This window comes from Struthio camelus, chromosome 15, assembly GCF_040807025.1.
Source record: "Struthio camelus isolate bStrCam1 chromosome 15, bStrCam1.hap1, whole genome shotgun sequence".
NCBI classification, from domain to species: domain Eukaryota; kingdom Metazoa; phylum Chordata; class Aves; order Struthioniformes; family Struthionidae; genus Struthio; species Struthio camelus.
Genome location: NC_090956.1, coordinates 17,310,357 through 17,581,552, shown reverse-complemented (window position 1 = coordinate 17,581,552; position 271,196 = coordinate 17,310,357). Strand labels below are relative to the sequence as shown.

At 54.4% G+C, this 271,196-nt stretch overlaps 17 protein-coding genes across 36 annotated transcripts in view; 10 read left to right on the top strand and 7 right to left on the bottom strand.

Moving 5' to 3' along the window:
* Positions 1–2,911, top strand: part of RHBDL1 (rhomboid like 1) — a 4,154-nt gene extending 1,243 nt beyond the window's left edge. The window contains exons 2-8 of the mRNA XM_068908310.1: positions 1,077–1,235; positions 1,431–1,655; positions 1,736–1,884; positions 1,980–2,092; positions 2,178–2,278; positions 2,363–2,423; positions 2,507–2,911. Coding sequence (XP_068764411.1) covers positions 1,077–1,235; positions 1,431–1,655; positions 1,736–1,884; positions 1,980–2,092; positions 2,178–2,278; positions 2,363–2,423; positions 2,507–2,778 — 1,080 coding nt within the window. The 3' untranslated portion in view covers positions 2,779–2,911. The remainder of the gene's footprint in view (positions 1–1,076; positions 1,236–1,430; positions 1,656–1,735; positions 1,885–1,979; positions 2,093–2,177; positions 2,279–2,362; positions 2,424–2,506) is intronic.
* A 2,892-nt stretch (positions 2,912–5,803) lies between these two features.
* STUB1 (STIP1 homology and U-box containing protein 1) lies at positions 5,804–14,753 on the top strand. Its single transcript, XM_068908071.1, has 7 exons — positions 5,804–5,948; positions 9,390–9,588; positions 10,240–10,405; positions 10,922–11,012; positions 12,241–12,297; positions 12,824–12,940; positions 13,586–14,753. The coding sequence occupies exons 2-7, from the start codon at positions 9,447–9,449 to the stop codon at positions 13,709–13,711; spliced, it is 699 nt and encodes a 232-aa protein (XP_068764172.1). The 5' UTR covers positions 5,804–5,948; positions 9,390–9,446; the 3' UTR covers positions 13,712–14,753.
* A 920-nt stretch (positions 14,754–15,673) lies between these two features.
* On the bottom strand, positions 15,674–28,882 carry WDR24 (WD repeat domain 24). Of its 2 annotated transcripts, XM_068908069.1 has the most exons (18): positions 28,796–28,882; positions 25,892–26,875; positions 25,327–25,504; positions 23,996–24,671; positions 22,693–22,808; positions 21,389–21,510; positions 20,925–21,029; positions 20,466–20,803; positions 19,379–19,563; positions 18,776–19,122; positions 18,189–18,272; positions 17,737–17,785; positions 17,407–17,503; positions 17,205–17,273; positions 16,998–17,117; positions 16,811–16,878; positions 16,547–16,681; positions 15,674–16,079 (listed from the first exon to the last, which is right to left on the bottom strand). In XM_068908069.1, exons 2-10 carry the CDS (start codon positions 26,370–26,372, stop codon positions 18,954–18,956), a joined length of 2,370 nt encoding a protein of 789 aa, XP_068764170.1. In that variant the 5' UTR covers positions 26,373–26,875; positions 28,796–28,882; the 3' UTR covers positions 15,674–16,079; positions 16,547–16,681; positions 16,811–16,878; positions 16,998–17,117; positions 17,205–17,273; positions 17,407–17,503; positions 17,737–17,785; positions 18,189–18,272; positions 18,776–18,953. The 2 variants fall into 2 exon arrangements, with proteins under 2 accessions (XP_068764170.1, XP_068764171.1); XM_068908070.1 differs by lacking the exon at positions 17,737–17,785.
* JMJD8 (jumonji domain containing 8) lies at positions 15,999–18,431 on the bottom strand. Its single transcript, XM_068908979.1, has 8 exons — positions 18,349–18,431; positions 17,737–17,785; positions 17,407–17,503; positions 17,205–17,273; positions 16,998–17,117; positions 16,811–16,878; positions 16,547–16,681; positions 15,999–16,079 (listed from the first exon to the last, which is right to left on the bottom strand). The coding sequence occupies exons 1-8, from the start codon at positions 18,429–18,431 to the stop codon at positions 15,999–16,001; spliced, it is 702 nt and encodes a 233-aa protein (XP_068765080.1).
* A 2,405-nt stretch (positions 28,883–31,287) lies between the features above and the next one.
* FBXL16 (F-box and leucine rich repeat protein 16) lies at positions 31,288–48,424 on the bottom strand. Its single transcript, XM_068908068.1, has 6 exons — positions 47,976–48,424; positions 34,822–35,541; positions 32,889–33,397; positions 32,399–32,483; positions 31,899–31,962; positions 31,288–31,565 (listed from the first exon to the last, which is right to left on the bottom strand). The coding sequence occupies exons 2-6, from the start codon at positions 35,524–35,526 to the stop codon at positions 31,417–31,419; spliced, it is 1,512 nt and encodes a 503-aa protein (XP_068764169.1). The 5' UTR covers positions 35,527–35,541; positions 47,976–48,424; the 3' UTR covers positions 31,288–31,416.
* Positions 48,425–58,692: 10,268 nt separating this feature from the next.
* Positions 58,693–62,365, top strand: METRN (meteorin, glial cell differentiation regulator). The gene is made up of 4 exons (XM_068908376.1): positions 58,693–58,796; positions 60,593–61,020; positions 61,424–61,483; positions 61,986–62,365. Exons 1-4 carry the CDS (start codon positions 58,711–58,713, stop codon positions 62,282–62,284), a joined length of 873 nt encoding a protein of 290 aa, XP_068764477.1. The 5' UTR covers positions 58,693–58,710; the 3' UTR covers positions 62,285–62,365.
* Positions 62,366–67,632: 5,267 nt separating this feature from the next.
* Positions 67,633–71,403, top strand: ANTKMT (adenine nucleotide translocase lysine methyltransferase). Of its 2 annotated transcripts, XM_068909069.1 has the most exons (5): positions 67,633–67,819; positions 68,515–68,619; positions 69,053–69,193; positions 69,866–69,916; positions 70,869–71,403. In XM_068909069.1, the coding sequence occupies exons 1-5, from the start codon at positions 67,658–67,660 to the stop codon at positions 71,055–71,057; spliced, it is 648 nt and encodes a 215-aa protein (XP_068765170.1). In that variant the 5' UTR covers positions 67,633–67,657; the 3' UTR covers positions 71,058–71,403. The 2 variants fall into 2 exon arrangements, with proteins under 2 accessions (XP_068765170.1, XP_068765171.1); XM_068909070.1 differs by lacking the exon at positions 69,053–69,193 and having other exon boundaries at positions 67,634–67,819.
* Positions 71,404–71,738: 335 nt separating this feature from the next.
* CCDC78 (coiled-coil domain containing 78) lies at positions 71,739–89,127 on the bottom strand. Of its 2 annotated transcripts, none has more exons than XM_009680272.2 (16): positions 87,668–89,127; positions 86,837–87,029; positions 86,457–86,588; positions 85,860–85,946; positions 85,401–85,580; positions 81,754–81,927; positions 81,613–81,663; positions 80,557–80,645; positions 79,865–79,943; positions 79,212–79,337; positions 77,873–78,084; positions 77,060–77,234; positions 76,304–76,347; positions 74,555–74,621; positions 72,982–73,082; positions 71,739–72,203 (listed from the first exon to the last, which is right to left on the bottom strand). In XM_009680272.2, the coding sequence occupies exons 2-16, from the start codon at positions 86,912–86,914 to the stop codon at positions 72,077–72,079; spliced, it is 1,722 nt and encodes a 573-aa protein (XP_009678567.2). In that variant the 5' UTR covers positions 86,915–87,029; positions 87,668–89,127; the 3' UTR covers positions 71,739–72,076. The 2 variants fall into 2 exon arrangements, 1 of the variants encoding a protein (XP_009678567.2); XR_011134763.1 differs by lacking the exon at positions 87,668–89,127 and adding an exon at positions 73,982–74,128 and having other exon boundaries at positions 72,186–72,203; positions 86,837–87,221.
* Positions 89,128–90,898: 1,771 nt separating this feature from the next.
* On the top strand, positions 90,899–99,244 carry LOC138061114 (WW domain-binding protein 2-like). The gene is made up of 8 exons (XM_068908978.1): positions 90,899–90,904; positions 91,077–91,328; positions 92,116–92,236; positions 93,270–93,359; positions 95,280–95,366; positions 95,606–95,701; positions 97,203–97,284; positions 97,949–99,244. Exons 1-7 carry the CDS (start codon positions 90,899–90,901, stop codon positions 97,265–97,267), a joined length of 717 nt encoding a protein of 238 aa, XP_068765079.1. The 3' UTR covers positions 97,268–97,284; positions 97,949–99,244.
* A 494-nt stretch (positions 99,245–99,738) lies between these two features.
* On the top strand, positions 99,739–110,044 carry IGFALS (insulin like growth factor binding protein acid labile subunit). Its single transcript, XM_068909061.1, has 2 exons — positions 99,739–104,940; positions 107,025–110,044. Exons 1-2 carry the CDS (start codon positions 104,925–104,927, stop codon positions 108,833–108,835), a joined length of 1,827 nt encoding a protein of 608 aa, XP_068765162.1. The 5' UTR covers positions 99,739–104,924; the 3' UTR covers positions 108,836–110,044.
* Positions 110,045–111,699: 1,655 nt separating this feature from the next.
* NUBP2 (NUBP iron-sulfur cluster assembly factor 2, cytosolic) lies at positions 111,700–117,743 on the bottom strand. 2 transcript variants are annotated; one of them, XM_068909068.1, is made up of 7 exons: positions 117,631–117,743; positions 116,084–116,202; positions 115,157–115,355; positions 114,386–114,540; positions 113,702–113,812; positions 113,302–113,371; positions 111,700–112,686 (listed from the first exon to the last, which is right to left on the bottom strand). In XM_068909068.1, the coding sequence occupies exons 3-7, from the start codon at positions 115,308–115,310 to the stop codon at positions 112,541–112,543; spliced, it is 636 nt and encodes a 211-aa protein (XP_068765169.1). In that variant the 5' UTR covers positions 115,311–115,355; positions 116,084–116,202; positions 117,631–117,743; the 3' UTR covers positions 111,700–112,540. The 2 variants fall into 2 exon arrangements, with proteins under 2 accessions (XP_068765169.1, XP_068765168.1); XM_068909067.1 differs by having other exon boundaries at positions 117,546–117,667.
* On the top strand, positions 116,927–126,615 carry SPSB3 (splA/ryanodine receptor domain and SOCS box containing 3). Of its 5 annotated transcripts, none has more exons than XM_068909066.1 (7): positions 116,927–117,115; positions 119,443–119,591; positions 122,009–122,186; positions 123,212–123,399; positions 124,115–124,217; positions 125,124–125,249; positions 125,569–126,615. In XM_068909066.1, the coding sequence occupies exons 1-7, from the start codon at positions 117,067–117,069 to the stop codon at positions 125,910–125,912; spliced, it is 1,137 nt and encodes a 378-aa protein (XP_068765167.1). In that variant the 5' UTR covers positions 116,927–117,066; the 3' UTR covers positions 125,913–126,615. The 5 variants fall into 5 exon arrangements, with proteins under 5 accessions (XP_068765167.1, XP_068765164.1, XP_068765166.1 ...); XM_068909063.1 differs by lacking the exon at positions 116,927–117,115 and adding an exon at positions 117,857–118,057; XM_068909065.1 differs by lacking the exon at positions 116,927–117,115 and adding an exon at positions 117,915–118,015.
* A 2,343-nt stretch (positions 126,616–128,958) lies between these two features.
* EME2 (essential meiotic structure-specific endonuclease subunit 2) lies at positions 128,959–141,914 on the bottom strand. Its single transcript, XM_068908977.1, has 5 exons — positions 141,901–141,914; positions 140,789–140,814; positions 139,092–139,191; positions 129,854–130,043; positions 128,959–129,591 (listed from the first exon to the last, which is right to left on the bottom strand). The coding sequence occupies exons 1-5, from the start codon at positions 141,912–141,914 to the stop codon at positions 129,337–129,339; spliced, it is 585 nt and encodes a 194-aa protein (XP_068765078.1). The 3' UTR covers positions 128,959–129,336.
* NME3 (NME/NM23 nucleoside diphosphate kinase 3) lies at positions 132,584–137,023 on the top strand. 5 transcript variants are annotated; one of them, XR_011134618.1, is made up of 8 exons: positions 132,624–132,708; positions 132,796–132,929; positions 133,018–133,119; positions 133,447–133,559; positions 133,893–134,100; positions 134,180–134,446; positions 134,548–134,790; positions 136,739–137,023. XR_011134618.1 is itself a non-coding variant. In XM_068907877.1 (5 exons), exons 1-5 carry the CDS (start codon positions 132,663–132,665, stop codon positions 134,663–134,665), a joined length of 513 nt encoding a protein of 170 aa, XP_068763978.1. In that variant the 5' UTR covers positions 132,584–132,662; the 3' UTR covers positions 134,666–137,023. The 5 variants fall into 5 exon arrangements, 2 of the variants coding, with proteins under 2 accessions (XP_068763978.1, XP_068763979.1); XR_011134619.1 differs by lacking the exons at positions 133,893–134,100; positions 134,180–134,446; XR_011134620.1 differs by lacking the exon at positions 133,893–134,100 and having other exon boundaries at positions 134,308–134,446; positions 134,548–137,023.
* Positions 140,905–168,367, top strand: UBN1 (ubinuclein 1). Of its 7 annotated transcripts, XM_068908448.1 has the most exons (18): positions 140,905–141,089; positions 141,718–142,152; positions 143,624–143,710; positions 144,718–144,813; positions 145,100–145,234; positions 145,950–146,053; positions 147,779–148,217; positions 151,816–151,886; positions 153,229–153,358; positions 153,582–153,700; positions 154,250–154,378; positions 155,362–155,505; positions 158,487–158,537; positions 159,723–159,765; positions 160,119–161,348; positions 162,723–162,975; positions 163,292–163,381; positions 165,959–168,367. In XM_068908448.1, exons 2-18 carry the CDS (start codon positions 141,913–141,915, stop codon positions 166,009–166,011), a joined length of 3,414 nt encoding a protein of 1,137 aa, XP_068764549.1. In that variant the 5' UTR covers positions 140,905–141,089; positions 141,718–141,912; the 3' UTR covers positions 166,012–168,367. The 7 variants fall into 7 exon arrangements, with proteins under 7 accessions (XP_068764549.1, XP_068764553.1, XP_068764550.1 ...); XM_068908452.1 differs by lacking the exon at positions 155,362–155,505; XM_068908449.1 differs by lacking the exon at positions 158,487–158,537.
* Positions 168,368–169,289: 922 nt separating this feature from the next.
* PPL (periplakin) lies at positions 169,290–201,726 on the bottom strand. Its single transcript, XM_068908524.1, has 22 exons — positions 201,585–201,726; positions 189,148–189,247; positions 188,232–188,386; positions 187,541–187,661; positions 185,853–185,978; positions 185,473–185,514; positions 185,117–185,278; positions 184,499–184,606; positions 183,878–183,973; positions 182,600–182,722; positions 181,469–181,615; positions 180,452–180,603; positions 179,436–179,533; positions 178,764–178,921; positions 177,534–177,712; positions 177,304–177,442; positions 176,195–176,388; positions 175,418–175,568; positions 175,038–175,121; positions 174,436–174,552; positions 173,598–173,690; positions 169,290–172,894 (listed from the first exon to the last, which is right to left on the bottom strand). Exons 1-22 carry the CDS (start codon positions 201,644–201,646, stop codon positions 170,210–170,212), a joined length of 5,292 nt encoding a protein of 1,763 aa, XP_068764625.1. The 5' UTR covers positions 201,647–201,726; the 3' UTR covers positions 169,290–170,209.
* A 1,205-nt stretch (positions 201,727–202,931) lies between these two features.
* Positions 202,932–266,258, top strand: LOC104147557 (syntaxin-binding protein 4). 2 transcript variants are annotated; one of them, XM_068908204.1, is made up of 22 exons: positions 202,932–203,208; positions 226,327–226,400; positions 233,211–233,306; positions 234,090–234,159; positions 235,595–235,669; positions 243,713–243,798; positions 244,668–244,788; positions 248,017–248,158; positions 248,351–248,457; positions 248,877–249,030; positions 250,685–250,757; positions 253,879–253,976; positions 256,918–257,014; positions 258,133–258,260; positions 258,998–259,090; positions 259,629–259,694; positions 260,284–260,472; positions 261,060–261,176; positions 262,419–262,468; positions 263,350–263,480; positions 264,848–264,905; positions 265,722–266,258. In XM_068908204.1, the coding sequence occupies exons 2-22, from the start codon at positions 226,334–226,336 to the stop codon at positions 265,825–265,827; spliced, it is 2,124 nt and encodes a 707-aa protein (XP_068764305.1). In that variant the 5' UTR covers positions 202,932–203,208; positions 226,327–226,333; the 3' UTR covers positions 265,828–266,258. The 2 variants fall into 2 exon arrangements, with proteins under 2 accessions (XP_068764305.1, XP_009678582.1); XM_009680287.2 differs by lacking the exon at positions 202,932–203,208 and adding an exon at positions 223,407–223,710.
* The last annotated feature ends 4,938 nt before the right edge of the window (positions 266,259–271,196 follow it).

Below are 271,196 nucleotides of genomic sequence, written 5' to 3'. Positions count from 1 at the left end.
TGCCCTGTGGCGGGAGGCAGGCGCCGGGGCGCTGCCGCGTGCCGCCGGCCTGGCTGCCGCGGCGAGGCCGAGCCGCGGCCGTGCCCGGTGGCCGTCCCTCCGGCGCGTCCCTGGCTGCCCCAGCGGCTCGGCGGAGCCGGCCGGCAGCGGCGCCAGCTCCCCGGCTCCGGAGCTCGATCCGGCCTCTGCCGCGCCGCCCGGCCCGCTGCCCCCCTTTCTCCTCCCTCCCCGTGCGGGGGGCTTGGCGCTACCCCGTGGGGACCGGCACCCTCCGCGGGCAGGCTGAGAGCCGGCGCGTGCCTCCAGCCCTGGGCCGGGGCGCCGGGCGGCGGGACCCCCCCTGGGAACGACGTTCCTTGGCTCGGGCGGGAGGCGGGGAGCGGGTGCGCGAGTGAGTGTGAGTGCGAGTGTGAGTGCGAGCGCCCGTGTCCCGCAGCGCTGTCTGTCCTGCCCCTTCCACAAGGACATTGCCAGCCAGTTTCCTCTTCTGTGCCGTCCCCCGGAGAAGAAAGCACCGCGAACGGCAATATTGGCGGGCCAATTCGGCTACGGGCTGCAGAGCGGGCTGCAGGGACCCGGCCGGCCCGCGGCAGGGCCTCAACCGCGCTCTGACTTTCGGGGACCCGTCCCCGCGGGGCGCCGGGGTGGCGCGGGGCGCCCTGGTCGGCCGAGGGCGCCTGTCGCGGCCGTGCGCCCCGGCGGCAGGGCGAGGAGGCGGCCGGCGCGGCGCGTGTGTTCGGCTTCGTGGCTTCCTGGCTGGCAGGCTGCTCGGGTGGCGAAGTCAAGGAGCGGGAGACCGCTGGCTGCGCGGAGACGGGCAGAGCCGCCGCAGGGAGCGCCCGGCTCCCGGCGCGGGGCGCCCGGCGGGCTCCCCGCCAAGCTCGAGCCGGCTGTCGCTCCCCCGGCCGCGCAGCAGCCCCCCGCGCGCCCGGCGCCGTAGGCGCTCGGCCGAACGCGCCGCCGTGAGCCCGGCTGCCTGCAACGGGCAGGCTCGGCTGCCGCGGCGGCGGCGGCGCGGGGGCACCAGCGAGGCGACGGCGCCGCTGGGCCGTGCGGCCCTGTGCTCTGCTCCGCAGCTGGACCCCGAGAACACCGGCTTCGTCGGCGCCGAGACCTTCGCCAGCCTCGTGCACCGCCACGAGCTGCCCCTGGACCCCGCCAAGCTGGACATGCTGGTGGCGCTGGCGCAGGGCGACGGCGAGGGGCAGGTCTGCTACCAGGAGCTGGTGGATCTGGTCAGTCCCGGGGTGGCGCGGGCCGGGGCCGGGAGCAGGAGAGGGACCGGGGCGGGCGGGCGCCGGGCACCCCCCCGTGCCGGCCGGCCGGGCACGGGCGAAACGCGCCGGGCAGTGCCGGGAGCCGCGCGGCTCCCCGCGGTCCGGCGGGGCGCCCCGGCCGGGCGGTGGTGGGCCACGGCCCTCTCGCCGCAGATCAGCAGCAAGCGCTCGAGCAGCTTCAAGCGAGCCATCGCCAACGGGCAGCGGGCCCTGCCCCGGGACGTGCTGCTCGACCAGACCGGCCTGGGCTTCTACAAGCGCTTCGTGCGCTACGTGGCCTACGAGATCCTGCCCTGCGAGATGGACCGGCGCTGGTACTTCTACCAGCACCGCACTTGCCCCCCACCCGTCTTCATGGCCGCCGTGACGCTCACCCAGGTGCGCGGGGGGCCGGTGCCGCGGGCAGGCGGCCGGGGGGTCGGGACGGGGCGCTGACGGCTGCCCGGCGGCTCGCGCAGATCATCGTGTTCCTGTGCTACGGCGCCCGGCTGAACAAGTGGGTGCTGCAGACCTACCACCCCGAGTACATGAAGAGCCCCCTGGTCTACCACCCCGGGCACCGGGCCCGCGCCTGGCGCTTCCTCACCTACATGTTCATGCACGTGGGGTAAGGTGGGCCCGGCGGCGGCGGGGCGCCTCGGCCGGCGGGCGGGCGCCGGCGGCGGGGCGGCCGGCCCACCCGCGTCCTCCCCTGCGCGGCAGGCTGGAGCAGCTGGGCTTCAACGCCCTGCTGCAGCTCATGATCGGCGTGCCCCTGGAGATGGTGCACGGCGTCCTGCGCATCAGCTTCCTCTACCTGGCCGGCGTGCTGGCAGGTGGGTGCGCACCCCGTGGGGGGGGGGGTGCGGGGGACCCCCCCCCCCGCACCCCGGCCGCCCTGAGCGCCGCCGCTGCCCGCAGGCTCGCTGACCGTCTCCATCACGGACATGCGGGCGCCGCTGGTGGGCGGCTCCGGCGGCGTCTACGCGCTCTGCTCTGCCCACCTGGCCAACGTGGTCATGGTAAGTGGCCACCCGGCCCCGAAACCGGACCCCCCCCCCCCGCCGCCGCCGCCGCCCCCCGCCCACGCGCCCCTCTCCCCGCAGAACTGGGCAGGGATGCGCTGCCCCTACAAGCTGCTCCGCATGGTGCTGGCGCTGGTGTGCAGTAAGTAGCGGCCGGGGGGGGGGGGGCCGGGCGGCGCGGGGGGCCGCCGGCCGGGGGGGCTGAGCGGCGGCCGTGTCTTGCAGTGAGCTCGGAGGTGGGCCGGGCCGTGTGGCTGCGCTTCTCGCCGCCGCTGCCGGCCTCGGGCCCCCAGCCCAGCTTCATGGCCCACCTGGCGGGGGCCATCGTGGGCATCAGCATGGGGCTCACCATCCTGCGCAGCTACGAGGAGAGCCTGCGCGACCAGTGCGGCTGGTGGGTGGTGCTGCTCTCCTACGGCACCTTCCTCCTCTTCGCCGTCTTCTGGAACATCTTCGCCTACGACCTGCTGGGGGCACAGATCCCGCCGCCCCCCTAGCGCCCTGCCCGCCCCGCCGCTGCCCGTTGTTCCCTCTGCCTCTCGTTTTGTATCGGTGTCGCCCCCCCCCCCCCCCGACCCCGGGGCGGCGGGGGTCCCTGCAGGGCCGGGCAGCCCCCCAGCCCCGGCAGCCGCCGCCCCGCGCCGCCCACCCGCCCCGGCCCCGCTCGGGGCTCGGCCCCCGCCGGCCTCGCTACACCCCTTCCGAGGAGCCCTCCGCGGCCAGGGCAGCGGCGCCTTTACGTGGAGGACCGGTGCCAAAATAGGACTGATCTATTTTTCTATGCCCCCCCCCCCAAAAAAAAAAAAGAAAAAAGAAAAAGAAATATATATATAGAGAGAGAGAGAGGAAAGAGAGAGAAGGGGAGGAGAAAGAAGAAAGAACCAGCTGAGACCGGCCAAACTCGTTTCAGCAGTGAGCCCGGTGCCCGCCCCCCTCGGCCGTGGCCGGCCCCGCTCTGCCGCCCGGCGCCGCCGGGGCGCCCGCCGGAGCCCCCCGGCCCCCGACCCAACCGACCTTTTTGGAGTATAAATAAATATTTTGCACACCAGCGGCCCCCTCGGGCTCCGGCAGCGGCGGGGGGGGGAACGGGCGCTGGGATGCTCCGAGGGGTTTCGGGGGGGGGGGGTTGAGCCTGCTAATTCCATGTCAGCTGCTAATTAAATCAGTGCGTTGCTCATTAGTTGAGCGGGAGCGGGGCCGAGGAAGCAGGCCTGGTGCCCTCGGCCAGCTGTGGTCCGGGGGGCGGGGGGGGGGGGGAAGCCCCCCCCCCCAGCAGCCTGCGTGGGGCCTGAGCTGGGAAACGGGGAGGGGAGAGGGCAAATCCGGCCTGGGAGCAGATGACTAGGGCAGAAAAGTTTGGGGGGGGGGGGGGACGAGCCCAGCGCGCGGGAGGGCTCGCGGGGCGCCCGGTCCGGGCCCCCCCCCCCCCGAGCTGCTCCGGCACCGAGGGCAGCCCCCGCCGCCGGCCCCCCCGCCCCACTAACCCCCACCGCGCCCCCTCCCAGCACCCTGCCCTGTGCCCCCCACCCCATCCTGCCCCCCCCACCCACTGAGCCCCCCCATCCAGCCCCCACATACCCCCCCCCATCAGGCCCCAGGGTGCCCATCCAGCCCCACGCACCCCAATCTGGCCCCCCCTATCTCATACCCCCCCCATGCACCCACATCATCGTGCACCCCCACCCCCCCATGCACCCCATATCCCCATGCTCCCACACCTCACTGCAGCCTGCACCCCCCCACCCATGTATCCTGCACCCCATGCATCCTACCGCACCCCACTGCAGCCCCCCCATATACCCCACCCCCCCCCACTCCCAAAGCAGCCCACACTCTATTGCATCCACAGCCCCCGCACCCTGTACCCCCCCACCCCACTTTATGAACGCTGCACCCTCCACACCCCTCATGCACCCCATACCCCACTGCACCCCACACCTTGCACCCCTCTCTGCACCTACAACCCCATGCACCCCACTGCGCCTCCCCACAGCACCCATCTCCCCCACACCCTCCATGCACCCTGCACCCAGTGCACCCCATACCTCCCAGCACCCTCCTGACATCTTGCACCCCCCCCCGCTCTTGCACACTGCACCTCCTGCACACCCCCCCCTGCTCCTGCCTGTCCCCCTACCCACCCCAGCACCCCAAATCCCCCAGTACCCCTTTGCACCCCATATGCCGCCAGTACCCTCCCTGCACCTTGCACCCCCCCCTTGCACCCTCCAGCACCCCATGCACCCTACTGCCCCCTTGCACCCACGTCCGTGCACCCCACATCCCACCCCATGTACCCCAACCCCCCCATGCATCCCACACCCTGCTGCACCCACTGCAACATAACCCCCCCCATGCACCCTATCCCTTTCTGCCCTCGCTGCACCCCACAATCCCCCTGCACCCCACCTCCGCCTGCACCCCACAACCCCCCTGCCCTCACATGTACCCCCAACCCCCCATGCACCCCCCTGCACTCAACCCCCCCCGCCCTCACATGTACCCCCAAACCCATGTACCCCCACTGCACTCCACAACCCCCCCACCCTCACATGTACCCCCCCAAGCTCCCCATGCACCCCCCCCACCTCCCCCTGCACCCCACAACCCCCTGCCCTCCCATGCACCCCCGAAGCCCCCCACCTCCCCTTGCACTCCACAACCCCCCCATGCACCCCACCCCCTCCTGCACCACGCACCCCACCCCATACCCCCATGCACCCCCAATCCCCCCATGCACCCCCAACCCCCATGCACCCCCCCGCAGCCCACACCCCACTCCAAACCCCCCTGCACCCCCCAATCCCCATGCACCCCCCCGCAGCCCACACCCCACCCCAACCCCCCTGCACCCCCAACCCCCATGCACCCCCCCGCAGCCCACACCCCACTCCAACCCCCCCGCACCCCCCACCCCCTGCACCCCGCACCCTCCCGCAGCCCACACCCCACTCCAACCCCCCTGCACCCCCAACCCCCCTGCACCCCGCACCCCCCCGCAGCCCACACCCCACCCCAACCCCCCTGCACCCCCAACCCCCATGCACCCCCCCGCAGCCCACACCCCACCCCAACCCCCCCGCACACCCAACCCCCTGCACCCCGCACCCCCCCGCAGCGCACCCCTAACCCCATGCACCCCCCCGCAGCCCACCCCCCACCCCAACCCCCCCGCACCCCCCACCCCCTGCACCCCGCACCCCCCCGCAGCCCACCCCTCACCCCAACCCCCCCCCGCAGCCGGCGCGGCGGCAGCGCTGCCCCCCGCCGCCCCGCCCCCGGCGGCCCCGGCCCGGAAGCGCGGCGGGGGGGGGGCGGGGGGGCGGGGCGGCGGCGGCGCTGTCGCAGTGCGCGGCCAGGAGCGGAGCCGCCGGCCCGGCCCGGCCCGGCGCGGGGGGGCGGCGGCGGCGGCGGCGCCATGAAGGGGAAGGAGGAGAAGGAGGGCGGCGCGGCGGGCGCGGGGCCCGGCGGGGCGGCGGGGGCGGGCGCGGGGCCGCGGGGCGGCGGCGGGGGCGCGGGGGGCCCCGGCCCCGGCTCCGGCCCCGGCCCGGGCCCCGGCGGCAGCCCCGAGAAGAGCCACAGCGCGCAGGAGCACAAGGAGCAGGGCAACCGGCTCTTCGTGGGCCGCAAGTACCCCGAGGCCGCCGCCTGCTACGGCCGCGCCATCGTGAGTGGGGCCGGGGCCGGGGCCGGGGCCGGGGCCGGGGCTGGGGCCGGGGCTGGGGCCGGGGCTGCCACCGGACCGACCCTCCCCCAGGCCGCCTCCCTCCGTCCCCCATGTCCCCAGGCCGGGCCTGTCCCTGTCCCCCCCCAACCATGTCCCCACGCTGGGCCTGTCCCCCCTCTCCATGTCCCCAGGCCGGGCCTGTCCCTGTCCCCCACCCCCCAACCATGTCCCCGCCCTGTCCCTGTCCCCCTCTCCATGTCCCCAGGCCGGGCCTGTCCCTGTCCCCCCCCAACCATGTCCCCGCCCTGTCCCTGTCCCCCTCTCCATGTCCCCAGGCCAGGCCTGTCCCTGTCCCCCCCCAACCATGTCCCCAGGCCGGGCCTGTCCCCCCTCTCCATGTCCCCACGCCGGGCCTGTCCCTGTCCCCCCCCTCTCCATGTCCCCACGCCGGGCCTGTCCCCCCTCTCCATGTCCCCAGGCCGGGCCTGTCCCTGTCCCCCCCCAACCATGTCCCCACGCTGGGCCTGTCCCCCTCTCCATGTCCCCAGGCCGGGCCTGTCCCTGTCCCCCCCCAACCATGTCCCCATGCTGGGCCTGTCCCCCTCTCCATGTCCCCAGGCCGGGCCTGTCCCTGTCCCCCCCCAACCATGTCCCCACGCTGGGCCTGTCCCCCTCTCCATGTCCCCAGGCCGGGCCTGTCCCTGTCCCCCACCCCCCAACCATGTCCCCGCCCTGTCCCTGTCCCCCTCTCCATGTCCCCAGGCCGGGCCTGTCCCTGTCCCCCCCCAACCATGTCCCCGCCCTGTCCCTGTCCCCCTCTCCATGTCCCCAGGCCAGGCCTGTCCCTGTCCCCCCCCAACCATGTCCCCAGGCCGGGCCTGTCCCCCCTCTCCATGTCCCCACGCCGGGCCTGTCCCTGTCCCCCCCCTCTCCATGTCCCCACGCCGGGCCTGTCCCCCCTCTCCATGTCCCCAGGCCGGGCCTGTCCCTGTCCCCCCCCAACCATGTCCCCACGCTGGGCCTGTCCCCCTCTCCATGTCCCCAGGCCGGGCCTGTCCCTGTCCCCCCCCAACCATGTCCCCATGCTGGGCCTGTCCCCCTCTCCATGTCCCCAGGCCGGGCCTGTCCCTGTCCCCCCCCAACCATGTCCCCACGCTGGGCCTGTCCCCCTCTCCATGTCCCCAGGCCGGGCCTGTCCCTGTCCCCCACCCCCCAACCATGTCCCCGCCCTGTCCCTGTCCCCCTCTCCATGTCCCCAGGCCGGGCCTGTCCCTGTCCCCCCCCAACCATGTCCCCGCCCTGTCCCTGTCCCCCTCTCCATGTCCCCAGGCCAGGCCTGTCCCTGTCCCCCCCCAACCATGTCCCCAGGCCGGGCCTGTCCCCCCTCTCCATGTCCCCACGCCGGGCCTGTCCCTGTCCCCCCCCTCTCCATGTCCCCACGCCGGGCCTGTCCCCCCTCTCCATGTCCCCAGGCCGGGCCTGTCCCTGTCCCCCCCCAACCATGTCCCCACGCTGGGCCTGTCCCCCCTCTCCATGTCCCCAGGCCGGGCCTGTCCCTGTCCCCCACCCCCCAACCATGTCCCCGCCCTGTCCCTGTCCCCCTCTCCATGTCCCCAGGCCGGGCCTGTCCCTGTCCCCCCCCAACCATGTCCCCGCCCTGTCCCTGTCCCCCTCTCCATGTCCCCAGGCCAGGCCTGTCCCTGTCCCCCCCCAACCATGTCCCCATGCTGGGCCTGTCCCCCTCTCCATGTCCCCAGGCCGGGCCTGTCCCTGTCCCCCCCCAACCATGTCCCCACGCTGGGCCTGTCCCCCTCTCCATGTCCCCAGGCCGGGCCTGTCCCCCCCCAACTGTGTCCCCATGCTCGGCCTCCTCCCCCCACATCCCTAGGCCAAGCCTGTCCCTGTCCCCCCCCCACCCCAACCATGTCCCCATGCTGGGCCTAGCCTCTACCCCAAAGTGTCCCCAGGCCAGCCCCCCTGCTGCCATATCCCCAGGCTGAGCCTGTCCCTGTCCCCCCCCCCCAAATGTGTCCCCATACTGGGCCTGTCTCCTTCCTCCCATGTCCCCAGACCGGGCCTGTCCCCTCCCCATGTGTCCCCAGGCCAGGCCTGTCCCCCTGCCATGTGTCCCTAGGCCGAGCCTATGTCTCACCCCCCCCCCCCGCCCCATCCCCAGGCCAGGCCTGTCCTCCCCCAACCGTGTCCCCACGCTGGGTCTGCTCCCCCCACCATGTTCCCAGGCCGGGCCTTTCCCTGTTCCCCCCCACCCCAATGTCCCCAGGCTGGGCCTGTCCCCCCCCCCCCCCAAGTGTGTCCCCAAGCCAGACCTGTGGGGCCGGGGGAGGCTGGGCCGTGGTGGCAGCAGGCTGGTAGGGGAATGTGGGGCCTGGCTGGGTCCCCTCCGCCCTGTGTGTGTTGGGGGGGGGGCTGGGCGAGGGGCAGGCTGCCCCCGTGCCGTGGGGACCAGGCCCGGACCCCCGTGTGCCCAGCGCCACGGGGCAGCGGGTCGGGGCCCCGCCGGGGGGCTCGGCGGCCTGCGGGGAGCCAGAGAGCGCTGTGCGCGGCTGCGGGCCTGCTCCCGGCCCGCCCGGCTTTCGGGGCGCGCGCCCTGGGGGGGGGCGCTTCACCCCCGGCCCGGCCCGCGCTCCCCGGCGCCGTGGGGAGACGGCTTCGCCGAGCCGGTTTGGGGAGTCGTCCCAGCGCGCACGCCTTGCGTCGCCACCCCTCCCTGGCCGCCCCCGCCGGGCCGCTCGTCGGGGCGCCTGGCGAACGTGCCCTCCCGCGGCCGCGGCGCCGCGCGCTCATCCCGCCCCGAGCCGCGCCGGCCGTCCCCGTGCAGGAGCCTGCGGCCGATCCGTTGATTTTCCAAGCGCGGCCCTGGCTTCGCGAGCGGGTTTCGCTGGCACGCGGCAGCTTGGCTGTGGCCACGTGGTGGCCCTGAAGGGGCCGGGCGGGGAGGAGGCGGCTGGGGTGCCCGGGCGCAGCGGGGCGTTGGGCTGCCCGCCGGGCGAGGAGCTGGGGGCCTGGAGAAGCCCAAAGCACGCCTGCTGCTCCGGGGCTCTCGTAACAAAAGCGTCCCGTTCGGGCTGGAAAGCCCTTCCAGCTAGTCTGCGCGACCGCCGGGGCGGGAGGCCCCTCTGTGCCCTGCTGGGCCCCCGGGCCGAGCCTGCGTTGCGCCCCCCGGGCCTGGGCTCAGCAGCTTTCCCACGTGGAAAGCGGCTGGCACCAGTCTCCACCTCCGCGTCTAAAACCCGGCTTTATAAAGTAAAGGGGAAAGTGCAAAAACATGCAGCAGGTTATTCACTCGGCCTCTGCAAACTCTGGTGGCGCTTTGGCTGCCTCATGGGTAGCCACAGGGGCTGGAGCAGGAAAACGCAGCTCGGCGGCGCTAGGCTGGGGGAAGACTTGCTGCTTCCTCTTTAAGACGCCGTTTCCTTCCAGAACCGGAATCCCTTAGTGGCCGTGTACTACACCAACCGAGCCTTGTGTTACCTGAAGATGCAGCAGCACGATAAGGCGCTGGCCGACTGCAAGCGGGCCCTGGAGCTGGACAGCCAGTCCGTGAAAGCTCACTTCTTCCTGGGGCAGTGCCAGATGGAGATGGAGAATTACGATGAGGCCATTGCAAACCTGCAGAGAGGTGAGCGGCGGCGGCCTGCAGAAACGGTGCTGAGCTCTGACTGACGTGGAGAGGCCACCGAGACCTTGCCAGCTAGCAGGGTGATTCTGCGGGCTGCTGCCAGCCGTTGTTAGCTACCCGGGAGCGAGAGAGATGTTTCTCCCCTTAAAAATGCAGCTGCAAGGGATCTGCTGTCTACTTGCAGAATGGGTATCTGCATTTGGCTAGCAGAGGCAAAGGATAGGAAAGAAATTGGAGTTACGTGCAGTCACGTCACATTTCTCCTGGGAGGAGTGTCTGGAAGGCTAGCTGGGACGCAGGCAGGAGGGAGTTGTGTTCCCTTACCAGGTAATTAGATCTGCGTCTACGTTGCAGTCGTTGCCTTCTGGGCGGCCTAGAAACCCAAGCCCCGGCAGTGGCTGTTCGGTGGCGGCTGGTGCGGTCGTAGCCCGAGGACTGTGTGCGGCAGTGCCGCTCCGAGCAGCAGCATCCGGGCTGCCACTGCCACAAACAGGCAAAATGCTGCTGTGCCCTCTCTGCCCTTCCTCTGGGAAGAGGCCAGCAGCGGGCTGGCGAGGAGGAAGTTGGTGGTGGCTCTGTGTCGTGGGCCTGCACCTGCTCCCGCTTAGGCAAGCTTCCTCACCAGCTTTAAGAGGTCTCGTCTCTCCCCAGCCTACAACCTCGCCAAGGAGCAGCGGCTGAATTTCGGGGACGACATTCCCAGCGCGCTGCGCATTGCCAAGAAGAAGCGCTGGAACAGCATCGAGGAGAAGCGGATCAACCAGGAAAATGAGCTGCATTCCTACCTGACCAAGCTCATCATGGCAGAGAAGGAGAGGTAAGGCAGCAGGGGCGCCCCGCAGGCAGGACCTCGGAGGCCCCAACGGCTGGAGCCGTCCCGCGGGTCAGAGCGGCACAGCACAGGGCTGCAGTGAGCTGAATGCAGGCAGCGGGAGGCAGCGAGTCCATGAGGCCGTGGGCGCCGGCCTGTCCCCGGTTGCCCTGGGAGCCAGCTCCATCCTTGTGCAAGCCCCGCTCTGGCTTGTGGGCTATTATTTGGCTTCATATGTGGCTGAGCCCTAAGGTATGGAAAGAGGGGTGCCATGTGTATGTGCCTATCGTGGGTAATATGTGTATGAATTAGGGAGTGGGAGAAGAAATGAGGCCCTGTAAACACCTAGTGCCATGAAACTAAATCGATGGGGCTGTCCCAGGTCTGTGGACAGTGCCTCTGCCTTCCTAGAAAGCCGAGCCCGAGAGCTAGGTTAGCGAGAGCAGGGAAGAGATTCTTTCTTTCTGTTGTGGCGTTTCTTGCTCCTGATCTCTGCCGTGACTTCTCCCAACTCTGTCCTAGGGAGCTGGCTGAATACCGAAAGACTCAGCAAGAGGAAAGCGTGGATGACAGTCGGAGCCGAGCTCAGCTGGCCAACATCGAAGCCAAACACGTGAGTCGCATCGCCGCTCGCTGTGTGTGTGAGCCTCTGGAAAGGGCCTGGGCCTAAGCAGGGTGTCCCAAGCCGCAGGCTGGGGAAGCGTGCCAGTCCTTCCTCCTGTAGGAGGCACGGTGAGACCGGGAAGCGCTGCGGCAGCGTTTGTGGGGTGCTGCTTGGCCCTGGCCTGCTGCAGAGCCTCTTGCAGCCCCTTGGGCAGCCTTAGGAAAGGCCCGGCTGCAGCTACTGCCTCCACCAGTTACGGCTTAGGGATGAAATCCAGGGGCTGCGATTGCAATGGCAAAAGTCAAGAGACACCATTTCAATGTGCGCTCTTCCTGGCCGAGCGGAGGCAGACGGGACTTGGCTCTCCAGCCATAGCTTGACCTGGCAGCCCCGCGTAGCCGCACCGTGAGTTAGTGCTAGGGAAATCTGGGCTGTGCGCGGCTGGGGCCTGAGAGCGCGAGCTGTGCATGACGCTCTATCTACCTTACCTTGCTGGGCTGTCCCAGATAGAGCAGGGGTTTTTCAGCATTTGTTTTGTGGCTTGTCTCCTCAAAAGCCGGTTTGGCAGCACCATGAGCTGCTCTTGCTGGACTTTCACACCCTTTGTGTGTTCCTCCATGACAGGTGCCCCGGCACTGGCAGCCCTCGTCCATGTCCGGGGTGGCCTGGCAGCAGAGCGCGGCGTCTGCTTGTCAGCACGATTGTACTCAAACAGATGTTGTACCTGTTGTTCCCTTGGTGGCAGTGCAAGGCAAGCAGCTCCCGCCCTCTCAGCCATGTGTGTACAGCCATGTGCGGGTCTGCGTGGTGTCCCAGAGCAAGGGACTAATCCAAGGCTAAAAGTAGCCCTGCAAAGGCAGGTTATTTTTAAGCTGGATCATTTCTACCATCCAGTTCAGCTTAGAGCTGCACAAATGCTGGCGTGACTCGGCTGAGGGTTGTGAGTGCAGCTGGCAAGGTGTGCACTGCCAGCGCTGCTGACCCGAGGACCTGTGACCAAGTCTCCAGCGCACGCTGGCACTGGCTCTGCACGCTGCCTAATGAGGCCTGGCTGAAGGGCTGCACGCCCTGCGTGAAGGTGCTTCCGTGGAGCTGAGCTCTGGCACTCGCTAGGACGTGGAGCTCGGCGGCTTGCTGTGGGGCGCAGAGCATCCACGGGATGGGAAGCGTCAGGGATCTCTTACTTCCTGCAGAGTCTGCTGTGCTCTCCCCTCATCATAAAGGTTTTCTCTTTCAGGACAAGTACCTGGCAGACATGGACGAGCTGTTCTCTCAAGTGGATGAGAAGAGGAAGGTGAGAGTGTGCCTGCATACGTGTGCCTTGCTGTTCTGGCAGCAGGCTCCCAGTCTAGAGCCGCTCGCTTTAAATGTGATTTAATCCACAGTACCAAGGTGAAGCTGTGGTTTAAATCTTCACCCCCTTCTCTCCTCCACCTCCTTTGGAGACAGGCTCAGGTCCCCGGCTTGCAGGGAGTTTGGGGGGGGGTCCCTCTGAAACAGCTGCCTGTGCCAAGAGCAGCAGCTGAGCTGATGCTGGTGCCAGAGCTGGGGGAGGCTCACACATCCTGCATCAGTGGCAAAAGGAGAGGCTTTAATGCTGGCTGGAGGGGCCAGGAGGCCTTGGGATGCAGAGATGCGGAAACTAGCTCCTGGTGAGCAGCAGAGAGAGGAATTGTGTGCCAGAGGCAGCGAGTCCCCTTCCACGCTGTTGCTGCAGTTCTTCATCCACTTAAACCTTCACCAACTTCTCTCAGCAATTTTTGTTGGTTGCTGCATTCACCTGGCATCTCCTAACCCCAGCTCTGCTTGTCTCGAGCCAGAAGCGGGACATCCCAGACTACCTGTGCGGCAAGATCAGTTTTGAGCTGATGAGAGAGCCCTGCATCACGCCCAGCGGGATTACATATGACAGGAAGGATATAGAGGAACATCTCCAGGTACCACCGGGCTGGGGAGGGCGGGAGAGTCCCGGGCACAGGGCACTGACCTGCTCAGCTCTGCGCATGCTTCCTGGGACCTTTCTCATGGAGGAAGGCGTCACCGTCCTTCTCTGTCCTTCTTCTCCCGAGGTGGGGGGGGCTGCTGGCTATGCCAGGCCCAGCCCTGAGCATGAAGGTGTCTGTCTGCCCACGTGGCCTGATTTTGAGCAGTCAGAGCTCGAAAGCCTTCAGTGGCTTTGGTCCCAGTTACCTCCCAGTGCCGCTCCCTGCTGCAGCACCAGGGCAGCAAAGGCAGCAGCGTTCACACTGCAGGCCCTACCTGAAGCAGAGGGGGCTGCTGGCAGGTGTCCTCAGAGGGGAGGCCTGTGGCTCATGCCTCAACTCGCTGTCATCGTGTTGGGAGACATTTACAGCAGATTTGGGGGGAGGCGGGGGGGGGGAATCTCCTTCCATGCTGCTCTCTCCCTTCGCACTGCAGCAACAGAAACACTTTGGACTCGCGAGCGCAAGCACGCCTCTCTGTTGCGTTAGACCATCTTAACTGTGACGTAGGACTTGCGGCTGGCCTGTGCCCCAGCGGGGGGGGTGTGAGATTGCTGGCTATGTGGCGTAACCAGTTCACGCGCATCTCTTCCCTTGTAGCGCGTGGGTCATTTTGATCCTGTGACGCGGAGTCCTTTGACCCAGGACCAGCTGATCCCCAACCTTGCTATGAAGGAGGTGATAGATGCATTCATATCAGAAAATGGCTGGGTAGAAGATTATTGACAGCCAAGGGGGCGAAGTTGGCCCGCCTGGATTCTCCCTGCCACTCCAGCTGCGGCAGCACAGGCGTGCTCTGCTGCAGACTGCTCTCGCTGGGCTGGCACCATGCCTTACTCACTTTCTGTCTGTCCCCCTCCGCTCTGGGTGCCCAGAGACCCATTGGCAGTGCTGGGCTAGGGTACGCTGTCATCTCCCCTTCCCAAGGAACCGCAGCGGGCTGGACAGGCACGAAGGCTCCCCTGCTCCCTTCTCCACCGGGGTCCCCGAGGCAATGTGGGCAGGAGCAAGACGGCCTCGGCTGGGGCCTGAGGAAGGGGAGTGCTCAGCTCGGCAGGAACGCAGTGCTTGGAGGGAGGCCTGGCTGGCAGTTTGGAGAAGGAACAGCGTGGCTCCTTGCGGTGCCCCAAAAGATCTAACCGGCATCTTCATCGCCCAGAGAGAAGGGACCCTCCTCTGCTATGGCAGCTGACAATCTCCAAAGAACTGCCCTCGGCGTGAGCCCTGCTCTGGGGAGGTGCTGCAGCAAGAGCCCGGCTCTGTGACGGGTGAGGAGCTTGCTTGGACGAGCACTTGGTGCTCCCCGTACTGGTCTGGCCTCGTCCCCTCTCACTGTACATAGTTTGTTTCCTTCTCATTCCATCTCCTGTCTGTCCAGTAGTATCGTGTCTTACTGTTTCCTGTAAATAGGCACTTGCTGGGGAATGGGAGACAAACACTTTACAGACACTGACTTGCCTTTGGACTTTTTCTGGGAAGCCACTGTCCCTTGGCTGGAAGAGGTTGTCTTCACACTTCCCCTCTCCTTACAGCCTTGGGACTGTAGTTCCCCATGAACAAGCATCCAGGTTAAAGCTCCTATTCCTTTTAATTAAATCCCTTAAAAACAACAAAAAAAAAAGAGTCTGACTGAGGCTAAAGCATTTTGGTTGTTGGACGTTTCGCTGTGTGGTTGGCCTGTAGCCTGCCTGGCTTTTGAGCACTCTCTGGAAGTTTGCCAATGTCAATAAATAATTCAGCAATAAATGTGAAAATAGCTTAAATGTTTCATGATTGCAGCGATCTCTTACTATAAAAGGCGGGAAAAAGCAGGTCGACTTCCAGTTGTGCCAGGCCTGGACCCCTGCGGAGGTAACGCCTTCTGCTGTGTCCCTCGGGCAGGTCGGCAGGGGGTGGTATGTCCTGGCCTGCTTCCCATCGCTGGCATCTTTGTGGACTTGGATTTTGCTCTGATGCATTTGAGCTTTTTACATCCAGCCCTGGTACAACGTGATCCAGGCACCGCGGATCCCGAGACACTCTGGGCCAGGAATGTGCCTGGTCCATGGTGTAGGAGCCTCTTGGAGGGGCGCAGGCCCCAGGCCGTGCTCTGTCCTCAGTGAGGAGCAGAGTCGTAGCCCACATTGAAATGGGCCAGGCTGCCATGGCGTGGCCTCGCGGGATGGTTGTTGCAGCTGCTCTCTGAGGCTGCCACGGCAGAGCAGGGCCTGGCTGCCAGCCGAGCTAGCGGAAACCAGCAATAGTTGCTACTGGGGGCTCCAGTCTGCAGGGGAGGGCAGGGTAAGGGCGCTACAGCTACAGGTGCCAGCTCTCTGCCCACCCTTGGGCAGAGCATGGCTGCAAAGGGGGAAATAACGTTCTGGCTTGTGAAACAGTCCAGGCACCGGGCTCAGGCCCGGGTCCCTTCAGGGTCCCGGCTGACTTAGTATGACAATTCAAGCTCAAGGAGCAGGCTTTCCTACCGCACCCCGTGTGCAGTCCTGTGAGGAGCCTGCCTCTTCCGCAAAGCAGCTGGGCTCAGCAAAGGCGATTTAACTCTGGTATTGGGGCATAGAGCAAATGGCGGCAGCAGCTCGCGAGCCAAGACCCACCCTGCCCTCCCACTGGCTGCGTGGGCTGGGGATTACCACAGCTCCTGGCTCTTTTTCCTGAGCTTTGTTAGCCGGGATGTAGCAATACACGAGGAGCTATGCAGAAAATAAATTTTAATCCAAGGGAGAGGAAGGGGAACAGTAAAAACCAGAACTTCTTCAGGTACTTGGTCCCTACACCAGTATTTGAGCAGGAGGTTGCTGGCCCTGCCCTTCCCACACAGCTACAGGAGCCGGAGCTGCCAAGCCACCTCCACGTAGCTGATGGCTGCTCTGGTACAGGGCCCACGTCACAGTCACACTCACCACGTACAGGATGTGGCAAGGAAGAGGGCAGTGTGTCCTTGGGCACGGGGTTGGGCCCGGCTGCAGGAGGTGGCACCTGGCGGTGAGTCCCGGCAGGGCAGGCTGCGTTCCTGGCTCTACCCCAGAAAGGTGGAGATGAAGACGCTGGTGTCCAGGTTGAGCGTGGCGTGCCACCAGCGGTCTGGGAAATACAGGACCTGCGGGGAGAGAGCGGGTGGCTCCCACTGGCTCCTGCCCTCTCAGGGGCTGTGGGGTTCAGCAAGCACCAGAGAGAGGGAGCAATCCCACACTCCCCTCTGCACGTCTCTGAGCTCCATCAAGCCGTTTTCCCACTGGAGGCTGTTCAGTTTTCCCTGGTCCCAGGCTGGGCCGTGGGCCTCGCAGTGCCACGAGGGCAGCACGAGGGGGCCTCCTCTCTGCCAGGGCCATCGCTTCCCTCCCACGCAAGAAGCGGGGAGAGTAGGGCAGGAGAGCTGCACCCTGCATCCTCCTCGCAGCCCCAGGGTGCTGGGTGAACCCCGTGCGCCTCGCCAGCAGGAACAGAGGTACAAACCCGGCAGGGCGGAGAGGGGCTGGCTGCACCGCGGGCACCTCTCCCTGCTCGCCAGGCCCTCTGCGCTCCCTCCCCCAGTGCGGCTGGCTCAGGGCCGGGCGCAGGACTCACCTCCCCAGGGTGGATGGTACACTCCAGCGGCCGCTCTCCCGGCGGAAGAGTGGGATACGTGTGATGGAGCCAGGCCAGCGTTGTCTCGTTGGGGTGAAAGTGGGGTGTTTTATCCGGCGGGTACAGAAACCAGCGCTGAAAGACAGAGGGCGAACCTCAGCCACCGGAGACCAGGATGGGGCTGTTTCCCCTCCAGCCCCTCACTGAGGCCAACAACAGGAGTGAGCTGTTTTTTTCTCCCCCCCACCAGGGCTCAGTTCTCACCTTCCTGCCGAAGATCACCTCTGAGTAACCGGGGCCATGCCAGTGAAAGGGAACACCTGAGCCGGAGCCTACAGAGAGCGGGGAGAGAGGTGGTGCTGGGAGAACCCCTTTCGTCCCCCACAGGGCTGCCAGCGCCCGGAGGGTCCGGTGCCTCGTGCTGTTGTCCGTGGCCTGTCCCGGCACTGACCTGCAATCCCAAAGCTGTAGGCACCTCTGGTGCCGGGGATGCGGAAGGGAGGAGGCACGTACTTCTGGAAGAGCGGGCCCCACTCGGTGAAGTTGTTGTCCCCAAAGAAATAGAGGGTATCTGCAGGGGAAGGAGGCGAGCACGTCAAGCTGGCGAGGCCCTGGGTGCTGGCTGGAGGGAGCAGGTATGCGGGACCTCACTACCTACCGCTGCCCAGCGTGGCCAGGTCCTGGGGCTTCAGTAGATGTTCCACGTATTCCTGGAACGGCACATCCACTGCAAGGCAGGAGGAGAGCTGAGAAGGAAATACCTGTGCCCCACCCCCCCTACCCTCGGGGTTAACGCACCCTCGGGTGCTCCCTTTCCAGCGGGGAGCTGGGCCCCTGCGGTGCGACTACCCAGCCCTCACCTTTGCGGTAGGAGTAGGTGTTGGCCGTGCTGAGGCGCACCAGGCGGTCCCCGAAGGCGGCCAGCAGCTTCTCCTTGGTGCAGAGCGCCTGGAAGACCTGCGAGAGCAGGGTGGGCATTTGGGGGGGGGGGGGCAGGAGGGGACCAACCGGGATGGGGCAGGGACACTGCAACACCCCCCCCGCCCTGTCGCCCCGAGAGGCAGCGGCCAGGGCGGCACGGGTCTCAGGTCCCCACCGAGCACAGCCCACCCCAAAGCTCCTGCTGACCCAGCCCAGCCCCCCTGGGCCCCCGGCGCAGGGCACAGCCCCCGGCCCGGCCCAGCACTCACCGAGTTGTCGGTGGCCCCGCGGATGATGACGGGCTGGGAGAAGGCGAACCTGGGTGGCACAGGCAGAGCACACGGGGGTCTCCTCGATGGGGTCACCACCCCCCGGGACACACCAGGCTCCCACCTGCTGCCCCCCCCTCCCAGACACACCGGGGCCGCCGCCCCCCGCCCCCCCAGGACTCCCACCTCCCGCCCCCCCGGGGCCGCCAACCCCCCGACCTGGGGCTCCCACCCCCCACCCTCCCCGGGGCAACCGGGGCCTCCAACCCCCCCCCCGGACACACCGGGGCCGCTGACCCCCTCCCCACCCCCCCAGGGGCTCCCCCCTCCCGCCCCCCCCCCGGGGCACACCGGGACCGCCGACCCCCCCCACCTGGGGCTCCCACCTCCCGCCCCCCCCGGTGCACACCGGGGTCGCCGCCCCCCGCCCCCTCCCCCGGGGCCGCCCGTACCGCTGCAGGAAGCGGGGGAAGGTGAGGGAGGCGTCGGCCCGCTCCACGGTGCACCGCTCCTCCTCCGGCAGCGCGCCCGCCCCCCTGCAACGGAGCCTCCGCTCGGTACCGGGCGCCGGGCGCGGCCCAGCCCCGGCCCGCCCGCCCGCCGCGCCCTTACCAGCCGCCGCCCGGCGAGGCGGCGCAGCCCGCGGCCCAGGCCCAGGCCCAGGCCCAGGCCAGCGGCAGCCACCGCGCCGCCATGGGCGCCCCCGACCGGCACCGGCGCCGGCACCCCGCGCAGCGCCCGCCGCCGACTACGCCTCCCGGCAGGCACCGCGCGCAGCCACGCTGCTCACTGCCATTGGCTGCCGCACCGGACTACATTTCCCGACATGCCGCCTCTTAAAGGGACCACGACCCCCGCCGACGGGACGGGCAGCCAGACACGGCGCTGCTGCCCCGGGCAGCGCAACAGCCACGACGCAGGAGCTTGCTCTGCTCTGTTTTAATTCGGTACAAAACAAAACCCAGAGCCTGGTCCGGCTCCTCCAAGGAGCTCCCGCACTGGGGCTCAGGGCACAGAGGACTATTTACATGCTGCTCACAGAAATAAGTACAGCGATGCCGCTGTTCGGAAGGGCTCCAGGTGCTGGAGGATCTCCTGGAGCCAGGGCCGAGCAGTCGCCGCTCTCCCAGCCCAGCGTTGCCTCTGCCGGTCCAGGATCGCGGCCTGGCTGGCTCCCACCTTCCTCCCCGCCAGCCACGGGGCCGCGGCACGGCGGCTCAGGTGTACTCGCAGAGGTGGCCGCAGCCCGCCGGGCAGTGCGAGCTCGTCTCCAGCCACTTCATGATGTGCTGGAGGTGCCCGCCGTGACTGCAGCCCTGGCACCACACAAAGAGCCCCTTCACCACGTGGTGGCACACGGCACACATGCTGGCACACTGCCGACACCTGTCCGGAGAGGAGACGGGTGAGCGCACACAGGGAAACCCCGTGGGAAGGCAAAGGTGGGGGACACCCAAGGACACCCTCCAGGGGCACGACTGGCTCCGAGAGCCCCTCTGAGCAGCCCAGGCAGTGCAGAGCGTGCGCTTCCACCAGCTCAGAGGAACAAGGGACACGCCTGGGCTCTGCCCTTCACCTCGGTGGCTGGATGCTGTCCCCCCCGCCCCCGCCTGCCCAGCGCCTTGGGCACCACCACCTTCACCTGTCACAGATCCAGCCCCTGTTGCTCATGGGCCGCTTGCAGTTGCTGCAGTTGATGTGCAGGGTGGTGGAGGCCTGGTTGAGGCAGTTGATGGCACGGCACGTGCTCAGCTTGATCACCTCGTTGGAGATGTTCCAGAGCTGGAAGCGCTGCAGCAGGTCGATGTAGGACGTGTACCAGTGCTCCTGGGAACAGCACACAGCTGAGTTCCCTTTCCCCTGCTTCTGCCCAGGGATCCCAGCCCCAGGGTCAGCTCCCCAGAAGGCAAGATCCCTGCAGGGGAGGAACTGCTCTGCAGGGCTTGAGGGAGGCTCCTTCCCCAAAACAATGGGCCAGGCCACTTCTCCTGCCCCAGCTCTGCAGACACTACCAAGACACTACCTCCTGGGAGACCCTCAGGCCAGGCTCCACTATCCCAGCCAGGACAGCACACAACTCAGCCAGCCAGTTACCAGGGGTCCTGGTGGAGGAGCTGCCCTCCCAGGCTTAGAGATGCCCCAGCAAAGGCTGCAGAAGGGAGATGCCTGGGCCAGGCAGGACCCCATTTCATTTGGGTAAACCACCTCATAGTCACTCCAAGGCGCCCCATTGCATTGATGCTTCTTGTGGGGTTGCCACACCAGCCCTGAAAGGAGGATTCAGTTCACTCCTCAGCCTTGCTGTGACATGTGCTGAAAGGTGCTAGTTAACAGCAGCAGCAACTGCCACTCGCGCAAGGAGGAACCTGCCATGCGGCCTCAGCAAGGGAACTGCACATTTTTCCACAGGACTGCTAGATCGGCTGGGTCAGAGATGCTGGGAAAAGGAAAGAGGATGAAGCCTCAACTCTTTCTCTTGCCATGGCCCAGGTTAGAAACACATGTGCTCCTGCAACCTACGCTCCTGCAGCTCTTCAGACCTGCAGCGTGCAGCACAACGGCAGGCTACAACAGTTTCACCTATGGCAGGGACGCCTGCACCCATCCATACGGCCCTCCAGGAAGGGAAGTCCCAGGGAAGAAAAGGGGAGGAAGAGGCAGCGTAACCCACAATGCGGGCAGGAAGGGGGCAGCTGGGGTGGTTGTGTTGTCAGCTTCCCTGCGGGTACCTGGGTCTGCTCGTCGATCTCCTTGCGGATGCGGTCTCCCAGCACGATGAGCACCGACACAGCTGTCTGTACATCACCCTGCTCCGCGTAGAAGAGCAGCGTGTCCCGCACGATGGGGTTGAAGAAGTCTGAGGGCAGGCGGTTCTCGTAGAGCGAGTGGGAGATGGAGATGAGGGAGAAGGACTCCACAGGTGTCAGTGACACTGTCTCGGCTTCATTGCCGCTGACATGAGGGGAGTCGGCCTTGTCCTGCAAGTGGTCCAAGGCTGACGGGTTGTCCACGATTTCATGGCGCAGGGGGAAGGCTTCCTGGGGAAGGCTGTATTCTTGCTCTTCAGCTGTAAGGAGAAACACCCTTCCTATCAGCAGAGCTTGTGCCACGGACAGGGAAAGGCCAGGAGAAAGTCGAGCAACACAGTTGGGACAGGCAACACCTCTCAGCACCAGCAGTACACTCACCGTGAGGGTTCTCATGGTCCATCATGTACAGGTCATCCTCATCCCCTTCCACATCCCCCAGCAGATAGTCGGCGGGGACATCGCTGCCCTCCGTCTCCTCGTTATCTGCGAGCCCAGAGAAAGCAGTCAGTGCATCCGCGTAGGCCACCCAATCAGACACACGTCCCCTGTCCCATGTCCCAGTGCCTCGGGCTGTGTGTGAACCAGCCAGCTCCACAGCACGGTCGCATTCCCAGCACCCACTGCCACCACTGTGGCAGTCACAGGGGTAAGTTGTCCTTCTGCGGCCCCCAGCGCTCTGCACGTTTCACCAAGGCCAGACCTCTCCCACACCAAAGCCATCTGTGGCTGGGACTGTGCCATCAGGGATCAGCGGAGGATGGAGCAGCCACAGGACTCGGGCTTAGCCCCAAGAGGCTCCCCAACACGTGGAGCCTGGCCTGTGCCTGCCCCACAAAGGTTACCCTCGTTGTTGATCAAGGTGGAGGAGGAATCCATGAGCATATTTTCCGTGCGGCTCTCTCCTTTACTGCGATCCAGTCTCGACTCGCTGCCTAGCCCAGAGGGGATGTCTTTCAGGTTAAAGCTGGGAAAGAAGCCACTTGCTTAATTTAATAGTCACAGAAGTTTACAGCTTCCACGCTAGACAGCAAACAGCCTGGATATAGGTCTCCGGTCAATTTGAAAGCAGACATGATGATTTTCCTGAGAGCAAAAAAGCCAGTCCTCCCCACTCTGTTACTTAAAAAAAATATATATTGCAATTGTTACCACAGTCATTTCTCCAAGCCTGGCATCTCTCTGCACTCACCACAAAAGGCATCTGCAAAGATTTCCTTAGACAACTTTAGAGCTGAGCACAGACTCCTGAGCCATTTCTTAATATTCACATTCACCTTAGAAATTGGTAAACAGGGAGTTGCCTTTCTACAAGACGAATTGCTATGTGTTACGCATGCCTGCTCTCAAGCTGTACTGAGGTGGAAAGGAACTGAATGGAAATGAAGGAGAACTGCGCTCTTCAGTTTGCTGCTTGCAGTTTTGTAGTTATTGACAATGACCCGTCTGGAGCTTGGGAGCTGGCCTGATGGAAGTGTTTTCTTTGATGCTATTCAAGTTTATCCCAGTCATCTGGGAACCAGGCCCTACAAGGTTTGAGAACTAATTTGGAGTCCTCACTCATCAGTTTTATGTCATTCAAAAGAGGAAAAACAAGTTTTACTGCTTCATCAGCCCACAATGGGGCTCTCAATTCCAGTGAGCCACTTGTGAAGCTGAGCTGTCCTTTGAAAGGTAGCAGACCTCTCTCTGCACCAGCATTAGCTCTGCAGCAGCTCTAGCTCCAGCGGTCGGACAAGGGTTCTCCACCCCCAAACCATGGTCACAGTCACAGACCGCAACTCGCTACTTAAATGACTAAAATAGACCACAGCAGCCTCACATCTCATCACAGCCAGCTTAAAACTTCATTTCAAAGAGAAAACGGAGCATACTTGTGAATAGCCTGCACCCCCGGCTTGAAGCCGGGCTGACAACTCACTTCTTACACCCACATGGAAAACGGCAGTAATCAAACCATGCTGCCAACCAGCAAACCCGCGTGGCAGGGTATTCAGGCAGCTTGAGGGTCAGGGAGAACCATCCTTGCTCCAGGCACAGCAACTCCAGCCTGGGCAGGATGCTGTCTCTGCTCTGAATTCCCATTGCTGCAGCTGCCTAGCCATCACACGGCTCAGTTCGGCTCCTGGCACCCCAGGGCAGCCCTTACCTGTTCATGAGCGGCAGGGTGGTGCTGCCTTTCCCTATGCTGTGATTGAGGTTAGCAGAGGACACAGTGCCGAGGCTGGAATAGATGATTCGGAGCATTGTCCACGTTTGAGCCACCTATCCCAGAGGAGAGAGGAGTTAGACCCTCCTGCTAGCTGCAAGCTGAGGAGCAGAAGGATGCTGTGGGCTGAGCGCAGGCAAGAGACTGCTACGCCAAGTAAGGACCTTCTGTGGCTCTGCTCCCTCAGCCGAAACAGTGCTGTGGCTCTAGCCCACCCCAGATCTCCCATTGCACCCAGGGAGATAACCAGGTCTCCTGAAACCATGGAAGGTTTCAACAAATAGTCATTGTCACCTCCCCTGAAATAGGGCTTGATCCTGCAGGGAGCCAGGCAGCTTCTTTTTTTTTTTTTTTTCCCCCCTGATCAAGCTTTAAACACAGCTACACACCCCCATCTATCCTGCCCACCCCACGGGGATGGCTCAGTAAAGGCACGCAGACCCCACCACCGGAGCCTAGGCCAGGTTAAAAACAGGCCCACGCAGCCACACGCCTGGCTCCAAACTACCAGTGTATGCTGCTGAGCTGGGCACGCTCTCAGGGGTGTCAAATTTCCAGACACAGTGCCCACAGTAACCACAGTTATGCTTGTTGTAGGCAACAGCGTTACAGGTCTGGTGCCAGAGCTGAGGGAAACCTCACAGAGACAGCCGGAGGGCAAAGGAGAAGATGGATGGAGAAGAGAGGCTATAAGCCAGAGCCGAGCTCCCATCCAGCTAGGGTGGCAGGTCTCCTTCCGACAGCATCTGTCAACCTTGGGACTAGTCCAAACCTGTGGCAATAGTCTCCCTAGGTGCAAGGGACTAAAAGTAGAAGAGAAAGGAAATGAGTGTGGCAAAATCCATCTGAAGAAGGGGATGGGACTAGGGGAGGGCTGGAGGAGGCTGGCAGAAGCAGCAGGATCTCGAAGAATATGAGAAAAGACTCACTCTAGAGGAGAGAGGACAGCCAGTGGGAAGAGCTGGCAGTTCCCAGCATCGACCCAGCCCCTCTCCACAGATCTGCCCAGGGCAGAGGTACGGCCACTTCTCCGTCCCACAAACGAGACTCGCCTGGAGCAGGGCGAGGTCAGGGCAAGGGACTCACAAGTGACAATCCCCAATAGCAGGTCCCACCCTGCAGCATCCCTCTCCGTCCCCTGGGCACGGTGGGTGGAGAACAGGCACCCCACAAGGCACAGGTGGGATGGAAGGAGCTCAGCAGCCTGAGCGGTGTGACAGAGCCCTCCCCACCCCGCGCTTACCTGGTTGCGGTCTAGGCCCTTGGCCACCTTGGCGTTATGGTCACAGAGCTCGGCCAGGGGCCTGCCGGCCAGCGCATACTGCTTGGCTGTGTGGACAAACCAGTCCATGCTGCCGCTCTCCACGTCCGTCTCAAAGACGCTGAGGGCGCTCGAGGAGGAGATGTATTCAAACTGCTCTGTGGGGTCCAGCTTGCGCTTGAAAAAGATGGGGTGGCGCCGGTCCCCGATGTAGGGCTTGCGGTTGGAGTCAGAGGAGATAAGGCTCTCTTTGGCCGCAAAGGCCAGGTCTCCATAGAGACTGTAGCACAGCCCCTCGGGGTTGGCCCGGTCGATGGGCTGGCTGGCGTCCTTGAAGATGTGCTGGTACAGGGTGCTGTCCTTGGAGCCCGAGAGGAGGAAATAGGGGTCATGGAGGTGACGCCACACAATGCCCGTGGTGACGTCCTTGTGCTCCTCGAACATGGCGGATGGGATGAAGGGACGCCGCACGTCCCATACATAGATGTTGTGGTCCACCATCATGGAGCAGGTAGCGATGTGGTGCTTGCACTCCGGGCGCCACTTCACCCGGGCCACGGAGGCGATGGTCTGCACGCAGTAGATCTCCTTCGCCCGCGTGGTGTTCATGTCCCACACCTTCACCATCTTATCTCGGCCCCCTGTTGCCAGCCAGCCCCTGGGAGAAGGACGGAGAAAGATGGTGAGACACCAACCTGGGTTGGCCTGGGATGCGTGGCTGTTCACCCCTCCTTTCTGGCCCGAGCACAGAGAGGTGGATGGCACTCACAACCCAGGTGCAACCGCACGCCAAGACAGGCCGGCCAGCTGAGCCACGCTCCGTGTCAACGGGAGCTGGCCAGGTTGCAATCACATCCTCCCATGCACTACCCTAACGCCTCTACTCTCAAATAACCAGGCCAGGCAACACCCTTCCTCCCCATCCCAATTTAAGGGCCTATATCTTCAGAACAACACTCATCTGGAGGGCTCCCAGACACACCAGTTTCCCCCACCCAAGTCTTCTGCTTGTCAGCAATAGCAGAGATTAAAAAAGGCCAGTTTGAACACATTTCAGTGCCTCAACTTGTGAAGAATGACAGCACTGCCTAGCGGGGAGCAAGGAGCTGCAGCACTGGAGTAGTAATTGCTCCCACCTTCTTCCAGTAACAGCATAGCCCCTGACACAAGAGGCCAGGGTATCAGAGACCCTGCTTTCCCTTGGAACACACTAATGCTGTTTTTAGGGCCTCACTTGCCAGCTTCCCTAGTGCCAACCTCCCTCAAGGCCAAGGGGTTGGCCCGGCCGCCCAGCCACCCAGCCCAGCACAAACCTGTCCTCCGGGTGCCAGTCACAGCAGAAAACGGGCCCGTTGTGGGCCGTGAACATCCTCTCATAGCGGTCTGGCCGGCGAATGTCCCACAGCTGCACGTTCCCATTCTCAAAGGTGGCAGCAAAGGTGAAGTAGTCGCGGATGCTGAACTGCACATCTCGCACGCTCTCTGACTGGCCTGAGCAAGGAGAGAAATCAAGACCCGATGGGACAGAGCCCCAGCAAAGCCATTGCCTCACCGAACCAATGCTCAAATCCCCAGCAGTCCCATCCAGGTCCCAGCATCCCAGCTGGAAGAGATACGGGCAGTCCAGTGAGAAGGGGAAGCAGGCACTGATGGAATAGCCTACCGCCTCCCCACGCAGACCCAGTCCTGCCAAGCCCTACTCAGCTCACTGCCAAGCAGCAACCTCCAAAAGCAGCAATAAGACCCTCAGCTCCCTCCCTGCCTGCTCCAGACATTGTGTCTGGAGCAAACCTTCCTCCTGGACACTGGAAAAAACGCGAAGACCCTGATCTCTGCATCTCACCAGGGTAGAGGGTAAAGAGCAGGCTGATCTCTTACCAGAGAAGGTGCTGACAGAGTCCTTCTTGCGCAAGTCAAAGCATTTCATATAGCCATCCTGGGAGCCGCTGAGCAGCATGTACACCTCGGTGGGGTGGAAGCAGACCTTGTTGACGGTGCGCTTGTGCTCTGTGAACAGCTGGTCCTGTTTGTTGCGGGATGGCTTGCCCAGGTTCCAGGTGACAACCACACCGTTGGTGGCAGCCGTAGCCAGCAGGTTCTCGTCCATCTGGTGCCACACCACATCGGCACAGCTGAAGTTCAAGGAGGGCTTGCGGCCGACACGGAGGTTCAACTTCTCCACAAACTGGTCCTCCTCGATGGAGTAAATCTTGAAGATGTTGCGGCCAGCCACCACCACCTGGGCAGCGTCGCGGCACACGCTGATGGCATTGGCAGGGGCGTCCAGGTGGCAAAACATGGTCCGCCCCGTGATGGTGTTGCCCCCCAGGGCGGTGGTAACCCTGGCCATTTTCTCCATGGCCGTCCTTGGCACGGACTCCCCCCTCCACGAGCGGGCTCTGAGGCTCGTGTCTCCGCAGGCCGCATTCACGCTCACACGGCCGCCCTGCTCTGCCTCAGCCAGCGCTGGGAAGGGAAGGGCTCGGCTCCAGCGGCTCCCGACAGGCCCAGGTGGCTTTGTCTGCGGCTTTTCGTGACCGCATTGACTGGCTGTGAAGGTGGAGAGGCTAAAGCGGGGTGGAAAGAGATCCAGCCCCACGCTTGGCCTCTCTTTGTGCTGGTCTTTTGTAACTGCTTTTTGAGGAATTCCTGAAAGCCTTTTCAAGGTTTCCCGTTTCCTCCTCTATTCAAACACCTGGGAGATGTTCTGCTTATGAGAGCAGCTCTTGCTGATGCTATCGGGGACAGCCCGTCGCGGGAGGTCAACCACCGCGACGAGGACCAAGGTAAGCTGCGTCTCCAGCACCAAGAGGCCGGGTGCGGCGAGGCCACAGGCGTCTCTGCGGGACGCTCCCCAAATCCCTGCAAACCCCCAGGAGGGTTTCACTCTGCTTCTCTAGCAGATGGGTGCCCACAGCGGCCTGGGGGTGCCCGGGGGGGCCTCGGGGGCTGCCTGCAGCCCCGCACCCCTGGAGTCCGGCCGAGGCCCTGCCCTGATGCTGCCCCCCCAGTCCCACAGCCCTCCCCTCGCCCCCCAACCCCTGCCTGCCCCAGCCCCCCCTCAGCACCTCCCCAGCCTGCAGGCCCCCCAATAACCCACAAGCTCCCCCAGAACTCCTTTATACCCTACAGCCTCCCCACAGCCCCCTCCTGCTCCACAGCCTCCCCCAAGCCCCACAACTACTCATAGAGCCCTCTCCTGCCCCAGCCCCCCCCAGCGCCTCCCCAGCCCCACAGGCCCCCCAATACCCCCAGTCCCCCCCTGCAGAGCCCCCTCATACCCCCCAGCCCACTCCTGCCCCACAGCCACCCCCCGAGCCCCCCAGCTATCCACAGAGCCCCCTCCTGCCCCAGCCCCCCTCAGCGTCTCCCCAGCCCCGTAGGCCCTGCAATACCCACAGAGCCCCCTCATACCCTACAGCCCCCCCAAGGACCCCTCCTGCCCTACGGCCCCCCCTCAGCACCTCCCCAGCCTCCAGGCCCCCCAACACCCCCAGCCTCCCCCCCCAGAGCCCCCTCCCGCCCCACAGCACCCCCCCGCCGTCAGAGCCCCACAACCACCCACAGAGCCCCCTCCCACCCCACAGCACCCCCCGCCGTCAGAGCCCCACAACCACCCACAGAGCCCCCTCCCGCCCCACAGCACCCCCCGCTGTCAGAGCCCCACAACCACCCACAGAGCCCCCTCCCGCCCCACAGCACCCCCCCGCCGTCAGAGCCCCACAACCACCCACAGAGCCCCCTCCCGCCCCACAGCACCCCCCGCCGTCAGAGCCCCACAACCACCCACAGAGCCCCCTCCCGCCCCACAGCACCCCCCGCCGTCAGAGCCCCACAACCACCCACAGAGCCCCCTCCCGCCCCACAGCACCCCCCGCCGTCAGAGCCCCACAACCACCCACAGAGCCCCCTCCCGCCCCACAGCACCCCCCCGCCGTCAGAGCCCCACAACCACCCACAGAGCCCCCTCCCGCCCCACAGCACCCCCCCGCCGTCAGAGCCCCACAACCACCCACAGAGCCCCCTCCCGCCCCACAGCACCCCCCCGCCGTCAGAGCCCCACAACCACCCACAGAGCCCCCTCCCGCCCCACAGCACCCCCCCGCCGTCAGAGCCCCACAACCACCCACAGAGCCCCCTCCCGCCCCACAGCACCCCCCCGCCGTCAGAGCCCCACAACCACCCACAGAGCCCCCTCCCGCCCCACAGCACCCCCCCGCCGTCAGAGCCCCACAACCACCCACAGAGCCCCCTCCCGCCCCACAGCACCCCCCCGCCGTCAGAGCCCCACAACCACCCACAGAGCCCCCTCCCGCCCCACAGCACCCCCCGCCGTCAGAGCCCCACAACCACCCACAGAGCCCCCTCCCGCCCCACAGCACCCCCCGCCGTCAGAGCCCCACAACCACCCACAGAGCCCCCTCCCGCCCCACAGCACCCCCCGCCGTCAGAGCCCCACAACCACCCACAGAGCCCCCTCCCGCCCCACAGCACCCCCCGCCGTCAGAGCCCCACAACCACCCACAGAGCCCCCTCCCGCCCCACAGCACCCCCCGCCGTCAGAGCCCCACAACCACCCACAGAGCCCCCTCCCGCCCCACAGCACCCCCCCGCCGTCAGAGCCCCACAACCACCCACAGAGCCCCCTCCCGTCCCACAGCACCCCCCCGCCGTCAGAGCCCCACAACCACCCACAGAGCCCCCTCCCGCCCCACAGCACCCCCCCGCCGTCAGAGCCCCACAACCACCCACAGAGCCCCCTCCCGCCCCACAGCCCCTCACCGCCCGCAGCCGCCCCGCCGCCGGCAGCGCGCCCACAGGCCGCGCCGCCACGGAAGCTGCCCGCCTCGCCCCGCCCCCTTCCGCCGCGCCCCGCCCCCAGCGCAAGCCCTGCCCTAGAGTAAACCCCGCCCCTTCGAGCGCGCCCCGCCTGCCGAAGCGCCCCGCCCCCTGAAACACGCCCCGCCCCCCGGACACGCCCCGGCGCGGCGGGAGGGGGGGAGCGGGGTCCGCCGGGGAGCTGGGGCGCGCTGGGCGGGGGGGGGTCCGAGGCGCAGGGGTGCGCCGGGGGGTGCGCTGGGGTGGGGGGCGCTGCTTGGGGGACACAGCAGGGACCCTGCGGTGTGGGGTGTCCGAGGATATAGGGGGGCCCTGGTGGGGGTCAGGAGGCATGGGGGGGATCTGGAGGTGGGCTGGGACGTGGGGGTGCCGGGAAGTGGGGGGGCAGGGAGGGGAAACAGGGGTGCCCTGGCGTGTGAGGTGGGGGGCAGGACAGAGGGGTGCGCTGGGGGTGGGCAAGCCTGGGGGGGTCTGGAGGTGCAGGGAGTGGGGGGCACCCTGGAGGCTATGAGGTGCCCTGTGCGGGGGGGGGGGGTGCCCTGGCGTGAGGAGGTGCACTGGGGGGGGGGGGCGTAGGGGCCGGGCGGCGGCGGGGGTGCGTGGCGCTGGGGGGCGGCCCGGCCCCCCGCCGGCCCTCCTGGGGCGCAGGCTGGGGTCGCCCCCCCCCCCGATGGCTGGGACCGGCCGGGCCCCGGGAGCTGCAGCCCCCGCGGGGCGCGCCGCCCCTCCGGCCGGTGCCCCGCGCCCCCCGCGCCCCCCGCGCCCGAGCCGAAGACAGAGCGAGAGCGGACGCGGCGCTCGGTACAGCAGTTCGTTCCTGTTCGTTACAAAGGCAAAACAAACCCCGAGGGATCAGCCGCAAGCGGGTGTCCGGGCCGCCGCGGGGGCCCCGCTGCCCCGCCGGCTGCCGCGGCCCAGCTCCAGCCCGGCGCCGCCGGCTCCGGCCGCCCGGCCCGGCCCGGCCCCGCGGCCGGCCGCCGGCTGGGTTTTTGGAGGGGCCGCGACTTCAGGCGGGCGAGGAGGGGGGACGGAGGCGGGCTGCAGAGCCGGCAGCGCCCCGGCCCCGCTGGCGCCTGGCCGATGGCTTTAGAGGCTGGAAGAGCTACAGTGGCTTTGTGTCCTGAGGTGGCATCTCCTCCGCCTTCCCAGTCCCGCAGCCAAAGGGCTTCGGCTCGGCGTGCGGGGAGCCGGCCGCCTGCTGCGGCCCAGCGGGGGGCTGGCCAAGGACCCCCGGGCGCCCCAGCCGCCCCCGGCGAAGGCGAGCGGCGGCCCCATCGCGGCCGGCGCTGGTGCTCGCCCAACGGTGTTGGCGGTGCTCCCCCCCCTCCCCGGCAGATAAATCAGTGATAGCCGCCCCCCCCCGCCCCAAAGCAGCGGGAAAGGGAGAGGGGACGGCGCCGTGGCGGCGGGAGGGCAGCCGGCCCCCCGGAGCGGCGCGGCGCGGCGGCGGGAGGGCGGCGGGGCGCAGGGCTGCGCGTCGCCCGGGAGCGGCGAGGCCGGGCCGACGGCGTGCGGGAGGAGCTGCCGCTTGGCCCCCGCGGCCCCGGAGCCCACCTTACCACAAGACTGAAGCAAGCTAGCATGCGAAGGCAGCAGGCAGTCGGAGAGGAAAAGAAACAGCGTGTGAACAAAAGGAGAGGGCCGTCCGCCCTCAGGGCAGGGCGCAGGGCTGTCCGGGGGGGGGCGTCGGGGAGGCGGGCCGGGGGCTGTACAGCGCAAGGCGGGCGTCGGGTCGCTCGCTCCTTTCTCGCCTGCGGCTCCGGGCGTCCGGCTGTCGCGGCCGGTGCCCCAAGGCGCCGAGCCAGCCCCCGCGGGCGCTTTTGGGCGCAGGCCCCCTCCCCGCGTCCTCGCACAGCGGCGGTCGGCGCCGTCCGCCTCCGAGCCCGTCCTGCCGCCTCCCGCGGGAGGGACGGCGCCGCCGAAAACGGCTGCCCGCTGGCGGCATCCTTCCTCCTTCTCTCTCCGGCCCTGGGGAGTCGCGCCCCGCCGGCGCCCGCCCGTGCCGAGCTGCCCTCCAAGCCGGGAGCGCCCGGGCTCCGAGCGCGGGACGCCCGGCGCCCCGGCAAGAGCGGCAGGCGGAGCGCCCTCGTACCCCGCCGCTGCCAGCCCGCCCCGCGGTTGCCTCGCTTCTCGCTTGGCTCCGTCCGTTTGGGTTTTTGTCAGTTTGCTTGTCCGTTCGTCTGTTTGTAAGGGTTTTGCGGGACAGACCACGACGAAGACGACGAGAGGTGATCGAGACGTGGGGAATTTGCAGGCATCCTGGAGGGGCTGCGGCAAGGGGGGCGCAGCGTGGGCCAGGCGCGCTGTCCCCCGCCTCTTACTGGAGCGACGAGTCTCTCTCCGGGTGCCGGTGTCCAATGTGTCGACGTGAGGGACTTCTGGTTTGCTTTACACGTGGGTTGCTTAAATCGACAGCGTCTTTTGCATCTCTTCCCCCCCCCCCCCCAAACAGAAAGAAATCAACTCGGCAATGTCAGACGATGACGCGGCTTGGTTGGGTCAGTGCTGGATTGGGACTGGAGAAGACGGCTCCACGGACAGGCCAATCCTCGCAGCAAAGCGGCTTATTCGATCACCATGCAGCACGGCAGGTGCTGGGAGAAGTACTTGAAGAGCTCCGGGGTGGCGCCGGGGCAGTTGGTCAGCTCCAGCTCCTCCAGCTCCTGCAGCTGCACCAGCCCCGAGAGGCCCGTGGTGGTCAGCAAGGGGCAGCCTGGAAGCAGAAACCGCGGTGCCGTCGGTGGGGCCGACTGGGGCTGTGGGTGCCCAGCACCTCCAGTGCCCAGCCGTTGGGGGGCCTGGAGAGGAACAGGGGTGTTCACATGCCCGTCTCTGGTGGGAAACCCCTGGGAAGGGGAGGACCGCCACGCTGGGGGGGCCATGCAGCCAGGACCGGTGGCGCAGCATATCCCAGCTCTGTCGTAAGCCTGTCCCCAGGGGACTGTCCCCATCTCCATGTGGAGACTCTCCCCATCCTCCCACTTCCCCACTCCCCACACAGGGATCAGGGCGCCCAGGCCAAGAACAAATCATGCATGGGTCTCACCAGCAAGAGACAAGAGGCGCAAACTTCCCATGCTCAGGAGATGCTTCAGGCCAAAATCTTGCACCTAGGAAAGAAAAAGGAGTGGGATCCCGGCTCCCAGCATGACGCCAACCAGGAGGTGTTCGCCTCTTGCGAGCGCCTCCGCAGCAGCTGGGAGCTGAGCCTCGCTGGGGCCCAACCCTCGCTGGGAGCTGAGCTTTGCCGTCTCGCGGCAGGGGAGGAGGGCAGCCTGGAGCATAACGGCATGGGGAACCCCCATCCCTCCTCCGTTTCCCAGCACCAAACGGCTCCTGGTGCCAGGCAGGCTCTCCGGCCAGCCCAGCGGGCTCATGCAGCCCATCCCGGGAGGGTATGTGAAGAAGGTGGGTTGAGCCATGCCGTAGGAAGGAGATGTTCCTCTCCTGTGCCCCCCTTGCCGGTCAGGTGAAGGAGACACGTCTGCGGGCCCCCCGGCACAGGCAGCACGAGTGTCCTCATCCCTCCTGCGCCCCACCGCCTACCTGGCAGCACCAGCGCAGGTACAGGCTCCGCAGGGACGACATGGTGGACAGGTAGCTGAGGCCAGTGTCGGTGATCCGCACACACCTGCCGGGGAAAACGGCATCAGGGCTGGCCGTGGCCACCAAGCCGGGGGAACAGCACACCGCTGGGACCCGCAGGGAGCTGAGGAAGGGCAGTCCCCCCAAAAACAGGGACCTTCATCGAGGGGGTGGTGTGCTGCTGGCTGCCAGAGCATGGCTGGATCCTCGGCAGGGGAAGGGCAATGCCCCCCAGCAGCACTTTACACCCCTCGAGCCCTGCAGAGAGACCCACGTTCCAGGCTGGCCGTATCCCAGCCCCACAACCCATAGAAGGAGCTGTGGAGTCCTGGATCAGGCCGTGACCGTCTCACCACACACGTAGCTGTCCCCAGAACGCGGTGCCGGGGCACAAGGCAAGACCCTGGCCTTGCTCCCGCAGCCCTGCTCCCGCCCTGCCATGGCCCCTCACCTATCGAGCACCAGCTCCTCCAGCTTGTGCAGGTCGCAGGCGATGTACTCGAGGGCCATGTCCGTGATGCGAGGGCACCAGGACAGGTCGAGGCTGCGCAGCTTCCGTAGGTTCTCAGCCACCAGCTCCACGCCGTCGTCCGTCACCTTGGAGCAGCCCGAGAGGCTGAGGACACTCAGGTTGGGCAGGCTGTGCACCATGTTCACCACGCCGTGGTTGGTGATCTCCCAGCAGGAGTTGAGGCGGAGGGTGTGGGTGGTGTAGCCCTGCTTGGCAGTGAAGTAGGCCAGCGCTGTGTCCGTCACGTGGTAGGCCTGCAGGTTGAGCTCGGTGAGGTTGGGCAGGAGCTGGGAGATGGCCGCGATGGCGTCGTCAGCCACGTTGATGCAGTCACTGACGCTCAGCGCCGTGATGCGGGCGTTGAGGCTCGACCACAGCCCGGCCTCCGTGAAGTCGTTGCAGCCCGACAGCTCCAGTCGCACTACACCCTGCATCTGCTCCAGCATCACCTGGCGAGAGGCTTGCGGTCAGTGCAGGCAGCACCCCTTCTGCCCCAGCCCTCCTGCAGAGCTTCCCACACAAGTGCCAACACTCGCCCACACGCTGCCGTGCCAGCGGGGCTCAATGAGGTGCCTTCGCACCCCTGCGGTCTTGGTAAGGCTCTGAATTAACTCCCATGTCCCCCTGAGGCTCTTCCACCTGCCACCAGCCCTTTGCCCTTCCAGCCTTCTCCCACTCCCAGTGGCTCACAGTTCCCTGTGGCCCCATGAACATTGGAGTCGGACCACAGAGGTTCATCCTTTTCAGCCTCCTCACAGGGCCTTGTTTTGCCCCTGCTCCCAGCACCTCCGGAGCTGTCCCCAAGCTGATGGGACATGTCAGCATCAGCAGGGTGATGAAAGGGGGCATCTACAGAGGCCAGGGAGCTCCAGGGAGCAGCACCTGCTCTTCAGGTGCATGTTCCCTGCTCGGGGAGGACATGGCCCAGGCGGCATGGAAGAACATCCCCTCTGGAAAGGATCACATAAGAGAGGTGGAAAGATGTCCTGCACACCATGGCACCCAAGAGAAGGGACACAGACTGCGAGCCAGACCTGGCAGAGCTCCCCGAGTCTGTGGCTGAGAGCAGGGGCTCCCAGCACAACCTGGGATCTGCAGGATTCAGGCACCTGCCTGCTTTTTCTCAAGGCCTGAAGCAAGGCTGGATAAAGAAGAAGAAAAGGTGGGCATGCGGGATTAGTTACTGCAGTGCAGCTGATGAGTGGTAACTCACTGGACTGAAGTAATTTAATCACGCGTGATTGGGGTTCACATCCTCCATTTAGCTGGGCTTGGCTTTTATAAGTCTTTCACATCTGTTTCCATTAAGAGCTTTCGTTAACACAAGCGGTAGCTGTGTGTTCCCTCCCGTGGCAAATGCTGTGGCTGGGCTGGGCTGCGGCAGGACTGCACCAGCGAGGCCATCAGTCCCCCAGGCCTCGCAGGGAGGGCATTGCCATGCTGGGCAGGCACCAGAGAGGATTAAGGAGGAGGCAAAATAAAACCCCACCACAGATCTTCCCCCGGGCCAGGAGGGGACGTCTCTATGCCAAGGATGGAAGAATCCCTCCTGACTAGAGAAGACTGAACAGCGCTTGGACAGGATGCAGGGCCAAGTGGTGGGAAGGGATTGACGGCCGAGGAGGAAATGGTTGGCCTGGAGGGCGCTGCCGCTGGAGAAGGTGCTCCTAGGGAGTGGGATGAAGATAAAGAGCACTCCCGAGGGCAAGGGGTCCATGCCAGGCCCCAGCAGTGATACCAGTATCCCATCAGGGTGATTTGTGGGGGCTGCGAGGGACGGCAGTGCAGCTAGCCCAGTGGCTAACCCCTTCCCATGCGAGGAAGAGGCTGGAGTAGGACACACATCCCTCCTGCAAGTGCTGCGGACACCTACCTCCAGCCCCGCGTCCGTGATGGTAGACCTCTTAAGGCTCATGGACTTCACCCCCTTCTTGGATAGGGGGTAGTTGTCAATGAACTCACAAATGTCCAGGTCGGAGACGCCCACGAGGCAGAAGCCGTCGAAGCCCCGGACGGCAAAGCCCTGGAGGCTGACGAACTCCTTCTCGCCGCCGGGCAGAATGTTGTAGAGCTCTTTGGTGTGCAGGACGGGTGTGAGGCCCACCCAGAACTTGGGCTGGTACAGGACCCTCCGCCACACCTTGCACACCTGCGCCAGCACACACTTCTCGCAGGCCGAAAAGTACCAGAACAGGCGGTTGAGGATCTTCTCGTCCACCGCCAGCTGCCTCTCTGAGGGAGAGCCGGGCAGCCGCTCCGGGGAGGGCTGCTCCTTGCTGGGGCAGGCCTCGCTCGAGTTCAGTCCCACCAGAGAGGCGCTCGGAGGGGACGACACCCCAGCCAGAGTGGCCAAGGACAGGGGCGATGCCAGGCTGGGTATGGGCAGGTCGCTGTGGTTGGCTAAGGCCGGGCTGAGGATGGCAGGCACGGAGGAAGGCTGGCACAGGCGGTTTTTCACGGCGGGGGTCCCTTTGGTGATGCTGGCGGAGCCGAGTCCGTTGGGCTGCGTGGGGATCTTCACCAGTCCATTGCGGGGCAAACATGGGGGCTTGGTGTCGCCGTTTCTCTGGTTCGACATCTTCCACGGGTCTCTCTGCAACACAGGGGTGAGGGGTGAGGAGTGAGGGGCTGCCACGGGTGCCCAGCTCCCTTGCTGCCAGGAACCACAGAAGGGGGCAGGGAGAGGAGGCAGGGGCTAAGGGGGGATGTTGGCTCACTGACAGGAGCCGGGGGGAATGAGGCATCTGGCTCATCCCGACAGAGAGCCTGTGCAAGGAAGAAGGGAACCAAGGGTGGTGCCTTTTCTCTGTCACCTCCCAAAGCACCCTCTGAACCGCAGCTAGGACATTGGCAACCCTCCCACCTCCCTCTGCCACCATGGCCATCCTGCAGTCTCAGCAGGCACCGGGCGCTCAGCCGCAGGCAAGCAGGCACTGCCCTGAGAGCCGATGTGATGGATGCGTCAGGGCTGGCAGATTCAAAAGGCACCCGGTGGTGCTCAGGGCAGAGCTGGATGCTGCCTGGGCTGGGTGAATGGGCTGCCCTAGCTGGCAAGGCCTGGGGCAGAGCCAGGTGCTACAGCTGCCTTCACTCAGCTTTGGGGAGTTGGCTTTGTGGGCTCAGCACCCTCATGGGACGGCGGGGAGCAGGGACCACCCCTGCCAGGCCAGGGGTAGAGTTGGAGGAGACCTGGGTGGCACAGAGCTGTGAGAGGCCCGGATGCTGCATGTGACCAGTGTTGGGCTGGGCACAGCCCAGGGAACAGAGCAGTGTCCTCTGAGGGACTGCGTGGCCCAGGCACATGCAGTGCCCCAGCGGTGAGAAGAGTTTGTCCCCAGATGTTCCCCGCAGGCACATTAATCTATGAGCCGCGTTCTGCGTTGTGCATCGCTTCATTGCAGGTGCTTTGCAAGTGCGAGGATTGAATCCACGGATTCACATGTCCCTCACCCACCTCCCTGAGACAGGAGCTGGAGCGGCCCCATGAAGCACATGTTGGGGCTGTGATGGAGGACACAGGGACCCCTGCCAGCTGCCCTGGGACATCCCACCTCAAAAGCACCCCCCCCTAGAAATTCCCCACATCAGTCCTGGCCCCGCTCAGTAGGGGCAGATCCCAGGGTGACACACCGGAGGGGCTGCAGCACCCCTCAGGGCAAATCTGAGCAAAAAGAGCAGATCCACATCATCCCAGCAGCACAGGAAACCCCCCACAAAGGCCCAGATGGGGATGTGAGACCACTCTGCTCCCCCAGAAAGTCTAGCCTGGGTAGGGAGGGAGAAATAAAGTCCTATGTGAAGGAGGGATGGAGGAGGGAAGAAAGGAGGGAGGGAGGCAGGGAGGGAATGGGCACCCTCACAGCAGGGTGCGTAGGAAGAGCTGGTAGGCAGGGGAGAGGGAGAGGAAGAAAGGATGAAACAGAGCTGGTGCAGGCAGGGAGATGGGTGCCCGCATGTGCCAGCGGGGTGGTGGATGGCAGAGCCTATGCTGGCTGGGAGCTGAGTCTCCCAGCAGCCCGTGAGCCAGGCGGCACCACAGCAAACCAGGCCAATAAATATTTCAGCTGCAGTGAAGCAGGCTTTCAAACAGTCCCGCCGCACCCCGTGATGCATTATTAAACACATTTCCCTTTATAAATATGGATGTAAATAATTGATGGGGTCTCGGTCCCTCCTGCCCAAGCCGGTGCCTGTCCTGTGGCCCTGCTGGTGCCATGCCAAGTCCTCCCGGCACCCACAGCCCGTCTGCCTGGCAGCGCCCTGCTCCGGTGGGCTGCACCCCACAAACAAGCAGCTGGCGTGGAGCCATGCCCTGTGCAGATGCCAGGCTCCGCGGTGCCAGCTGGCTCCCCAGGAAGCACCGCTCGCCCAGCAGGGGCGGCTCTGCCCTGCCAGCAAACCTGCGGCTGCACTGTCCCAGTGCAGGCAGGTGGCTGGCAGGAAGCACTCGGCTGCCTGGGGAAGGCAGTTCTCACCAGCAAGGACTCTGCTCCCTGCTCACTCCGGTGGGCCCTGAGGCCAAGTGCCTCCTGGAGCCCCACTTCATCCCCTTTCCACCTGCTTGAGGCAGGCAATGGGGCCGAGATGAAGCGACTGCGGGTGGCGCAAGGCAGGGAAAGAATAGAGGGCCTGAGCAGCCCAGCTGGGCTCAGGGACTGGCAGGAGACAGAGACAACCTCCCCCAACACCCAAGGGATGGACGCTGTTCAGTGAGTGACTGTGTTTGGCTGGCACATCCATTCAGTGGTGGCTAATGGGACCTGAGGACACTCTCTGTTGCCAGCTCCCCCTGGACCCAAGATAAAAGCCAGGAGTGAAGCAAGGCAAATGTTTTAGCCACTTGATTTGAGATGGAGACAGTGGGGCCCTGATGGAGGGGAGCCTGGCAGAAGCAGAGGAGGAGCAGGCAGATGGCTGTAGTTGTGTTCCTGTGTCCCAGGGAAAGTGTCCTTGTTACGCTGAGGGCACTGATGGACCAGTGTTATGGCTGATGAACCAAGGACCTAGCACATGTGATGGTCATGGTATGGAAACAGTGGGCTTATGAGGATGATCTGTGTCCAGCGGACAGTGTCCTACTGAGCCTGCCTCCCAGGGCTGTGCCTCTGCATCCCTCCGCGCAGACCAAGGGCTGTGACTGGAAAGCAGAAACCAGGCAATCTCCCTTCTTGTCCCCTGCCTGACACATCTGACCATTGCTTTTACCCTCCCAATGCCCAGTGTGGCAGCCAACGCTCCCGGACCAACCAGGAGAGGAAACCACCTGAAATGAGCAGTGGAAGAGACCAGTAGTGCAGGCAGCTGAGCTGTGTGGTCCAATCCATGACTATAAACACCACAGGGTGCACACATATGCAGTATATCCCAGGGACTCACCACCCAGCACACCAGGGATGTGGGACTGGGGAGTGGTGGTAAGGCAATCAACACTGAGCTCTGGCCTCCTTCCAGGGATCTGGAGTAGTTTTCTGACCATTTAGTGAGCTGAACTGCCTCACTGGAGCCAGCAGCCAGAGGAGAAGTGCGAGGGAGGAGGCAAGGCTGTGCAGAAGGCAGTGAAGGGAAAGGAGATGGGGAAAGCAGGACAACAGCAGCAGTGGGCTGGTAAACCTGATCGCCTCTCCCGTGCTGCAAGCAGCAATGATATGGATGTGCCTGCAGACAGCCCAGTGGCATAACATCGGTGCCATCAGCACCTTGAGAGACCATCCTCCAGGGATGGGGCCAACCCTGTGCAGACAGTCTGCTGCCACTCCTCTCTCAGATCCAGCCTCTGCTGCCTACACTGCCCTACAGAGGATTTGGGGCTCTCGTGCTTGGACGTGTGTTAAGTTTGTTTGGAAGCAGGAGAAGAGGAGGGGAGAAAAAAGGAAGAAACTTAAAACCGAGCTTGGCAGCAATTAGGGAAGCAAACAGAACATGCACCAGGGTGTCTAACACAGCAATACAACACAAATCAAAACAGATAATTACCACACAGCACAGAAAGGCTGTTGCTCCAGCACAGAGCCCATGGTGAGAGCAATTCACCCCGCCGGCTGCCTGCTGGGGAGAGGCCAGGTGGTGGGAGAGGGGCAGCCCAGGGCCTCAAGACATGGGAGAGCAAGCAAGGAGTATGGAGGCTCCTGCAGGGGACAGTCACAGGAGGAGACAGATGCTAACAAGTCCTCAAACTGAAATTCAGCTAGTGGGAGGTGCTGGCAACAGTTACATCCTGCTCATACCTGGGTTCATCTTCAAGGCAGGGCTCAGAGGGATGAGAGACTTTCACAGTCCTGTCTTGGAAAGCTGAGTCAGGTCCCTCTGTCCCAGGCTAAGGCTGTTTGTCTGGCTCATAGAAAAACCATGAATGAGCTGAGAAGTCCCTCCACATGCATCTCCACATGCTTTTTGGTCACCCCAGAGCAGCAGGAGAGCAGAGATCCATCATTCCCTCTTGTCCCTATCATTTCACTGTTTGCAGATTGTGTGGCTGGACCAACAACAATACCATCAGAAGGAGTGTTTAACACTTCCTACAGCCATCCTTGTCCTGGGATCCCACAAGAAGGAGCCAGCTTTGGCAGTCCCTCATAGCAACCCCCCTCTACTCTCTGCAGGCCACACCTCACAGGGTTAGCATGGGGCGCCAGCTCCCAGTCCACAGTGGGAGAAAACCTGACAAAAGCAAAGGGCAAAGCCTTTCAGCCTCCTAAATTAATTCCAGGGTGCACACTTCACAGAAAATGTCATTGCCAAAGAAGTCACTCCATTCATGAGGTTTCTCTCACCCACAGTGACTGTCAATGGGGGTGGGGGCAGCTCTTGACTCAGGAAGTGAGGAGAAAGAAGAAGGTCAAAGAGCCTGTCACTACAAACATCACACGGGTAATGAAGATGTCAGGAAAAACAAGATGAAAGCCGTCAGGAAGATAGACCTGGTAGAGGCCATTGGCGAGTTTTACTGACTCAATGTGGCAGTAAAGGGCGATGAGAGACTCAAGAGATGAGCAATAACATCAGTCGCCCTGTTAATGCCGCCCCCGTACTGGCTGTTTGCTGGGGGCACCCCTGCCTGCAGGGAGTGAGATTTTCTGGGACAGACCGCCGTCCCACTGCACCTGGGCTCGGGGGTTAGCGGGGACCCCGGCCCTGCTCGCCTGCCAGCCGGGGCCCGCGGGGCCTGTTCAGTACCGCGGACAGCGGTCCGTTCAGCACCGCGGACAGCGGCCGCGCGGGGCGGGGCGGCGGCTGTTCAGCACCGCGGACAGCGGCCCCATCCGCACCACCAGGGAGACGGGCAGGGGCACTTGGCCTGTCCCGGGGCCGGGACTCGTCCTTGGGAGGCCCCGGAAAGGCCTCGAGGCAGGACCACCCTGCAAAAACACCCCTGAAAAATTGCTCCTGAGAGGCCCTTCCATTTGCCCCACTGGCCTCCTGTGGGGCCTGCTATTGCCTCACTGGCCTCCCGTGAAGCCTGTTATCGCACTGCCAGGAGCCAGGGCTGATGCAAAATTATTTCTGTAGAGTCATTGCTTCAGTGACACAGAGCTGCTAGGCAGCAAGCAGCCATTCTTCACAGTTTCCTGCACACACACACGTACACATACACATAAACATGCATGGACAGACAGACAGACACACACACACAAACATGTGCCCCATCAGGTATCTAGAAGCTGGCGGATGCACCTTGCATGAGCCTTAGCATTCATTTGCACATTTGTATGCACATATACACACACAAACACAGAGATGTGCGCATGAACACATGCACACACACATACATACAGGGTTGCATCAGCTGAATTCATTAGCCTATCTATTTTTACTAATGCAGCAAATCAAGTTGCTCTACAGGCGGGGAAAAAACATCCAATATGTAGTACTGTGGCAGAGCACACAAACGAAGCTCTTCTCCAGCAGTCCCCAGGGTAACAGATCCCCTGGACTCCTTCATCTGTAAGCTACTGATGGAACTAGCAGCACTGCAACACAGGCACTTGCTTTGGGTACCGAACCTGTCAGCCGAGGTGTATTGTACTAATAAAGATATCCCACTATAAGGAAGAAGATCATCTTCCCCATGCAGTGCTCAGCGGTATGCAAGATGCCTCCTGCTCTGATTGCATCAGGTCAGACCACTGTCTGTGCCATGTTTAGTCAGACTGGTGTACGATTGCCAAGCTCTGAGGCAAGGCTCACCCCTGAGTGCTTGGATCACCCCAGCAGTGCAGAGGAGCTGCAGAAGGCCCCGGAGAAGCAGCCTGCTCCCCTGGAGATGGAGGGGGCAGTGGGTGTGTTTTTAGGGGGAGAGAGCCTGCCTGTACACGTGCATGTGTGTGTGTGTGTGTGTGTGTGTGTGTGTGTGTACACGTGGATCAGCGCTCCCAGGCACAGTACTCACACACGTCAGGTGGGAGAGAGGCTTAGAGCACAGCTCCAGACTCAGCACCATATATTCCCCTGCTGCACAAGCCTGTAATCTGCGGTGGGGAAGAGCATCCCCTCCCATCTACTCTGCTTGGCCCCAGCAGCCTGCCATTGGTGTGATGGGAGCCACAAAACACCTTTCTAAGATTATTCTAAGAGCTCCTTGGAAGACAAGAGTGATCAGAGCAGCTCCCTTGCTCCTGTTTTCTCCTCAGCTGCTACAAAGAGGTCATCCCACCTTGCAGCAAAGAGATTCAGGTGGGATGGGGCAGGGAGGAGAAACAATTGATTTCAATCCCCTTCCTATTGCCTGTAGTTCCCAGCACTGCCCTGGGCTGGCTGGTGAATCCATCTCTGGGGCTTAGCCAGGCCAGAGGAAGAGCAGTGGCGCAGTCAGGAATAGGGGCTCCCCAGTACCGTTCTCACCACTAGGCTACACAACCTTTCTGGACAGCAGGCCCCGTAGAGCATGGGCCCCATGGCCAGAGCTACGTGGACCGTGCCCAGCCAAGCCTGGCAGAAGCTCAGCACTCAGGGAGCAGGGGAAAATGCTGATTTAGGTGAGAAAGGAAAGCTCTGCTCAGGTCTCTGTCAGCTAGGATTTCTGCTTAGCTTAAAGACAACTTATGGTCAGAGGCACCAGGGAATCACCCACTGCGAGTCCTTAGTGTAGAGGGGAAATGGTAGGGTAGAGTCCCTCTGGAGCAAGGGATAAGGGAGATCCTCAGCATCCCAGGCCAAAGGAAGGCAAAACTTCCCTGCAACAGGCAGTGGGGGGGTCACCTCTGGCTGCTGCGAGCCATCCCCTGGCAACCATGTTGTCACTTCAGCATGAGCCCACCCTGAGACAGGAGGTGATGCTGACCAGTCTCCATGCCAGCCTGTCCCCAGGCTCCAGGAGTGCTGCCATCTTGGGCCCGTGTTTCCTGGAGTAGCTCTTGAAACAGTGATTTTGCCCCAGGAGAGGAGATATGCCTGATCACACCTGGAGAGCTGAGCATGGCCTGGAAGCCTGTAGCTGCGTGATAATACAACAATGCTGAAAGAAAAGGAGACCTAGATCTCCTGAATGCTTCAACCCCTGAGCAGCCCTCCCTATCCCAGGCACGCCCATGGTCCCTGGCCCTCTCAGTCCTGCAAGGAGCCTCAGCATAGAGGATCTCTCAACCAAGAGGAGATTCTGGGATGGCCGTGAGAGCAGACAGAGCCACGCACAGACTCAGAACAGAGCCGAGTGCAACATGCTCATGGCTAACTTGGGACCATGTCCTGCAGCCTCCTCAGGCAGTACCAGCGCCCCCAGATCTCATTGCCATGGGGAGAGCACTCAGGTTTTGGTGTCTCTCAGCTAAGCTTTGCCCTGCTCCCTACCAGCCAAGGGGAGATGAAAGGGAGCAGCTCCTCTTGTACCAGCCTTCCCATGGCCTGACCTGCCCCTGCTACAAGCGCAGCCATGGCCTGCCCAGGCAGGGTGCAGGTTGGTCTCCAGGCACCAGTATAGCCTGGAACATTACAGACCACCCCATCGTCTGGGATGGGAGAAAGGAGCCCTGAGGCTTCCTCTGCCTCATGGTGCTCTTGCACAGGTCATCTGCACCCAAGAGGAGGCACCAGTCCTGCTCTGACAGAAAAGGATGCCACCTCCCTGGACACACTTTCCCCTTGGCCTGACCCCATCAAGCCATGCAGCCCCATATCCCCTCTCATCCAGCCAGTCCTTTCAGGGAGCAGTGGGTTTGTTGGACTCCATCTGGTCTCCCTCCAGCAGTGGCAAAGCTCTGATGTGTCCCCACAGGGCTCCAGGTCCTCAGGCCTTCCCATGACTGCTCCTGAGCACCTCCACTCCAGGACACTGGCTTGCTCCCTGGGTACAGCTGGTAAATGAGGCTTCCAGGGCCATTACGTCCTGCATCAAAGAGTTTCCTGCCTCCAGACATTGCAATGATTATATGAACAGTGTGGCCCTCCCTTTGCCTCAGGCCAGTGCGACAGCTCAGCCCGGCAGCTCTCCGTCCCACCAGCGCAGACCTGGAGTGAAGCCTTGAGTGGGCTCTGCCTTGGCCCCCGACAGGGACATCGCTCCACAGGGGCTGGTGTTGCAAAGGAACGGCTCCGTGAACCGAGTTGCCTGCCAGAAAAAACCAGCAGCTTTCCAGGACGTCCGTGCAGCAACACCCACTCAGACTGGTCATCTGCCTGACCCCAGCCCACTTCCTGGATTCGGTGTCTGAGAAGATCTGAGACACAGTCCCAAGGCCTGGGAGCAGGGCTGGACCATCCCAAGGCCCTTGCAGCTGGGCACTGTCAGTGCAGAGCCAGCTGGGAAGGCTGCCGTGGCCAGACATCTCCCTCGTGCTCGGACAGTCCCTGCCTCACCATCACCAGTGGCTGCCCCTCTCCTCTGCCACCCCAAGAGCACTCACGGCCCAGGACCGCAGGGCTGGCCCGGTGAGCAAGCAGCAGTCAGGGGGTTTCAGGCTCAGGGAACCAGGCTGAGGGCAAGAGGGATAAAAGTCTGTATAGCACAGGGGGCCTGGAAAGGGTGAGTAGGAGCTGTCTTGGGCACAAATGAGAAGTACTAGACAAGCAGGACACCAGGACGGCGAAACAGCATTCACAAAGAGCTTCAGCTGCGGGACTCCTTGCTGCAGGATGCTGTGGTTGCTAAACACTGACATAGGTTCAGAAAGCTCTTAGATACGTTCCTGGAAGGCAAACACTCTGAAAATTATTAATTACACAGAGGCCTCTGGCTCGGGAGTACACAAGCCACAGAGAGAAGGGGGCTGGGCAGCACTGGGGCAGGAGCAGTGCAGGCCTGGTGCTGGGGCCCGGTGCTGGAGCTCGTCTCTGGGCAGCCACCATCAGCGATGGATGCTTGGTCTATCCTGGCACGGCTTCTGGCTATGTCTCACCAACTGGTTGCTTAAACTGCTCATGGGACAGCTTCTCTGTGACCGCTCAGGCTCTGCAGCGTGGCTCGGTAGCTGCCCAGCTCTCCTAGGCGGAAGGAGCTGGGTCTGGGCAGGGGTTACAGCTCGGTCAGGGAGAAACCCTAGCAAAACGGCTTATTTCTTCCTGCTAACTTCCCTCAAACGCTGACCTGCTCCCCCTTTAACCACCTCCCCCTCCTCCGTGCCTCCCGGGCCCGGTGAGCCCCCGGCCGCCCGCGCCCTGGCCCTCGTGCTGGGTCAGCCGAGGATGTGGCGGAGGTGGGATGCTCCGGAGGGAGCTGCTCGCCCGCGCTCCCGGCTCTGCTCCTGGCTGAGCGCGCCGGGCCCACAGCCCACCCACAGCGCCGCAGCCCACCTCTCCCCCCACGGCAGGCAGCTCCCGGCACCCCCTTGCCCTCGCTCCTCGGGACTCTTTGGGTCCCGGGCCCCTGACGCAGAGCCACGGGGATGCGCTGTGCTCCCAGCCCCCACTCCTAGCTCTCTGTGCCTCAGTTTCCCTCCCAGCTAGTGGCTCTCCTCGTGCCAGACCCCACGGCCTTGCAGCCCCTGCAGGCTCGGCCTGCCCCGGGGCGTGCAGATGCGGGGCACGGTGCTGGCAGGTTCGGCGTGGGGATGGGGACGGGGGTGCCGTGCACAGACACACAGCGAGGGGGATGCCGGCAGAGCCCGAGCCCTGCTGCCTGGCTCTCGTGCTTGTCCTCAGCACCCACCGGCTTTGATCGCCGACCCAGGAGCTGCCGCCAAAGCTGACAGCTCCCCTTTCCCCTCCCTGAGCTCTGCCTAAGGCTGCGTGCCGCGTGCTGTGACCCACACGTGGCGGGGAGGAGGGCAGCTGCCCTCAGCCGGGAGAAGGGAAACTGAGGCACAGGCAAGGCAACACGGCTCTGCCGCAGAGCTGCCAGAATCTGAGCCAGGAATATTTTAAACCTCTGGAGCATTAATGTTGCTTCCAGCCCTCAAACCCAAAGCGGAGCGTCCTCCGAACCGGAGGCCCTGGGCTCCCCGGAGCCCCAGCGCGTGTGCCACCCCAGCGCCCGCCCGCTGGTGTCGAGGCCCGCGGGAGCCAGGCTCCCCTTCCCCAAGGTCCCTGCTCCCCACCAGGTCGGAGGCAAGGCTGGACCCTTTCCAGTTCAGCCGGGGGCTGCGGCCCCTCAGGGCTGCCGAGGGACCGTCCCTGCCCTCTGCCCGCGGGGCCGACCCACCCGCAGGGCGCAGGGGCCTCCTCGCCACGCCGCGACACGGCAAGGACGTGGGCTGCGGTGTGACACACACAGCACGAGCGGAGAGCGGTGCCGCGGGATGCCGAGAAACAGGCTGCGGCTCTGCCGCCCGCCCGGGCCGTGCCTGGCCGGGGCCGTCTCTGCTCACGCAAGAGGTGAAAAAGCAGCAGAGCTCAGCAGAGATCTGCTGCCTTGTCCTTCCCGGCTGGCTCCGGAGGAAGCGAGGGGCCAGAGCACGGCCGCATCCCCCCCAGCACAGGGAGCAAGGGGGTGATCCCGTCAGAGGGGACGGGGGTGCCCCCTCGCCCCGCTCCGCCATGCCCCCGGCTCACGCTCGTGCTGCCGCCAGCCCCAGGCCCGTGCAAGGACCCGCTCCGTCGCCGGGCACAGGATTTCCATGAGAAACGAGGTTTCTGAGCGCTGGGGAGAGACTCCGGCCTGCTGCATCCCTGCTGCGATGGAGCTGCTGGCAGGGAGAGAAAAACAGGCCCGGAGGATGGAAAAGGGATCGATGTGGGGGAAGCCAGCTCGGGGAAAAATAGATATCTAGCTCATTAAAAATGGATGCTGAAGCGAGTCCTCCCCACTCCAAAGCCGCCTCCCTCTCTCTTCCTGGTAGCCGGAGTGAAATCAGCACCGAGCTTCCCGAGGAGGGGAAATGCCAGCACGACGCAGCTCCCGTTCGGCGCCCGCCGAGCCGCTGCCGCCCGCTGAGGCGCTGCCGAGCCCCCGGGGCTGCCGGGGGGACGCTGCGGCTCCGAGCCCTGCAGCCCCACGCGCCGCCCGGCCGGCGGGCGTTGAGCGGCCCCTTTGCCAAGAGCAGGGCCGCGGGCGCCCTGTCGCCAAGACCTGCCACCCGCTGCACCCGCGTCCCATCGCCGCCGCTGCGCTGGGGCCGGGGGCCGGAGCTGGGCCGCTGTGGCCGGCTGGGCTGCGGCAGGGCCGAGCGAGCCCCCGCAGGCGCTGCCTGCCGGGGTCCCCGTCCCGGTGGGTGCCGCGCACCTGCGCATGGCCTGCTCCGAGCGCTTACCGGCGCGGCAGCGGGGACGCCTCGGCGCCCGCGGCTGGGCTGTGCCCGGCACCCCGGCAGCGGTTGCAGGGCCCTGGCTGCAGCTCCCGAGCCGGCAGCCCCCCTGCCTCAGTTTCCCCCCAGCTGAGAGGAAGCCGGCCGCAGGGCCCGGCCCAGCCCCCGGCCCCCAGCGAGGAGCCGGAGCTTGGCCTGCTGCGCCCGGGACTCGCCGGCCGTGCCGGCAGCCGGGGAGCCCCGCGAGTGCCGGTGGGCACCCAGGCCCTGTCCCTGTCCCACCGCCTGGCAGAAAGGCCCTTTTGTGGGCTCTCCCGTCTCCTGCTCAGCCTTGCCGGCAGCGCCTGCTACCAGCCAGCCAAATCACGGCCGCCCTTGGCCCCTCGCTAGCCCTCAGCACCCTCCCTGGCTGCCGCGGGGTCTCTGCTCTGTGCCCCAAGGCTGGCTATGGCGTCACATGCACGGAGCTGGGCACCGCGGGACCCATGCGGCCACCATCGTCCCCCTCTTCCCATCGCCGTCCTGGGCCTTTCCCCTCCTCCCCTCCCCTCGGCCCTGCGGAGGACCTGGGGGGTGCCGGGGGTGGGTCTCCCTGGTGGGCCCCCGACCCCTCCAGCTTGTGTCGCCCCGGAGCGGAGGGGAGCCGGGCCGCGGTGCCGGGGTGCCGGGGTGTCGGGGAGCAGCCTGCGTGGCCCGGGGGGTGCTGGGCCCCTGCCCCATCTCGCTTGGCTGCCCCAGCCCCCTGGTGCCGTCGGGGCCAACGTGGGGTCTGGGAGCGCTTTGGGGCTGGAGGCTGGAGGGGAGCAGGCGGCAGCCCGGCACCGGGGTTGCCCCAGAGACCCCGTCCCACAGTCGTGCCGATCCCGCGCTGCTGCCTGCGCCCCCCCGTCCCCTCCTCCCGGGCCCATGGCACCTGACAAGGCACGTTTCGAGGCTGGAGCGATGGGCGCCGCACTCACCCCTCGCCCCGGCAGCCCCCCGAGTGCCCTGGGGATGCGAGCCGAGGCAGCGGCACAAAAAGCATCCGCGGGGGCCGGCTGGAGGGGCCAGCACGCAGCCCCCTCAGTTCCGCCTCGCTTGGGTGTCCCGAGCCCCCCCGAGCCGGCCGGGGCCATAGGGCCGGCGGCGCCGCCGGGTCGCGGACGGATGCTGGGAGGCACCTGCCTGGGCCGGGCCGAGCCGCCCGAGCAGAGCGCGGCACGGCGCGGCAACCCGCGGGCACCTGGCCCTGCCGCCCGGCTCCGCTGCTGTTATATAACCCCAGCTCCATGATGCTGGGATCTTCGTCAAGGAGGGATATAATTACAGCCCGTTCCGTGGCCGGTGCCGCGGCCCGCGGAGGGATGGGCTGGAGCAGACATCCGTACGGGGGCTTTGTGTTGCAAAGGATTTCCAGGGAGAAACAAGCAGGTCTTACCTCCAGCGCCGCTCGCCTAGCTCATGCCATGCCTTGCGCGGGCAGCCGGTCCTTTCATGTGCAGAGAAGCATCAGGAGGAGAAATAGGAAAGGGGGAGGAGAGGAGGAGGAAAAAATCCCAGCTGAAGGCGAAGGGAAAGGAGCGCCGCGGCGTCCGCCCAGCCTCCAGCCCCGCTCGGCCGCAGCCGGGTCCCGCTGCCTGAGCCCCCGCAAAACAAAAAGAGCAGGGCGGAGGGGAGGCCGCCGCGGCCGGATCCGCGCCGGCGGGCCCCGGCGGCGAGGCGGCCGGGCTGGGGGCCGAACGGGGGCCCCCTCCTGCCGGCCTGCTCCGGGCAGCAGGGGATGAGGGCTGCGAGCTGTGCACACACACGCTGGCGCACACGCACAACACACACACACACACACACACACACACACACACACACACACGCATGCACACACAGGCGCGCGCACACACCCGCGCGCGCACACAGTGTCAGCACCCAACGCTGTTAAAGAGACACGGCCGTCGTTATCGATAACGCATGGCTGCTGGCTGCCGGGGGCCGCGGGCCGGGCCGGGAGCCGCCGGCGGGGTGAGACGCCAGCGGCGGCTCGGCCACGGCTCCTTCTCCCACAGGTGCGCGGCGGCAGCGGGGCGCCCAGCGGGAGCACCGAGGGGACGGGCACGCCTGGGAGGCCACCGAGGGCAGCGCCGGAGCCCGGAGACGCGGGAGCGCGGGGCCGGGGAACGCAGGGCGAGCTGGGGGAGTGGACGGACAGAGAGGTGGCCGCCAGCTGGGTGGGGAGGCGGAAGGAGAGGTGGGTGGGGGGATGGATAGATGGTTGGATGGTTGGATGGATGGATGATGGGCGTGCAGCCCTCCAGCTGCGAGGTGCAGTGGGGACAAGCTCTGGCACCCTGGGCTCCCCACACCCAGGGGTGCTGCGGGCGCATGGGTCAGCCACCTTCACCCAGGGAAGGGAGCTGCCCCAAGTGCCAGCCAGCTTCACCCCATGCAGTCCCCAGCTGGTGGCAGGACCCATGGCTGGGGTTGCTCCATGCCTGCCACAGCCACCCATGGGTCCTGGACCACCTCACCATTTACTCCTCTCTCGCCCAGCCCAGCACCCACTCAGCACCCCTTGTGTGGGGCCCAGCTCCACCAGTGTACCCAAACTGGAGGGAACTGGTTGGCAGATGCCTTCAGCCCCTCTCCCCTCGCCTTGCACAGCCCTATAGCAGCCAGCGGAGCCTGGCCTTCCCGGCTGCCCCCCGGCCGGCCGTGGGCCCTGGGGAGGCTGATGTAAGTGCCCGGACCCAGCCGCCTCGCTCCCTCCTCCATTATTTATAAGGCAGGTCGGGTTTCGCACTGGCAGCCTGGAGGGTGTTTCAGGGGGAGGAGATGGGCCGCAGGGCCGGAGCGAGCACGGCCGCAGGCATGGCCACATGCGTCCCAGCTCCCTGGGCACCGGTCAGCCAAGCCGGGCGGCTGCAAGGCACCGTGGACCGGCTTGGTCTCCTGCACCAACGCGGCCACGTACGCCCCGTCCCTGGGGACCTGCCTTCACAGCAGCCCGGCACTCAGGGCTCGACCTTCTTTGGGATAAATCAGCACTGCTCCGCTCCAAGGCCTGTGCTGGGCAAGAGAGGACACAGCCGAGCCGTGAGCACTTCAGCAGCAGGAAGGTCCTGGGCAGGACGTGGTGGCTGGAAAGGCTGCTTTGGCTCTCTGAGAGCAGCCCAGCTAAGTCACACATTGCCTCCACCTCCCAGCCTGGCTGGCTTGTCTGGCCTGGAGGAAAACCCTTGAGATGTGGCAGATAGCTCTGATGGAAGTCCTCCTTGCATGACAGTGGGGACAAGGGATCAACAGCCAAGGAACATCACCAGGGACAAGGGCACAGGGTCCAAAAATACATGAAAGAGGCTCCAGGTCTGCATGCACTGGAGCGGCCTCTGCTCCGGCCTCAGCTGAGTCAATGGAAATAGAAAAAGCCAAGAAACTTGAGGCCAAGAAAGCCCACTGGGAGCCAGGCTGACCTGGGAGGGATGGCAAGACGTCCCCAGGGCACCATGGCAGCTTGCAGGACCCCATCAGCCACCACACTTTGGCCAGTGGTACATCTCAAGGGGCCCAAGGAGGTGCATTGGGGAACGGACACTGACCCCTCCATGGATGCTCAGAGCCAAGTGCACAGAGGGCACCTGAAATGAGGAGGCCATTGGAGCAGCCAGACCCAGGAGCTGTCACTGTCCATCAGCCATGTCCGCAGTCGGGAGGTCTGCAGGGACCTAGCCTGTGGCTTGGGGGCACCCCACTTCCTGGCACCCCTGGCCAACGGGTGCTGCGGGAGCAGGACAGGGCTGAGCCCTGGTGTCTGTCTGTGCGAAGCCTGGGGCGCTGCACCACTGATCTTGGGGACAGGGCATGGAGCTGGGGGTCCCGGCAAAGCCAGCAGACCCACACCCAAATTCAGTAGGGCTGGAGGAGCCAGGCAGGCCTGCTACCACCCCAACAGTGCACGACTGTCCATGCCCCACTTGCAAAGAGCAGGCTGTAGCCGCTGGCTCCAGCATCAGGGAGGAATTGGGCTGGGCTGCAGGGGCTGCTGGTGTTTGGGGCCTCTGGGGGCAGATGGGACAGAACTGCGCTGCTGGGAGCATCTCCAGGCACCTCCGCTCCTATCCAGCACCAGGGTGCTGCCTCCAGCAGCGCAGGAGGCAGGACGGGCTCCCAGTGAGCATGGCACGGCTCGTCGCACTGTCGGCATCACCCGGGACTGCATCCAGGGTCTGCACACACCGTGGTGACAGCAGGAGTGAGCTCAGGCCGAGCCGGGTGCATGTGGGGGCCTTGCTCTGACTGCCCCAGCCCCGACCGTCCTAGCAGGTGACCTGGAAGTAGATCAGCCCCGGCAGAGCCCCCACTGCTGAAACGGGTGTTTCCCTCTTCTGCCAAGTGCCAGGTCCTGGTGCAGTTGCTGTTCACACTAAGTCCTGCTGACGCCAGGCTCCTGGGGCCTGCCAGGGTGTCCAGTGCCCTTGGGGACCCTTCGGTGCCGAGAAAGCTTGTAACCACCATGGAAGTCCCTAGGCAGAGACAAGATAGCCCCTCTCATCCCAGGGCCAGGCAAGGGATGGAGCTGGGCCCCTCTCATGCCAGGGAGAGCCCTGGCACAGGCCCCAAGACGCTCAGCAGTCATGAGCTGTGTGCTGGCCCTCTGGCCCCCTGGAGCTGCCCGTTCCTGTCCTCTCTGCGTTGGCCTGCGTTATTCTGACACAGCCCATGCACACGTCCAAGGTGGAAGGGAGGCAGCCTGGCTTAGGACATGGGGACACCCCAGATATGTGCTGTGCTCCACCTGGGCAGCCCACCTCTGTGGCACATTTGTGCTGGATCCAGTGCAGAAACGCTCCCCACTGCCAGCCCATTGCGCCTGGCCCCAGCTCGTACCAGCTCAGCTCCATGCTGGGCAAGTGCTGCCCCGGGGTGTCTGACTGCCCCAGGGTGTCCAGCTGCCCCGGGGTTTTCGACCACCTTGGGATGTGTAACTGCCCTGGGGTATCCAGCCGCTGCAGGGTGTCCAGCTGCCCCAGGGTGCCCAGCTGCCCCAGGGTATCTGACCACCCCGGGGTGTCCAACTGCCCTGGGGTGTCTGACCACCTAGGGTGTCCCTTGGGGTGACCACCTTGGGGTACCCCTGGGGTGCCTGATCATCCTGGGATGTCCAACTGTCCCCAGATGTCCAACCACCCTGGGGTGTCTATTTGCCCTGAGGTGTCTAGATGTCCTGGGGTATCTGACCATCCTGAGGTGTCCAACTGCCTCAGGGTATCTGGTTGCCCCAGGATATCCAGCTGCCCTGAGCTGTGCAGCCACCCTGGGGTACCTGACTGCTCTGGGATGTCTGACCACCTCGGGGATGTCCAACCATCCCAGCTCTGCCTGTAACTGCAGGAGACTCCGCTCCCTAGCCTATGCTGCAGCCAGATGGGGACCCCCATACCCTGTTGGTCCACAGGGCCCTGTCGCTCTCTGGGTGCCCTGGGAGCGGTGATGAGCCAGCACCCAACGTGCAGAGCCTGGCACCAGCAGGGACACTGGGGCTGAGGTGCTGTGGGGAGCTGGGCCACCCCGGCAAGCAGCTGAGAGCAGGAGAAACAGCTCCTTCAGAGGCTCATCTTTATGCAAACTCCCAGCATCTAATTGGCCTTCGTTAGGGCTCTCATCCCCGCAGTCACATGCCTGATGTGGGAAGAGGAGGAAGGGGTGCGTGGTGCGGTGAAGGCCTCCCTCCTCCTCCTCCTCCTCCTCCTTGTCCCCGCGGCAGGCTGCCACGTGGGCCGGGCCGGAGCAGCGCGGGGTCGGTCGGCTGGACCGCGGTGCCAAAGCCGGACTGCAGTGCAGGCAGCGGCGTCGCCGCGGCAACCGCCGTCGCCTAGCGATGGCTGTCTCCCGGTAACCGCCGTCGCCTAGCAATGGGGTATTTTTCACAGCTCTGGATGAGGAGTTGAAAGTTATTTTTAGCCGGGCTGCAAATCAATAGGCAGCTCCATTCTCCACCAGGGAGGATGCACGCGCAGGGGCTGCCGCGGAGGGCGGGTTGTTTTGGTGGCAGCGAGGGCTGGCAGTAGGAAGGGGGAGCCCGGCCTTCGAGCCTGCCTGGGGGCCAGCCCCACGATGCCCAGCACAGCCTTTCTGGCCCCCAGGGCTCAGCCCCCCCCATAAGCCTCGCAGGGCTCAGACACTTCCCCAAGGGTCAATCCTCCCCCTGGGCTCAGACCCCACCCAGAGTTGAGCCCCCTGGACCTCCCCATCCTGGACCTCAGCCCCCCAGATCTCTGTCCCTAGGTCTCATACTCCCCCCGCCATGGCTCCGTCCCCCTGGACACCCAGCCAGGGCTCAGACCCACCTAGGGTCCCCTCCTGAGGGCTTAGTCCCTCCCCAGGCCTCAGCCCCCCCAAACCAGCCCCATGGCTCAGTCACCCTGGGCCAAGACCCCAGGATTCAGACCACTCCCAGGGCTGAGCCCCTGGACCCCCACCACGGTTCAGCCCCCCCAGGGCTTGGATCCCCACCCAGGCTGAAACCCTCCCAAGGCTCAGCCCCCCAGGAGGACCAGACTGACGTCCATCCCCAACGAAGCGGGTGCAGGGAGCACCCGTGCAGCACCCAGGGCCTTGCCCAGCAGGGAGTGAGCAGCACCGAGCGGAGCAGCGTGCTTGCGGCAGCCCCGGCCAGCCGGGTCGCCCTGTGGCTGCAAGCAGCGAGGGTTGGCATCGGTCACCGCCCCAAGGCCAGGTGTCACAGCCCGGCCAGCTCCGCACCACTCGACCCCGTGCAGCGAGGCTGCAGCTCCCCACTGGGAAACTGCAGGGTTTAAACTGATGGGGCAGAGGCCAGGCAGCTCCTGGCACGTTGGCCGGACACTGGCGTGTGGCTGAGTCACTCGGGGCATGTGCTCCAGACAGCGTTAGCCACGGCACGGATCCTGCACACTGCCCTTCACCACCACACAAGCTTTGAAGCTGGGCAGCTCCAGTAGAGTGGGCAAGGGTAGGTCCTGGCCGTGGGGACCCTTACCCAGCCATGGGGACTTTCATCCAGCTGTAGGGACCCTCACCCAATCATGAGGTCCCTCATGTGCCTGTGGGGCCCCTCACCTGGCCGTGGGGCCGCTCTGTCTCCTGGAGGGAGGTCCAGTCCCCTCACCAGCCCCTGGAGGCAGAACGGCTGCAGAGATTCGCCGGTGTCTCGCAGGGTTGTGCCTGCCCGCAGGGTGCTAACCTGGGGCGCCGTGCGCTTGGATTTACGAGTTGAGGGTGCAGCTATGCGGGTGGCCTGTTGGGCACCCGGGTTTCTTGGGAAACAAGGGTCCAAAGTGTTTCTGTACTGTCTGAGTGCTGGAAGGGGGGCAGGGAGAAGCGCCCCGTCCCCAGCAGAGGCCGGGCCTGACGATCCCGGCTGCGGCAGGAGGTCGGGGATGCTGCTCAAACGGGCTCGGGGGCTCGGGAGCGAGGCTCGTTTGGGAGTTGAAGTGAGGCTTTTTGAGCTATTTTTTAAGCATGATGTGGGTGCCTGACGCAGCCTGAGCTCCTGCAGGCGTTCGCGGCTCGGCAGGAAAGCCTCCCCACGCAGCTGCAACGGGAGGAGAGCAAGCAGCAGGCTGCAGAGGGCCCGGGGAGCTGGACCTACTGAGGCAGTGCCCCCCAGGGCCCGACCCCAGCCCCAGCCCCTCCGAGGCAGCCCCCCAAGGTTGCACCCCAGCCCCAGCCCGTCTGAGGCAGCCCCCCGAGGTTGCACCCCAGCCCCAGCCCCCCCGAGGCAGCCCCCTGAGGTTGCACCCCAGCCCCAGCCCCTCCGAGGTGCACAGCCCCTCTGCCTAGGCAGTGGGAAACCTACCCCTTCCCCAGTGCTTGTTAAGGTTTTCTCCTGCCCCTGCCTCAGGGACCTGTCTGCTGCCCGACTGCAGCCTTTCCTGGCCCACGCCGCGGTGGAGGGGCGCAGACGCAGGCTCCGGCGCAGGCCCGCAGCCGGGCAGAGCGGACCCGGAGTGGGGCTAAGATGGGTGGACACCCGCAGGGGCCATGAGGCCTTTCCCCACACCCCACCACGGCCCCACTGGCTGTCCCCTCCTACAGGGTAGGGAACCATAGCGGTGCCATCCCTGCTCCAAAACGCAGTCCTGGTGAGGCGGACCCCAGCCGGCGGGGGGAGAGCTGATAAATCTCAGCCTCTCGGTCTCAGCAAGGCTGCGGGAGAGCTCCCCAGGGCTGCTCCAGCACCAGCCATTGCCGCCCGTGACGCCGCGCCGGCAGGGGCCCGAGACCGCCCGCAGGCTCCCAGCAGCCGCGGGGACCCTCTCGGCACGCCGGGGCGATGGGTGCCACAGCTCGGCGGCGAAGCCTCAGCACGCAGGTGGCCCACGGCAGGCGGAGCGGCGGGGGGGCTCGGGGCGTGCAGCCCCCGCGCACTTCCCGGAAGAGGAGAAGTCCCGCTGGGGATCCGCAGCCTGGCGGGAGAAGCGGCCGAAGCAGGCTGCAGCACCCTTGGGAGCGGGCTGCCAGCCCGGCCGGCCCGCAGTCACAAGAGGGCACTGCAAGCCCGCGGCGCCGGGCGCCTCCAGGGCATCCCAGCGCCCGCCCGGGGCTGGGGGCGCAGCGCCTGCTGACCGCGGTGCCGCGGGCACTGGCGAAGCGGCTGCCGCTCCGCAGAAGCGCTCGGGGCAGCGCGCTCGCCGGGCACCGAGTCGGGAGCTCAGCGCGGCCGGACCCACCCGGACCGTTCAGCAGGAGGGAAAAGCAAAGCAGGCCGGAGCCGGAGGAAGCGGCAGCCAGCGAGCCTGGCGCCCAGCCCGGGGGCTGCTGGCCGCGGCCAGGCTGCAGCCGCCGCTCCCCGGCCCCGGGCACAGGGAGCCCGCCGGCACTTGGGGGTTTTCTTCCCGGTGCACCGGCAGTGGGGCATGCTGGTGGGCTCCAGCGTCGCCCCCTCACTGCCGCCGCCAAGCCCCAGGGTGACGCACGGGTGTTCCCGAGCCGGCGGGGGGACACTGGGCCCTGCGCCGAGCCGGTCGCATCAGCTGCAGCCCCTGCTGCCCATCCCGTCCCCAGCAGCCGGCCCGGGGTGCAGGCCGCCCCCTGCACTGATGAAACACCCGGCCCCAGCCCCAGCCCCAGCCCCGGCCCCCAAGGGAGGAATGAAAGCCTCAGGCTGGCACGGACCAGTCCGTGCACCCCTCTGTGCCCCAGCACCCATCTGCTCCCTGCACCCCACACCCTCTGCTCCCCAGCACCCAGCCCCCTGCTGCCCCTCAGCCCCCCGCTGACCCTCCCCACATCGAGGAGGCCTGGCCCGGCCACCAGAGGTGCGGGAAGGCTGCGGTTGCAGCAAGGTGAAAGTGGTGACGGCTGTGATGGATGAGGCCTGAACCCAGCTCCCGGCTGGGGGCTGGGGCAGGCGAGGGGGCGACACGGCGTGGGCGCGCGGGGGCCTGGACGCGCGTGGCCCTGGCGCGGGAAGGTGTCCGGCGCGCGCCCACGTCCAGGGCCAGCGCAGGGGAGGACCGCAGCATGCCATCGGCACCATGGAAAGAAACGCCTGCCAGTCTTGCTTGAGATCAAAGGCATCCCGTGGCAGGGACGGGCGCCAGCGGGAGCGGGGCGCCCGGCTGCCCTCCCGCCCCCGGCCGCCCTGCCAAATTCGCACTCGTGTGCTTTTCTCTCCCTTTGGCAGAATAAGGCGAAAAGCCTTTCTGAAGGCAGAAGTGTCCCAGCGCAACCTGCGCCTGTCGCATCGGGATGCCCTGCTCGGCACAACGGACGCGACGCCCCAGGAGCCCCGGCGCCCACCACCCCCCGGCAGCGCCCTGGCGCGGGACTGGCTCCGCACAGAGCGACCGGGCGGCTACCAGGGCAGCCACGGTGCGGCAGCAGGGCCGTCCTCCCACGGGAGCCGAAACATGCCGAGGGAGCAGGACTGCGGGAGCGCGCAGAGGGGTGCCCGGCTCCATCTGGAGCTCCCGGCCAAAGTCCCTGGGGAGCACGTCGTTGCTGCCGGCTGCCCACGCGCAGCTCTTGCAGGAAGCGGCCCGGCCCACGCTGCGCTAGGCGCCGTGCAAGCCCAGGACGAGCCGATGCTCCCTCCCTGCAGAGAACCGGCAACCTCACGCCGAGACCTGGGCTGGCGGCTGCCAGACCCCCCAAGCCAGCAGCACCTTTGCCTTTCCTCCGGACGCCCCTGCGTTGGGGGCCAGCGTTCACCCCCGCGCCTGCCGCCCAGCCGCGGAGGCGATGGATGCTCAGCAGGGGCCAGCGGCACCCCGGCACCCGGTGGTGCCCAGCTGGGTTGACAAGCTGGCAAGGAGGTTTCGCACCCCGTTAAGGTGGAGCAAGGATGTTCACAGCCGGCACAGCGGTCAGGAGTGCCACACGCCCCGGCAGAGACACGTGGCCCTGCCGCGGCAGCCCGGCGCCCGCCCGCCTTGCCGGGGCACGGTGCTGCTCCGGGCGCTGCCGTGCAATGCAACGCCCCGCCGGCGGCCTGCCCTCCGCCGGCGCTGCCGCAGGTGCGCAGTGGCCCGGCGGCACGGAGCTTGCTTTCTCTGCTGAAGTAGCTTCGGGGCGGATCACAGAGCAGACCCGGCCCGGCAGGGCCGTGGCGGCAGCAGGGGCGCCTGCCGCGGAGCCAGCAGCGCGCTGAGAGCCGGGGCTGCCGCGGGGCCGGGAGCGGGGCAGGGCGCCCCGGCAAGCGAGGCGGCACCCTGCCCGTGCACCCCATGCCACGGCCGACAGCTCGGACCCGAGATGCCCGGCACACCCCAGCCTGGCCGTCCCCCCGCCCGCCGTGGCTAGACCGTAGCGTGCCGCAGGCCCCCGGCCCCTGGCCGCGCCACCTTAAACCGGGCTTGGACACGGGCTCGAGTAGGCGCCACGGCCCTCATTTTCCATGGATTCCAGCAGATTGACTTCTTTCAGTGTCATTTCATGGCCGGAGGGCTCTGAATCCCGCTCTGCCTCTGCCTCGGCGGCCCAGCCCCCTGCCCGTCCCCTCCTTCCTCGCTTTCTTTCTGCCGGCCAAATTTACAATCCCTCATTTCCATTCCGCTCCACCCTCTCTCGGGGGACTTTGTTCTCTCGCCTGTATCATTGCATCGCAATTGTTCGGTGTTTATTTCAAACATTTTGGCGGGCTGTCACTCGATGGAAACTTAATTAATTGCAGGGTTTGTGGTCCTGGCACAATGGTGTCTGCAGGGGAAAAAAATGAAATAATTAGGAGCAGCTTTGGGAAGGGGGGGAAAGCGGGGGGGGGGGGGGCTTGACTCTCCCGAAGATACAGCTCATCGCAGGGGCGCGGGGCGAGGCGGATGCGCTCCCTGCACCCGAGCCCGCTGCGCCGCCGCGGCCTCCGCAGGCCGAGCAGCCCCGGGCTGAGCCCCGGCGCTTCCCGGCGGTTATAAACGCTGCTGATAAATCACAGAAATTACATCGACAGGAGCTGCTGCTGCATCCGACCGTGCCCTGGAAGCGCAGCCTTGGCATTTACCCTTTGTCGGAGATGAGCGGTGACCGGGACAGGCGGACCCGGACCGGCCCGCTGCCGCTGGCGGGGCTCTCAGCCCTGTTACGCTGTGCTACAGCGGCTGTTTAGCCCTCGTGCCTGAGGCCGGCAACGTCGTTCAGCTCCGCTCTCCCGGATTATAACGGCGCCCCTGCGCGGGTGGGTGCGGGCAGCCCGGGCGGCAGGTACCCCTGGGCACGCAGCCGTCCGGGCTGCCCGCACCCGGGATGCGCCCGCTGCGCCGCGGCCTGCTGCCGGGGCACCCCGGGGCGCCCCTCCCGCCGGAGCACGCGGAACCGGGGCCGGGGGGGCTCGGGGGTGCCGGGCCGGGGGGGCGCGCACGGGGCCGGGGATGCGCGGAGGTCCCGGGGGTCCCGGCGCCGCCCCGCCCGCGGCCTCGCCCCCCCGCGGCGCCCGGGGCCGCTGGCCCCGCCCCGGCGCCGCTCGCCGCCGCCATTGGCCGAAAGTTTCGGGGCGCGGCGCGGATTGGCGGGGCCGGGCCCGCCCCGGGGCGGCGGGGCCGGTGCGCGGCGCCGCGCGGGCTGCGGGCATGGCCGGGGCCGCCGCCGCCGCCCTCCGCGCCCCCGGGCGCCGCCGCCGCCGCTGCCGCCGCGGGGCGCCCGGCCCGCCCTGCGCCGCCGCCGCCGCCGTCTGAGCGCCCGGTGCGGCGGGAGGCAGCGGAGCGGCGGCGATGTGGGCGCTGTGGGCGCTGTGCCTGGCCGGGCTGGGCGCGGCGCTCGGCAGCTACTCGGCGGATCAGTGCAGCTGGAGGGGCAGGTAGGCGCCGCGGGGCTCCCCGGTCCCGACCCGTGCCGCGCCGTGCCGCCGGCAGGTGCCCCCCGCCGGCCCCGCGCACGTCGGCCCCAGCCCCGGCCGCGCCGCCCCACGCCCGCTGCCGGTGCCCGGTCCCGCCGCGCCGGAGCTGAGCATCCCTCCGCCGCGGCCGCTGCGCGGTGCCCGGTGCCGCCCGCTGAGCCGGGGCCGCCACCGGCGCGGAGCCGGCGGAGCCTGGCGGCCCCGCGAGCAGGAGCCGGGCTGCCCGCGCCGCCCTCCCGCCGGCCCCGGCGTCCTTCCCCCGCCGCCCATCACCCTGCCCGCGGCCGCCAGGGCTTGCCCGGCCTCTTCCCGCTGCTCCGCGCTCCCTCGGTGCCGGCCGGGCGCTCCCGCGGCTCGGCGCTCGCCGGCGGGCGCCTGCCTCGGTTTCCCCACCGGTGCCAGGGCCGGGGAGCAGCCCCAGAGCGCCCGAGCCCCGCACGGCTCCCCGCTGCTTCCCTGCCTTTATCCGGAGCCTTCTCCGTGAGCCTCCCTTCATCTTCCTCCCTGCGCAGGTGAGCACAGCGGGCGCCCGGCCCGCCCGAGCCCCCCGCTACCCCGGCTGCGGGGCTGCCTCCGAAACGACGGCTGCTGGGATCTCCAGCTGGGAGGGGGGCTCAAGGGGCTCCAAAACCGTCCCAGCACCTCGAAACGCAGCCTCGCACGGGGCAGCGCCGCGGACAGGCGCTGAGCTCTGGAACAAAGAGCCCGGGCCCGCCAGGAGGGGCTGCGGCAGGGCCGAGGCAGGGGCCGCGCAGCCTCTCGCGCGGCCGGGGACAAAGCGGGCAGGCTGGGCCGGCCGCCGCCAGCGAGCTCGCGCAGCCCTCGCCTCCCCCTCGTGCAACAGGTAGGAGCAGACGGGGAAGCGAGGCAAAGCCCCGCTGCCGGTCAGGGGACAGCGCTGCCTTTGCCTGCGTGAGGCTGCGGAGGAAAGGGCCAGCACGGCGCGTACCCAGCTCTGCAAAAGCCTCCTGGCTCTGAGTTTCTCCGAAAAAGCTAGAAATGCAATTAAAAAAACAGCCAAGCCCTGAGTCTGGACACTGGTGCGTTTAGCACAAGCCTGGCGTAAACCACCTAACCCTCCCCAGCATCCCGCACGACCCGCTCGAGGTTTTTCTTTTTAAATCAGCCAAGGGGAAGGGGCAGGGGAAGAGGCCAAGAAATGACGCCAGGGCTGCACGGGCCTCGGCGGCGCAGGCTTCGGAGCTGTACCGGGCGCAAGGGAGAGCTGCGCAGCCGGCAGCCCTGGCTGAGCCTCTGCCCCGGCTGCCAGCAAGGTGCCGCGGCTCCAGCGACGCGAGCCTCCCCCCGGATCAGGAGATTGTACCCCAAATCAGAGGAGTGCGTTGGGACTGCGATCCTTTTCCTTTGAGCTCTCGACTCCCTCCCTCAGATGCCCCCCCGCGAGTCCCTGGGTTGTGGCCGGTCGGGTGCCAGCTCTTGTGCTGGTCAAAATCCCGCCGAGTTAGGGACGTCGTAACCGTGGGGAAAACGCCAGCGGGCAGCGTTTGCGAGAGAGGAACCGCGGGACCCCGGGCACGTGCCGAGCGGGGAGCCCCGGGGAAGGGCACCGGCGCAGGACCCCTGCGGCTCCCCGGGAGGGCGAGCGTCGGGCTGGCACCCGCGACGCGGGCGCCTGGGCACGGGCACCTGCTTCCGCGCGGCCCCGGGAGCGCGGCGGCGGCGGCCCCCCCCGGGGGGAGCGGGAGCCCCGCGGAGGCGCCCCGGGCTGACGCGGCCTCCTTGCTTGTCCCCCGCAGCGGCCTGTCGCAGGAGGCGGGCAGCGTGGAGCAGCTCTCGCTGCACTGCGCCGAGGGCTCGCTGGAATGGCTCTACCCGACCGGGGCGCTGCGCCTCAGCCTCTCGCCCCGGCTGCCCACGGCGGCCGCCGGCCACGGCAAGAGCCCCGGCCACGTCACCGCCTGCATCAAGCCCTCCAGCACCTTCCGGGGGGCTCAGATCTACCTGGAGAGGGACGGGCTGCTGGAGCTGCTGCTGGCGGAGGCGGACGCCTCCCTCCGGCCCCGCGTGCGCTGCTTCAGCTGGCTGCCGCGCGACAAGGTGGCCCTCTTCCTGCAGTCCACCCTGCACCCCGACATCAGCCGCCGCATCGCCGCCCTGCGCTACGAGCTGCGGGCCGACTGGCGCGCCCGCCTCGCTCTGCCCTCCGGCAGCCTCAGCGGCGAAGGTGAGCGCCCGCCGGCGGCGGCAGCCAGGGCTCAAAGAAGGGCTCCTGCGGCGCCGGGTGCCTCGCGCCGTCGTCGGCGTGCCTGGCCCCGGCGGCGAGCCCGGGCGCGTGGAGCGGGCTGGCGTGCCCAGGCGAGGGCTCCTCGGGGCCGGGAGCCGCCGCTGCCTGGCCTCGGCCGAGTCCCGTAGCCTCCTGGGGCCCAAGGTGTTTGAGCCCCTTCGTTTCGGCGGCCGGCTGAGGACCCTCAGCTCCCCACCTCCGAAAGGGGGTCAAAATTCCTGCCTCCTCGAGGGCCAGGGGCTGGCGAGGGGCCGCGACCCCTTGCCCGGAGCTGGGCCGCGAAGTCGGCCGCGGGGAGGAGGCGCTGGCGGCGCCCTGACCGCCCTGTGCTTGCCCGCTGCAGGCGCGTGCCGGCCGTGCAACGACACCGAGATCCTGATGGCCATTTGCACTAGTGACTTCGGTGAGTGCAGCCTCCTCGGAGGCCCCGTCTCCCTCTTCCGTCTCCATCCGCTCTGCGGGGTGGGGGGGGGGGCGGGCTCCGCGGAGACCCAGACCCCCGTCCCTGGGGACAGCGGGCCGCTCCGAGAGGCTGAGCCCGGCCCCGTCGTGCCCCGGCCCCTCGGAGAGCCGTGGTGCCCAGCGCCCCTCACGGCGGAGCCCGGCCCCGCGCTGGAAGGGGCGAACAGGGCCGGGTGCCGCAGCGGCGGCCGGGAAACCCTCGGCGCGTGGCCAAGCCCTGGGGGGGCCGTTGCCAGCTATCCCCGCGCGCTCCGTTAGCCGCTGAGCGGCGCAGGGAGGCTCGGGGTGGGCGGGGGTCCGCGGCCGCCCCGTCGCGGGGAAGCCGAACGCGGAGCCGGGCAGCTCCGCAGCTCCCTTTCGCCAAGGGCCGGGCGCGCCGGCGGGGTTGGGGGGGGGGGGCTGCCCTCACTCCCCCCCCCCCCGCCGCCCTCCTTCGCCCGCAGTGGTCCGCGGCAACATCCGGAGCGTCGCCAACGACGCCGAGCTGCAGGAGTCGGTGATCGGCGTGAGCGCGGCGCGCGTCCACCGGCAGAAGCTGCCGCTGTTCCAGGCGGCGGGCGGCAGCATGCGCACGCCGCTGCGCTGCGGCGTCAAGCCGGGCCCCGGCACCTTCCTCTTCACGGGCTGGCTGCACTTCGGCGAGGCCTGGCTCAGCTGCGCGCCCCGCTACAAGGACTTCCGGCGCATCTACGAGGGCGCGCGGCGCGCCCGCCAGAACCCCTGCGAGTTCCCCCTGGACTGAGGGCGCTGCCGGGAACGGCGCCGGCGGGCGGCGGGCGGGCGGGCGGCAAGGTGCCCGCAGGGCGCCGGGACGCCTCGGCCGCCCTGCGAAAACCTGCTCCGGCGGGAAGGGGTTTTCCGAGGCGCACCGGCGTTGCGCCCCGCGGGGCAGCAGGGGGTGGCACGCCCCCCCCCCCGCCGCCGCCGTCGTTGCCCCCCCAGGCGCGGGGCGGCCGCCGGCGGGGCAGCGGGCTGGGAACGGGCGCGGGGGGAAGCGCCGGGGTGGCCGGGAGGTGGATTTGCGACGTCGAAGGGTGGAGGGCGAGAGCGGGAGCGGGGCGGCAGCGCGCGTCTGCCGGCCGCGGGGACGGGGCCGGGGCTGGGGGCTGGGGCGGCTGCTCCCGCTCAGCCCTGGCCGAGGAAGAGGAGCGAGGCCGAAGGAGCGAGGCGGGAGGTGCAGAGGGCAGCTGGCGGCGGCGGCGAAGCGGAGGGGTTTCCGGCGTTGCCCGCCCTGGGGAGGCGGGGGGGCCGCAGAACCAAAGCGATGCGTTTCGGGGCGCTGGGCGCGGGGGCGAGCCGGCCGCGGGACAGAGGGTTTCAGTCCGGGTCCGCGCGGCGGCAGCACCCGCCGGCTTGGGGAGGGCTTGCTGACCACGGGGGGCGTCGTATGTGCACTAAAGTTATAACGATACCAAATTTGAGACCTTTTTTTTTTTTTTTTAATATAAACTAAACTGTATTTGTAAGGCGTGTTTTTTATTTTGTAGAAGAAATCCGTGCTGAGGGAGATGCTAATCTAAAGTGGGTGCCCAGGGCTACGCGGCCCCGCGGCCGGGCCCAGTCCCGCTGCCCCCCAGCGCTGCGTAGTGCCGGCGGCGTTTTTCCGTGGTGTAGAAGAAATGGTTGTATTTGCCTCTTGCGGGTTGCGAAACGTCCGTATTAAAGAAAGAAGAGCGTTTCTCGCGCCGCCCGTGTCCCTGCTTTGTGCCGGGGGTGGTACCTCGCTGGGCTTGCGGCTCCCGGGGGCGCCGCGGGGCCGCGCGGCTCCGCTCCCGGCCGAGGGGCTGTCAGGCCTAATTCCCGTCATCGCCCGCGAGCCACAAGGCCTCATTGTGCCAGGCTGTTCCAGGCGATTTTCCCAGCCGGGCCCGGCGCTCTGCCCTGGGCGCTCGCGCGGGGCCGGTCCCCGTCGCGCCTTTGGCCCCCTCCCGCTCTTAGTCCATGAATTCATCCCTTTCTCTCTCGCTTTCCACCTGCGTCGCCCCCGCCGGGTGGGGCCGAGGGGGATTCGCTTTGCCCAAAGCGGCCGCGGAGTCGGACACGGGGAGCCAGAAACCCTCCTGGCCTGGCGGGGAAGGGGCCCGGCCGGGTCTCACCCAAAAGCTGCTGCAAAGCGGTTCAGGCTGCAAACCGAGGACGCCGCACCAGACTCTCGGGAGGTCTGCAAGACGGGGGCGGCTTGCATCGCTGTTATGAAGGAGGGGAAAATTTGGGGTCCCTGGCGGGCCACTGGCATGCACCACTTATTTTCCCTTAATGCCTTCTTGATATTGTTTCAGCTATTAAAAAAGAAACCCACTTCTCCTAAGAGGGTAGCTCTAACGGCGAAATTACCAGGTAGTTCGTTCACCAGCTGACTATAACTTCTTTCTCGTGGTAACAAAATTATGTTTCCAAAGAAGGCTGCTGGCTTTGGCGCCTAAAGAAAAAAAAAAGTATACAATTATCTGTTTATGATGAGATCGTGCCTGTGAGCCTGATGAGCACGCGTTAGCCGCAGCGCGCGGTCGCCCCTGCGCCCGGCTCGGCGCGCCGCCGCCGAAGCTCCGATGGGTACCCTGGCGTCAGCGCGAAGAGCCGCGAGGGCGGAGGGGCAGCGAGCCAGGCAGCAAGACGGGAAAGAACGGGCAAAAGCGAGGAGGGGGCAAAACTGGCAATGGGAAACCGACAAATGAGGCGCAGACAAAGGGAATTACGCTACCCGCATAACCTTTCCTATACGCTGTAGATAAATGATGGTTTCTTTGACCCCACCTCAATCTAATGCATTCCTCTTGGCTACGGTACTGCATTTAACGCTCGGCACATCCGGTGGGTTTGGGGCCAGGAGAAGAATATGTTGTTTTTCTTCAAATATGTTTATTTGGCCAAATCAAATCATTGCGCCGCGGCGGAAAAGGCTGTTATTCTGCTCTTTCTCCGCCGCAGATTTTTTCGCGTTGTTTTCGGTGCCCTCTGCCCTCTGTCAGATTTGGTCTCCCGCCCCCGCTTCCCGCGGCTCGCTCCGGCGGCGGCTGGGACGCGGCCAAGGCAGTGGCGGGGCCGAAACGCCTCCCGCGAGAGCCTCCGGAGCGAGGGAGAGAAAGCGGAGCGAAGCAGGGACCGAGCCCGCCGGCTGCCTCAGTTTCCCCGGCTGCCCTGGGCCGGGGGGAAGAGCCGCCCCGGGCGGATGCTGCCCCACGGCCGGAGCCAACTTCATTATCAGCTGCGCGGCCCCTCTTGGCACGGAGCATCGCCCCACCGCTTTCGGGGCAAAATAAACCAGGACGAGAAAACGCCATCGAGCCGCAAACCCGGGCAGGCAGAGCGCGGGCCGAGCCGGCAGCGGCTCCAGGTGACGCAGCGCGCCAGCTTTTCCGGCCTGGTGCAGAAAGGCATCGCCTCCGCCCCGCCGCCCCCCCGGCCCGCACCCTCCAAGGCACGGCCTCGAGCCCCCAGACCGGCTCCCTCGCCGGAGGTGAGCCCCCGAGGCCGTCCCGGCAGCCCTCCCGCCGGGCCGTGCCTCAGTTTCCCTTGCTGGGGGCGAGAGTCGGCTCCCGTTCACCCCTCGGAGAGCGCTGCGGACCGATGCAACGAGAGCCCGGGCGGCAGGGTCTCCGGAGCTGCTGCGCCCCGGCCGGGCGAGGGGCTGCCGGCAGGACAGCGCCGCGCGGCCCCGGCCCCGGCCCCGCGCACAAAGGGCCGCCGTGAGCCGCTTCCCGCCATCCCCCCCCCCCAGCCCTTTTCTTCCCTCTCGCTGCCCCCCTCTTCCTTCCTCCGGCCCCTCCGCCGCCAGATAAAAGCCGCGACGTGGGAATGGCGGCCGGCACAAAAGCGGCCGGCACAAAGGCGGCCGGGCCGCGCCGAAGCCTGGCCGCGGCCCGCCGGGCCCCGCGCGCGCGGAGGGGGGGACCCGGCCCCCCGGCTGCCCCCCGGGGCGGGCAGCGGCGGCCGCCCCGCGCAGCCGCTCGCGCCGCCGACAGCTGGCGGGGAGCGAGCTTTCCCAGCGCATAGCGACAAATTCCTGGCATTCAGGGCTGCTTTGCAGCCGCCCCGGCCGCCCCGGCGAGGGAGGAGCGAGGAGCCGGCCCGGCCGAGGCGGATTAAAGGCGCTTTGGCACCGGCGGCGCCTCCCAACTGGTCGCCTCGCGTGGCCACCTGCCAGGCCTGGGCCGTGGACGCCGCCGGCTCGGCCCCCGCGGGCACGCGGGCTCGGGCCTCGTTGGGGATCGCTCCATTAATTGACGAGTTTCCCAGCGAGAGCGTCCCGGGCGGGTGTCCAGCCCCGGCCTTCCTGCGCGGCCCCCTCTCCGGCGGCCCCCTCCCCGCTCGCCCCTTCCCCCTCGCCGCGCCCCCTCCCCGCTTTCCCCCTCTCCCTGCTCCTATTTCCCCTGATTTTCTGCTCCCTCTCAGCCTAATTGGCTCCACCTGCCAGCGAGCACCAGGAAATCGGAGCAGCCCCCGCGGCCCCCCGCTCCGGCCGGGCCGCCAGCCGCCCCGGCTCCTGCCACGGCCCGGCCGAGGGCCCGGGCACCCTCGGAGCCGCGGGCCGGGGCGAGGGGGCGGCTGGCGGCCGAGCCCCGGGGGAGCTCGGCGAGTCCTGGCGCAACGGCGAAAGGGGGCCGGGGTGGGGGGGAGGCACCGGGCGCGCAAGGAAAGGCGAGCCGGTGCGCCCGCCGCTGTCGCGCGGGGCAGGGAAGCCGCCGGCCCTTTGTGTGCCCGCTGCCCTAATTGCTTCGTTATTGTCCCCAGCTTCGGTTGTTTGGTTTGGTTTTTGTTTTTGCTTTAATTGCGGGTGGGCAGCGGCTGGCGGCGGCGGCGGCGGGCGGATTCGCCGGCGGCCCCCTCCCCTCGCCCCGGCCCCCCGCCGCCTTCCCACACGCTGGAATTTTTCCCACCGCGGCCGCCTCCTCCTCGAGCCTGTTTTCATGAGGAGGAAGCGCTAAGCCGGGCTCTGAATGCGGCGCGGCGTGCACGACCGCAACAGGTGGTGCCGCTTCAGGGCAGCCCCCGGACACAAAGAGCCAGCGGGGAAGGAGGGAGAGATCCCCCGCGGCCCGCCGCCCCGCACCGCGCAGGCCGGGCCGGCGCGAAACCCCGCCGCGGGGCGAAGCCTCGCCTGTCCCCAGCGCAGCCCCCCGAGGCTCGGCGTCGGGGCCCGGTGTCAGGACCCAGTGTCGGGACCGGTGTTGGGGTCCGGTGTTGGGACCGGTGCCGGGTGTCATGGCCCAGTGTCAGAACTGGTTTTGGGACCAGGTCTTGGGTCCCGGTGTCGAGCCCAGCGTCGGGGCCGGTGTCAGGACCCGGTGTCAGGACCCGGTGTCAGGCCCAGTGACCCGGCCCAGGGTCGTGGCCTGGTGTCAGGACCCGGTGTCAGGACTGGTGTCGGGGCCTGGTGTTGGGATCGGTGCCGGGTGTCATGGCCCGGTGTTACGACTGGTGTGGGGACCAGGTGTTGGGTCCCGGTGTCGAGCTTGGTGTCGGGGCCCGGTGTTGGGATCCGGTGTCAGGACCGGTGTTGGGGTCTGGTGTTGGGCCTTGTGTTGCAGCCCGGTGTTGTGGCACAGTGTCGGGCCTGGTGTCAGGGCCAACACTGAGCTCGGCTTCAGGACCGGTGTTGGGACTGGTGTCACACCTGGTGTTGGGCCCGGTGTCGGGATCTGGTGCCAGGACCAGTGTCAAGGCCGGTGTCGGGCCCGGTGTTGCAGCCCACTGTCATGGCCTGCTGTCGGGGCCCAGTGTTGGGACGGTGCCGGGTGTTGTGGCCCGGTGTCGGGACCCGGTGTCAGGCCCGGTGCCGCAGCCGGGGATCCCCGGAGCCCCGTGTCCCCGGTGCCCGCCGTGCCTCCCTCCCGGGGCTCTGGGCACAGGGCGGGTCAGGCAAGGGATTCAACGGTGCCCAAAGCGGCGGGGCCGGCGGCGGCGGGGAGCCTGGGCCCCGGGCTGCCGCGGGGCGGCTCGGCTCGGCTCGGCTCGGCTCGGCTCGGCCCCTCACGGCCGCTGAGCCGGGTCGGGCCGGGCCGAGCGGCTAAGCGCGGCCCGGCTGGGCCCGCGCCTGGGCCTGCGCCCGGCCCCGCCCCTCCCCGCCCGCCGGCCCCGCCCCTCCCCGCCCGCCGGCCCCGCCCCGCGCGGCGCCATGGACGCCGAGGAGCTGGACGAGCTGGCGCGGCGGCTGCAGGGCCGGGCGCTGGGCGGCTGGGGGCTGCTCCAGCTGGCGGCCGGCACCGGCCTCGCCGCCTACGCCGTCTGGGCCGCCGTGCTCATGCCCGGCTTCCGCCGGGTGCCGCTGCGCCTCCAGGTACCGCCCCGGCCCTTCCCGCTCCCCCCGCCGGGGCCACCCCCACCCCTCTTCCCCTCCCGGGTGCTGACGGGGACCCCCGACCCCCCATCTCCTCCCCCCGGTGCTGATTCGGGCCCCCCCGACCCCCATCCCCTGGGTGCTGACGTGGACCCCCGACCCCCATCTCCTTGCTCCTCGGGTGCTGACGGGGACCCCCATCCCCTGACCCCCCCCCCTTTCCCCCATCTCCTCCCCCCCGACTGCTGACGGGGACCCCTGACCCCCCTTTCCCCCATCTCCTCCCCCCCAGGTGCTGACAGGAACCCCTGACCCCCCGTTCCCCCATCTCCTCCCCCCTGGGTGCTGATGGGGACCCCCATCCCCCCCCATCCCCCTATCCCCTCACCCCCCCAGGTGCTGATGCAGACCTCCGACCCCCCTGTCCCCCCATCTCCTCCCCCCCAGGTGCTGACAGGAACCCCTGACCCCCCGTTCCCCCATCCCCTCACTCCCCGTGTGCTGACGGGGACCCCCGACCCCCCCTGTCCCCCAAGTCCTGACAGGAATCCCCGTCCCCAGACCCCCTCCCCCCTCCTCTAATCCCCTCGGCCCCGGATGCTGACATGGAGCCCCGACCCCCTCGTCCCCCAGGTGCTGACGGGGTCCCCCTCATCGCCTGGGCGCTGACGGGGACCCCCTCTCCTCCCCCCCAGGTGCCCTACGTGCCGTCAAGCGCCCAGCAGGTGGCAAACGTGATGGCGCTGCTGGAGGGGCGCTCGGGGAAGACGGTGGACCTGGGCTCGGGCGACGGCAGGCTTGTAAGGGAGCACGGGCGCTCGGGGGGCTGTTAGCCGCTGCGCCGAGGCGAGGCACCTCCAGCGGCACCAGGGCAGCCTGGACGGGGGTCTGTGGGCCGAGCCCTGCTTGGCCCCGGAGCAGCACAGCTGCACGCAGCAGGAGGGTGCTGAGCTGCACCCTCCAGCGAGGGATCAGGCATCGCTCTACCAGGAGCGCTCCCGCTCCTTCCCGGCTTCGTAGTCGGGCAAAGCGTGCTACGCGCTGAGCCTCGCTGCCGGCTACGCTGGCCTGTGCTCGCTGGCCACTGCGCCCTCACCTCCCTGCCCGCTACGGCTGCTCCAGGACGGGCAGCGCAGTAGGTGCACCTGACGGAGCAAGTGGAAGCTGGCCAGCAACCCCGGCACCCTCAAGTAAACAAGAAAGTTCATTTTAGGTGCAACTCTCTTCCTCTAGGTAATAGAGGCCTATAAGCAAGGCCTGAGACCAGCCGTTGGCTATGAGCTCAACCCTTGGCTGCTGCGCCTCTCCAACTATCGGGCCTGGAAGGCTGGATATAACGGGAAGGTTTCCTTCCTGAAGCAAGATCTGTGGAAGGTAACAGGATGCTGGGCTGAGGGCAGAGCTCTCAACACGGCTCTGTGATCTATCTGACTGCTGAACACGTGCGCTGGTGCCTTAGCTAGGGCAGCACCAGAGGTTTGGCCTGCTCCTCCAAACAGGCGTAGTTGAAGGCTTCTGGCTCCTTTTCTAATCCACTCTGCTCCTGGGAGAGGTACACGGCAGCCTCCGCTCCAAGAGCAGCAGCCAGAGAAAAGCCACGCAGGGCATCCTCGCCAACGGCCCTGCTGTTTTAGCTCACACAATGCTCTTTCTCAGAGCAGCAAGGGGGCAGCTTTGAAGAGATGTCTTAATTATTGACTACTGCTGCTGACAGTCACTGAAATGCCAAAGATATGCTGTTAAAAAGCTAACTTCTTCAGATCAGATAACAGACTAGAGAAAGCGCCACCAGGAAGAGCAGGTCTAGGATCGTGAGACAGCGTCGAATGCAGGTTTTTTGACTGACATACTTCTTTCACAGCTGGTACCAGAGCATACCAGCACAGACCCCCTTCCCAGATGTCCTTTAGCGTCTTTGATTCCTTTGAGGTCTAGAACGTCACCTGCAAATTGTCTGACCACTCAAAGAGTTCAGAGTCCCTTGGCCTAGCCCAGCCCCGACTCTCTCTGTTGCTTCTTTCATTCCCCTCTTTCTTCTCTTTTAAGGTGAATCTTTCTGATTGCTACAATGTGACTGTGTTCCTGGCTCCCAGTGTGGTAAGTCCATCTCTGTGGAGCCTGCTATGAGATGCTTACAGTGAGAGTGGTACCCTCTTGTTCTGAGCAAGCTTCTTGGATGTTTCTTAGAAAAGACAGAATATCTGGAACACTGGCAAACGCTCTTTAAAAAATAAGGCCAAAAATAAAGAGGCCAGAGGTAAAGAGAAACACAAAATTGCACATGTTGAAATAAAAAGCCAAACTGGAGTGTGTTTTTAACAATGCAACCTGCTCCCACTGTAGCTGGTGGACGTGACCCTGTTCTGGGACTCTCTTCCACACATCATCCTGAAGCACCCTTGTGGGAGCACTGTCCCCATGTCCCCTGCGGTGCTTGTTATCTGGCACTCTTACTGGTCACTATGAGCACCTGATACAGTCAACACCGCAAAATCAGTCTTAGTGCCCCAAAATGCAAGCAAAGAAGCGAGTCTTACGGAGTGCTGAGAACTAGCAATACGTGTGGGCTTCACTGTGTGTAAGCAATTGCTCAGCATCACTTGAATTTGTTCCCAATCCCAACTATGTGTAGGGCTAGAACCAGCCGTGCGTGTTGGAACAGGCTTCAGGCAATGCTGTCTGCGTGGGACCCACCAGCCATGCTGAGCGCATGCAAAGAAACTGTTTTGTATTCCCTGGTGGCACTACCATAAGGAAGTCGCATGCGGCTGGGTCTCCAGGTGGAGACGCTCCAGGGAAACACATTTTATTGGGACGCTAAGTGACCTTTCAGAGAGAGTCCATCTCTGAATGCAGAACCACAAGCATTGGTGTTTCAGGCTTCCCGCATCACCAAAGCCGTTTCCCTTTGTCAAATTCATCCCCAGTAGTGGCCAGACAGCCTAGGAGAGAGCGTGTGGTACAGTGCTGTGCTATGCTGCAGAGTCACTGGAACTATGTGATTATTTTTTAAGGCCTTCTGGCTTTGGCTGTCTCTCTCTCTCCCCAGAAACCTCCCCTAGCTGCCAAGCTCCTTGCAGAACTGCCAGATGAGGCCCGAGTGGTGGCTGGACGCTTCCCCTTCCCATCCTGGACTCCAGCCAGCACCATTGGCGAGGGGCTGGATCAAGTCTGGGCCTATGACATGAAGGAGGTGCGGCAAGCAGCACAGACCAGTGCGGAGGGAAGCTCAGTCTAACGGGCAGCTCATTTAGAGCCTGGCCTTTTAAGGGTCACCAGCTAAGGGGCAGGGATCGGAGACGCTGTCTGAGCCTCTCCAAACCAGTGGTCTCAGCTCAGTGGCCCAAGATAGCAGTGAATGGGGGTGTGAGAGCAATGCTTTGCCAGACTCGCCTGGAGACTCGCAGGATCACAGGCCCTCCTTGTTTTCCAAAGTCTGGTCAGTTTAGGAGAATGAAGGAGGGAATCAAATCTAGAAATCCTAGAGTTACCACAGGCTTTAAGGGCTAAATCTTCAGTGCCTCTTTCTTTATGTTTGTTAGTTTATTTTTGATTAATTTTTCACAATAAATACTTGGACGGTTCTTTCTTTGAGACATTTGCTTTGCTGTTGAGCTGCAAGGTGATTCTAGAGCCGGTGTGCTCCCTGCTTCAAGCTTTGCTCCAAAGTCCCTTGGAAGAGGGCTCAGGATGGCGGGTGTCCAGCTCTCCACCGAACACAGAGAAATAACGTTCTCCCACCGTGAAAGAGCAGCTGATCCCCTTTGTCCAACCTCTTAGAGCTAAAGTGTAGCCTGAACCCTCCCTGGCCTCATCCTTCACAAACTCAGAAGGGGGCAGAGGCAGAAGCAGAGTTAGCACTTAGACTCAGAGCGCCTTGCTCTGGGTCTGACCTGGCAGAAATGTTATTGCACCATCCTAGCAGAAGGCAAGAGTGGGAACCTGTCACTGCAGTCACGCAGTAAAAAGCTGCCTGGGAAATGGCCCCGTGTCCCCAGTTGTGATGTGCTCAGGGAACATCAGAACCATTCCTACAGCTAAGGGGTCAGAGGATAGACAAGACACAGTTGTCTTGTCCCATTTTAGTACTGTTAATTTGAGACTGAGAACACCCACGTGGTTTCCTTCTCTGCATGTCCCAGCCCTCAGCCAAGGGATGAATACGTGCCTCAGCCAGTCCACAGAACTGAAAGCCCCTTCCTTTTAAACCCTGCTCTTTCTTCCAATTCTGCTGCTTCTCGGAGGCCTGGGGAAGGGCTATAGTTCATGGCTGACGGTCCTTTTGGATCTCTGCAGTGAGTGAGTATCAGTGGCCCCAGCGCTGAGTGCACGTGGTACCTCGCTGCCAACGAGTTTCCTTAACCGGAGAATCTCCTGCTTGTACCTGCAACAGGGAAGCAGCAACATCATTCCCCATGTGATCACGACCCTGAGTGATAGCTCACTCACAGGAGCAGTTCAAACACAGGCACCGTCAAGTTAACGCACACCAGCCAGCACCCGGGCACTGAGCCACACCGAGATCTGAGTCCTGACAGATACAAAACCACAGCTCATGCTCACGCGCTGCCCAGCAGAAATACCCTAGTAAACTTTGGGACATGCTGGATTCCTCCCAGTTTTCCCTAGGAAGAGGTGTTTATGAACTATGCCAGGTAACAGCACCAGCAACGAGCCCAGGAGTCTGACCCAGCTTTACTGCTGCGATGACTAGTGAGTTAGGCCAGGCACCTGGCTGGACCACTGCAATGACAGATTTGTTCTGGTTGTACTTGCCCTTCCTTGCCCTAGCAGCTGTTCTCCCCACTTTGGGGCATGATATGCCAGTGAGAGAGGACCTTAAATCAGGGCCTGCTGGAAGGCTTGGGATTTTAAGCCACCTCTTCTCTTCCTTAGCTTCCTTCAAAGGATGGGCTAACGGCAAAGGAGACACGTCCCTTGGCAGGCCAGATGCTGCCCCCTCTGCCATGCAGAAGGACGGATGGCGCCAGCTGCCCTCACAGCTGGATGTACTGTGTGACATGAGCTGTGCTGTGGGAAGGCAGCAGCGATGTCAGGTGCTGACACAGCAGTGGGCATGGCGGTGTCTCTGGCAATTAGCCCTGGAGATAAACTTGGAACACAAAGCAGAGAATATGTGAATGGGGATCCTTCCGTCTCACCTTGCAAGATGCTTATCGATGTATTCCTGCAGCTCTGACACCTGTTCCTCTGCCACGATTGCCCGAGTCAGCAGCTGGCTTCTCTCTGTCTCCAAATCCTCCTGGAGGGGTGAGAAAAGCATGGAGAAAACGGGGAGCTCTGTGAGATGGGAGTGCGGTGGCATGGCTCCTCTCCTGCCCAGCGATACCAAAAAAGAAGCTACCTCATCACCCAGCCCGGACACTGCTTGGCATTAAGCTACTGAACCAGCTAGAAAAGTGATGTGCTTAGAGAAAGGAGCCTGGTGATGATAGCCCAGCTTTCTGCAGGCATGGCCACCTCACGGCATTAGCCAGGTGGACCAAGTAACCACCAGACTGCAAGCAAGAGGGCTAATGCCACCCCAGGACCCATGGTAACCCCTGGCTGCCAAGCTGCTCTTCGCTCCCCTGGAGACCTCACAGGCAATCAGTAGACTGGTTTTCCTATTTGGCACTTGGACACAGAGAGCTTTCACACCTTTCAGCCAGCAGCTTGCTGCAAAGGGAAGTGACCTTCCCATTTAGATAACAACTGTTTGGTTTTCACACAGCGTTTCTGGGCAGTAAGTCACCATCTCACCTAATTGCACAATCCCTGTTTCGCTAAGAGGATCTGAGGAGCAGGTGGGGAAGCGGCTTGACAGAGGTTACCCCCAAGAGCCACAACTGAGCCAGGAGTAGGACTTGTTCCCACTGCAGCACTCCAACCACTCAGCCACATTGTCTCCCTCCTTTTGGCTTTATCTAAACTGTGTTTAACTTTACCCACGTAGAGAAGATGAGAACTTTTCCTCTGGTTGTTGTGGACAGAGGAAGCCATGGCATGGAAGCAGACTGTTAGCAGACTGTTAGCACATCTAGCTTTGCCTACAGCAGAAAGTTGTACCCCTGCTTCATTTCCAAAGCATTTCCCGCCCCCCCCCCCCAGCTTTTCTGTATGTGTATGGCAGTCAGCTGCGTCAAACATCCCAATACCTACCCCTCTCCTAAGCAGCCCTCATTGCTGCGCTTGCTGTCGGACAGCGATCCCCACCTCAGCCAAGCCTGCTCACAGCAAACCTCACCACAGTCTCATGGTTGCTAATGAAAAGAGCTCTCCCTGCTGCTCAGTCCCAGCTCTGGCCACCTATCAGCAGTACAAACATCCTTTTACTCAGGGAAAACCAGACTGGAAAGGTGATCTAGATTCAAACTAGACTTCTGTTGTTTCGACTAGGTTAAAAACAGATCCAATTCATTATACAGATACCTAAACGCTTGTGCTAAAAGAAGGAAGGAGGCAATATAGGCCAGGAAGGAGCAGCCATAAGGGCTAGTCTACTTCTTCTGGTAGCAGTGAAACTACAGTCTCAGCACACTACTGGCCATAGACCTGCTAGAGTCATCTGCTGCACTGAGTCCAAAGCCACAGCAAGACACTGTGGAAAGCCTCAAAGCCCCAGTCTAGAGCAGCACATTGGCCACAGAGAAGCACCTGGCTGGGGCAGCAAATCTTCACAACATGAACAAATGTTAAGTTTGTTTCAGACGAGCTGGGAAAGAAGATCTGTACCTGGGTGGTATGTGCAAACTCCCGGAGCTGCTTCCTGACCTCTGCCCAGCCCTCTTCATCCAGCTTCCTAGGAGAGAGAAGCAGATTTCGATCATGCACAGACATTCAAAGCCAGCTCATCTGCATGTCACGCAGCTCCTTATGGGGGCCGGACACACTCTTGTCCACCAGACCATAAAGCTCAGAGCTCAGAGCCTTTTCTATCCTGATGCCCCGAACGTCTTCAGGGCATGCAGTGCTGTCCCTATGCCCAGGAATGAGAGTCATAGCCCTTCTGCCAACCTGGAATTCCCACTGCGATGGCTGGATTTGTTCCAAGTTCACATCAACATGCATACATCAGAAATGACTCCATGCAGAAAGTGTCATTAACCTGACACTGCAGGATTGAACTTTATGGAAACAGAAAGCAGAGTACGATCAATGCCAAACACTGGCATTTTTTATGTTTCTCAGCACAAACCCGCTCATTCTGAGCACAGAGTGGGATAGGTGAGCTGTCTGTGCAGTCTAACCGTGGGAAAGTTCTTCCTATTCTGTCCTAGTTTGAATAAGCAAAATACAGGTCACATCTGATGTTCAGGGAATTTTGATTGTATGAACTGAGGAATGCATTGTGTTCAAGCTCTGCAGCCTATAGACTGGAGAATGGCTGTGCTGGGACTGCGAGAGTTCCCTCTGGTGGCTGCAATCGCCCAGCCCAAGTACTTGGAAAATCATGGCTGAAACTTCACGGAAGCAGAAGTTAAGAGAACAATAAACAGTGAAAAACACACCTCTGATAAAGAAGAGAATCACAGCAGGTGTTGTAGCTGAAGTACTGTGTTAATACCAGCCTTCATTCCTCTAGTTAGAGCAACAAGGTAACAGCAAGGGTAAAAAACATCAGGATACTGAAAACAAATGCAAGTGTGTGGAGTCTCTTGGCAGCTATAAAAACCTTAACAAGATACATCACTAGCATCCAGGTTCTGGTCTTGGTCTGTAGTGAGTCTGTCAAAATTAATGCATCTGCTCAGAGATTACAGTTATTGTTCGGCATGGAAAATGTGGCAGGGGCTGGTTAGCGCTCAAGCTTTTCTCTGAGATACTCCAGAGCCCAGTGGCTCAGGCACTAACTCCTCAGTGTTGGAATCCAGTTACCAAAATCTCGGAGGTTGTTTTTGCTAGGTTATCACATTTTAAAAGGCAGAAAGATCCCAGCTGAGATTTCTTACACTTTGTTCTCTCTCTCTCTCCATAACTATGGTGGGTAGAGTTTCAACAGAATAATGGAGCAGGGAGAAGGGACTGGTCAAAATGAGCAAATAAATGGTATGTCAGGAAATCAGGGAGGTATCGGTACAGTCTCATCTAAGTGTTCCAGCCCCAGCTTCTGCATTGGGAGGAAGGAGAAACAGGACCTTCCCAACTCGGTGTTGTTTCACTTGCCTTTCTCAGGTTGTGATCCTCCAAAGCACTCAGGCATATGCTTAGTTTCAGCTTTTAAAGAGATCAGTGGGACTAAAAACATGATTAAATCAAACATGTGCTTAAGAGCTTTCTTGGATCAAGGCCCAAATGACCAACTCATTTCACCACAGGAAATGCTGCATTGAGATGACAGCTGGCTTTTCCTCTCAGACGAGTCCCTATCAGCTCTCTTTCTCCCTATTTATTACCTTCTCCAAGTAATGTAGAAGACTTCTTGAACCATAGAGCAAGGAGCCTTCAGAATTACAAATATGCCAAGAAACAGGCAGGACTTACTGCTTGGGGGACAGCCCAGCGCCAGAGGTTTCTTTCGGTCTTTTCTGAAGGCAAAGGAAAAACAGTATTTTCTGTAAGCATCAAACCACTGCAATCTTGCCACAGTCCCTGTCACTTTGAAGAAAGCAGCACAACATATCCTAGCGCTCTTAATAGTCACTAGTGTCCTGACAAGGAAGTGATCTGCAGGACAATCTTAAGGTTTAGCGTCTCCCATCCTCTTCATTTTTAAACAAACGTATCTCATGCAAATCAAGAAACACACTTCCGCCTGGGCAGAATCACTGGAAGGACAGGGATCTGACTGGCATGTTTCTGAGTGTGGTCTCCTGGTCTGTTATTTATTCACGGCAAGGCAAAAACCTTCCAGAACAGCGAGCCTTGCCCTATCTTCCTGTTCTTTTACCAACGCGTGAGTCTACTGGCTTGGCAGCTCTCCCTTAACAGCTGCTACTGCTCAGCCCTCCGAGGGCTCAGTGACCCCAGCCTATGGGGCTGCCCAGACTCCTGGATCTAACATTAACTCACGTCTACACAGCAGAGGTGCAGCAGTGATGGGGCTGCTTGGACAACCTGTCTCTTCCCAGAATCAGAAAGTGAGCAAGCACTACCCATGTGTGCCACAGAGACATAGCAAACACTTAGGGAATGAGTAAGAAAGAGGAGAGATCAGGCTGAATCTATCTGCTTGGGAGATGCTCCCCCACTACCGATGCCTTTTCACTGCCACTGTAAAGCCAGCAGACCAGCCGCTACCTTCTCCTGCAATTCATGCAATTCCATCTCCAGTTTTGCTTTATCCTCCCGCAGCCGGTTTAACTCCTGGGTTGTGTTTGTCAGCAGCTCTGAGTCTGTGATGGAAAAGTGGAACTCAGCAGGGCCAGAGTCCATATCACTGCTGCCCAGGGCCTGGATCTGCTCTCGCTGCATCCTGTAACAAGCCAAAGGGGTCAGTCCCTAGTAGCTTTGGTTAAATAACAAAACTAAGTGCTGCTGCTGCTGCTGGAGGTACCATTTGCTTAGGACCTCCTGGCTTCTGACCAGGAAGAGCCAGCAAGGGATAAGTGGGAGAGCCCAGTAGCATGCACAATATTCTCAGGATGTTTCTGAGGGAAGCTTGTCCTAGAGCTATTTGTGGCTCTTATGCCACAAGCATTTCTTCTGCTTCCCACAGCGCAAGCTGCTGAGAGAACTGTGGAGCAGGGCTGAGAGCACTGCAGGGAAGGGAAGGGTTGTGAGGTAGGAGTTATTTGGGGTACCGCTGCATTTTCACACCATTCAGCATGGAATCAATCTCTCACCAAAAACTGTACATGGGAGAAACATGCACAGAGGAGCTCTGGCCTGTTCCCAGATGCACCTTGATCCCAGAGCAGAGGACCTCACTCCTGGCTTTTCAAGAGTACGAAGGTAAGCTCGGACTTCCAATCTTCTGCTCCACCTGCGAGACCGCTGTTTGCCTCCCTCTCAGCAATGGGGCTGGGTGCTAGTGCTGCAGAGCTCTTGTAGCCAGTCCTCAGCAATAGCTGAAGAGAAAGAGAGGGAGCCTGGTCCCTGGCTCAGGCCTACCTGTAAGCAATTAGCAGGTTTTCATGCTTCTTGACTAAGTTTTTCATGCGTTTCTTGTAGCCACGTGCTGCTCCAGCTAGCTGCTCTTCCCGAGACTTGTGCGAAGCCTTGATATCCTTCAGCATGCTGTCCACAAAGCGTTTCATGTGAGCATGATCAGCTGGGCCTCTGCTAGGCCCCTTCAGGTTGCTGGATTTGCTGTCCATGTAGTCCTTTAAACATAAAGAGAAGGAAATTGAGACCATCAAGTTGTTCCCTAAGACGTTTAACCCATTTCCCACAGGGAAGGTCCAGGAGTATTTGCGATAACAGCACATAGAATAGGGCATATCTTCCATTTCTGAAGTGCAGGAAAGGCTAATTAACTTCCTTCAGGCTCCTTCAAGGCAGAGAAGGCAGCTGTGCTACATCAGTGACCAGTCTAGGGAAATACAAGTCAGCCTTAGGAATTACCATCTCTAGTCCTTTATTCTTTCCACTGTGCCCTGCTCTCTTGTCCATTAGCTAGGAGATATTTCGACATTGCTCTGTTAGAAATGGAACTATTCTTACTAGCAAAAATTCCTTTGCTTAGTCTCCTGATCCATCATCACACTGCGTTCTCTGGTACTGTCCTTCTCCCTAAATAGCAGGCCTTGCCAAAAACTGCTTACTGCTACCTGGGGCGGATAGAGAGAGACCTCTTTCCAGCCACTGCTGAATATAATCGGGTATCAGGGCCTGAACCTGTCTGAAACTCTGGCTTTGCGCCGAGTCCTCAGCATGCTCTGTAGGCCCCACGGCACTCTGTCAAAGGTGCTTGTTCCTATAGTGAGGCCCAGGCACTCGCGTTACACGGTTCTGTAATCGATCACGGAGGCTGGCAAAGCTTCCTCCAGGGACAGAGTCACCATGGAGTCAGCACACCGAGGCGGTAACAAAGCCAGCAGTGGCATCGTCTGGCCCGCTGAGGGAAGTTGTCAGGGCAATGGAGATTAGAAGCCAACTGGAAGGCAGCCACAATAAATAAGAGGATCTTTCAATTCAAGTAATTTGAACAAGAAAGAAAGTCCCAGCAGCAACCTACAGCCCGTTTGGTGTGGCCATACAGCAAATCTGGGCTAGGAGCGGGGCTGGCATCTCCTCCCCCGGGGCTAAGCTGAAGGCACACCCAGGCCTCCCAGAGCCTGACTGAGAGACCCCTTCCAACTGCAAGCACAGCTTCCCAAGCCCCTCTGCTGCTCTGCTCTGCAGCCCAGAAAGGAGGGAAACAGCAGCAGCCCGCAAGAAGCAGGCAGCCCTGCACCAACGGGAGAGACGTCTCCAGGCAAGGAGAGCCCCTGGGGCCGGGGGTACCCACCGCCAAGTCCTTGATGTACTGTGTGAGCCGGAAGCGATACTCCTCGTTCAGCTCCTTCAGCCTGAGCTGGAGCCGGGAGTTCTCTGCCTCCACCTCTTGGAGCTGGCTCTGGGAGGTGAGCAGCACCTAGGCACAGAGGACACACTCACTGCAGCCCTCACCTGCCAGCCAAGCGGGGAGCACTAACAGCTTCAAGAAGAAAGAGAAGGGGACTTCATTTCCAGATACTCAATTCCACTAGAGCAGAGAGGTTAGGAAGGGCCTGGGTTTTCACAGGAGTCCTCTGGAAATGTTTACAGTCCATCTTCTTCTGCTACCCAGTCATTTGCAATTCTCCCCAAGTGATTTCACCAAGCCTTTCTTTTCACCATCAGTGAGCAAAATTCCTCCCACCAGCTGTGGCAAGGAGCATGTCCCACTGTGTACTCTGTACATCTAGAGGAGCAACCTGCATAGGGAGGAGCAGCTTGGTAGGACAATCTCTCTGGAGAGAGAGACTTATCGGAGTACCTCCAGGACTAGACATCCACTGCTATCTCCAGGAAATCACATGCATTGCACTTAGGTTCTCTACCACAGGAGGAGTGGATGAGAGCAGGGACAGTCCCAGAGCCTGGATTGGAGCCGGGGAGTGGAAGAGAGCCTGCCCTTACTGCTGACTGCTCCGCCAGTTTGTGCTGGGTGTCACGGATTGCTCTCTTCGCCTCCTGCAGCTCCTTCCCCATTGTGATCCTAAGCATACAGGAAGAAGGTGTGTTATGTTAAATCCCTGAACTGCTCTATAAGCCAGCACAGACAGCTTTGAGAAGACAATCACTACTGAATGACAGAAATATCTAAGCAGCAGCTGCCAGCCACCATCGGATACGTGCTAACCAGAGACCACAGAACTCTTGCAACTGAAGGTAAACGTCCTCCCCACTGAGAGGGCACTTCTGTACAGCCCCTGCTGGGTCAGCCTTTGCCATGACACTAACCCCATTCCAGCCTGTTTATGGAAGAAGAGCTGTAGAGATAAGGTCTAGGACTTGGGAGACTCAGGCTTCATCTCTGGGACACATTCCCCATGCATACCATTAAAGGCGGATCTCTCAAAGGTGCACAGGCCATTCAGATACCTAAACACTACTGACTTTTAAGCAGATCCCTAACTCTCTTGAGGTCCTTGAAAACATCAGTCTGCTTCCAAGCCTCATTTCTTCTAAGGATGAACAGTCATTTCCCACCCTCTACCTCCCCACCAAAGGGATGCTTCCTCCACTTGTGTTCACAAGGATCAGATTCTGCAGCAGAGCTCCATAAATGCCCAGCCAGACAACAGAAGGACATGTCCTCAAACGCTCACACTCTCTCCTCCAGCTTCTGCTGCTGCAAATCATAGGTTTTCTTCATCTTTTCAAGCTCCACTTTTATGTGATCTTGGTTTCCAAGCAACTGAGAGACAAATGAACAGGAAGGTGAGACAGATGGCCAAACTAAACAGAGGGATTCTTGAACAGGGGAAAAGTGAGGAGATCCTCCAACTGAGCAGAAGTCCAGTTGCTAAGTGAAATACAGGGGAAAGGAGGGGTTTAACTGGGAGTGATCAATACTCTGTAAGACACTAGAAGCAGTGTTTGATCTGGAGAGAGCACATGGTGCACAGGTGTCACTCCACCAAGGGAGATTCTCACTCTGGGAATCTTCTCAGAGATTCTCGCTTCTTCTTGGGAAGGAGGCTTCTTCCCAGGAGAAGCTGTGAGTAACTTGTGGTGGAACCCAAGCTGATATCACACAGACTGCACATGGGAACAAGGCAGGAAACATCTCTCTGCTCTCTTTTGGGTGCTTTATCACCACTATAGTTTTCAAATAATGGCACATTCCCCATATTCTGTGCTGCTCTCCAAGCAGCCTCAGAACCAGCCAGGATCACTGCTGTACCCTACCAAATACTTTACTGGAGCACCCCTCAAGACATTTGGCCAGGGTGTCTCCTGACACTGCAGCTCTGCTCACTCCCCCTATTCCTTGGTGCCCTCTTCCCCTATTTCCACTGATCCTATGATTCTTCTAGCTTGCAAGAAGAAAAAAAGCAAGTCTCCAAGCACTGCAGAGCCCCACCACCGGGCCTTCCTCCCTCTAAGCTGGACATTCTCTTTGCAGACATGGACGTGTTGCATTTTAGACTCCTGCCTCTATTCACCCAGTGGCACTGACTGAGGGAACTCTGTCTCAGCTTTTGTCTGCCCAAGAGCTGGCGTCATTTTAGTCTAATTTCTTCACTGCACAGCTTCGAAAAAGAAAATAAAGGCAACAGATCATCCAAAAAATTCAAGCTAGTACAAGGCGCTGCCTGCCACATTCTGAATAAATACCCGCCTCAGCCTCCCAAGGGATCCAGCAGCCCCCACACACTCACATTTCTCTCCAGCTTTCGCTGCTCGTGCTCAGGGGCAGCTACATCTTCTGGCTGTTTTTAATAAGAGACAGAAGGAGGCACCTATTAGATCCCTGTTCTCCAAAGAGCTCAGACCGGTGACAGGGGCAGAGAGATCCTTACCTTCACCTTTCGAGCAGAGAGACGGTGGACCATTGCACGCACTCTTTCCAGCTCAGCAGAGGATTCGTCGTCCCTGGCGTGGGAGTGGTAGCGGTTGTCCTGTGAATGGGGAAGGTTGCTCCTGGCATTGGCCAGGTTGAGCAGTTCTAAGCTGAGCTCTTCATTCTTCATGACCTGCCAGGTCAAGCAAGAAGGAAAGAGCTTCTGAAATCCTGCCCCTCCAGCTCCGCATGCTGTTTGTTCAGCACATACCCACTGCTCTTGGTGCGTACACAAAGCAGGCACTCACATCCCCTCCCGAAAGCAAGTTTTATTTTTAGTTCTCTCTCATATGTCCAAAGATATCAGTGGATTTTCTAATTCTCATGGAAATGCAGGACAGGTATCATTGCCAGGCATCAGCTATAGAATGCAGGATTATTCATTCACAGGTAACCCTACTGCCTTGGCCCGTCTTGCTCTCACACTCACATTCAGATACAGATCCTTGTGCCAGTGCACCCCAATGCCAGTCCAGTCCTGGGCACAGCTCTGCCAACACCTCTCTGTCCTGACCTACTGCCTCCCTCATTACTCTATTTCTGTACTCCTCACACAGCTTTCCGGCACTTTTGGGCATGTCTTTTCCTGAACAATGGCTTCGAACAGCGCCGGACTACATAATGTAACAGAGAATGGACAAATATCCATCCATCTAGGCTGACGCCACCCAGCTAATTCCAGTTTTGTTTGAATGCATACCTCCAGAAGCAGACAGCCCACAGTACCGGGCAGTGTAGGCAGCGAGATTCAAAGCAGTGCTGGTATGAAGTGACACATTTCCAAAAGATAAAGAGTATCTGAATGAGAAAGGCTCTGTTACAGGTGATCTGGAAGGAACACTGGGGGAATTCATGTCTCACGGGAGGGTTTCTATGTAGATAACAAAGCTTTGATGGGGTTTATGACTGGGGACAAGCTTGAGTAATTGTTACCATGGCAGTGAATCGGGAGGATGGGAGGCAGAGGTCATCTGAGTCATCCCTGTAGAGAGGAGCTTATCAAAAGATAGCACAGGGTGGGCTGAGGGAGTGAGAAGAGGAGAAAAGAGACTGACAAAGAGGTGAGATATACAGCTGTGAAAACTGACAGCTACGCAGAGACAGGCTGCTTGTTCTCTAACTGAAAACGATCCATCTGCAGCTGTCAGAGCTGACAATTTGATCAGAGGGGGTCACACAGGAGCAGAAGTACCAGCTTTTTTGGCTAGCAAAAGAAAGAGGCAGTCCCAGGTCTGTGATGGGCTTCTCTGCCTCCCATGTGCTCTAAACCCTGGCCCTCCTCCAGGGAAAACCCCTGCATGGAACTGGTTCATAGCCATTTGGGTTCCCTCGGATGGCCTCACTTTGCATCGCCCGATACAAACTGTGTAAGCCCGCTGAACAAAAGAGGAGGAGGAAATGGAGAGTTGAGAAAAGGTCAGAGTCTTGAAAAGGAAGAATTTACAGCAAGTTAGAAAACAGGCACAAAGTGACTGACTGGCATCTTATGGAAGGCACTTCCCCAGGGACAGGAAAGGCCAGCTCAGCCGGTCTCATTTGCCTTGGACAGACACAGAGCGATTTGTGAATCAGGACATACAATGGGGGTTGTAACAATTCAGAGACTCTAACTGTTCCCGTACAAGGGACCATGAATGAGCTTGCAGAGCTGCTTCTGTGCCAAGCAGCCATGACAACATATTGGCAAGGTCACAAGTAGCACTTGTAATTGGGAATGTGTAAAAGGTTCATTGTCTGCTAAGAAGAGCTCTGGGGAAGGGGAGGGGGCAGAACCGCAGGCTGCCATTGCCATTTCCTTTGGGAAAGTCCACACTGGGAAAATAATGAGCAAGAGGCCCATACTGCGACAAGTCCTAACCTGCCAAGTCGCAGTTTCTTTTGCTTCAGGCAGGGATATTCAGTAGTCAGAGCCAAGAAACTGGGGTAAAATCCTGATCCTACCAACTACCGCCAAGGATTTCACCTTTCGCTTCTGATCTCTGCTTCACCACTTTTTCAGGATGTTAGCCAGGCAAATAGCTTAATCCATGCGCTTCACTTTTCTCTCACAGAAAACAGGGAGGTTGATACAGACACTCTAGGATCCATATGAAAACGGTACACTGTTACCACTAACCCATTAAAATCATCATTTACAGATGTCAGCAAGCTGAAAATCCAATTTTTGACTAACATACTGCATCCCCTTGGGGACGAGAAGTAACTAAGATTACTAAACGCTGTGAAATCCCTGTGCGAAGCTGGCGGCACTGTGTCTCAGCAGCTCGCTGCACGCATCCTGCCTCGTGCTCCCGCAGGATAAGGTAAGGATGGGGGTGTGTGGGGGGGTTCACAACCCTGCAAGCAGCTGAGCTTGCCTCCTCCTAAGAAATTACCACCACTCAGCTTACAGGAGACAAATGACGGTCTGCGTGCGTGTGCTCTTCACGCATCCCAGCTGCAAGGTGTAACACATTAGCTGAGACCGGTTTTTCAATTTCTAACTGGAGCAGGCAAAGAGCACGTACATCATTTGGTGTCGCAGTCGCGCTAAGAGGGGTGACTTCACAGGAGTCACTAACTCATCTCCAACTGGATGTTCATGACCTCACATATTGCTCTAACTGATCCCTGCAGAAGGATGTTCACCATAAAAAGAGACTGGACAGGTAGCAGGGAGGCAAGGAGGGGCACGGACACACACGCTTGGTGTGGCTTTGTCAGCCACGGGGCGACGTTCAGCTGCAGCACTGCTTAAACCGGCGTACCTGGTCCCAGCCCCGCATCCTTCCATCACAGCCCTGCACAGGGCCAGCACAGCAGGCAGTGAGACTGCACAGTAAACCAGGCCATGAAGCCGATAAAGCTGAAATATCCACCAAGGAAAGGAGGGAAGAGTGTGTCAGTCCCCAAATCCATTTTGAAAAGGAAGTGAGCAAGAAGGTGGGGGAAGGAGGGAGGAGAGGAAGGTCTATTAAAATAGCTATTCATGCTAAAGAAATACATGAACTTGGGTCTGAAAGACGTTAGTTAATAATCACTACGCTAACAGTCACCAGGAAATTCACTACATTTTAAGGGACAATCAGTGATTTGCTTATGTTCTGTCTTTTTATAAATTAGTCAGCTTCAAAACTCTCAATCCCTTCTCGTCACCACATGCAGCGAGTGACTACAAAACAGTTCACATGCAGCCTAGGAAAACTATGCAGAAAAAAGGAAAACAAAGCACGCTGGAAGTCAAGAAGGACCTGAAATACATGCACTCCTAACAGACCTGCAGGGAACTCCTCATTACTGCCAGCGATGGGGATCCGGGATAATGTGAAAACAGCAAGACTCTGACAACAAGGTATCCAGAGCAGCATGTAACACAATCAGTGTGGACCTGGCCCTTTCTCTGAGCATGGGCTCAGCACCATCCCTGCTGGACCACAGCAGGTTCTGCAAGCCAGTGTGACACACTACTTGAAATCCTTGGGCCCAGAAAGCAAGAACAGCCATGTTCAAGCTAGGCTGTGTCCCAACTAATAAACCTTACTGGACCTGAGCTGGCTCTGCGACTTGGTTAACCAACCCAAAGACAATTAATTGAGTTGTCTGTAGATCCTCCATAGGCCGTCTCACCTCCTGGTCAAGTTCCTTGCCTAGTGCCAGATAATTGCTTTTCAAAATGATGTACTCATCTGCCAGCTCCTTCCGATTGGTCTCCACTGCGTGCAGACGTGCCTGCAAGGCATCCCGCTCCCCTGCGACTTTCTCACTGGAGACCTCCAGCTCCAGCACACGGTTCTCCAGGGACAGGATCTGCAGTGGGGAGGCAGCAGATTTAAGCTATGTGACAGGGACCAGCAGCAATTGCTAGGCACTTATTTGGTCAGACTGGTTCTTGCACACTACGACTCAAAGAGATGAATTTCACGTGAGTTTCATGGGCCCTGGGGCAATGGGGGAACTCACTCACTACTCTAGCTAAAGCTACAAGATCACTGCAAGCAACAAACAAAGCAAAGATGGACGTGTAACTAAACTGCAGTGCTGGGTAAAGGTATCTGACAGAGACGGGCTACTTTAACCTTCACATACCATATTTTTCAGTTCAAAGTTCTCTGTCTCATACTGCTCCCTCATTTTGTTTGTCTCAATCTGGAGATCCACAAGGTCTCTGGAAATCTAGGAGGGAGAGAGAAAGGACATTATAAAGACCATGGACTGCTTCTGAGGCCAACATACTGTTTCAACAGGTCACACAGGGAACTGAAACCCAGAGACACAAGTACTGAAAGGACCCACAGCTGCACCTTTTACCTGAACACTAGCAAAAGAGGAACACTGCAGAAAGCCGGGGACAGCTTCCGACAAGGCCGACTTTTGCCACTGAAGCACGATGCCCCTCAGACACACCAAATAAAAAGGCAAGTACAGAATCCTCAAAGAGGAAAAACTAAACAGAAACATCCCTGCGGTCCTGGTCTATGCCAGAAGGAAGAAGTGTGGGAAGCTGGCGAGACAGCTGTCAGTCCTACTAGTCGAAACACCTACAGGAGAGTCTGGGCTGTAGGGAACACACACCCCGTTGGAGAGAGGCACTGACATTTCTCACTAGATTTTCCACTGCAGAGCTATTGAGCTCATAAGGCTTCATAGCTCAGTTCTCTCCAGCTCCCTAAGTGCCTGTGTTACCTTCAGTTTTTCCTCTTCACTGAAGACCAGTCTGGCTGACAAATCTGTTTTGGAGCCAGCCAGCTTCCCCATCCTCTCCTGCATGTCTCCAAGCTTTGTGTACAGCCTCTCATCCCGATCTTGCAACTGCACCTAGAAACACAGAACAGCTCCAGCAGCTGGTGCCAGCAAGCACAGATCTTCTCTCCCTGCCTTGCTATTTTCCCATCACAGTGCGGAAGGTAAGAGCAGAGCACATCCAGTAACAAAATGCTGCTTTTCACAGCTTTAACAGATTGTAGATGAGGTTGTCAGCTCCCGTTTTCCCTCTGTAATTAGGATTTCATTCTCAGAGTGCTGGTTCACCGACCAGGGAAGGGGCTGCAGACCTTCATACTTACATTTTCATTAGCAAGATGCTGCGCTTGCTCTGTCAGAGCACTTATGCTCTCGTTCCCTGTAGCACTTCCAAAATCCATGTGTTTGTTGGCTCAGTGCTTGGAAGCCAGGATCTTTGCAGGATATTGGGCAGGCTGTGACCAAAGAGCAAAGGAAGGGTCTAAGGATCTCTGTGACAGCCAGCAACTTTTCCTTCTGGGAAAGGAACACAAGGAACGTTGCTATCAACTTTGGTTGCTAGAGGGTGCGGCATCCACCTTGATCTTAAGGAGGAGCAAATTATTATGCTCACCCCAGGCAATGTTAGAGGAAGAGAAGTGACACTTTTCAGGAGGCATCCATATTCCTAAAATAGCATATAGCAGATACTTTAAACAAGAAGCTTAACACCCCTAGTGAAGTAATATGCTTCCCCCCCCCCCCCACCCCGGGAAGCACTAATGCATTTATATTTTACATAGTCTACGCTTCAAATCCATGCTACAGGAATGGCCTCAGTCTCTGTTGCAGGGATCTTCAGAGAATTTCAGATCTGGATTTAAATTTCACAACTCAGGCCTCTCTCCCATGAACCAGACCAATGGGGCCAAGATTGTCCAGTAGCATCTAATATTGACTTGCTCTCATGCAATTTTATCCTCATCTCTACAGTACTTGTATCTCCTATGTCATCAAGGAAAGACAGTAACACAATTACGAAAGGCCAAATGAGCAACCCAAAGGGTATCAGCATCTTTGAGCTTCGACCAAGCTACAGCTGATGATAGGAAACTTAGCACTTAGCATCAGAGATGCTATACAGAAAAACAAGCAAGTTTTAAAACAAAACATACACTGAAGTGAATTCCTACAAAAGCTAGTTGCATGCCTCCCAGGACATATAAGGGAGTTATCTAAATCGAGCGGTGCCAGCAGTTTTCCAAGGAAGATCTGCTTCCCTTATGGCTCTATCAGTCATCGCCATAGCTGAACTTTGTCTCACTGCAGACTCAGAGGAATTTGTACCAGCTCGTTAGTCAATGCTCACTCACGGTTAGAGGCATGTTGAACTCTCATTAGCCCAGACAGTGCTGGTTTGTGCTGGTCTGTACAATGCTGCTGACACCAACTGGTGACTGTCTGCGCCTGAGCAGGATACTTCCCACGTGTGTACAAAACGGGAACTACTGAACAGAGCCTGTGTCATTAGCCCATGAGTGCTAGAGACAAAATGGATAATGCTGGGAAAACTTGGTGAACGACAATCATGGGGCAAAAGGGATGCCAGGTCTTATTCTCACGTCAGCCTGTTTTCTCTGCTGCTTCTGCTGAGCATATGAGTTTAGGTAAGAATCTGTCTCTTACAGAAAAAAAGCTTTGATGATACAATGTTCAAAAAGAAGGCAGCTTTGAATAACTCCTTAGTACCTGTTGAAGCCAAAACTACAGAAGAGGGAAAGAGGGGGCTATCCTGAGACAAGCTCTGCGCAGAGCAGAGCGTACAACACTTCGGGGTGGATTTCACAAACGGACATGGAAGAGAGATCTAGTGGCAGAGCTTTCGGGGGGCTCAGGGAAGGATGACTTAATGAAACAGGCGATTACATCTTATTTTTCTGCAGAACTTAATAGCCCTTAAGTAATTTTATTAAGGTAATGAAAGCGCTGATGAGAATTCGCAGTGTCTTCACACCCACTGCCTAGCAGGAAGCCAAATTCACACACCGCCCACAGGCACTGGGATATTCAGAGGTCTCCGGCGGGTGCCCTGGTGCGCTAATGAGACGCTCCGAAGCTCTGCTCCCCAGACACACGCTGTCTCATGCCTGTCCTCCGTCCCAGCCCTGCCCTCCCAGGACGGTCAGTCCCCGGCGCGGAGGGAGGCACAGGCGGACTGGCTCAGGCGCTGGTGCTCAAGGGACAACCCCTCCCCTGCTCCCACTGCTGGGCAGCTCGACAGACACCCGCTCGTCCGGGAGCAGCTCCTCCAGGTCCCGAGGAGCCCAGGGCATGAGGCCAAGCAGGACGCTCCGCAGGACGTCAGCAAAGTGAGCAACTCCACCGTGCTACAGCCTACGTGCGGGGGTGCTTGCGTGCACCTGGGTGTCTTTGATTTTGCTCTACGTCACAGAAACACAAGAACAATTTAAAACACTGGAAATGGCAGGTGTTAGGCAAACAGGACTATCAAATTCTTAGAACAACTGAGGTATTTTAATTGAGCTTCTAGTAACCCTATGAAACTTCCTCTGTAAGCTGGGAAACTCAATTCTTCTTACTTTCCCTGTAACTCACTTCTTTGCAGATGCATAACCTAGCAAATGCAATGCTGAGAAGCCACACGAGAACATATATAAGTTATGCAGCAAAACCACCATCGTGCCAGGTACTGCACCAACACCAGACAAAACAACAATCCCTTTTCTCTTGGTCCGGAAACACAAAGCACATCGTGTCCTGGCGTCTGCCACAAAGCGCAGATCAGGCGAGGATGACAATTCAGTACGTCATTGCAGCCAAAGGCCTCCATCACCCCTCACGGGCAAAAATAAAAACGTCTATTTCCCGTTAATCCCCCACTCAAGAGCTAAAGCGCCACTTCTGCGCCGAGTTTTTCTTTCACTCGTCCTTCTTCCCGTCGAGGACGCTTCCAGGCCGGCAGGAGCCACAACAGCCCCGTCCCGGCTGCGCCACGCGCAAACGGCCCCGGGGCTCCCGAGGCCCAGGCCGCCCGGCACGCCCAGCGCCCGAGGCGGCCGGGGGCGCCTCCGCCCCGGCACCAGCCGGGCCACAGCTCGCGCAGCCGACGGCGGCCGGCCCCGGCCCCGGCCCCCCGGCAGCGCGGCCGAACAAGGCCCCGCCGCCGCCTCAGCCCGAACGGGGCGCGGCCGCTTCCGGGCACCGGCCGGGGGGGGGGGGGGAGGAGACGACGGGGCGGCGCGAGGGACACGGGAGCGCGGGGCCGGGGCGGGAGGCGGCAGCGCCCCCTGCCGGGGGGAGGGCGCGCCGGGCCCTGCCCCGTGGGGACCCCCCAGCCTGGGCTCTGTGGGACCCTGGGGCTGGGCCCTGCCCCATGGGCTCTGTGGGACCCTGGGGCCGCGTCCTGCCCTATGGGGACCCCCCCCCAGCCTGGGCTCTGTGGGACCCTGGGGCTGGGCCCTGCCCCATGGGCTCTGTGGGACCCTGGGGCCGCGTCCAGCCCCATGGGCTCTGTGGGACCCTGGGGCCGCGTCCTGCCCTATGGGGACCCCCCCCCCAGCCTGGGCTCTGTGGGACCCTGGGGCTGGGCCCTGCCCCATGGGGACCCCCCAGCCTGGGCTCTGTGGGACCCTGGGGCTGGGCCCTGCCCCATGGGGACCCCCCAGCCTGGGCTCTGTGGGACCCTGGGGCTGGGCCCTGCCCCGTGGGGACCCCCCCAGCCTGGGCTCTGTGGGACCCTGGGGCTGGGCCCTGCCCCACGGGGACCCTCCAGCCTGGGCTCTGTAGGGTCCTGGGGCTGCGTTCTGCCCCATGGGAACCCCCTAGCCTGGGCTCTGTGGGACCCTGGGGCTGGGCCCTGCCCCATGGGGACCCCCTGCCCGGGGTCCTGTAAGGAACCCCCAGCCTGGGCTCTGTGGGGTCCCCATGGGAACCCCCAGCCTGGGGCCCCATAGGGAAACCACAGCCTGGGCTTTGTGGGCCCCTGGGGTCGGGCCCTGCCCCATGGGGACCCCCCACCTGGGGCTGTGTGGGTACCCCCCGCCCCAGGTTGGGGTACTGTGGGGCCAGCCCTGGGTCAAGCCTCGCTCCGTGGTTTCCCCCCCAGGCCCTGGGTGCCTTTTTTCACTTTTAACGCTTTTAAGTTAATTAAGACAATCCTGAGCCATCCTGAAGCAGCGTTGGCCGGGGCAGGGCTGCCGGCCCCACGCGAGGCTCCCGTGCCGGTGCCGCTGCTGCCGTCCTGCAGCGCCCGCGGGTGCCCGGCCGGGCCTTGCGTCCGGCCGCTGCGCGTGACCTCATGGCTGAGCTCACAGAGCACGGCCGCCGCGCGTGACCTCACGGTCACCCCGAGCACCCCGGGGTGCTGCCCGCCGCCAGGCCGCGGCATGGAGGTGACCCGCTACCAGTTCTCCAGGGCCAGCCGCGTCACGCAGGAAAGGTGCGCGGGGCCGGGGCGGCGCGGGGCGCCCGCCTGCCCGCCGCAGCCCTTCCCCGCGCCGGGCCGGGCCGTCGGGGCCTGCCGGCCCGTGGGGTCGCCGGCCCGCTCAGCGCGCTGACCGCCAGGCGCCGGGAAGCGCCACCGCCGGGCACGCGCCGCCGCGGGGCTGTTCCCAGCTCCTTGCGGATGGGCCTCGCTCTCGCACCGCCCGCGGAGCCCATCTTTTCCGGGTTCGGCCGCTGATCTCCCCCATCCGCCTGTGTCGCAGGGTTCTCGCTCACTTCAGTAACGTGCTGCTGGTGCTGGAGGGGACGACGGACTTCCCCGAGGAGCTGCAAGGGACGAAGAGGGGCCTGCTCTACCTGACGCAGTATAAGGTGAGGCTCGTGCGAAACCCACAGCAGCGTTGACGCTGGCAACCTCTCCACGTGTGCTGAAGTATCTCCCCGCTGCATCACCACCGCGGCTGTCCCTGGGGGAGGCTATCAGAAGAAACCAGCCTGTGGCCGGTGCTGAGGATGCTAAGTGGCCATTGCAGGAGCTGTCTGTAGTTGTTTACTAAAGCTTAGTGAATGTAGATATAAAAAAGAAAGTTTTGCAGCTGGATAGACAAGATAGGGATCTCACCAACTCTTCTCCCTTCTTGGCTGGCTGGGTTCCTGCCATTAAAGATAAGCCATTCCCCCAACTGGCAATACTAATCACCAGGGAGCAATGCAACAGCTCCCCTTTGCTCTCTTTTCTTCCCATCCCTACACCACAGAATGTATGGGAACGTGGGGCCCTCAGAGGGACAAGCTGCAAAGAGAAGGTCTCCTCCATCCTGATGAGAGCGTGGCCCGTGAGCAGGCAGAGCTCCTGCTGAAGGTCAGCGCGTGGTATCAGACAGCAGCTGTGGAATCACCATCCCCACCTCCCATTTTTTGATTTCTTTCAACGGTGACAGGGCAGTTTGAATCAGGGATCTAGTAGTCAGTGTGAGCCCTGGAGAAGGGAGCCAAGTGCAGCAGGAGGGCATGATAGTTGGTACCATCCTGAACTGTCTAACTGTGAGGGCACCACCTCCAGTGCTGTTGGCAAGTCCTCTGAGCATTGCCCTCTCCTTCCACAAGCAACCGTACTCACAACACGCATCCTGGAAGATTTCTTTTTCTGTTCCTCTAGATAATATTCCACCACAAGGCCAAGGGCTCTACCACTATTCGATTTCCACTTCAGCTGCTGGGCACCTGTGCGATCGGGGAGGAGCCAAACACCAAGCAGCAGCATATCAAAGGGACCATTAGTATGTGCTGAACCTCTTCACTCTCCGGCCAGACATTGCTGTGGGTCACTGTGTCTCAAAGTTGGCAGATGGTGTGGGTTGGCTTTTGTGACCCCAAAGAGTCCCCAGAAAAGGTGCTCTGACCCTGGGAAGGGCTCATTTACCTCAATCTGATGAAACTTTAAACAGGGAAAGGGGATTTGGATTATTCATCAGAAATAGGCAGGTGGGCCTCCGTTACACTTGCCTATTGCCTTCTTCTGTACGAACAGGGAGGCAAGGCTGGGTTAAATTACTGGGATATTCATACACTTTCAATGAAAATACACCCTCCCAAGTCCTTTGCTACAAATCCTTAAGCTACAGCTCATTCGGGGAGGGTTCCCTCAGCTGCCTAACCCCCAATAGATCATCAAAATCATCTGAAGAACATCTACCTCCACCCCCAATAGATCACTGAAAGTGGGATTCATTTTCCTAACTGCTGTGATAAATCCAGGTGGTTCCCAAGCTTCCTTCATAGTCAAGGAAGACAAAGAGCAGCTTCAGAGGGTGAGTCCTGGCTGTTAGGCAGGAATTTACTCATGCTCTGGAGAGGCATTTTCCTTCAGTGACTGTAAAGGAAGGACTGTAACTTAAGCTGAGACAACACGCAACTAGACATCTAACTGCAGTGAGGGGAACCTTTCAGCAGTAACTTGTTCCAAGGGTGAGCTGGACCCAGGGTCTTGTGCTCCCTGTCCTTCACTGGCTTGTTCCAGGCACGTCCATTCAGGCACATGACAGAAGAAGGCAAAGAAGCTAAGGATGTCCCCTTGCTCCATTGGCAATGTTAACTTGGGATAGGATGAGGTTTAATCGCTTCACAGGCGTTGGCTGGGTGTTGCACTCACACCTCTGGAATGACAGCCAGGGAGAAGCCAGGCAGGGAAGAGCATGGGAGCAGGCAAATCAACAGAGCAGAGAATAATAAAAGTGCAGTCTCTGGCATGAGGAAGGTGTGTGGTCCCTCCACTGACTCCAGCATATTCTCATTCCTGTCTCACCTGCTTAGCCTCCATCCGTGGAGCTTTAATCTTCAAATTCATCTTCTCCTATGGAGCTAGCGCCTGCCTGAGCCTGATCCAAGACCTGCGCTCATCAGGTGAGTTTCCTGATGACCAGACTGTTTCCTTCTGCTCTGTGTCATGTCAGACAGAAGTCAGCTATATAACTAACTTTAAACTATGTCTGACCACATAACTAGTGGCTACAGAGCTGGTTACAAAATACACTAGTAGGAAGCCTATATCCAGTTCTAAAGAGCTTTCAGGAAATGTGGAAAATACCTTTTCTCCCATTATATCTACCCTATTACACAGGCAATCCTGGGGAATCTGGGCGATGCCAAGAAGGCACCCTAATGCACAGGGGGGGCACACACTGCTTTGGGCCTGAGAAGGCAGAGCAGTCAGAGGGTGGAGGGAATAAAAGCACAGATATGTGCAGGGCAATCTGCCAGGCCCTGTGCCCCTGCCACTGGCATGGGGGCCTGGGGTAGGTTTGGCTGTGCTGATCCAGCGGCATCCTGGGCCCATAAGCAGACCCTCTGTGTTAGCTCTCTAAGGAAGACATCTCTTAGCATCAGTTAGACAGGGCAGCTATATCAGAGGGAGATAAGCCTCCTCGCTCTCATTCTTTGCATGACACAGCTGGGCCAGGCCCAGAGAAAGAGAAAACACCCAAGAGCTAACAAGGCACAAGCCAAGCTCAGCACCCATCTCCCCACAGTGCTGTGACTCAGCCGGACCCCTATGCGTGCCACGCACACCTGGAATTCCTCCTGCCTTCCCCACGCTCAGCTGCTGCCCCTATTCTACAGATAGGCTAAGGGCTGGGGAAGAGGTTGCTCTGAAGTTTTGCAGATCTTGTAATACAGAACTCTCCCCACACTTTTTTTGTTTCCCAAGCCCTGCTCGCAGGTTTTTTTCTGAGTGATGCTCACTTTTGGGACAGGTTCTCTCTGCTTTCCGTGTCCCCACAGGCTCCAACACTCCTGCTGAAGGGCTTCCCCATTCTACTCTGGGACCCAACTTTAGAAATTTTAGAAATTTCCCTTCTCTATCTCTGGTGGTAGCCCATGTCACTTTGAGAGTGAGTCATGTCCCAGGAAAGTCATTATCTGTCCTGGTAAAACCAGCCAAGCCAGTGGAGGTGACACAGTTTCCTGTGGGATGTGTAGGACACCAGCAAGGTAATTAACATTCCCAGGAGCAACTGAAACATCAGCCACATTTCTCAGCTCTCTGAACAAACGTGACATTTAACACTCTGTAATTACACCAATGGATGTACAAGGCAGATCTGACACTCGGAAATGGCAATTAGAAACTTTGCTAACAGCTGTTGAAACCTTTTGTTAAGCCTCCAATAGTAGGTCCCTATCTCAAGTAATGCAAGACTTTTCAAGTGAAAAATGATTTAGCATAATAGATAGGGGCTAGGATTAACAGAAGCGTGGGCAGACAGCAAATACCAGTGGGGCGGGGTGGAAGTAAGGAAGGTAAGATGTAAAGTACTTGGGAAAGCCCATTTAAACACGGAGGAATTTCTTAGCTCAAGGATTCATGGTAGTGGCAGCCAGACTAGACGGTCAGCAGCTGTATTGGCAGTTTGGCCTGCATGCCTGACGCAGACATGTTCTCTTAACAAACAAGCCCTCTTCCTGCTAGCAGCAGTTCCCGTCACTTCCCCAGCTTCTCTTGCCTTTTGTGTGGCAGCTTCAGGCAGGCTCATACGTGATTCCCAGGCCGCTTCCCAGTCTGAAAGTATTTGGGAAGGGAAATGTGAAATTCTGTAGTGAGTTGGGACCAGCAGAAAAGCCTCACGCTGGCCTGGGCCTAGCCCCTCTCCACCCAGCTCCTGCCATAGAGTGTGTCCCATTCCCTGCCTTCATCTCCACTGCGGCCTTGCTCCCCGCTCCAGGAGTCAGCTTAGTTCCTGCAGAGCACTTTGAGGTCCCCAGCTCCAGAACACCAGGGTCACTTGTACTAGCTTTTTCTTTTTTTCCTATTTGCTAAAACAGACACACTGCGAGAGGCTGTGAACCTGCAGCAATATCCGACTGCCTCCATCTTCAGCTATGCCCACCCGTCTGCACCCCGTGCTCAGCGTATGCTCCCAATCCTTGGTGCTTTTCTGAGGTGAAAGCCAGATGCCCAAAATGTTGATGCTCAACTCTTTTGGAAGAGGTTGGCAAAGGAGATGAGCAAAGCCTTCCTTTGGAGCTTGGATGAGTCAAGCTAAGGCTTCCTGCTGCCTCCAAAGGGCATTCCCACAGTGAGGAGTGGTTTGGAGGGGGGTGGCTGGGCTGTCCACACCTGGAGCAGTGAGAAGAGTCTCCCCTGGCAGGTCCCTTCAGCATGTTGCCATGCTGGCCACCGCCGTATCCTGGCCCACCAGAGGCACCTCCACCCTATTCTGAAGTGGACTCAGCCAGCCCAAGAGGTAAGTCGGAAGAAAGGCCCTGGGGACCTGCCTCTCCTCTTGCTTTTCACTTTGATGGGGGCAATACTTCTTTCCAGCAAGACCCAAGTCCAAGGCTAACAGCTAAACATGTCAGGGTCCCATCGTCCTGGAGCTCCAGGACTCGTTTTCGCCTGTTTCTAACCTGCTCTCAATTCTTATAGGTCATTGTAAGGGGCACGCAGGCAATGAAACTTTGCAAGAGTTTATAATTCAGTGTGTGGCTCGTTATTTGGAAGGCTTGACTCTGACTCTTTCTGCCCTCCGTGGTTCCCACAGAAGGGTCAGTCCCATCGACTGGAACCATCATAAATCCTGGCTCTCTTTGGACAGAAACTAAGGGGGTTCATAGCCCAGATATCCCATAATCACATGGCGCAAACTGTGTGAGCACAGTAACACGTTTTTGCATTTTTAGCTTAATGTAACCAGCACCAGCACCAGTTTCCCTGACAACAGGAGATGTTATTCTCCAGACATATAAAATATTTGGCAAGATTTTCTAAAAATACTTTCTACTTCAGCTGTAAAAACACCATCCATGTCACATTCCCCCTTCCCCCAAGACTTAGTACAGATTAGCGCTGTGCCTGTTCATAGCTGAAGACGACATACAGAAGTGTGATAGGAGTAGTTAGCTCTGAGTCATTCCTTAAGTGTTGACTTCTTTGTGGCAATTCTTTGGAGAGAGGATGGGGAACAGTGTTAGAAGACTAAGAAGTTGTGATTAGCTAATCTGTGGGTTTGGAGCACTTAATTATTCATCTTTCACTGGTGATGAATTACATTTTCTCAATGATTTGTGTGACAGAGCAGAGCGCCAGGGAGGAGGCCTGAACAGACAAATGTTTCTGTAGGGCCCTACTTTGATTTTGGGCCCAGTTTCCAGAGAATCACAACTCTTTGCCCTGGAAACAGATTCCTTCTTGGCTTCCCAAGAAGGGCCCCTCTTGGGGGGGAAATAGCTTCTCACAGCCACCAAGTCACTAGCATGGCTCTGAGGCTGGGAGAAGGATGACTCAGACCCTGTAGGGTGCCACGTTCAAATACCAGCAGAGGTTTTACCAGCAGGTCAGACAACACAGAGAGCCAACCCTGCCTCGGCCACCTCTAGTCTATGAAAGTGAAGGGCTGCAGATGCTGCACGCACTGGGCTCATGGTATCTTGGTCAGGAGGAGCCTGCAAGCAGGCAGAGCACAGGCTATCAATGCTCTGTCTATCAAGGCTAGCAGGGACCATGGATTCCTACACCCTGGGGAGAGGTGAAGCTCGTTCTGGAGACCAGACCTGTGCTGAACTTACCCCAAAGCAAGCCCAGAGGCCAGCTGGGCAAGAGAGCACAGGCAGGTCTGGGATCTGGCTCTTCGCACTGGCACCTTGCACATCTTCTCCAGGCGTGCACCCTCTCCCACTCCTCCGCATCACAGCGGGAAGCGGCCAAGGAAGGTGCGAGTGGTGACTCCTGTCTCTCTTGTTCACCAGGGAACCCGGTGCACTGTTGCTGCTGCCAGATCCTGAAGAGAGGACAGGAGGACAAACAGAACTGAGGACTCAGCGTGGAAATGTAGAGGCACCGACTCAGCCCCTGCTTTTCCCTCCCCAGCAGGACATTGATCTCGCTGGGAGCCCAGCTGCCCCCTCTCACACTGCCCTGCACATGGACAGCATTTAGCCAGCCTCCCTGGGAGACACCGTCTTGTTCCTGCAGTTACCTGGAGTACCGAATGCAGTGGTGGTCACACACCAGTTGTTACTGCACTGCGGTATCTCCCCAGTGGAGAGAGCTCTGTTGTTTCCCAGGAATACCGTGAACTGAGAGTTCAGAGCTCTTCCCAGCTTTTGGGACTGGCAAAACACTTCCCATCCCCGTTCTCAGCATGAGGACGTGTGCTCTTCTCTTCCCATACTGCGTCCACAGCCCATCTCAATTAATAGCAATTCTGTGGCGATTTCCATGCACTGAATGTAATTTCTCCCCTCTCTAGAGAAGGTTCATTTCAGGGGAAGATTTCCCATTTTTCTAGTCACGCAAATTTATTTTGCACGGGCATGTAAGAAGGTGGTTTCAGGAAGGCACCAATTTGGGCAGTGGCACCGGTGTCGCCGCGCAGCTAGCGCCCGCAGCAGGCACACTGCAGGCACCTGCGGGCTGACTCTCCCCGTGCCTGGACGAAGCAGGGTGGCTGATGCATTTTGTGAGTGACTTTCACCGTCCTTTCTCTTTCCAGGTCACAGGAAGCTGAAGCCACTAATATTTGTGGAATATTAAATCTAGACTGGTTACAGAGCTGTGATGGATTGGGTGTCTTCTCTCCCTGGCTGTTTTCCTCCAGTCATCTCCACTCTGCAATGAAAGAAAAGCCCGTACACAAAATCTTTCCCTGGCTCCCAGGGTGATTACGGGTGCAGAGGGAGATGGGACCAGGTGAAAGCTGCTTGTTGATGTTCTGTACTTTTGAGTGGTACAAGAGACACCCCTGGGAGTACTCCCCCAAATGGGAGCCAGGACAATCCTTGTGCATCGCATCAGCGTCCTGAGCTGTATCATCACGAGCGCAGCCAGCTGGGCGAGGGAAATGATCCTTCCCCTCTGTTCTGCACTTGTAGGACCACACCTGACGCTGTGTCCAGTCTGAGCTCCTCAGGACAAGATAGACAGTGACAAACTGGAGCAAATCCAACAGAGGCCCCCAAGATGGTGAGGGACCTGGAAAACATGATACATGGGCAGAGGCTGAGAGAACTGGGTTTGTTCACCCTGGAGAAGAGAAGGCTCGGGGGATCTTGCTGCTCTCTGCCGCTACCTCGTGGGAGGTGGCAGAGAAAGCAGAGCTGGACTCTTCTTGAAGGTGTGAAGTGTGAGGACAAGAGGCAGCAGGGACAGATTGGAACATGTGAAATTCCCATTAGATAAAAGCAAAAGAAAGTTACTGAAAGGGTGGTCAGACACTGGGAAAGGGACAGGGAATGTCCATCCACGGAGATGTTCAGATCGTCCCTGGACATGGCCCTGAGACACCTGGTATAGGTGGCTAGGCTTTGAGGTAGGATGGACCAGAGACCTCGGAGAGGTCCTGCCAACCTCTGTGATAGTGACAATCACTTGCTGGGAGAGCCAAGTGTTGGGACCTCACCAGCACTTACTTGTCTATGGCTGAGGTGTTTCAGAGCGGGAGCGATGGGTATGCGATGGGAGAAGCTTTCATGCCTGCAGCCAGTAACAAGCAGGATGTGCTTTCCCCTGAGCACCCCACTGCAGCACAGAGGAAGCGGCCAAGCAGCCCTTTGGGGAGGCGGCACAAGTCACCTGCTAGGCAGAGAGCAGGCCGGGGTGTCCTGCCGCGCTCCCTGCACACCAGCAAAAACACCTTCAAACCCACCGAGGGGACTTTCCCAGTAGGGCGAATCTGCTCGAACAGAGCCCCCCGTGCCCATCCTCTCCTCTCCGGCTTCCTCCGCTCGGGCAGTCTGAGCAGCTCGGGACGGAGCCGAGAGCGAGGGATGAGTCCAAATTCAGGTGACTGCCTGATGGCCAATCTTTAGCACTGTAAGGCACTTCTAGACCTGACAGCTGACAACCAGTATATTTAGAGAAAGGCCATAAAAAGCAACAGCAGGAGCTTGAGGTGTAACATCAAGCAGCCTTTCAGATCAGACATAGTCCTTTGGATGCGATTCCTTGCACAGATTTGACAATTAATGACAAATTACTCCCTAAAGCCATTCCAAGAGGTAGTTCTTGTGCTAGTCCTGGAGCCAGAAACGCTGTGTTCCCAAATTAGGCACAAGCTATGTAGTCCAGCTGTTCCTCACACCACACTCCTACCCTGCCTTATGGGACAGCATGGATGGCATAGGGAAATGATTCATAATTGTTGCTAGTTTAGCAGCCCTCATCTTCCCCCAGCAGCCCTCAGCTGGGACGCTGAGGATGGTGGTCTTGCTGGAAGAGGGGCTCCTCCTTTTCCCAGGCGGCTGTCTCTCACTAGCGACTCTGCACTACTAATAAATCTCAGCCGACTTTGAGCCAGCAGGCTAGAGCCGCTTCCCCCCTTGCTTGCGTGGCCTCGGGGTCCTCTTGGGGCGATCTGCTCCCCCAGGGCGCTGGAGGTGCCCGGGCCATGCTGGTGCTCGGGGAGGAAACAGCTGTGAGCAACCATGGGCGCAGGCTGGCTGCTGAGCAAAGCTAATGATTCATAGCAGTTTAAATAGGTTTAGAAGCTTTTTTATGATTTTGCTGCTCTTCCTAATACCATTACAGCCTTCTCCATGGCAACCGGTTGAGACAGCACAGACTTTGTTCCTGTCCTGGGAGATTAGCTAGGAGAGCTAAAACCACGAGCCGGGGTCGGCTGGGGAGCCGCGCCGGGGGGAGGTTTGCGCTGGCCGAGCTCGCGGCGCAGACGAAGGCATCACCTGCGGGCTCCAGAAGTAAAACCAGCCTGGCGGCCGGCCCGCTGCGGGACGGCCCTGCACACGCGGCAGGCGTGAAGACCCTGGAGCAGGACCGGCTCCCAGTTAACGCGAGGCCGAAAATAGAAATATTTGCCGGCGGGCAGCCGCGGCCCCTCCAGGCTGCTCTGAAGCTAACGGTGCACACTGACAACGGCCCCGCGACGCCGGAGACCTCCGTCTCCCCGTTAAAGCCAGGCTCCCGCCTCCCGCCGTCCTCCCCTGCCCAGGAAGAGATAAGCCAAGGGACTCCTGCGAGCCGGTCCCTCCTCCCAGAAGGGGCTCGTTTCACAGCTGAGGCTGCATCAGGCCGGGGAAGGCGGCTCGGCGCTGGCCGTGCCGGGGATTTCGCAAGGGCCAGGGCCGCGTTTGGCCGGGGGGAGGGATGCAAGCGCCCGCCCCAGGCGGCCGGGAGCCCCGAGGGCAGCCCGAGGCAGGCGCTTCCCCCAGGGCGGTTTCCCCCATAATCGAGACCGGGTCTGGGCTTACAGCCGTTAGGCCCAGTTCTGCGGGCGCTCACGTCTTCCTTTTCGCGCAGTTGGCTCTAGAGTTTAACCACCGGCCAAGCTGCCGCGCCGCAGCTTTGCAAGGAGATGGCTTATTTCTCGTGTGTGTTTTCCCTTGGCAGCTTGCTGGAGATTTTCACAGAAAAGGCCCGTTGTGTGCAGGGATAAACCTGCTCTGTAGATGTAGGCAGTTTTCTTTTAAAATTCAATTAGAGGTTTTGTGGGTTTTGGCCGGCAGGTCCTTGCTGGTTCAGCTCTTTTTAGCTTCCAAATTGATTACACCTTGTGTCAATATGTGCTTAGCGCCTATTAGTGGAGACGTTTGTCTCCATCTCTCATTTCTCCCTTCTGATCTATAATTTCCCAGAACAGAAGATTAAAATAGAGGGGGAGGAGAGCACCCATTCAGTCCAAAAAGAAACTGAAAAAAACATTTCTTATTTAGCTGAACTGCGGAAGTTTGATTGCATTGAGCAAAGAAATGCCGGATTCTCCTCCTCTCTCTCTAACACTTGCTCCCATGGGCTCGGGCCCTTTTTTTTTTTTCCCCAGCTAGAGCATTGTTTAAAGCTTCCGCCCAAGTTAGGTAACGAGGACCTGCGAAGTCCCCTGCGAAGTCACTGGAGGACAAGCCGCGGCTCCCGCGACGCCGGGGCGGTGGGATACGCAGCTGGGCGCGTGGGGCAAAGCCCTGCAAGCGGCAGGGGGCCGACCGCTGGCGATAGCTGGAGACGTGCCAGAACAGAGGACGCTGCGAACGTGTTAAGGAGGGTGCTGCGGAGGAAATCGCTTGACTAGGGGTACTCAGCAGGAGGAAGGCGCAGGCTGGACACGGGTGCGTTTGAGAGGCTTCAGCTCCCGCAGGAAGGGTGAGAGCAGCAGGGCGTTGAACCCCCTGCGCCCGCGGGAGCCGGGTGAGGGCCGCGAACGCCCGCAGGTGTGGCTGCAAACCTGAACTTTCCTGCTGGGTCACGAAGATCTCCGTTCAAAGCCACCCAGCTCACCAGCTCCAAGCCAGTTAGCCACCCTTAGGAGAGAGGCCGCGAATTACAGTAATTTAAGTGCACCAGGGCCCCAGCCCAGAGGAGCAGGGTCTCTCTCCCCTGTTACAGACACCCCAGAGCAGCACGCGTGCGACTGCCACTCTCTGGATCGAGGTGTCCTGGCCTGCAGGAAGGCGCCTGCCACGTCGGCTGGTACCGAGGACGGCATCGACTCCCAAACCTGAGCCCTGGAGGTGACCCCCCTTTGGCTTTGGTGACCCTACGCTCTCCTCCCTTGAATCATACTTGGGCTTTGCTCATTTTCTTTTACCCCAGTTGACCTTTAACAATAGCCATAAGCCCCAGCGCAGGAGCCATGCGGCCTGCAGCCGCCTTCACGAGCCGGGGGACAGCGGGAAGCCGCAGGAGGGGAAGGGCACAGAGGCAGCGGCAGGAGCATGGTCTCCCACGGCTTTCACAGCCCTCCGGCCACCACCGCTGGTTACCACCACAGCCCCCGCACGGGACGGAGCCTCAGGGCTGCGGAAATCCTGGACCGAGCCGGTGGAGACGGACGCTCTCGGCAGCAGCCTCGCTCGGTCGCGGTGCCTGCGAGGGCAGCAGGCTGCTCTTCACCATCTCAGGTCGGCAGGCAGGACCGCCAGCACCCACGTTGAGGCCCATCACCCTGCCGCCCTGGGCAGGCAGCAGCGCAGTCCTGCTCCTTGGCCCTGTTGTGCCTCCAGCCTCATTTTCTGCATTAACGAGGACTGATCCTGCAGAGACAAGGTAAATCTGGGCTAAAGAAGTGCTTTGGCATTGGTGGAGGATCCTGTCTCCTAAGTCTGAACCATGAAAGTAAATGGTGTCCAACACCAGCGCTGCTTCTGGTGCATCTTCAAGGAAAAACGTCATTGCAATATTCAGAAAGGGGATAGCAGCATTTTTTTCATGGCCTAATCAGGCAGCTACCACAAGGGCAGCAAACTACCACCTCCAACACAACCTCTGGCCAACTAGGCTCTTCTATCTGAGACAGAAGTGACCTTTTTTTTTTCCTGGAAACTGGTAAAAGTTTCTTCAGAAGCTGGGTTGGACAAGGGCTGGTGGGGAAATGACCTGGAATACAGAACGAGTTCATGAGCCTCCCCGAGCAGTTTTGAAGAGCTGCCAAATGACTCTGGCAGGAGACTGCAATCTTGCAGCTCCAAGTCGGCTCCTGAGGACCATCCATCAGCCCCACCTTACCCAGCTCCTTGCCTGGAGCCAAACCCTGCTGTGGCGTCTGAGGAGCAGAGAGCCCCAGAGACCTTCGCAGCCACGGTTGGTAGTGAGGGATGTCGTTAGTGACCACACAGCATGTGGACCTCTAGATCTGAAAGAGGACAAGCCCTTCTGAAAACGCGCACCCAGCCAAGCACAACTCTCCTTCCGCAGGGCCTGGCCACTAAACCTAGCAAAGGGTTTGGCAAAAAACGCAACGATCCAGCTTCTCCCTGGGAGCCGAGCTCCGGGCAAAGCTCCCGCCTTGGTCCCCTTCCTCTTCCTCTCCATCCTGCAAAGCAGAAAAGACGCTCCGAAGGACGAGGTCTGGTACGGTGACCCTCAGCGTCAGAAGACTGGTCCCGCATCTGCGTTCAACATGCTGCATGGCGATTCCTCAGCCTTGAGGCGGCGTAGGGCTGCAGCCCAGCGCCCCGTCGGGCCGGCAGCGTGGCTGGCCCTCGCGCACCAGCGCGGCCACACCACGGCCAGCCCCGGCACCGCGGCTCGCAGCAGGGACTGCGTTAGCCTGGAGGAGCTCTCCAGACTTCAGGGCATTCTAGCAGAATAAGCGTTAATTTTGCAGAAGACACTGAGTTATCTTTATTTGGGAGCCAAGCAGTAGTTTCGTAGCCCTCCTCTGAGTAGTCTTGCTGGCCCAGAGCTGCTGTGCACCATCACCTTGTGCTGCCAGTGACGTGTCTGGGAAATCGATGGCTGGCTTTATTCCTACCCAGATTTATACATGAGTTACTCTCTTCTTTCCTCTATTCTTGAGGCTTTCAGCGTCGCACAAAACTTTTCCCTGTTCTTTAACTCATCTCTTCCTTTCATCATCGAAAAACCTTGGATGTTTCATCTCCATCTCCCTGTAAGAGTAACCCTGACACCTCTAAGCTCCCTGTGCAATTCGGATGCTGCAGGCCCTGTAGTGCGTTTTCAGGCACAGACACAGCACAAGGATCCAGCCTCTTCCACTTCCTCCAGCAGCATCCCTGGCAGAGAGGTCTCGCCATGTAAAGCTGCTCTTTTCATAAAGTCGTAGCTGGTAGACCTGAGGGCGCCTTTGGGGAACCACGACGCGAATCCCTCCTCTTCCGGCTGGGAAGCCCCAGCAGCCTCCCAGCTCCTCGCCTCCGGCCGACCCTCCGCCTGGCTCCACGTGCTGATCCCAGCCTGGGTCCAGCTCCACCACGTCCCACGTGTGGCCCCTCGCCAGGACAGCCCAGACCCCACGGACCTGCAGCACTTCACCGTCAACCACTGGCTCAGCCCATGGCCAAAAAGTCCCAGGGCTTCAGACACACGGCCGAGCGGTGAGGCTCGAACCTCGTCCCCTGCACCCGGGGGGATGCCTTGAGCAGCCCCAGGTCTGTGCCCACCCCAGCTGCCCCGGCACTGCCCAGGCTTCACGGCAGCGGCCCTTCCCAGGAACTCGTCCTGCCGGCAGAAACCTCAGGGGAAGAGCGGCTGCCTCTGCTCGGGTGCCCTTCAGGAGGCCAGCGGCACGGCAAGGGGGCGGCCCGGCAAGGTTCCCCCTCTCTGGCTCGCTGCCGATCCAAAACCCATCTCCATGGCCAGTCTCCAGCGGCGCCACCTTCCCCCCAGGACCAGGTCTCAGCCCGTAGCCCGTCCTCCTGGACTAGCAAAGCTCACGCAGGCACCTCGTTTCGTCCCGCTCACGAGCAAAACTGAAGGCCATTAAAGGCTAGGAGAGAGAAGGAATTATTTTGTCTCCAGTCTGTGCTGTCGCTATATTTTCCGCAGCCGAGTGGCCGTGCCCGGAGCGGTCCCTGGAGCGGCGCGGCGCCGGCTCAGCCCGTAGCGGGGCGACGCGGCCCGTCCCGCGGCGAGCCCAGCAGCGGCAGGGTTAACGGCGGCCCGCGCAGGCGGCTGGACAGGCGTCAAGGTGGTTGCTCCATCCCGGCCCAGGGAGTGGGGGGGCCGGGGAGAGCCGGCGCGGCGGACACGGAGCGCTGCCGTCCCACCCGGCGGCCACCATGAGCACACGCAAAGGTAAGGCAGAGCGACCTTCCCCGCTGCTCCCGCGGCGCCGCACGGCTCCCTGCCGCCGGGTCGGCACAGACCCCCCACGGCAGGGACGGGCAGGGCAAAAGCTTGCTGGGGGAGAAGGTAAAACTCTCCTGGGACTTTGCAGTCAAGTTGCCGTTAACTTTTTCCTCCCCTTTTGTTTTTTTGCCCACCTTCACTGCTGAAAAACCATTTCAGGATCCCCCGCGCCTTCTCAGGCCCTTTACCGTCAGCGGAGCCACAACGCGGAGCGCGAGCCTCCGCGGAAGCTCAGGGCTGCGGGAAGGGGCCGGGGCCTTTGCCCCGAGCGCCCAGCCCGCGAGACGGGGCGGCCTCCGGGGTCTTCTCCGCTCTGGGAGAGATCAAGTTAATTTAGGGGGAAAGGAGGGAAGGGGAAAGGTGCATCTGCTGCTGGCGGAAAGAGAGAAGCTGCTGCTGAGATGCACACGGACAAACGTCCCGGCAGGGGCAGGGGACCCTCCTGGCAGGGGAGCTGGGACGTATTGGCACTGGGGTTACACAGGGTCCATGCACCAAAGAGTAAATAAAGAGGGGTCTGAGCTGTGGCAGAAATTCGGTGCAATCCCGCAAACGCATGGTCACGCACTTTCCAAAGGGCAGGTTGAGTCTCAAAGACGCGTGTTATTGCTTAGTGCACGGATATTAGATGGGAGTATCCAAACCCGACAGGATCTGGGGCCGCCCCAGCAGCGGGTGCTCCAGAAACACGGGCCGGGGCCCCCGGGGAAGAGCCGCTCGCAGGGCGGCCGCCGGCTGCGGGCGACTCGGGGAGCTCCCGTCCCGGCTCTGCCGCCGCAGCCAGGCATCTCTGCCCCCCGCGCCTTGGCGGAGCAAAGCGACGTGCGTCACGCCACGGCGGCGGGACGGGGACGGCAGGCGCTCCGGTCGCCGCGCTGGCGGGTCTTTTGCCCGGGCGGTGATTGAGTCACGGAGCTGGGCTACTCAGAGCTAATTAACCCGCAGCAACGATAAGTTCTTCCCGCTTCGCCGTGGTGATGAGTTCAGCGGCGTCTGCCCTAACTGGGCACAAAACGCTTGGGAGAAGGGGCGGGGGCAGCTCGCCCTCCGGCGGGCACAGCCGTCCGCGGGGCAAGCGGAGCCGAGGCACCGGCCCCGCAGCCCGCGCGCGAAACCAGGCACGCTCCCGAGCCCCCGATGGCTCTGACGGTGGCACGTGCCCCCTCTGAGGGAGCCCGCGGTCCCTGCCTTAGCACGAAACCACTGCTGTGAAAATAAAGCGCAGCGGCAGCCGCCGCCACGGCTGCTCCGCTTGCTCTGCTCAGAGCTCGGCTGCCCTTCCCGATGCCGGCAGCGGCCGCGGAGCCCTCTCAGGCTCGGCAGGTAGACGGAGAGAAATCACACCGCAGGGACAGAGAAGTCGGGGCTGAACTACACGGGAGAGAAAGCTTTTTACAACCCCACATGTGCCCCCGTCGCTGCATTAAGCTGCCCTCCCGCCGCTCTGCCTGGCGTCGCCCTGCTGCTGCTTTCCAAAGCGCGGCTGAGCACCCGGGGCCGCAGCGCTGCAGAGCACAAACCACAAGCCGGACACGAGGGGCCAAACTGGGAAGCTGCAGGACAGAGACGGGTGCGAAGCCAGAGCGTAAGTACTGGCGCAGAGCAGCGGGGAGCTGGATGCCACACCGAGAGCGTCCCGGCTGCGGCGTGAGGCAAGCCACTGCCCGCTGGCACCACGGCCAAACGTCACTGTCTTGCACGGGCTGTGCTCTCCTGCAGGGCAGGCCCACCTGGGCCTGCCAGCACCTCCAGCCACCCTCCCCAGGGACCGGCTGCTGCCCCGGGATCCCTTCTCCTCTGCCTGGGCAGACACAGTCAGCCAGGGAGCAGGGATCACTCCAGCCAGGCCACGTTCATGCCTGTTCAGCAGGTGGCTTTCCTAGGACACAAGAAGGCCAGGAGGACCCTCCTGACTCCACGTTGTCTCCTACGGCAGCCATCATCCTGCAAGTAAGAAACACCGTCCTCACCATTGCCACCTCGTGCCGTGCTTGCTCAGCTAATGCTTTCTATTCCCTTGCTCTCCACAGCAGCCATCGCTCTCCTGCTCCCCTTGGCCCTGTTGGCAGCTGCGTCGCAGCCGCCAGAAGGAGAAGCCCTGAAGGAGCAGCCGGGTGCAGAGCCCCTGCGATGCCCCAGTTTGTGCGCCTGCAGCTTCGATGACTACAGCGAGGAGCTCAACGTCTTCTGCAGCACGCGCAACCTCACCCATCTTCCAGAGGATGTCCCTGCCAATGCCAAAGCCCTCTGGCTGGATGGCAACAATTTCACCTTGCTGCCAGCCGCAGCGTTCAGAAACCTCTCCAGCCTGGACTTCCTCGATCTGCAGAGCAGCCAGCTGGCTGGTGTGGAGCAGCATGCCTTCCATGGGCTGAGGAGCCTCTACCACCTCCACCTGGAACGCAACCGGCTGAAGTACTTGGCACCCCATACTTTCCTTCACACCCAAAACCTTGTGTCCCTGAGCCTCAACAACAACTTCTTCAGCAAAGTGGAGGAAGGGCTGTTTGCTGGGCTCTCCAACCTGTGGTATCTGAACCTGGGCTGGAATTCACTCGTGGTCCTGCCCGACAAGGTTTTCCATGACTTACCTAACCTGAGGGAGCTGATCCTGGCTGGAAACAAGCTCCCCTACCTGCAGCACCAGCTCTTCTGCAGCCTTACCGAGCTGAAGGAGCTGGATCTGAGCGGGAACTCTCTCAAGGGAATCAAGATCAACATCTTCGTCAAGCTGCAGAAGCTGCAGAAGCTGTACTTGAACCACAACCAGATCAACGCCATCGCGCCCCGTGCGTTCATGGGCATGAAGTCCCTCCGGTGGCTAGATCTCTCCCACAACCGTCTTGTCTCACTGTTTGAGGACACCTTTTTGGGTCTCCTGAGCCTGCATGTCTTACGTTTATCCACCAATTCCATCACCAGCCTGAGACCCAGGACTTTCAAAGACCTCCAGTTCCTGGAGGAGCTGCAGCTAGGACATAACAGGATCAGAAGCCTGGCAGAAAGGACTTTTGATGGGCTGGGCCAGCTAGAGGTCCTCACCCTGAACAACAACCAGATACAAGACATCAGGGTTGGGGCATTCCTAGGGTTGTACAACATTGCAGTGATGCACTTGTCTGCTAATTGCATCAAGGTTCTTCCTGACTACGTCTTTAAGGGGGTCACCAAGTTGCACAGCCTTCACTTGGAGCACAGCTGTCTCAGCAGGATCAGAGCAAACACATTCTCCAGCCTCTCCAGCCTGCGGAGGCTGTTCTTACAGCACAACACCATCTCTGTGATTGAAGACCAAAGCTTCAGCAATCTGCATGAGCTCCTGGAGCTGGATCTGAAGCACAACAGGCTGAGCCACCTCTCGCCCAAGCTCTTTGTTGGACTAAGCAACCTGGAGTACCTCTTTCTCTCCTCCAACCAGCTCCTGGAGATCTCACAGAACACCTTCAGCCCACTCCAGAGACTCTTCTGGCTTGACCTCTCCAATAACCAGCTAGAGACGCTGGACAATACCATCATCTCCCCGCTGTTGAACCTGCGATACCTCAGCCTCAGGAACAACTCCCTGGAAACCTTTTCAGTTGGTTTTCTGTGCTCTTCATTCGCACTGGAGCAGCTGTGGCTGGAGGGGAACAACTGGCACTGTAACTGCTCCCTGAAGGGGCTGCGGGACTTCTCTTTGCAGCACCCCGTGGTGGTCCCACGGTTTGTGCAGTCTGTTGTGGAGGGGGACGATTCCCACGTCCCTGTGTACACTTACAACAACCTCACTTGCCTCCACCCCCCAAACATGACAGGCCTGGACCTCCGCGACACCAGTGAGGACAACTTTGCTCACTGCTGACAACACACCTCCACTTTCTGGAGGACTTGCTGCTTTCCAACGTAAGCAACGGTGCAAACCTAGCCACAAGCTAGCAGCGTGCCCTGAACTGTCACCTTCCCCTTCGCAGTCCCAGGGACAGCAGTTACCCGGCACCTCGCTCCCCATCCTGACCCCACCCTGGGCTGACCAGGGCAGCAGCACAAGCAAACTGCCCAAGGTTAGCCCGGCTTCTCCGCTGTCTTTAGCTGTCTTTCTCCATGCTGCACTGATAAAGAGAGCTATACATATGTAATTTTAAGCAGAACCAGTGCAGGGCAGGGATTGGCATACAGTAACTGGGGGTCACCACTTCTTTGGGCTATGTGGTTATGCCTGTTTGCAGGGGAAGGCAGGGATGGGCAGGGGGAGACAGGCACCACCTTCCCCAAATGGGTTTGCTGGCTTCAAACTGAAATATCCGAGTTACTTAAACACCAGCCCCCTGGTTAGCGCACTCGCTCCCCAGCCTGCCTGCCCACCCCGGTCAGGAAGCCCAAGCGTCTGTGAGCTTCTGGCAGCCGCTCCGGGGCAAGAGAAAGGCATTTACCCACTGACTAGAGCCCTCGCCATGGCAAGGGGCACCTCTGAGGCCCAGCAGGGCCATCCTGACTGGCAGAGAGGAAACTTGGCTCCAGCACTCGCTATTGGAATTACAATGAAATGAAGCTTCTTCCTGCTGTGAACCAACTCAGCAGATGCCAGTGCTGTGCAGCTTTCTCCGGACCAGCAGGCAGCACCAAGCCTTTCCCAACACCCTCGCACTACAGATAGGAAAAGCTTCAGGCTCCCCTCATCCCACCAGCAGAGCCACAGCACTGCTCTTATACGACGCTAGCAAACAGTAGCTTGATCCACAAGCAGGACCCCAGGGGCACAAAGTCAGGAATAAAGCTAAGACCGTGACACACCACCACACAACCATCCATGAGCCCACAGGTAAGAGAAGACCACGGTAAGGGCTCAGGTTCACCTCTGCCCATGGGTGATCTCTGGCAGGCTTAAACGGAAGCTGAGACAAAAACCAAAACCCTAAAAAGCCACGAGTTCTCCTATAGGTTCAGGAAAGTGGGCAGATGACTTGCTTTAATCATTCTTTGCAATAGCAGATGTAGGCAGGTTACAGAAAGCCATGCACGTCACTTAGCTGGTAAATTGTAGCAGACAAATAAACCTTTGGAGCTATCGCAACCCATCTTGTAAGTATGTTTTTTTGAAAGCATGTGCCGCACCCAGCTGGGATGTCTTATCAGAGCCCCAGTGTTTCTGCACAGTACAGCCGCGTCAAAGAGCATGGGCGCTGTCAGCTACCCAGCGTCAGAGCGCGTGCAGGGCAGAGCCGCAGCACCCGGTTGCTCGCCGGCTTGCTCCCCGCCGCAGCATAGGGGACGCCTGCAGAGCTGAAGGGACCTGGACATCTCACTCCTACAGTGCAGCTCTGGATCATCAGACTTTTGCGACACCCTGTAAGTTCCCCTGCCGTTGGAGAGAAGGGCTGGACCTTCTTCCCCAAAGCGCAGGAGGAATCTGCGGCAAGTTTTCTGCAAGATGGTCAGCTGCAAAGGAAAGCCTCGGGAGTGGTCTTGGAGACAGGAGGGCCCAGTGTCATTTAGATCACGCACACAGCGGCCAGTAAGGACCAGCAACCACTGCCCAATGATCTCAGAGTCCAAGAGTCTGAACTGACATCAACTGGTTATACCTTGTCCACACTGGGAGCAATTACAGAGCAGGATTTGCACTGGACATCTCTTCCCACATTGCAAGAAGAGCTGCCGTTACCGCCAGCCACCCCCATCTCCTCGGCCCCTCTGTTCATGCAAAGGGCAGCTTCCAGCTCAGGCCAAGCCTATGTCTCCTAGGGTTCCCCTTCAGGTTGCATCTGCCACAGGTTTAACATATCCATTAAGTGATCTAAAAAAAACACCCAGGATTTCTTAGACAGACGCTCATGGCCAACACAGCAGGTAACATGCACACAGAGCAGCCGTCGCAGCAAGGACACAACGGACTTAGTGCAGGCCCAGGGTGAGCAGCACGCGCTGCGGGTCTGACAGGTCCAGGCAGTAATAGGTATCCAGAAATCCTGGACAAATTAACAGCCCGGTCAGACTCCAACCCTAATGCCAGACTCTCCAAATCTGAGATAAGTGACCAAAGGTCAGACAAAGTTTCCAGGAAAGAAAGTTGTGAGTGAGGAAATCTGGTCAGATGCAAGTTCTAACTATGCATACAGTATGCAGTGTAGACAGATGCTCTTTCTGATTGCTTTGTAATTGTCTATTGTCAAATATAATCCACATTGGAAGTGAAAAAATCAGATTTCTGTCCCCTCCCAGTCAGCCCTGCAAAGGTGAGTCCTCAGCACAGAACAGAGCATGGAAAGAACACACAGCCAAGGATGGGCTCAAAGTCCAGAAGGGGGAAGTAAGATGCGGAGACACCACCTTCATTAGGTTCCTTGACTTATATCAAGCCTGCAAGAGGAAGGTAGGTCCTTAAGGAGTGCCAGTTCTGAGGCCCTGAAGAGAAACCCAAAGCAGCTGCCAGGGGAAGGAGGCCTAAGGAAATTGTACGCTCAGACCAACGAGCAAGGAACCTACCTGGGGACCTGAAGGAACCCCATCAACTGCAGTATCAACTGCAGCAAAAGACACTGCAAAGAAGTGCCACGGCTGGATCTTAAAAGCTGGCATGAAAGGAGGAAAGATTTACCTGTACCCGAGCTAGCAAGGACACAGAGGAAAAGCAGAAACTCCCTAGAAATAAATGAGATGCTCCTAATAACAAGACTCACAGCTACAGAGAACACCACAGTCATAGAAAAAACATAAAACAACACACACTGATTTTAAGAAAAAGTGTTTACTGTCTGGAACCTTGAGAAATATTCCTGAGTTATGACAAGCCCCAGCAGGCCAAGAAACGGCCTCTTTCAGTAGGGTAGGATGTCAGACAGACTGTAGATCACCTAAAGACATTTCCTCACATGAAGCACATGCCATGCCCTCAGAGAGATATTCTGTACCAATGATCTTACATTTCAGAGTGAGGTGGTTTGGCTCAGATCCAGATCAGAGCACCTGGCACAAACTCACCAGCCACTGAACCACAAGTACCATATAATCTATCATGCAGTGAAAGCAACAGGAGAGAAGGCAGCAGTGTGCAGAGGCGAGATACAGACTATTTGTGCCATTTGGGTTTAGTCAGGGAACAACTGTGTCAGTCAACGGTATGAGCCCCATAGCTGCTAGCTGCATTCAGTCACTGTCAAAAACACCACAGCATATGAAACCTTGTGGAAACAATCTGGATCTCCACAAGTACCTGTGCAACGGACCGACTCGCAGAGGAAAGCACGGTGTGTGCGGGGCTAGGAACAGCTGTACCCATCCGGGCGGAATACTTGTCCGTTTAGAAGGCAAGAACGAGGCTGCAGACGTGCGTCCCTTGCATGAGCAGATACACCCATGGGGCCTCTTCAAATTCAGAGCGGGGATGGAGCAGCACTTCCCTTTTCGGATCTCCACAAGTGGCACTAGTGCGGTGCTCCCCCCCCTCCCTCCACTGAAACAGTGCCATAGAGAAACAGCTTCCACGTCCCCCCTTCCCCACCAGCAAGGACTGCTGATGGTGTTGTTAGGCAGGGACCTCAGCCAGCAAGAGTCCACCTCAATACCACCTTCAGGAGCTCTGTGGGGACGTCCCATCCAAGATCTGCTGGGCAATGTGAGTGAGGGCAGGGAAGGCAGAGCTCTTGGGAAACTCTTGGATGAAGTCTCTGCCTTCCTCCAAGCTCTGGCTGAGCTGGGGGTCCAGGGGCACAGAGCCTGTTGGAGAGCAGAGGAAAGGGCAGAGTGACTGCTTGATCGTTACAAGGCAAAGGCCTGCAGTCCGGAATGAAGAAATACCCCTGCCAGACTCATCTCCTGGGACAGCAGTGGGAGAGAGGGAAGCCATCCTTACTGAATCCTTCAGTAGCTACATTTCACCTGCAACCCTTCTCTCTGGAGCTAGGGTAAAGCCACACCACAGTGCTTCATAAGAGACCCTCTCCCACCCCAATCCCACCCCTGTCCAGAGCACAGGGTTCGAACCCCAAACCTCATTTCTTAGGGAGGTTCCATCATGTTTCAGGACAGCTGTGGGACTACGGGCTTGATTACTCTGCCACCGCGACATCCGTAGCCAGAGCAAGCTGCCAGGCATCGCTGCCTCTGCTCCAGATGGGCCAGATGCCCAGCGTGAGCATTTTGGATGGCAGAGAAGAGAAGCAATAGCCGCATCTTGCCTCTGCCTAGGCCCCAAGGGCTCACAGGGACCCAGAGCCCAGCCTCCCTCCCCTGGTGGTACCGCATCTCTTCACTCAAGCACTCCTCCACTACCATGGCACTGTATGGACATCACCTCTAACCAAGGAGGGCTCTGCTCAAGAGGCCACTCACCAAGGAAAGGGACCCCAGCATGCTTGGCCAATTCTTCACCTCCCCCTTTGGAAAAGATGTTTGTGCACTCCTAAAGGAGGAAAAGAAATAGCAGTTAGTCATAAACACCAGTGGGCAGAGCCCTGTGCAACAGGACAGGCGCTGGTTGGGTGTGAGCGAAGCTAACTTCCTCCACCTTCTAACCTCAGGGCACTGTGTTCGCCCCTGCCCTCCCACAGCTCTCTTTAGGAAAGCACAGCTGGCAGCTTCTTCCAAACCTCCAGCCAGGAGATTCTCATCTCCCAGGACACCGCATCGCCCCTCACAGCATTCACTGACTTGCAGCCTGAGGTGCCAGATCATATAACAGCCATATCATGAATAAGAACCCATAACAGCCCAGCAGTATCGAGAAACTCACCGAACAGTGCGGGCAGACAAAGCCACTCATGTTCTCCACGATCCCAAGAACTCGCAAACCGGTCTTTTTACAGAACGTCAGCTCTCGCCTCACATCCCCCACAGACACTGCCTGCAGGGGAGAGCAGGCGAGGGTTAGGGGTGTCTGTCTCTGGCCAGATTCTAGTTCTGGAGCAGGCATACACGCACACAGACAGTTTGTAGCACGCATAGAGAAGGGGGCTTGGGAGAGGCTCTCTCCCCATTGCTGGCCATAGCTTGGGCTAAGAGTCCTCACTGCACTCCAGAAGAGCTGACCACAGGCAACACACTGGAAGATGGGCGACAGTGTTGCACGGTTTGAAGGGGTTGGGCAGTGGCTGCAGCAAGACCTGCGCTGAAGTGACAGATGCGCTCAGCTTCCACCTTTCCAGCTGGCCTCACACTTGGGCAGCCCCTGGCTGAGTACAGGCTTGTGTGTAAACAAAGGCAGATATCGGACAAACTTGGATTTGAGAGCAGCCTTGACTCATAAGTGACTGACAGATGTCAGAGATGTCCTGAGGGACAAGCAGTGGCTGCATCGGGGGTAGAAATGTAAAGTAAGTAGCCGCAGATAGGCCTGCGAAAACACCCACCCTCGAGCGCATATTCCCCCACCAACCGAGCCCAGAGACAGGGCAGGTCACCCAGCACGCTGCCCTACCTGAGGTGTCGTGACTAGGATTGCTCCAAGAGGCTTGTACGGCCGCAAGGCCTCCACTGTGGAGATGTGCTCATCAGATGTGCCCGGAGGAGTGTCCACAATGAGAAAGTCCAGTTCCCCCCAGGCCACATCAGCAACAAATTGTTTTATCAAAGCTGCAGAAATAAAAGGGGTGAAAAATCTCAGGTTTTAGCAAGTGTCCTGGGAGCCGTGTGGTCAGGAGGCATCCTGGGGGGGACAGAGGAGAGCAGGGCTACCTGTCAGCAGAGCACATGCAGCACAGCCTGAACCACCTGCACCCACACAGGGGAAGACAGCCCTGGAGTGCAAGAGCCTTGTCTTGCCCCAAGTCACTTGGAGCCCTCTCTCCAAGGCTAATTGGACTCCACAGTACCTGGCTACATACAGAGACCTCACTAAGGCAGCAGGTCACTGATGTGTGCCAAGGGGACAGCCCTAACCCACCCAGACAATGTAACATGGACTTACCACATTGGAGATATTTTCATTGCTAATGAGGTCTCAGCTGAGACCAGCAGCGATAGAGCACAGCCTCTCCCCCTGCCATTTACATCAGCTGCCTCTAAGCCACCGGCCTCTGTCCCAGGAGAGAGGCTTTCAGACTGCAGCCTACGTTTGAACACAGGCTGCCAAGGAACAGCATGTCTGGGAGAGCCTGGGCCCTGGACAGAACAAACATCAGCTCCAGGAAGTTTTGCAGAAGGCACGTAGCGCTGGAAGGTTGTTACCAAGAGCAAAAACGGTCTGTACCATTTTTCTTGGGTCCTCTCCACACCACAGCATCATCTGGCTTCTCCAGCAGGAAGCCGATGGACATCAGTGAGATGCTTTTGTCTTGGTCCACGAAGACTGGCACCCAGCCGCTGTCGCATTGGTGCACGTCATTGTCCTGGACCTTGAACATGCGGGGTATGCTGGGGCCACACAGGTCCACATCCAGGATCCCCACCTGCAGGCGACCAGGCAGAGCCTTTCAGATAGGCCTGAGCACCACTGTAGCACCCAGCTGCGCTCCTTCCTTGGGCAAGGGAAAGGAACACATGAATTCCAGCAGCTCTCAGCACTTCACAGAGAGGACTCTCAAGTTCAGAAGCCAAAGTGCCAGTTCTGACTGGTATCATTTGACTAGGGTCTCCCAGATCTCCATCCTTCCATGGAATCTCTCTTTGGTATTTAGAGGCTCTTTAAGAAAATCTTTATTCAGGAGACCTATCAGAATTTAAGTGGCATCTGCTCCACAGAGCCTTTAAAAAAATCCTCAGTCTGTCTCATGCCCACGCAGCTCCCCTTTGCCCCCACGGTAATGCTGTCTTTCAGCTCACTCACTTCACTCCACAAAGTGGCTGTGTATCATACAAAAAAAGCAAGTCATTTCTTGGTGCCTTCATTTTACACATGACAAAAATAACATTTTAGTCTCCTGGGTAAAGGGGAAGTGAACCGTGCAATTTGCTAGAGGCTGGACTGTGCAGGATCAAGTAAGCACAGGAAAAAAAAAAGGACTCAAGTTTCTGTTATAGACAGCTCTTCTGTTTACGGCAGCAGCCTCCACCATGAAGGATCTTCACGCTGTGCTCACAGAACAGACACACGCAGAAAGGCTGAGTAAAACCAAGCCCAGATGGAGGTCAGAAGGGAGAGCACATAGAGCTCCCCATCCCACAGACCCTCACTCACCTTTTTCCCAGAGTGGCGCAGAGACAAAGCCAGCTCGGTGGCGATGGTGCTCTTCCCCACGCCGCCCTTCCCCGAGAGCACCAGGAGGATGTGCCGCACCCCTGCCAGGTTACTTCTCTCTAGGAAGAACAGTAACAGGACATCAGACTCTCTTCTTGACCTCAAGTTGTGCAGGCAGCAATGCCCTGACCAGCCAGCTCAGAGCCAGCCTCCACTGCGCCAGTAACGTGCTGCAAACAATAACAGCAGCTGTCACCAGCTGAGATGAGATGATGCAACATCAATAAGCTTGTTTTAAGCATAAGAAAACAGGGCAGAAAAATGGTGGATTTGACATAGACCTTCTGCTATGAGGAAAGGGAAGATCAGAGCAACAGCAAGACCAATAAAGAGCCTGTGGAGAGTAAAAATTTTGACCCGGTGACCTATGCAGTACTCAAGCAGCAAAGTAATACACATCCAGAGAAGGACTTTGTCACGCTTTGCCTGGAGCAGATTTTAATCTGAGCTCCTCGCAGGAATTGCCATGAGGCTTTCTGTGAAATCACCCCCTCGGCATTTCCTCTCTTTGCACCATGCTGCTCGCCCTCCTGGGAGGCCCGGGTCACCTCGAGCCTCCTTGCCGCGCTGTCAGCGTGCGTTTTGGTCTGAGCGGCTCCCGCTTAGGGCTCTGCCGCCGCGAGCTTCTGACGCGGAGTACAGTTGAAGAGGGAGAAATAAAGAGGAGAAAAACCCGCCGGCGCCGGCTCCCGCGGGAAGCGCTAACGGGGAGACAGGCCGGGGGGGCGGAGGGGGGCGCTGCCGGCGGGAGTCCCCGGCTCGGAGCCCCGGGAGCGCGGGGCAGCGTCGGGGGCCGGCGCGGGCAGGCGCCGCCCAACCCGCCCCGCGTTCCCGGGCGGCCCGTCACCGCCGCCCGCCTGACTCAGAGCCCCGGCAGGCGTCCGGCAGGTACCCGCCGCCCGGCACCGCGCCGCGCCGCCCGCATGGAGACCGCCCGCACCATGGCGGACCTCATCCGCACCTCCACCGACGGTAACGGCGGGCGGGACGGGCGGGGCGTTACGCGGAGCCGCGTCGCAAGGCGGCCCCGGGAGCTCCGGTCACCCCGGCGCTGCCTCCGCCGCCGCCGGGCCCCGCCACACCGGGCCCCCTGGCGGGAGCCGGGCACCGGGAGACCCGAACCCCTGCCAGGCCCCACCGCTGCGGCGCTCCGGCCGCCGGGATCCGGGCCCCGCCGCCCAGGCCCCGCCGCCCAGGCCCGTCCCCGTCCCGCCTAGGGCTCCCCCCACCGGGAGCCGGGCCGACGGCCCCGCGCCCGCCGCCCGCCCCGGGGCTGCCTCCCCCGGAAAGGCCGGGACGAGGCCGGAGCCCCCCCAGCCCCTGCCGGCGCCAGTCCCCGGCAGCCCCCACCCCGCGGGGAGGGCAGGAGCACCCGGCGGCGCGGCCGCGGCCCCACACTCACCCCCCACCGCCTCCTCCATGCTGCTGCCCGCCTCGCTTCCGCCTTCCGGCGGCGGAAGCCCCGCCCCCCGCAGAGTGGCAGGCACCTCTCCCAATCGCGAGCCACACACGCTCCTCTCCGGCCGCCGTAGCTACGCCAAGCTGCTCTCTCACCCCCGTTCCCCCAGCCTCCAGTCTCGATGGGCGTCGCGGCCAGCCAATGAGCTTAGCGCTTTGCCCCGCAGCGCGCGATAGCCGCCAGCGGTCGCCGCCCAATGGCGCGCCGTCTTTACGACTGGCAGGCAGGGCAGCCAGTGGCGTGGCGCTGAGGGCGGGCGCCTTCCCCGCCGCGCCCTCCCCCTCGCCGCAGCCGTGAGCGGCGGGGCGCTCCGCCAACCGCGAACGCCTCCCGCCGGGATCCGGCGCGGCTTCAGCCAATGGGCGCGGGGGGACGGGGCCAAGTGTGGATTGTTTATGTCCCGGGAGGGGAAAGTAGGTCAGAGCGCGGCGGCCGGGCCGGGCCGGGCCGGGCAGGTGAGGCCGGGGCCCGGGGCGGGCGGCGGCGAGCGCAGGGGCCGGGCCGGGCCGGGCCGGGCCGGGCCTCGTTCCTCGCTCCTCCCTGGCGTCCGCCGCTGGGCCCCCCGGGGCCTGGCCTGGCCCGGCCCGGTGCGGGGCCGGGCGAGGCGGCCCTGCCGTACCGGCCCTGCCGTACCGGCCCTGCCGTACCGGCTGCGGCCCCGCGGCCGCTGGCGGGAGCCCCGGGCTCGGCGCGGTGCTGGGAGAAGGGAGCGGCATGTCTGCCTGCCGCGGGCGCTGCGCCGGGCCGGGGCCGGGGCTCGCGGGCGGGGTGCGAGGCCCTGTCCCAGGGAAAGGTGAAGCGGTGGAGCGAGCGGGGGTGCGCAAAGCAGCTGAGCGCGGCGGGGAGCGGGGGGGCTGCTGCCCGCCCCGGTGGGCCCGTGCGTGCGGCCTGGCCAGCCGGCGGGGCTGAGCTGAGGGAGCGGGTTTGGGAGGCAGGCGGCGGCTTACAGCTCACGGCGGGGAGCTGTTTTGGCTAAAGTAAACTCCAGGAGAAATGAGTTTGCACATCAAAGTTGTGCTGTCACGTTTCCATCTGCTGCAAAGCTGAGGCATGATGCCTGAGAGCGTGTTTGGTCTGTCGAGCTGGCTGCAGGGCCATGTAAGTCTGTCTCTGCGTAGCGTTGCTGCTCAGTTCAGGACATGAGAGTGTCTTTGCTTCTGTCTGCTGTCCCTGAGGCAAGTCGGGACAGGCCCCCGGAAAGGGCATTTTCCCTTCAGCAAGCAGGAATGAAATCTCTTCCCCCACTCCCAAATGCTGAGAGCAAAGTCTTTGCTGAAGTGTCTCCTGCTCACAGCCCGAACAGGCAGTTGCTTGGCGATGAACAAACAGCATTTGCAGCAGGTGGGCGCAGGCAGTTTGGCCCACGTGGTGGCTGCAGCGATGGCCAGGGTGGTGCAGAGGGCTGAGCGGTTCGGTCAGAGCCCAAGCAACTGCTCAAGGGTTAGCGGGCACAGGGGAGGCCGTGTCTTGATGACTGGTGATCCTGACTCTCTTCAGGCCAGGTAGATCCTGGATGGCAGCTGCTGCCAGATCCTAGGAACGGTTTGGGGGATCCAGCAAAGTGGCTGGGCTCAGGGAGAAGTTGACCCCAGTATTTGTCAGGCAGTGTGCGCTGTGTGGCAGAAGAAGTTGAAGTCTGCAGAAGCCTGTGGTGCCAGAGGAACTTACTTTACTACTGTGTCCATTGATGGCGACTGTAAAGACACGGTTCATGCTGATCTGTTCCCGTGTGGGGTCTGGTGACTTGGGGGAGGTTGCTGCAGAGGTAGAGCTGGGTGAGTGGCGGGTGGAAGAGGAACGCTGCTGCTGTGTGTAACCCCTTCTCCCTTGGCATCCACAGCTTACCTCTCTCGGAATACCATGGCGCGACGCACGCGTAACAGCAGGGCCTGGCATTTCGTCCTGAGCGGGGTGCGCCGCGACGCAGACACTCGGGCAGTCGCCTTGGCCACTGGTTCACGGGGCCGGGGCTATGACTCCGATGGGCAGGTAGGTAGGCAGGCCAGCGTACGGAGAGCTTGAAAGTGACGCAAGGGGAAACCTTCCTTCTCCCCCTGACGTCAGGCATTGGTTGCTCAAGGTCTGTGTATTGAGCAGCTAGTATTTCCGCACCAAAAAACTGGCCCAAAATCGGAAAAGACCCTTACTAAGTTTACAGGCATTCTAACCAGATGGAGGCAGTTGTTTGTCTGGCTCCGAGTTCCGCTAACGCGGGGTGTAGGACTCCCAAGCGTATCTTTCCACAACAAGAGCTAGCTAAGCAGCTTATAGCCTGCTCCTGCCGTTGTGCAGTAGAGCTCTGTGCCTTGTGGTTATTTGGGCCAACGGAACTGATTGGTACTAAGCTAAACTTTCTCTCTTAACTATATAAAGTGTGTGTATGTAGTGTATATAGAATATTTTTGACATGTACTTTTTAAATAGTGATCTAAATACATGTTTAAACTAGATCAGTTCTCCAGTCTGGCCTGCTGTATGGCCATGCTAACTTCTTGTCCTCATGCAGCTGTTGCTGGAGGGAGCAGGGGCTGCTTCATATTCAATTCATGCTTGAATACTTTCTAATTTAAACTCCCTTATGCTTCCAAACCCATAATGTGTACATCACTTCTGAATCTGGCCCTGGCATGCTGATACGCTGGAGGACAGGAATACAGTGGGGAAAGCAGTCAGTAAAACAGTGCAAGGAGTGAATTAGACTCACCTCCGCCTCCTTCACCCCTTTTCCCCAGTCCTTGAGTATGTTGAGTTCTATCCCCAAGCAGTGTGCACTGGTGGAAACCCAAGGAGCTGCTCCGGATGCTTAAAAGATAGGCTCAAGTGTTATAAGGTCACTGCCAGAGCACTATGTCCGAATCTCTACGCAGCACTCCAAGAAAAGGAGCCTTTTCTCTGCTGTCAGAGTAGCTTTTCCTGCAGTAATAGGAACAGCCAGATCTCTAGAGAGCAGTAGTTCTGGAGGGGCAATGAAAGGCAGAAGTAAAGCTCCCTAATCTGCAGGGCAGATTTAGAAAAGGAGAAGGGGGGTTGGCAGTAGATAAGTAAGCCTGGGTCATTTCAAGTCCCACTGTCTTGCACAGCTAAAGAAACATGAGTTTAAAAGGGTTTTGCCTTTAAACAGGGATTACAAAATCTGCCATGGGCATTGGGGTGAGGGTGAATAACAAGCAGGTATATCTGACCAGCGTGCAAACCCAGAGTAACTTGCTGAGGTCTAGAGTAAGAGACTCCATTAGGTGACACCAAACCTCCCATAACGCATGGGCCAGCACACAGCTCTTATAGCGTCCAGTGCAGGTGACACCAAATCTCCCATAACGCATGGGCCAGCACACAGCTCTTATAGCGTCCAGTGCAGGTGACACCAAATCTCCCATAACACATGGGCCAGCACACAGCTCTTATAGCGTCCAGTGCAGGTGACACCAAATCTCCCATAACACATGGGCCAGCACACAGCTCTTATAGCGTCCAGTGCAGGCACACTTCAGTCTCCTGGCATTGGGGAATAGCAAATCAAGTTTTTGTGTTCGTGCATGAAAGTAAACAAAAGCCTTTTACTCCTTCAGTGGGTTCCCTGTGGGCCTGTCTGCAGTACTGGTATGAGGAGCCGCAGCCTTACTGCTTAACTGGTTCTGCTTTGTTCTGCCAGCTCCCCTGCCTGGCCTCCTTTTTTCCCCTTTTCCTTCTCGTCTTGTTTATCTGTCTTCTCCTTCAGTTCTTAGTCTCTCTAGAGCAGAGGTTTTTCAGCAGTGTGGCTCTCTTCTAGCTTGGCAGTAGAGGCCCAGACTCCTTTGGAGCTGTATAGTTTCTGCATACAGCATTGTATATGTGTGCGCTTTATTTGTGATGCCTTGGATATGGCCTCCAGTCCTCCCAGGAGTCTGTAACCTGCATGTTGAAAACCTCAGCTCTAGCACAGAGTTTCCTTAAATAAGTATGCCATGCACTGTTCAGAGCTTGTCATGTTGCTTGCCTGCTGTGCCCCTTCCTACCTCCTTAACCCCCGCAGTCATGGGGGCTTCTGTACATGGCAGGGCCCTGGAAGCTACAAAGGCACAAAGAGCATATCCACATCGTACGGTGCCTGGTTCCACGAGATCCTGCCCAGTTTTGGGGGGAAAGCTCTGCAGCACAGCCAGATACTAGCCAGGTCCTAGAAGCAGGGTGTTTTCACTGGCGCAGCCCCTTGCCTCCGTGCAGGACAGGCCAGGCCTGGGCACAACACAGCCATGCTGCTGCTGGCTCTGGAGCGAGCTTGGGGATCTCTCCACGTGGCTCTGTGCTGTGCGGGTGTCCCATGAGCAGCCTGGCTGTAGGGAGAGCAGGCCTATCTGCTGGCTGTGAGTCTAGCTGTCTGATTGTGGGGGTGTTTAGTAATGACTGTTCCTCTGTTCTCCCGGCAGCACAGCGACTCGGATTCGGAGCCAGAGTTTTCTTCCCTCTCGCCCTCCATCCCAAGCGCCATCCCCGTGACCGGAGAATCCTACTGCAACTGCGAGAACCAGAATGAGGCTCCCTACTGCTCCAGCTTGCATGCCATCCACCGCGTCAAGGACTGCCAGTGCGGCGAGGAGGACGAGTGTAAGCAAGGGGCTCCTCAACTGGCCTTCGTGTTCCTTTGGGGTTCGTGGTGGGTGCGGTCCTGGCTCCCCTCCTGTTGGTTGAATGGTGGCACAGACCACCTCCCCCGTACAGATGCTTAGGTGTGCACGGGGATCCTTATTGCTATCGCTGCATACGGTGCTCCTCTGTTTACATCTCAAGGCTGTGCAGAACTTAGGAAGGTTACAAGCCCGTGCGTTCTGTGGTGATTCAAGAGCTCAGGGCTGAACCTGTCGGTGAATCAGAGTTCACCTCTGGAGACCTGCTTTCACATCTAGCTCAGGCCACAAATGGAAACTGGCCCTTGTGGTTACAGCCCTGTTAATGCTGATCCCTGGTACAGCTGGCAGGCCCCCAGATACGTGGCAGGGTCTACCCAGAGCAACTGAGGAAAGCTAGGCAGAGGGTGGGCCTGGCCTGACCAAGAAAGCCTGTAGGATAGAGGAGCTATCATGGTGCTTGTGCTCTGCCTTTAGCCCCTTGAGGCTACAAGAAATGAGTGTGATTCCCCCCAAAGAAACCCGGGGCTCCATGTGGCTCTGCACTGCTGTTGCTGTGACTAGAGCCCAGCTGAGTGACTGTGCAGCTTGCTCTTCCAGGCTGGGTTTGGTTTGCCAGGCCCTGAGAGCTGTATCACCCCCTCTCCTTCTGCTCTCAGCTTGTGCCCAGCCACGTGCACCAACGGCACCTGGAATGAGGGGACCACAATTGCTGAGGCTGGAGAAGCCACTTTGCAACGGCCACCCTGTGCTCTGAGATGAGAACTGGTTAATGCTGGCAGCCTCAGGCAGGAGAGAGCACTGAACCATCCCTGTTGGGACACTGTAGAATAATTGAGGCCTCAAACAACTGTTCAGCTTGCACGGCTTAGGATTTACCCTGCTAAACAATTTAAAAAAAAGTTTTGACAGGCCCTCAAAACAAACGGCTCTCCGTGCGTTGGCTCAATGATAGCTCCCCAAGTGCATTCTCCCATGTTTTTCCCCTGCATGTTTCCTGAACAGATTTTGATTGGGTATGGGATGACCTGAACAAGTCGACGGCCACCCTGCTGACGTGCGACAACCGCAAGGTGAACTTCCATATGGAATACAGCTGTGGCACAGCTGCTATCCGGGGCAACAAAGAGCTGGCAGACGGGCAGCACTTCTGGGAGATCAAGATGACCTCCCCAGTCTATGGCACAGACATGGTATGTTGAACAAAGTGGCTTACAGAGATGTCCAACGTTCTTTTAACAGAAGAGCAAGCTTCATCCAGCAGTTCACGTAGATATCCTTATTTAGCAGTAAGGAAACTGAACCTAGGAGGGTAAGCGGTTTTACAAGAGACCACAGCAATCATAACTAGAACCCAACTTTCCTGCTTCCCTTTTCTATGTTATTGGTAGGTCATTAGTAATAAGCTTAACAAAATAGCAAGGTCGGGCCACCCCAGTGCTCAACCTCAGCTATGGAAAGTGTCCAGGGAGTAGTGATGCTCTGCTGAGTGCACTGGGGCATGCAGTGCTTAGTTACTTCCTCCCCCCTGGAATTGGTACTTATCTCCAGCAGGGTTGGTGATGGGTGCATGGCTGTGTCACAGCTCCTGTGGCTTATGACCAGCAGCCTGACCTTGCGCACTGCTGTTAATGCAGAGGCCACAGCCTCGTTAACTCCCTCAGCTTTGCTAACAATGCACCTCTCCAGTCCAGCTACTGAGCACCACCTGTGCAGGGCAAACCCTCACAGGCCTGAAACATCTGACTTGGCTTCACCAAAGTCTCTTACCTGGTGGACTGTGCCGAGAAAAGGAGGGGAGACCCAGAGGTGGAATCTCAATTGCATTTTGTTGCTTTAAGAGTGTTTGGTGTCTGCAGCAGACGCTAAGAGCTTGTGTTCTTCTTCCTGGGACCTGCCTCCCTCCAGATGGTAGGAATTGGGACGTCAGATGTGAATCTGGACAAGTACCGCCACACCTTCTGCAGTCTGCTGGGCAAGGATGAAGACAGTTGGGGACTGTCCTACACAGGTAATCCAGGCAGGGAAGTGTCAGAGGGCAGGATGGCTGGAAAGCCAGCCAAGGCCTAAGCATTTTCCTGGGAGTTTGAGAATTAAATGTTGTGAATTGGATTTAGGTCAAAATGGCTTCCAGAACTGAGTCTCTTTGTCAACTAAAACTGGAGCTGCTGCCTGTAGCTGGCCTCTATGTGTGCTTGAACAGCGTGCAGTGGGCTGTTCATTTCAGCAGCACTGCTGCACACCCACAGGGTTTGCCTTGGCATTGTATGTGCTGTAATACTGTGCCAGGCGCTCCCTAGCTGGCTGCATAGGATGGGCTGCTTTCAGCTCTTGGGGCGTCTCACCTCGCTTGTGCTTCTCTATGTCAAACAAGCACTTCTGAGGAGGACTCAGAGGTACTCACCCTGGCCCAGGTACTCTCTTCCTCCCTCCTCTCATTCGTACCGACACAGAAAAGTACCAACAACTTGTATTTCAAGGTAATGAGGTGGAACAATGCTCTTCAGACTTGTGCACTCCCACCTCCTCTTTTAGCAGAGGTCCAGGCTACGTTACTGATTTCATGAGCCAGCTGTCTACAGCAAATTCAAGCTGCCTTTTCTTACCCACCGTTGGCAGACCCTTAGAACTGATGCATGAATCCGCAGGGATGCGGGATTGCAGGTTGCATAGCACTGATCCAGGGTTTTTTATACCACTGCCTGTACCCTGATGTTCCAAAGCCTCAACATCCTCTTCTGTTTTCGCACCACGCTCTGGGATGGGAGAACAGTGAATAAGTGATGAGGAAACTAAAGGATTTTTTAGGTAGTGGCCAAGTCGGTACCGGTTGGGAGTTTGTGGTGACATATATGGAAGCTGGGATGAATTTGTGGAACACAGGCTTTCTACTGAATGTAAGGTTTATTGTTTTAAGGGCTACTGCATCACAAGGGAGACAAAACAAACTTCTCCTCGAGGTTTGGCCAAGGCTCCATCATTGGGGTGCATTTGGACACGTGGCATGGGACGCTCACGTTTTTCAAAAACCGGAAGTGCATAGGTAAGAGCAAGGGCAGCCCCACCAGCTGTCAGGCATAGAAGCTGAAACGGAGGGAAACTAAACACTGCCTGTTTAGTTGAACTGCAAGTCTGGCTGCAGCTGGACTGCAGGAGAAAATACTGGCAAAATAGAAGAAAAATCAAGGCATGCAGTGAGTGGGAGGAAAGTTATATTTGTTATTTAATAGACTTGGATTTCAAAAGGCTATTTTCCAAGTGTTTCCTGACAGCTTTGTAGTTAACGCGTTGGGGGTAGCTGGGAGAGGTGAGAAGCCCTAGTCAAAACTAACGTGAAACCTCCTTGCTGCTGTCCCCGGCAGGGGTTGCAGCTACCAAGCTGCAGAACAAGAAGTTCTACCCCATGGTGTGCTCGACAGCGGCCAAGAGCAGCATGAAGGTGATCCGATCCTGTGCCAGCTGCACGTCCCTCCAGTATCTCTGCTGTTACCGCCTGCGTCAGCTCCTGCCTAACTACGTGGACACGCTGGAGGTGCTGCCGTTGCCACCAGGACTCAAACAAGTGCTACACAACAAACTTGGATGGGTCTTGAGCATGAACTATAGCACATCCAAGCCTTCCTCCTCATCATCGGGAAGCGACTCAGATAGCTCCTGTGGCTCAGATGCAGAGGCCTGCCAAAGGAAGAGGTGCAGGAGGACATAATGTCTCTTCATATGAACTGCCTTGAGGGGGTCAGATGAGGTTTTGTTCCGCTGCCTGCAAGGGCAGTCCAGGCCTGATGCACCTCTTTCTTAATGGGGACATTAGTTTCTACTTGTTTGCAAAGATTTCTCTTATGCTGTTTGAAATCTTTTTGCTAAACATCCATCACGTGCGTTGAAAATACCTATTGACTCAAAGAAGTCCCATCTCTGTGGAACAGGTAAACTGCAGCCAAATATCTGAGCTTAATCTCCCGCTTTGATATCAGTCACCACCTCTTTTTGAAGAATCACTTTTCTCTGTAGACTGTTCAGCAGAGACAAGACTTAAAATGGCTTCCTAATTTCAAAGCACACGTTTAGCAAACTATAATCAAATAACTGACTTATGAAAAGACAAACATCCAAAACGAGTCTCTCCCCTTCTAACTGTTGTATGTTGGTTTGGTATCTGCAATGAATTCTTCACAGTGGTGGGGCATGATCAAAAGGCAGCACGTAGGGAAATGGGCTCCTAAAGATGCATCTGTGCTATGTGACCATTGGCACCGTTGTGAAAGAGCAGTTACTTACAGGAGTTGAGCTGTTAGTGATCTTTCTTGAGTCCCTGCTGACTTTAATTGCTTTGCATGTTGGCTACTGCTGCTTCTCCTGTATCAAAGACTGTATTAAACTGTAATAATAAAAGTACAAGCCGTGTTTAATTCCTCTTACACCCCTCGAAGGCATGAATCTGAATGTGGCTGTCAAAATTAGCCCCACTAGGACAGCTAACGAACTGGAGAGGCTGTTTTAAATGTAATATTTGTTTGTCAGATCTAGCTGAGATAAAGGAAGTGGAGATTATCTTGCCTCTGCCCCCTGGAGGCTTCTTGCACTTTCCTCTGAAACGTCAGAGGCTGGCCTAGATTGATCTCTAACAGAGCCAGACTGACACCGGTAGCTGCAAACAAGAAGGGAGACCGACGTAGGGCAGAATTTTATAATCTGTATCTCATAACAGATTACACACTTGGACAAACTACCCCAGATACCCGCTCCATAGACTGAAAATCAGTGCAGCTTCTTTGTACAAAACAGCCAGTAATGGAGAGATTCGTGTGCTTCCTGTGGCAGGCCCCTTTTCTCATATGTGCTGAGACGAAATGCTGGAATAGGACTGGGAGCTTTAGTCAAAGAGGAATCCAGTAGTGGCCTGGTATTGCTGCCAGCAAATCACACTCAGGAAAGCCTTCCTGCTTTTTTGCATTTGATCTACCTTGAGATATTAAGCAGGAAAGAGGAGGTAAAAGTACTTTAGCTGCTCATAGCAGATTAGTACGTAGGCATTGTCTGGGAGCAAATTGAGTAGGAAGAGGATGAATCGGGTTCCTAAGCAGTTTTAACTGCCAGGGCTCTGTCATGATGCCAGAATGGACTGGCTCAGGGGAGTGATCCTAGAGCTGATCCCAGCTGGGAGGCCAGTTACATGGCCGCATTTGGCAGTTCAGCCTATGCCTATTTATACCCCTCAGTGCCAAAGTAGCACCGCTGTGAGACCTGACGGGCAGGACAGCGAGGAGCACGGTGAGAGGGGGCTGCGTTAGAGAGCACAGCACCACCTGCTCACGGCAGCCTGGCCACAAGCTGTCTTAATCGTACATAGTCTGCCACTCCAGCAGTGCTGGATGCCAACGCAATTACAGTTGCCTCTCAGTTCTGGCTGCTCTCTGCAGGGCCCTGGTTTAGCACAGGATTTCTGTCCGTGTTCCTTTTCACTGACCTTTGAACTCTCTTCCAGAGAGCAGAGCATTTACAAATGATTTAGGTATAAACCAATGTGATCAGCAAAGTGGAAAAGTTGTTGAAACAGGGAAAAGTGTTGAGATAAATATCACAGGAAATGCCTTTTGACCTGTCCACTTCACAGATTTCTTCCCACTGCTGTTACTACCAGCACGAAACAAGAAGTACCCAGCTGCTGCCTTTTCTCCTGGGCCTTTACCTGAGGCCTGCTCATGAAAAGCTTTTTGTACAATGTACTATTCCCCACCTTTCCTTCCCACATTATGAATCTTTAAGAGTAGATCAAGCTTGCTCCTCCAGTTACAGCCTTCAAATGAGGGCCTTAAAGCAATAGAGCTCTCTGTCAATCCATCTGTATTATATCTATCTGCCAGAGAAACAGCCTTGCTGGACTTCTCCTTTCGAGGAACTAATTCAAGTATTATCAGATGGAGACAAAAAGATCACTGGGAAGGAGGAACTTTATTCTGAGGATGTGCTTCCACTGTTGCATTACCAGTGGGGTTTGAGCCAGTGAGCAGGAGGAAGTTCAGGGGGTTTCTGTGGCAGTGTGGAAGGCACTGAGTTGCACTTCAGTGAGCAAGGCCCCAAGTAGCATTATCGAAACCTCAGACATTTTGGGGTCCCTGACCCCTGCTGTCCTGGCTGCCGCTATTTCCAAATAAAAAACCAAAGCATTTGCTTTGGGAAAAGGGAATCCCAACCTAACGCATCATACTGTGTAGTTTTCTGGAGCTTATCAGGCATCTCCTTGGGTTGGGAGCTCAGTCACCAAACTCCTCTCCGCTGCCTTGAGCTCCATGTTACCCTACGATGTGGTTCCTCCCTGACCACCCAGTTTTGACCATTCATTGACGAACATTTTCCTAAGCAACTCCATCAAGACTCACTTGCCCAAGGAAGCCACAAGCAGGACCTACAGTAACAGGTCCAGCCTCATCAAAGCACCATCGGGGAGCAGGACATCAGAAGTCAGGACACTGCAGAAAATATTTGGCTCATTCAGCAATATACCTGAACGGCAGTACGGGATAGACTTACCATGCAGCTGTCTCAGCTGAGGAGCAGATCCTGTGTTGCTCAGAGACAGCTCACTGACGCTTTCCCGTCCAGTTCCTGTTCCAACATTGCTTCACTCTCTTAGGAGACAGCCTTCACTCTCTTAGAGCACAGCCTTTCTGCTGTGCTCTAGCTAGAGGGACATAAAGCTGGGGGGCTAAAAGGGGAAAGGAGAGCCAAGAGGCTGAAGAAAGCATCTGTAACAAGACATTTATTGATGTGCAAGTCTCTGTTCTGAAACAGAATCAGCTGCTTCCACTGGCTGGGCTCCCAGCAACAGTCATGCCAGCAACAGCTCAGCCACTGCCGAGTCTTGGCAGATAAAACATCGAGGCTGACCAGCACGGACCACAGTCCCATTACACACTCAGGTCCAGGAAAAGGTCGGGGTTGGTGGTCACCGTGAAGAGATAGATATGGCAGGATCAGTCTGGTCCAATACGGTGGTCTTTACAGCTGATGTCTGATTTAATCCAGATGTCACTCAGGAGTCGTCTTCAGTCTTCTGTGCTGCATTCTTCCCAGGTCTTCATGCAGACAGGAGAAGGAAGGAGCTGACGTGGAGCTCTCAGCTAAGGCTCCTATCTCCAGTGCTCAATCCCATTGTTACAGGGAGGATCCATGGCTGAACTTTCATCCAAACATACCAGGTTCAGGGGATAAAACTCAGAAGAATCAAGACCTCCCACTTGCAAACAGACCTCCCAAACAGTCAGAGAAAGCAAAAGCTGCTGGACATACCATGTTGGATAAGGGCAATGGGATGCATACAACAGACCTTCAGCTGCACCAGTTGGGATGGGGAACCAAATACGCAAAGAAACTTTGAGCTGGTCCTGTTAGGTGAAACCAAGGTGGAGAGAGGCCTGCAGGGGCTAACGGAAGCTGTAAGTAGGTATTGCTGAAACAAAACTTATTGTCCATGTCAAGCACTCTCATCTGGAGACAACCCTTGCCTCTCTGGAGAGGTGATTTCACACTGTTAGCTTCGGTCTATCAACCGAGGCCTTTCGGCAGGGAAACATGCGGCACCCGCCCCTGCCTTAATCCTCCACGCAGCAAGCTTTTAACCGGACACCGCGGGGTTTGAGGGCTTACCTGTAACAGGAGCCCTGGAGAGGGATACACTTCTTCTATAGCTGCTGCCATTGCAGGGCTGACTCTCTTAAACTGCTGGATTTCTCTCTTCCACACCTGCCAGAGTCCTGGGCCGTCCTTCTCCACTCGCACCCCCTTGGCCCAGGCCCCAGCAGTGCAGAAAGGCACCGCCTCTGCCTGCGGCAGCCTCCTGCAGAAAGATGGATTGCTCAGAGTAAGACCTAGGGACAGGACGAGCAGTGAGCACAGGCCTGCAGGCCCCAGATGCTGCAGCCTTCCCCTAGCATTAGGCAGTTGGCTTCCTGTCTAAAGCCCCTCTCTATCCAGGAATAACATTTTTTCCTCACAGTTTTCCATCCTTCCCTGGAAAGCTCCAGAACACATTGTTGGAAAGGTTTTCCTAAGGCTGCCTTTTTCCCTTCTCTCCCAATGCTGAATCAGAACTGCACTCACCTTCACAACAGAGGATGTTCATAGGCACAGAGGACTGAAAATGATCTCGTCCGAGCTCTTACACTGACAGCACTGAAGACAGGCTTGCATTCACAGGTAAGTGTTTCTGTAACTTCCGCTGAGGTTTTCCAAAGCTCTGGGCTCGGGGTTTGACCGGATCCAGTGATACAACTCACTTGTATGGGTGTTTTGCTATTGCCTTAGTCAGCGCAGAGACATGCTGGCCAAATTCCTGCCATGTGTCTAAGAGCAGCACTTCAACGTTACCCCACAGCTGGAGCACCACCAGTGCCTGGAGAAGTGACACAACGCAACACACCGCACAAGACGAAGACAAGCTCGCATGGGCCAGCTGTGAACTGGGACAACCGGAGGCCTTCACCCTCCTCCAAAGACACACACCCCGCTTAAACTTCAGCCAGTTGTGCTGGTGTCAGCCCTGGCCTCCAAAGGCTCCTGGGGAGAGGAGTGAGGAAAGCGCATGGGTGCAACACATCCCTCAGCAGGTGAAGCTGGGCTGGGGCTGGAAGGGGAAGGAGGCTGGGCTGACCGTACTCTGTCAGCTCTGTTTACACAGAAACAGTAAAGCCTGCTCAATCTTCTTAGTTCCCAGTAAGACCACGAGTCATAACCTCCTTTGGGCCATACTCAGACAACAGGGCAGGAGTTTAGTTCAAGGGATACCAAACACGAGTTTAGATTGTATTTCACCTAGTTTGTGACTGCTATAGCATCACAAGGAGCACCCCTACTCTGCTGTGGGATACAGGCTTTGCAAGGCAGACAACCCAGAGCCAACAGCTCCCTTCATGCTTAATGGGGCTGTTCCTGGGGGAAGCGGCGGGCGGGCTCTCACACACGAGGGAAGGCTAGGTCAGATCTGAACCAGGGTCTTACAAACAGGAGGCTCAAAACCCTGCCTCCAAGTCTGCTGTCCCTATCCAATCCCATTGCAAGCCAGGATGAAGAAGGATATGCGAGGATTCAACTTGTTCCAAGTCAGCCAATATCTCCTCTCAGCAAAGCATTCATTACATGCAAGGGCTCACCAGTGGGACCCCTTTCTGTACAGCTCAACCATGAGTAACATAAAACTTCAAGGACTGTAAGAAGTTTCACCTCCTTTATGTCCTGGTGGGTCACAGACACCTCTGGGCCAGGCAGGGACCTGGGACTCTTCTTTCTGAGGCTCAGTGCTTGCTGCCTGCCCTGCTCCTGATTACACCTAGAAGCAAGACACACAGTTCACTTTGTCTACAAGCTCTACAGAGTCACACTCTGGGGCTGATGTCTGATAAAGAGGAAAAGGCCAAATTTAATCCACTCACATCTGCTACCTCTTAATCTCACTTGAACCTGGAGACAAAGGTATCGAGTTTGCTTCAGGCCACCCGCCCCCACAAGGGGCAGCAAGGACAGCTCCCACGCTGCAGGTTTTGGTGGAGGAGCCCTCCAGAGTGGCCAAAGGCAAGGCTGGCTTCAGATCAGGCCGAGTGCCTGATGGGGCACCGACAAAACTCTGAAGCAAGACAAACCACATCTCAGTCTGTAGTAGCCTTCCTCCCCGAAACAACCCCTCCACATCCGTGGAGACCAGCAGGACAGCGCAGGCTGTTCAGGGTGCATCTCATCACCGGGAATGGGCAGGAGCCCGGCTCAGGCTGCAGCGGGGGCTGTAGGGCTGGTGTGGCCTTTGTGCATGCCACGTTGGCCAATATCCCATTGCTTTTTCTGGCTTCACCTTTTTGCCTGGAGTGTTAGCACTGACCTGCTCACGGACGCTGCCTATTCTAGCCTTCCATTCTCCGTTCTTGGGGCGGGCCGGATGGACTGTTTTATTGGAGGGATTATTTTATTGGTGCAAATGCGGTGTTAAGTTACTCAAAAGTATGTTTGATAAAGCAGCTGGATACTTGCCACCCACCAAAGAACCAACAAATCCAGCGCAAGACCTGCACGGGGGGGGGGGGGGGGGGGGAGAGTAAGTAGACAAGGAGCCGTGCAACCCGAACGGCAGGTCCCGGCAGCGCAGCGGTGCCGGCGGCCCTCGCAGCAAGGCGCGACGCTTCGCTTCCCGCGGCCGGACCGGGCTCCCCGGCCGGGCAGCGCCGCCCGCCGAGCGGCCCCCGCCGCTCCCTCACCCCTGCCGCGGCCGCCCCGCGAACCGCGGGGCCGGAGCGAGTTTCGGGGCGACGCAGGAAGCCGTGGGGGGGGGGGAGGGCTCGGCGGCGGCCCCCCCCCCGTGGTCAGGCCAGCCCGGGGCGAAGCGCTGCGGCGGGAGGCGGCGGCTGCACCGCCCCTCGCTCCGCCTCCTGCCCCGGCGCCGCCGGGCGCCCCGGGAGGCGGCAGCGCCGCCATGATCTGCCTCGCGCTGACGCTGCTCGCCTACGTCCTCCAGAGCGGTGCGGGGGGGGGGGGAGCGGGGGGGGCTGGGGGGGCGGCGGGGACCCCCCCCGGCCCGCCCCCTGACGTCCTCGGTCCCCCGGCAGCCCGCGGCGGCGGCGGCGGCGAGCGCACCTTCGTGGCCGTGAAGCCGGACGGGGTCCAGCGGCGCCTCGTCGGGGAGCTGGTGGGGCGCTTCGAGAGGAAGGGCCTCGCCCTCGTGGGCATGAAGCTCGTGCAGGTGAGGCGGCGGCCGGCGCCGGGCAGGCCTCGCCCGGGTCCCCCCCGCGCGCTCGGCCCCAGCGCAGCTTTGCCCCCGCCGCCTGCAGGCCCCCGAGGAGCTGCTGAGGGAGCACTACGTCGCCCTGCGGGACCGGCCCTTCTACAGCCAGCTGGTGAAGTACATGAGCTCCGGGCCCGTGGTAGCCATGGTGAGCGCTGGCCAGGCTCTCCCTGGCCTCGGGGCCGGGGAAAAGCGCGGCGCGTAAACAGCGTCGGCTGGGGGTCCGATGGAAAACACAGAGGTCCCTTCAGAGGGCCTGCTGCAGCTGCACTGCACGGAAGGGACGGTTTACTGCAGTCAATTAAATCCACCCGCAATTTTTATTAATTCGCAAAATCAGCTCTTGAAGCCTTTTTGGGGAGATCCTTTCCTGGCTGTCGTTGGGGCGGATCAGATTGCGGATTAAGAGGACTGATGATGTGGCGGGTGCTGCTGGGGAGCCGTGGGTGCTGATTCCAGGTTCGTTGTCACATAGGTCTGGCAGGGCCTGGATGCGGTCAAGACAGTTCGCACGATGATTGGGGAGACTAACCCGGCTGACTCCAGACCCGGCACCATCCGAGGAGACTTCTGCACTGACATCACCAAGTGAGAGCATGGGCTTTTTGTTCCCCGAGTAGTGTTGTGAGTACCTGTCCAGGCGTTCCAGCGCAAGGCTTGCCTAAGCTGTACAAGTCTGCATCGGAGCAGAGGACGTATCAGGGGCTTTTTTCTGCAGTTTGCCCTTTCTGTGCTTGAATCATGTCTGTCTCCCTCAGCATGGCAGTTTGCAGAGCGGTACTGCCAAGGACGTGCTGCACTCTGCCTCCTGAGCTTGGGAGGAGCCTAGGTTTGAGTCTTCCCTGCTTTCTGAGGCCTTTCCTATCTAACCTAGTATTTCTGCCTGTCTAGTAGGAGGTTTTCGCTTGGCCTTTGTTCCAGGGAATCAGGCTGTGAGGAGGAAGGGAGGAGGGGGTCCTTCTCTGGAGGAGCAGGGCACCTAGACAGCTGCTTCAGCTCTACCAGAGTCCGAGGCATTAAAAACCAAGCAGGAGTTCTCCTCTGCAGAGGAGGCCCATGCACTACGGCTTTCACCAGTGAAGATTCACCACTGCTGACCTCTGGTGGCTATAGCTAAGCCTGGCTTGTGGTAGGCAAAGCTTTTATCTAACTCCTTTCCAGAGTTAAGTTTCTTTTCGTTGGTGTCTGATACCAAATCTACTTCACAGGATGCTCCCTGACAGACGGAAGGGGGTAAAATCTGGAGACAAAGCTTAGATTACATAAAAACAAGCAGGACTCCAAATAAACAGCCACTTCCAGCTCATCTTGCAGCAAACATGATTCCTCATTGTAGGAGGAAGGAGTGTTGGGAATTTGCAGCTCCTACCACATCCACAGCATAAGCTGTGTTCAGCATAACCACAGCCAGCCCTGAGCCAGAAGGAAGAGAGAGCTGCACGGTGGGGAAGGGACACCTTACACTGACTGGCTCTGTACGTTTTATTAAATTGGTGAAGGTGAAATTTTCCCAGGTGCAGCTTCCTTCCCCCTTTTCTCTGCCTAGCGCAAGCTGATCCCTTTCTTCTTCCTGCAGGAACGTGATTCACGGCAGCGACTCAGTTGAGAGTGCCCGGCAGGAAATCTCCCTCTGGTTCCGTCCAGAGGAGCTGATTTGCTGGGAAGACACAGCTGAGCACTGGATCTACGGCTGAGTGCTGGATCTACGCGTGATAAGAGCAGCCTGAGGGAAGTGTGTCTTCCTGGCTGGGGCATGATGCATTTCCATCCATTTCATTTCAGCCCATTAGGCTGGCTGTGGATTCTGCTGCAGCATCAGGTGCTGTTGGGGGTTTCTATTTTGGGTGTGGGTGGAGGGGTTCTGGGAGCAGTTCAGCTCCTTGCAATAGTAGCTATTCTTTTTTCTTGTCTGCTGTAGTAAGTAGTTAGTGTCGCTGTTCTATTTGCTGTAGCATCCTAAAATCCCAAGTAGCTCTAGGTGATTTGCCGAAGGAAAGCAAAAACTGGGCTCTGTGCTCTTTACAGTATGTAGGGCAGGCCTGCATGGTAGAGTAGAACAGATGCTCTCAACCACTAGGACAGGTGCTCTGATCACCGGACAAGAGTGATCTGGTCAGTATCATCTACCTGGATTTCTGCAAGGTTCTTCACCAAATTTTAAAGTTAAGCTGCTATGGGATAAGGGGGAAGGTTCCTCCATGGGTTAAAAAAGCTGCTTCCAAGATGAGGAATGAAAGATAAGAACTGGTCTCTTTTCTTTCTGTTGGTGGAAGGCCGTGGTGGGAGTTCTGCAGGGTGCATGTGGGGACTGTGCTAGTTCACCTGGCTTCAGAAGTGATTTAGAGAATCCATGAAAGGAGAATTCACTAAATGCTGTTGAACACATAAACACTGCCTCTGCTTTCAAGAATCCCTGGGCTGCGAGTGTTGGAGTGGGGAAATGACTTGTCTAGATCTGCTCTATTTTTCGTAGGCCTCTACTGCTGGGCTACATAGACTCTGGCCTGATCCAGTACAATCAGTCTGACTGTACTAATGTGACTGAACTAATGAAAGAACAGCATTGTACAAACTATGAGAGTAGAAGGGGAAGAGTGAGGTGGGAAAGGTTTTGGGCTCGGAAGGAATTAGGACTGTGCAGACCTCTGTACTGCACAGTGCAGGCTGTGGGGTCTTAGCACAAGGCTCTGGGAGATCATGAGACATCTTGTTTGATGGTAAGGTTCCCTTTCAGAAATCATTTCTGGAAAACCACAACCCCCCCAAATCTTTGGATTCCATGCCCTGAATGTGTTACGTGTTACATTCTTACTGGAACGTCAAACTTGTGTATTAACATCCTGGATCTTTAACAGTGTTTAATTGGTTATCTGAAAGAAGCTATTAATGATTACCTTCATCAGCTCCTCCCAGCTGATAATATAAAAGCTTACAGAGTGGCCTCTGCCTTGCCCTCCCTCCAAACCAGAGGAGGCTTCTGAGGAAAAACATGTGCAGCAAATCAATTTAAAAATCCTGACCCTAAACCATTTCATGTGCTAGGAGAAGTGGAGAAGTGCACAGAGCCTCTCCTATGTGAGTGTATCAAAAGGTGCAGCGGGCAGCCCAAGGGGCACAGGGACAGCTCCCACGGCCTGCGCTTCCAAACCTCACTGCTAAGCTGCTTGCATTGGCCAGAAGACATTGCTTGTGGTGCTGCACCCCAGCCTGCCCCGGGACTGCAATGCAGGGTTACAAAGGTTGACGCAGCTTAGTGACCCTCGACGACGTGTTCCCTACGTACGGGGCAAAGTGGCCCGGGGGAGGAGGTGGCTCAGAGGCCTTCTAACTGCTCCTGCTGTGAACCTTCCACCTTTGGAGAGGCCTCTCTGCTTCCACTGACAGCAGGGGTTGTCACAGGAGATCCTCAAGGTCACCTGTGTGAATATGTCCCTTCAGACCCAGGTCCCATCTTTGCCTGCTGCCTCTTCAGGTTTTCACGCTGCTGACCATTCCTTAAAGCTGCATTGTGTCTGAGCCCCCTGCACGGCCTTGGCAGCACATTAAGGCAGGGACAGTGGCGTTGCATTCTGCCATGGAATAGGAGTAGTTTTAAATCCAAGGGACCAAGGTCCCCCAGAGCTTTGTTGCACGTAGACTGAGATGTGTTTTGCCCATGCCCTCAACACTTGTTTCTCTCTCCCGCTGACCTAGCTTTGAAGCTGCTGGGGAATGAATGCAGCTCCACAGGGGCAGAGAGTAAACTCAATCCCCGCTTCCACCTCTAGGCTGGCCTACAGCATCCTGAGGCTGGGCAGAGAAACACTGATAGACATGAGAACAGGCACTGACTGGGAACAGAGGGTCTTCCTCCAGCGACCACGGTTTTCTTCAGCTGGCTGATTAAAGCATGCAGTTTCTCTGCAGCCACTGGCAGCCAGGGCTTCTCCTGCCTGCAGAGCCCTGCCAAGAGGTTGTTTACAGCTCCAAATATATTATAGATTCTGTTTGGTCCCAGAGCAGTCATGCATTTGCTTTTTTATAATAAACTTGGACAGTCCTGTTGTCTCTTCCACTGGCTATTTTCCACATGGATCTGGAAGGTGGAGGGGGTGGTGGCTGATGAGTGGGTGTATTTAGGCCAGCGCTGGCAGAGCGGTGTGTTAAAAGGGATGTGAGCAAAGTGCTCTGTTTGCAAAGCCACTGCGCCAAATGACTTACATTTTACTGACACTGAATTGTGCTGCTAGTTGCAATTTCACTTCAGTACCTTAGAGATGCACGGGCAACACAACTAATGAGGAAGCAGCCAGTTTGTCAAGACATTAAAATCATTTAGGAAAGTAATTGCAAGGGAACCTACTTGATGTAGTTCATTTTAATGACTAACAACTGGTAATTGGCAAAGGCAGTATGTATAGCCTCATACACAATTTTCACTACTTTCCTATTCTGTTGCCTCTTATTTATTATTGCTACCTGCATTCCTCAAGTTCATTAAATCCTACAAAATAAACACTACTGAGACTGAAAGGAACAAACAAGCATGATGAACTCAGCTTTTTAAGAGCAGGAGCGATGAATGTCACTGATTCTTACCAGACTTTGTCAGGTATGACCCTGCAATTGACAGGGGACAAGGCAGCTGCTCTGAAAGCTGAGATTAATGGGTTAACCCTTTCACAGTGGCCTTACTATCTAATCTGAAGGGGGCCCCCACAAGGAAGCTGTAGTTAAGACAGTAGCTGAATGGGTTATCCTTTCTGCACTTTATTTCTGAAATTGGGAGAAGCTATGGATTGCACAGTCTTCAAAGTCAGGTACTGTGCAGTACCAGTCCTTTCTGACTCAGTGAGCAACATGCATCTCATTTGCCCAAAGATTGCTAGAAGGTGAATGTTTGAGTTAACCGCTCTTCCAACAGCCCTGCTATTACCACAGACTGAGCAGAAGTTCCATTTACAGCAACAAAACACACTGCCATTTGACATTAACACATTTATTACATGCAGAACAGATATGGTTCATTCACAGCACGAGGGACAAAGCACAGGAACATATTCATACAGATTATACAGAATGCCATCTTCAGACCAAACAGCAGAGTTTACAGGCCCTGTAACACTTAAAAATCCTTCTCTAACATACAAGATACCTTACAGAGATCACAGTGGAGATATGACAGAGCCACTCTCTCTGGCCATGAAGCCAGTCCACTCTCACCATGCTGCCCCTTAGCTAATGAAAGCCAATAGGAATATGCCAACAGCAGTTGGTTTTATTTAGCTGCAGCTGCCCTCCCCCCACCTTTAAGCTTGTGCTTCTCTTGGAGGAAAACATGTATCAAACTGGAAAGGAAACTGCTGATAGAAGCTCCAGAATGGTTTCAGCTGTGAAGCCAGCTGAACTATGCAATTGATCTGGGATGCCTCCAGCCTGAATTATCTGGATGAGGGTAGGCTTTGAGCCATTGCCAGGCTGCCTCAATTTAGGATTCTGAGAGCTAAATTTTGGACCTAGTAAAATTTCAGTGCAGAGCTGGCATTTGTTTTTGATCATGTGTGTTGCTCTGCTGAGGATTTTTTTTTCCACCCTCTTGTGAGAGAGCAAGTGCTAGTCACAGTCTGGTTTTAGTCTACCCTGCATAAACTCTTACACTTGTTTGATTTTTTTTTTTTTTTTAAAAACAACTTTCACCAGTTTGTCTGGGGAGAAGAACTGTCTCTGACTGGGGTATATATCAGTAGTGCTGATCATACTGCAGTCTGTGCTAGGTGGTCTAGCAAACTTTTATGGGAATTCTGGGCCAGTTGTGCCTCTAGTATCAGATTTCCTTGGGAGCCTCCTGAGATGAGCTGGTAAGTCCTACCTGGGCCCTGTTCAGTAAACGCCTTGCCACCTATCCTTTGTTTTAAACTTGCTGGTTAGGAGTCCATGCCAGGACTGTTTTCAACAGTTTGCCAGGGTGGGATGAGACTGGCAGAGCCCACATACTGCATATGGAGATAGACTACTCTTGTGTTTCTTTCTTCAAGGACATTAGTTTGAAAATGCCCAGAAATAATCAGATCCTGCACTTCACATTTTGGAAAGCTAAGCACTGGAAACTGCACTAGGTACTATTAGTTTTAGGTTATTTACCTGTGCGGTGTTTGTGCTCTCCCAGCAACACGTGGGAGCCCTTGCTTCCAGAGAGGCAAAGGGCTCTCCAGCCCACGTTTCCCAGCTCTGGTGGTGAACGCTAAGGGAGGAAACAGATGCAAGCTAATTAGAGTTATGGTGCTAGGGAAGAGAAGCAGTTGCTGCTCATTTCTGAGACACTAGCAACCTGAAGGATTTCTGGGCAGAAATCATAATCCTTTAAAAAGGATGCCTAAGATGCCTGCACAGCAGTTGCCTTGTGAGCAGCTGTAAAACGCAGGCTGGCAGGGGAAAGAACACCTTTGAGGCTTTGAGCTGGCCCAGTAACTTGCTTTTGGTCTCTTATACAGCCTTTATGAGCTCACTGAATATCAGAATTTCACCTGAAAGAACGGCAGCTGCATAGCAACTGCCTGGAAGATGCTACGATGATTACTAATCTTGTAAGATTAGTTATTCCCTCACAAGGAACTAAATTAAGTATTGATGCAAGTAATCAAACCAGAGTTTACACTGATAGCTTAAATTCTTCAGGACAGAACAGTCTAGTATGCACAGTAGCCACTGGTTTCCAGCTCAAGTAGATGAGACTCTTAAAAGTTAATATAGGAAAATAATTACAGCAGAATCTCCAGGTAAGTGTTCCATTATCACTTCCTTCAGATACTCACTGCAGTCAGATGCATTCTTTAGCACACACTTAAGGACCACAAAAAGACAGAAAAGTTCACAATGAAAACACTTGCAAGTGTAGGAAGCAAAAACTATACAGGACTATTTATTCACAGCAGATGAAAAGAAAGAGCAATTTGTCTTAGTTCAGAGCATTGTGGCTTTATCATTATCTTCCCCCGTCTTATACTCGAGCTGCAGTACTCACACAAAACCTTGTCAGTTATTGTCTAGCAGAAGATGGGCTGAGAATTTCTGAAGCCTGTCAGCTCCTAACATAAAAACACTCAGCAGCATTTCAAACCCTCCTGGGATGACAGTTCTACCTCAGGAGCTTTGGTCGTGATGGTCAGGCAGGAACTGCCAAGAGCATTTATCTGACAGTTCCATTCTTGCACTGACTGCTCTCATCAGAGCCTTTTCTTTGTTGAGGCCTCATCACTGTATTTCTTCTACAATGGGGCTAGGGAAAGTACCTGTCCAGGATTGCATATACAAGACTAAAGCAGGATAATCTGCATTCTGACAGAGAGAGAACTACACTCTCCAAATACTCTTTTGAAACATACACAACTAAGAGGAACTAAATTTTACTCACCTTGCTATATAAATTAGACAACTTAATATCACTGTTAGCTTTTCAGATGAAAAACCGCAGTTGTCACAGCCTCCAGCACGCACTTAGGTGTATCTGGGCTATTAATATAAACACCGGCGCGTGGGCTATCCGCCGGTCACGGACTCCCGCAGCCCGGCGGGGGCTGCCTACAGAAGCACAGCGGAGCCGGTGCCCGCAGGAACGGGCGCTCCTGAGGAAGCCCCTGAGCGCGCCGGAGCGCGATGCGCGGCCAAGGCCGGGCCATAAGGGGAAGCGGCTCCCAGGAGCTGCCGCAGGGCTCGCCTCCTCCCCGCGCCCGACGCACTCTCCGGAGAGCTGCCCGGGGGCTCCCCGCCTCGCCCCAGCACCACAGCCCCCTCACCTCACCCGCACCTCACGCCGCCTCAGCGGCCCGCCGCCATCTTACCCTTCCCGCCCGCCGCCGCGCAAGGCCTGCCGGGACAGGGCGGCACCAGCGGCGGGGGGGAGGGGGAGGGGCGAGGCGGCGAGGATAGGGCCGCCCCCGTCACGTGGGGCGAAGCCGGCCGTCGCCGGGCCGCTCCCCCGAGGTGTGACCGCGGCGGCGGCGCTGATTGGGCGCCGGGCGCGCGGCTTTGTGACGCCGCCCGGCTTCAGCGCGAGGGCAGCGCCCCCTGCATGTGACGCAGGGGCGACGCTCGGATCCGGCCCGGGAGCGGCGGCGGCGGCGGCGGCCGGCGGCAGCAGCGGTGAGTGCGGGAGGTGGCGCCGCCCCGCCGGGCCCCGGCCCCAGCCCCGGCCGGCCCCCGCCGCGCGGCCGCTGCCGGTCCCGGCCCCTCGGCGGCGGCTGCCCGCGGCCCCGCGGCGCGGCCTGGGGGTGCAGGCGGGCGGCCCCGCTCGCCGTGACGGCGGGCGGCGCCTGCGGGGGCCCCCGCGGGCCCGGCCGGCCGCGTTCCGGGCAGCCGCCGTTTAACGGCTTCCGAGCGCGGCGTCCGGCCGGGCGCCCTGCGCGCTGCCCCCCTCCCCCCCCCCGCCGGCCCGGCCCGGGCTGCGGCGGGCGGCCCGGAGGCGCCGGGGTGCCCGGGGCACCGGCAGCCGCGCTGGGCGGCCGCCCCGCGGCGGGCAGAGCTCCGGCCGCGGTGGCAGAGCCCTGAGGGAGCCCTGCGGGGCCGCATCCCGGCCGCCTCGCGGGGGTCGTTTGGCTCCCCGGCCCGCTGTGCTCCCCTCAGCCTGTAGAAACGGCGTCGTGTGGTGTTAGGGGAGAAACTCGGGGATGGGCAGAAGTAGCAGAGTAGGGGACTGCCGACCTCGGAAGGAGCTGCGGTCCGAGGACTGACTGCTTTCTTCCTTTCTGTTTTCTTTTCTCGATGATTGCAGCAAGCGCTAACAGCACAAGCCCCTGTCATTTCCTAGGAAAGCTTCAAGATCAAATAACTCGTTCCGCTTCCAGCGCCCTCCTATATCCTTACCCAGGCGGCGAAATCCTCTTCTGTGTATGTATGCAATTTGGGCAGAACTTTTCTGATGCGATGGGGACTGTGCCATGAGAACTGGTAAGACCGGGCTATCGCCATGACGGAACCCCACAGGGTTCAGTTCACCACTCTCCACGGCCCGCTAAGCTCCAGTTTCTTGAAAAAGCCTCGCAAAGAGGATGCAGAGCATCCCCAGGACTCTGAACCCGCTGCAGCAGCAGTTCGAATCACACTAACTCTCTTCGAGCCAGATCACAAGCGTTGTCCAGAATTTTTCTACCCAGACCTTCTAAAGAGTAGTCGAGGGAAAGTAAAAGGTAGTTCTTCAGGAGACAAGGTAAGCATCCTCTTTTGGCTTGTGGTGAAGCGTATGTTTTGTCTGAAAATTTCAAGCACTTCTGCAGTATTACTTTTTTAGTAGTTATGAGAGTTGGTTGTATGTTATCTGCAAGGCATTGACAGGTGAAATGATTAGTCAGTGGTCGAACTTCAAGCCGGTAGGAGAGCTGGGATTAGAATCCGGGGTATCTGATGGCTGGATACGTGTTCTTGCTGCCAGGCCACGCTGTCTTTATTGCTTTGTCTTCCCTGGAGTTTCACATCAAGTAGGTGATCTGTTCCTGGCAAAATCTGGCACATGATGTCAAGTAATGCTGAATCAGTTTGAAATTGCCTGATTGAAAGGTTTTTTTTTTTTTTTTAATCTGCCTTGCTAGCCAGTACAAATGTCTTCCAAACAGTATCGAAAGAGAGACCTTTATGACTGTTTTACAATGGGTGCCTGTATCTTTTTGGGGATGCCCCTGTACTGCACGTGAAGGTTTTTCACCTTAGAGCTTGGTATCTGTTCCTGTCTGGTGCGTATCATTCTTTCAGGTGTTGTCTGACAATTTTGCTTGCCTTTTGACAGAAAGTTTTCAGGATACGATGGTATGCCAATTTCTGTAGCATCTTCATTTTGTATTAGGTTTTTTTTTTTTTTTTCAATGAAAAAGTACTTAGAAAAGAATAGTATTTTTTCACCCTGTGGCATGGAGGAACTCTGGTATCCTAGCGCAGCACCGTTGCCGCTGCTGCTTATGACATCAGGGTCATGAGGCTTGAGAAGGTTGATGGGATTCTAGTCGTTTTTTGTATTGCTCTTCAGAACTGTTTTACAGTCAGTTGACAAGCTCATGATGCTCTTTTGAGAGAGTCAGGAGCAGCAGACAGGTGCAGAACCAGCTGAGAGAGCAGCCCCCAAACCTAGAGACTATAGTGAGGCAATAAATGTTTGTGTGTGTGTCACGAGAGCACCCGGGAGTTGCAGAAATGGCGTGCAGTAAAGAACAGGATAAGAGCAAGTTCTTTTGACTTCTAGCTGCCAAAGAGCGTTCATGTGAAGCGAAGAACTGCTGGGGGAGGGAAGGGTTGTGCCCCAGATTTGTTCTTCAGCTGTTGGACAGGAGTTATAAAAGGAGGAAGGACTTGAGCAGTACCTGCAGATTGATGACACGGTACTGTCTCACCATCTTCTTGTTTTCTTCTGTGAGAGCGTGATTTGAGTTAAAAGAGTATACTGCTTGTTACACTTCTGTGGTTTATCTCTAAGAAGCTTAACCTCTTCTCTTCTCTTCTCTTCTCTTCTCTTCTCTTCTCGCTGACTTATTCTGAGAAAAACAACACTCTCACAATACTATAGTAAAGGCTGATTGTCTGAGGTTATGCCTGGATGTTCCAGCTATGATGGATTTAATGCATGTGGAATAGATTTGGTGGCACTGTGACAGGATTGATTCTGATGGTTTTATCTCTGTTTCTTTCTATAGAGGAAAGAGCCTGCTGATCCCTTCAATGATGAAGAAAAGGAAAGGCATAAAGTGGAGGCTCTTGCTAGGAAGTTTGAAGAAAAATATGTATGTTTTTCTTCTTTATATTTTGTTGTTCCTTAGACTGGATAATGCTGCTCAGCTCTCAAATAGTAGTACTTGAATAGAAATTAGAGGTTATTAGCTCTTATGTTCCTATTCTTGTGCAATCTTTCATCTTCGTTCTTTTTCTAACGTTTCTAACGTTTATCTAATGTTCTTTTTCTGTCTCAGGGCTGCGGTATGCTAAAATAGTCCAGATACATTCTTAAATCAGATGACAATCTGATTTAAATGAATTTCAGTCTCACTTGTAGTAGCAAATGGCATTAATGTGATGAATTTAATTTATGAAATTTAATCTTTTAAGCAAAAATAAATTTCTGGCTCTTGCTGTTGTGGCGCAGCATAATCTGTTAAGTCTCCAAGTATGGCGCTTTGGTCACTCTACTACCCTTAAGATAGTACCCTTGGTAGTGTGAGAGAAGCTATCTGATATCTTACCCATTTCCTTGCTGTTCCTCTTCTTATTTTACTTCAATAGATGGCGACAAAACTATGCTTTGTTTTTTACAGCTGGTTCTTTTGGATCTGTGAATTGCTAAATTGTCTTGCAATATGAATTTGACCTATTGGGCATCTTAATGCACTGTGTGTGTGTTTGATGCACGCAATACAGAGCTAGTACTGCCTTTATGGCAGTTATGGAAGGGTCAGCCATCTCTGCCCTGGCAGAAAGTTTTAAGGGGTGCAGAACTGATTCAACATAAAGTTTGCTGGCACAAAGCTAACCTGTCAAAAAGATTTTCTGTTAGGTCAACGTTTTGTTTCATATGTCTGCACTATTTTTGATTCCATATGACAAGACCTAAAACTGGATTTACCGTATCCTTAGATTACAGTATGAAGTGAGTTAACGCTTATTTAGTTCTACTGCTGCTTGGAAAAAGAACTCATTTTCTTGTCTATACTGGAGAGAATGTGTCCTGTATCAGGGCTATTCCTGTGCTAATTAGAAATGAAAGATGAGCAATCATCAATCTCTTATTGCTTAGGGTGGCAAGAGACGTAGAAAGGACCGTATTCAGGACTTGATTGATATGGGGTATGGATACGACGAGTCTGACTCCTTCATTGATAATTCTGAAGCAGTGAGTACTTGGGCAGGTGCGAGGGTGGTTAAACTCAGGTGCCTGGGGGGGTCTGAACTGGCACCTGGGGAGAACGTTAACACAGTACAAGCAAGGAACATGCCAGGGCTGGGTAATGAGAAGTCCTTGGGCAACTGTATGGCAGAAGAGTGCTAGTTAGCAAATGTGTCCACAGCCCAGCCTCTTTTTGGGAGGCGCAAGTTCCGTTCCCTTCTCCAAACAGCTCAAATACAGAATAAAATAACAAAACTTACAATATCAATAGATTGTTCTTTTTTATTACCAGTATGATGAGCTCGTTCCAGCTTCTCTAACTACGAAGTATGGAGGGTTTTACATCAACTCAGGAACACTGCAGTTTCGGCAAGCATCTGATGATGAAGATGACTATGTTAAAGAGAAAAAGAAGAAAACTCCCAAGGTCAGCATGCCAGCTTTCTAAGAGTGTTCCCTGTGTTAGAGCGTGGTGGATTTGCTGCATGAAAAGGCTATTGAAATACAAGAGAGAGAAGGATTTGTGAATTGGTGTGGATGGGATAAGGAGGGGGGATGTAGAGCATTTACTCTTGTAAATGAGTTCTTCAAAACCTATTCTCTTCCTGTATTTGATAGTAAAATGAAGCTTGTCTGGCACATGTGAGACTATTGTTGGTGTTCCCTGGTTCCTAGAGTAGAAATAAGGGCAGCCCCTTGTCACCCTGAAGAGTTGTTTAGCATTATTGGGATGCCAAGAAGTACTGGAGGGTTATTCTCTTCTCATCTGAGGTTTGCTAGAGAGGGAAGACCGTTGGGAAGCTAGTGCCTCTGTTCTGCAGTAATAAGTCTTTGGAGACAGCCACATTGCCATGAAGCTAAAGTGACGTGATTAAGAGGGGAGACAGCAGGAACACTTGGTGTTCCGTCACCTTTATTGATAGGATCTTCTCTAGCGTAAAAGCTGGGCGCGCTGCTGAAATGTTGAAAACCGTATGTGCCAGAACAGTGGTGATGCATGTATGCAGTTTGGGTTAATATACCGTTTAGGGAATGAGCTGTTCTCAGATTATTGGTGAAGGGCCCAAAGTGGCTCTGGGGGTGCTGCTCTAATTCCAAGATCGGGGGCACTTTGATTCTGACTTGGTTTTAATTCCCTCCAGAAGCGGAAGTTGAAAGATGGAGGTGAAAAAATGAAGAAGAAGAAGAAAGATGATTCTTATGACAAGGAAAAGAAGTCAAAAAAGTCCAAGTTCCCAAAAGCTGGGTAAGAAGGAATAGGGCGTGGCTTGCTGCCTGTCACCTTGCTTCAAGGCTACAGGTGGCATCTGTTATACTGCAGTAGTACACGTTGGAGTGGAGGGTTGCTTTGGTGCGTGCTGCATAAGCACCAACAGATAAACTGCCAGTGCTTCAAGGGAAAAAACAATAAAAGGCTCATGATTAGGAGAAGGGCAGAGCTCCCCAGCAAGAGTATCAGAGCAGGGAGGGACACAGGTGCCTGAAATGCTTTTATTTCTTGGTGTCCTGTTTAGACAGTAAGGGTGGGAACAGATATAGGACAGTGTTCAAAGAGAAACAGTGAATATTGGGGAGGAAGTTGGGGAGGGAAAGGCATGAAGGAAGGACATGAACTCAAGAGCTGTAAGTGTCTGGCTAGCAGGGAGACAGAGTTTGGAAGGCCATGGGCGTCCAGAGCGGAAAAGAAAGTTGTGTGTTGCTCCAGTCCCTTGCCATTAGTTTGTACTCCTGCCCAAAATGGTTCTTGGAGGAGTGCTCCACTTTTGGAGTTTCTGGCCTTTTGTGCCATGAATATGAACGGTTATTCTCATCTCCAAAAATCTTCTCATTTTTCCATTGATCTGTACTTGCTTTGGTCTGCTTGGTCTCTTTGTTTTGATTTCTGTATCTGCTAAATTTTCCACTTTTGCTGCATTTTTCTTCTGTGTTTTTCCTCCGTCCTGTAACTTTTCTTTTAGATTTCCTTTTTCTTGCATGGGTTTGCTTTCTGGCAGCAGCAAACCCGCGTGTCTGACATGGTACGACCAGTGTGCGATTCCTCAGTACGGAATAAGGAAAGGGAATTTGCCTTGGTGGCTCTAATAGAGGCAAGAAGCATCAAGTATAATCAGCTTCTGTCACACTAACTCTCTTGCTTCAGTTCCTCTGCATTAATTGTTTGTGCATTTCCCGTTCTTCCTTTCTACAATAATGTGAATGATTAAATAAGAGCATAACTTGGTGGAGAAGTTTGAAGGAGTGAGATAGGTACACTTGTACACCAAAGTAAGTTTTGTGCTGAGGCAGTCCTATCCCTGGTGTGAGCGGTTCCACAGGTGATGAACCTCTTAGAGGACTCTTTCCTCTTCCCCTCAATTTCAAACTGCACAGCTGAGAAGAGCTTTACCTTATGGTCCCTAGGATGGAGGGTCACAGGTGGAGAGAAAGTTGCTATGTGGAGTTGCTATTTCTGACAGACTGGTAATGTTTCCTCTGGTACAGAAAAATCTGCTTGAGGCCAGTTATGTTGAACATCGTAATTCTTGCCATTTGCCGACTATTGTTTCGTGGGCAATGGTTATTAAATCTGGCATAGGAGTTCTGGGACAAATGCATTTTTAAAGCCGAATGGATTACGGAAAAGGAACTGAAATTCTTAAGTATGATTAAGACTGGATAGAAGAACACCTGATAGATAAGTTGCTAAAAAAAGAGAGACGTTATTAAATGAATGACAATTCTCTGCGTCATGTGGGGCTTGTGGTTCTTGAGCTGAAGTTTCAGGCTTTCAGTCTTATTCTTAACTCTTAGCTATGGCCTTGAGAGGCAGTAGGTTATTTTTCCTGCTGTAACGGGTTAAGGAGTTAAGGTTTTCCAGGGGATTGGCGCATGTGGCTGAAGTGAACTGGGATGAAGGTATCCTCTTCTCTTCTCCTTGATCTTGTTTTATGCCTTTCTCAATTCCCTTTCCTCCTCCATTCTTTGCTTACAGCTTTACAGCATTAAATGCAAGTAAGGAGAAGAAGAAAAAGAAATACTCCGGAGCTCTTAGTGTCAAGGAGATGCTAAAGAAGTTTCAGAAGGAGAAGGAAGCTCAGAAGAAAAGAGATGAAGAGCCGAAGGTCGTGACTCCCTCACCAGCAGAACCTCCAGCCCCAAGGGAGGTGGAGACGATGTCTGACCCATTGCTTTCACTCTTTGGCCAGGCCAGTGATAATGACCTGCTTCAGGCAGCTACTGCTATGGACTCATTAACTGATCTAGACTTGGAGAGGCTCCTCAGTGAATCCCCAGAGGGGAGTCCCTTTCATGATGTGGAGGATGGGAGTGATCCTCTTGGAGTGGGCTTAGAACAGGATTTCAAGCACCCACCGTCCCTCCCAGAAGGAGTGCCAGCCCCTTTGGAGAAACGCATCAAAGAACTGACTCAGGTATGGCAGTTAGTTGGGAGGCAGCATGACTGTGTGGTTACTGGAGGAGGGGAAGCTTTGTTGGGTTCATGTGTGGCTTCAGCCAGAGACAGAGCATGCTCCAGTGGGGGAATTTCACAATGCCGAGTGGGAGCGCAGTTTTATATCACCCTGTTTTCTGTTGTGGCCAAGTCACTTTCTTGAATACTCTGATGTCACAGTGGCAAAGTGCTGGTCCTTGGCCTTGTTACCTGATGACTATAACACTCATGAGTTCAACTGTCAGTATGGTTTCTTTACCTCTCTTGGCAGAGTATGGACCTGATGCAATAGGTAATTTCCAAAGTCAGTTTGACATGAATGGACTTAAAATATGTACTAGAGAGGCTGGGGGCCTTTTGTTCCGCTGTTATAGTTTTAATGTGCTATAGTGATCAGGAAAGCATCCATGAAGTAGCACACAGCGTTCTGTGTATAAAATGAGTAGGTGCACCTGAAAAGGGTTGCCTGTTCTACAACGTGAGAAGGTGTGAAGAGCCCTATGGATTGGGCTTGAGGTTTTGTTAGAACTGTTTCCTCTTTCACGCACAGATGGAGACCTTCAGTGAAGCACAACTACAATTTGGCAGCTCCGAAGTGGAGCTATGTTGCTGGCAATTTGAAATCCTTTCTCATCTTTAATATCTCTGTGTTGTGGGACTGTTTAGGGAATGGGATATATTAATTTCTAGAAGGGTTCCACTAGCAGCTCCTCCTGCAACTGGACTTCTGTGGGACTTGCCCATCTTCTCCAAAAAGCTGTGGCCAGTTTGGGAACTACTGTTGCGGAGGAGGTGCTGGTCAAGGAGCCCTCTCCTGGCATGTTGAAGAAGTGCGCTTTCAGATTTGCTGTGAGGTTTCTCTGATATAAGGGCTGTCAACAGACACTGAGATGTTTTGGTCCTGCTACTAGTGTTGCATTTAAGCATTTGATTTTAAGTCCTAAACAGTGCTCTGGTACCTCTGCGGTGGGGTGTATTCTGCCTTCTGGGGCAGGGGGTCATCTTAGAGCGCTTGTTGCTTAAGCATCTCTGTTACTTAATAGCTCCTGTTACTAAAGATAAGCTTCTATTAAAGATAACTGTATCCTACTGAGAAATCTGAAATGCATATAGTGGTGGTGAACAGATGGAAGAGAAGTAGGAATTGAAGTATCGCCACAGCTAAATGTGTCTGATAAAAAGAATGCTGTTCATACTGTTAACGGATAACACTGAAAAAGCTGCCTCTGAACTATATCTGAGTTAGAGCTGAATGTTACAGAGGCTCCTTTGATATCACGTTAATCATTATACTGCTGCAAGATAGTGTAATAGCAGATTACCCCCAGATTTTCCTGCTCAGATTTTCCTGCTGCTGTTTCTTGTTGCTGGACTGTCTACATTAGGATAAGGATTCAAGTAGGAAAAGCAAGATTCAGCAAACTGAAGCCCCTGGGTCAGTCAGGATTTGGGGACATGAACCCCATTGCACATGGGAATGGAAAGGTGCCATACTTCTGTCTGAGAACCAGGTATCTTCCATCCCAGCATTCTCCCAGTGGGAGAATCCTATAGGTTAAATGGAGCCTGAGGCATTTCCTTTTGCACTTCAACTGATTTGATTTTAACCCTCTCCTTCCTAAAATAATGTTCATGTTGAAGATTCTCTTTAGTATTAAGTCTTCTCTTTTGATAGCACCAGCTGTGTATGACCCATAGCAGACAGAGATCGCTTGGGGAATGTATACCTTCTGGGCATAAATTCATCTCTTACCAGCCTGAACTTTAAAACCTTAAATTAGGGAATTTCAAAATCATGCCCTGGTCTCCTTTCCCACGCAAGGTCTCATTAACTTGATGTGGTGCCTTGTGGTTAATCCCAGTTTTGCTTCTTCCATCAGTTTTGCGCCACTCAGGAGAGACTGTAAAAGCTCCTTGGCAATCTTCTGCTTTCTCATTCAGCTCTTGGAATTATTTTCCCACTGGACGTATTTTTCATGGGTGTGTGATTTTTTTGGGCAGAGCTCTATGTGCTGCAGTGGTAGTTTCGGAAGCTTCCTGAGCAGGATTTTTCAGTTTCTATAGTGTTGATAGGAAATAACACATCCCCTATGGCTACTCCTCTTTCTGTTGGTTGCTTAGCTTAATGTCCAGATTGGTCTAGAAGGCCTGGTGATAAGTATCCCTGACCCTCATTAAGCATGACTAGGATGATCTTTCCTGTTCCAGGGGCAAGCTCTATGCTCACGTTACTCCATCTAACAGCTCTAGTGTGAAATTAAATCCATGTCTTAGAACTGTCCCTTCTTCCTGTGGGAATTATGCCAAGCAAGGCAGTTTCCAAAAAGCCATCTCCTTTGCCCCAGGAAATGGAAGAATCTTCACTCCACTTTAACAACTCCAGTGCACTCAACTGCAGTGTGTTTGGACAGGAGAATCCAAATTCTGAGGTGTTTGTGGGCAGGTCATGGTCTTACCAGTTCAAATGGCTGGGTTGGACTTGAAGTGAGGGAGCTGTAAGAGGAAAGGGCACAGGCAGGGCAGGGTTGCAGTTTGCAATTCACATTTTGGCCTTTTTCTGCCAGTCTGTTGGTTTAGATGACTGTGCTCCTCCTCCCCTTTGAAGCTTTTCTGTAGAGTGGGGAGTTCCAGATAGTTTCCTGTGAGTTTGGTGATAGTGTTGGATGGAACAAAATGAGACAGGTTTGGACCTGCTGCCAAGAGAGTGGCTCCAGTTCCAGGCTTGATGGTTCTTCATTAGCACAATTGAAATATTAAAGCAGGAGAATAATTGGAAACCTTTCAGCTCGATGGTATTTGACATGGTTAGTGTGGACTAATTATGAGAGTTCTGAGCATTGGTGCATTTTTCATTCCCAGGGTGTCTTCCTATCTGTGTGATGCTTCTGGCTGGACTGTCCCTCAGCAACATATGTCTGGCCTCCTTTGCTTCCCTTTGTCTCCCCTCCTCTTCCAGGTGTGCAGCATCCGGTGCCTCTGTTCCAGTGACAGCAGGAGCACAGTGCCCTACTTGTTTAGGGCTTCACTATGCTCCTCAGTTACTTATTGAAAAAATCCTCTGATCCCTGTCATTTAAAAGCCTTTCTCATTTAAATAGGTGCACTGCCTTTAAAGAAAGTGACAGGAACAGATGACTAGAGTAGGATGGAATCTGACAGCAAGGGTTGCAGAACACCATGGAATTCATTTTGTCATTCATTGCAATCAAACACAGCAAACCCTCCAAGTGAGAAGCTAGTAAATTCATCCCGGGGCATGTATCAAACAGGCTCGAGCTAGTGTCCTGGTGTCTGTCTTCAGCTGTTGAAGAGGTGGTTAGCATCAGTGAGCCAAGCTCAACCCTTCCCCAGCTAGCTGATTGTTTGGTCTTTGAATTGCCAAGTGACGATTTGGTCAGTCCTGTCCACATTCTGCCATAGGCGGTGAGCTCTGAGCACCTGCAGCGTGTGGAGTAGCAGGTGCAGAGCTAGGTGGGGTGAAACTGTGGCTTGTTTTACAGTCTTTCTCAAGTGATTTGAAAAACATTTGATTACTTGTGCCTGTCTGTAAGTGAATGGATGACTTGTGTTGTTTTCCAGGCTGCCAGAGCTGCAGAAGGAGAAGGCAAACAGAGATTCTTCACTCAGGATATCAACAACATCATACTGGAGTAAGTGTTACCAGGAAAGGGGAGCGGGACTAATGTTGGGAAAAAAGAATGTCATACGGAGCTTTTTTTTTTTTTTTGATTAAATTTAGGAGCAGGTTTAGCAGCAGTTGTGTGGATCTGCTCATGCCCGTCCTCCACATAGAACGTGCCTAGGATAACATGAATGTCTCCTAGAAATGACTTTCTGTTGAAATGTGATATATTCTTGGGATAAGAGAAGGCTGGAGGGGATGTATCCAGGCCTCCTGTTTTCAAGATAACACTTGATATCGTATACTTAAATTTGGTCATTTGACCTGTGACTGTAGCTTGATACAAGAACAGTAAATCTCTTCCTGTCAGAGATGTCAAGCACGTTCTTTGCTGTTCAAGTTGTATGCTACATGGACTATTTTGTAACAGGAATAAGGCTGCTGTGTTCAGTTCCCAACCTGCTACTGGTTTTCTGTGTAAACTGAAGGAACTCCATTCCTGCTCTATATTTTTGAGTCCCTCATCTACAGAATGCCAGTGTTGCTTCATGCAGCTGTTGATAATGGCTTCATTCTTCTTCAAGTGCATGGAGAAGGCTGGTGAATGCATGCAGCTTTGTGATCATCTTAGAGCAATACCTACACAGAGGCTTTAATTTTATTAAGGTTTATCAAGGCACTTGAAGGGAATTGCTGAAGGGAAGTTTGGGAGTCTGTTTCCCACTCTTTTCAAGTGTAGGTTACTTTTAACATTCCTGCACTGACTGCACATACAGTCCAGTCGTAATGTTTTTTTTTTTTTTAAGCTAGTAACTTTAACCACTTTCAGAAGTGATATAAGTGGATCTCTATGACTCTGCACCAAAATCAGTTAGGGGTGTTTACAAGTTTATTGCCATTGAGATGTGGTCTTAAAAAGCTAATCTCTTAAGTCTATATGTAACCATGTAGACAGGTTTGGCACACACTAACCTCTGTAATCTACTCACTGGGAAGTAAGATCAGGCCCACAAACTAACACTTTATGCTGTATTATCCTGAATTAGACTGCAGTAGCATCTGACATAAGCAGTCTCTCATTTCATTGCCTAACACTCCTGCATCTCAGCTGCCAGGAAGAAATGCAGTAACGCTGCTGAAATACTGCTGTTGCTTTTCAAGGTACTCTGACACTACAATGAAAGGCCTAGATTGGGAGAAAGGGCTTGAGTCCCTTGATTTTGAGATCCAATGAACCTTCATGTAATTTGACTTGTGCTGTCTCCTTCTTCTCCCTGCGTCCACCTCCCCAGTTGTCAGAATTGCTTTTCTATTGCTTAGAGAATCCATGTCAGATCCCTGGTCAATGTTCTATGTGTCCTGTTCTTCAGCATAGAGCTGCAGACCCGAGAGCTGAACAGCCAGATCCGGTCAGGGGTGTACGCCCACCTGGCTGCCTTCTTTCCTTGCAGTAAGGACACTCTGGTCAAACGTGCCCGTAAGCTTTATCTCTATGAACAGGTGAGTAAATTTGGCAGCACAGCCCCATCTCGTTTGCTTGTTACCTCTGATCTCCAGAGCGCAATTGTTCTCTCCATTACGCACTGTTGTCCTCCTCTGAGCATGAGCCAGCCACCCCAGCACTGTGGATTCAGAACTGACAAGGTCTCAGACCTGCCAGATTTGGGGTCTCTTGGCTGGAGTGTGCCGTGTGGAACCTTGTTCTTTCTGTGATATGCTCTAGGGTGGCCGACTGAAGGAGCCTCTACAGAAGCTAAAAGATGCCATTGGTAGGGCCATGCCAGAGCAGATGGCTAAGTACCAGGAGGAATGCCAAGCCCATACTCAGGCGAAATTTGCCAAGTAAGCTCATCGTTTGCTCATTATTCGTCTGTAGCTCTTCTCAGCGGGTTGCATGTGACCTGTAGGCTGCTCTCATGAAGTTTCCTTCCTATTTCTGTCCTGTATTTGAGAATTGATGACAGGCATTAATTGGCCTAATTAAGCTGCGTGTGTTCTTTGTACTATCAGTGTTGATGCCAACTACTGCAGCACTGATGGCACCAGAATTTGACTGAAGCGTTTTTTTCCCACCCAAATCTGTAATTAGGAACGTGACAGTCTAAGATCAGTCAGGCTGGATCAGTTCTGTGGTCTCTCTTGTGCATTGTCAGATATGCAATGGTAGCTAGTACTAAGGGCAAGAAGTTCCTTAACATGGAGCACGTGGATCAGCTTGGATGCTAGAGCAAAAGATTCAGGCCCCTCTTCCAAACCATGTGTTGTCTTCAATTATTGAGACCTCTGAACAGTCTTGTTCAGAGATATTTTATCCTGTCTTTGAATCTGGCTAAGTGATCATGGCACCTTTCCAGGACCATGACTTTCACATTATTTCCATCTCCCTTTTAGGATGCTGGAGGAGGAAAAGGACAAAGAGCAGCGAGATCGAGTTTGCTCTGATGATGATGAGGATGAAGAAAAGGGAGGCAAGCGCGTCATGGGACCTCGAAAGAAATTTCAGTGGAATGATGAAATCAGGTTTGCGCAATTTAGATTTTAAGTAAACTGTGACTTGCCTTATTCTATGCAGTTGGATGCGAAGCATTCAAATGTTTGTATCTTGTTTTCAGAGCAGGTCTGATCGTTTGTCCTAACAGGCAACTTGAAGGTTTGTGGCCGACTGCACTGTTTGTGGAAGGCACTACTGCATTTATTAAATCTGAATCTTAAATACATTCCAAAATTAACCTGGTTTCAGGCGCAAGCCAACTCTTGAGATATGTGATAAGAAGCCTCAGTGGGCAGAGGCCAAAAGAGAGTGACAGTCCTTTGGGAAAAGAAGGAACTCATCTGAATTCTGAGATCCTCCAGACTAGACTCTTAACAGGACCAGATTTCTGGTTGTGAAAACAGTTAAAGGTGATGGGAATTGTTGCCCCTGACATCCAGGCATTGAACAAAGAACAGAAGGGGAGAGTGAGAAAGGATAAAGAGAGAATAAATCGTGCTGTCTTTTTCATCTTATTCTGTAACAAAGTGAGGTGCTGCTACATGGATGGCTGATTCATTTAGAATAAAGAAAGCTTTACTTCCTGCAGGATCTCATTGCCTCTCAGCACAAACTGTTGTGGAGAGGTTCAATTCTGTGGTTGTTAATGAGGCTTGTAATTCTGGCACTGGTTTACCACCTCTGCTGTTTCGGGATATTAGGATAGGAAGGGGTAATAAGGCTTTTCTCCCCTAGTGCATCCACATGTGCACATGTGCACTCACACACACACAGAAATGTGCCTTTCCCCTCCTCTTTCTTATGAAGACAGTGTAGGGTTGATTTTATTAGAAAGGTGTTTAGAATGTCTGGACTTGGAATCCAGGGCTTGGCTGGTTATGGTCTGATCCAGAATAATTATGCAGAGCCAGGCATGTCTTAGCATATTCATCCAGCCCTGGATAAACAGAATGACCTTCATCTGGGGAAAGCTCATCTGAGTAACTATATTTGAAATCTTCCTGTTCTTCAGGGAGCTGCTTTGCCACTTGGTGAAGATTAAATTGGATGGCTATGAGCTTGAAAAGAATAAGGCTCAGCCTCTGGAAGATTATGTGAAGACCTTCCTAGATGCAGAGGTGAAGCCCCTCTGGCCAAAAGGCTGGATGCAGGCCAGGTGAGCAAGAATCATGTTGTATTCCAGGGATTCCTTATCATAAGGGACCTCGGAAGGTCATTAGTCCTATCCCCTGTTCAAAGTATGGCTAGCTTTAAAGTTAGATCAGGTTGCTCAGGGCCTTGTCCAGTTGAGTTTTGAAAATCTCCCAAGGATGGAGGTTCCCACAGCATCTCTGGGCCCCTGTTCCAGTACTTAATCACTCTTCATGAGATCTTCTCCTTATTTCCAATGAGAATTTCCCTTGCTGCAACTTGTGACTGTTCCCTCTTGCCTTTTACTGTGCACCTCTGAGAAAAGTCTGGTTCCGTCTTCTTCATGACTGCACACACACACCCCCACACACCCACACACTCTTTCAATAGTGGAAGACTGCCTTTAGATCCCCCTTGGCCTTCTTATTTTCCAGACTAAACAAACCCAGTTCCCACAGCCTCTCCACGTATGTCATGTGTCCCTGCTCCCTATCCATCTTAGTGGCCCTCCTATGGACTATCTCCAGTTTGTCAACATCTCTCTTGTATTGTGGGGGCCCTGGAACTGGCCACTGTTTCCACATGTGACCTCACAAGTGCTGAACAGAAAGGGATAAGGATTGGACCTGCTGACTACACTCTTGCTAATGCCTCCTCATAATATGGTTAGCTTTCAGCAGTACACCGTTGTAATAGTGGCTCACGTTCAACTTGTCCACCAGCACCCCCAGGTCCTTTCCTATATGGCTGCTACCTAGCCAGTTAGTCCCAGCCTGTACTATTGCATGGGATTAGTCCATCCCTGCTGCAGGACTTTGCATTTGTCTTTGTTGAACTTCACAATTATTTTGTGAGCCCATTCCTCTAGCCTGTACAGGTTGCTGTGAATGGCAGCCCTGCCTTCCAGCGTGTACCCCCGTTTTCATGTCACCCACAAACTTGCTGAGAGTGCGATCCAGGCTGTCATCCAGGTTGTTAATGAAGATGCTAAGTAGTCTTGGCCTCAGTATTGACCTTTGATGGATGCCATTGGAAGTGGGTTACAGGTTAGAACGGGGACTGAGGTGAGGCTGACTGGCCTGTGGTTTCTGGAAACCTTGTTACAAAGGATCTTTTCAGACGCTTGGGAAATCTTCCCTAGACCCTGTATTGTTCCCATAAGAAAGGAAAACAGAAAGATTTAGGGACCCAGGAACTTACACAAAACATGTCAGAGAGTCAGCAGAATAAGTAGGAATTGGGCCTATTTTCTTTACGCCATCCTATGTCTTTACTGCTCTTTCGTGCCCTCCATCCTCCATGCCATTGAGCTGGCAATTGCAGAGAGCCATGCAAATTGCAGAGTTGTTCTACTAGGACTGTCATCAGCTTCTGGCCTGCTTTGTTTTGCTCAATAGTTTTAAAGAAAGGACACCTGTTTAGTCCTACTGCTGGAATCTGTATCTCTTCACATTTAATGAGCTGGACAACACTGTCTTCTTTTCTCTGCTGAATTTGGTGTTTGGGGTTCATGAGGAATAAAGGAAGAAGGAGACTGCAGTTTGTAAGGGCGATGAGTGTGAACAGGAAAATACAGATCCATTTGGAAAAATGCATGACCATTTATTGCAGCTGCATGTGCACATGAAATACAATAATGTGCACGGTTGTAGTGAGCTACTCAGTATGTGAGCTGAATGATGGAATTAAGGAGATGGGTGTAGATTCCTTCTTAGTTAATGACAATACTACCAGCTTGGGGGTCCCAGCTTGCCAATTTTTACAAACTCTTTCCTTGAATAACAGAAAAGTGAAAATCTTTTCCCCTAGTTTGTAGGTGAAACTGTTTTAAGCATACAGATGTTCCCCTAAGAATCTCCCTGAACGCAGGAGAGCCTTATGGCAAAGTTAACTAGAAAATGACTGAAGACAATTGGTTTTCCTGGTTGCTTTCCAATGGCTAAAGAACAATGGTTTCTCCTCCTGGGACTTTGTGGTCTAAAGACAGAGAGTAGGCTGACAGCCACACAGAAGGGCAGGGAAGGGATTGGCAACACTAGGCAAAATAGAAACAATTTTATGGACAAGTCAGCTTGATTCACTGTCAGCAAGAGCACGGAAGTTCATCTTTAAGAGGAACTTGAAGACTGACAGACTAGCAACTTTGTGTATGTGTTCGGAGAGGCCCAGCCATGATTCTGCTTTCTGGGTTAGCACTAAAAGGCAATTAACAGAATATATGTTGAAATAAGCTGGCTTATTAAAAGAAAAAGAATGACAAAAGTCTTTGTCTCAGAAATTCAGTCTGGTAGTAACAGAAGGAAAGCATATTCCATATGCCAGTATTGACGGTGTATTTATGAGCTTTTCTCCCTGACGTCTAAGAAAGCAGCTGATTTGTGGCAGCTCTTCTAGCTGAAATAGTGTTTGTGTAAGATGCTGGTTTGCGTAGGCTCAGTACTCCAGGATTTTGGATGAAGCTCTACTGGTTGTGGTTAGACAATTGTTACAGAAATGGTTGTGTTGATTTAAGAAGTCACCTCAGCTGTTTACAGAGGACACAAAGGCAACAGAGACATGCAAAACCTGAAGGTTTCTCATCCATGTTACTGTATTGCTGTATCTGAGGCAGGGGAAGGTAACTTTTCTCCCTTGAAGTTGTTGAAGAGCTCTTGGATGATCTGTCAGCCTTGCTGTGGCAGCAGTGACACCCAGCTTGAATGATTGTACTGCCTCTCCAGTTGGCTGTCGGCTTTTTAAGCTGGCTGAGCTTTTTCCTTAGTTAATGTCCAACAACTGCCTTAATGGCCTCTCCAGCGCCTCCAAGCATAGCTCCCCAGAGAGGGAATTGAATGGGGGAGTTCAAGAGGATTTTCCTGGAAAAGGGATGAATATATTGTTTCCTCTCTCTGTGGTTTTAATTTCACTAAGTCCCCTGCTGTACTGTGCAGCTCCTTCTCCAGTGATCCCAGCTGCTCTACTGGGTCTTGCTGGATATCACTTCTCATTGCTCTCTTCCCTTCTTAGGACACTGTTTAAGGAGAGCAGGCGTGTACATGGACACCTCACATCAGTCCTGTGAGTATCGCACAGCATTCCTTTGGAGCGATAACTGGTGAACTCCGTTCCCTGGGGTCTGGGTGGATCATGCAGGAGCACCTGAGCTTGCTTGGCTCCCATCAGATAGTTTGGCGCTGCTTCATTTGGGGAGGTCTAGGGAGAGTAGTTTTTTTGTGTGTGACATCTCCCAGCAACTGTCTTATTGAGGTGCCTTACAGTAGGCTCAGAGATAAGAATAAAATAAGAACTCTGAAGCAAAGTTGCCTCCTGGCATTGTTCAACAGACTGGAGTCAGGGCTCTGTTCTCATCCCTGGGAGGCAAATCAAGGTAAAATGGAGTGTGATGCCAGCACTGTGATTATTGCTACCTGTTCAGTCAGTCCTTACTGAATTCTGGATTCCCTCTTTCTTGTTGCTTGGTTAAAGGAGGGATGTGATGAGCTTAAGCTAGCGAAGGTGGGTAAGACAGGCTTGTGGGTGGCAAATCAGGAGAGCTATCGGAATCCAGCTGGGCAGGTGCTTTAATGCCAAAGGGTCTTGTGGATCTTGCTGGCAGTCTACAGTAGACAGTCATACAGACGTAGGCTGATGTCTGTTTGACCGAGGGTCCTATTCTTGGCACTGGTTGGATGAGGGGAAGTGTGAGAGAGTATGAAATAGAGTATAGAGTCATCCTTCCCTCAACCGTACCATTCCAGCAGCTCAGGGATGTCTTGAACCAGAGATTGCATCTGACCAGACATAAAGTGATCTGTTTTTCCGTGAATTTGGCAGATGCTTTTGGATCCTTGGCTTCTTCTGGGAACCTAAAAGAAATTTATAGCTTTTCTCCAATATAGTCTCTGTATCAGTTTCTGCCTGGGTATTGCTATAGTTAGGTCAGTAGTGGGTTCCTGTAGTAGCACCTTGCCCTGCAGCCGGTGCAGGATGTGTCTGTTGAGTGCTTTCACTGCTCTGCTACCATTTCAAAGACTGCTCCGCTCCCTAATTCATTCCCCTGCGTGGGAGCTGGGGCTTCTTAGAGCAGCAACAAACGTCGTACAGTTTTGAATCCTAGCAACCTGAGATGCTGCCTCTGTTCCCTTGGTTCTTTGCAAAAGACTCGGTGGATCATCATTAACAGGGCCCAAGTGTGCTCCTTAATTGGGTGCTTCCCTGAGGGCGTTCAGTGAGCCCATATTTCTTTTGTCTCCTTTCAAACAGGGCGAAGAAGAAAGTTATGGCCCCCACTAAGGTGAAGGTGAAGGTGAGTTCTTTTGTTTTCTGGTTCTTATGGTTGACATATCCCAAAAGTCAAGCGACTGCCTTCTTAGAGCCCATCTTTGAGCCTCCTATACATTAGATACAAGGAAGTTGTTCCCTGAAACGGCCCTGATAATCTGTACAGGGCTTGAGAGCTGCGAGAATAGTAGCTAAAATCAGTGGTGTTGGCTGTGGTGCTGTACAGCAGCAGTACCGGCTGGGAGGGAGGGAGGGACCATCAAGTGCAGATCATGCCCACTGCACCCCTCCTCCCCACGCTACGAACCTTTTATTCCCTTTTTAGCAAGAATCCCTGCCTCTGTTCTGACTCTGCTTTTTGTTGTGGTTTTGTTCCAGGAATCTTCCTGTAAACCAGATAAAAAGATCCCAGTTTCTGTTCCTTTGATGCACTCAAGCAGCACCTTAGCTCTCTCATCAGAGCCCCAGGGAGGAGCTCTGGGCATCAGCACCCAGACCAGAGAACTCTTGTCCCTTGGGACAGCCCAAGCAGCCAGCAGCACTGGCACTCCCGCTACCTTCATGGATGACTCTTTGGATGAGGACTTAATTCATAATCCCACCTCTTCACTTGATGCCGTCTCTAAAGAATTGGCTGTGCTGAACAGCAGAGCAGGAGGAAGCCCTGACTTTACTCTTCCTGGACCTCCAAAAGCTCCATCAGAGAAGATCCCAAATCTTGCATCCTCAGAGGAGAAAAGGACATTTCCAAAGTCCAACCCTTCCCCTACACCCTCCCCTGCTGGTTCCCTTCAGTCTCCTCTAAATTTCCTGGCTGAGCAGGCACTGGCATTGGGTCAGTCCTCTCAAGACAAAAAGACAGAGAGCTCAAATTACAAAGAGCTCTCCTGCCAAGCCTCCCCCAGCAAAATCCTTCCTGATGCACATCAGTCTAAGCAGAAACATCACAGCCTACTCCGACCTAGCCACGGGCCTCAGACCTCCGCCCCAGTGCCGGGTGCTCAGGTCAAGGTCTTTCACTCAAACAGCCAGCCACAGAAAGCTTTCACATCCCCGGCTCCGTTTGTCAAACTGCAAAACCCCAAGTCCTCTTCCCCACTGCCCCAGCGCTCCCTCCTCCAGCAGGTCAAGTCATCAACCAAAGCTCAGAGCTTCCATTCCTCTGCTTCACCAGGCAGCACCCCAACTTCCAGCAGCTCCCACAAGAGCCCAGGCTCATCCTTGTCATCTCTCAGCTACACAGGAAAGCACTCAACTGGCTCTAGCTCTTCAGGACAATCTTACAAATCCCCCTTTGTTTCTGGCTCCCTCTCCAAGCACGGGGCCTCTTCCAGCAGCTCCTCATCTGGAGCTTCTGCAAACCAGGGCTGCTCCTCTGGTAGCTTGCTGCCTGGTGTGCAGACGCCTTCCTCGGGACAGGCACCCAGCCGCTCCTCTCCAAGCTCCTCGGTGAAGAAAACACCCGTTTCCCAGAAGCTGACTCTGGTAGCCCCACCTGGTGGTTCAAACGGAGATTCTAGCGGGGGCACTCAAGGGGTGGCCAAATTACTGACCTCCTCCCTAAAGCCAGCTGTCGTTAGCAGCGCTGCATCTTCTACCTCTGTGCCGGTAAGCAGGAATGTGCTGGCCTAACCTAGTGCCGGGAGAACGCATGGTGCTGTTTCAGGCAGTCTCCTAACTTGTTAAGACGTGCCATAAAGTCATAACTTCAAAATAAGTTCCTGAAACTCTTAAATAACTGTATGAATCCTGCGTGCTTAGGCTATGAAGATGTGGTTGCCACGGGTTTGCACTCTGGAATTCCAGCTTTCCTTTTCAGTTTAGTTTAACAAATAAGCAAAATCCTGCAATTTCTGGGTACTCTTATGAAGTCTTCTTGGCCTGACTTTGTGAGTTGTGGGGACAATAGTTCTCCCATTTGGGTCTGGAGGAAGTGCAATGAGACAAATTGCCGTGAAAGTTAAAATCATTGCATAAACTGAAATTATAATTATCAATTTGTTTTTAATCAGGTCTGCAAACTTGGCCTTACTAAAATAATTTGGGAAAATTTAAATATTATTGACGTGTTTTTTCACTACTGATCTACTGAATAAATAACCCTTGATATTGTGCTATAAACTCAAAATGCCTGCCCAGCTTTCTTGGGTGGTTATTCTTTGCCACTTTCTGTTGCTCCTCAATCACTCCTATAACTGATTGGAGTGATGGTTTAGAACTGAGCTCAGTGCCACACTGCAAAATTCAGGGTCTGAAAATTCAGTGGAATTTGATGTCTTATGAAGGACCTCCTGGCTTACCTATACAGACTTGCATTATTCAGTCATTGCATTTAATGATATAGGAGCTTTGTTTTTCATCCAGAACAAAAAATTAGTTATTCCTAATGCTGTCATATTAATTACTTGGCAGCTGCTGATATTTGCCTTCTTTTGTGGCACTGGGAAAGAGCTCAGAGAGGATCACTGTGCAATTAAATGCATATATTTAAATGGGCCTGAAAACTATATGTTGCTCAGCCTCTGGAGCCAGTTGTTACCGAGATAGCCGAAAAGCGTTCAGCAATGGAGTAGATCTCTCAGCAAATAACATTCTTGCGTAGAGAGGTATACCAAGCCTCGATGCCTTGAGTTGCTGGCAATGATACGCTGCTGGAAGTTAGAAGGACGCTTCCTGGAAATCATAGGGCATGATTAGGCTTTTCCTCTGTCTATTGGAGGCAAAGTTCCAGAGTTGGAGAGCGATAGGATCAGATCCAGTACAATCACTTTTAGAAGAGTGCAGCATCCAGTGGCTGGATGGTCGCTGTCCTGGGCATCTCCTCATGCTCAGCAGCTGGCAGCTCTTGGGCCCTGGCTGGGAGGGTTTTTCTTGCATGGCAGAAGTCTTCAGCTCTTTATGTGTTGCAGTTCCTTGTTAAGTATGAACGATGAAATGCCATGGCTTTCCCACCCCTGACTGACTTTTTCTGTTGCCTTTCAGAAAGGAACTAGTGGAGCTGTGCTGCTAACAAGTTCTTCCTCCTTAAGTGTACTGTCTCCATCCTACAAGTCCAGCAATCCAAAGCTGCCAGCTGCTCTGAGCTCCACCCCTTTAGGTATTATCTCTCCTATTCATTCCTTCCCTCTTCATGTCATCTCCTTCAGTTCAGACTCCTCCCCGAAAGCAGGCGTATCAAAGGATGCAATAGTTACGGGACCTGCCCCAGGAACTTTCCACCATGGCCTTGGCCACAGTGAGTGCCCTCCCAGTCATGCATGTGCATGTTACTTGTGCCTGTGCTGTCAAATAACAAGAACAACATTGCTCTGCCGTGTTAACCCATTGCAGACAAACTCATCTCTCTTGCTGTTGCTTCATGCTGTAGTTCGTGCATTTATATCTCTAGCAATTGTATTTGGAGAACCTTGGGCACATCTTTTTAGCTATCCTAGAAGTCCCAATAGCTGGAGGCTAAGCTATAGGCCCTAACTGCAGCTCCTCTGCTTGTTTCTGTCTTCAATGTGTATTTGTTCTTTTTTTTCCTCTCCTTTCTTTGTTTTTCTCTCTAGGTCTTCTAGCTGGCTTGCACTCCAGCCCCCACCATGCAGCGCCACTCCCACATTCTGCCCTGTCCACTCATTTACCGCAAAGTTTGCCAGGTAACTTGTCAGACAGTCTTGTTTGTCTTCTGCGTCGTGAGTCATCCTGTACCTTGGCAGATGCCTATTCTAGGGGTGAAGGCAAAGTTGTTTTCCACATTATCTGACAGGTGCAGTCACTGCTAAAAACTCCAGCCTCTCCAAGATACAGAGCTAGGCTTAGCCCTTTGCACCTTTACTATGTAGTTGGCCAGCACAAACTTGTTCAGCTGTAGAATGATGAGCCCTCGGTACTTATAGCAAGTGTTGGCTCCTGGAGGTCCTCAGCTTTGCTGTTTGTGTCGTAGTAAAGAATTATTCTTCTAGGGTTAAAGCTGTGCGTGTTTACGTACAGGCTGCTAGGACTTCCTAGGGTTGAACGTTCTGGCTGTTGGAGTTTTGTCACTGGTGACCTACATAAAATGTGTCGGACCAGACAGTCTTGCATCTGTTCACTGAGCTGATTGCCTGCATTTCCCTCACAACAGGTTTGTAGTGTGAATGGAAACTGCTTTACTTGGTGTTGACAATGTGATGATTTTGCAGTTAAGCCTGTTCCTGCCTCAGTTTGATGCCTGCAGACCTAATGCACAAGACGAGAGATTTCTGAAGAACACCCTCTCTGCTCGTAAATGGAGTCCTGCCTGCTGTGGCTTGGTGGGCCGTGAGTGTGTGGAAACATGGTGGCACTATGGAGAAAGGAAAGAAGTGAGGGGGTCCATGCAGCGTTCAGGAAATGAAAATGCGAGGGTTCAGGACTGGGCTCATCTGCTTCTGGCAGTTGCTTACCCCATGGTAGTTGCTGCAGCTATTTCTGCTTTCTTCATCAAGTATCCCTTGGCTCTTCAGTGCAGTTCAGTGCTACTCTCCCAGCATCTGCTCCTACAGTGATGCTCTTGCTGGGCAACATGTGTCTGATCTGGGAGTGGATGTGCTAGCTTAATTTTGTGGCACTGGGGCTATTAGTAGATGTGTGGATAAGCTGCTGGAGTTAATCTGGCCTCCCAGAGCAGTCATGGGGTAAAATGCCCTTCACTGTTGAGGACAGTGCTTGTTTGCTGGAGGAAGAAGAGTGCTGTGTACTGGTGAAAATTCAAAGAATTTGTCGTCTCTGCTTCTTTTGTTGAAGTTTGCCTGAGCCATGTTTTTACAGCTCTTCACTGAGATGGAGCAGAAGCAGCAGCTACTGGCAGCAATCACTGGAGTGAAAGACCTTTCCTTGATCCATAGGGAAGAATGGAAGGCTTTCTGCTTTAAGCTGTATTTGTAAATTTACAGTTACTGGAGAGTGAGATGTTTGATTTCTAGTTGAACAAGGGTTGTGAAATGTATTCTGTGTCACTGAGAAGGAGTTCTCTGTCTCATTGTTTGAGGGAATTTAGAGTGGTGACTTCACTGTGGCTTATAGAGCTCATAACAAAAGAATTTTTTTTGATGGACCGCTGCTTTTAGACAGACCGGATGTAGTGCCAGAAGCTGAGGGCAAACAAAATGCAACTAGAAATAAGTGACCACTGAAACAGCTTCTACAGTGGCATGCTGGATTCTTCCTTCCTTGGTCTTTTTGCATAAAGATTGGAGACTGAGCTCAGCGTTGTCATTTCTGAGGATGTTATCAATTGTGCTTTGCCAAAGTAGATACTTAAGTGACAATCATAGTCTTAAAATATATTAATTTCTTTTTGTGGACTAAACTGTGGCTGGCTGTATAGACAGCCCCAGCTGTATCACTCTGTCTGAAAACTGAGTAGACTCCAGTGTGTTCAGAGGTCTCTGTACGTGCAAGGAAATGTTGATGTCTTAAGCAAAGGCTCTTATACCGACATTCATCAAAAAGCATTTGAGCAAAGAGCATTCAGCATTTGCTTGTGTGTTGCTACTGCTGCATTTGCTGCTGGAGGTGCATGTGCGCTGGTGCCATGACAATGGTTCTGCTTGCTTCAGAGAGGTTCCGTGCTGGGACTGAGCTCTTGCATGGGGTAAACTGTCCTTGCCCTGGAGAAGAAGAAGCTGTTGCTACCCCGCTCAGTGCTTTGTTCGTGATAGTCTGACGCTAGTTTTAGTTGCTCCTGATAACTTCTGCTTCCTTAAACTTTCTTGATTTTTCTCTCTTCGCTGCATTTTCTCTTTCCCCTCCACAGCTGTTCCTTTCCTTCAGTGGTTAGGCTCCTGTGAATCCTTTTGCTATCAGTGTGCACCCAAAGCCTTCATTGCAATGGCAAAGGTCTGCTAACAGTTTTATTTGAACCCACCTTTAGATGTTAGGCAGCAAATACCATGTATTTTTAGCTTCCTAGATGGGGGTACATGGTAGCATAAATTGGTAGGCTAGCTAGCCTCCCAGCAAAAAGCTTTGGTGCTTTTGCTGGGAGACCACAGGAGACTCTCAGTGCTTCCCATGGCTGTTGCCTGGATGCAGAGGAAGGGCTGCTTCCAATTATTAGATGTCTTTGAAGCACTTCCTCTTACCCCTGATTCCTTGGTGGCTGAAGGTGAAAGTAGGCTTTTCTGTGCAGAGAGATCTGGCTGCCCCAGCTGCACCCAGCTCCACGTAGCTGATGCCAAAACCCCTTCCCACTTGGTTTTGATCTCTTTCAGATGCTTCTCAGCTTCATGGCAAAGGGTCCAATGCGCAGCAGCGGAAATTGTGACATCTGCAAGGAGGGGAGCTAGAGCACACATAGGATAAAAACCAAGAGGAACAGGTCATGAAGACTGAATACCAGCTGTGTCTTTTTCTCACGACAACTGGAGAGACTGAACTGCAAAGAGGAGCTCATTGGCACGTTTGCTCAGAGGCTTTCAGAGCAAGGCCTTACACAAAGGGTCATCTTGAGCCATGCCCTAATGAGAGAAGCATTTGTAGCACTGTTTTATTGCTGCTGCCCTTCACGCATTCCCTGGCACTGGCAAGCGCTAAAACTTGCAGGGAGACTCGGGTGGCTTGGCTTTCTTGCAGAAAGTCCAGTGCTGGTGGATTCCCACCCGCCTGTGTCTACATCTGCCAAGTACCTCCAAGTCTAGTTACCCCCTTGGTCTGCCAGTGGAGGGTGTGAAAGGTGCTTCTTTCTGCTTTGGATTTACTTGGGTAATTCTGGCACTGCCAGTGCTTTCCGAAGACATTTGACTAACTTTTCAATTGTACTATAAAACTGTGCTACAGTTAATTGGAGGACTTAACATTTCCTGTGTGGTGAATCTAACGAACCACCTGGTGTTCCCCTCTGGAGGAGAAGGAAGACTCTTTCCTGAGACATTTCTAGATGCACTCATGAACGTTGAGAATTCTACTTCTTTTATTCTTTGGATTTTTTTTTTCCTCTAAAGGGATGTGTTTTTCCTGCTCAGTTTTATCCTCATTACCATTGAATGCATTGGATCGAATGGAACACTTCTCAGCATGTCACATGTATAGGAAGACATAATTCCAGTGCCTTTTATGGTGGAGCAAGAGTGGACTAATGACACACATTTCAGCCCTATTTTGTGTGCTCCTCAACCCTTTTTTAATCATTCTGTATTTAAGATGTATTCTGTTTTATTTAATAGAGCTTTTTATGGTTGCACATCAAAAAAAGCTGCACTGTCTGGACTTCAATGGTGTCTTGGTGACTGCGAATACAGTACCAAATCCAGCAAGAGCACCAGTTCTTATCCGAGTTTGTGCAAGCGGGTTCCAGACCTTCCCCTAAAGCCATTCTTTCCTAGGGTCTTCAGTCATGTTCTCTTTGGTGGGCAGAGGGAATGATCTAGGTTAACCAAGGTCACTACTACTCAAATGAATTCCAGAGAAGAATATTGCTCTTCTGGATGATTTCTGCACTAGAATCATGTGCTTGTCACAGCTGCAGGAATGGGGACCATCTAGAATTGGGGTATCTCATTTTTAATTTTTTAACTCTTAGACCTAAATACTGATCCCTGAGCGTACCCTTTCGATCTGTGCATAGCTAAGGGCAGACTGTGGTTCCAGCTGAGCTTATGGGTTCTGATTTTCCACTCTCTCCCAGCCTCTCTTCTCTCAGGCCCCCGTAGCCACGTCTGAATTATGCAGCAGAAGCACTGATCCACGTAGGCTTCACTGGTATTCCCAGCAAACACTTGCAGCCTTCCTTCTCGAACTTTGGGGAAGGATGGTGACACTGAGCATACCAGCAAATATTTGCTTTAGTTTTTCCCCATTTTTGGTAAGATCCAAGATGGACTGTTTTCAATTTGAGCTGATAAGTGATTTCCCGAGATCAGTACGTTGTTTGTATTTTTAAACAGATGCAGCTCAAAATTGAAAAAATTGTTTACAAAAAATACCTAGGTTGTAGCAAAAGAGCCAAAGACAGAACTTGTGTTAGTAAAACTAAGCACAGCAGTTATTGACGGACTCTGAGCAATGGATGTCGCATGGTTCCCGTTGAAGGCCTAATCCTGAGAGGTACTGTGCACCTTCAACTTTCAATGGTAGCTTGAAAGAGTGTTTAAATACCTGGCAGGATAGGGACTCTCAGCGAGTGACCTGAGGTACTGGTTCAACTCCCTCTCTTTGCTTTCACTTGAATGCTTCTGCTGGGAAGCACGCACATGCGTGGCCAGAGCAGAATGCCCTCGTTCTAGGAATTTAGCGAAGCCTCTTGCCTCAGGGAAATGTTTATTCGGTGGAAATTCTGTGGGATATTTTTTTCTTTACATGCTATAATGAATGAGTGAATGGTTTTGAACAGAGTCGCAGCAAGGCAGAACCACGCAAAGCCCTGACAGCTGATGGGGAGCCAGGAGTCTGGCATCTCTGCCTTGACAAGGCAACTTGCAACACTTTCGTGACAGTGTGGGGAGGCGAGGCTCCCATGGCACTTACTTAGTATGGCAGTTCCTTTTGGGTGTAAGAGCTGCAGTTTACTACTATTATATTTTTGTGTGTGTGTTGGGACTGTCTTGCTGAAGATGAGGGGGGTGGTATGAAAACTGTCAATCTTGTACAGAACAACTGAATAAATTGTTTCAAAGTTTCCAAAATGCTTTTTCCATCTCCTTACCTCTAGTTTCATGATTTTGTTTTCAAGAGTAGCTTTAGCTTGGATGATCATCTCTTGCTCATTTGTTTCTTGGATGACCAATGGATTAATTAGCTTTTTAACTAAAGTCTGCTAAGTGGTAAGTAAATTATAGCTCTGTTTCTAGACTTTGTGGTTGTCAGATTGCATATTCTTATTCAATGGATGTGATCCTGCAGACTTCTGAAGTTACATCTGCTGGAAAAAGCACGTGGGGGTTCAGAACTGGGAGCAACGGCAGTAATTTCTGTGTGTTCCTTTCATTCACAAAGCTAAAAATTATTTTGTCCATCTCTAAAGCCAGGATGGATACGCAGTGAATGCTTATTGGTGCTTCTGTTGACAGCAGAGTTTACTGGGGTCTGGGCATTTAGCTCTGCATAGGCTTATTGGAAGCGAGTGTGTTGCATAAGGAATGCAGACTATAATCTGAGTGCAGCCGAAGACGAGCATTGCCAAAAGACAACGCTGATTTGCCAGATCTTTCACTGGACAAGAGGGTTAAATGATGTGAAAAGACCCCAGGTTTTAAATGTTGATTATCTGCATGCCCAGGATTGGGGGGGGGGGGGGGGGGGGCTGTTTGCTCTGGTTAGTAGAAACTGAGGAAAAAGAAATGAGTATGCTCTAGACATGGAAGCTCCTGGTACTGTCCCAGCGTAATTCCCTCTCTTCGTGTAGCTTTAGTCCCATTTGTTTGTGCATTTCAGTCCCATCTAATGCTGCTAATTAGTCCCAGCTAGTGCTGCTCCAGCAATTTTCCTCTTGGAAAACAAAGTCAACCTCTGAAATGAAGTCTTATTTTTTAACTTTGATGCTGAAATTTCATCTTCCTTTAAAACCAAAGATCAAAAGGCCATCACAATTAAAAAAGAAAACCAAACTTCTGATTGGAACCACTGCATTTTTATTTTGTACTATAAATAGAATTTCCCTCTATTTCCCATTCCCTTACACAAGTAAATGAAACGTGTAGCTGCATGTAACTCTATTCAGTAAAATACCAGCACAAATGGCTTTTAACCATGAGGTAAGCTAACTGTGTTTAGAAGGCACTCTGCATTTAGTTACAGTTGCATGCTTTACGCTAGCATCTTGCTTGGCCATATTGCCATCTCCACATATTTTTTGGTGAACCCTACAATACATGAATGCTCCTCCTGAATCTAGGAATGACACCATCATATTACTGTGCTTTGCCTCACTCTTCCCCAGCAGCATAGGCACGTAGGTGAACAAAATGATGGTGTTTAGATATTAACGTGGTGATACTGAATTAAGATGTATATTACGCCTTTTGTCTACAGAGCTGGTTTTCTCAGAGGAAGATGCCATCATTTAGTCATCTGTCCACAATGAAACTATCTGGCTTAACAACTTGCAGGTGACATAACCAGCTTCTGCTGGCCATTTTGGAGTCATCTTGACCTTCAGTCTCCCTAATGTCTGCTGTATACAACTTTCTTTGTGAATATACGCTGAAGAAAGTGCAGGCTCTGCTGAGTTTTCGGACTTGGATACTTCACTGGTTTAAGGCTTTTTGTCTTGTTTTTTGTTAGGTTGCGTGACTAGGTAAGACTGAAGAAGGGGATAAAGTTTTAATGTAGTCTTGATGAGTGTGTTTTCCACTCTTGGTGGTGCTTTTCTGCAATGTATCACAGCAAGCAGTGTGGCTTCATAGCATGCTTGTGATGGCTGGGGCAGTGGCTCTAGCATTTTGGAAGATGCAAGGAGGGCAAGGATTTGCAATGATCTTAGTCTAACAAGTGTTGCAGCTCTGACTAGCTGCTTTTAAGAAAAGTTTCTAAAGTGGAGGGAGCGCTGTGTAATTACTTCCGGACACCAAGACTGCCAGCTCCTGGATCGACATCTCCTTGTTGAGGTAACTGTCATATTGAGCCATGGTTAGCCTTCCACTCTTCAAGGCATCCTCAATTGAGAACTCTCTACCAGACTTCCTGTCGAGGATCACAGATGATTCCCCATTGGGACCCTTTATTGAGATCTCTTCCCAATCACATTCCTGACTCTTCAGTTTGACAAACAGGCTCCATTCAATGAGGCCAAGCCTATGAGCTTCCTCTGGAGACATCTCCTTGCCTGTATCGGGGTCAATGACCACAATAGAGCGCCTCAGGTGGTTCTCTCTTTGTTCCCTCTTGATAGCCACTGTCTTGAGGCGATTCTGGAGTTGCTCAATCTCTGTGTCCTTTTCTCTGGATAACTGCTTCAGATCATCTAACTCCCTTTCCAGAGCTTGGAATCTGGAGTCCAGGTTTATTCCACTGTCCACGTGGGTCATGTTTCTCAGATCCCGAGCTTCTGTTGCTGTGAGTTCAATCTCTGACTGCAGCCTCCTTGTTTCCATCAGCAGGTTCTGTTTTTCAAGGTGTAGTCTGTGGTTTTCTTCTCTTAATAAGTCCAACTCCTTTGATGACTTGGAGTTGTTGAATTCCACCTCAGACAATCTGGTTTCAAGCCGATTGATATCTGCATCCAGCTCCCTCTTACGCCTACTCTCCTCCTCCAGATTGCTCTTCAGCTTTTGAATCTCATACTCTGTGTCTCCTTTGTCCACTTGGATGCTCTCTGAAAAGACAACTTTCTCTTTCACCTCCATCTTCTCCAAAGAAAGAAGCTTCTTTCTCAGGGCTTCCAGTTCAGTTTGCAAGACTTGCCTCCGGTGCTTCTCCTCTTCCAGCTCCAGCTTGAGAAGGGAGTGTTCCTTCTCTTGCTGGGGATCTTGCTGCAGGATCACTTTCTGCTTCACAGTCACCCTTTCTGTTGTTTCCCTCTCCTGTTCTTCTAACTCATTTAATCTAATCTTCAGCCTCTGCACCTCCAGTTCAGCCTCTCTGCGTGCCTGTCTCTCTTTCTCAAGTTCTTCCAGCTGACGTTCTAACTCAGATCGCCTCCTCTGCAGCTTGCGGAGTTCTTCACGGAGGCAATCAATTTGCTTCAGTTCGCTCTCAATGCTCTGAGAGAAGGAGTTGACTTCAGCTTTCAAGGCAGGATCTTGCTCATACTTCACTACTTCCTGTTGGACCACCTTCTCCTTCACCTGGGAAAGTTCTTCCTCCTTCTGTCTAATTTTCTCTTCTTGGAGTAGCCGCTCCCTCTCTAGGTCAACGTGTTTCATCTGTTCCTCTGCGAGGTGAATTCTCAGTGACTCCACCTCCTCTCTAGTCTTGGGATCTTCCCGAAACTGCAGAATTTCTTGAACAACTTCCTTCATGTGCACTTGAGGCTTGGTATCTTTCAAGGCTTGTATCTCTTGTTTCAGCTGGTAGATCTCCAGGTCAGCTCTTTCAATTGCTCCTGTCCTGTCTATGATTTCCTCCCGAAGTCGCTGTAGCTCCTTTTCAGTTTCCGGATCATTCTTGTACTTAATGACCTCCTTAATGACTTCTTTGACTTCCACCAGTGGCCCTCTGTTCTTCAGAGCAGCCAGCTCAGTCTGGCAGCTCTTCAGTTGTTCATCGCCACCCCGGCATCTTCTCTCCTGCTCTACCAGCTCCAAACGAAGGTTGGCAACTTCATTTTCAGCCTTAGGATCTGGGCGCACAATCTCACGCACCTTCTCCTGGACAACCACCTTGGCATTCTCCTCCTCTAGCAGCTGGATCTTTCTGAGCAGCTCAGCCTTTTCCCGCTCATTGGAACGACCCTTGGATTTCTCATCTTCATACTGGCGCCGAAGCTCGTTCACCTCTCTCTCAATTGCTAAGTCTTTCTCCACCTTTAGCACCTCCTTAACAGTAATTTTGCCCTCAGCAATGGCCCGTTCCTTTTCAAGACGTCTGAGCTTGTCCTGGAGGAAGCTGAGCTCTTCCTCTTGCTTCTGTCTAAGGGCACTCTCCCTCTGCTTGGTCTCTTGCAATATTTGGAATTCCATCTCCAGCTGTGGATCATTCTGCAGCTTCAGCACCTCTTTCTCTGTTACCTTCTCCTGCTCTTTGTTCTTTTCACTGGACAGCACAGCAATTTGTTGGCGTAGAAGGATGACTTCGTTCTCTCTAGTGCCTTCCTGCCTCCTAAGTTCTTCCAGTTCTTCCTTGAGCTTCAGGATTTCATCAGCTTGAGCCTTATCTTGTTCGATACGTAGCACCTCTTTCACAATATACTCCTGTCCTCCTTCCTTCTTCTCGTGCTCCAAAACACGCAGCCTAAGTTTCAGGGCCTCCAGCTCATCCTGGAGCACCTGGTTTTTCCGTTGCTCTTCTGCTAGATTTTGCTGCGTTTTGTGGAAGCTCTCATCCAGTTGAGGGTCAGGCACTTTTTTCAGCAGTTCTTTCTTAACTACAGTTTCTTGGGGCTTCTGGTTTTGCAGGTGGACAATGTTGTTCTGAATGGCTTTGATCTCTGCTTCCAGCTGCTGCCGACGCTGGGTCTCATCTTCAAGCTCTTTCTTCAGCTTCCAGACTTCCTCCAGGGGCCTTACAGATTTTTTGGTCTGGACAAAGTCTTGCATCACGTGAACCTCTGGTTGCTGTTGTTGAAAAAGAGCGTGTAGTTAAAATAACCAAAAGGTCATATCTGGTGCTTATTTTCAGAGCCTCCAGTGACAAACACTACACAAGAAAGTGGATCTTGGTTAATGGAGGCTGCCTATTGCAAACACTGAATAGAGTATATTTGCAAACAGGCTTCTCTTGAACTACTCTGTGAATTTCCAGCCTGAGAAATGCTTTCTGTGTGATGCCTGTTGTTGTCAAAACAAAGGTTTTAACCATGTGGGATGCAAATTCTGGCATTGGTTTGTCAAGGAAAATGTTAAGAATGATGTGGTGCTTCTTAGGATGAGAGGAGTATGCCTGTGTGGGCACTAGGAAGTACGGAAGCGTTGTCTGTCTGATTTTTGGCAGATTGTTTAACTTAGGTTTCTGCTGATTAATGATTTTAGGGCATGAACTGCTGAAATGTTTCCAGTTCAACTTGTAACAGCAAAGGCACGTGTGGATATTATTTACATAAATATTCTTTCAGAATAACATTCCCTCAGCCTATTGAGGGTAAATCATATCCATTTGTCTGCTGCATGCGGAGATCTGAACCGTTATCTGCAATTGCAATGGAGCTGAGCACCCTCCCGCCCCCTCGCCCCAAGCCACCCAGAAGCAGTGGCATATATGTGGTAAGGCTGAGGTTTACACTTTCTTTTGCTAAGCAGACACTGGGTAGTGATCAGTTACCTGCCGAAGGAGGTTCTGAGCAAATTCCAGATTCTGCAGCCTCTGTTTATTAACAGCATTTACTTCGGTGAACTTGGCTGCCAGAACAGCTTCCTAGGAAACAAAAACGCATTCAGAAAAGGTGGTGGAACCAGGGATGTTTGATCAAGACTTGCTGAATAGAAACAAACGGCCAAGCCCAAAAGAAGTAACCCTAGGTGCCTTTCCAAGACCTTTCTACAACAGTGATCATGGGATCACTTGGAGAAAAGCTTTGGGAGAAAAGGAGTGATTCTTGTACATGCACGCTCACACCCACACAAACACATACATAGTGGTCTCACTTCCTTCTGCTTCTACCTGTGTGTTCCTACTCAAGACTTGCAAGAAGAGATACAACCAAGGAACAACCAGGTAGACGCTTTTGTTTGCCTACATCAATACACAGGATGAGTTTGAGGCAAGTAGCAAGCAGATCCTGCGTAGATAAATAGTTTTTGTGTCCTGCTCCCTCCGTAAGTATTTGTATCTAGCATGCCATCTGAAATCTCACTCTCTGTTTGAAAGCCTTGAGAGGGGAACAGTTTGGGGCCCTTTTTTTTTAGTTTTATTTTTTGACTTATCCCCTTTCAGAAAAGAAACGCTGAATCCAATATTTTCCCCTTCCTCATTCTGGCCAGTTGAGTCCAGCCCAAAAAATAGATGAACTAAGGATGCTGAAAAATTCCTTCATCCCCTCATCCCTATGCAATGCCTTCTGAGGCGGAGGCCACTGACAATAAAGTAACTGGTTTCAAAATCCGCCTTGGTCCAGAAGCTGTAATGTGCTTTAGTTCTGTACAGGTTACCACTTATTTACCTCTTCTTTCACTTTCGCAGCTGGAGATTGGAGCCTGGGCTTCTTGCTCATGTACCCATTCCGTCCATTCTCTAGGTCAAGGATGGACCGTAGCTTCTCGGCTTCTAACTCATAGTCCTGTGAGAACAAGTTTCCAGGAGAAAGGTGAGATGACTGGGTCCCCTTCACGTGCAGATCCCTCCTGGACCCTGACTTTAATGACTTCTTCCCTTGAACTGTTTTCTCTCTTAGGCAAGTTACTGAGGATGGTGGGACCAGCGTTATTGGCAGGACCTCCCAGCAAGCTCTGAGTCAGGTATTGCCTGTCGCACAGCCTTATTAATGTAATAGCACAGCTGCATACACGTGCTCAAACTTTCAAGTTACATTACCAATGCTGGGCTTTGGAGTAGGAACCCTCCTTTTACAGACAGGAGAACTGAGGCAGCCACATGGCATCTGACTGGCTAATGGCCACAGACAGAGTCGGTGTCAGAGCAGACATAAGCTGGTTTTAGTGCCTCAGTGTTTTTGTGCAAGTGTACTAGGCTACATAGGCTTTCTTTGGGCAGCTCTTTGTAGGATGTTAAAAAATCTCCCACGGGCAGAATCGCAGTCCTTACCTTCACTGCCTGCTGGTATTGCTGAGCTGTGGCAGAGACTTTCTGCACCTCCTGTTCCTTGCTTGCAATGTCACTGAGGAGTGCCTAACACACACACAGAGACACACATCAAAGGGAACACAAAACCCAAACACCTCAGCCTTTTTGAGGTTTGTCATTAGAGTTACAGTAGAGAATTATGACCTCCTAGAGTTGCCTTAGTGCTCCACAGGACAGGAGAGTGGGACCTCACAGTGCAAAAATAAATAAAGCCAGTAAGTATATTTTTTTTGTTTTTATATTCAAGAGCTATCTATCTGAGTTCCCTTCATTATGTTTTAAATAATGTTATTGCTTCTCCTTTCTGCCTTGGAGCCCAGGGCTCTCTCAGAAGGAATTACCGCTTGGTTCTTCAGCTTCACTTCCACTTGCTGAATGTTATCTGTCTCCTGTGGCTCGTAGTTAGGTATGTTGCAAAGGAACTGGTTGATTTTGTCATAGTTTGTGCGGTAGTTGGAATAGGCGCTTCTCGCTTTCTGCAGGGTTTGAGTTCTGTAGGGAGAACAGCTCAGCTTCAGTACTGTCAAATCTGTTGTGTCTTCTGCAGCCACCTCTTAACTGTGCCCTGCTTCCCCTTCCCCCTTTCCCTAAAGATACAGATTTGAGCTAGAGTTGTTTGTTTTCCACCCTCTTTCCTCTCTGAGAGTCTTCTGCAGGAATTGGTGGCACCTTGTCAGTATAAATGTAGGCAAAAATGAGAGGAGAAAGGACCCGTGGGGCAACTGCAGGGAGAATCCCAGTGAGTACTGGGCTTAAGCCTAGCAGGATAAGAAGGTACAAGATGTGACATGACCCAGGGAGAAGCAGATGTGAAAGGATGCGTTGGATGGTACACTCTTACCTTACCCGTGTGGCAGCCAGTGCACACATTCTTACCAAAGTTCATATCTCTGTTACAGAAGCAGTTAATCCTAGAGGCTGTCCAGATCTACCTAGACAGTACATGCCAAGAACCTCTCTCTCTTCTTCCTTAGACCTCTTGGAGGCCCTTCTGCAACTACTCATTCCTGTGACAGCGTTATGCTTCTTCCAGATTCAGTGTGGCTCCATCTCTACTGTAAGCATCGCCACTCTCGAGGCTGGTCCAGTTCTAGCTAGGTCCTGACCTAGAGTCTTACCTGTGGTCAATTTGCTTGCTAAGGTTGTTGAAGCGCTGGTTGAGTTTGTACAGCTCAGCTTCCTGCCGCTCGATGTCAGGGCAGTGCTCTTGGAACTTGCTAGCCAGGGTGTTGGAGCATGTCTTTGTTTTTAGCAAGTTCTGTTCTGCTTCACTGAGCAAGAACCTTTTGGATTGGAGCTCAGAACCCATGGCCTGCAAAAGAAGCAGGACAGAAAGGATCTCCAGGATTAAACACATGCCAGACATTTGTCACTGTTCCCTGCCAGTTCCAGCATCTGCGCTGGAGCTGCAGGTGATGTTAAGGAATAGCTGAACTGCAATATGCTATGAGTTCTGGAGACAAGCAAGTTAGAGGTCTCCTTTGTAAACAGAGATGTGTGTGTTGGGGAAAGAAGTGAGCTCTTATTCCCTTCTCCACCTGTTAATTTTTAAAAATACACGTGGTATGTGAAAAATGTTTTGTGCTCCTCTTGCAAGCCTTAAGTCCTTCTTCTGGTAGTGCCGCAACTCCAGAAGGACCTATGAAAGCTTTTGCATGCTATCCTGAACTTGTGGACTTGATGCAAAAGCTGACAAAGGCTGTTAAATTCTGGCCTAGCCAGTCCTTGGCCTTTCTAGCAGAAAGACTGCCAATTCTGCTCAGTAGTCTTCCTCAGCGGTAACTATTCTCAAAAGTGTAATAGGTCCATCTCTTTCATTTATCAGGCCTCTGTACTGCTTTTCCCAGACCATTTTATCTTTTTCCTCTCCGTTAGTCCTTTAGTCAAAACAGAAGTACTCAACTGGCATTTGCTTTCTGGTTTGGGGATGGGAACAGTTCGCATTTAAGGTCTTCTCATAGGTTCTCCTCCTTTCATCCCCACCCATGAGCAACTTCTGAGGTAGCACTCTGCAGGAAACTTGAGAAAAGACTGCCTCTCCTCAGGTATGTGGGGATCACTGGACTTAACATAAAGGTATGTGTTGCATCGCCAGCTGGGATAGGTCATCCCTCTGCCAACTGATACGAGTTTGTCATTTCAACAGCAATTACCACAGCTTTTTGGAAGTGTTTCTGTATGTGAAGCATGTCAACAGGGTAGAAAACTGGCAGGAGAAAACACTCACCAATAGCTCTTCTTTCTTACGATCCACAACCCGCAAATCTTCTGGTACAGTATCATCTATGACCAGTTTGTTCTCATATGTAGACAGCAGGTCTCGGCCTTGTTGGAGGCTCCTCTCGAGGTGCGTGGCCACCTCAACTCTGTGTGGACACAAGGGGAAAGGTGCTAAACCATGCCTAAATCTGTCTGCTGCAAGATCCTACATTATACCTGGCTCAAGTCAAGACGTACTTCTCTTGGGCAGCGTTGAGCAGCTGGACTACACGGTCATACTTGTTGCTCGTATCCTCCACCTTCTTCTTTACCAAGGTGGCGCTACCAGTGTTTGGCACAGATTCAATGAAGAGCTCGCACTCCTGGATTTTCCTTATTTTGTCTGGTTCAATGCGGCGGACTTCATTGGTGATATTCTACAGTAAGAATAAAATCTTTTTGGCAATTGAATTACACCTTGCAACTATGTGACAAAGAAGCTGACCACTGGCTGTCTGGTATGAGACGGGAGGTCAGGCTGAGGTCCTGTGTTTGATGGCAGGTGCCTTTCAGCCCTATTGGGACAAAGGGATATTTTCTGTTGACACTGTTCTGGGGCAAGCCAACTAGCCCTTAGCAAGGAAACTCTGGCTGGGGAGGTACTGGTTCACACCAGTTCTAGCTTGGCCAAAAATATGTGCTGAACTCATGTGGACTGCTAGGCTCTGCAACCTTAAGGATGGATTTTTGATGCTGCTTGAGCAGGGGGGTTGGTCTAGATGATCCCTAAAGGTCCCTTCCAACCTCAGCTGCTCTGTGATTCTGTAAATTCTTGCCTAAATTCTTGCAGACAGTTGGAGCAATTTGCTTTCACTTGTGGTGGCATTCAGATTTTGACCCAGCCCTGGGCAGGTGATGTAACCAGGGAGTTGAATTTCCTCCCAAAACAAGGGAGGTTTCTGGCAAGGAGCCTGACTTAATTAGGGGGCTGAAGGAGAGGAAGGCAACCGGACGTTACCAGCACAAGAGCCCAGTGGAGGCAGTGCTGACTTGTGCACAAGAAGAAACAGTGCCTAGACCAGTGCCTAGGTATTTCTTGCTTCTCCTTTCTTAGCTGGTGATGGCAGTAGCAGAGTTAGTATACCTGCTGTGCTCCAGGAATGAGGGCAGGAAAGGCAGGATAAAACTTTAGGGTTCCCCTCTCTTCCTCTCAGCCCCCAAAAGCAGGTCTCTGTCACTTCTTTCCCATTTAACCCTTCAATGACAGAGCTGGGCCATGAACAGGGCAAAGGATTGGCTTCTGAGGCTGCTCAAAGGCCTGTTCTCCATCTCCACTGGGAGAAAGCAGCTAGCTGTAAACGCCACGCCATGCCTGCATGCTCCTAAGCTCAGGGAGTGTCTACAGCACCTAGCACACTGGTTACCACCCTGGGCATCCCTTGGGAGTATAGTCCTTGTATAGCACCATATGCCTGCTGCTAATAGCACCTTCAGCTCCTTGGAGCGCTCAGTGCTGTCCTGCACAGCCCGACTCTGCTCCAGCGGAGGACGAAGATTAGCTGTTATTGCTTTTTCCTGCTTGTCCAGGTCACTATTCACTTTCTCCAGCCCTGCCAGAAGTTGACGCCCCTGAATCGATGCCGCATCTGGATAACGAGAAGGAACCAGGTCAGAACCGGATGGAAGCTGGGGCTAAACTCTGCCCCACTGCTGAGGAGCAGGCAGAGAGCAGAGCGCAAGACCAGCATCCTCTTCCGCTCCCTGAGCCCTGCCCACCGTGACGGCAGCCTGGCCGCACTGCTCCTGTGCACGTCCTGACCTGGCACCCAGCCGCCATTCTCCCTGGGACCATTACTAGATTGGAAACTGGCAGCAACATGCCCCTGCTGCAGCCATTCAACAGCCCAACTCCTCTGGCAGTGAGTATGGACCAGGTACCGGTAGGAGCCAAAGGGAACGCTTCTGAGCTGTCTGTTCATGCTGCCATCCCCTGTCTTCGCATGGGTAGGAGGGCGCGATGGTTTCAGCCAAGAGGCAGAAGCTCGAGGGCATAAGCAGAGCCACTACCTGTATCTGAACCTAAGTTCAAGGCTACAGCTCCCTCTTTTGTGTGTATGTGTGGGAAGGAGCAAGCCAAAAGCTGCCCTTCCAGAGCCGCACCTCCAATACTGTCTGCCTTTAGCCCCTCGTAGCGCTGCTGGAGGACGTTCTTGCAGTTGATAGTCTTCTCCTTCACATTCATATACTGGCTGGCAATGCTGCAAAACAGGACGGCATGGATGAAAGGTTAAAGCCTGGCCCTGGGCCCCTCTATCACCCCATCACCCATACTGAGCTCTGCTCTAGGAATGAGATGCAGCTCTGGAGAGACCTGGCCCCCCACTGCAGCCAAGAAATGAGTCGGGGAGAGGCCTAGCTGGGTTCAGGTCTCTGGACCCTCACCCCACGTTGCCAAATGGGCAGAGCAGTGTCCTCACCTGAGGGGTATTTGAGAGCAGGGGAGGCAGCACAGGTGCTGCCTGCTACCCCCATGTGAGAAAACACACCTACAGCAGCCTTGCTCATGAGCATTTCTCAAGCCTGGCTTGCAGAGAGACAGGTAGGCTCCCCCCTGCCTTCATTGCCCTCCAGAGGAGGGGGAATCTGGATGGCTCTGAGCTGGCCAACAAGGCCTGGAGGTTTCAGAAGGCAGGTGAGTGCCTCAGCCTCTGTTCTTGCCAGGTCAGACCTTACGTACAAAATGGAGGATGCTGGAATCCCCTTCCCTGGAGGAAGTCTGAGGCTTCAAACAGGCATGTATCATTGGGGGGAATCAGGGCAACAGTCCCTCATTAGTACTGCCAGATGTGGTGCAGGAACAACTTGCAGCCTCTGCATTTGCCCAGTTGCTATGTTCATCTGGCTTGTAGCCACCTGGGCTGGTGGTCTCCAACCTAGGGTTCGTGGGCACTGTGGTGCCTCTGCCATTGCTTGCAGCTCCAAGAAGTGCAGATGGTGAGGAGAGCAGTGATATTGCCCCAGCACATTCCTTGCTCAGTGTCACGGCCTAGGGCTAGTGTGGGTAAGTGGTCCACCCTCTGGCTCTAACTCAAGAATGGCTGAAGCCGCTGTGGCAGCAGGAGGGTCCGACATGGCCCAGCCCAGCTGCAGCAAGGAGCAGGCCGGGTGGCACATACTTGTCAGCAAGTGTTACTGCTTCGGGGTCAGCGGGGGGAATCATGAAGCAGACTCCAGGGGCACTGATCTTGTGTCCTGAGCTGTCTGTCACGTCCCAAATGTCTCCATTGTTCTTCTGCAGGGTGTAGCGGGCTCCTCGGGTTATCTGGCCCTTGGGAACAGAAACCAGTCATAGCAACAGGTCAGGAAAAACGTGTCCTGCTCTGCTCCACACAGGCAGCCCTGGGGAGCAGTGCTTTTGGGCAAGCGTCACAATCTCTTCTCTCAGCACCCTCTGAATTCTCTGAGTATCTGCCACTTGCAGAAACCTCTTGTGCCTGCTGCTTCCTTAAACCTCCAGGTATGAAGCCAAGCCTCCTCTTGCAACAGCCACAGAAAGCAAATTCCCACTAGGGCAGAGACAAGAAGGCGTTTCCAAGGCTGTGCTGTGGGTTTCCTTTTCTAAGACACAGGCAGCTGAGTCAGCCAGAGCTACTCTCTCCTCTCCAAGCCTCTGCTGCTCCAGTGTTGCCTCTCAGCTTTGCTGCCACATTGCTTCATTCAGCCATTCAGTCCTGCACAAAAACTGACGTGATGGTGCAGGTGCGGGGGATGCAAATGTGCCCGCTGGGACAACACTGGTGTTGGTGGTTTGAGTTTCTGTGGTCAGAAACATGCCTGGACATCTTTAATTTGCCAGCCCGGGCAGTAGAAAGCAGGGGAATGTGACAGAACCAGGCTGTCGTAATCTTGCCAAGGGTGTGATAGGCATGTTGTCTGCAGGAGGAGGGAGGCTGCGTTTCCCCAGACCTGTCCTGCACTGCTCTTCCTAAGCTGCAAGACCTGCTTTTCTGTCCCTGCAAGCTGCACCCTTTGCCTTGTCCACACTGAGGGAGACATCGCTGCTTGGACACTGGCAAAATCTACTCCTTAACCAGCTTTTCTCTTCTGTTCCCTACTGCCCTGCCCACCAAGGAGTGGAACAGACTGTTGCCAGCAGCACCTCTGCAGCCTTCATGGGAAGAGGGAGACTTTACCTGCTCGCCTTCATACTCGCAGAGAGCCTCCACGGGAATGGGCTGGAGCAGCATCTCCCGGCGGTACCTCAGGGGGAGAATGAGCTGGCTGCGCTCCTGCAGGGACTTCACCACGGCATCGTACTTATCCAAGGCCTTCTCCTGGTCCTAGCATAGGGTGACAACCAAAACCAGTGTAGAGGTGTGAGAAGAATGAGGCAGAGGCTGCATAGCTCCTAGGCTTCTCCAGCTGGTGAACGTCTGGAGAAGAGCTCATACAAGTGCTGATGGAACAAAGACCTTGGAAAACGTCTCCTGAGTCCTGCTATCCTGCTGTTATGCTCTTGCACTGAGCACTCCCCTCTACTCTTCTGCCTCTGCAACTAGACTGGGACTTGGGACCTTGGAACGACATTCCAGCATGATTTTGCATTCCTCCCAAAATAAGCCTATGCTGAGCTCACACTGTTGCTGTGCCTTGGCTCTAGCCACCAGGCAGCAGTAGGCATTTCCTGGTCCAGAGCCCACAACTGTGTGGCTGCATATTGATGTAATTACCCTGATCCCAGCTATCAGCTGTAGAGCCTCTTGCAGTGGCTCTAGATCAGTTGCTCTCCTTCTAGATGTGCAGGTGCATATCCCACAGCGTTTACTGGGATGGCGCGTGCAAGAGGAGAAGGACAGCTCTTGGGAAGAGCTCTCTGTCCGGAGAGACATCAGGCCTGCTGTGGCATGCTTGGGCCTGGGCTGGGCCAGCTGCTCCACAAGGCCGTTCCCAAGTGGGCGATCTTGAAGCCCGGCTCTCTGTGGCTCAGCTAGTTCCACAGCCTCCTCTGGCAGCAGGTCTAATTATGCTCCCACCCTTAATGAGCACTCACTGAATGAGAGAACAAATAAAAACCAGCACAGTGAACAATTTCGTTGCCATGGGAGAGGCAGTCTCTAGCTGGAGGGGAAGGAAGAGTCAGGTGAATGCTGGGCGAAGGGAGGCAGTAGCGTGGGCCCTGCTGCTAGCCACGATGACAGCCGTGCTGAGATGCCTGCACAGCCAAGGATGTGCCTTCTGTGGGTGTTGCAAGGACCCTCTGGTGTCCACTGCCACTACTGCCATGCTTGCCTCCCCTTTTGGTCCTGGCTACACCAAATACTCACATCCAGCTCCCTGAGGAGAGACTCAAGCTGGTATCTATCCTTGAACTCCGGGCTGAATTTTTGGTCCAAGTCTGTATCTACCTTCTTCAAGAGCTCCTGAGCATCCTTAGTGTCTTTCTGGAACTGCAGAAAAGCAAAATTTCTTGTGAGCGAGGGCCCCTGCTGAAAAATGGAGCAGGCCCTACAGCCCAGCATCTCGATCCTCACGCTACTTGGAGCAGAGAGAGCCAACGGGAGATATGATAGAGGTCTGAAAACTCGGAAATGCATGGAGAAAGAGAATGAGGAATCACCATTTGCCATGCTCAGGACATCAGAGCTAGAGGAAAGATAACCAGTGAAATAATAGGGCAGATTATTGCATGCTCTCTTCCTGCAATGTGGCTAAATCCTGCTTCTGACCCATCCTCCCCACCTTTAATTTTGTTTCACTTAAACAGTGGCATGACTAGAATGTCTTTCTGCATTGTGTCTCCCTGGCCTCTGCTGCCAGTGGTGAAGCAGAGCCGAGTCCTTCCACATACAAACCATCCCACAGGGCAGTTATTCTAGCAGATCCTAAGCAGGTACTTACAAAAGGCAGGGCCTGGGCTGGGCGCTACAGTTCAACTTTGGCAAAAGATTCATCGTGTCTTAAACACACCCAGGTTGTGGGAGAAGAATCCTGCCCAACCTGCTCTCCTGCAGAGCCTCCCTGGCTGTCAGATGCAATTTATCAAGCAGACATCTGTCTGCAGAGCTCAGCTGCAGTGGTGAGCCCTTCGCAGGGCTCCCTGTGGGGTGAGCACAGCAGTGTGCTTTGTGCAGGTTGAATTTCCCACTCGGACCTGTTCTGGTCCCCTGAAGAACATGCAAGGCCACCCCATGGCCTGTTTTGGGTGTGAGAGGACATAAGGCTGGCTTGAGCCTTGCCACAAGCCCAGACCGAGGGACATTCCTCTGCGATCCTGCAGGCAGAGGATGCTGACGTTGGACAGCAGGTCTTGAACCTTGGCATCAGCAGTGGAGACTTTTTGGAAGTTATGCTTTGGCCAAGCAAATTATTGTGCTCGGTGTTTGAGCAGTTATGACTTGTGTTATATCAGGTCAAGGCTGAGGACCTAATAATCCCCCCTAGCCTTAAAAGCTCCTTAGACTAGAGGACTAAATCTCTTCTACCCAGTTTCCAGAGTGCCAGGGGCTTGTTCATCATACACTGGCATCGCTCATGGCCCAGCATCTACCCTCTGGGCTGTACAGAGAGACAAAAGTGCCTCGCTAGCCCCAGGGATCTGGTACCTTGTGGAAGTCCTCCATGAACTTCAGATGGCTCTCCTCACAGATCAGGAAGTTGAGGTACTCCTTCCAGTCCGCGTGGACTGCCTCAATGTGAGCCTGTAACACAGCGCAGCGTCAGAGCCTGGGGGCATGGACTTGTGCTAGGGGTGAACCTGAGCTGGCCAGCGGCAAGTACCAATTTCCATTTTGAGTAAATAAATCCTTGGCTGCCTATGAAACCAGCCAGAAGCTGTTGTTACAGAGCTGGGATGGGAATATAATAGAGCTAGTCCACAACTGTAGTGCTTTGATGGGATTATGGGGTATGGTAGAAGCAGGTGGCAAATCCTGTGACCGTATGTCCAACTTCCCATCAAATGTGGAATTTGATAATGTAATTTATCCTTTGTGGGGAGGCACAGGATAACCACCACAGGAATAACGATGGTGGGAAGAGCTACTAAGATTTATCTCTGCTTCTTTGATTCCGTTTATACACTTGTAGGTGAAGGAGGCTTTTCCTATTTGGCATCCCAGGAAGTAATTCAAGTGTTGCAATAGCACAAGGTCCCAAGTGGGACAAAGTCTAGGCGAGTCCCCTCTGAGCATGCAGGGAAGCCAGAGCTTGTCCCCGGCGCTCACCTCGATGGCGTTCTTCCCAGGGTGATTCTGGGCCAGCAGCTGATCTCCGTCCGCGTGCAGCTTGTTGATGGCCTCCTCTTTCTCTTCTAGTTTCCGGTGGATGAAGTTCTAGATGGACAGAGGTGAGATGCTGATCCCCAAGTAATGAGAAGGGACCTTGGCCCTTGGCTTAGTCCTATGTCGAAGCTACTTCAGACCAAAAGTGCCTGAACAGCTCCACAAGATGGATGGTCCAGTGTTCCCCTACTGCTGTTTTTGTTTTTCCTTTCCTTGCAGATGTTGCTAAGATCTCTGGGTTTGATTACTACCAAGCTAATGCTGAGCTAAGGAAGAAGAGAACTGGGAACCTGTTAAGTGTCCTCTTTACTTAAGCATGCAGCACCTTTATTTCTGGCAGGAGGTAAGGATGAATGCTGCTGTTCATATTCTATAGTCTGTAAATCTTAAAGCACTTCATATGGAATGGGGAAACTGAGCCACAGGGAAGGGATGTTTCCTGCCTCTGTCTAACCTCCAGCCTGGTTCTGTGCCCACATGCGTTAGTGTAACACATCCAGCCTGGAAGGCTGGCAGATGGTGGCTGGCACAGGGGCAGGCTGCACACGAGCATACACAAACCTCGTATTGGCGGCGCCGGCTGGGGTAGTCCAGGTTGTGGTCGCTCCAGTCATAATGTGTCCTGTCTTTCGCCTGCTGATCCAGCCAGTAGAGCTTGTTTGTGCAGCGCTGCATGTAGTCCTGCAGGGAATTCAAATCCTGTTGCCGCTGCTGGGAGCCAGCCTGTTAAGTGAAGGGTTAGAGAGAGAGCTCAGCCCAAAACTCCTTTTCCCTTGCCCTCTCCTCCATGGGGCAGAGCTGTCTGCAGAGGGTGCTTGGCTCCCCTAGCAGAGGCACCCCATAAAATGCTCTTCCCACCCTGGCTTCAGCCCTGCTGCCACCCAGCCTCTTTCCAGGGCCCTAGAGATGTCTCTTACCAGCAGTTTCTGATATTTGGTTTGGAGGTTGCTTGTGTGGTCCTGGTAACAGAGAAGAAACGCAAGTGTTAAGAGCATGTCTCCAATTAGTAGAAGTCTAAAGTGGGTTGGGTGACGGAGGGGGGATGTGGATTTTATAGGATTCGCCCCATTGTAAAGCTAGGGACAGCGTGCCATGCTCAGCTCAGAAGCTAGGTGTGGATGTGGACACCCATATAACCCTGTCCGGGCTCTGACAGCTTGGGAAGCTGCCCATTGTCCCACCTGGCTGAGCTGCCTCGCTGCCCTCGCTTTTGTCATTGGCATGGGCCCCCCTCCTGTGTCCAGGCCAGCCCCCTGGGGCAGTGCCCGAGCTGGTGGGGAGAGGGAGGAGAGCTGACCTTGCTGCCTTCCTTGGCGATGTGTGGGCCGATGGCCATCACCTCGTTGTGGAAGATGTTGTGCTCTTCTACTTGGCTATTGACCAGTGGCAGGTCAGTCCCAAAGCCCTTGCTGCTCAGCATGTCCTGTGTCATGCAAAATGTAGGGTTAATGATAGGAGAAAAGGAGCACAGCAGTTAGGGCCTGGAAAACTCTTCTTTCTCGTAAGAGAGACGGACGTGGAGCTGGGCTTGGACAGGTTCAGCTGAGGGATGTGGAGCTACAGATGCTACCTGGAAAGCCTCATGCCCTGCAGGTTAACCTCATGCTCTGGGTTCAGGGTTGGGCACCGTCTGCACGCTGAGGTGGCACATGGGGGGTCCTCAGAGCCGTAAAGGGATAGTGAAATTGGCTGTGGAAAACAGCCCAAATAACTTAATGACCCATAACAGGCACCCAAAGCAGGGTGGCCAGGGTGCGAGCCAGCAACCCAACGATGTGTTACGAGGGGTCAGCAGTGGTAGGATACCTGGTGAGCGCGCGGAGCGTGCCACAGACAGAGCTGTCATGCCTCCTGGCTGGGCTTTGGCCGTGGGCAGGCCAGTGTCCCAGCGCTGAGGGCCAGTTATGTGGGCTGAACTCCCCCATCCTGACACCACAGGCTGCATTTGGGGGGTGTGAAAGATGAAGCCGAGCAGCAGTTTGAACAGGCACTAAACTAGTGCTGGGGGAAGCCTGGCTGTCTCTGCACCTCTGGCAGCTTGGGAGGGTGAACACATCTGTGCTGGAGGGCAGGCCTGGGAAGTGAGGGATGCTCTCTTTCCCCCATACAAACCGAACCTGCTGGCTCAGGGTTTAGGAGGGATCCAAGGCTATGAGGGACTGGTTCAACTCCCTCTGCCTTGGCAAGGCCAGCCCTGGGTTTTAATTCTCTTCTGGCCAGAAGAACGTAGGGAATAGGATAAAATGATGAGAGAAGAAGGCTATTAGGAACCTCCATGTGCCATGGAGTAGAGGTCAAAGCACGTGATGGCTAAGGATACCGAGGCAAGGGCCCAAAAAGAAAGGCTGAGGCTTGTTCAGCCTGGAGAGGAGAAGGCCTTTGGGGGAACCTTCTCAGGCCTGCAGGGAGGTTATTGAGACAACGGAGCCAGGCTCTTCACAGTGGCCCATGGTGGGAGCCAAGAGGAGGTATGAGAGACCACAGGCATAAACTGAAACAGGGGAGGTTCAGACTGGATATCAGGAAGTCTTTTCACTGTTGGGACAGTTGAACATTGGAGCATGTTGCCCAGGGAGGGGGTGCAGTCTCCGTCCTCGCTGGCACCCTGCAGTGATTTGCCCATGCTCACCCAGCAGGGCAGTGGCCAGGCTGAGCCCAGGAGCCAGTCTCCCGAGTGGCCGGTAGGGGTGTTCCCACTGAGCCACAGGATCTTCCAAAGCTTTTGAGCGTTCAGCCCAGATGCTGAGAGCATTGCTGCTTTAAGCACTGATTCCTAGCACCGCTCCAGCTGACCTGCCTGGCCTTCAGCCATCCCCTCTAGCACCCTCTATTACCATCCAGCACCCCATGTTCTTCCCATCTGCTCCTCTCCACTCCTTCTACCGTGCTCTTTGCTGCTTGCATGGGTACGAGACCCTGTCTTCTGCCAGGCACTGCTGCTGGCTGGGCAGGTGTCACTGGTGTAATCTCAGGCCCCCTTGGTACCTGTTTCTCCTCGATCACTGTTGACCAGTTGACCTGGGGCTCGATCTGCCGCAGGGGGAAGTTGTAGATCTGGTCGTGTTTCACACGCAAGTTTGCCACTCGTTCCTTCAGCTGCCGGATGCTGTGGGAAGGGAAAGATGGAAGTGGGATGCAGGATGTGGGCATGAGCCAGCCCTGGCATTAATTTCAGCAGCTCTAGGTGATTGTCTCCCAGCCTTCCCATGGATGGGCAATGCCTAAAGAGTCTTCCCCTAGGATACCCTGGAGAATGTAGCACCGCCAGGCAGGCTGGGAACAAGCACAGGGTTTGTTCCACATTGTGCAACCAGTTGGGGAGCGAGAGGGCAAAGGCTCCTGCACACTGATCCTCTGCCAAGGGCTGCTCAGCAAAACCTCCAGCTGAGAGCAGGCTGTAACAGAGGAGAGCATGGCCTGCCTGCCCACCAGGTAGATATGGCCACACAGGCTCTCTGCAAAGCCTCACACATGTGCAGTGATTCCTACCTTCTGCACGTGTGCCTGAAGATGGGTGCAGGTTATGAGCACTAGGCTAACACAAGTCACTAGGGTTGGGAGGTGGTGGAGCCCGCAGTGCCTCCCCCAGATCCAGGCAGAAGCTGAGCAGAGCCCTTGGAGAAGAGGATTCTCCACCATGAGGGACAGGGAACAGATTTCCTTCCATGGTACTCACTCTTCGGTGATCATTTCACCCTGGGGGTGCTTCATGTGCTTGGCAATTGCCGCATCCCCATCCAGCACATAGAGCAGCTTGTCTGACTCGGTGAGTTTTTGAGCTGTGAGGTCTTTGTATTGAGCCAGCTGGCAGGCCTTGATCTTGTGCAAGTCCTGGGGAGTCAACAGGAAGAGAACTGGGAGTAGAATGAAAGCAAATGATCACAAAGGAAAAAACTACAGCACCCAAATGCCCACTGCACGGAGCTGGCCTGGTCAGAAGGCTGGGCTGTGAGATGGATGAGTGTGCATGTGTACCACCACTGAGCTAGGTCCTCCCTAGGCTGCTCCTGGAAGCAGGGAAGGGCTCTCAGCTAGCTCAAGATGGGTCGTCTTTTGTACTCCTAGTACAGTGATGTATTTTGCTTTCTCCTCCTGTATATTAGCCCTGAGGAGGAGCTGTGGCTGGTGGGGACTATATTCTCTTTGGATGCGCTATCTCATCGTTTGAGAAGATGAAGATGTTTCAGGCCCCTTCTCCTCCATCACATCATCTGCCTGTTTACTGCAGATCCCTGCTCTGCGCAGTAGTACCCTGCCCTGGATAGGGAAGACTCTCAGGGCCACAACGTCTCTCATGGACTTCTAGCTTCTTTCTGTAACCCTGAGGAACCTGTGCATCCCTCTGTTACAGAAAGGCAATCCCAGGCAGGGTGAACTCCTGGCAGGTTGAGTACATCCACATGCGGCAGGACAGAAGGTAAAAGCACTGAGAAGCAGGACAGGCTGCTGGAGCCTGGCTGGTGGCTGGAGAGCAATGCTGCACATGGACTGGATGTGCATGTGGAGGACTCTGCAGGAGGTGTTTGGAGGAGGTGGGTGGGAAGACAGGGGATGGAGCCTGCCGAGGGTGTGTGAGGACACTGGTTACTCACGCTCTGCATTCGGGAGTCAGTCTCCACAATGTTTTTCTCCACCTGGTCGGCATTTTTCTGCAGGCGTTCGATGAGCTCAGTCAGCTCTTTGCTGGAGATGCTGGAGAAAAAGAGGGTCGGAGAGAGGCACTTGTCATCCCATGAAAGCATGTGTGGAAGGCCGCAGCCCCGAGCCACAGCCAGGGGCTTCTCTCTTGGCGCACCATGACCCCGTCCTCCCCCAGTGTGTGCAGGGGTGGCTGGGAGCCAGCCGTGCCTGCCAGGCACTGCAGCTGCGCATGACTCACTGGTGCCTTTCTAACACTTTCCAAAATACTTGGCTGCTCTGCCAGGATGGGGGTGGTGGATGGGGACTTACTATCTCCCACACAGTGAAAATAGGAGTCCCCACCTTAGCCAAGCCTGACTCTCGTTGAGTCTCGATGCAAGCAAGGACGAGGGCTGTTTGCTGGAGAGAGGGAGAAGGAGGCTCCTGCACAGAGGAGTGGGAACGTGAACCCCCGTCTGTGACAGCAAAGAGGACCCCAAACTCCAGGCAAGAGCCCTGACTGCATCCCCACCTCGGCTCAGGGCGCACGTGTTTAGCTGTGCAGAGCGCCCAGCTGCAGGCACTGCCCTTCGTGCGTGGGGCACTTGCCTGCAGCAGCCCTGACTCCCTCAAGAGGTGGCACCTGCTCTGCAAGTTAGTATCCACAATTTAAACCCCAAAAAAAAAGGGACAGGACAGCACCCATTCCATCTACTCTTAGGCACTCTGTCTCTTGCTAGGCAGTATTTTTCATTGCCTCCTACACATGCCCAGGGTAATGCTGTGGTCCAAGCCTCTCTCTGTATTTGCAGCAGTGCTGATGGGGTACAAGGCCGCCCTTCTGTTGCTTGATGTTAGTGGGGGGGTTGCATGGGGTTGGCCAAATATTCATAATCATATTGCAGAGTGATATAGCAGGCTGAGCTAGAGCAAATTCTTCCACTAGCACGCAAAACAACCCATGACAGTTTTTGCATAGCTATGATTATTTTAAACATTTCATCCTTTCTCTATTAGCTTGGCTGCAAGGGGAGATGATGAAGAGCAGCCTGCAGTGTGCCAGGTCTGTTTCCAAACAACAAGTACACTCCCAGCGATGTGCTGGGCAATACCCGCATCTCTCCTGCTGGAGAGTCCTGGCCTGCTTCGCAAGCTTGAGACAGAAACTACTTTCCTCAGAGATGAATCACAGCAGCGCTCTCCCAGCAGCAACACCTCTGCATGACAACTCCGAGCAGGAAATGCAGGACCTCACACCCGCCCACAGCTCCCAGGGTAACTTTGCAAGAAAGGTACAATTAGTTGTTCTGGCATGTGCCCAGAACGCCAACGGCCACACTCCCACTCTTGAAAAAAACGCCACGGGCTCCTGAACGGTCCCAGCAGCTTCACAGTTCACAGGGCAGAGTCTAGGCCAGGGAGCCGGAAAGGCTGCAGTTCGTGTCCCATCTGTGATTCCTGTTTGTCACGTGAACTTAAGCCATCGTTTGTGTTGGTTCACTCCAATGCCAACCATCTATAGAGTGGGGATAATAAGCCTTAATGACCTTGTTATGTGGTGGTAGAATATTAGTCTTTATACGGCGCTTGAAAACGTTAATTGCCGTTACAGCTGCCAGTAGACAAGGCCTGTATGTCCTGCAAAAGCTGGTCCCCCAGAAACCTAAAGGGCAGCGTGACAAGCTGGGGCCTGGGCAGGAGCAGTTATCCGGATCCCAAACTGGCTTCCTTACAGCACGGAGGGCTCCTGCGGCAGCCCTCCGTCCCCGCGCTGACAGACCAATGGTGGCAGCTTCTCCAGCACAGTCCTGAGGGTCCTGCGGCAGGTAAATCCCTAACAGGGCAGGAGCAAACACGTAAGCTTGGTCCAGGAAATCGAGCGTGACCCATGTCCTCCCTCCTTCCACAGAGAGATGGCTCAAGGCTGGGAATGAAAATGGCCTGTCAGACCGCAGATGTCAGGGCAGTCCTCTTTGCCACTGGCTTCCCCGGACACGTGTCCTTGCTCAGTCATCAGCAGAGCAAGACCAAGAGGTGGCCTCGGCGGTCCTGGGCGCCACAGGGACCACGCGTAGCCTCCGGCAGTGGCGTTCCTCTCATCCTGCTGTCTTTTCCCCGCGGGCGCTGCAGGGAAGAGCCAGCCTCCCCTCCCGGCACCGCTGCTGCGCTTCAGAACTGCTCAGACAGCAGCAAGAAAACTCCGCTCGGGGCCTGGCCCTCCACGCCTGGGCCTTGCTGCGGGAGCCTTGCAGCGTGTGACAGATGCGCTAACGCTCGTGCTTCCCCTCGTTCTGGCCTGGGCAGGATTTACACTGTTTTTTTTTTTTTTTTTAATAGAAGCTGCATCATCAGAATGCTACTTAGTGTGGCTGATGGTTAGTGTCTGCCACCACTGTTAGTGGCTGCCTGGCACCTTCTGATTAACAAAAAAAAAAACACTACCATAATTGCAGGCCCTCTGGCATCAGCAGAAATGAATGCGATTGCAGAGCAGAGGAAAAGCATGTGCTTGGCTCTCCAGCAGGTTAAAGGCTGCTCTTCAGCCTGGACCAGCCCAAGGCACCCTGAGCAGCACAGAGCAAAGTCTGCGGAAAGGCCGCCTGCGCAGACAGCATGTGGAGCAAGGGAGCAGCGAGCTGCGTGCCCTTGCTGCAGCTCTCGAGCAAATGCGCTGGTCGGATGTGTGTGCCTCCACGACTGCGGCGTGAGTTGCACAGCCAGCTGGGGGAACTGCAAGGGTAAGTTCAGTTTTTCATCGGTAAATAATCACATCTGGAGGACACAGGTGTGCATTGGGAGAGCCTGGATCCTGCTGAAATAGTAGAAAAAAGCTCTTCAAAATCAGTTTTAGAGTTTCTTCTAATTCACTGTCTATGAGCTCCAGTCTCAGAGCGCTCTCTGCACATGGGCAGTGGTTTCAAATAGGTGGAGGATTATAAGGCCCTGTGGTCCTAGCAAGGTAAAGCAGTGTTCTCTGTGAACAAATCCAAGCAGCCCAGTTGAACTGGATGTATGAGGTGCTCAAAAAGGGATGAAGAGGATGAAGATTAGATCGTCCATTTCATTGTGCTGGGCTCCTGTCCATTGAATACAGCCAGCCTGGCTTTTAAATGATTCGTCAGGACCAGTGCTGACAGCCTTGGGGAATCGCTGGTGTTAAAGGTGGGCTGCTGGACGCAGCACTCTGACTGCCGCTGCTAAGAGCATCGGTCATATCGCCGGTACCCTCCTAAAGCTCCTTGTTTAATGCCAAGTGCTGCAAGGATAGGACCTGATCGTCCCATGTAAACCAGGAAAAACGTCAAATGAAATCAGTGGAGCGAAAGTGGTTCAAAGCAGGATGACTAAAAATGCATTATATGCCTATGTGTGCGTTCTTGTGTGTCCAGATGATGGTTATTGCTCAGCGTGAGTAACAGATGAGAATTAGCCCTGTCCTGCTGCATCACCAGCTGGGCAACAAGGTTAAGAAATCTGCCCAGCCACAAAGGGACATTGCTCATCTCTCAGTGGTGAACTAGAGGCCAAACTACACTTCCAGGGTGGGACAGGCTAATTATCCCGGTGTAGGGTGGAATTTATAGCAGCAATAGTAGTAAGCGGAACCGGCGCTCACCAGGGGCTCATGAAAAGCTGGCAGGGCTTGCCAGCTTGTCTCTGTATTTGCCAGATTTAAGTAGATCTATAGTGTGGATGGGAAAACCCATCTCTAAAGGCAGAAGTCTGGGACTTTTCTAGTTCTGTTTTTAATTGTAACAAAAAAACTTCTAAATAGTATGGGGGAAATAAAATGAAGCAAGGGCTCATTTGGGATCCATGGCAACCCTGCATTTCATGCACGGCTTTCAAAGATGTTGCTGCTGAGCTGGTCTTGCAGAGCTGCAGCTGCAGAGTTGAGCTGCAGATGCTCAGCCGAGCCCCTGTGCTCGCGCAGAGAAACAAGTCTGAGCTGCCAAAACTGCTCTCTGGTGTTGGGAAACAGAAAGTGTGCAACACCCAGGCCATGACCCTCTTACTCAGGTATTGGCTTTGCCAGGAGTTTCCTACGTGGAAACTGGATTTCCTTACTGGTGCTGAGGAAGCCAGGAGAGGGTCCAGGTTCTGGATGATCTGTCAGGGCAAGAATTTGCCCCTCACTCCCTTCTCCCCACTCTTCCCCCAGGAGAGACCGCCAGGTCGCAGCCACAAGCTCTAATCACCGCGCCGAGCCGGAGCTGTCTGCGCTGCTGCAATCGGCCCCGCTCGCCCAGACTGTTCCCAAGCCTGCGGCACCGTTCCCAGCGCTGCCCCTGGCCGTTTCTCCCAGATCCATGCTGTTCCTGTGAGTCAGATAACCCGGCGCTGGCGGCAGAGCACGGGGCCACCCACCGCCCCCTCCGCAGGCAGCACCCCGGGGCAACGGCAGCCTCTGCTCGCTCCTGCTCCCCCAGTACGGGCGGCGGAGCTGCTTCCCCAGCTCTGCACAGGGGTATGGCTAGCCCCCCCGCTTTCCTCTTCCCTTTGGGGTGGGGGAAACACCAGCAGGACCCAGGTTGGGACTAAGAGACCACGCTAGTGCAGGGACCAGAAATGGAGTTTGGTGCAGGGAAGGCAAGGGGAACAGCTGATACTGGAGGGCCACGTTTTCCTGCATCAGAGAGGAGAGCTGGCCGAGGAATTCAGAAACTGCTGCTTACACCTACAGGTGCATTATTAGAGCTGAGTAACCAGCAAGGAGAAACTGCAGAGACACTCTGCAGAGCTCGTTTGGAGCAAGTGCAAACATGCTCTATTATAATGTTGGCATCACTCTGCTATTCGTGCCTTGGCTTTCCTGTCGCACGCAATGGGAGATGTTTGCCGTCTCCACCTCTCCGGTTATGGGAGGGACTGGATCCTAAGCACCAGCAGAGTTAGTGACTGTCACCAGCTGAGGTTTTGGTTCAAGAAAACCTAATAAAAACCTCCCAGGGAACTTGTCTCTCTAAATAGCGGCTAAGGGAAGCTGCTCCTTTGTGCCCAGTCTTGCACTGACCACACCGCGGGACAACAAATGGAGAGGTTACTGCGCGTGCTTCAGCTCAACCACAGCTGCCGTTTCAGTTGTAAGAAGATATCTTATTATTTCTGCACCATTTAATCAACAAACTCAACCAGGACAGTAATGATCTGAGAAGCTCAGTCCTATTAATAATCTTCCTGTTTCTCCGATACCTTGGAGATACCAAGGTATCGGAGATACCAGCACACCTTGTGAGGACATGAGTGCCTGTGTGTGTGTCCAGGATTGAAGAGGAGCTCCTGGCAGGGATAAGGCCCAGGCCACCCAACAAAGCAGGCAGAAGGGGGGTGGCTGGATTGTAAAGCTGCCATGGAGGGAGGAAGTTTGGCCATACACGCGCGCTGAAAAGAGCAGGGCACACAAGAGCCTGAGAAGCGGAGGTTGGAACAGCGGCTCTGTCCTTTCTTACAGGAGCCAAGGTACCCAGGACATGGCTGTAGCAAGGCTTCTGCAGAGGAGAGGGAAATGCAAGGCTTTTCTGATGAAATAGCTAAGTCTTTGGTTTAACAATGAAAAATGCCTGGAAAAACTGTGTTTGCCATTCTTGGAAAAACTTACCGATTTTCAAGAACTTTTCTGATCGCAAAGGAAAAAATATATCATTCATGAAAAGCTGTGTTTGACAACAGTGTTATTTCTATTTCAGAGATGATTTGAGCAGCCTTAGGTTTGCCTCATGGGAGTGAAGAACCTGGGAGTATTCACATGAGGAAGGGGAGAGTTTTCTTCTGGTTTCTCCTAGCTGAGGGAATTGGGAGGAGGCAGCTGCTCTGCGGTAGATGAATCTCAGATTGGAGAAAGTTTTGGAGTCACTGTGTTTTTGTTCTGGCTCAGCAGGACTGAGATAACTCCAGCTTCACTGAAAGTTGCCTAAAATTTTTCAGACTGTCCATCTTCCCCTGAATGAATGCTGCTCTGCTCTGCCCTCCATGAAGAGGTCCAGAGATTTCACCAATTCTGCCTGAATGTGTGAGCACTACTGGACTGCCCTGGATCACAGACAAAAAGAGGAAATTGCCCTTTCCTCCAGCTTTTCCTTCCCCTTCTCTGGACATTGACGTGCTCTTGTCGACATGGACTGCGACAACACGATTGGGTTTCAGGTACTTCTTTTCACTTCCTCCAAATACCACAGCTCTGTCTTCAGGGTGATGTTACACCTCGTTCTATTTTTTTTTTTCCCCTTCGAGAGGTTCATGATAGACACAAGATGATGATTTTTGCGGTATGAGAACTTTGCTGCTAAAAACTAGACTTTTCTCCCAGGGTGACTGTGCTGGAGAGAACTGATTTCTAACCCTAAACTTCTAGCCTAGACCATCACATAACCAGTCCCTACCCAACAGCAGCCTCCTTGCCAACATCTTAAACCTTGCTGCCAGTTAACATGGCAAACTATGACCATTTTGTAACATGAAATGCAATTTGACTGTTTTCCACGCGGGGCTGTAAACTGGCGCACTGATTTGCTTGTGACTTTGAGACAGCACAGCGTTTGCTTGGCAAACAATTCCAGGTGATGGACTGAGCTGCTCCTGTGCAAAAGACCATGCACAAACTCAGGGCTCTGCAGGCATAAATTTGTACCTCCTTCCCTTTGCAGTGATGCGATCCCTGGTATCTTTTATCTCTTCCTATTAGGTTGTGCCTTCGCTGATAAGAACACTTTTTGGAGCTAACTTCCTCGGTTGTGACAGAGGCCCAAAGCCCAGAGTAAGTATTTCTGGAATGTTTGCATGTTCACACCCTGGTTTTTACACTTGCTGGCAGGTGGTGGGAAATCCCTTCAGGGGCTTTGACTTCTCTGATTGTTTCCTTTTTCAATCAAGGAGGAGATTTCACTAGTACGCTTAAGTGAGGGTGCTCAAATACATGTTCCTGGAATTTTGACTGCTCCAGCTGGACACCGTCCCTGTGAAAGCTCCTGCTCGCACTGACAGCTTCTCTATACATCAGATGGTACTACTTTGCTGAGAAAATACAGCAGTTTAATGGAAATGACTCTGTATTGCTCCTTCCTGCAGCCCAGAGGATGTTACCCGTGCCCCCAGCATTCCTGATGGCTCTGGGGATTGCTGCTGAAGCTGTTGGGAACCTGCCCACAACAGCTCCTTCACACCAAGGGGAGGGTCTTAGCCAGGAACAAGTGACCAGCTTCAGAACAGGGTCTCTGTGCTCCTCACTCAGAAGCCCCATGTTCCCCACTGCATCCCACTATAGGAAGCAGAGACAAGCGACTGCTTATGACTGCTCTTGAATTAGGTTGCCCTCTGTATAGATTTCGTAAAACCGTATCCGTGTGAGTACTGCTGCTGGAGACCAGACTTCAGTATGGACTTAAACTGTACAAACCTTCCTGAAGGCCACAATACAGGTCTGTAAATGCCGTCTTAAGCCTCAGATGCCAGTGCATAATAATCCCTTGTTAATTCCTCTGTGTTGCTTACAACAGCCCTGGAGTGACATTGCAGCAGAGCAGAGGACAAAAGGGCTGGGCTTACAGCTAGTGTAATTCAGGTTTGGTAGAGATTAAGATCTGGCTCAAAACTTTTGAGTAGTGTGCTGTCAAGCTACACACACTAGGGCGTAGCTGGACAGCTGGGTTGCTAAGCTCAGTCCAGCTTGTTTCAATTATATCTATCTTCCCTTGTATTAATGGTGATATATTATTGTAATGTGCCTGGAAATTAAAGTGAAAATAGGTCAGGTGATGGTGAGGCTTGCTCCACTATAAATACGGCGCAACTCCCCTGACTCACTTGTTGTCTATTCATCATTGTTGACTCTAACCCTGCAAAACAGCCTCTAGAAATCAGTGTCAGCCCTGCAGCCAGCGCCTCTGCAGAATGTTCCCGGCTTGTACCCAAGGTACATAAACCGCCTTTTAGATAGGGAACTGGCTCTGGAGCCAGTCCGAGAGGGCATCGGGTCTCCAGACACCGTTCAGGGTCTACAGGGCTGGGAGCCTTCCTGAACCTCGGCGTTGCTCTGATGCTGTTGGTGTGTGCCGAGGGGGATCGCGGGAGTGGGCTGCACTTCCACCAACGTTTCGGCAGTGAATTCTCATGGCTCAGCTCTCATCCCTCTTTTCTAACTCCCAAGCCTGGACATAGAAAAGGGAAAAAACAACCTCATGTTTTCCTAATGCGGCAAGTGTTTGGTGAAAATGATGGGAAAGGAGTTAGATGTTGGTCACCCCCCCCACATACTATGGATCTCTTCAGGAGTCTGCGAGGCTCTTGCCTTCCCTCCTGGCAACGCCGTACTGCTCCGCCCTCTGTGCAGTGAGTGGCTTAGCACTCAGCTCTTCTGAACTTTGCTAGTGTTGCCTACCTGCAATAATGCCTTTTTTAATGATGTGCTAATAACACAGTCGTCATTTCCAGCTGAATCCCAGGACCTTGTGCTGCTGGGATGTGGTGAACAGGAAGAGCACAGAGCACTCGGGTTGATGAGACAAAACGCCATCATCATCATCACCCCCATTCCCCAGACAACATGCAGAGGTGCCCAAACACTCACTGCCATGCCCAGGGTCGGACATGCTGAGCCTGAGGAGCTGCAGTCCCAGGCCAGAGCTGAAGCACTCACCACCTCTCTACCCAAAGTCCTGCTTCTCACTACACATCCAGCCTAGGTGGCTGGGAGTGGAGCTTTCACGAGGACCTCGCATGGTGGTTTCCTTGCCTGCCTCTCTCTCCTTGGAGGGAAGGAGAGGAGACAGGAATATGTCTAAGGAGACACTTAGGCTCTGGTCTTGCTAATTTGTGCAGCAGAAGAAGGAAAAACCCGGGAGAACATCTGTGGAGGAGCATCACCTGCACACTGGCGGTAAAGTAACTGCTGGAGGATGGGGCACTTGTGTGATATTAGGAGGTGGATGGAGGGGAAGACCGTTACAGGGTGCTTGGCACAGACTATCGCAGTGGTTTTCCTCCAGCTAAGCCGTGGCACAGTGCATGGCTGATGAGTGCAAATACTAAACTGGCGCTGCTGAGGACAGACAAGCCACAGCAGGCCAGAGGCCCTGGCTCGATCTGTGCGCGCCAAGTCGTGTTTAAATCATCACGGCTTTGCAAGATTTAACGCCAATTCTGTTTTTTCCACGCCGTTGCCCCATTAGAACTTCAAAGCGGAACGACTTCCTTCCTTACTAATGTTAACGTGGGGCAGACAGGCTGCGAGAGGCAGAGGCGGTCGCCACAACCAGCTCCGGCCCTGCTTGGAGAGCGCGCGAGCTCCTGCAGCCGCCCGCTGCCAAGGCCAGTGCCTGGCCCCAGCGAGGGCAGGCCGCTTCGCAGCCAGCTCAGGCGCAGCAGCAGCCTTGTCGAAACAGGTCAGCTCAGCTGCCGGGCCGGAGCAGAGCATCCCACCCCTGCGTAGGGGACCTCGCGCCCCGCTGGGCGAGGGCCTCGGGCTCTGCTCTCAGCAAGCTCTGGGTAGCACCTTGGGGTACGAGATGCCTAGGCCGTGCGCAGATAGGAACTGGGGTAGGGAGGGGGTTGCTTGAAGCCCATAAACTTCAAGGTGCTTTGGTTTGGAGCCTTAAGGGCTAGTTTTGGGTTGGTGACTGGTGGCTGTCTGCATTCGGAGCCAGAAGGACGGAGAACGTTGTTCCTGGGCAGATTACAGAGCCTGGCTTGAGCTGCAGAGATTCATCTTCAGATCCTGACAGCCCTGCTCTGATCTCTGGCGCTAATCATCATGGCAGCTGCCCGAGCACAGACGGCAAGATGCCCGCGCTGCAACAGGAATTTGTCCCACGGCTGCCGACTGAAGGAGCCACCGAGATCGAGTCGTACAGTCGTCCGTGTCAGAGCGCTAACTGCCCTAGGAAGGTACTTCCTAGGCAACCCCTAACTGAATCAGCTGAGATCACAGGCCTGGCTCCTTATTACCTGCAGGAAATGTTCCAGCGTGATTGATCGCTTGCCAAACCGGTGCTCAGTTATGTGCTCTGTCACTACTATGCTTTGAACGCTCAGTCACCAGGGGCACCCTGGCACTCAGCCCTGAGCTAACACGCAACCCTACAACCTACCTTTCCCCAGCTGAAAAAGCCTCTCCGAAGAGCCGGCTGAGGCTGGGCTGGCCGCTGTGTCCAAGCCTCTGTTCCTGTTTACAGCACGGGGCTGTTGATTTTAGCAGGGTTGCTCTGTCTTTGTAGCAGCATAACTGGGCGGGAGCTGGCTCCGACTCCAGCAGCGCCTTGAGCGCGGGACGGGGCGGCAGGAGCTCCTCAACTCGCAATCTGCCCCCGGCTTCTCCAGCAAGTCGTTTAACCGGTCTGGCTCTGGCTTCCCCCTCTCGACTGCAGGGACGTCTCCACAGAGCGGGAGCGTTCCCTGCATTCGCAGATGTTTGTAAACTCCAGCACAGGAATTAACAAATTGGGCGTAATAAGCGCAGCCCTGCCCTAGGTGTGCGTGGACACACTTGGAGGCACAGACACGGCTCTCCGTGCTGCGGGGAGGGAGGGTGGCCCGAGGCCACATCGCGCGTCGCTTCCTGAGCCTGCACAATCCAGCCACAAAGAATAAGATTTCATCCTGGCCTACAGGTCTGCGGCCGTCAGAGGTGCGTTGACGTCCCTCTGAGGCGGTGCCCCGAGCGTGCTGGGCTTGCTGGCAGGGCGCTGGAGGGAAGGCCATCTTCCCGAGCCCCAGGTGCCCGTGCACGAAGGCCCGTCTCCTGCTGCCTCCCGGGCTCCGGGTGCTGCTCAGAGTCCTGAGATGTCAAGCCAGGTGTGGCATTTCTTGTGTTCAAGCCCTACTCCGACACCAGTGGAGATTAGAAACAGAACCTGGTTTTCACATCTTCGTTTGAGGCTGCAATCGCTCCTTCAGCCCTCGACGCTGGTGACGGGGCCTTCGGGGAGGCGCGTGCTTGTGCCTCAGATGGCACAAACTCCTCTCCCTCCACCAGCCCTTGCTGGGGTGGGAGCCGGCGCCAGAGCGTGCCGCGGGGCTTGGGGAGGGGGTGCAAGCGGCTGTTTCGACGGCCCTGCTGAGCCGGTCGGGCTGCAGAGGCTGCCTGGGGATCCCATCCCCGCTTCCGGAGCCGGAGCTCTTTGGTCCTCAGTACTGAGAGAGGGAGCTCAGCAGGTGCCAAGACCGACCTGAGTCCCCCCACGCTCAGGGTCTCCCCCTTTCAGGGGACCCCCATGCCAAAAGCGACAGCATGGGACCTGCAGGCAGCCCTAGTTTTGCCTGCAGGGAGGAAGCAGCGCGGCACTTTCCCCAGCTCCCCCACTGCCCTCCGCTGAGTCAGGACAGCTCCCTGACGTCTCGCCGCCAGCACTGCGACTACAGGATAGTCGAGCCAAAAAAGCCCAGAACTGAGCGGATTAATTCCCAGGTGGGGTGAGAGGCAGCTCCGGGAGCTGCTGAAGGCAGACCTGCGCACCTCGGCTGTCTGAGCTCCCCGCCTCGGAAGGGGTCAGCACCCTCTGGGCCGCCCGGGGCCCCCTTCCTGGGTCCCTGAACGCAGCCTCAGCCCCCGCGCCCGTTCTTGAGTTTCCCTTCCCAAAGGACGATTTTTGGGGAGCGCAGCGCAGCGCTGCAGCGCCCAGCCCGCAGGCTGGGGCAGGTGTCTCCCCGTCACCCCCATCCCAGCGGCAGACGGGCAGCGCTGCCAGAAGCGCAGCAGGGAAAGAGGAAATGCCGAACGGCCGGAGAGCCGTTTGCGCAGCAGTACAAAGCCACCGGCTCACATCCACACCTGGAGAGACGGAGGCAGGAGGGCTCCTTCCCTTCCTCGCATTACTCACTAGTGGCTCCCGGAGTGTATACACTCCAGAGCCTCTCCAGGCCTTTCCAGAAATGCTAGACTTCCTCCCGAATTGATCAGAACATTCAACTTCTGTTGCAAAAATGACCCCTCTGTCCCTGACATGCACCCAGGGGTTGGGGACTGGCCGCCCTCCAGTTTCCTTCTCTCCTACAATGAATCATTCAGCCTGGAGAGAGGCCGTGCCTTTTCTATTGGGAACTTTTACATCTTTTCCATTTTAACAGCATTCTTGCAAGGGGTATGTGTAACCCCGCGCGTGTTCTTGCACCAGCACAACTTAAAATCCATTTCCACCCCAACAGAAAGGGCGTCGAGAGAAGAGGAAACACTGACTATTCGGTTCTAACGAAACCAAAGCTCAAGGCAACGAGCGCTGAAGCTGCGAAGGCTCGAAGACCGACTCTGGCCTCCGCCGAGGAGGGCACGGCAGCGGCTCGGCAGCCCTGCCGCTCTCGGGGACCCCGCCGAGCGCGGTGCGCGGCGGCGGTGCGGAGCGGTGCGGAGCGGTGCGCGGCGGGGCCGAGCGCTGCGCCGCGCTCCGGGCGGCCCCCGACGGGGCGGCGGGCGCTCACTCACCTCTTCTTCTGCACCGAGGGGCTGTACTTCCCTTTGTTGCGCTTCCTGAAGAGCGAGTGCATCGCGGCGGCCGGCTCCTTCCCCCCGCTGCCGCCGGGAGCCTCTCTGCGCCGGGAGCCGGCGGGGCCGGGCCGGGCCGGGCCGGGCCGGGCCGGGCCGGGGGAGGCGGGGACGGGGCTGCGGCTGCCGCTGGCCCGGCCCCGGGGTGGTGCCTGCGCGGCCGCGGCAGGTGCCAGCGGCGCGGGCGCGGCCCCCCCGGCACCGCCGCGCCGCCTCCAGCCCCTTCCTCCTGCGGGGCGGCCCGGCTTCGGGGCTCGCCGACTTGGCGGGCAGTTTTGTCAGAGCCAGATATTTCCCTTTTTTTTTTTCCTCGGCTCTTCCGATCGGGGTAGAGACGTGTCGAAGTTGTCCCGGCTCCCCGGAAGAGCACAGGCTTAAAGATTCAGGAAAGGGCAGTGTTGGACTAGCTGTAAAAAAAAAATCACCGCTGGAAAGGCAGGGCAGATTCCCCAAAGAGAAGTGCTCCGAGAGTCACCAAATCCTTGGGAATCAGCCCTGCCCAGGCAGTCCTGCTGTGGGCCAGGGGTGCGTTCGGGGTGCTCTCCCCTCCGGGGTGCTCCCGCGCAGTGCCGGGTGCCTGCTCGGGGCAGACGGGCCCTGCTCCTGGTTCCTGTGCCGAGGGGGCCGAGGGCTGCGGCGGCAAGGAGAGCTGGCTGCCAGGCAGCGGGGCTGCAGGGCTCGCCTGCTCCTCTGCCGGCCTCTCCGCACTGCGCGGTTTTGCCCCAGCGCCTCTGCCTATGTCCTGGTCTCGGGAGGGACCAGAGCGGACTTGGGGCGGCAGCTTGGCCGACGAGCTCGGAGAGGGCCCCAGGCTGTCCGGTGCCCCGGTCAGGGCTGGCGTGTGTCCCTTTGCCCCGGCCGGCAGCCCAGCTCCAGCAGCCGCCAGCACCCTGTGCGGCGGGCGCCACGCCAGGGCTGTGCCACCCCCGGCTGCGCTGCAGCAGGGGCTCGGGCTGCATCCGCTCAGCGGCTCCCGCCGGCTCTCGCACAGGGGCCCAAGGCAGCCTGGCTTTGGCCTTCCAGCCGCAGAAAACAGTCCGCTGGGAAGCGACTCTTCCAAATCCTATCGCAAAACTGCCAGGAGGTTGCTCCCCCAACCCGGAGCCCTTCCCGGCTTCGGGGCCGGTCCTCAGGGCACAGACGGGCAGTGGGGAAGGGAGAGAGCTGGCTCCCTCCCGCCTGCCGCAGCCTAAGAGGTTTTGCTCACCCATCCCCGTGTGCACAGCACTGAGCAATTAGGAGCAGCTCTGGCCTTTTTATCCAGGGATTTTGTGCCCATCTGGGATTAAACAACTGAATACATGATTGTCGCTACCTCACCAGCCCCAAATCCTCTGCTGATTTTCATTCTCGGGGCAAGTCAGTGCAGGCTGTGACCTATTGCTCCTGATCCCCGGCTTGGGTCGGATTGCCACCTCTTTCGGCAGCATTTGCTCCACGCGGCGTGCAGAGCCCCGAGCCCTGCGCTCGCTGTCGCTGCGCGGAGAACCGTTCCTGCACGGATCCAGCTGCGTCCGCACGATGCTGGGGGGCAGCAGGTCCTAGCGCTTCGAGCACGCGGCAAGTATGTGCAAGTGTGTGTGTGTGTGTGTGCGCGCGCGCGCGTGGACTTCTTCCACCTCCGCTCCTTGGGCTGTAACCTTGGGCGAAGAAGCGAGGTGCGCAATCCATGTAATCCTGGCTGCTTTTTAGAGGCAGCATCCGAGAACCTCCTGAGTTTTCGCAGTTCTCCCACATCTGAGGCAATTTCTGCAAAATGCTCTGATTCGAGCAACGCCGCCTTCGCCGGCGAGGGCTGCTTCGCAGAGCCGCGCTGCCTGGCGGCGGCACCGAGCCCCTCGCAGGGCCGTGGCTGCGGCAGCTCGGCGGACCGGGGCCCTCGGCAGCCAGAGCAGGGGCTCGCGGGACGGTCGGTGGCACCTCCGGCCGCTCTCTCCGGCTCCGCCAGCCCTTTCCCAGCCAGAGCGGAGCCGCCCCCTGGCCTGGCGCGGTCCTCGCTGGAGGACGGCGGCGGGGACGGTGCTGTAATGACCGACTCTAGCGGGGCAAAGGATGCTTGGTTACCGAGTGACGTGTTCTGCGCTTCGAAGGTGATGGCAGTTGATTTGTTTGAGGCTCCAAAGCTTTTAAGAGAGCCCTGTGCTTTCTCTGGAGAGCGCTGGCGTGGCGTTGCCCTTTGGCTCTCCTATTGATTAATCGCTGGAAATCAGCTTGGCTGTGAGCCCCAGCCGGTGGCGGCGGCGGCGAGGCAGGACCCGGGAGCCAGGAGGGAGGGGGCTGCGTGCAGCCTGCGGCCCCCAAAAGGCGCCTTGTGCGGCTGCATCGCCGCAGCCTGGCGCTTTGGAGGGTCCCTGCGGGCTCCAGCGGAGAAGTCACCCCCCTGCAAGGGAGCGAGACCTGCCCGAAAGAGAGCCGGCCGCCGGGCTGCTGGGGGAGAGGAGCCCTCCGCCCCTGGCTCCCGCCTGCCCCTGCCGCCTCCCGAGCGCCGGCCCGGCTTTGCTCGCCTCTGCCGGGCGCCGATGCCGTTCCCACGTGCTCGTGGCTGACTCAGGTCCGCTCCGCGGCATCCATCCTGCTCCGCGCTGCCTGCCAGCGTGGGGCCTACTAGCCCCCACTAGCGAGAGACCCTCTTCATTAGGCAGCAGGCTGCGGCGGCAGCAGCGGAGGGGGATGCGTGTCCCCGTCGCTCCCCGACCTCGGGGAGAGCCGCACCGGCAGGCGTGGGACGAGCAGGGCCGGATCGGCCCCGACCGCCCGAGCCGCGCAGGGGAAAACTGATCCCGGAGGCAGAGGAGCCGGCGGGAGCCGGCGGGCAGCGGGCTGGCACCAGCCTGGAGCGAGGACGCCGGGCCGAGCAGAGCAGGGCGTCCGGCTGGGCCCGCGCAGCGAACCTCCGAAACGCTCGCTCCTCGCCGGCTTGCACCCCTGCCGCCGGCCGCAGCGCTAGCGCGCGGAGAAGGGCGAATGTATTACTACCCTCCGGACGACTAACGCGCTGCGTTTTCATAGCCTCTTCCAACCCTGCGTCTTAAAGTCTCTGAGAAGCAGAGATATATTTAGCGCTCTCCCAGATGCCCGAGCCTGCGTCTCCGTTGCTAGGTCAAACGGCGAACGCCGTTCTGGCTGGCACGCTAAGCGCGCCCCGGCGGAGGGCCGGTTTTTTCCGCTGGGCGAGGAGGCGGCGGGGCCGTGCTGAGCGGCGCGGCGGCTCGGGGGCTCTGGCTGGCGGCGCCAGCAGGGCACCCTGCCCATGCACGGCCCCGAGGCCTGGCCGCCCAGGGCCTCTGTGGAGCCCTGCTGGCAGTCGCTGTGATGAGTGGTGTGGGGTCTCTGCAGGCAAGAGCCCCAGGAGAGCCTGGCTGCCGGCGGCGCCCTGTTTCCCCGCCGGCAGAGCCGGGTGCCCTCTTGCACTGTGGCCGGGGCAATACCGTCCCCCAGGAGCAGTGTCTTGCCTGCCCAGGGCAGCGTGCGTTGGCTTGTGGCCCAAGCCGAGGGGGAGGAGCAGGCAGAAGTCATGCTCCGCGTCCTTCCATTTAACCAGATGATATTTTGCCTAGCTTTATTTGCTCTAGAAAACACTCTCAGGTTTTGGCACTTTGATACCCCCCGGTACGTCGTGGCAGCGCGTCGCCCCGGACCGGCCGGCCTGCCGGGAAAAGGCAGCTCCTCGTCCCGCTCCGCAGAGCTCCTGAGCCAGCCCGGAAGGTGAACAGAGCGCTGACGTACCGAGGAAATGTCCCTGTCTATCGCTTCTTCTTCTTTTTTTTTTGTGTGCATCTTTTCCTCTTTTATTCCCCTCCGGCGTGACCTCTGCGGCGCTAATCCCCCTAATCTCCCCTCATCTCCGGCGCGGTTCATTTGCGCGCGCGAGTGCCCTTGAGAGCCGCCGAGCCGAAACGGCTCGGGGAAGCCCGGCAGGCAGCGAGAAACCCCGTCGGGGTGGAAGCCTGTCCGGTGCAAACCGCCCGGGCATTTTGCCTCTATCCTGCCTTTGGGCTAAGGCACCGTGTGAGCCCAGCTCGCCGGCTGCTCTTTGGGCAAGAGCTTTAATCCCACCCGATTTCGGAGCTGTGACGAGCGCTGCCGTGCTGCTGCCCTCCTGCACTAGCCAAACCAGAGCCTAAAATCAGGCTTAAAATGATTTTGAGGGGCGTCCCGAGCTTTGCTGTCCCTTGTACTCGGGCAGGAATCATGGCTGCTTCCGGCACCTTGCCCCGAGTCCCTCCAAAAGAGGCACTTCTCCATGGGCGCCGCGGCCGGGACGCGGCGAGGCCGGCACAGGGCCCCGTGTCCGGTTGCCGCCAGCTCCCGGGTGTCTGCCAATTCGGAAGAGGCAATACTGGCGAGGAGAGAAATGAGAGCTGATGTCAAATCTGGGATACGGCGAAACGGAGAAGCTGTGCAAAAGCTCCGGAAAGGTTTCGGGCCTCTGTGCTCACTGGGGTTTTGATGCAATTAAAAACACAGAAGAATTTAAAAATCCCCTAATGTTTCTTGGGCTTCAGGAAGCAGAAACGCCCTGCCAGCGATGGCCCGGGGCGGCGAGCGCCGCGTCCCGCCGGGGCTCGGGGGTCCCGCGGGCGCCTCTGCGGCCCCTCTCCCGTGGGCGCAGCCAAGCAGCCAGCCAGCGCCTTTTGCAGAGCGCAGTCCTTGCAGGCAGGCAGCAGCGCGCCAGCGCTCGCTCCCCCTGGGGCGGCAGCTCGTGAGCCGGCGAGCGCGTTGCGTGCCCCCAGGTTTTGCTTTCGCAGCCCGCTCCTCCCGCGCAGGGCCCTCCTTGCACGCCGCCGCCGCTGCCTCCAAATGCCGGCTCCGCAACCGTTTCGGGGGCCTGGCCGGGTGACGCCGGCTCCCTTCCCCACGGAGCCGTCCCGTCCCCTTGCCCGGCCAACGCTCCAGCGCACCCCGATCGGGACCCAGCGTCGGCTCTCGGGAGGCTTCTCGGTGCCGTTGCCCAGTCGAAGGGGTTTGGTTTTAGGCTGAAGGATTCAGTTTGGGAGCGGGAGGAGTTGTGAAAAAAGTGGGAGATTTCTTCCAAAAGCTGAGGCGCTTGGTGGGAAAACAACTGGATCAGCCAAAACCTCTTTTTTTCTTTCCTGGGTGGAAATTTTTGGCAAGCCTCACGGGAGCGTGAAGCTGAGCTGGTCACTCCACTGCCCCGGGATTTTTTGGCCGTTTGGAGGTAGGACGGGGTGTTTTGAAGGGCGTCCCAGTGCCCGGCCAGCGTACGGCAGCCGGGCACTGCGGCACCGCCGAGCTGCCGCTTCCCTCCCGCGGCTCCCAGACTGGCAGGAATGTGGCTGTGCTTGTTCCAAACTGCTCCGTCGCGGGGCGAAACCTCCCTGAGCTCCCTTCAAGGCTCAGTCACGAGCCTGGCTAAGCCGGGCTGCTCCAGCCCCGGCCACGGTGGCCCACGCCGCTCGCGCCCCCTTTTCTCGCGCCCTTTTTACTCGCGGGCGTCACCTTTCCCGCGCTCACGCCATTAACGGCCTCTCGTGGGACGAGGTGGCCTGGAGGACCAAGCTCGGGGACTTATCAAGCTGCAAGAAAAAAACAAAATAAACTAAACACGTGCGCCCTGAGCCGAGCCCAAGGGGAGCAGCAGCTCTTCGCCCGGCCGAGCCCTGGCGCAGGGACGGCGCTCTGCAGCGCCCCGGCTGCGGCGAGGAAGTGGCTTTTTCTGCCGCGGTTGCTGCTTTGAGCCAAAGTGTCATCAACAGAGTTAAATATTGCACAAATGCTAATCAAAAGCAAATGCTATCAGCCAAGCAAAACAAAGGCGCTTGCTTGGCTGAGGGAGGCCAGCGGGATGACTCATTTGGCATGAAAATGTATCGTGGAATAAATTAAACTGCTGCTTTTGCTCCCCGTCCGGGTGCCGTGCGGAGGGCAGGGCCGGCGGCGCGCGGGGCGGCGAGGGCGGCGGGGCGGGCACCCACGGGCTCGTCCCCGCCACCCCGGCCCCCCGGCTCCACGCAGCGACGCGTTTCGGAAAGGCCCCAAGCCATGTAAAACGGGGCTGACGGCGCCCGGGTTTGAACATCCCGATGAGCTCTTTGCGTCTGAAGCCACCACAGCATGTTGTTGTCCGTTGTGTCCTGCTTCCCGGTGGGACAGAGAGGGGAAGTGGCTGCCGCCTCCGTGCCGGGCGGACCCAGGCGTCCGGGTTGCGGTGCCGGGGGCAGGCGCTGGACCACACGCTGGAGCGGGGCTGAGCGCGGATTAAAAGCAAGCTGAGGAGGGGAGCAGCTTCGCGAGCACCCGCAGGCGCGATGGGCTGGGCTGCGGCTGCGCTGTCGCGGGGCAGCTCCTGCGGAGTCCTGCCGAAACGCCCGACGGCTCCCCGGCCCGTGGCTTGGAGCCGGCTGGGGATGGGGGTTCCCGCGGGGGACAGGGATGCTCGTTTCCCATCCAGGGAGAAAGGTGAAATGTAGTTTAAAAGCTCCTGAAATGGTTGTTTTGTAAAGAGGAAAGACTTTGTTTCAATGTAATCCGCGTTGCATCGACTGCAGGGGTAGGTTATAACTGCTGCGCTCCAGTACCCAGCAACCTGACCTAAAAGGTGCGTGTTATCGTTTCACGTAAATGTTAAAACGATAAGGCTGGCGCGGAGAATCTTATCTATCTCCCTGGAAGCTTCCTCGGCGAGCAGCGAAAGCGGAGACGGGAGCGGCGGGCGGTTCCCTGCAACGGGGCAGGCGGGCACCGGCGAGCGCGGGCACCGGCCTCGGGGACGCCTCGCGGCGAGGAGAGGGGGTGGCCCCTTTGCTCCGACTCCGGCAGGGGAGGAAATGCCAAATTAGGGCTCCAAAGCTGCCGGATTGCCTTAGGGGTGAGCAGCCCAAAAGAGGACAATTTGCCGTCCCTGAGGCCGGTCATAATTTAAAGCTTTATCGGTGAGGAACGCTGAACGCTTCGCGCTGCCTCTCCCCGCTCCAGGACTTGGGGCTTGGCGAGCTGCCCGGGTCGGGGCAGCGGGGGAGAGGGGTGGCACGGCCAGCCTCCCGGGGGTCACGCCGCGTCCGGCGGGACGCCGGCAGGGGACACTGCAACCCAGGAGGGGACACCGCATCTCAGGAGGGGACACCATGTCCCAGGAGGGGACACCGCATCTCAGGAGGGGTCACCATGTCCCAGCAGGGGACACATCTGGCACAGCCTCATCCCGTGCGGTGCCTCTGGTCTTTGCTGCATGGCCGGGCTCCCAGCGGCTCCCAGTCCCTCCCAGTCTGGCAGCCCTGGGGGTTTCCCTTGCCCCCACGGACACGTGTGTGCGATGCGTGTGGGATCGCCCCTGCCCCGTTCCCGCGGCGGCGGGGGGCTGCCGGCGCTTGGCACGGCCGGCCAGCAGGACGTCGAGCTGAAGAAGCCTTCAATTTGCCCGAGCTCTTCTGGCCTCACCCCGCAAGAGGGAGCAGCCCCGTCCCGGGTCGTTCCCCGTGCGCAGAAATGGGGGTCGGTCACGGCCGAGCTCGGCAGCCCCGACGCGGCTTGGGCCACGCGTGGCCAGGACGGCGCCCGCGCCGCGTCTCTGCCCCGCCGAGACCAAACTCAGCTCCGTCCTCCCCGCGGTCTCTCTGCTTCGGGAACACAAAGCGTCGCCTTTTCTCTTTGGGCCGAAACGGTGAGGATCTCCTCGCGGCCCGGCTGCCCTCGCCGGCGCCCCGGCGGGCGAGACAGATGCATTTCATAAGCCGCAGCGACTTCCCTAATCCGCAGGCTCGGGGCTGTCCTGGGCTGGTCTCGCTGCGCCTTGCCTCCGGGCGAGATGGAGACCCAAAATATCCGGCCATGCGTCCGGCGCCGGGTGGGCGCTCCTTTTTGTTCAATCTCGCCCTGACAAACTCTGAAAGCTTTTCTGTCACCCTGATTTTGGGGGGAAAAAAAAAAGGGCCGGGAGACACATCCGCTCGCGCCGGCGCTGCCGCGCCAGGCAAGGTGCCGGCGTGTATGCACCCCAGCGAACGCGGCTCTAATCCCGCCTCTTCCCCAAGGCCAAATACTAGGAGGTTTGGGGGGGGGGGTGTCCCCACTGGGCGAGCCGCTGCTCAGGGCCCGGCGGGGTGCAACGCGTCAGGCCCTCGGCAAAACCCGGCGCGTTGCTCCCCGCTCGCTGCCGCCCCAGTCGGCCCTCGAAAGCGGCGTCTGCAGGGGCCCGAGCTCGCTGAGGCAGCCCCCTGCCGCCGCCGTCGCGCCGCGCCTGGGGACGGCGTCGGAGGCCGGCGCCGCCCCGGGAGCCCGCGGCGCGGGCCGGGAGATGGGGGGGGGGTCCATGGAGCCGCCCCCGCCGCCCCCGGCCCGCGCTCGCGCCCGCTCGCAGCCGAGGAGGCAGGCGGCCCCGGCGGGGCTGCCGTTTGGGGTGAAAGCGAGAGGCCGAACGCGGGCTGGCAGGACCGCCCCGGGCGCAGCCGCCGCCGGCGGGGAAAGTTGGAGACGTCGGCGGGGTTTAGCGCCGGAGAGCTGGGTCAGGAGACGATCACATGTCTCCTCCGCCGGGGATTAGACGGGTCCGGCTGCGGCTAAAAGCCGGGCTGATTACCCGGGCGCGGGGCTGTCGAAGGAGAGGGGCCCCGCGGCCGACCCATGGCCGGGCAGGCGGCAGCCGGCCGCGCCAACGCCCGCTCGCCCCCGCGCCGGGGCTGAGCGCGCCCCGGATCATGTCCCGGGACCTGGAGCGCTTCGATGGCCTTTCCCTCATTTACTGGTAAGCCGGGCGGGCGCGAGGCCAGCGCGGGCGCCGGGTGCCGCCGGCGGCAGCGGGGGCCGCGCTCGACGCTTAGGGCCGACGGTTTGGGCCGGGCGTTTTCCAGCAGCCGGCGACGTGGAGGCTCGTCACGCGCGGAGCCGCGGCGGCGCCGCTGGGGCCGTCTGCGTCCTTCCCCCGGAGCGGGGCGGCAGCCGAGGTCCTCGCTCGCCCCGGGGGGTGGCCGAGCGCGCCGGGGGGGGCACGGCTGCCCGAGGGCTCGGAGGGAGCGCGGCTCCGGGCAGCGCCGGGCTCAGAGCGGGCTTAGCTGAACTCAGCTGCTCCCCTGGGGGGGTCGGGGGGCCAGAGCCACGGGTGGGGGCTCTTGGGGCCGCTCCGAGACCAGCCGCGGCGTCGCCTGGGCGTCTGGCCATCCGGCCGTTCCTGGGGGGGGGCCTGTCTGCTGCCGAGGTAGGTCAGAGGAGGGACGGCGGGGGCGGGCGTGCGGGGCGGCAGCACCCTGGGGCGCGCGGTGACGGAAGAGCGGGGCGGCCGGCGGCTCTGCCCGCTGGTACGCGGCGCTGGAGCCGCGCGGCTCTCTGTAGGGCTCCCAGAAAGGCCTCAGCGCCCAGAGGAGAACCGGGCCTCTCCCAGCGCCTCGGTTGGTCCTCGAAACTCTCCGGTTCAGTCCTTGGGGAGGGCCGGGGGGGCCCGGGGGCTGCCTGCGGCCTCCTCTGATCGGGGAGGAGGTCAGTCCGCCCCGGCGCCGAGCGGGGGCACGTCCCCAGGGGCTCGGTGGCCATCGCTCGCTCCCCGTTTCGCGGGAACGTCTCCGGCGAGCAGGGAGGAGCCGAGAGCGCGGCGAGGCGCGCCTGGCGGAGGAGAGGCTGGGCTGGCCCGCCCAGGGCAGGATGCGCGCGGCTGCCGTGCCCGGGGCCGGGCGTTGCGTGCGCCGGGCGCCAGATGTGCGGGGCTGGCGTGCGGCTGTCTGGGCAGCGCTGCTGGGCTGTCGCGGAGGGCGGCAAGCAGATGGCGGGGGAGGTCCCACCTCCCCCAGCCCCTTCGATAAATATGGCCCTGATCTGCCACTGATTAAAAGATTACTCGGAGAGTTTGAAATATAAATTTAATATATAACCATGAGCGGGATCTCCCCCTGTGCTGGCTCTCTGCCCTGCCGTGGGTGCGCTGGGCTCAGGGCTGTTGAGCTACCAGCTGCTGGTCCACCAGCTCTCACTTCTTTGGCTTCCTCAGAGGGATGCTGGGCCTGATCCATGCCCCCTGAGGATACAGGGCTATCATCTCTGCCTGTGCTCCTCTGGCTGCTCCGGGGCCCGTAAGTGAGCTCTGCAAAACTGGCTTTTGTGCAGGACCCTCTCACAGCCCTTTGCCAGGTGAGGCAGGAAGAAATCAGAACCACGTACAGGTCCATTTTGCCAGCGGGGTTACCAGACTGACAGCCTGTGGCAGCGGTCATGGACTGGGACCCTGCAGTGGGTCCTGAGGGTGCGGGACGGGTGCAGAGCAGTGTCCACCCTCTGCAGCTGGAGAGCACCAGTCACAAAGTGGCCAAAAGCGCTGTTAGCCCACAGGCTTCTTGCTGGATGCCATCTGGGCAGCTGTTGACACAAGAACAATTCAGAGCTTCCCTGCTTGCGCTTTCTGTTTTTACTACTACTTTTATGGTTTGCATCAATATTTGTGTTTTGGCCACAGGGATATTTGCAGCTTGAGGACAAGATCAAAGCTCTTCACAGCTGGTGTTTCAAGCAAAATGTTTGCAAAGCTGCAATCTGTGTGTACAGATGGAAGAGCCCACTGAGGTGGTGCTGGTGTAACATGTTCTCAAGGGTTTCCTGCTCTCTTCCTTCCTCTTAGCATTACCAACTAACTGTTTTGGTCAGGGCAAGCGTCTCTGCCGCAAGCTAGGTTTGTTGGCATATTCTGTGCAAGTGAGTTAGCCCTTTCTCAAAAGGTTTCGTTTTTCACATCTTTCTACACCCAGTTATCTCCCTCCCCTTCTTGTCTTTTCCTTCTTATTTAGACTTTAGATTCACTGCGACTTGTCTTGGCTTCGTTTCCTGCCTTCATTCTCATATTTTTTCCCCCGATTAATTTGTTCCTCACCAGAGGATTGACTAGCTTGACCCTTAGGGCAGCCGGTGTTTGTAGCCTGGCAAACGGAGCAGAGGTCCACTGCCGTGGGAGGGAGGGAGGGAGGGCACCACGGCGGTCAGCTCTCTGCTCGGGCAGCAACAGCCTTCTACTGTTAATAAGTTTATAAACAGTCAAATCCTATGACTGAGGGGATTGAGAAACGTAGGGAGATTTATAATCCTGTTAACCCTTAGTATGTCTGATTCACTGACTGAAGAGGAGCTGAATGACTTACGCAGGCCACTGCTTTTTTCCAGCTAATATTAAGTTGTGTCTGTGGATATCTTTCTGAACAAATTTAGGATCTTGAGAAGTGACGGAACTTATGCCATGTGAAAGAGGCTTCCTCGCGGTTTGGGAAGGATAATGCCTGCGTAAATACGTTTGTGGGATTTTTGAGTGCATGCAGGCTCATTCAAATGAATGAGCACACACACGCTGGCACCGTCTTGCAGGCCTGGAGCCCAAACGGAAACCACAGCACCAAATTCTCCGCTTGCCTGTGTCGGGCACCCTGGTGCAGCAGCGAGGCTGCACTCCTCTGCAGTCAGTGATGACCTGTGCACCAGGACCAGTCAAGCAGATTAACAGCAGCCGAACAAATACCAGTGATTCAGTGAATAATACTAGCATAAGCACTGGAAAAGCTCTGAGTCCTCATACTTGGAGGTATAACCAGACAAGGGATTAGCTTCAAGAAGACATTGCAGCTCCTTGCTATATCCCTGCAGAGTAGGGGACGTGGACAGTGTGGAGGTTTTAGCTGGTCCTTCAGCATGTCTTGGGATGGTGGCTGGGAGCAGAGCCAGCATGCTGGGCCGGAGGGACTGCTCCTGGGGCAGAGTAGGGTGGTTGGCTCTGCAACAGAGGGACTATCCTGGGGTAACGGAAGAAACTATCACTGGTGTGAAATCTGGATTGAGGGCTGTTCCTCCTCTGTTGTGAGAGCAGGATAGTATAGTACATCCTCCTGGGGATCTCAGCTCACTGGAGCTGTGTGAGGCCCAGGACAAGCAGGGACATCTCTGCTCGCTCCTTTGCTGCAGCACGGCCTGTGGCCTTCCTGAGTGGAGGAGCTGTGGCTTGGCATGCCGTTCCTCAGCAGCGGTCGGGAGCATCTGACTTGCCTCCTGCGACTGGTAGAAGGAGCAGGTGAAAAATGAGCAGAAGAAGGTCTAGTTGTATTGGATGAGCTGGGGAGAACAGATCGTGGTTCATCTGTCAGGCTCAGGCATTGTTTATGGTACAAGTGCTTTGGAGAGTGGAGATATCTGCTCCTTTAGGAAGGAAATGTTTCTTTTCCTGCTCCCAGTCCTGAGGTGATGGGACAGTCCCTGAGAAGGGTGAGCTGCATGGCACGGAGAGGACTGAGGACAAGCTTGAGGCAGTTCATGTTTGCAGGGGGAGTTGCGCTTTTTTCCTCAACAGTCCTTTTCTGTTAGTCAAATCCCCTTTCAAGTTGATTAGTATATTAATTATACCAACTCTGCAGAGCCACTGAGTTTCAGACTGGGTTCCAGGAAATTGTATTTCCACGAACTGAAGCCCAAATTGGGATTGCAGTGCAAATCCCCAATCCCAGGATTCCTGTGAAGCAGAGCAACAGATTAGAGATGCGAAGGAAGAAGCTTCCCTGCGTGTGGAACACCAGCCACGCTGGGGGTTTCGGTCCTGTTAGAACAGATCAAACATGAAAGGAGCTTGTTAGAGCTTTCCAGATTATATTTAGTTTGATTTAATTTGTATCCCAAGTAAATACATCCAGTGGTTTGGGCTGAAACAGATGCTGATAGCTACAAGACTTACAGGACACTTATCCCATTTGTATACATTGCCTTGACATTGCTAAAGCTTTTCAGCAAAGTTTTGAACTAAGCTTGACCTTGCTTCCACCTGAAATAGCCTGTTTTCCTGACTGCAGTGGCACAGGGTGATTAAAGAAGGCTTTTTTGCCTTTTCCAGAACCAAAGATTTTTGAAGCAGCAAGGAAGAACTGTAACTTAATGGAGGGAAGTCCGTCCATTTGAAAATACTCTTAACCTCTCTCCAAGCCTCCGTGGCCTATAAAATGTGTATTATCTTTCTAGCTCTCCTAAGCAGGAATATGAGGGCTTTTTTTCCCCCCTTGTGAATTAGACCTGAATCCTGTGGGAGTTCATCCTTCTGAAGGCATCTGGTGCTGACTTGAAGAGCAGAAATGTATATTGGGACAGTATTAGCAAGAGACTGCTTGTGGTTTTTACATGCTCAGAGAAGCATCTCCAGAAAATGGTTCATCTCAGTTGACCTGATGCCTGTTTTCAGGTAGGATTGATTCCCTTCTAGAAGTGCCTGTCTATATAGGATATAGGTGACTAAGTGCCTGTCTATGTAGGATATAGGTGACTAACTTAGTTTAGAGACCTAACTTTTACGCAGCCAAGATTCACTGAGATGAATCCCTTGTGCTGAAGAAATTCACTAGCCAAGAAGGATACTGAAAGATGGCACAAAGTTTAGAGGAGGGTCACAAAAAGTAATTAAAGAATGGAAACACCTGACCAATGGTGAGAAACTGCAACTCCACCTGCTTGCAGTTTGAGATAGAGGCTGGATGGTGCTTGATCATGGCCTAAAAGCACTAGGAGAACAGAGGGCCCTTCGTTCTTGAAGGATGGAGTGATATACATCCAGCCTAGGATTAAGGCATCTTGTTTCCTCAGTTGGAAGAAGTAACCACTGAAGAACTTCCAGTCTTTATTTTAAAATTGCCTAATTCTGGGAATCTTTAAACCAAAGAGTACACTTTGGTTCAGATATGAATTAACTCAGTGAATGAGTAACCACCACTATGAGGGATAAAAAGGATGAAGCCCTGGGAGCCACCACCCTACAACCCTCTGTGGCTGGAGAAGACAAGGGAGAAGACCCACACTCAGTGGCAGGCAGTGAAGGTGGGCTGGCAAGAGGGTTTGCTAGGGTGGGGCAGGGGCGCTATGGCTGTTGGCTTTCCCTCTGAGGAAAGGAAGGTCCCTTTCACTCTGAGCTTGGAGGACTGAGCCCCTTTGCAAGGAAGGGATGCCACAGTAATGAGAAGGCAGGTGTGACTGAGTGACTGGGAGTGGTCATCCACCTGGGCAAAGAGCAAATGGATTTGTGATCCTGAAGGCTGTGATGGGAAGCAGTAACTACCCTTCTGCAACCACCTCTTGTCCCCTGGGGTTCACCCTGGGATTCTCTGTCCCTGGGAGCACCACCTTGGTGCTCTCAGAGGAAGGGGACAAAGGAGCACAGAGGTCTGTAAGGAGACTGGGGAGGAGGAAGGTGCCTGCAGGGAACAGACATTGACATGTGGATGCCACCAACCCAACAGCCTGTCTGGATCCTGAGGATTTGCTTTATTCAAACAGGACATTCCCACGTGCTGTCTGCCTAAACCTGCTGCTCTGGGTGCTGCTCCTCTTGCCTCCTGGGGGTGGCTGGTCCCTCCCTGCTGATGGATGATGCCAGGTGTCTCGTCTCCTTGGGACCCTGCATAGATGCACTTGAGGCTGAGAGCTGCCTCCGTCTGCTTCTGCCCAGCCTCTTCTAATGTTCTCCTTTTAACCCCAGCAGATGAGAACGCTTCCAGGAGACAATTTTTTGGTCTGAATTACAACACCTAGGCTTTATCTGGCAGTCAGGAGAGCTGGCCTATCCCACAGGTGGGAAGGGCTGCAGAGCAGGGACCCAAAGCAGCTGCCTGCTAAAGCCAAAGCTGGCTCTGGCATTCGCTCAGCACTGGTGCTGTAGGAGGATACTAGTTCACCCCTTCTCCAGCTGGCTGTACTGCTGCCAGGGAGGGAAGCGGGGATATTGGGAGAAGAAGCACCACAGGTCCCTCCATGGCACAGCTCATCTCATTAGAGAAAAGGTTATTTAGTCTCTGCAGCCCATAAATCCTCCATGTTTCCATGCAGTGTTGTTAGTGGCTGGAAGTGCTTGGCAAGCAGGGAGGAAAGCAGCTGAGAGGCTAGCAGTGATGCTGCAATTCAGTGCTGGCATGTGCATGCCCCTGCCATCTCGTTAGAGGTGTTTGTGTTAGATGGGGAGTGATGTTCTGTTATGCTGTAGGTCTTTACACCTCAAAGAAGTCATGGGACATATTAGCGTAAGTGAAACCTGGGCTTTTGGGTACCAGATTTCTCCGTGGGAATGGGCCACAGATCACACCCCTGCCAACAGCTGCAGCAGGATGGGAAACTTCTGGGGTGAGGTTGAGATGTTGTGTGGATGGGATGATGTTGCCAACGTGTCTGGGTAGGATGTCTCCAGGAGCACTGCTGCTCTGAATAGAGAAGCTGTGGTGAGGTGGCACTAGTGATCAAATTGACACTTTGAGGACAGGTGGAGCTGCCTGGCTTCTGTCCTCAGCACCCTTGGGAAATGTCCTTTCAAATGCTGGGTGCTGCCAATTATCAGCTGCGCTGGATGAAAATGAATTTTTGGGAATGTTGCTTTCTCCTGCACTAAACAGTTAATGTGCATCAGTGTCAGCACTCGATGGGCTGATCTGGTCTTCAGACTGGAGCAGGGAAGCAGCAGCCTTGGATCTTGGCAGTAAACACCGAGCCAAATTCCTCCATGACCTGAGGCTATTTACTCCTGGAAGAGCTCATCTTTGCTCCATCCTGGCCCTGCCAAAGAAGGGGGTTTTCCCTGGCCTGGCTGCCCCGCAGCAACTGCCTTCCTCCTGCCCAGCACGGGAAGAGCGAACCGCAAGAGGGGGGTGCTGCGATCCCAACCACAATTGTGCAAAGCAGGGCTGGGGGGTCCCCATCTGCCCCAAGAACAAGGGGACCTCTGCAGAGGTCACACCAATCCCCCAGCCGGTCAAACGCAGGGATCCTGGGCTCAAGGAAACGGTCATCCTGCTTGTGATGCCAGTGCCAGTTAATCTGCTAACATCCCTCCGGTGCGGATAGGTGATTAGGGAGTGCATGATGCAAACGGCGGTAGCTATGGTGACTGGGGAGGGCACCCTGCGCTAGGGGGTGTTGGATGCTGCGTGGTGTTTGTCTGGAGGTTTTTTTGTGGGTTTTTTTTTTGTTTGCTTTCTGTCTGATTTCGGAACAGCTCGGTGGGGCCGTGCATGAGCGCTTTGCAGCGCAGCCACGTGCGCCACCACCTTCGCTCTCCTACACCGTGCGCTGCTCCCTCCCTCCCAGGGGCTGCTGCACCCCGGGGTTGCCAGCGAGCTGCGGTTGCAGCCAGAGAGACCAGGCACGCTTCTGCCAGTAATTTAGGCTGTGTGGTTTTGTTCCCTCTTCTGTTCAGGCTTGTCCGGGAATGTCCCTGATTTTATGAGCTCATTTGAAATTGCTCTATGGGTGATATTTATGAAAATGGAGCGGGCTATGTTGTGACAATGTGGACCATGTATGGTTGCTTAGCTTTAGAGTAGGTGGCTTTTTTAAAAAAAAAAAAAATCAACTCTTTGTAATAGATCCTGTAAACCATGCAGTTGCTTTTTTCCCTGTTCTCTAATTGGGAGCAAACCCATCTTCAGCCTACGCTGATGTTTTGTCGCAAAACAAATGCTGGATCTCTGTTCAGCAGGTGCCTGTCCAGGCCCCACATCCGTCTTCCGCAGGCGCCCGCCCGGGCGGCCCTTGCCGCCGCTGTTGGCGCAGCGGGTAGCCCGGGCTGGGAGCGGGGCGTGTGGCACCTGCCGTCGGCCTCTCCAATGCAGCACCTTCCCGTCCAGACTTCTTGTTGCTGCTTTCTGGAAACAAAAGCACTCAGATGGGCTTCACTGCTGCTAAAGAACACCTTGGAGCCTCTGCTTTAATTCCCACTTGCACAAATCCTCTCGGGTGCCACCCACCGCGTCTTGCGTTTTTTTTGTGGATGTTCCATCCCCTGTGGGAAAGCTCTCTTGCATTTGAGATCAACCTGCAGGTTTACTTGAAAGCCTTGGCGTGCGTCCCCCGCTGTGCCCCAAGGGCCTGGGGGCCGCTGGTGGGGCTGCAGGCACCGCCGCACCATGCCGTGCCGAGTGAGTCCTGCGTGCTGGGGAAGGCTGACCATCCGCAGGCGATGCCACGCTCTCCCAGCATCGTCCCGGCGCAGCCTGCTCCACTGCTCCCCAGAAGCTCTGGAGGGCGAGAGGAGGCAGGGGCTGGCGAGGGAGCGCAGGGCCGGCCGGGTTGCCCGGCTCCGAGTAGGCACGGACACTGTCCCCCAGCTGCTGCGGTAAGTGGCTGGCACAGGCCAAGGCAAATCATCGGGTGGCTGAAGCTTCCTCTTGGTTTGCTGACGGGGCAGAGAGCATTCACATCCTTGTACCTGGTCCTTTCCCCTGTCTTTCTCCTTTTGCCCTGTATTTCTGCCAGAGATGCATCTCTCTCTTCACTTATCTTGTCATGCTTGCTTTCACTCCTGCCGTTATGATTTTAGAGTTTTGTCTTTCTGTGTGATTCCCTATCCTACAGCCAGTCAGCACTGAAAGCAGTGAGCATCTGTCTGCAAGACCCAAGGAAACATCCCCGCATGAAGGTACAGTCAAGCACCTCCTCTTTTCCTTAGCCTTTCTTGCTTCCTCGATCTAACAGCCTGAATCAGTGGCCATCTTTCACATGCTTTTGATATTCATGCTGCTCCTTCCCAAGAAGCAGAGAAGAAAGGAGGCAGAAGACGGAAGCAAAGGAAGAAATACAGATGAGGTTCTTATCTGGAAGCAGCCTAAAAACTGTACTGCCCATATGCTGCTTCTAGGTATTCACAGAAAGTTATTTGATTAATACTTATAGGAGGGTTGGATAGTACCTTTGCAGAGAATTGCAGTATCTGCTCATGACTTTCTACTAGAGAGAAAGGAAATTCCTATCAATTTTGTTGCATCCCTACCATAATTTTGTAGATCTCTCGGATCCTAGTTGCGCTTTCTAAGGCAGGACAGATAAAATCCCCTGCGCTAGGAACGGAAGGGTGTTCTTGAGGCAGGATCTTCCTGAACATAGCACACTGCTTGCCTAGAAGCAGGAAGGATTAGTAATTGGTACTTAAGAGAAAATCCAAGAGGATTTTAAAATTTTAAATGCGCTGCAAGGAAAGCTCAGGGCGGAGAGATGCACAAGAGAGCATCTTTCTCGTAGAGCTTGCAGGTATTCAAGAAGGTATTTAAAACTACCACCATGAAAGTCCAAGCTTGGAAATGATCAGCTGCTGAAAGCCCAGAGACTACGTGCATCCTGGGGCAAAGAGCCCTGCTCTGGCACAGAAATATATGCTGCTCTTTCTAAATTGAGGAAGTAGTAGAATCTATTTTCTTGGCTGTCCTATCAGCAGACAGACATCTCTTGAGGCACTGGAGATGTCTCTCTTGTGCTAGTTCCAGACTAGTGGCTTTTTAAGTAGCCACGACCTCTGCTAAAGGAGTTGAAATGAGCAGTGGCAAAGGGAGTAATCCTTGCCTTTGTGTGCCTTTGTGTTAGATCCTTGCCTTTGTGTGCCTTTGAAGCAGCTTGGGCTAGACAAGTTTTGTAGATCTAGGTCTTTCCCATCAGCTGGTTCTGGAGGCTGACACATGAAAAGATTGTCTTCTGGGTTTTAGCCTCAGTGTTGGGGCTGGAACTGTTGAGAAGACCAATAGCTCTATTTGTTTGCTTGTATGGCCTTAACACTGCCCAGAGATCATTCTACCTTAGCAGACAGGCTGGAAAGAATTGTTTGGCTAGGAAGAGCACACAATGCACCCCTCAGTTTCAAGTAAAAGTATATTTTACAAGCGAGCAGTCTTGAGCGATATCTTCCTACACAATTTTTAATTCTCCACTGGACATCTGTCTTCCCTTGTGTTAATCATGCAGTGTCAAGACTTCCAATGACACTGAATCAAACACCTATGCCTACTGTAGGCCAGTTGTTCCCAGCACTGTTTGCTTGTAGTTTAGGTAGGAAAGGCAAGGGGAGATATGTATGACAAGAGAACACTGTTCATTGTGCTTGTTGCAGTCATCCTCTTCCCCTCTTTTCTTTCTGAAAGCTAGAAACGTTAGATTTGCTACCTGAGACTAGACCGTCTTGTCTACCTGCTTTCTTTTGACAGAGGTCAAAGTTTGATGTTTTGGAGACGATGCAATACCTCCTACTTAGCCGTGAGCAATGTGGACCAGGTGGATAACTCCAGATGAAAATTTTCAGGTGCTTCTGACAGAGAAGGCAGGGAAAGTGTGTGCAACATACTGTTAACTCAAAGTAACAGCCTGTTTTACCTTCTTGCTTCCTGGCAGGAAGAGGCAATTCTGCTGATTGGCATTAGGATGGGGGACAAGTGCAGCTATAACAGACACAGGCACCGGTACGTAACCTGCTCTCTTTCTGTGCTTCTGCCCACTGCTTCCAATTTCTTTCTTCACATTTTCAGCTTCATGATCTCTTAGAAAAATGTGTTGGAAATATGCCTGATTTGTGCTTTATTTTGCTATCAGCATTTTTGTCTTGTCCTGCTCCAAGACTTATTTTGATTCCACTTGTAGCCTTGTTCCCCCTGCTTTTAAATACTAATATTAAGTTGACTGTTTCCATTCAACATTTTAAATTAAAAATATTTTTCAAGGAAAAAACTTTCACATAGAAAAATTTTGCTAAAATTCATTGTATATCAGTGAATTAAAAGGTGAAAATGCTAAGTTAAGTACACGTTTATAGGCTGTCCAGCCCTGTGGTGTTAGTTCATACTTAATTCATACTCCTTCCACTCACCTATTTATTTAAAAAGAACCCATGAGCCCCAAAAGACATGTGCCTGCTCAATGTTAAGCATGGAAAATTTTCCCCAGGACCTAGAAATTGGGGTGGATGACCCTTTACAGAATTGCAAGGGAGAGATTCTTCTGTTTGTCTGCAGATTTTGGTGCAGAGTGGCCTGATACCACCATACTCTCCTATAACCCTTCTGAAGCCAGCGTTGGTCAAAGAGGTTGCCTCTTCTTGCAGACCTTGCCTCCAGCATTTGTACCATCCCTTGGCTTCAGAGTTGATTTATCCCAGCTGAGGTTCTGACCTATGAGTCAAAGGGTTCATTTTGTCAATTGTTTTATTAGAGCCTCACGGGACCTCCCAAGGCTGTATGAAACAAGTCATGTAATGAGTTTTAGTGGTGGGATGGAAATACTCCTTTACTGTGACTGGCAGGATTATTAGTGCATTAGAGGATCTGCAATATGATTGTTAGTGTAACCAGCAGGAGACGTCTGGATCTGTTCAAATTTCCATTTACAAATGAGTTGCTGAAGCAGGCCTGCCTGAGCTGGGCACTGCTCTGATTCCTGCTGCTTGAGGAGAATGTTGCAGTTATGAAGAGCTGGTCCATGCCAGGGCATAAAAGGAGAATAGGCCAGGATGAAGGGTTATATCACCCGCAGAGGAGTTGAATTGCTGTGTCTAGCCTGCTACAAGACTTTCTCGGTAATCTTGATCTAGTACTTAGGGTCAGACTCACCAGGTAGTTGGACACTCAGATCCTCTGTGAAATTGTGGCTCCTCCAGCAGGAGGGAAGGAAGAGGCCCTTGCTGCCTTAATGGAGTTTGACTTTAGAGTCTCTGTGTCCTGGTTCCCATCTGCAAGATGGGAGGGAAAACTGCATTTCAGCAACCTCATCCCTGTGAGGATGATTGCTTCTGTGAGGCTCTCGAACACCCGGAAGGGAAGGGTGGAGGCATCCATTAGACTGGGAAATGGTATCAAGTAAAACGCCTCACATTCAGTCTGATTTATTTCCTGATCCCTTAAAATGAAGCCTTTATGCAGATGTAGAATAATTACTGAAATAAACAAATATGTACTGCTAGATACTTCTACATTTGAAGTTTAGTTGGGCATTATTTATCCAAATGTTGGTTTTGTGACTAGATGAAGTCACTTAGGAGGTCTTTGGTGACCGAAAGAGTCTGTTCTGCTTTTTAATATTTCCTCAGAATGCTCCCAAATGGAAATCACTTAAAGCAGCAGTTAAAAGGAAACCTTTCACATTTGTCATTGTTTTTAAAATACCTAGAGTTCACGCAGCAGTTTCACGTAGCCATTGGAAAAGTTCTTGCTAATAAAACTCATCATTCATTCATGGGAGAAGCAATATCTAACAGCATCAAGTACAAGCAAATATTTGGCAAATAGTTTGCAGTTATAAACAACTGTCTATATCAAGTCACTAGCTGATCTAGACTGCTGTATGCTGATATACAACTAATGACACCTGGCCTAAAGCCTGCACACAAAAGCAGTGAACAGTAAGAGAAAGACAATACTAATAAAGTTAGCAGCTTGCTACAGGTACCTTACTGGGCCTTAGCTGTCCACCAGAGCTGGAATGGGTAGGGAGATGCAGGACCTGTGCCCCCTATCTCCCCTGCTATGTCTAGCTCTGGTGAGGCAAGTCTTTGTGGGAATTTCTCTTTGCTTCACACAGTGCACAAGATCAGTTGTTCCAGGTCTGTCTCTTTTCACTGTGCAACCTTGCATAATCTTATTTTTTGCTTCAGGTTCCCATGTCCTATAAAACAGGGGTTGTGCTGCTTCCCTGGCAGGGTGATGTGCTGTGAGATAGGTGGATGAAAGAGGCTGTTTAAGGGCAAATCATGCTTCTAACCTCCTCAGAGATATTAGAACAGATGAACTCGCTTTGTATCAAGTAGGAAATGCTGTGGGCTGGGAAAGATGTTAAAAGAAAAAAAAAAAATCCCTAAGTGCTACAGTCTGTTATTACTTCCAAAGCTTTACTGCAGATTTTAAGCCTTTAGGGATGGGGAAAGCACATGTCCTACACTGAACACTGCCTTTCATCCCTGGAGGGGATATTCCCAAAGATGAACAATAGAACGTGTCAAAATAATTATTCCATTGTTCCAGTTGTGTGTGACAGCCTTGCTGGGGAAGGGTGGGGAGTGCTCGGTTCAAATAGAGATTTCTCCCCTGCTTGTTCAGGAAGGCACTTGCAATAGGCCGTGTTGGCTTTGTTTGGCTTGCGTAAGCTTTAATCTAAAGTTGGAGATGTTTTTAGCTGATCTGTGTTAATGTTGGGTGGAATTAACATGCATACGGGAAGACCATGTGACCCCCCGCTCCCCTCCCCTTTTTTCATCGCTTTAACGGATTCCTGCCAAACCAGAGTGGCTAGAGTCCGGCAGGGCTGGGCTGCCACCGCACAGCTCTGCGAGCAAGATGCCCGCCGTCTCTGTCCTTTACAAGGGAGCCATCATCATCAGCAGGTAATACCTCTGAGCAGTGAGACCCGAGGGTGTGAGGGGCCGCCTGGAAGAGGGAAGGAGACATTAGACAGCTCTGTCCGGTGTTGGGTCTCATATCAGCTGCTGCAGCGCAGGCTGGAGCCGCCTTCCAGGTAGAAAGCGTCAGGAGGTTTGCTGTGGGTTTCCTCAGAAAAGGGTTTTGATTGGCAGGGATTATTTGCATGCAGCAGAAAGAGCCGAGAGAATGAAAGGCTGAAAAATCAGAGGAAGCATCGCTTCTCAGCAACAGAGTGAGATATGCTTTACCCCAGCCCTGAAAGCTCCCTGCCGGGCTACACGCAGGATCTTTTGGTTTTGTATCTCCTCCCACGAAGAAAAGGGGACTGGGCTATTAAGTAGGAATGATGCAGAAACAGGATGAATATTGTGCTCTTCTATTTAATTTCTTTGTCTCCAGTGAAGACTCTCTCATTTCTGACTTTCCAAGGTGAGGCGATAGGCATTTAGAGGATAGTCACTTAGAAATGAAGCGTTCGTGCATTCTTCTTGGGACCTGGGAAATGGCTAAGGGCTGTCTATTCCTTCTAGGAGCAAACAGTGGTCCTTCTCTGTACCTTCACTCCATAATCTTGTTGGTGGTTTTGGATGCCTAACATTAGGAAAGCTCATTTGTGCTTCTCCTCCACTGTGTGTGCATCCCATTCAGCGTCAAATTTGATCATATCAAGTAGGCATTGGTTTTACCAAAAACTCTATCCTAGAGTTACACTTCAGCGTGGTTTGAGTTATTTCTCTTTATCCATGATTAAATTTCCTCAGATATTTGTCCAAAATATTCTGAAAAGCCTGGACAACCGCTTTGATTTGCGTAATAAGTCTGGGTCCAAGCTTTGGAGAATATAGACTTGTCTAGCTTCCTGGGAATCGCTGCAACTTGGTCATTTTCTGACAGTGGATGATTTGGCTAATTTTTAATCAAATAGCTTGAACATGCGAAATATTATAAGAATGTTAAGGAATCCTATTTTTAATGAGGAGAGGGAGCTTTCTGTCAAATCTGTTGTTGTAGAATATTTTGATATTTTGGGAGGTATTTCAGGTGTGCTTTAATAGAAGAAAAGTCCCTGAGGTTTATCCCTCTCTTGTGACCTGTTAGATTTAGATGAGCATCTTGTGCTCCGTGGTGTTCTCCCTCCTCTGCTGAGTCCGGTGAAGATTTGGGTTCTGATATTGATTCAGAAACTCTCCTTTCCTCCTGCAAGTTAAATATTTGGAAACTGGAGTGTTTTGGGAGAACGCTGGTGTGTCTCCTTGCACATCTGACTCTGGGTTTGTCAGGTTAAAGCCCACTGATCCTCCCACGGGTGATTTGACAAGCTTTAAGAGGAGAAGCTACATCTTGAATGAGGGGGCCTTTTCCTAAATTTAAAAAGTAAGAAAACACAGTGAGTAATAGTTAACAGTAAAGCAATCTGCAGCCTCTAATCTCCCTTTCAAAACTAAATAAATAATGGTAGGAGTTTCTGAAGTCCAGTGCTGGAGCTGCTTGCTTATGTGAAACTACTTCCACTCCAGATGTCTTTCAAAGGACCTAGCAGGGAAACTGTCTTGGGAAGGGAGTTTATTTCTTACTCCTCGCTGGGGTACTCCACAGCTCTGGCAGTGTCAACGTCTGCGGGCTGCATTGTTGGGTGTCCGTGTGACGCTCCCTATATCTGTTCTGAAAGGTGCTCGGGAAGTCTAAATCCTTATCCATTTTCACATAGTGTAGGGAGGCTTGAGGCACCATGGGACGACTTCCTGACCTGACAAGATGTTTTAGGAATTATCTGGAGGCCCACTTATATGGGAACTGTGGATAGTCCTAGGTTTGGAGTCCAGAGTTTCCAGCTGGGGCAGAGCGGATCAGAGCGTCTTCAGTAACGCTCAGTTTGAGTAACGTGGTATCTCCCTAAAGCCATGCCTATTTTCCCAATGCTCATCAGCAGGTGTGTGTTCAGGGAGAGACTGTAGCATACAGTGGTTAGGATACCAACTTGGCATGGAGTAAACTAAGGTTTAAGCTCCTGTTTTGCTAGCTGTGGCCTGCAATGAAAAACTTCAATTCTTAGTCTGACAAGACTTGAAGCAAATCTTACATCCTCTTTTTTCAGCTCTTCTGCTAGAGAAATGGAGATGCAGAAAAATAGTGTTGTTTCTCCTTGCTCTGCATTTTGTGTGTTCCAAAACCTTGGAAATGGACTCTTACTCGTTGTCTTCCTCACAGATTGTGTGTGTTTGTGAAACTGGCTTACTCTTGGAATATTGGTTTGAGCTCTGATCTCATTTGCATGGAGCTGGACAGCTGTCCAACCCTGTTAATCTGGGGTAACAGATCACGGACAGGTCCATCAGATTTGCTGGGTGGGGATGATGTCCATCTCTGCACATATTTCTTTTATTTGTGTAAATTTGGGGGAGAGAGCTGAGAGGGGGGTTTCTTTTTGCCAGCTTAATATCTGGGGCTATGTCTTTCAGCCTGTGTGTCTAGGTGGTTTTGTGGTTGAAGTCTGAGTGCTTGTGTGCATGTTTGGTTTCTGGGTGTGTATACATCTCTCTGTTTTAGCCTATGAAAGACGTGTCTCTTCTCTCTCCCAGGACACTCATGGGACCATATGGAATGGATCGAGTTGTGCATTGTTTTGATTTCTATGACTGTGCAAATGGGCTGGGTGAGTACTGCTCCTTTACACAAGGGAAGTCCTAGTGCACTGGGGAAGCTGGAACATCCTCCCCAAACTTCCAGCATCTGTGTCACGATTTCATCTCCCTATTTGAAGTCTGACTTCTCACAGAAGTACTGCTGCTTATGCCCGCCTGCTGTTCAAGCATCTAATGTCAACTCTCATGGCAAGGAGGTTAAAATAAGGTCAAAGTCCTGATTAATTCTCTGTTTATTGCAAGCAGTTGCAGTGCTTGGAGCTGCACAGGAGCTTGGTGCAGGATGGCCCTTTCCTTGAACAGGATTTCTGGCAGCTGGAAGGTCCTAGGAGAGGTGAAAAGGAAACACAAACCTGTGCTGGGCCCATGCCTGTATATTCCTCCCGCTGCTGCAGTTTCAGAGTGATACCCGTCAAGAAGTGCAAGCAGGCTTTCCAATGTGAATACCAACCTGAGCTGCCAAAAGCAGTGTGGCTATAAGTAACATTCTGTGTGACACCTAATTGTCATATGGATGACACCTGAGCTGGCATAAAATGGGCCAGCTTAAAACTGATCACAAATTCCTGTTTATTTGCTCTCAAGGAATTTTAATAAATTAGGGAAAAGTCTTTTCAGATTTTTTCAGTCTTTCTGACTCTTCTAAAAAAAAAAAAAATCCTCTCAAGAGAATTCCAAGCACTTCCCAAAGGAGTATCACAGGAGCTGTGAGCCCGGTGCTCCTGCTTTGCTCCATAGGCAAATCTTCCTGCCTGAAGCACCCCTTCAGGAGGCAATTCCTGATGACTGGAACCAGCATACTATGGCTGTCCTGTGGACTTGGGTGTATTAGAGCAAACAATCTGTTTGAAAGTTTTGCCCACAGGTAAGAGTATGAAAGTAGCGTGAATTAGACTTCCTTTCAAAGTGCTCTACGCACTGAAGAAGAGAAAAATATGGTCATATCTGTCAGAATATTTCTGTGAGAAATAGTAATAGATCCATAAATTTAGGGCCAAAGGGATCCGGTATATTATCTCATTTGACCGTTATATATCCAGCAGTATAAATAGAGATGCTCTTCCATGGGCTTTGCCAAAACTGAGATCCTCCACAACACTGCTCCAGAACTTTGTAGTGTGTGAACGACTTCCTGCCCTCGGGATTGCTCAGGGTCCACCATGCGTTCTCCTCAATAAATTGAAATTACAAATGTAGATGATAAGCTGAGGACTACTTGGCAAGGTTACTGGTCCTTGGATGGCCTTTAGGAACTGCTCATTCTGAGTATTTAAACTCATCAGAGAAACAAGCTCACATTAGTTAGGGTTTAGGTTTCCTTAGAACTAAGAACACTTGTTAATTATTGGCTAGGTTTCTAGCTCTTGGACTGGGTAACTAGGATTTCTGCTGTTGAAGAATGACTTTGGTAGGATCTCTCAGTCTGTATTTTATTCATGCGGTATATGGGAGTTCAGAGTAAGTTCTTTGCTCAGTGAATATGGTATTTTAATCTCCAGAGGTAGATTTGGTTGAGTTGATGGGATTTTAGCTGATGGATCAGATTAGCTTATTAAAGGAGGGGAGACAGAAAAGCCTGACAAGGATGTTGCTGATGCCTGCAAGGTAAAGATGCACAGGTGATGCATCCCATTGTGAGCCACCTTGTTGGGTCCCATATGCTTTCTTTCCACCCCTCTGTGGCCAGAAGAGGGGAGGGCTTTGCAAGGTCTTGCAACATGTTTAGTAGGCTGTAATCGTACAGCTTTTCTGATACTATCATTGGCTTCCTCTGTACTCTTTTATGAGACATGAAAGACCCAAAATAAGCAGTAGTCCTCCAAAAATCATCCTTCTTTACTCAGAACCTAGCCCAGAGAAGTCCTTGCAGAAGCTCCATGTCTGCCATATATTTTTAGCTGGTCCTGCAGTGCTCACTGTGTTCTGGAAAAAAGAAACCTCTGTGAACCTTTGTTTGCTGCTAGCTTCTTGCATTCAGATCCTGGTGTTTTTCCAGCATTCTTTTTTTTAAAAGTAGAATCAGTCTACTTCATGCTGGCACAGCAGGCCAGCTTTTGGCCCCAGGTCTGTTGCTCTTCAGCTTTAAATGGAAACCCACATGTGAACCTCAGCAAAAGTTCAAAGAGGTTATGTGGCAGCTCCTAAAACCTGGGCTTTGAATTAAAGAATAGTCATCAAAGGAAAGTGCTGATTAAGAAGTATTTCTCAAACACTGAGATCCCATTATCTTGACCTTGGTCTTAAAACAGGGCAGAGAGTGATTCACCTGTGAACTGTCCCTTCATCCAGACAGAAAAAGCTGGCAGAGACTGAAAGATCAACAGAGGGATTAAGGGAAATGTAATTGAACATTGCTAGCTTAGATACAAAGCAGGAGTCCTCTCCACAGCATGTATTGAGCGAAGCAAGGCATAGCAGCACACAGCGCTGATGGAGCCAGCACTGGGACACAAACCCACGGCAGGTCAGAACCACTCTTCATTGAACATATGATGCAATTGGACCAAAACCAAGTATTAGCTCTCCTCTAGCGCTTTCCTGAGAGAAGTGTTTCCAAAGCTGAGTGACCCGGTTTACATGGGGAAGACGGTCCCCAAATGTAAATATGTCAGCAGTACTGTGTTGGGAAGCAGGGCTGGAATAGGAGGCTTTTGGATCTTGCTCCTAGTCCCGAGGCTCTGGACCATGCCACATATCTGTTGCTTGGATGCCAAGCATCCTCAGAGCCACCAGAGATGATTACAGTTGGACTAAACAAGCAGATTAGCCAGAATGCCCCTTGACCCGTGGTATATAGAGCTGCATGGAGATCCAAGAGCAGGTGAGATTATAGGCCTGAGAAGTTGAGAACTGTGACACTGGCATTAGTGGGAGCAGGATTAAGTGCACCAGTGCAGCTCAAGGCTCTTAAAGAAATTTAAAGGGTTGTTAAGAATTTCATGCAAACTCTGTGTAGGTCACTCTAAACTACAATCCAACCTGGAATTTCCCTGTAAACTTTTATTCTGCAAAAGAGAAACTACTGGAGACATCAGCATCAACTCCAGGACCCTTGCCAGGAAGGAAAGATTAAAGGGAGAGATCCAAAATAGGCTAGATTATCTGGCTCTAAGTACGACTTAATAAGCATTATGGTGGGACTTTGATGCTGTGATAATTAAAGAGCTGTTATTTACCTAAACTGGGTCCCAAATATAAATTTGGTTGAAGTGTTTAAAATATGAAAACTCCCATGAATGCCACCACAAACTAAAAGCTCCAAACAATAACCAGAGCAAAACCTCGCAGAGAAGTGGACTACTGAGCCACGCAGAACTAGTGTTTTTTACTGTTCTAAAACATTTGAGATTAGAAATTTTGTGGCTTGAGCAATGCCAGAATTTGATTCAGACTTAGTGGCACAAGTAAGAGGATGTCCTGAGTTTGGATGAGGCCTTGAACTGGATGACTCCTTCCTACTCTTCCATGCCCTAATGGGGAATCCCTAGTGTAATACTGCAGCAGAGGGGCAGAGCGCACCAAGGAGGGACAGGCAGTTTGCGGTGCTGCAGGTTCCCAGCTCTACTGCCGGAACGACGTAGGTGGGAGGGTCGGGTGGGTGGCAGGGAGATGGAGTCAGCGGGCAGGTTTGTTTGCCAGCAAGGCAGTTCAAAGTCAGTTTTCCCCTTGTCAAAGTTCGAGTGTGTCTGGGAGTAATGCTGTGAGTAATCACTGATTTTAATAACAAGATCGGATTTTCTGCTGACATTGTTGGGGATAAAGGAGGATTTGTAGATACTTCAGCTATATTAAGCCATTATTACAATTGATTTGTGGACACAAAAGGGAAATGAGTCATTATTGCTTTTGATACCTAGACAGAGGAGCCTGCAGAAGCCACCCTCTGTCACAAACAGACCTCATTGCATTGGTATGTGATATTATAGTTGCAATTATTTTGAGATGCAAATCTTACATGATGTCTCATGCATTTTATCGTCTCTAATTACTTTAGGTACTGGTGCACAGAAAGATGTACGACTTATTTTTGAGTCATCATATTGGCTTAAGTATAACTTTTAGCGTCTTCCCTCCCCTCAGCAAGTGCTGTGACTTTGCCTCTGTGAGATTCCTGTCTCTGGAGTTGGAGCATCCCCTTGCCGGGAGCTTCCTAAACGTGTTTCCAGTGTCAGTGTCTGCTCCATGGGGTTTCTTGTCCAGGTCTCTCTTCATGCCCGACTTATGTGACCATATCTCACATCTGCTTGTGGCATAAAGTCTACCACCAGCCACCCCAGCTGTGCCAGGAGTCTGCTGCTGGGTACTGCCAAAAACTGACTGAGAGGATTTATAGCTGAGGATCCTCCGTGATGAGTAGACCAAGTTTGTTTTAGCTTTTGTCACTCATAGGAAGTTTTGTCTACCTTCAGTTGCTCATGGGGATGCAACATCTATCATCCTCTGGAATCTAAAGGTACCTGACCTGCCAGACACGTCAGGCCAGTCCTGCTCAGTGAGGCTGAAGGTGTTCAGATGTTCTGGTATTCCCAGTTACCACCTGTCCTGTCTCCATAGTCACGTCGCCTAGCCAGTTCTTACTACTCTGCACAATGCAATTCCTGTTATTTCTTGAAACTTTTAAAGTAGCCCATTTCACTTAAAAAAAAAAAAAAAAAAAAAAACAACAAAAAACACCTGTGCTGTGCCAGATAATCTGCAATGAATTAATTACTGGTGACATTTGCAAACACCTACTTGACAGGGTATTGGATTGAGAATATGCCACTACCAGTGGTTCATCATCTCTACTCCTGCCCAGAGGGCACAGTGACAGCCATGTGCTCCATTAGTCCCACACCAAGGTGCAAGGATTCAATTTGCAATAGCCCAAAGAGGTACCTCTTCTGCACAGTGTTTCAGACTTCAGTGGAATTTTTAAGACTGCTGTGGAGAAGAATGTTGGTGTTGTACAACACTTTGATGCATCAAGCCCAGCCCGGAATGTAATGCCATCACTCGGATGGCATTGGGGTTTCGTGTTTAGGAGAAGCAGCGAGGGATTGGTGTGTACGTGAATGAAATGAAAAAATCATGGCAATCTGGTTTTAATCACAACTTTAATGCATGGTAACTTGAGAGTTTAACCCTTTCCCTAAAGGTCAGAAGTGTCCCAGGTGAAGAGACAAGTCAGACATCTGAGTATACCTGAACACACAACTGGCCGGTGGTTTTTGTAGACCATCAGAGAATTCACTCTGGGGGGAATGGTGTTGCTGAGTCTCTGTGGGGCCTTCAGAAACACCATTTCTGCCTCCTTAGTGTGGCACTAAGGTCACTACCCATACTTCCCAGTGTCCTCTGAAGATGCTTAGTGATTTAAAAGTTCAAGGAGCTGTCAGAGGAGAAAGTTATCGGTCTTGAAGCAGGGAGTGCCAGAAGTGACCCCTTCTCAGTGGATCTACTGCTTTCTGTGGTGCCGCTTGCCCTCAGGGTGCCCTCGTTCTCACCTCATGTTCAGAACAGCAAAATGTCTGATCAGCAGGCCTCTGGGAAGATTTGTTAATTAAAGCCAGGCTTTTTAATCCTACTGTCCAGAGCTCGGATCATAGAAGCAGGATTTAATGAGCCCCTGACAAGTAAGTCTCTTCAGCCTTTTCCTGCCGGACAGCTTATGTAATTCTGTGCGGCCATGAGAAAACAAGTGCAGCTGCAGTCCCATCAGCTACGGAGAGTTGTAGCATTTGGAGCGGTGAATATGCATTCAGGGGTGGTCCAAATATGCACCCCTGAATATGCATTCAGGGGTGGTCGCAGCCCCTGGCAAAGATGCCTCAAAGCATCAGTTGCTTGTACCCATACTTGACCTGTACGCTGAGGGACTGTGGGCTATTACTGGACAGAACTTGCTGTGTTTTCATGTTGTTGTGATGAGGAGAGAGAGTGGGTCTGGCTGAAAAGGCTGATGTAGCGTTATACAGACGTACACAACATTGGAGGCACTGCTTCCAATGGATGGTGTTGCAGAGCCCCAGTTGTACAGTAGTGTGGTAGGGTTTTTCAGAGTAGCAGAGCAGCAAAGATCTCTACGTCCTGGCTCTCAGGCAATGCTCTTGCCCACAGTAATGTTTCCTATGACAAAATTTCATTGATTTCATCAGAGGAATGAGCACAGGCTGAACCATCCACAGCCAGTGACTGAGTTGAATTCTTCCCTGTCAGTGACTGATTTCACTGCAGATGATGAATTTTCTGGTTGAAAGAAGGTGCCTGCTCCTTGCCTATACGTTTCGTGGAAACTCTCTCTAGTTATTGTTTTTGAACAGATGCTATTAGATGCTTAGCCTTTATGTCATGTCACTGGCCCCACCCCGTCACTTCTGCTGCTTCACTTGCTGCCAGAGCTCCTTTCAGATGCGAGTGTGTTGCTGCTGCTTGTGTAGTGCCGATGATACGCAGGATATCCCACAAATGTTTTCAAAAACAAATCATAGATTCAAGAACTGGTTATGCCTGAAAGAAACTAATAGAAGAGTTGAGCTACATTAGTGATTCTGCTGGTCATGCTTGAGTAAACGTCTGCAATCACCTTCTTGCACGGTTTACCTAACGGGAGGTGATACCATCCCAAGTGTACGTTCCTCAATTGTGTTTCTGTGCTTTGCCAAATCTGTGGCATAAAAAGGCGGGGGGGAGGTCAGAGATTGCCCTAATGCACTGTTGTCGTGATGTCTTGGAACTGTGTGGGAGGTTGCTTCCCTCCGAGATGGCCCAGAATAGCACTCTCCCATGGAAACTACACTTGTTCATGCCTTCATGGAACAGGGTAATTTCTCTCTCTGTAGGTATTAAGGTAATTGGTGGTATCAAGGAGCTCACAGGAGAAGAATATGGAGTTTATGTCAAGAGGATCCTACCAGGAGGTGTTGCTTATGCTGATGGTGAGTTAAACATGGTGTGGAATATTACAATTTGAGAAAAGTCAAAAGACAGTGTACTTATTTTATACATTGCATTACTGGACACTTGAGACGTTTCTTCCCAGATTTTCTAGCAGTGGGAAGTCATTGTAATGTCTGACAGCAGCCTTCTGTCTCGATTCTAGGGCATTTAGATGATTACTTCACTATTTTTAAACCAAGATACATCTACGCTACAGAAAGAACTCTCTCCATTTTATGATACCTCTCTTTTCCTAAGTCATTAAACACATGTAGCCTGAAAATGGCCTGAGATCCTTCTGCAAACTCTGGCTTGGCCTGGACCATCGATTTCATTCTGAACTTCTTCAGATAAGTCGGTATTAGATGAGGGTCTGCAGAGCTGACCTTTTATAACTTAAGCCAAAAAGATTTTTCAAATGTTACAACAACATGTGTTCATCTAATAAAGAAGAATAAATCCAGAACAGGTGGAGGTGAAACTCATGTTTTTTTTCTACCTGACCTCAAAAATTAAATCAAGTAAAAGCTTTACTGCATTTGTATTTGCTGTCATACCTTCCTACAGCATAGGAAGCACTGTGACAATGACACAAATTGTTTAGGGAGGCTATAGAAACTTCATCTGTGAACATCTTGAAAAATAGGTTGGATAAGTATCTCTCAGGAATGACTTAGGTGTATTTCATCCTGTCTATGGGTAAAGGGAGGGACTTCTCAACCTCTCCAAGTCCCTTTTAGCTGTATTTTCTGCAGTTTCTATCCCTTGGTTTTCTTTCCTAGGTCGTCTGCAGCCGGGAGACCAGATTCTGGAGGTCAATGGAGATTCTCTAATTGGAGTTACAAGCGAGAGGTACCATATCCAAACAGAGTCTTTGCATTCCTATTGGTTTTATGTAATTCTGTGAAGTGGTTTAGGCTGCAGGTTGCATGAAGAGCACCAGCGTGTTGCTTTGTCCATATTCTAATGTAAGCAAAGGGTTTCTGCATCCAGCACTCCTCCTAGGAGCCAGCTGTGCTACGGGACTGTAACAGAATGAAAAGTTTCTATCTAAAAATAGACCATGGAACCCAAACTGTACCATGAGAAATTTATATTTGGCTCTGGAACGCTGGCTGAATCTGGCCTCGGCTTTTCTTGCAGAAATAGTTGTTGTCCTAATATTTTTTAGCCTTCTATGCTCAGTGCTGTAAGAATATACAGATGTTACACAAAACTAAGTTACTGTTCCAGTCCAGCACTGTGCTGGGATGAAGGGGGGGGACTTTATGTTTTGTACTGTCTCTGTGCCTTTCAATTCTGGGCATTCACTGGAGTATTCCTGCAATCTGCTTGACTTTGCAGTAGTGTTTAATATCTCACCCGGAGCCACACTGAAGCCTTGAACTGCTGTAGAGCAGTGCTCTAGCTACTCCCCTTTTGCTTATGACACCCCCTCTCCATCTGTTGCTGTTTCCCAGCAAGCCCCTCTGCTCACAGCCATGCAGGAGATTAGCCAATACATAAACACAGCAGTGCTGCTGCGCTCAGGGGATTCCCTCCAGAGCTGCAATCCAGCCCCTTGTCTCAGTGCCAAGAATATAATTAACTGATCCAGATGAGCACCACACTTTTGGGGCAGTGAGCCATGTCCTGGGCTGATTTTCCTTTAAATATTGTGCTAAACCACTGGCTGCCTTGCATTTCTGCATGTCACTCTTAGGCTACCACAACTGGATGGACCTTTAGAAAGCAGCACAAGGAGCTTCTCCAGCTCCCAAATCCCCAGAGCCTGCTGTTCTTAATGGAGGATGTTCCCTATTACATTTCTGCAGCTACCGGGGCCGTGTCACGCAGGGATGCTCTGTCTGGCCAGCAGACCTCCAGTGCTTTGCCTCTGACTCCAACTGGCGTACATGTATTTTGAACCAGGAAGTAGTGCATATCTCTGAGAAGGAACCTTCCAGAGGGAAGAGGTGTGCTGGGAGGTATCTGCCTGCTAGCATGAACATCTTCTGGGTTTGCTTTACTGTCAGGAGCTTCTAAGTTAGGGGGAAAATCAGGCAGTGATCTAGTTTCCCTCCGACCGTGCTCCCAGGCAAGGAAATCAAGGCTACTCAACAGATATTTGCTCTACCAGAGGCCCCTCCCTCAAAAAAGTCGTTTGGCTGCTGTTTAGTGTTTGCCCAGGACATGGCTCACTGTTGAGTTTGACGTGAGCTTTGACATGCCGATGAGCACGCTTGGTGGTGCGTTGCTGTAACCCAGTGTTGACATGTTAGTCTTGTTCTTGCCTGCCTTCTTGCAGGGCTGTGGATATCCTCAGAACAGCGTCTGCCACCAGCCACATGCGCCTTCTTATAGCTCGAGATGATGATGCAAGGTAAGGCGCTGTCATACGCTTAAGAAGGGGAGATGTGGGACTTGTTGGCACCAATTGTAGCTGGATTGTCTTTAAACTAACCAGGCTCATCCTCTCAAACTAACCAGGCTCATCCTCTCTCTAGCTGTGGCTGTGTTAGAGCCACATGCCCTCTCTTCTCTTGGGGCGCATAGATGCTGTTTTTGCTCACTTCCCAGCCTCTGTTTCCACTGCTAACACTTGGAACAGGAATTGCACAAACGAAATCAAAGCCTGTGAAGAAGATGGCCAAGAGTCTTCCTTAACTCTAAAACAGTGGAGGCATTCTGAAGTTCACAATGGGAACAAAAACAAAGTCACTGTCTCCCAGCTGCAGACCTAGCTCACAACCCAGCCAGCTCATCAGATCCGTGGAGAATCCAGGCACTAAGCAGATTTTCAGAGGCATTTCTTTAGCCACAGTGTGAGAACTGTCCCCAGGAAGCACCAAGGCAGCACTAGCATCACCCCTGGGTTATCCATCACAGGCAATGGGGAGGCCCTTTCCGCACTGTGGTATGTAGTGTTGAGATGCATATGGGTTTATGACATCCTGCACAGTGATTTGAATCAAGACCTACAGGGACAGCAGGATCATCCCTTTCACTTTCTGTTAGATACATTATGCTAAGGGGGTCTTTCACCTGGATATGTTTCCAAATTTCAAGGCCTAGGAAGGGCTTTAGAAATAGACTGCTACCTTCCCCAAAGAATTCCTCTCTCCCAGAGAAGAAGGTGAGATTCTCCCTGAAATCTCTCCACCAACTACTCCCTGGAAAATCTTGCTTTCTCTAGAGGCAGCTGGAGGATTTGAAATGAGAAAGAAAGAGTTCAGATCTGTCCTGGCTAGATTTAAGTTGAGTGTGAGACAATGAGGGTATCAGGAGAGAGGGCAGGGTTATAGAAACCAAGCTGTGGGATTAGTGAGATCCTTTAACTATATTCAGCTTACATCTCCTAGGGTATCTGATGCAATGTGCTGGAGCATCCTGTCCCTTCTGAATAAAAATACATGTCTGGAAACTTGAGGTGCAGCAGGAACCGCTGAAATTAGAGTGGGTTAAGGTAGAGTGCAGTTCTGGGCAGGCAGCCAGGGTCTGAGATTGAGCTTATGCCAAGTGTGAAATCCAGAGCAAAACTGCTCATTGCACGGAGCCCATATGCAAAATGACTGCAAAAGCTAGTGGCTTCCAGTCATGAGGGGCAACAGGACTTAGTTTGATGGCTGCTTCCTGATAAGCAGAGACAGAACAAGACTGCAAAGGAAAAATCAGCTGTACGCCAGAATGCCAAACCAACAGGCACTGCATTGTGTGCTGGTGGCACGCAGCTCAGAGGGCTGGCATGGAGGCCTGCAGAGGTTGGCGGGACAGAGGTTTGCACTGAATGTGGGTGGCTGAAGATCAGACAATCGTTTGTTCAGTATTCCTACAACCCCTCAGGACTGGAGATTCATTCATTGGAGGCCTCATTCATTATCCATCAATGGCTACAGAACATTATGCCTTGGCAAAACAGTGAGAGCCCTGTGATGAAAGGGATAAGGCTAATCTTGATGCAGTTATCTTTTGGAAGACATATCTTATATTAATGGTTTTAGCAAGTTCTATTCTGCTCTTCAAGTAAAAATAATATCTCAAATTATTACAGTAACCAACAAGTTCCTGAGTCAGCTGCTGAGGAAGCACTGAGTGAAGTGATTAGATCATTCAAATTAGACTTGGGAATTTGTCCATTTTGGTCTGAGTAAACTTGCACAGGTCACTGCAGTTCTCCGTGCTGCAGTTATTCTACTTGTGAACAGTTTTCCTTGCTTTAGGTGAGGAATTAGTAGTGGGCTTCCTGCACTGTCCGCTGTGACCAGAACTGGATGCCACGAGGGAGTTGGATTCCCTTATCTGAGCAGCTCCCTAGAAACCCCCACATAGGCTGATCAGAAGCAGGACTTGCTCGTATTTCTTGTGGCAACACTTTGTTTCTTGGCCAGTGCTCCCAAAGCAGGTTTTCTGCCTTTACCCTTGTTTATCTGTTCTGAGCTCTTCAGGCATCTCAGCATGCCTCCTAATATCTTAAATTGCAGCAGATGTTCCTTAAAATAGATGCATGCGTGACTTTGTCTGCAGCTACAGTTCCTTCGTGCATCTGTCAACAGAGCCTCCAATCACCCTGAGAAATAGACTTCTAATAGACAGTGGAGACAGTGAGGGTAACCAAACTTCAAACAATTTATTTGGCCTCCATTTGCTATTGGTTATCTGTTAAATCTGCAAAAGGTTACCCAGAGGGCCAGTGGGGAAGTAATCAATTTAATATTTTTTTAAAGATTTGCAGAGATTTCACTTGCATAATCATCTCACAAAATGTTTAATACACAAATACATATCTCCTGGATTAAGAGCTGTGGAAGAGGGAGAAGGATTTTTCTGCTTTCTACTTTTTTTCCCCTTAGTTTTGTCTTTATTTTTTTGATTCCATATTATCTTTTAATGATGTCCTTGAGCTCAGCCAGGCAGGCATCCCTCTGTCCCTGGGAGTGTCAGGAATGCCTGTTGACACGGATGTAGCTGTGGCTGGTGTCACTTTGCTGTCTGGGTTTTAAAGGAGGAGTGACTCCGCGAGTCACAGGGCAATGGGGAGAGCCTGATTCTCATTTATACTAAGGCCCTTTGCACTGCCCTCTCACCCTAAAATTACCCTGGTGTGAATAAGAAGCAAGGCAGCCCAAACAAATTGCTGTTGGCTTTGACGTCTTGTCACCTTCAAACGGATGGAGTGAAAAACTGGTCTTCTCAGGATGCCTTCCTTTGAGCCCAGGCATTAATGCCAGCATGATGCTCATAGGAGGGGGCCCTTCAGGAAGCTGTTGCCGTGACAGACTGGGACAATTATCTTCTTCCCTTCTGACTTCTAAAAGAATGTCAGTAACAGAAGTCACATCCACGGAGCTGCTGCACCATTAACGCGAATGAAGGAAGAGCAGTCTTGTACTTTCATACTGTCTAGCAAAGTAGCTCATGTGACATACAAGCCAAAGGAATCACACTAGGAGATGTATTTGCGGATGTCTATTTGCAGATGTTCTCATGCAAGCTTTCTTCATAAATCCAGAACATGTCGCTGTGAAATAAGGTACTCTGGAGGGTGAAATGTGATGGCTCTGAATTTGAAAGAACATTCAACCTCCTTGCCAATTTTCCCAGTGACTCAGTTGAGTAGCATTTTGTTGTGGCTGCCCTTGGGTGAACTTGACTTATAAATGCTGTTATTTGTTCCTGAAGTTAATTACAAGCCCAAATTGCCTGCGCTATTAATGGAATTTAGTTCCCGCATGTATAAGATGCATGCTTTCAGCTTGTCACGTCAGACATGCTGCAGAGAACTACAGTAATGCTAGGGTTTAAAGCAGAAAATTCAGATCTAGAGCTTAACATGCCAAATTCGGAAGATATTTGAATCTGATTTTGTCTGTGCTCATCTCTAGCTAATGAGGATAAACTTACTGTGTGTGTAATTATTGTTTATTCATTCTCCACCTGCAAGTTGCAATAGCTCCTTGTTTCCATAAGTTGCATAGATATCGTCCTAGTCTTTCGGCTTTATTGTTGTGAGAAAGCCTGTTTGTGCTGTACCTCCTTGTACTTGCAGGATGAAATGCTAAATGCAGTGCATGTGTGTGTGGTATGCACAGTCACCTTGGTGAAAATTTATTATTATATTAATAAGGCCAGCATCGGAAGAAATAAGGCAGGTAGTCTGCTTTCATCTAAATGTACCTCTTTACCATGAACAACTTCCAGATTACACATACTTACATCCAATCAAAAATTATAAAATCCAGGAAACATAAGATTGCTTTCTTTTACCTGGCATTCATTGCAAAATGATTTCTAGCATCACGACACAATTGACTGAATGACAGCAATACAACCTTCCCTGTATTCCTGCCAAGGAAGAGCGTTTCCCTGTATTTCCCTATTTCCTAGTATGGCCTTTCAAAGGTAACCATTTGCAAAGCTGTAGTGTGGGATTATTTCTTCTTGTTTTGATTTCAGTGCTAAATCTGTGATCTCTGTTCTGTTGCTTGTGCATTCTGGGACGTTTGCAGAGGGCAGGAGGAGTGAGTGGGTTTTGTACTTTGTGAGTGACCACAGAGGACAGACCTGAAGGTGTCTCAGGGACGCTTTGCTTTCTTTGTGCTGCATCGTGCATTCGCACATCACTTCTAATCTCTCCCCAGTTTTCTCCCCCCCACCACCCCCCCAGGTTTTGCAAGTGGGGCAGGGAGGGCTCGTGCATGCTAAAGCCACCCCTGTTAATCGATATCCAGGAATTAGCAGAGAGGCTGTAACTGAAGTTCATGCTTAGCCTGGTGCAAATGCAAGATAATCCCTTTTTATTGTGAGCCAGATGGTGCTGAATTACCTCTCATTTGTGTGACGGTGGCACTGGCTCAGGCAATACCTAGAAACTAGCTTCAGTCATTTGACTGTGCATATGACCACTTAGTGCTAACTTGAAGGCATGTGCTGGGACTGAATCCTACAAGCCTCAGTTATTCCAGGATCATAAGCTGCTCTTTGAGGAAAAAACATGTATCCCTTTAAACAGAAGCTGAGATGTGCATGTGATTGCTGCTTCCTAGGCATTTACAAAAAAACAGACCCCAGTAACGGCCTGATGTACTGGCCAGTATAGCGCAGGCTAGAGAGCTCAGCGGTAGCGTGGCATGAGCTAGCTCTGAGGCTGCCAGGTGAGCGCAGCCCTGCTTCCAGGCAATTCTGCTGCCAGAACCGGGCTCAGGCTCTGAGCATGGAGCAGCAGTGTCTCAAGTGTAGACCTTCCCAAAGAGTGGAGGTAATGCTATAGCTGAGAGTACTGGGTGTGAGAAAATCAGCTTCTGTGATGATTGCTGTTTGCCTGTCGCTTGCAGTGCTTAGGGTTTACAGGTCCCACTGACCTACAGGCTTTGTTTATTGAAACAAGCTATTAATTTATCTGGTGTCACAGACTCCTCTTTCTCCCCAATCTGTGGTGCAGAGGCTGAGGTTTCCAGACGCTGTGCTCCCACATAACCTTTGTAGGATTCACTCTTTGTTCTCCCAAGAACAAAAGGGCAGGGCATAAAGGTATTATGAGATAAAACAACAATGTTCTGCAGAAAGATTGACCCCCCGCCGCTTAATCTGCAGCAAAGTCAGCCTACAGCTGGCTGGTCCTGGCAAACTCTGACTCCACTCCATGGGTCTAGCTGAGGCAGGTCTGAGCTTTGTTGCAAGGATCCTCTAGACCCTCAGATTTCTGTATCTTAATGAAAAATAGCTGGAGAAGTGGTGGCTAAAATGAACTTTCACCTATTACAAAATCACAAAAAAATGTTGAAATAAAGCTGGGTATTTAGTCCTGTAGAGACCTGACAATCTGGGATATTTTAATAAGGTCACATTTTAAATATTAGAGAAGACTTCTGAAGTCTTTTTTTCATCTGAAAGCATAAAGAAAGGTTTGTTAGCATTCCTCCAGGGTTGTTGTTCATTAATCAGTAATGTTCGGGTAATACCTGCCCACTTAAATTCCTCCAAGCACACGCTGAGGACAAAATTGATTCTCGAGAGGTTCATACCAGAAAATGTGTTGCTTGCTGCTGGGATAAGCACGTACTTCAAATTAGTCATGTATTTTATGTCCTTGGCTGAATTGGGGCTTGCAGTATTGGCTGGCAAAGCAGGAGCCAAGATGGTTGTTTGTGACTTGGCTTTTGGTCACACCATCCCCATAGCAAAAGGATGGGCTGGACAGTTTGCAAAACACCTGTAGGCTCAAAGCTCTTTGTCCAGGCTCCTGAGCACATCACAATAAATACTTTTTTACTTTGTGGATGAACTTAACAACATGAAGTAAACAACAACAAAGAATGCCCAAATCATACTTACCCTTGTTTATAACAAATAGCTTGACAGCTCTGACTGGTGATTGGATTTGCATTGCTTAGCAGGGTTTAAAGAACATAAGAGCAGCTTGACTAGTTGCGTTTCCATTTACTGAGTTTTTTGTTGATCCCACTGTTTTTAGTTTGTAACCTTTTCCCTGCTCTGAATTATCTGAGGAACATATAACAGCAGAAAGCCAAAAAAAAAAATGCCCAGCCCAAAACAACAACAACCAGCTGCTGATGGCTAGGTAATCCCTGGACATAATATATTAGCTCATGCTGCTAGTCAAATTCCAGCAAATTAGACCTCTCATTACAAGAGGTCATGGAGGGATAGGTCCATCACTGTGTAAGTTACCACTGAGATTATGAATAACTTTCTATAAAGATAAAAGTTTTACTGGAATATTGGAAAAAAGCTGTTAAGATAAGATCTGTCCAATGCTTAAAGCAAGGAAATCAGAGGATAGGAAGCAGCTGTCCTATTGCTATTGAATCTTTTTATGTTGTTCTTCCACTTACTCAGTGCTTTTACATATAGCTTCAGTGTCTAAAAGTATGAAAGTGCTAGTTGGAAGTTTTGTAGAAAGTGAGGTTTCTGAACAAAGAAGTTGTCTTCATTTAAAGTCACGGGTTTAGCTGATAAAGACAACAGCATTGATGGAAAATATTTGGACTTGCAAGGCATTCCAGTAAGTATTGTGTGATGCTTGGGTGTAAAATTAGCATTAAATGGGATGAATAAGGCATATATTTGGCAATATTAGATAAGGTAAACATTACTGTTTGAAGTTTGTTAATGAGCTGGTTGTTAATGGAAAGACATAAATTAGTGAGAGCATTTCCAGCAGGAACTGAAGGAGCTGATGATTTAGTATTGTTGATGCTCATCTAACCAATAACATCTGTCTGTTCGTGTGCTAACAATGCAAGAGCAGTCTCTTCACTGAGAAAACTTTGCCCTATCTGGTTTCCTACAGATTTGTCTTGAGGTTGATTGACTGTCAAGTGTGAGAGCTTGCTGCTCATAACAAGGCTTTTCTTGCACCTGTAGCATAAAGAAGGCACTTTTCCCATGTAAATTCTCATGTCTTAAAAGTGAGCAGCTAATATTACCTCTGCCACAGAAGCAACACTTTTAGGGTCTCTTTCCCATGCTTGGCTGCATATTTAACAACCCCTGTAGGGAATTAGTTGTCCTTGAGGCCTTTCTCTTTGCAAAGGTGGCTGACCGTGTCGGGAAGTGTTTGGGTTATGAAGGGAGAGGAAGGCACAGACGTAGAAGAACTGCACTCCTGTGAGGCTCGTTTCCTAAGGAGGCTGGCATAGAAGGGATGAGTAAAAGAGTAACCACAAGTCTGTGCACAGCAGGGTGAGACTGATACAACACAGCCTCCCCTGCTTCCAAGCCTACTCTTCCAAATGGATGCAAGATTCTCATGACAGCTCAAAGTAGGATTAGAGAAATGATGCAGGAGCTGGTAAAATATGGTGATTCTTAATGGTTTAAGAACTCAATGTATTTCATTTGGCACAAGGAAGGTCATGAAGCACTATACCTCTTACGTGCAGGTATTCATAGCTCACTGAGGGCTCAACAATTTTGGGCAGTTATAAGGTGGTCAAACTCAACCTGGAAGCAAAGTATCAGTGAAGGCACTTGAGCACTGAGCCGCCTTTTCAGGGGATCAATCCACCTCATGGCAGTGCAGGATTCCTGTGATGGGCTGGAACATCTGTATGTCCCTTCCCTGCTGCAGAAGGCATTCAGGGGCAACAGGGGCTGGGAAGGGATGTTTCAAGAGGCAGCTCACCTGGGCCAGGGAACTGTCCCTTGTGAGCGTACAGAAGTTCCAGCCCATCACAGGAATCCTGCATTGCTTTGAGGTTGGCTGTTGACTGTAACAACCTCTTGAAATTGCAGGGGAGCTATTCTTGGGAATGAGAAAGCTCTCTCTGCTCCCTACTGCAGGAGATAATCTGGCCTATAAACTTGATTAGTGAGTCAAAACCATTAGAGGTGGTTGTATTGTCATTACAATCAGGTAGGAAATTGTTTTGAGCAGCAGCTGACTTTATTATGTTTTTGTTTCCAGGAGAGAGTTCTCTGAGCTGATGGAGAAGTTTGGCTCTCAGAGCAATACAGGCTCAGCACGGAGTTCTCCTGTTCTGCACAGTGGCAGTGAGTACTGATCTCTGATATCCAACCTTGTCAGCACTAGAGCTGCAAGAGCTTGACGTGCCCTTGTACAAAAACTGAAAGCCCCTTTATCCTTCTGCCAAGATAACTGTCTTTATTCTAGTGCCATTTTGAGGGGGTTCTGATTTGATAAGATACTGTTGTCTGTGGTAGGCATTTGGGTGGAGGTTTGAAGGAAGCGAAGTCCTACTCATCATTATTGCAAGCACTTCAATGCATCCCAGGGTGCAGAGCAGCTGAGTATGGCCAGCAGTGCCTGCGCAAAACAAGGAACGCAAAGCAAGCGAGCAGACTGACTTCCTTGTGGTGAATAAAGGAGAACGAGCTGGGGTTGTAACAGCTTTCCAGATCCCTGAGCTCCGCTTTAACTGTAATACTGGCCTCGTAACTTTAGAGTAATGCCTATCTCTGCAGATGCAGCTTTCTGCTACAGGCTTCAAAGCATTTCAGTGTGGGGAATGTTAGTTATTTTTCTCTTGCAAATCAGGAAATGTTCAGAGAGATACAACAACGTTAACCTAAGCCACTGGCCAACACCTCAAATCATGTTTGTGTGTGGGGAAAGGTGTGTCTCTGGCTTGGTGTATCCCATCAGAAGGCTGCCAACCCTTCCCCTTATGGAAGAGATGGGTAAGGCTGGCAAACAGACAACAGTCACAAGTTGGGATCCTCACAAGGAGGTAAAATGTTGTCCTCTACATGAAGAATATACTGATATCTTTAACAACCACATGTTTTTCCTCCAAGTAAAGAGCTATGCAAATTGTGTCAACTCTCAGTGCTGGAATAGAGTAAGAGGGTGCTACTGGAATATTTGAATCACCTGGACTGATTCTGACTTTGCTGTTCAGGTCGATATCTGGAAAGTACATCCTCGGGGTCCTCCTCACGTTCTCAGAGTCCACTGCTACTGAGCCCTGCAAATACTCACAGCCCATTCATCGGAAACTCGACACACTCTCTTCACTCGCAGTATGTACACGATCAGAGTGCAGAGCCCACCTAGCCTGTCTGCTGGCCTGACCCTTTTGTACAACTTTTTCATAAGCCAGTGATAACTATGGCTTGCTATCAAAAGTCAGTTGGGCAAGGTGTTATTAACCATGATTTTCAAAGGGTTATAGTCACCAGTTTCGGTGAGCAGCTAATTGTGGCTTGTTGGACTATTTCAGTGCTTGGCTTCCAGATCCTTATTTTTCATAAAGTGTGGAGTACCCTCTTTTAAAATATATGCTGTTTAAGGAGTTTGCATGTGTGTGCAGCAAAAAGTGAGGTATTCCAGACCACTGGTCAGTCATGAAGATAATTGAATATCTAATATTGTTTAGGAATAGATCCAGGAAATACTTCCAGTGTTTGAATGATTGTTTCGTTCAGCCCTATGTCTCCTACACCATTATATCACCATAATGACTTAATGTATTTGCATCACAGGGCCTCAAGAGCTGAAAAGCTCCCCCATTGAGACAGTCAGTGTTTGGAATGTGGTTAACTATATAATTGCTCAAGTTCCTCCCCTCTAAAAGTTGGGAGAAGCCATAGTTTACAGCCATCTGAGAGGACAGTATGCATCATCTTTTTAAGCCATGTCACAAGCTGAATATTTCTGTGAGGCCACTGGTGCTTTCAGAAAGTGATTCTGGACCGCACTTACATCAGTGTGACAAGAGTGCAAGCGCTGTTGCCTAAATTCAAACACTTCAGTTGCCCTTTGCATTGGTGTAAACAGAGGCTGCCTACAGAGACCACATCTTTTTGTGTCTAGAACACTTTCTAGAATATGTGTGTTCATGTGGTCATCTGTCCCTTTCATATTTCAGAAGATCAGAGGTTTGGACAGGCGGAGCTTGTTGTCTGCAGTTTAGTCTCCAGGGTGTTTGGGATTGCCCTTTTCGAGAGGGACAGCTTGAAGGATGTTAATCATCTTGGAGCTGAGACCACTAGTCCCCAGGGCCTGCTGCTTCTCTTCCTTGGCTAATGTAAACAAGTCAAGTCACTGGTAAAGAGAATCAGGCCTTTAGTGCAGATGCACTAAATCCTCTTGGCAGGTAACAACTGCCACATGCTAAATATCAGCTCTTTATTAGGGATTTGCAGAGGACAAATATTTGGCACCAGAGGTTTAAGCTGCTAGCATAAAGTGAGAGACCCTTACAGAGCAGAGACGAGCTCATCTACTTGGCAGCCAGTTTGGATAAACTAGACATCCTTGCTCCACAATTAACCCCCTTTATGCTGCAATTAGACTACAGGGGACCTAGCTTTACAGCATCTTTATTCAGCGCTGCCACACTCAGCTATGTTCAGTGTGTCTCCAGGTTGGGGCTATACCAAAGAATAGCCAGGCCCAAGTAATCTCTTTGGAAAAACAAGAGCCATTTGAAATCACTGACTGTGCAGAGCATTAGCAGTAGGCTACAGAGTTACAGCTTAGACCAGGTGCAGCCAGGGCCTTTGTGTGCATCTGCCTGGAAGGGGTTAGGTAGATACCAGCCCTTGCTGCCATGCTGTCCCTCACCTGGAGACTTCACTCTCCTTGCCTTTCCCAGGAAGCCCCAAAATGGACCCTGTGAGCACTTCTTGTTTGCAAGGGTACAGTTAGGCAGTTTAATGTGAACTGCCCTCACGTGTTTCTCAGTGATGCTGTGTCTTTGCTTTCTGCTATTCCATTCATTACATGCAGTTCTTAGCATCGTGATGAGAGACTGCAGTCTCTCTGAAGTCCTTTCATCTCATTAAGCAATGTGTCTCGGATATGATTCGGCCTCTCCACAGACAGAATATTTGATATTTTGATTTGGATGCAGGGTTTTAACGCTGTGTCTTATTGTATTTTCCCAGAAAATTTATTTTGGAGATCTTTTTTCATAAGATTAAGATGTGTAGTCTATTAATAAACCCCTTGCCCCAGAAAACCTGGTGACTTTCCCAGGGGCCTGCTGCTAGTTTGGAAAGGTGCTGGCAGGCACTGTCATTTGGCACTGTCATTTCTGACCATTGCTGATGGTACTGTTGAGAAGCACAGGGTGGCGGTTGCACACCAATGTCGTTGTGAGGAACAGCATGCGTGGTTGTCTTTCTGCCATAAGTTATCGGATAACGGAAGGGGTACTGGAAACTGCAGACTATTTGAGTGGATGCTATCAAGAGATCATGTGAAAGAGAAATGCCAGGTTCAATCAGCCATGTACAAGGGAAAGAGTTCCTGCCCCTTTCCTGTGCAGCTTTGCTCTGCCACTAATGGAAGCTCAGTAACTCCCTTGCTCACACTCCTAGCGCAGCTGCTTTTTGTCCTGTGCCATGCCCCATTTGAGAGGAAACCTTCTCATCCACATTTAGAATCTCATCAAATCCTTCTCGAAAACCTCCCTCTGCTGTGATGCTATCCAGTCCCATCAGCCTTTGGGTAGGTCAGTGAAGTCTCTGCTCTCCTACAAATTTTCTTTCATTTTTTTAACCTTTCCTTTCCTGTACAGAGCCACTTGCCATGACCCTATTTTGGTGGCCTGTTGTGTCCTGTTTAGCAGGAAGGTCTTTGAGGGTACAGTTTGATTTCCTTGTTACTTCTCCATGCAGTACCAATCACAGTGTGTCCTTGAGCCTTGATGGGGTGAGTCATATGTACTAGCGCCATAGAAGTAAATCAATATGGTATTATTGCTACAAACAGGCTTAGGAGCTCAAGTCTTAGGGCATCTTGCAAGTTTTTGAGTCCAAACCTTGGCTGAGACGAATTCAGATGTATATTCTGAGCTTCATTTTGTCTTTTGCTGAAGGGCTGCTTATATTTGACCAATCCATAGACTGCTCTCTGGTGACCTAGGCCACTGTAGCTGGATTTGAATGAAAACCACATCAATCCTTTGCGTGCTTTTGGCTAGAGAAACAGTGGTGCCACATACATGCTGCTTAAACCTTTAGTTATTTTTCTCTTTAATTTCCAAATGAAAGCAAGTATTCCCCAGCATTTGGGACTATGCAAGCCAAACAGATTCATAATGCTAAACAATGTCTGCCAAGAAACTGGTGTCCTTATCTCCTCTTTTCGAGAGGGGGTGGAAGAAAAGATGCAGAGGGAGAAAAGGTTGGGAGAAGTTAGAAGGATCATACTCAGAACGAAAATCAGGCAGAGTTTGTTCAGTTACATGGGAAATAAACCAGACCACCCTTAAGTTACCTGCTAACATCTGTCCTTTGCAGTTACTCCACTGAATCAGGAATCCAGAGCATCTCTATAGCAAAGTCCTCCGGCTTAGGGCTGACAATCAGCGGTGGATCCAACAGGCCTGATGGCCCCATGGTTTATGTTCAAGAACTTATGCCAGATGGTGACTGTTACAAGGTAACTCAGTGTGGAAACCTTCAGTGACTTTGCAATGGGAACCTCTCCTAGAAGCTGTAGCTGTTCTGAAGCAGCTTTTCTAAGAACAGATGAATAATACACTGCATGGACTGATGATTTGTATCACAGGATAATGCTTTGGGTAGAGGGACATTCCTTTCCATTCCTCTGACTTTCTCTCTCCTTGTTTAGGATGGTCGGCTCCGTCCTGGTGATCAACTAATTGCTATCAATAAAGATTCTTTGGTGGGCAGCACATATGAAGAGGCCAGAAAAATAATTGCAAAAACCAAATTCAGGTAGACGCATCATGTTTCCTACCATCATCATGGTGCTGTTGTCATGATGCTGTTGAGTGTTAGACAGACACCCTTCATGTCATACCAATTTTTGCTTCAAGAAGTGTCAGGCATCTTAGTCTTGAATGATGGTTCAAGACGGTTTTGATAGGTGGTCAGATGAGGAAATCTGAATGTATGAATCACTCTGAAGTGTAATCCCCAATATTTGGTCCTTGTGAATATCCCCAGTCAGAGCTCTGCAATGGGACTTAAGTTCAAGTAAGCAACCCATCTGGTGGAGAGCCAGCTACACTGGTGTAGGTTACACGGGCTTAAGTGAGATTATCTTGGAGAAAAAAAAAAAAACACTGACATAAAGGTCCTGAAAATGTAAGTTGTGCTTTTTTCATTAATAAAATGTTTCCTTTTGTTTTAAGACATGAGGAAAACACAGAAGTGGCCTTTATTCCTGGAAGGGGACGGTTACATCCTGGACTGTCAGTTCATAACAACACCCAGTCGCCTCCTCCAAAGGCTGTGGGAAATGGTCTAAGTTCCTGCAGACTGAAGGTTCATGTGAGGTCCCCAGAGGTAGGCTGAAGTTCATATCTAAGACTACAGACACCAATCCTGTGATCTCCTTCATTGACCAAAAAATTTTTTTCAGGGACTCTGTGGTAGTCCTTCTGGGACTACAGAAGGTCTGTAATGTTGTTTTACATGACCCTATTTACTCTTGTTTAGAACCAGGTATTTTAGATCTGAAATATTCTTTCTGTCTTGCCATCTTTGAGATGGCATAGGATCTGTGGAGATAATGACAGGAGTTTCATCTCCAGGGCCTGCATTCAGACCTGTTTCAGAAGTCTCAGACTGGAAAAAAAACCCTTCGGCAGATAGCTACCTACATCTCATTCAACACCAATCATAGCTGGAAGGAAACGTAAGAGTCTGTCTGATCTAGGCCCCTACCCAAAGGCAGGAACAATTCTTTGTTCTTAAAGACCTCTGGTGAGGATGAATCCACAACATTCCTAAGCAGTCTATTTCTATTCTTTACTATCCTAATGATAAGACAGATGTATTCCTCTTGTGAGGCCTAGCTCTATGCTATATTTGCAGAGGCCAGTGCTTGAACTGTGATGGTGAGACAGGATTTAACCCCACACCTTTCATGATAACTTAGGCCTGTGGATGGATTGTGTGCCTTTGTCATTTCTGTCTTGGATTATTGCAATGCCGGGGGTAACTTCTGTCCTTTGCCATCTAAACTTCCTTTAGAAACGGCCAGGTGGAGGTTCCTTTCATACAAGCTTAATTCTCAAAAGTCTTTCTCTCCAGACCCTCTGGAGACATGAACTTGCAAGGATGCCAAATACATGTCTTCTCTAGGGGTACCAGGCTGGAGGTGTGCTTATGAAAGTTAACCTTAGCCTACATATATAGCAGAATACTGTAGTTAGATCCCATATCATCCAGCAAAATGTGTGCCTGTATAATTTTGAGCACCTATATGAAATTATGCTGCTGGATGGAATTAAATATCTCCTTTCCTCACTTTGCTGCTAAAAGATGCAACTTTCAATAAGGTCTAGGCCTTATTAAAAGGGAAGGAGTGTTAGGGAAGGAGCGTTCAGACTCTTACATTGCCCGTGTCTGTAAGTGTTCAGTGCCAATTCTGGGCCTCTATCGCCATATAAGTTGCTAGCTATGGAGGTACTGTGTCTCAGTGATCCTCAGCTTATCCACACTGTCACTCTTTTTCCTCTTTCTTGTGATTTGGCCAAGATCTGGCATTTAAGAAAGTATGGGCACTGGTCTTGGCTTCCTGTCATGCTCATTCTGATAGTGTTTTAGATAGATAAAGCAACTGGCCCTGATCTGAATCAGGACCTCACTGATGTTTTAGATGCCGGGCTTTCGAGGCAAATCTCTACGGAGAAAGCACACGAGGTCAAATTCATCCTTGACTCTAAATTACAATTACAGAGTTGAGTTTGCTGTGTGTGATAAGATTTTGAAAAGAATCAGGAAGGGACCTGTGCCAAGTGTTTAGAGAAATGCATTGAGTCTCTTTTGGCCCATCTGCACAGGAGGTATACGTGGTGCCTTTCTTTATGCAAGGGTGACTCTGTGGGACAGCTGGGTTAGTCTCTCTTGAGCCTTTCTATCTTTTTTCCCTATACTTACACCAGCAGATTCTGCTCAGCAATTTTTCTGTGCCATTTTGTTTTGTTTTGTCTAGAATAGACACGAAAATCTTGTTACTGTGCCTTCTTTGTCAGCGGACGTTTGCCCGCCAGAGCTCACTGTCTCAGGTAAGAGTCTTGCTTCATTGCTGTGTTTGGGTAGGTGACAAACATTTATAGCCTCAGCTCCTCAGCGCTGAAGATGATGAGATTAATTTTGATCAATGTTTATAGTGTTATAGTGGAATCTAATGATGTGATAATGAGACTCAACCCACTAGGACTGAGGGAAGGCAGCAGCCTGGCTTACTCATGGGCATTAACTGATTAATGGGCAGTAATTATGTCTGTGTTGATTTGTCCTTAGTAGTGAAATTCTTTACTAAGGCAATTGGAGGATTAGAAACAGGAGACAACGCTTTTTCTACTGTCAGAGGTTTATTTGCAGCAGTGTCTTTACTCTCCCCCAAAATCATGTCAGACTTGCATCCAGTGGGTCTCATTGCAGGTAACGTTTCCTTTTGATGGAAATGAATGGTCCCCAGGAGCCACAGGATATGTTTTTTAGTATGAAAAATTCAATTAATGATGCTTGTAATGTACAAAGCAACTCCAGATATTTTACACGCATTAAGACTGCCCACAGTTCAGACTGGGGAAACTGCTGACTGATGTGATGAAGTCAGTCAGATTTGTCTCTCCTAGCCTCACTTTTTCCTTTTTCATGCTGCATTTTCTCCCCATGCTCTGAATTGCATACTGAGTTATTAAATTTTGTGGAAGAGACCTACTCTCTTCTGATGGGCTCGCAGCAAGATTTGGAAGGGTGAAGGGGTGAACTTCAGTATAGCTTCACAGTTCCCTTAGGAATTATCAGAAATCGCGATAATACCCATGATTCAGTGTCCTGTGGGATGACCTTCTGCAAGGTACCGCATATCCCTGGTACGAAGGCTACATCCACCTGGGGAAAATAATAGGCTTTCTTACCACATCTTAGTGAGTCCCTAGCAAGTGCAGGGCAGTCTGTTTTCACACATTTGCAGGCCAGGTCTAATCTCTGGCTGCAAGTCAGAAAGCCCTTGCTCCTCCATGCACTGCCGAAGCCCCGACCTTGCTTGTGAATCCACAAACTATGCTGTAACTATTTCCATCTGAAGTCCCAGAGAGTTAGCCAGAGATGTGGGGATAGATTAAGACTGAGCCTTGCAAGGTAAATTTTGCAGAGTCTACATAACTGGGATTAGAGGGAGATGCAGGTAGTAGACAAAGTGCTGAACTGTGTGTTGGACAGGGTGTACATCACACAACCTGCACTCTCCTCCCAGCGATATGCTTTCTCACCTTAGGCCCAACAAGTTGCTTTGGCCATTAACTCTGTGGTCCACACTGCAAAGACACTACTTTGGCTGTTGGCTCTGTCCTCACAGCTCCTAGTATCCTGCAACCTTTATTTCCAGTGGGCTGTTATGTAGCCACCACTGACAGCCAGAGGTGAGGGTGAGTGAAGCCCTGGGCCATATAGACCGTACAGCAAATAGCAATAACCTAATCAGTGACTTATCTGGGGGATTTTATTGCACAAGTTATGTGAAATGCTGAGAAGGCCTTGTGTCAGTGTTGTCATCCATGGCAACAGACAACTTGCTTTGAAAGAGCAGCAGCTAGGCTTGGAGTTTGGAGCAGTGATTGCCTGTCTGAGGGTGCCGCCTTGGGTATTTCTCTGCTTAGAGCTGACAGCAAAGCCACATGGCACTAATCCCGATTAGCCATGAGTTGAAGGGTAACAGCTCTGCCCTTGAACTTGGACAGTAAAGCATTGGTGGCCAGTCCAGGAAACCCATTTATTTCTTCTTCCTGCTTCCCAGCTGCTGGCATTAGTGGAGCGGATGCGTACCAGGATTAGAAAGATTATGCTTGTGCTGCCCCTCTGCTGCTTCCTGTTGCCTTTTCCTTGTGTGCGCTGTCTGCTCTGACAATCAAGGAGGGTGAGGTTGAGAAGTGCTCAAGTGATTTAGAAGAAATGGTCTTAGTCAACAAGTCTTGCGTGCTCACGTCATTTGCCATTTTCTGAAAATCCCCTCCCACTGAGTCTGAACAGCAGGAGTTTTCTTTGAATTCCTGAGCAACAGCTTCTTTAGCATATTTGTTAATCAGATCCCAGGCAGATGAAAGAAATTGGTCCTTGGGCAGATGCTGTACTGCTGACACCAAAAGGACCTCTTTTACTGACCTCAGTACCACGGAGTTTGTGACTTCAGGGTGAGCGGGCTCAGGCACCTGAGCCAGCAGCAAGGCTGCAGCACAGCAGTTTGTGGAAGCTGGCAGGGGAGCTCCCGAGCAAGTCATGTTTTCTGCAAGAATCTTCCTGGGGGATGTCACAGCTTGTTATGGACAAGGGTTAACTGTAATAAAAAAGATGGGATTTCCTCCAGTGATAGAGGACCACAGGTGCCACAGCATGGGAATAGGATTTGTGCTCTGTACCATTTGAGCTTTGCAAATGGTACCTGTAACGAAGAGCCGGCTTTCAGCAGCTGGTTCTTTTCCTCATCTCATGACTGCTTTTAACCAAAAAGCATCTACCATTTTTCCTCTTACAGAATCGTTTCAGTTGCTGTGATCTCAGGTACACTGATCTCTCTGTCTGTGTCTCAGAGCATGTAGCTTATTCTACCCAGACAGCTTAAACTGAGTTAAAGGTCTAATGATTTGCAGTCTTGGGGAGGGGAAAAGTCTTGCACCAATATTTCTCCACACTGCTTTAAACCTCAGTTTCCTTTTCCATGGGCATTGTGAAGGCCAAGGATGAATTTTACAAAACGTTGCTACTTTTGGGTTTCAATGTTGTTAAATCAATGACAGTAGACAAGGTCCAGACTGATTTCCCCTCTGCCCCCCCAGTCACCATACCTACAGACCCCAAGGCTCATTTAAAAAAAAAAAAAAAGTGAATGGAAATTTCCAAAGTGACATTTTGCAAGCCTAGGTGCTTAGATGAAACATCCAGCTTTAAACTCTGAGGAAGCCTGATTTCAGTAAGGGTGAGCCATCCACTCCCTGGCATCTAGTCTTTCCCACAGTGGCACAATTCCAGCTTCCAGGACCTGACGTAGAAAATCCTGTTCTTTGATTTTGGCCTAAGTGCGCACACATATTTCATACAACAAGAGTCCCAAGTTTTGCTTTGGCGGTATCTCTTTCCTTTACCCAAGGGTTCTTCCATTAATGTTTGCCTCTTGCTTTTTAGCACCTGCTTCAGCATCTAATCAGAAAGCAGCTTCTGGCAACAAACCAAAAGTAGCACTGGATCCCCATATTCGTCTGAAAGATGGAAAACTGGAACTGGTAAGTGGAATGGCTCCCTCTCTTGAAGGTGAGATTTGCTCTCAATCCTCTCCAACAGTGGTATGCAGGAAATTGTCCATTGACCTGACACCAGTTTCTCCTTGTTTCTAGCTGCTAAATTATTGTCAAACAAAATAAGCTTATGTAAATGGTCTCCTCATATTGTTTCTCTGTGAAGAAATGTCGGGGGTTATAGGGAAGGCTTAGGAGAAGGGGAACTAGAGGAGAGATACTGAGAAAGGTATGGCCAGTCTGTGGTCAAATCGGGCAGTTGCACTAGGAAGGGGGAGGCTCTTCATTAGATTACAGCACAGTCCACACTGGGAGGACATTGGGCTGGGGAGTTTGCTCATGAAGCGACACAAACACGTAGCTTAGGGATGTCTGTGCAGGAAGCAAGATCCTGAGCTGAGAATAAATCTAGGAAATGGGATCCTGAGCTGAGAATAGATCTAGGCCTTTCAGGTTTGATTCTTCCACTAATGTCACATTCAGGCACGTGAGGATTGTCAGTTATTAGAATTGGGGTTAGTATGTCACTTGCTTTTCAGAGGGATTAAAAAAACCACAAACCTGGATGCAAATAGTCTCAGAGAATCAGGTCTGCCTTGATTCATGTTATAGCACTTGGTCAGTGTCTAATCTGTACATGTATCATCCCCCACTGAACGCAGTCTGCTCCAGCCTAATTCTGCTTTATTCTAATCACAAGCTCCACCAGGCTATACTGGGAATATATGCTCAGGTGATGTGGAATGCAGATACAAAAGCAATGTTCAAAACACTGATTTCGTGATTAGCATCACGCTGTTCATGTGGTGCAATTAAATTGCAGTCCTAACCTGATTAATGAGATAGAGACATAATACTTTGCTGCCAAACTGTGTGACTGGGAGTTTGGAAGAAAAATGGGTCTAAACTCTTGAATTGAATTTGCTGGAGACTGAGTTATACCTCAGAAATTCTAAAGATAAAAAGGGGAGAATACATCATAGTGAAACATCCTGATCACATCTGAAGGTGCATTTGAATAATCTTGGCTTGTCTTGGCTCCTTTTCAATGCTGCAGGGAGCTCCAAAAGTTTGTAGTTGGCAGTCTTATCTCCCGAGGATGTGCTGCTTTTGATTCAAAGAACTTTCAGTGAAGTCAGCTGCCCTTCTCCACTTTGTCAGCTTCTGGCCGAATTTTCCAGTGATGCTTTCACTGCTGGAGTGACCTCAGGGCAGCCTGGTGTGGGAGAGAATTAGGTTGAAATAAGACATGTGTCAGAGTAGCGAGTGAAGTCTCAGAGTAAGGGTAGTGTTTGCAGGGCTGAGGATCCAGACAAAATTGTTGCTTGTTTAATCTTTTAATGGAAAATATATTCAGAGGGTGTCATCAAAGGGCGGGGAGTGGAAATGGCCACTCACTGGAGAAACCCAGCAAAGGTGAGGGTGCCCTTGGAGCTGTAATACTCATTGGTCTATATTGGGGAGCATCCCCACCACCGGGCACTGCTTGTCTTCTGGTAGGAAGTGTGTGAATGTACCCCTTCTGCAGGGAAGATGACTTCCAGTAAGGGACAGGTGTACACACACATGAGCTGGCATTTGCTGCCACCCTATGGCAGATGCAGCCCTAGCATTTTTACTGCTCGAGCCTCCTAGGAAGTTCAGGAGGGCAGCACACAAGCAGAAAGCTTTCTTCTAAGCCTGCATAATTCTTAATCAGGATTTAGGATTACATTTTCTCAGTGATCTCTTGCCTACTGTGGATGTAACACCAACTTCTCTTCGGTGGGAGGCACGTAGGACACTTGGCCTCCCCCTTTAAAAAGAAATGTTATGAACGGCAAGCTGCCGTGGGTCAACAGGAGCTCTGTTGTGGGGTAAGATGGGCCCTTTTCTCCTTCTCCAGCTGGCTGAGCAACATGGCCCTGCCTGGCAGAGCTCACAGAGAACACCCGGCCATTTGCCCACAGCAAGTGAGGGTGGCTGTGCAGGGACATGCAAAGGTGGACCTGTTAGGTCACACAAGCCGAGGTGGTTGTTTTGTGGCCCAGGCAAGGTGCCAGCATAGCAGACTGCAGAGCAGGGCAGCTAGCTACATCTAGGGCAGGAACCTGAAAGCAAGAGAGAACGTGTGGCATCGTTCTGCGATGGCGTGAGACAGATGGCAGGGAGAGGAGCGAGGGGTGAATGAGCCTTGCAAATAGTGCAGGAGAGCTGACGAGCCTGCTCCAGCCCACGGGCCTCCTGCTGATGGTTACACGAACAAGGATTTGTCTCCTGCCTCCTTTCCAGGGGACCAGGAGGGAGGCGTTATATGTGTGTAGATAGGAGTGGCAGGTACAGCCTGGACAACTGAGACAGGTGAGCTTTTAATTCAGACTCTTTCCCAGATTCTCTGCTGAGCTTGACTGTGTCTACTAACCTTTCATTTGCTGCTGCCAGCAGTGAAGTGGGATTTTCATAGGTTTATCTTCTTTTCTCTGAGGTTGATGTGATAAATATCATAGAAGATAGGGCATCCCATGTAATAAGAAAGCAAAAGGTGCGGTGAAGAGGCAAAATGTCAGAATGTCTTCTGTTGCCACAGAAATACTGTGAATAGTTCTTATTTTCTCAGATATCTGCTGCATTCCTGGGCAATAAGAGCAAGAGGAGAGGCTAAGCTCTTAGCTGAACACTGACAGCTCCACTGGCTTTTAATAAAGCTCTGTCAGTTTATAATAGCTGCAAATCTGTTTTTGTAAAATGTTCTTGGAGGATATTGAGGCAAGCATGCTGGTACAAACATAGGAAAGAAAGACTGGAAATCCAGTCTAAGCCTGTTCCCTTAAGAGAAAACGCCTGAAAAATTACTTATAGGAGATATGCAGCACTAAGTGTCCTGCAAGCACCTCCTTCAAAGAGTTGCTTTTCCAGGATTCTCTTTAAAGGCTTGTTGTTTTTGCCACAGGTTCTACAGTATCTTGGTCTGGATGTGACTGAGGAGAAGAAGAGGCAGTTACGGCAAAGTTTGACAACAGACTTGCAGGGAACAGTGGCCTATGGAGGTGAGCAGTTCTGTGCATGTAACGAGGCCTTTTTCACCTTTGGTGCAGCTTTGCTGACAGCTGAGAAAGAAGAGCTGCATCTGCTGAAAGACAGCAGGGTATGATAGTTCTCTGGCTGGGCATTGATGTAGCCTCCAAACAGTTAAGAAAAGGTCACAAAAAGGAAAAAGGCCTTTTGGTAGAAGCATGTGTAAAATGAGAATAAGAGAAGGTAGTTGTGAGAACTCACTTTACTTAAATCCTCAGCTTGCCTCCCAGGAAATAGCAAGCCTGCTCTGTTTCCTGTGAAGTGCCCTCGAAGTCTCTTTGCTTTTCACAAATGTCCTCTATCAGATAGGATAGGCTTGCAAAGCATAATGCCTGTTAGATTTGGCTTTTTATTGCAGAACTAGTGCATATGGAACCTTATGCCTCTGTCAGAGGTGATTGGGTTCATGGTTTGTGGCAATGGAAATAAAAATGATGAGGGGTATTTGGCAAATCCACTCCTCCTGAAAGGCTCACGTTCCTGCTGCAGGTCCTACAGAGATGTGGTGCAGGGCTGAGCGCTGGATGGGCCGGGGCCCTGGGCCCATTCCACACTATCTATCTGTGTAGGGTCCGGTCTGCCCTACCCGGCCTCTTGCACTCTCCTTTTCTCCACAGTATCTGAGAGCAAAAAGAATCTTGATTGCCAGCATTGTCAATTTAATACCTTTTCAAAATGCTAAGGTCATTGATTTAGTTTCATTTAATTCTGACCTGAGAAATGTCAGCAGTCAGGCCGGTGGAACGTGTGTCATCAAAATCTTTTGTCAGAGAAATTCTGTTTTGGAACAAAATTTTAGGATTTTTAGAAACACGCTGCTGTTTTATGCTTTTTAAGAGTTTTGGTCTTTTCAGTTCAGTAACTTCTTGGTATTTAAAAAAATAAGTTCTGGTAAAGATTGTCAACAACTTTAGCTTGGGGGGGATTGTCAAAGGACTGTTGAATTTTAGGAAAAATAATGTTTGGCATCGCTAAACCTGATCTGCTTGGCAATCAAAGAATTTCCTCAAGATCTGTGGCATTTTCTCCTGCATACATACAGCAGGCTTTTCACTTTTGGCCCTGTAACAGCTCTGATTCTTTTTCACAGACTTCCTCCAAGCACTCAGGGATCTGATGCAGGATGAGCTGGATGAAGCTGGCCTTGATTCCAGCTCAATGCTCTTCACTCAACATGAAGTGGCCAGTTTGCTGGATACATCTGCTTTTCACTCTCTGGTCAGTTAGAGTCAAATGTTCCTTTACTTCCTCTCCCAGTCCAGCTGCAGGCTGACTTGGCTCCAAAGCTCTCCTTAGGACTAAGATTTTTGTATGTCTATCTACAAACTGACGAGCAGCTGACATGTTCCTAGGTCAAAAAATTCCATCATGGATTTTTGAGCCGCACAGTGGCTGCAGGAGCGGACATACAGAATCGGTCACAATGCTATTGCTTTTGATGCATAAATTCATAAAAGTCTGAGAAGGGAAAAGCTAAATTACCATTTCCTACTTGTTCCTGAGTTATAAAGAAAAGGTAGAATTCCATCCATTAATCATTCTGATTATAGGGAAAAAGTAAAAGACCTCAGACTTCTCATTTTTATAGGTAAGCAACATCTATGGGAAGATGTGAAGGAAGCAGCTGCCACTCAGAGTGATACAGAAGGAAAATTAGCCATAATTAATCAATTCCAACTCATTTCATTTGGCTCACAAAATGAAAATGTGCTGTAGTACATTTATTCCAGGGGTGTGATGGATCAGAGATTCAAATCCTGTAAGGGGAAGAAAAAAGAAATTGGATTATTTAATGTGACATTTCATCTGCTTTGTAAAAATGGAGACCCTTTTTCAAAGTGATTTTTGATTAATCATTAGGCTGGGTAGAGGAAACAATACGCCTGCAATATAACCACATGCTCTTGGGAAAGCATAAATGGTGCTTATTTGCTGTCTGACCCTCTGCCTTCCAGACTTTTGACTCTCTCAACTGCAATGGCAACGAGGAACTGGAACAGCTGCAACTGGAAATGACAGATCTGCGGCAAGAAGTCCGAAGGCTAAAGGTGGAACCTATCATTTGAGCAGCTTTTGTGGCTGGTGCCTTCTGTAACTCACTGTAGTCATATGTGGGAATAGTCTGTGTAACTTGTCTCTCTTAAGAAGTCACCGCTCTGCATCCTGTGCAATCTTTGGCACACAGGAGACTCTCAGGCTCTGCTCTCTTTAACTGGAACGCTTTCCCCCGCGCTCTTGCTCTCTCATGCACTCTCGCTGTTTGCACTGAAAGTGCGCAGTCACTTTTTCAACAGTGAGAAAATGGCATTTAAAAATGCAAAAACATGTTACACAAATAATTCAAACCTGTGAATAGTAGAAATGCCACCTGCCCTCCCATGCAGGCCTACAGCATGGCTGTTAGGGCGTCAGGTGGAATTTTGCATGCACGCAGGCCATAGCCCACAGATCACCGCTGGCAGCGTGACAGGGCACGTGACTGCTATTGTGAAATAGTGCTCTAGTGCATAGAAGTCAAGATACCAAGGTATCTTCTAGAGAATGTCCTATCACTTCTTTCTAATCCAGTGAAAATATTTTCTCTAGTCTCTCCTGAAAGAGGTAGAGAACAGCAAGAAGTCAATGGAAGATGAACTTCAGAGACTGAACCAGGTTAGTGAACAGTTCATGCGTGACTCATTAGATGTGGCTCACAACTTTTTTTTTTTTTTTGCTTCAGTGCCCTCAGGTTCCCTCTGGCTTTCAAGAAAAAATAAATTATGGAGGCTCTTTCCACACACATCCATGCCTCCAGCTGGGACACAGTCACAGCTCTATCTGTCCTTGGGCAGAGCGAGCGCTCCGGTCAGGGTTCAGGATCTGACTGTAGGAGGCTCTGTGCACATAAGTCTTCTGAAGAAGAGCCCAAGCCCCAAGGTCTCCCATACTCAATAACCAAACAGTACCTGTTTGCCATGGATATGGGCCTCAATTTCCAGTGAAAACAAAGCTACAAGGTGACAGTGTTACTGTGATCAAGACTTTTCAAGGTTTTTGGGGAGAAACCAGCATTTCTGGGTTCCAGCCATCACTACACTGACATAGAAGGATGCCAATGGTGTGTTTATCATGTGGAAGTCTAGGGAAAAGGGCAGCCCCTAATGCAGGGAGAGGGCCTAGCAAGGCTGTTTGGGTGGTTCTGGCGCTGGTGGCTGAGGGGAGGCAGTAAGTTGAATTAACCAGAACTCCTCGCCACTTCCAGAAAGCACTGGGCTTCCTCTCTGAGAACCGGACCCTGCACAGCAAGCTGCAGATGGCAGAGGTCGTGCAGAGACAGGCTCACAGTGCAGAGCAGGACTATGAGGAAGTGATCCACTTGCTGGAAGCTGAAATTGCAGAACTGAAGATGGAGCTGGCAGGGAAGAAAGCAAAACACATCTCTGAAATAGAGGTAATGCAACCCTTGAGCCTGTGAGGGCCTGCAAGGGAGCTAAATGGACCAGTAAAAAAAGTAAAAAACCTCCTGACCCTTCTTTTGTTAACCCCCAACTCCACCTTCCTTTTTACAAAGGAAGATGAATTATAGTGCATGCATTGATTGTTGTGTACAACAAGGCTAGCACGCTCTTTATGTATGTGTTGTAATTTGTATGATTTCCATTGTACATTCCAAAAGGAAAACTTTTGCCAAAAAAAAAGACAGACTCCAGCTAAAAAGTTTCCTGATGACCACTGCTCCCTGCCACACTCCTGACACTCACAGACATCCTACTTAAGCTCATTCTTTTTTTCCATGGCCACTTCTCTCAGCAAAACCTCAGCTCAGTGCTAAGCCTGGAATGAGGTGCTCAGGGAAAGGCACATGGGAAATCTCACAGTTCTTGTTAGCTCTGGGTGTTTTGGAAAGTTCTGCTGTTATCCTGGATGACTGACTGTTCTTCTGTTCTTGGCACATGCCTTAGTACAAGTCGATGTTTCCAAAAGCCTGGACTGTAGTGTCGTAACCACCTTTCTCTTCTTTCTGCGGCCCTATCTCAGGGGGACGTTCTGGAACTGAAAAGGCAGTTGTCCCTGGCTGATGGCCAGTTACGAAAATCAGAAGTCTCACGGAAGCGCCTGGAGATCTGCAATAGGAAGCTGCTCCTGTTTGTGCAGGTGAAGTACTGAACTGCCACCTGTGCTGATGGCCACACCTTGTCCTGTTTCCTTGATTTATTTTGCAAGTCCAAATCATTTCCTGGTCCATAAGCAAGAGCTAATTTTCTTCCATCTCATTCTAAAAAGATGCTGTCTGTTGGTTAGCAGAAACTTTCAGAGTGAACTCATAGACATACAAACTGTGTAAACACAGTGGTGCATTTTTTGCCCTGTGTAACTCCTGTTGCTCTGTCTAAAAAGAGAGAGTCTCTGCTCACTGGTCCCTCTGACAATCCCTCCTCTTCAGCACAGCTGCTGGGGCTGAGGTTGGTTCAGATATTCTGTTGGATCTGGTCTAACCTGTGTTTTAACCTTCCCTTTGTGTAACTGGACTGTTGCTTCTCTGATTGTACAGCAAATGCAAACTCAAAGAGGAGTTTTGCTTCTTCAGTGTGGTTTTTTTCTCCTGCAGATTTTCTGTGGAATCACACATGTAATTGCTTCAGCCATTTAAATGATTATTCTTCTACTTCATTACCTGTATTGGGAATAGAAACTTGTGTAATTAGTAAACTGGTCAGCATGGAAAGAACTAGTATTCACTCTATCTGCTACAGCTGCCATTAGTTCATCTTAGGAGCTCCTGAAATCAATAAGAAACAGCAGAATGAAAGGAGGTAAAGGTGCTATGTCCTCTGCTTTGGTGAGGAAAGAATTAAAATACTTCTAGAACCGCAGCGCTAGGTACTGGTACATAACCGGCTTGGTACTAGAGTTTAGAAATGGATTTGATTTTACCCTATGGTCAAACATCACAGGGTTTTGACCACTGGAGCAAAATATCTTCCTTTATATGTCCCTAAGTAATTCTTGAGAATTCACTATCCATGCGTGGTACTAAGACATTACATGTGCAAGCACAATTCAGAAACCAGGGATTGTTAGTAGTGTTGATCATGGGCTCACTGAAATGTAACCTGCAAAAATGTTTTTTAGAAGCATGCTTTTATGCTGCATTTGGTATATTTTACTGTTGGTATTAATATACATAATTTAGATATGTCTGTGTATTTGCATAAACTGTGAATGTTGCCTGTGTTGCAAAGGCCCTTGAGATATTAGCTTCAAGGGCAACGAATAAGCAGAAGCTGATTACTGTCATATTAAATCTGATTACCAGCAAAAACCCACGGGGTTTATTATCAGGTATTATTTATTTCTGCAAGTCTGAAACCTTTTTCCTTTTTTGTTTTGTGGCAGAATGTTCACAAGGTCCTGAGCACATCCAGTCATTTACCAGATGAGAAAAGGTAGGAGTTGGCTTCTGGGAACATGAAATGCCCTTTTTCGACCTTTCTCGGGGGAAGGTGATCCACGCAATCCTTATCCAGAGTTTCTAATCGTTTTGGCCCTTTGGAAGTGAAACCATTGTGAAAAGATGATCTGGAGGCTATTGATGAATTGGTACTCAGAAGTTTCTGTTTGGCCTCTGTTTCAGACTTTTTCTGAGCATCATTAAGTGAAATGCTTATTTCTCTGGTTACATTAATCTTGTTAGCAGAGATTCTGAGCAGGCTGAGTCAAAGGAGCAGAGCTGTGACCCACCTGCTTTTCCTAATATTACAGTTTTTGACTTTAGAACCTTGTCCTTTTTTAATAGCAGTTACAGAAGCCAATAGTGAGAGTGCAAGCAAAGAGCAGACATGACTCAAATGCATAAACGGTTACAGAAATATAGGCTTTTGGACTCCCCTCCAATCCGAATCTACCTCCTATCACTTGGGGAAAAAAATGTATTAGAACTCACAGAATCGGAACTGTTTTTCAATTGATGAACTGATTGAAAGGTCACTGTCTCGCTGATAATGACCAGACTCTTAAGAGAAGCCAGTTTTTAAGAACGATGGTAAGGGGAATCAGATTTTAAGTTTCCAAGATGATTATTTCTAAGATAGTGAAGGAAAACATTTTTGAGAAATTCTAAGGAATAGTTTGATAGTATATCTTATAACATGTCTGTAACATAGCAATGCAAATATGTCAAAAAGAGAATCTCCTGTGATTCTGAGAGATGAAATCCACTCTGAATGAAAGCTGTAATTTACACAGAATATTCTCCATGAGAGACTGGTCAGGATTTTCAATGACCATTTTATAATAAAGTATTGATGGCACTTTCCATATTTATAAGAGTCAACAGCGAAACAGAAGAGGATAAAACAGACGCAGTCTCAGATGCATCTCTTCCATCTTCAGATCTCGTTGACCTTCTGCTATCAGAAGCTAAAGAACTGTTAGCACCAATCCCCTCCAACAAGGATGGTAAGCACTAAATTAACTAGAGAGGCCCGAACATAAGGGCATCTCAAAGTTGTCTATTGTTAGTGTTGTTTGCAGTTTCTACCACCTTCCATGTTTGCTTGCTATACCAGTTAAGACTCCAGTAAATGTACTTGATTCTCACAGGCTAAATGAGATGCAATTTACACTCCACATACTCATGTGACTCATCTTTGCATCTGACATGCAAACATATAGTGTAAGGAGTTAAAGGCTGTGACTTGTGCCCAGGGCCAGAAGAAGGGCATTTATACAGAAAAGAAACTAACGGGAAGGAGGAGGGTTTCACAGAATCGTAGAAACACTGGTTGGAAGGGACCACTGGAGATCTGTAGTCCAGTCTTCTGCTCCAAGTAGGACTATTGCCCACACTAGATCAGATCAGTGCTGGCTTTGTCCAGCCAAGTCTTGAAAACCTCCAAGGATGAAGATCCACAGCCTCTCTGGATAATGTGTTCTACAGCTGCATTATGCTCTGTGTAAAGGAGTTTTTTCTAATGTCCACTCTGAACTTCCCAAGGTTCGATTTGTGGCCATTGCCCCCAGTTACATTCTCTGCCACTGTCAAGAAGAGTTTGGCTCTGACATATCTGTATGTTGCCCTTGAACTAGCAGTGGGTGCTGCTAGATTGCCTTTTAGTCTGCTCTTTGCCAGGGTAAATGCACCCAGCTCCTACAGCCCTCCCTCACAGGTTATGTGCTCTAGGCCTCCCTTTGCTGGACCTTGTCCAGTTTCTCAATACCCTTGAACCAGGGACCTGAAACGTGATACAGTATTCCAGATATGACTACACCAATGCTGACAGGAAGGGAACAGTAACTTCCCTGTTTCCTTGGCAAGCAAGTCTGTCAGCCCAGACTCCCTTTTACTCACATGTCTGTGGGTGGGAGAAAATCAGAGAAAAGGAATCTACCTCTATGGGAGTCTAACTTAACTTTCCCAGTTTAGGATTTTGAGCTTAGTCTGTGAAACTTTCCTTGGCAGCAGTTGTTTGACCTCATTTGTCCCTTTCTGTGCAAAAGGAGAGTTCATGATCTCCCCCTTGTCGTGATCAGGCGAGTACACCGTCCCAAATCTGTGTTCAGTCTTTGCTCTTTGATACTATTCACCAGCCGAACATACTGCTGTGATATTCTTGTGCTGCAGTCCCACATTGCCTTTTCTCAAAGCACAACACACAGAAAATAACTGTAGCCCTTAAGGAGTACTTCTAATGTAAGAGTTTGTAAGTGTTTTCAGAGTCCCCGCATCATTTAAACGTGCATTTCTCGTGATGTAGCAGCGCTACTTGAATTGGGGATGTTTTCTAAGCCTTCACTTACACTTGGTTGTGTGCTTACGTTTGCAGCGTTGCCATGTGACTGGGACCAGTGCCTGCCTACTGAAGGAATCTCAAATTACAAGGAGTAGGTGTCAAGACAGCCTTGGTCTGTAATTTTGAAAATTCATATAATAAACTCCTGATTTTATTAATCAAGTTTCCCTGACACTCTTAACCATTATAGTAGAGGCCTTCAGCTGATCATGTTGGGGAACCAGACAGCAAGACGCCTTAGTAGATAGCAAGATCCTTCCTGCCCAGCACAGTGAAGTATAGTGTGAATTCCCGAATCTTTTTGCTTAGTTCATTTTGTTTTGTTTTTCTAAGATGTATGGGTTTTTTTCCTTCAGGCCAAATGGGAATTTATGGTTCCATGGCTTGTCTAACAGATACTCTTCCAGACTATTGTGAAGTTCAGAGCCTGGGAAAAATCTTCACTAAATGTGTTAGTCTTATATATGATGGAACTAAGATGCTGTACAGTCCCAACCAAGGACAGCAGGACAATCATGGCTCTGTCAGGGTCTTCATTCTCTTCATGCACTTAAAAGATTTCAGGGAAATTCTTATGCTAAACAGAACTGCATCCTAAAGATTTCTGCTTAAAGGGCATTTTTTGGAGACCTAAATGTCTAATACCACAGTGTTAGCTGATCACCTTCACTGAACTTCAAAATTTACCTGCATGGCTTTTTTGTTAGGTAGAAAATAGACATTTGCAAACATGATTTCAAGGTTACGAAAAGCATTTTCAGACAAAACAAATGCTTAATGTCCCATACAACCAGCTAGCCATGCGAAATTTGAGGCCTTCTCTTTTCCTTCCTTAATAACAAATCTTGTCTTAATGTCGTCTTCTGTGTTCTTTTTCCAAACTACAAAAAATATTTTTCATTGGCAGCCATCTTCATCAGAAGACCACATGGCCCCCTCCTTCAAGCCAGAACAAGAGTGATGAACTACAGCCCCCGAGTCTAACCAACAAACTGCCTGAGAAGCCTACATAAATCTCCCACAATCTTCTTGTCATGCTCAGACTGTGCATATTCATAACACAGCTACTCTGCTGGGAGATGGAAAGGACCCACAACTGGTGGTTCAGCTTCGAGGCAAACCAGAGAGAAACAAGCTTTCTAACAAGAAATTGACTCTTCCTGAACAGTCGCCGAAGACTTTCAGTAACCTCCCCTGCATGTCTACCTCTGAGTTATTGTACAAGGCTACTTTCTCTTGGTTTTGCAGCTTTATAGGAAAAATATTTTCAAGCAGATACAAATGCCTGGATTTCACTGGCAGCCTTTTAGAGCTTGTATCCTGGGTAGTAAGAGGAGCATGAACTTACCAAGGGACTCAGGGGTCTCAAACAGATTCCTTTTGGTATTTCATATGAAAAACCAAAGTACATTTAGTGACTATAATAAAACCAGTTTTATCTGTAGTGTCCTAGCTGTTTTGGGATAGGTACTTTTTTTTTCTTATCCCAGCTGCAATGCTCGAAATGGAAAGCACCATTCTAGCTATTCATTGGAGAAAGGGGCCAGAGACAGCTATACACTACCACTGATGTAGTATTACTGAGCACCAAACACTCAGGAACACAACAGAGGACATCATAGTGAACATATTTCGATACAGGCCCAAGGTGTCACTTGGAAATTAGATACACGGGATGCAAGACTTTATGTGGTTAGCAATGAACATGGTAGAGATCTGAGATAAACACAAGGTCTGGAAAATAAAATGAAAACTTTGCTTACAGGATCTTTGCTTTCTGAGATGGGTCATCATTGCAGTTGCAGTTCATCTGAGATGAATTCCCTGCTTGATTCCATTCTTTCTCTTTTTTTTTTGGCAACTAGTAGCAAGATCCATTGAGGTGTTGCAGGAAAGTTCTGTTACTTCAAACTTCCTTCGTGAGGGTTCGAAGCATGTGGATCCTTCATATGCTAAAATAAAGGCCTAGGAAGAATCATGACAATAGCTAATATCTACTCTACTTAAATGACTACACTACTAAACTATCAACTGTGTGGTGGAATTCCACAGTCATAGATAGCTAGTGTGAAATTTAATTTCATAGCTCATGGTAAATTAAGATCTTTTAAATATATCCCTCAGAATATAAATTAAAGGACTTTTAAAAGGAAACATAATTCTTTGGACCATTCGTGAGGAATTTTCCCAGGAAAAAGATACCTTAAAAAAAATAAATCTTCTTGGGATGCCTTACGGTTAGTGGTTTGTTTCCCCAGTTCTGTTTCAATGGAAAGATTGTACTTGCTGGTGTTAATTGTGGGTTTAGTCCTGTGGCTTTGTTCTCATCTCTTGTACTATATAGACAGGGCAAAGCTGTAAGACAACAGGAAAGATAAGTGCATAGAGCAAAATCCAGTCTCACCAGTTTGGCCTACTCTGTCACTGTAAAAACATCTCCCGTTCCCCTGGGGTTAGTATGGCAATAACAACCTGCCGGTAGCAATGTGTCTTTAAAAGCGTTCAGCCAGAGGTGTTCCATCCTAGGAAGACATCTAAAAGCCTTTCCTCACCACACTGGCCAAAGAATATTATCAAGAAAATCTTGGGAAGTAGCAGGTCTTCAGATATATTGTTACATATATGCAAAGACACCTAAGAAACCTAACAGTAAAGGAACAAGTTATGGGGAAAATGGAATTATTTAGGCCTAATTCTGCTCTTGTGGAAGTTAACAGGAGTTTTGCTACTGACTTCAGCAACCATGGAATTATGTCAACATATCAGTGTTGAACTCTGCCTCCCTGAGTGCTGGAATAGTACAGCCCAATGGGGTCAGTCCTGTCCCAGGGATCAGCAACATAGTGTGAAAGAAAATATATTTGATGTTCCTTCTATTGTCATGTGATTTGTAGTCGCATGTCCCAAGAAAGATTTTTGTACCAAAGTATTATAGTGTGCCACAGCCTGGTTGAAACAAGCCTGACAAAGCCTAAGTGTTATGCAGGTGATGTCAACATATGGCAAAGGGTGGAAACAACTAGTTGCTGACCCAGGGCCACTGTATTTGGCATATCTTGAGCTGTCTACTAGCAAAGAGCTGCAAAGATTTTAGCCTTTAAAAAGCCTGGGCAAACCTGTTTTCTTAGCACGCTGGCAACCTCTTTGGAAAAGAAAGCATCTAGGTTGCTACCAGCCATCAAGCATTGTGTACATTTTGCTTTTCACAGCAGTCAAGCTTTTTAGCTTGTTTACGTTTTTTTTTTTAGTATCATGTTAAGCTCACCATGTTCCTTTTGCCATTGCTTCAAGCACAGAAAACTTTCCATTCTCCTATTAATAGCATTGTTACTAGCTGCTACCTTTTCAGAGAAATGTTGAAAGCTAAGGTATGTTGAGACTTGTGTTCCTAGAGGTGATGCTGATTTTGGTGATCTAGAATAACAAACTTATGTCATCATTTACTCCTAGGCAAGTGGATTTAGGCAGAACTCAGCTAGTCAAAAAATGACATCTTCCCATAGAGCTACCAAGAGGTAAAAAGGAACAAACAGCGCAGAAAGAAAAGTCACAGAACGTGGCATTTAGCAGAACGCATTTTATTTAGACAGGGCCTGCCTGGCACTCATAAATTCCATCATCATTTGCAATATTATAGTTTGCTGGTGGAGATCTGCTGCTGTCACAATACGTTACATCTTTGTAAGAGGGTCCTAGCATGTCCTAATAGAAAGGAGAAGGAGAAATATTTCTGATTAAAATGAGAGTCTTGGATGGTATTAGATTTCACTGAATGGTTCAGATGGAAAATGGCAAGTATTTTACGAGCCACAAGGGGAAATGCAAACCATGCCAGTAAACGGCTGTAACGGACTGCGTTCAACACCTTGCACGTGTATAAACTCCTGACGATGCGTTTAAAGAATATCAGTGAGGTCAGCTGTTCACTTGGCAGTTTTGGAGGTTAAATATCACTGACCTGATGTTTTTATTTTGCATTTTTCTTAAGCAAGGCAGCAATTCAGTTCTCATCTGTTGGTGGGTCAGAAGGTGGGAATCTTCTTCCTCTAACAAAATAAGCCAAAACAAGATAGGAATTTTGACCTATTTGAACACATGCAAAAAAGGAAGCTTGGGCAGGTAGCCACCTAGGCATTATCTTGAGAGGTGAATGTAGCAGAGGGCCATTAGCACTGTTTATCTGCAGTCTGATGAGTAAGGTAACTGAATCTGCTGCAAGATGTGCTGGACTGGAGCTCATTAGATCTCCATTTCCATCTCTGCCAGTGATCTCTGCCATTTCACTGTGTGACCTCAGTTTTGCACCAGAAAAACGGGACAAACAGTACCAGCTTATGTCTGAGTGGCATGGGGAAGGCAAATCTGTAGAGGACCACAGTAAGTGGGCTTGATCTTCTAGTACAAATGGATCTGGAGAATGGTGTGGAATGATCTACTGCTGTTCTGTGTTTTCAGCGAAGAAACCCTCAAAATCTTAACCTTTGCTGACTCTTAAAACAGCAGGCTGAACTTTTGCTTCTTAGCTTTTATAAAACAGAACCAAGTAAGTGCTAAAATGGTTCTCTAGAGAGATGTTTCTCATAGCAGAGGTGAAAACCAACCCTGAACACTGCTGTGGAGTAGATTGGCATTTCTGTTCCCAGTGCTGGAGGCTGCAGAGCCTCCCCTTTCTCTGAGCTTCATTCACTGACAGTCGCTGGACAGAAGCCCAGGTCTAGCAAGTGGAAATAACACTTCCAACCTGCTTTAAATATGGCTCTAAAAACCAGGTGAACTTTGCTGCTGAATTTTTAAAGAGACTCTTTAATGTTTAAACAATGCTGATTTTCTAAGGTTGTTAAACATATGTGAAAGGAGACTGGAAAGTGACTTAGGTGTGACAAAGGAGATAGGGCTGGGCTGTCTGCGTGATGCTACTTTTCCATGACACAGTGATCTTTCTCTTGCACAGGGCCAAGGCTAGCCCAGCTCTTTCAGGACAGACTCCGGAGTTGCTGGCCTCACTGACTACGGCAGTGCCACAAACCTCCTTTGCAGCTTCTTCAGAGGGCAGCTGCTTTGACACTAAGCACTCACACATGTACAAAAGCATAGGGCAAACCACTCCCATACTTCTCTCCACCTGCCATAAAACAGAAATAACCATACCATGAACAACCGCTACAAGTTCTTCTTTTCAGCACATGATGCACCTCATTTTTCTGCCGAGTTTTTCAAATTCACCCCCACAGATCAGGGAAGAAAGCTGGAGAGGAAGAGAGTTTGCAGTGAAAAGCCTTCAGTACTGGGGAAGTAGAGGTGAACGGTAACCACAGGCCAGACTTTGTTCCTGGTAAACGCTGTAATTTTTAACTGCCGTGACCAGTAGATAACTCCTGTGCTGGGCTGCTGTGGGCTAATACATGTGGGCATGGGAGCTTTTTGAACAGCTCCCATGAGAAATACCGAGCACTGAACACCACGCCTTGAGGCAAGCAATCACTCCTGGGTCAGCTGACAGAAAAACTGGGTGCTACATCTTACTCTGCTGCTACACTAACAGCATATTCTTCCCCTCCAAGTGTAAGGAAAGTAGGCCATGGGCAGGGCACATAGCAAGGGGTTTCTCTTGGAGGTGAAAGGATAGAAAGCTGAAATGAAGAGACTTCATGACACTTGGGAATGCCAGGAGAGAACTCTCTCTCTGACAGGGGAAGAAGTCACATATTGAAAGTGTAAAATGCCGAGGAGACCTTCGGGCACCAGGAGAGGATGTATGTTGGAAAATAGGAATGACAGATTAGGGCTGCCTACCAGAGGAAAGGATAGGATGGTACTCTCTGCAGTCTTGACAAACTTTTGTGGCTAGAACAGAAGTAAAATTACCGCTATTAGGTCACAAAACAGTAATGAGTTGGCGTAGAGTTTGTAACAATAAGGTAGAAGTTGTATTTTATTTCCTTTTTTGTTCTTCCTTCTCCAAGGAAGTTTAACAGTGATAGAGAGACTTCTCTGAAGAAGTGATGTTCTGGATAGGAAAAGACAACACTTATTTATTAAGTAAATTTAGATGTTCTAGGCCTTGGATAATGTTGTGGTTCTCAATGCCTGGCACCTGTATGAAGGTCTCCAGGAGGTGCTGGCTGCTGCGAATTTGCAGGCGGAAGCTTTCAGGCTGTTTTGCCATTTGACAGCTCTGTGGATCCTCTGTTTACGGAGCACTGTCAGGCTGGCCTCCGCTCTGAGGTAGCAGAACGTTTCAGGAAACATTGCTGATCAGAAACAGGAGCCCAGCTTCCTGAAATGCCTATTCAGATAAGGGGACATTCAACAACTGGAAGTGATAAGGAGGTGGGAAAAGAAAAAGCAGCAGTAAATGTGAGCACGATGTTTTCAGTAACAT

What these genes read in the sequence shown, in the direction of transcription:
- STUB1 (XM_068908071.1), top strand. Translation starts at nt 9,447, where the DNA reads ATGCAGCAGCACGATAAGGCGCTGGCCGACTGCAAGCGGGCCCTGGAG. An exon ending in CCAACATCGAAGCCAAACAC is followed by an intron (nt 11,013 to 12,240) that starts GTGAGTCGCATC and finishes TTTCTCTTTCAG; the next exon opens with GACAAGTACCTGGCAGACAT. An exon ending in ATATAGAGGAACATCTCCAG is followed by an intron (nt 12,941 to 13,585) that starts GTACCACCGGGC and finishes CTTCCCTTGTAG; the next exon opens with CGCGTGGGTCATTTTGATCC.
- JMJD8 (XM_068908979.1), bottom strand. Translation starts at nt 18,431, where the DNA reads ATGGCGGCGCGGTGGCTGCCGCTGGCCTGGGCCTGGGCCTGGGCCTGG. An exon ending in GCCTCGCCGGGCGGCGGCTG is followed by an intron (nt 17,786 to 18,348) that starts GTAAGGGCGCGG and finishes TGTGCCACCCAG; the next exon opens with GTTCGCCTTCTCCCAGCCCG. An exon ending in GTACCATCCACCCTGGGGAG is followed by an intron (nt 16,080 to 16,546) that starts GTGAGTCCTGCG and finishes CTCTCCCCGCAG; the next exon opens with GTCCTGTATTTCCCAGACCG.
- WDR24 (XM_068908069.1), bottom strand. Translation starts at nt 26,372, where the DNA reads ATGGAGAAAATGGCCAGGGTTACCACCGCCCTGGGGGGCAACACCATC. An exon ending in CTCTGTCAGCACCTTCTCTG is followed by an intron (nt 25,505 to 25,891) that starts GTAAGAGATCAG and finishes CTCCTTGCTCAG; the next exon opens with GCCAGTCAGAGAGCGTGCGA. An exon ending in GACTGGCACCCGGAGGACAG is followed by an intron (nt 24,672 to 25,326) that starts GTTTGTGCTGGG and finishes TCCTTCTCCCAG; the next exon opens with GGGCTGGCTGGCAACAGGGG.
- FBXL16 (XM_068908068.1), bottom strand. Translation starts at nt 35,526, where the DNA reads ATGTCGAACCAGAGAAACGGCGACACCAAGCCCCCATGTTTGCCCCGC. An exon ending in ACCTGCGCTGGTGCTGCCAG is followed by an intron (nt 31,963 to 32,398) that starts GTAGGCGGTGGG and finishes TTTCTTTCCTAG; the next exon opens with GTGCAAGATTTTGGCCTGAA. An exon ending in GCGCCTCTTGTCTCTTGCTG is followed by an intron (nt 31,566 to 31,898) that starts GTGAGACCCATG and finishes TTCTGCTTCCAG; the next exon opens with GCTGCCCCTTGCTGACCACC.
- METRN (XM_068908376.1), top strand. Translation starts at nt 58,711, where the DNA reads ATGTGGGCGCTGTGGGCGCTGTGCCTGGCCGGGCTGGGCGCGGCGCTC. An exon ending in CGGCAGCCTCAGCGGCGAAG is followed by an intron (nt 61,021 to 61,423) that starts GTGAGCGCCCGC and finishes TGCCCGCTGCAG; the next exon opens with GCGCGTGCCGGCCGTGCAAC. An exon ending in CATTTGCACTAGTGACTTCG is followed by an intron (nt 61,484 to 61,985) that starts GTGAGTGCAGCC and finishes CTTCGCCCGCAG; the next exon opens with TGGTCCGCGGCAACATCCGG.
- ANTKMT (XM_068909069.1), top strand. Translation starts at nt 67,658, where the DNA reads ATGGACGCCGAGGAGCTGGACGAGCTGGCGCGGCGGCTGCAGGGCCGG. An exon ending in TGAAGCAAGATCTGTGGAAG is followed by an intron (nt 69,194 to 69,865) that starts GTAACAGGATGC and finishes TTCTCTTTTAAG; the next exon opens with GTGAATCTTTCTGATTGCTA. An exon ending in TGTTCCTGGCTCCCAGTGTG is followed by an intron (nt 69,917 to 70,868) that starts GTAAGTCCATCT and finishes CTCTCTCCCCAG; the next exon opens with AAACCTCCCCTAGCTGCCAA.
- CCDC78 (XM_009680272.2), bottom strand. Translation starts at nt 86,914, where the DNA reads ATGGATTTTGGAAGTGCTACAGGGAACGAGAGCATAAGTGCTCTGACA. An exon ending in AGCATCTTGCTAATGAAAAT is followed by an intron (nt 86,589 to 86,836) that starts GTAAGTATGAAG and finishes CTGTGTTTCTAG; the next exon opens with GTGCAGTTGCAAGATCGGGA. An exon ending in AGTACATCAAGGACTTGGCG is followed by an intron (nt 78,085 to 79,211) that starts GTGGGTACCCCC and finishes TTATGTTTAAAG; the next exon opens with GACTACATGGACAGCAAATC.
- LOC138061114 (XM_068908978.1), top strand. An exon ending in TCTACCTGACGCAGTATAAG is followed by an intron (nt 91,329 to 92,115) that starts GTGAGGCTCGTG and finishes CTGTTCCTCTAG; the next exon opens with ATAATATTCCACCACAAGGC. An exon ending in CCAAGACCTGCGCTCATCAG is followed by an intron (nt 93,360 to 95,279) that starts GTGAGTTTCCTG and finishes TTGCTAAAACAG; the next exon opens with ACACACTGCGAGAGGCTGTG.
- NUBP2 (XM_068909067.1), bottom strand. An exon ending in TGCGCCACTCTGGGAAAAAG is followed by an intron (nt 115,356 to 116,083) that starts GTGAGTGAGGGT and finishes GGTCGCCTGCAG; the next exon opens with GTGGGGATCCTGGATGTGGA. An exon ending in TCCTAGTCACGACACCTCAG is followed by an intron (nt 113,813 to 114,385) that starts GTAGGGCAGCGT and finishes TCTCCCCTGCAG; the next exon opens with GCAGTGTCTGTGGGGGATGT.
- SPSB3 (XM_068909062.1), top strand. Translation starts at nt 118,742, where the DNA reads ATGAGAGTGTCTTTGCTTCTGTCTGCTGTCCCTGAGGCAAGTCGGGAC. An exon ending in ACAAACAGCATTTGCAGCAG is followed by an intron (nt 118,944 to 119,442) that starts GTGGGCGCAGGC and finishes TGGCATCCACAG; the next exon opens with CTTACCTCTCTCGGAATACC. An exon ending in GCTATGACTCCGATGGGCAG is followed by an intron (nt 119,592 to 122,008) that starts GTAGGTAGGCAG and finishes TTCTCCCGGCAG; the next exon opens with CACAGCGACTCGGATTCGGA.
- NME3 (XM_068907877.1), top strand. Translation starts at nt 132,663, where the DNA reads ATGATCTGCCTCGCGCTGACGCTGCTCGCCTACGTCCTCCAGAGCG. An exon ending in CGCCTACGTCCTCCAGAGCG is followed by an intron (nt 132,709 to 132,795) that starts GTGCGGGGGGGG and finishes GTCCCCCGGCAG; the next exon opens with CCCGCGGCGGCGGCGGCGGC. An exon ending in TTCTGCACTGACATCACCAA is followed by an intron (nt 133,560 to 134,547) that starts GTGAGAGCATGG and finishes TTCTTCCTGCAG; the next exon opens with GAACGTGATTCACGGCAGCG.
- UBN1 (XM_068908448.1), top strand. Translation starts at nt 141,913, where the DNA reads ATGACGGAACCCCACAGGGTTCAGTTCACCACTCTCCACGGCCCGCTA. An exon ending in TCATTGATAATTCTGAAGCA is followed by an intron (nt 144,814 to 145,099) that starts GTGAGTACTTGG and finishes TTTTATTACCAG; the next exon opens with TATGATGAGCTCGTTCCAGC. An exon ending in AGCTTTATCTCTATGAACAG is followed by an intron (nt 153,359 to 153,581) that starts GTGAGTAAATTT and finishes GATATGCTCTAG; the next exon opens with GGTGGCCGACTGAAGGAGCC.
- EME2 (XM_068908977.1), bottom strand. An exon ending in AGAGCACAAACACCGCACAG is followed by an intron (nt 130,044 to 139,091) that starts GTAAATAACCTA and finishes ATCTTTCTGCAG; the next exon opens with GAGGCTGCCGCAGGCAGAGG. An exon ending in CTCCAGGGCTCCTGTTACAG is followed by an intron (nt 129,592 to 129,853) that starts GTAAGCCCTCAA and finishes TTCACCTAACAG; the next exon opens with GACCAGCTCAAAGTTTCTTT.
- PPL (XM_068908524.1), bottom strand. Translation starts at nt 201,646, where the DNA reads ATGCACTCGCTCTTCAGGAAGCGCAACAAAGGGAAGTACAGCCCCTCG. An exon ending in CTGACTCCCGAATGCAGAGC is followed by an intron (nt 188,387 to 189,147) that starts GTGAGTAACCAG and finishes TTGACTCCCCAG; the next exon opens with GACTTGCACAAGATCAAGGC. An exon ending in GGTGAAATGATCACCGAAGA is followed by an intron (nt 187,662 to 188,231) that starts GTGAGTACCATG and finishes CCCTTCCCACAG; the next exon opens with CATCCGGCAGCTGAAGGAAC.
- LOC104147557 (XM_009680287.2), top strand. Translation starts at nt 223,664, where the DNA reads ATGCCCGCCGTCTCTGTCCTTTACAAGGGAGCCATCATCATCAGCAG. An exon ending in AAGATGGAAAACTGGAACTG is followed by an intron (nt 253,977 to 256,917) that starts GTAAGTGGAATG and finishes TTTTTGCCACAG; the next exon opens with GTTCTACAGTATCTTGGTCT. An exon ending in AGCTGCTCCTGTTTGTGCAG is followed by an intron (nt 261,177 to 262,418) that starts GTGAAGTACTGA and finishes GTTTTGTGGCAG; the next exon opens with AATGTTCACAAGGTCCTGAG.